The sequence below is a fragment of the Eretmochelys imbricata genome, chromosome 7, assembly GCF_965152235.1.
Source record: "Eretmochelys imbricata isolate rEreImb1 chromosome 7, rEreImb1.hap1, whole genome shotgun sequence".
Classification (NCBI taxonomy): Eukaryota; Metazoa; Chordata; order Testudines; family Cheloniidae; genus Eretmochelys; species Eretmochelys imbricata.
The window spans coordinates 116,873,359-117,127,611 of NC_135578.1; the positions used below are offsets into that span (position 1 = coordinate 116,873,359).

General features: G+C 42.0%; 1 protein-coding gene and 1 long non-coding RNA gene across 14 annotated transcripts; both read right to left on the reverse strand.

The window, feature by feature from the left end:
* Nucleotides 1-8,704: 8,704 nt before the first annotated feature.
* On the reverse strand, nt 8,705-19,424 carry LOC144268373 (uncharacterized). The gene is made up of 3 exons (XR_013346736.1): nt 19,346-19,424; nt 17,990-18,066; nt 8,705-8,781 (listed from the first exon to the last, which is right to left on the reverse strand). It is a non-coding gene; the product is annotated as an uncharacterized LOC144268373 (long non-coding RNA).
* Nucleotides 19,425-26,070: 6,646 nt separating this feature from the next.
* ADD3 (adducin 3) lies at nt 26,071-210,735 on the reverse strand. Of its 13 annotated transcripts, none has more exons than XM_077823189.1 (18): nt 206,567-206,870; nt 149,420-149,465; nt 115,770-115,871; nt 91,960-92,021; nt 81,583-81,806; nt 69,693-69,831; nt 64,963-65,114; nt 64,730-64,810; nt 63,037-63,186; nt 61,818-61,961; nt 61,630-61,728; nt 59,103-59,285; nt 56,718-56,975; nt 55,316-55,435; nt 53,923-54,012; nt 41,449-41,572; nt 29,310-29,405; nt 26,071-28,423 (listed from the first exon to the last, which is right to left on the reverse strand). In XM_077823189.1, exons 5-18 carry the CDS (start codon nt 81,775-81,777, stop codon nt 28,125-28,127), a joined length of 2,130 nt encoding a protein of 709 aa, XP_077679315.1. In that variant the 5' UTR covers nt 81,778-81,806; nt 91,960-92,021; nt 115,770-115,871; nt 149,420-149,465; nt 206,567-206,870; the 3' UTR covers nt 26,071-28,124. The 13 variants fall into 13 exon arrangements, with proteins under 13 accessions (XP_077679315.1, XP_077679312.1, XP_077679321.1 ...); XM_077823186.1 differs by lacking the exon at nt 91,960-92,021 and adding an exon at nt 201,388-201,523 and having other exon boundaries at nt 206,567-206,869; XM_077823195.1 differs by lacking the exons at nt 115,770-115,871; nt 206,567-206,870 and adding an exon at nt 210,606-210,735.
* Between the last annotated feature and the right edge of the window lie 43,518 nt (nt 210,736-254,253).

The following is a 254,253-nucleotide window of genomic DNA, read 5'->3' on the forward strand; positions in this document are numbered from 1 at the left end:
TCACCCATGCATGGTAAAATCCATCACTCATTCACTAATATATTCACTCACATACACACACACATCCTAAAACAAAAGGTTAATTTATGTAGGCCCCTATGAAAATAATGTTGTGCTCTTTTGTGCCCTCTGCTAGTACTGCTCCTTATTAAACCCTGTTCCCACAGGTGAGGTGATGTTTGAACACAAACAGGGAGGAAGTAAATAAACAAAGAAAAAGGGCCGCTTTTGTCTCAGGCTGTTCTAGAAGGGCAGGAAATCAAGGCTTGCCAAAATGGAAAAGAACAAAGCCGGTGGGGAAATATGGTTTATTTTTAAGGCTCCCTGAGAGTCATTGCAAACAATGGGGAGTAGGAAAAAAAATCCTAAAAAGCCATAAACAATGAAAAATGTGATAAGAATCTCTGTCCTGGGCTCTGGCTTCCGTTCATGGGTTTGCTTAAAAGAGTTCTTACAATGCATGGCTTATATTAAAAAAATGTCTAGCCTTGTACTTGGGTTCCCTGCACTTAGGGCCTCATCCTATCTGTCTAGGTAGCCACATGTTCTCCTTTACTATGGTATCGAAGCCTCTTCTAATTATTAGTGTATTTCGTCATCATAACCTCCTTGGGAGGTAGGGCAGGGCCATTATCTCCACTGTACTCATGGGGAACTGAGGCAGAGAGAGATTAAGTGACTTGCTCAAGGTCACACAGGAAGTCTGTAACTGAGCAGAAAACTGAACTCAGATCTCCTGAGTCCCAGTCCAGTGCCTTAGCCACAAAACCATCCTCCCTACCCTACCAATTGATAACAACAAAGACTCAGTTACAATTGATAACAACAAAGTTGTAATGGACTTACAACACAACTGAGCATCTGAAAGGCAAGTGTCTTAGAGGAACAAGCAGCAGGTAACTCAGAGAAAGGAAAATTACCTCTTCAACAGAATGACATGAGATATTCCAGTTGTAACAAAAGTGGTTAGAAAAAGTTACTTTACTGAAACATATCTGAGATAGAACCCATAAAAAGGGGTTAACAGACAAGTACAGATTGCCCCAGACCAGAACCAAGCTGAGCTGGAGCAGGAATAATTAGATCTTAAATATATTGTTATGAGCTCGATGAAACCTTGTTATGGGTTGAGTTAAAATCTCATTGAGATTGATAGGTATGCACTCACCTGTCAGTTAACATAACTGTAAGCATAAACCCCAGTCTAAGTCAAAAGGGATATGTGAACCTGCCCAGGAGCTTTTGGCTGGGTAGTGTTTTGGGTAGGCAGGTGTGGGAAGAGAGATCACACAACAACACAGGGAGGGGAAGGGAGGGCAAGAAAACCAAGCAGGAGCTTGTGAGCACAGCGTGACCCTGGAAAAAGCTAGAGTGTTTTTGGGTCTGGTATTGGCTAAAGAGTCTTGTGGGCTGGTAAGCCAAGAAACTGCTCCTTTTGTTCTTGGTTCCTTCTGCGTTTGGAGACACAGGAGTTTGTACATTCCTTGGAAATAAACAAGATGGAATCTGGTATTTTCTTTGAGACAATCAATTTCTACTTCGAACTGGTATATCCCCAGGGCTCTGAACTCTGACGAGCTTGTCAGGCTGAAAACAGGCAACAATATCTCGTGTATCAGAAGATCTCCAAGCCCTTTACAAAGAAGGGCCATATCATGATCTCCACTTTACATACGGGGAAACTGAGGCATACAGTGAAGATGCGACTCGCCCAGGGTAACCCTGCTAGCCAATGGAATAGAACCCAGGTTTCCTGAGTCTCAGTCCAGTGTGCTATCCACTAACCCACAGGTGCCATTAAACTGGTTGTACTATTAGTAAGATACTTAAGTCTAAGGCTTTATCTACACATGCTACAGTGTCATCACCACACAGGTGATTCTCCGCTCAGTGTCTCATCCACAAACACTCTGCAGTCTCATTAATTCCCAATTCCAGACGCTGTCAGGGGTCTGTATGAAAGTGAACTGGCTTGGGTCAGATGGAAGCGATACCGCCTAGTCCATGGGGATACTTCGGCAGGCATTGCTATCTTACAGTGGGTTAAAGTTCTTTTGTTACCAGGGGTTAAAGCAGGAGATTCTTTCCATCTCCGGTGTCTAGGGCTGCTCTAGGTGGCTGCAGTTCCATTGACTTGAATGGCATTTTGCCAATTTATGCTGGCTGAGAAGTTGGCCTGTAGAATCCTATGGTGCTTACTGAAAGTTAGAGGTTGACCAAAATCATGCTATTTCTTGGGCCTATGAACACACAAGATAATTTCAAACATTCAGCCGCTCATTGGCAGACTGCTACAATAATGAGAAAGGTTTATACATGGATCCCTGATGCGGACACTGAAGGAAATCTCTGCTAGCAGCTCTTATTGTAAGAACTGCTAATACACAGCTATATTGAGGCATATAGGCTACAGAGTGTGTGTATGTCGTTGGCCTCAGCAGAAATTAAGAGATCTTGAACCTATATTGAAAGATGGATGGACTCAGTGCTTCATTTGTAATGAAAGAGGTGCCAGGACTCAAGCAATTTTTTTACATTCAGAACTGATGCAGCAAGCCCAGAGGTGCCGGAGCTACGAACTGCCAAGCCTAAAGGTGCCAGGGCTCAGCCCTGTCAAGCCCTGTTACAAATTAAGGACGGGATGGAATGGATCACCCAATAGGTCTTTTCCATCTCTAACTTCTATGATGCTTTGCCTCAGCCTTTTAATTTTAAATTTTCTGTAATAATTAATCATAAGTATCACAACATCTACAGTATTCTTTCAAATATACACGTAGCAAACAAACTTTGAAGGGATCCATTTTTATGCTAAAACAATACTTAGCACTTCTACAGCAACAAGTTTCGTCCATGGATGTCAAAGAGCTTTACTAAGGACAGTAAGTACTATCACTGCAGATGAGTGGTTAAGTGACATACCCAAGGTGAACCAGAGCATCAGTGGTGGAGCAGGGAACAGAACCAAGGAATCCTGATTTCATAGTTCCGTATTTTAGCCACTAGACCACACTCAACCCATGACTTTAATTTAGAGATAACACATCAACAAGAATAAAAATTAGATTAGATGGTGAATACAAGAAAACAGCAGGGCTTTTCTTATATAACAGAGACCATTTAATTGATAAATATGTTTTAAGTCAAAGGGACTTAAGCACATGCTTAACTTTAAGAATGTTTTTAAGTATTCTGCTGAAAAGCAATGGACTTATGCATTTGCTTAAATGCTTTTTGAATCAGGACTCAAGGCCTCAGTCTAGCAAAGTACTTAAGTACATATTTAACTTTAAGCACGTGAGGAGTGCCATTGACTTCAGTCAGGTCAACAACGTGCTTAAAGTTGAGCACGTGCTTAAACATGTTGCTAATTGGAGCATAAGTGAGGAAAGGTTGCAATACTAGGCCCTAATCACCTAGGGCATTAATTTTATTTTCTTAAATGCAGCATGGAAAATATTAGAGGTTTTTTTAAAAAATCTTGTGCAAAAAACAAACTTTTTTTTTAAACAATAGTAACAACTGATGGAGATGAGAAACCTGATGGAAATAATATGACGTGGGAGCTGCAAAGATGCTCTTAATCAAGAATTCTAGAAGCTGAAAAAAATGTCCTAATTTTACTATTATTTTTAAATAATTGCTCCAACAATTGTAACCAAGTGAATGCAAATAGTACACAGAATTAACTAGGCTATCAAGGTAATTCATACAGACAGAAAATAGATGCAACACAACGGAGGAGTAATGGGATAAAAGGAGATGTCAAGAAACTGACATTATCTCCATCTGTCCAGAAAATGTGTGGGATTGTTATATCCAAGCTCCTCAGTCTATGCAGCTGGCTGGCCAGTAGAAATGTCCTTTTAGGTTGCTGAAGACAGATAGCAGAAATAAAGGGCTAAACTAGCTACAACTTTGACAGCCTTTTGGTTAACAAAGAGAGTTAAGGAGTATTGTATTTCCATTTAGGCCAGAGAAGTAATGATGGCTAATCCTAAAATCAATCCTTTAATCACATCTATCAAATTAGAGGCAACTGTCAAAAAATAACACACACAAATGCCTCAGTGAGAGCATGGCTGAGTGTACACAAAACAAAGGTCTTTAATTCAGATGCTGGACACAGACTAACATGGAGGAATGTTCCATGCATACTAGAATTTCTTTTCTCTTCTTATGGGATGCTGCCATGTTTAATTTAAATTTTCCGGATATTAAGCCATTTGTGTCCTTCAGAAATTTGTGAGTTAAGTCAGAGAAAATCGCCTTTGTGGGCTTGGCTGGCAAATGAAAAGCTGGTCAGACCCAAACCATGAGTCTGATGAATTTGCCCTTTTAAAATCCAGCTAAAAAATTAGTTTGGAAAGTTAAGTCTACTGGACATAGTTTGGCTCATGCTCCCAAAGCAGGCACAGATGAACACTGCAAAGTTATCCTTACTGTGTATCTGTAGTCTGGTCAGTGACTGCTCATTCATAGAATCATAGAATATTAGGGTTGGAAGAGACCTCAGGAGGTCATCTAGCCCAACCCCCTGCTCAAAGCAGGACCAATCCCCAACTAAATCACACCAGCCAGGGCTTTGTCAAGCCTGACCTTAAAAACTTCTAAGGAAGGAGATTCCACCACCTCCCTAGGTAACCCATTCCAGTGTTTCACCACCCTTCTAGTGAAAAAGTATTTCCTAATATCCAACCTAAACCTCCCCCACTGCAACTTGAGACCATTACTCCTCGTTTTGTCATCTGCTATCACTGAGAACAGTCTAGATCCATCCTCTTTGGAATCCCCTTTCAGGTAGTTGAAAGCAGCTATCAAATCCCCCCTCATTCTTCTCTTCCACAGACTAAACAATCCCAGTTCCCTCATTGTTCATGTTCTCCATACAGAAGATTCCCCCAAGAGCACATATATGGAAGCGGAGCATAATAGCTATTCCTGGGTCAGGTGATGTAAGCTTAAAAGCTCCTTGATCATACAACCCACTCCCAAATCCATTACCCTCCCCCCAAAAAACAACAAACAACCACCACCACCCCATGCCACTCAGGGCTTGCCTGTTTTCTGGCAAGTACCTATGGTCAGTGTGCAGATACTATGATGATAATTGCACTGTGAAAGATACGAACACATCAGAAAAGATCTTCTAAGCATGACTGCCAAAATAGATGAGAGGGGAAGCACATTTAAAAAGGTGGAAAATAGATAGAAGATGCTTCCATCACCAGAGTAGCAACAAGATGGACACCTGAAGGCAAGCGAAAATGAGGCTGCCCGAAAACAACATGGCGAAGAGCTATGGAAGCCGAGCTGAAAAATCTGACACACAGCTGGGGAACCACTGGAAGACTTGCCAGAAACAGACAGGAGTGGAGGAGCTTCGTTACTGCCCTAAACGCCAGAGGCTTAATAGGAACATCATGATGATGATGATGAAATAAATTACAATGATTTGGACATGGATATGTGCATATTTATTTGTTTTTCTTAAAGTTACTTAAGTATTTTAGGAAAAATTGTCAGAGCAGCCACCAGCTAGAGATGGTGGCCGCATTCTGAGGCCACCAAAAACATTGTTGTGAGAACCCCTGCTCTAGACATTTTCCAAGTGTAGAGAGGCACAGTGACCTCCCTCCAATCTTGATGGGGAGGAACCACCCCACAGGCCCTGGTGGGTGGAGCCAAGACAGTCCTGCCCACTGCAACAGAAGCCAAGGGGCCAGACAGGAAGTTTATGAGGCGGGCCCTCCAGCTCAGTTGGGCTGGAGCCAGGGAAGGAGGCAGACATCTCTGTGGAACTCCAGACCAGGGACCGAGCTGTGCAGCGCCATGCCCTTGAGGAGACCTAGTGCAGAATGGAGTTGCTGGGACTTCCGTCAACCGTTTACTCTGAGAAGTCTGAGGCCCCCAAAACTATGGAGCCACGCCAAGGAAGTGGGGTAGGAAGTGGCCCAGGGAACCAGTCATTAGTCCGGTGATGTTGCTGGGAAACGAGTCAACATGTTTCAATGGCTTCCCCCCCGACTCAGTGGCGGGAGCACCCTGAGCACCCACCACTGTTAGGGCCTTGGACTGGGACCCGGTAGAATAAGGTGGGCCTGGGCCCCCCTACTGCCAACCCCATCCCTGGGTCTTGTCTGGTCACCCTAGGCTGGAAGACTTATGCCTTTTTTGTGGCTTGTTGCTCTATCCCACCCAGAGGGTCCAAGCCCCAGAGTGTGTTTGCTGTCTGATCCAGCCTGAAGTCTGCAGCTAAAGATTGCTCGTTGCTTTGCCCCACCCAGAGGGTCAGAGCCCCTAGACTGTCAACTGCTGTCTGCCCAAGCCAGAGACTGGACAATAGACTGTGTGCTGCTCTGTCCGTCCTGAGGGCCAGAGCCAATGCCTGCTAATTGACTGCTTGCTATCTGACATGGTGAGGCAGAGCGGCCTCCCTCTGAGTCTGACTGAGAGGGATGACCACTGAACCACTACACTGAGCAGAATTATAATGATTTTCAAAAGTAATTCCCCACCCATTAACCCCATGTGAATGTGACTACAGGACCAGGATTTACAGAATTATTCACAATCTCCAGGTAACAAAATGCACGCACAGATTCAAAGCCCAGTCCTGGTTCCAGGGGAGGCAATGCCATGAGTGACTTCCCCAAATCCACATAAAGTTAACGGCACAGGAGAGTTAGAACCTGAGTCCCAGCTCTGTGGTCAATTCACTAGACCATGCTATTATTATTATTTATTACTTGTACTGCAGTAGGCCTAGGGGCCTCAGCCACGGACCAGTACACTATACAGACAACAAAAAGATGGTCCCTCTCCCACAGAGCTACCCTGAGAGCTCTTTACAATCTATGAAGATGAATCCTAGTTGTTTTAGGACACTGACATTCAGGATGGACTTCAGACAATGTTAGAAAAAGTGGCATTAATATGGTTAGCTATGAAGATTATACAAGCCTGTTCTAAGACTCAGCTTTGAGCAGAGAGTGAATTGACCAAGAGGATTTACCATAACAGAAAGACGGCCCAAAACAGTACATAAGTGACCGACCTTTTCCATGTTGTACGCAGTGCTGTTGTAGCCGGGTCAGTCCCTGGATATTAGAGACCAGGTGGGTGAGGTAATATCTTTTATTGGACCAACTTCTTCTGTTGGTGAGAGGCGCAAGCTTTGGCACTTATTCTGACCTGAAGAAGAGTTCTGTGTACGCTCAAAAGCTTGTCTTTCTCCAAGAGAAGCTGGTCCAATAAAAGATATTACCTCTCCCACTTTGTCTCTCTAGACATTTCCCAAACAGAAATAGAACAATTTTCAAAACTAATTCCCCACCCATTAACCCCAAAACAGCATCTCCTTGTCAGTGGCAAAACAAAAAAAATTCTGATCCTCGATTGTGATTTATCTTACTGTTTCTTGCCCATTCCTAAACAGGTTCCATCTAAAAGTGATATATTTCTGTTGGGCTGTCAGCTCGATTCACCAGCTGTAAAGAAAATTTCATTTTAAAAAGGTGCTCATTCGAAAGGGCCATTTGTACTGTCGTCTCCTTTAAAGCCAACACATGTGATTTAGCACAAAGTGAGAACTCGTTAGCTTAGCCATGCATGCTCGGTGAGGTCGCAGAGCAGACAATGAGTGCAGATGGTAGGGGGCTGCAGATGTATTGGGATCCACAGCTGAAATGCACTGCACTGTGTCTGCAAGTGCTTGTGATACTCACACAAACTCAGCAGGGTCAAGGGAGAGCTCAGACAAGATTATTGTCATGCAGATTAAAGGTGCTGATCCCCTTTGTAAAACAGACTGGTTTCTCGGGCCAAATTTTATATCTTTTATTAGCCTGCTTTGCATGCTGTCTCTTGCTAACATCCAATTTCCCATTTAGCAAGAAGTTATGACTATATACACACAAACACGTGCACAACCCCTCTGCCCCATCCATATACGTGTGTGGGGGGCATATAATATATTGTATGTAATGTAATCATTATGGAATGGGAAATGGTTTTTAAATTATATATAATACAGTATTAATTTACACACGATTTATAATATAAATAATCAAATTAACATTTCCACTTCACCATTCTGAGACAATAACTAGGATTTTGGCAGAATTTAAGAGCCACTGTCTCTCCGGTTTAAGTTATATGGTGGGAAAAAAGACTGAAAGGAAAAGACAAAAACAGTCAGACTTCGTTACTAGCTGTGAATTGCATTTAAATCCAAAAAAGGCTGATGTAGGACAATTGACAAGTACATTTCCCTCCTTCCCACACCCTGTTTCTTTTCTCTGTTTTTTAAAAAAGAAACTGCATTGTGGTACTTGTTGAAATTTTCAGTGAAGATTCAATGAACACAAACATATAGCTGCTCTTTCAATACTAAATGATGTGCATGGTGCTGTGTTGTCCTGATGGCACAGAAATAGTCGACATGCATCCAATGAAGTGAGCTGTAGCTCATGAAAGCTTATGCTCAAATAAATTGGTTAGTCTCTAAGGTGCCAAAAGTACTCCTTTTCTTTCAGCATGCAAAGTTCTGCATGGTTTCCATCCTCATACTGGACAGTCAGCCAGCCTAGGAATTAATGCACATTCAGTACAACTTAAGTAAGCCCCAAGTAGCATCTGACTATCAGAAGCCACTTGAGTAAACATAGGTTAGCTTCTCAAATTACCCCAACGCAGGAAGAACAAAGTCTCTCAAGTTGCTCTTTTCAGGTAAAGTCAGGATGTAACCAGATTCATCAAATCCAGGAAGGATCAACTAGTCTAGATGAAGGAGAATGAAATTATTTTGAGAATATACCAGAAGAGAGAAGAGTAGAAGGATAGAAATGGTTATTACTCTTACATATTCAGTAACTTTATAATTTCAGATAGTGATTCATAGTTCTGCTGAAGATTCAAAATCAGGCTGGAAATAAGACCTACATTTTTAGCAGCGAGAGTAATTAACTATTGGAACAATTTACCAAGGGTTGTGGTGGATTCTTCATCACTGTCAATTTTTAAATCGAGACTGGATGTTTTTCAAAATATGTGCTCTAGGAATTATTTGTGGGGAGTTCTATGGCCTGTGTTATGCAGGAGGTCAGACTAGATGATCACAATGGTCCCGTCTGGCCTTGGAATCTATGAATCTATTTATCAATGAATTTCATCTGTAAGTATTTGCACAATATTGCCCTACGCTGCTTGAACAAAAAAAAATGATTTGTGCCTCAACTCTAATTTTATTTTACAGCTGAAAAATAAAAAGCAGTCATGGGTAAGAAGACTTTCAGTGTCAGTGGCTTACAACTAAATGTGTAAGACATAATTGTCTATGTGAGAAATTGTTGTATACCCACATACCGAAGAGTAGTTAAGATTTAACTTACAAAATATTTTATTGTACAACAGAAAAGCAGCGTAATTTACTGGGGTTAGAGCTCGGAATTGGGATTTAAAGTTTCTGGGGTTTTTATTCCTAACTTCCCTGTCTTGCTGCTTGAATTTGGGCAAGTCACTTCATTTCTCCATCTCCCAGTTCCCCGCATCCATAAAATGGAGATAATACATGTACCAACTTTTACAAAAGTATTGAGGTCCTTGGGCAAAAGGCTATAAATCGCACACACTGCCAATATGTACGTGTGTGTGTGTGTATATATACACACACACACACACCATGTTATGTGAAAGTGATTCTCACATGAGAAAGTGCAGAGCCATGTGATAAGGGACATTTATTATTTTCCTGGGGTATCACTTGTACTCTGTGCATGATCCTGTCCCTGCATGGATTGCTTCTGACAATCCAAACAGCTACCACTACTGAAAAAAAGTCAACCTGCCACAAATGCATATCTTTATTTCCATCCAAATTACACTACCTGGTGGTACTGGGTGGGCAACAGTCCTTGAAGATTAAGTGCCATGCTAAAAACTCCATGATCCATTTGGGGAACAAACAGGTATCACGGACAAGGAAGTAGAAATCTGTCTGTATTCCTAGCCCTGGCAGATCATGAGATACTGAACATTAAAATCCCAATAATGTGGTTGACAGAAAAGCTGGTTCTAGAGTTTTCTAAAATGTATTAGCTGTAATTTCTCTCCCTCTCAGGTCCATATGGTTGGGTTCATGGTACTAAGGATGCCTGATTTTACAGGTGGAGGAAATACTCATGTAAGGCACCCAAACACCTTTAAATCTACCCTGCAGTGACACCAGGAGAAAAATAAGAAAAAACCCAACTCTGATCTATCTTCAAAAGTCGGTTTCATCTAATATGGGCTTGCAGACAATAAAATGCTTGATCATAATAACATGACTATTGCATAGTCTCTCTACAGGGCAGAGTTAAGGTTGTCTTAGGTGACTTAATTTTTCCCCCCTCATTGACATTTTAATTAATTTTGAATACATTATTAAATGGAAGCAGGGGAACAAAGGGGAGATATCTGCAGGGGTGGGTCCTCTCATCCCCCAACTGATGCTCTCCCCTTGCTCCTGAGGGAGGTATTCACCTTGCTCAGTTGGAGTCCTGCTCCAATGAACCTGATCTGGCCTTTTGGAATGGAACTCCCTTCTGAGCTTTGTCACAAGGAAAAGCTGAAATGGTAGCTTGGGGCTGTGGAACGTTTAAGAGCAGGGACAGTTAGAGGCCAGGTCATCTGCCAGTGAAAACTCTTGACACACATACAGTACTGTCACCCTCTTGATACTTACTCACTTCAGCCAGTAGAACAAGTAACATGCAACTTGGCTGGAGAGGAAGGGCGGTGATTGGTTGAGTGACCTCCCCGGTCACAATGGCCCCCACATTAGAGTGACCTCAGCTGTTGTCCCAGCCCTGTCTAAAGAACTATACAAGAAACTTGGTATTTATTATTAATTATTATTATTATAGTTTAGGGGTGGGATTTAAAAAAATACTTAAGGAAATTAGGAGGACAAGTCCTATTCATTGTCAATGGGGTTTATGGTCCTAAATCCCTTAGAACTTTTGGAAATCTCCCCTATAATAGTAACAGATTCAGCAGCCATGGCAGTGGCAGTTGGCATGGGAATTAAAAGCCCCCCGGCTGCCTTTTACACCCCACTGTGCTAAACATTAACATGCATGACGTTCAAGAGCTAGCCATGGCACTGTTGTCAGTGCTTTAGGCCTTTCTCAGGGGGACAGCAGTGAGAAATGAGGAGCATTATAAACGTAGGCCTGAAAAAAAAAGTCCAGTAGCGCTCATGAGAAGAGCAGAGAGGAGATACCATCCGAGCCAAAGCATCAGACAGACCCGGCATCCAACCTGCAGGATTTTCTTTTGGGCCAGAAAGAGTTTTAAAAAGGAGTTTTTGCTCATTGTTGCTAATGACCACCACGTACATGTGCCTTCACCTGCATCTGGCTGCCACAAAGTAGCATTCTCCTCCCACTCCTCTTCTCTTCATATGCTCAGTCTTTGTTTGAACGTACTGGCTGCACTTTGCTGCAAGGTTAATGTAGACAGCTAGACAACAAGTGATGGGATGTTAGATGGGGTGGGATCTGAGTTACTGCAGAGAATTCTTTCCTCGGTAACTGGCTGGTGAATCTTGCCCACATGCTCAGGGTTCAGCTGATCGCCGTATCTGGGGTTGGGAAGGAATTTTCCTCCAAGGCAGATTGGAAGAGGCCCTGGGGTTTTTTCGCCTTCCTCTGCAGCATGGGGCACGGGTCACTTGCTGGAGGATTCTCTGCACCTTGAAGTCTTTAAACCATGATTTGAGGACTTCAATAGCTCAGACATAGGTGAGAGGTTTATCGCAGGAGTGGGTGGGTGAGCTTCTGTGGCCTGCACTGTGCAGGAGGTCAGACGAGATGATCATAATGGTCCCTTCTGAGCTAAATGTCTATGAGTAAGCCACAGAGCCACTCCTAGAGAACACGGCAGAATGCCACCTGTTCCGTTAGCAATATCCCTCCCCCCCATCCACACACAGGGCCAAAGGTTCTTTGGACATGTTTACTAACGGTCAATTAGCTGGTCTCAATACATTGGAAATAGAAAATCAGTCATCCACAGCAATCACCCTTTCCTTATCCCCAATTGGGGTCAATCACCAGAACTTTAGCTGTGAAACCTGATCCTCATGAGACCTTCAAACAGTAAATGCAACCCAAACTGTTTGTATTTTGCTTATTCTCTTTCAATGACTTCCTATATTTTATGAGAGGGCCCATTGTGAGCCTCTTATGCAGCAAAGGGGTTATGATCTCATATACTAGAAGGACTGGGTGAAAGGCAGTGATCTGCTGTTACAGTGATCTCATTTGTTTGGGAGGCTGAGGGAGCCTATCCTGAGTGTGAGGGATATTGCGAAGTGCATGGATGCAACAGCAGTGGGTTGGTGAGTGCTAGGAGTATCTGCTTTAGTTTGGCCCTTATTACATCAACCATTTCAGTGCATGCTGCATTTTCCACTTTGGAGAGACTCCAGAGGGGTCTGCAAAAATCGGGCATTTAAAGGGAGGTTGTATTCAGCAAGGTGACTGTGTAGAAAAGGCACTTTCTTGGCTCGCCTTGGGTCAGGTGACAAACTAGTTTTTATTCCTCTTGCCCTGGCAGCTACAGGAGAGTGAAACAGGTTCAGTCCTCCCATGCAAAATCAACAGAACTGTGAACAGAGTCCCAACTGCAGAGTATTTACTGCCAGCGATGTAAGGCAGAGTGCCCACAGATGGATTTGCCACTCTCTGGTGGACTTTGCAGCTCTGACTCTTTGCCGTTCCCTTCAGTAAGAGTTCCGGATGCTCAACACATTTGCAAATCCAGCCACCTATTTAGATGTAGCTTTCAAACCTGGATGCCTAAAGCTCTAGGCATCAGAGCTGTGGAGCATCCATAGCTCCCCTGACTTCAGTGGGTTTTGTGATGCTCAGATGTCTGATAATCAGGCCATACGTTAGGCAATCCAGTTTGAACATTCTGGGCTTTAGGAACTGCACTGAGATCAGCAACGCCTTGCTCAAGAGGCCAACAAACAGCCATTGGATGAGATGGGAAAGGCTTTTTGTCACAACCAACTTGATTTACATCGGCTCAGTGTCCAAGAGGGGAAAGGCTCCTAGTTGCATTACCAATACCAGGAGCCATGCAGTCTCCCTAGAGAGATCATCAATATTTATTATTTCCTTGAGAAGCCTAACAAGTCACTGATAATGTATGTGTAGCCCAAGCTGTCTCTTCAGGTGGCTTGTTGCAGGAAACACAACTTGTACTGCTCACAAGCTATTATTTATGTTACAGTAGCACTTAGAGCAGGGGTGGGCAATCTACGGCCTGCAGGCCACATCTGGCCCGCCAGTCAATTTAACACGGCCTTCAAGCTCCCGCTGGGGAGGGGGATCTGGGGCTTGCCCCGCTCCCGCGTTCCAGCCAGGGAGTGGGATTGGGGGTTGCTCCGCATGTGTGTGCCACGGCTCTGTGTGGCTCCCGCAAGCAGCGGCGTGTTCCCCCTCCAACTCCTACATTTAGGGGCAGCCAGGGGGCTCTGTGCACTGCCCCCACTCCAAGTGCCACCCCAGTAGTTCCCGGCCAATGGGAGCTGCAGGGGCAGCGCCTGCGGACAGGGCAGCGCACAGTGTCACCTGGCCGCGCCTCCACGTAGGAGCTGGTGGGCGGACATGCGGCTGCTTCTGGGAGCTGCTTGAGGTAAGCGCTGCCCAGAGCATGCACTCCTGAGCCTCCCCCCAAACCCCTGCCCCAGCCCTGATTCCCCTCCCACCCTCCGAACCCCTTGATCCCAGCCCAGAGCATCCTCTTACACCCCAAACCCCTCATCCCTAGCCCCACCCCAGAGCCCGCACCCCCCAGCCAGAGCCCACACACCCCAACCCCCTGCCCCAGCCCAGAGCCCCCTCCCGCAACCATAACTCCTCATTTCCAGCCCCACCCAAGCCTGAACCCCCAGCCAGAGCCCTCACCTCCCCCCCCCGCAACCACACCCCTCAGTCCCACCCTGGAACAACCTCCTACACCCCAAATCCCTCATCTCCAGTCCTCTCCCCCCCCGCAACCCAACCCCCTGCCCCAGCCCAGAGCCCCCTCCAGTACACTGAACTCCTCATTTCTGGCCCCATCCCAGACGCTACACCCCCAGCCTGAGCCCTCACCCCCTCCTACACCCCAACCCCAATTTCGTGAGCATTCATGGTCCACCATATAATTTCCATACCCAGATGTGACCCTCAGGCCAAAAAGTTTGCCCACTCCTGACCTAGAGGCCTCCATGAAGATCAGGATAGGTGCTTTATAGACATGTAGTAAGAGGCAGCCCCTGCGCTGAATAGTGAACATTCTACATTGACAAGGCAGAGAAAGGGTGAGGGAAAGGAAGCATTATTCACCAATGGCTGGGGCACTGGGCTGGGCCCAGGAGACTTGGTTCTGTTCCTGACTTGGCTACTGAGTAGCTGCGTGACCTGGAGCAAGTTACTTCATTTCCCATCCCACCCACTAGCCTGTCTATTTAGATTGTAAACTCTTTGTGGCAGAGATGGTCTCTTACAGTGCATTCGTACAGCTCCTAGAAAAATAGGGGAATCTTGGTAGGGCCTCTAGATGTAAGTGTAACACAAATATTAATTATTATCCCCATTTTACAGATCAGGCACAGAGATTAAGTTACACTGGTAGCCTATAGCAGACCTGGGAATTTCAAATCAGTTGACCCATCTCCCTTGCATCCCTTTGCTACCTACATCCCTTTGATAAATAACATGCACTTAAAAACTAGGAAGACAATGAAACAATGAAGAGAGTGGGGGTGAATCTCTCCTCACACCCAATCAGTGCCAGCTGTGTGCCAATGCACACCAATAGTTCAAGAGCGGAATATCACATGCCTCACACGCACACAGTTTAGGCCAACAAATCCACTTATTAAGGCCCTTAAGACTTTCAAACAAAAACTCCTGCTGGAGTTTAGCAAAACACTAGCTCAGCAGAGTCCAAGGGCATTTTCATGCCACAATGTTGGTACAGCGGGAGTTTGAGATGTAGGTCAGACTCTGAGGCTTCAAACATGAGTCCAAAGTGAAAGAACTAATCAAGAAACAGCCAGTGAACCTGGAGCTAAATGCTGCTCTCAGTTCCATTGGTGTATAGACAGAGCAACTCCACTGGCTTTAATGGGGTTACTCTAGATTTACAGCACACTGGTGTAAATGAGGGTCAGAATCCAGCCTTAACTGTTCAGCCATTGACTGCACCCAGCATTAGAATCACAAAAAACTGTTCAGAAACTCTGGCAGCATTTTAATGATGAAAAAAATGTAGAGTCTGTTTGAAGAGACACTCGCATGTTAACTGTGAAAACTGTCGGGCCTAGAAGCAACTGGAGTGAAAAGCTTTTGTTTGCATGCCAGCAGCTAATTCAGCCCCTAATTTCTTTCTCTCTCTCTTTTTTTTTTTTATATTGTTACACATAGTTCTCACACAATTAAAAAAGAAAAATGTATTTTTTTCTTAACCTTTTCAGTCTGAGGAGAAGCAAAAATAAATAAATAAAAAGCAGTCCCGAGGCAGCAGCTTTTGCAAAGCCAGCGTCCTGAAGTGCCTTGGCAGACACTGCGTGTGCATGGTTTGCACAGAGAAGGAATATCTGACACACAATGTCACTGAATTACAGTGATGTCATCAGAGCCGACAACACATTTTCCTAGAGTGTAGGCAGGCCTGTGCAGTCTGCCTGCCCTGGTATAATGAGATGGGAGGGTGGGGGTGAGATATAGGGGGGGGTGTATCCAGACAGCTTCACCTGTATGGGATCTGAAAGTGCTTATTCTTCTCCTCTTGTGACAATCCTCGGGGGAAAAAAAAAAAAAGAAAAGAAAAGAAAAAAGATTCAACATTAGCTCAAATGGTCGAGGTTATGATATTCCAGGGTGCATCCAGCCTAGTGAGGGGCTGTCACCATTTGCCCTGCAGCCTGGGGTGCCTCCCAATGCTTTGCTGTGGTAGCTCCCAACCCTGCCTCCTCACAAGTAACCAAACAGCGTTCAGGTTCTACCCTGAGTGTCTGTGTACAGCCACAGCCCTGGTCCAGCAGCTCTGACCCCAGCAGCCTGTCAGCAAACACCAGCCACACTCTGGCTTCTGGCAGCCTTGGTTACTACTTGCACAGTGACCCCAACACATTTCCAGTCCCAGATTTCCCCCCAGAAACATGTGTTCTGCATTGTTCATCTTTCTCCTGGACAGTCCAGATTTATTAGGTCCATTGACCCTCTAAGGGGATCAACATACAACAGTCTGCTACCCTAAATGGAGTTACCCAACCAATCCACAACACTCAGTTTTAATTAAAGAATAAAACAAGTTTATGAAGCTCAAAAGAGAGATTTTAAGTGAGTACCAGTAATGAGGCATTCAAGTCAGAAATAGTTACAAGAGAAATCATAGAATCCTAGGATCAGAAGGGACCTCAAGAGGTCTTCTAGTCCAGTGGTTTTCAAACCGTGGGTCATGGGAATGGAAGGGAGTGGGTTGCAGCAACTCTGGTCAGCACTGCCGACCAGGCCATTAGAAGTCCCGTCGGCAGGGCTGCCCAGCTAAGGCAGGTTAGTCCCTACCAGTTCCGACACTGCACTGCGCCCTGGAAGCATCCAGCAGCAGGTCTGGATCCTAGGTGAGGGGGGCCACAGGGCTCCATGTGCTGCCCCTGCCCCAAGCAGCGGCTCCGCACGGAGGGTGCAGTACTTGCAGGCAAGAGCCACTACTGGGGCAAAGCACGGTCCTAGGACAGGCAGGAAGCCTGCCTCTGCACCACCACTGCGCTGCTGATCAGGAGTCGCCCGAGGTAAGCCTGTGCCCCAAATCCCTACCCCAGCCCTGATCCCCCCTCCCAAATCCAGAGCCCGTTCCTGCACCCCAAACCCCTCATCCCTGGTCCCACCCCAGAGCCTGCACCCCCAGTCCAGAGCCCTGAACCCCTCCAGAACCCCAACCCTCTGCCTGAGCCCCTACCACACCCTAAACCTCTCATCCCCAGCTCCGTTGGGTCACAGGCATCAACAATTTTCTTCAACTGGGTCACCAGAAAAAGTTTGAAAACCACTGATCTAGTCCAGTCCCCTGCACTCACAGCAGGACTAAGTACTATCTATACCACCCTTGACCACATTTGTCTAACCTTCTCTTAAACGTCCCCAATGATGGAGATTCCACAGCCTCCCTAGGCAATTTATTCCAGTGCTTAACTACCCCGACAGGAAGTTTTTCCTAATGTCCAACCTAAACCACCCTTGCCCATTGCTTCTTGTCCGATCCTCAGATGTTTAGGAGAACAATTTTTCTCCCTCCTCCTTGTAACCTCAGTCCCCCCTCAGTCTTCTTTTCTCCAGACTAAACAAACTAGTTTTTTTCAATCTTCCCTCATAGGTCATGTTTTCTAGAACTTTAATCATTTTTGTTGCTCTTCTCTGGACTTTCTCCAATGTATCCACATCTTTCCTGAACTGTGACTCCCAAAACTGGACACAATACTCTAGTTGAGGCCTAATCAGTGTGGGGTAGAGCGGAAGAATTACTTCTTGTGTCTTGCTTACAACTCTCCTGCTAATACAGCCCAGAAGGATGTTCACTTTTTTGCAACATTGTGACACTGCTGACTCATATTTAGCTTGTGATCCACTATAACCCTCAGATCCCTTTCTGCAGTACTCCTTCCTAGGCAGTCATTTCTTTGTTTTTGTGCAACTAATTGTTCTTTCCCAAGTGGAGTACTTCAGATTTGTCCTTATTGAATTTCATCCTATTTACTTCAGATCATTTCTCCAGTTTGTCAAGATTGATTTCAATTTTACTCCTATCCTCCAAAGCACTTGCAGCCCCTCTGAGCTTGGTATCGTCCACAAACTTTATAAGTGTACTCTCTGTGCCATTATCTATAAATAAAGATAAAACGTTTCCTAAACTTAACCTAGACTTGGTTCAAGGTGAAATCCCTTACCACATGTTTTCAGCATGCTGCTGACCAAACTCTGAGGCCAGGATCTGCTTCCAAAGTCCAGCTGCTGTTTCTTTTTTCTTCTTAGGTGAAAAGAAAGAGAGAGAGAGAAGGGTAGGGGAAGATAACTTGGCATGTTTTTGCCCCTCACTTTTATAGTTCAGTCACCCTTTGAAATGCATTTTCCTGAGACTGACCCCTAGATAAAGTTCTTTCCAGCTGAGCAAGGACACAAGGAATCTGGTGGGGGAGAGGTTTATGCTGTCATTTGCTAAGATGCAGACCTGTTTGTTTCTGTCCCGCTTCCTTGCCAAATCATGGCCACGTGTAAGGTGAAGTCCCATCAGCTTTGGCAACATCTGGCTTGGGCACCAACTTTTTGTTTTGAGCAACTGATTTACTCATTCCCCAAACTTGTCCGGTAAACACACCTCAGTCACGATTTCAGCTTATATTCATCACTTTACCTATCGTGTTGCTGCATACATTTCACCATGATATTATTACTAGCAAGTTATGAGTTTTCCAATTATACCTGACAAGGCATATTTTGTACAAAGATTAATACAATAGTGGGTAGGGTGTGAATACAGGGGTGCACTCTGCCACAGAGGCACAAAGGCGTATTTACTCCATCAAGCTGAAACTCACGAGTTCTCTTCCTCAAGCAGCAAGTGGGCAGATTAGCCAATGACTATGGTGTCTGCATGCAACCATGAATTAGATGCATGAATAGGCATTGGCTCTTCTCCAGCTGATGCTTCCACTACCACTGACAGCAGGTATTGTGTCCAGCTGTGCAGATTCAGTACTGGGCAACTGATGGCTCACTGGATGAAATGACTGAGCTGTGGCAGGCTGAAGGGAGGAAATCTATGGGCTCAAAATCTCATATAAGCTACCTCCCCCAGGAATGATTTCACCTTTCTACTGAGATGAACCACTGGCTAAAATGGGGACTGTGTAATGCCCTTGTCCTTGGGGCTGGAGCATTAAGGTAAAGCTTTGAGGAACAGCCACATCAGAAAGTATGAGCTCTCTCACCAAAAGTTTAAGAAGTTTCATTTTTTCCCCCCATTTGAGAAGCTGCCAAGTCAACACCACTAGAGCTTTGGGACTTTAATTTATCCACAGTACATCTATGGAGTGGGCAGCTTCCCCATTGCTAATGTATGCCACATTCCTGACCTGGAAAACCTTGGTACATTCATTCCTTGGCATTTCTGCTGAAACTGGCAACCAACTATCCATCAAAGACAAAGGAGCTGGTTTTTTGATGTGGGTAGATTATCCACTAGGAACTGAAGCCATCAGCTCATTTAATGTAGTTCATGGTCACAGATTTCAATCACTACTAACCTGAGCTGGATTCGAAACTGGAAACGGGGAAACGAAAGACTCCATACTGTGTTATCAATCCTTTGGTCCATCTCATCCCCTAACAAACAGAAACCAAGTGGTTTGGAAGGGAAAAGCAGAGAGCCTCAGTGGTGTGGGTGTTAAGATGGGTTTAAATACATTTTTGTTTTTGGTAGAGTAAATATTTAGTCAGCTTTGTTAAAAGCAACCCATCCACTCTGTTGTTATTTTTGCCCATTGGCATGTGGAAGTCTCTCTCCCTGAGTATTGTTTGACAAGGACAAGGACTCAGAAAGCTTTGCTCAGAGACGTTTATTGGTCTCTGATATGGTCAGTCGTCTCTGACCTTTGCTTTCACTTCATGAGCAAATAACGTTTGGAGAAACTGCTGGTTTTTACAACAGATCAGGCGGTATCTGGCAGGTAGGGGAAGAAAAAAATCTATATTTGGAGCAGTGAGGAAGAATGGATGCATTTTTCCATGGTGTTATCTTGTTGGGACAGACTACTTGCGATTACGACTGACAGTTGAGCACCAGGGTAAACAGCACCTTATCTCTATGGTGCCTGCCTCTGCTGATTTCAGCAACTGTACACTCACTCCTGAGTCATATAGCTCTGCAAGCTGTTACAGTGACCTCATTTACTTAACATGTTGTACTATCAAAGCCTATATTAAATAAAACCTAGGATTGTGCCAAGGAAATGTACAGTAGCTTTAAAGGAAAAACTATAAGCAAAAGCTTGTGTGCACCAATAGATTTGGGCATCATGTGATTCGATTTAAAAAAGCACTTTCGTACTATGGAAAGCAATGTAGTTCATGTAGAAGCATAAAATCCAAAAGAGAAAAAAAAATTCTCTCTCTCTCTCTCTCATGGTTTTGATTTTCCTTCTCCAGTTTTGATACAGGTCTGAAGCCTACTGGGGACAAGAACAACAAGAAAATTCAGAGCAAGACTGGCCAAGAAGAAAGTTCTGCTAAACATCTGTTCGGACACTTCCAGCCATTGTTCTCCTCCAACCTGATTTTATTTATAATTGAATCCCGAATAAAAACAGTCTCTGACTGATCCACTTTGACTTACTTTGAAAGGTTATTGGCAGATTGTCAAAATGTACAATTTCCCTTGAGGGTATCTGGAGCAGCCATTGCCTTGTCCATCATCTTCCTCCCAAAAGGACTTTCACCAGCTAGTGACACAAACATGGGAATCATATTTATTATTTGCTTGAGACAATGCCCGCAACATGCTTGGTACTTTCCAGGCACCATGCACCTTCCAACACACACCCAATAGCGCTCTTGTCATGCTAAAAATCTTAGTAATAGCATGTGAAGACATTTTGTGCCTATGCTCACACCTCGTGGTCATTTTGCCGGGCTGGTTTAACATCACATCTGAAGGATAGAGTCTGTGACAGCATTGGTAGTGCACTGCAGTGCACATATTAGGGTTTGGCGCTCATGATTTTCCATGGAAGCTGAACCAGTGAGCCAAGACACTCTGACCCACTGGATTGCAATCCAACAGGATCATCAGAATCATAAAAAACTCACAAGTCATTGCAAAACAAAAGCATTTCACGTACTGGTTTGGTTTTGGTGATATTGACATGTTTTGGTTTTTTTGATGGAGGAAAGTTCTTGGAAGGCAGGAAGTTGAATATGAGACTTGTATAATCCTCTGTTCCAGAGGGTACAGTTTTAATAATATTCAGACCTATATTTTTGCACCTGTTGCTGGTTGGAAAAGTTAGGAAATAGTCTCAAAAACTTTGAATAAAATGGATGGAGCTCACTTCCCAGAGTCCACATTCCATTTCAGGGTTTTTAACTGAACTGATAATGAAATCAGTTCTGTAGCCAGATGTCTGCTTTCATCTCTCTGCCATGCAGCTGGAATCATGCCCACAAAATCTCCACCAAAATTCTTTCTTTGAAGGCTGTTTGCTAATGGCTTTCAAATAATGTAGAACAAATGTATCAGAAGTGAAAGTCGACAGATGCCACCTAATGGCCATTTGCATGTTCAGCTACAGAACACTGTGCTATAGTTTGGTCTCTTGATAGAAGTTCCAAAGATGCACAGCCTGAATTTTGTTTAAAAAAGGACAGTCTTTCCATATGAAGAGACTTAGATCACGAGTGTTTAGTTTAGAGAGGAGACTAATAAGGAAGGACATGATAGAAATATATGAAATAATTATAGTTACAAAAAAGTAAATTGGACATTCTCATTAATCTTTTTTCATAACATAAGAACAAAGGGACAGTCAAACTATAGGCAACACATTTAAAACTGAAAAGAAAACATTTTACACAACATAATTGACCTGTGGAATTCACTGTCAAGATATTATTGAGGTCAAGAGTAGAGAAGGATTTTTTAGAAGGATTAGACATCCTATGGATAAGAACAACCACCATAGTTAAGTTAGACAGGATAATTACAGACACTACCTATTAAGGTTGCCTATACATCATGATAGTCTTTAATTACATGATTACATACTATTTTTTCCACAGGATCCATGCCTCATTCAGTGCAAAGGATGGACAGTGCTGATTTAATGAGCAACTATTCATTATTTTTTTTATCCTCTTTGTTCAATGGGTTGCCCCAGACCTTGTTTACAACACACTTTTCAAACCCTGCTCTGAAAACAGAATTATATTAAGTTTCCTTAGGGGCTTTTCTGTCATGCTCACTGTTTCCAGTGTATGGGTGCTTCACAAATATGAACTTATCTTTCCAACATCCCTGGGAGATGAGGGGACCTTGTTACCCCTTTTTACAGAAGGGAAGAGACACAGCGAGAGTAAAGTCAAAAGTTTCCACTAATTTTGGGTGCCCAATTTGCAACACTATGGACCGGATTTTTCAGAGTACTTAGCATTACATAGCACTTAGTCTATTCAAAGCACAGCTCCCATTGACTTCAGTTGCAGCAGAAATGTAGAGCGCACACAGCAACCGTGACCCCTGCATATTGAGTCGGGAATCCAGTGACTTGCCCAGCATCAAGTGTCCAGTGTCTGAATGCTGGTAAAGGCAGGGACAGAACACAATTTCCCAAGGCAGCATTCAACTACCTTAACTATGAGATCATCTTCTCTCTTCCTGCAGTCCCCTGCCTCAATCACTACACACCTTCCAGCTTCTGCAGCAAACAAGGCAGGGGTCAGAAAACAGTCTTTTTCACCACATAACCCTAATTCATCCCAGAGCAGGTCCCTCCTGTGTACTGAATGAAGCAGGTGTCCTGTGAAAAAAATTAACGTGATCATGTAATTAAAGACTGTCATAATGTGCATGAACAAGGGTGTGTGTGTGGGTGTGAGAGAGAGAGAGAGAGAGAATGAAGCTTGCTTGCAAAGGCATTCCTAACTTTTGAGTGCTTGATTTTACAATCTTATTAGTGTTCTTATAACTGTTTGTGTGTGTTTGTGTAATAATCTACATACGTTCTTATACTAACTCTTATGATAGTGTCTGAGCGCTTTCCAGTAGTACATTAAGTGGTATGACTAACATCAGTCACACCTGGTTTGTAGTGCTCAGGAAATTGAGGGGCCTAGAAGAGTTTTCTAGGGAGCCTGGCACAGGGCAGACTTCTCTGCACAACCCTTAGGCAGAGACTGTCAATTCTGCCAAAGTCTGTGGTAGATATGAAATACGGAGACAAAGATGAGACCTTTCACTTACAATTTAAGCCAGGATTTAAAGTCTCCAGTGGCGAAAGGCTCTAATCTACTGCCACAGCCGCAGCACTGCTGCACACTCATCTAAAATAACTTCTCTGTCTGGGCTTGATTTCACTACCACTGAAATCAGTGGGAAAATTTTGGTATTGCAAATCATTGGATATGCAGTACTCTATTTAAATTCTTAATTGCAGATATGTTAATATATTTTGATCATCATCATGAGACAGAACACATTAAACTCTTGCACATCTGACAAGTTGAGTAAGACCCATGACATTTTAAATGGAAATGATTTAAGGAATTAAGCTTAAACTGAGTTACATACCTTATCAAGGTGAAAGGGCAAACAAAGCCACTTCAGAGATCAATTACTACAGGCTTTATTCATTCAAGTTTCCTGGTTCAAAGGGCACAGGCCACAGATCCCTCATGACTGGTCCTCTGACTTTGATTTCTGGCTCCATACAATTCGTGGAAGATCATTCAACGATATCCAGCCTTTTCCTATCTGTACAGGCCAAAATCCCATCTGATGAACACACATGGAACATGATTATAGTTTATAATTTTATAGCTGCGGTGATGCCTACTGAGTGATACTTACACAATCAATCCGCTGAAGTCATCATGAGGAAAGGGGTATTTCCGAGTTGATTGGCATTGGTTCTCTGATCATTCCAAATTTTTTTTTATAGCTCCTCAAATTGAGCACCCACATTTTAAGAAAAAATACAAATGTAAGGTGAAAGACACAGATTAGTTTAAGATAAAGTGTAAACCAAACATCTGGGGTAAGAAATGGATGGAAATGAAAGAGTTTGATTGCACAGGCCTGGGAATCTGCAGCAGTGCAAAAAGGCATCTAAGTGCACTTACATTCTGCGGGAGCAACAGGTGGTGGAAAGCCAGCCTTAAAGAGAGCAGGTAAGGGGAAAATTCTACTAATGCAATCCTGCCATGGTCTCAAAAAAAATTTAACAGAACGTAAAACAGTTCAATATAGTTTGAGCACTTTACATGTAAGAAGGTTACAAAATAGATTCTCAGTATCGATAATATTCTTTTAATAGTACTTGATATGTTAAAAACATGTTCCATTGCATATATTAGGCCCTACGGTGATGCTGCATTGTCTGTGTGATCATAGAATCATAGAATATCAGGGTTGGAAGGGACCTCAGGAGGTCATCTAGTCCCTGCATATGGTGATTTGAACAGCTGGGAAGGTTACTTTTCTCTCTTATTGCCTTGGTTCCATCACAATTGCTGTCTGCTGGGCCAACAAACAACTTTCCTAGCAGTCTGTCCAACCTGGGTTTTCCAGCATTCCTAGCTTCCTAACACTGTTGTGGACTGCACAGCCTCTGTGCCTGACTTACACTTGCCTTATTTTACATGTTCAGGGTCACAGAATCGTACACTTTTGTAACTCTGTGGAAGAATTTGGCTCTAGATAACCAGATAGATAGGACCCATGGTTCATGGACACCCTGAAACAAAGGGAGATCCCTAGTAACCAACAAAAGCATTTAGTGAATAAGCTATTTGGGGGCAGATTTCATGCCTTCTTTTGTGTTTATACATCACTGAGCACAAAAGATAAATAGTAAGACAACAGGTATGGGTACCCAATCTAAGATCTCTGACTCTGCAGCAATTTATCTGCTAGACTGAGGTTGATGTCGTTCATGCAAAGATCACTGGAACGATGAAGAGCTTGGATTTGGCTTTCATGGAAAGAAAGTGTCAAAGGCAGATTTGTGGAAGACAGAGTGCGCTACAGGAAGTTTCAACACCATTTATCAGCTCTCTACAGTGACTGAGGCCATAAAAAACGCAACACATGAACTCTGGCAATTTGGCAGAGATTTTGAGGTATGCTGTAGGTTGCTAGAACATGACACAGATCACTTCGTATGAAGAACTTTAGGCAATGGCCTTCTTTGTTACTTTTCATAAAACAAGGGAAGCTAAATTTATCTAAGATATTTCTATATAACCCAAAAAAACAGTAATATTTTACACTTATAGATCACTTTCCATTCAAGGACTTCACACTACGCTTGTGAAGTCAGTATTGTTAAACTCGTTTTGTAGAGAAGGAAATAAGGACACAGGGATGGAGTGACTTGCCCGAGAAAGAAAGGAAGTTTGTGGCACAGCTGGAAAGACAGAACTCTGGAGACCAGTCCTGTGTCTTGGTGTCAAGACTGTCCTTTTTCCCCAATGTGGCCTACAAATTAATGACAGAAACATTAACCAAATCTCTGAAGTCCAGGTTATTTCCTTGCAGGTTTTAGGGGTTTAGGCTTTAGGTTTTAGGTTTAGGCTGGGAGAAGAGTTGAAGTAATAATTAAGGCAGTTTTCCCCTTATGTTGGTGGTTTTCAAACTTTTTTCTGGCAACCCAGTTGAAGAAAATTGTTGATGCCCAAAGGAGCTGGGGATGAGGGGTTTAGGGTGTGGGAGGGGGGCCTGGGGCAGCGGGTTGCGTTGCGGGGGTGAGGGCTGCAGGTTGGGGCTTGGAATGAAGGGTTCCGGGTGTGGGAGGGGGCTCTGGGCTGGGCAGGGGGTTGGGATGCGGGAGGGGGTCCGGGCTTTGGGCTGGGGATGCAGGTTCTAGGGTGGGGACAGGGATGAAGGGTTTGGAGTACAGGAAGGGGCTCCAGGTTTGGGTGGGCTCAGGGCTGGGGTAGAGGATTGGGGCGCATAGCTCCCACGCATAGGAGCTGGACCTGCTGCTGGCTGCTTCCAGGGCACAGCGCGGCATCAGAACAGGTAGGAACTAGCCTGCCTTAGCCGGGCAGCACCGCCGACGGGACTTTTAACAGCCTGGTTGGCAGTGCTGATCAGAGCCACCATGATGCAGTGCCTTACATTCCGCAACCCAGTATTGGGTCGCAACCCGCAGTCTGAAAACCACTGGCTTATGTAATCTTTATAGTAATATACAAAAATAAAATGACATTTGACAGGAAAATGAACACACAATGAAAGACTGCAGTGCAAAATCCATCTATTTAAAATACTGTTTATTTGTGATTTAACATTAATTAGCATTACATCTATGAGCAATTTCAGATAACATTTATATATTTTCCACAGGACACAGAGTTGGCTGGCTCATTCTTTATGCCAAAGCAAGTAAATAGAGGCATTAGCAAAAGGTGCAAATAGTTCACGGTTGCATTTTAAAAAATATTTATGCACATTGCATTCATTTAGATATATTTTTTAAAAAAAGTTATGAAAAGCATAGTTCACAGGTTACTGTTTCTACATATGTTGTAATACAACACAAATAATGTAGAACATAAAAAAACAAAACAAAACAACCCCCCCCCCCAAGTTAAGCAACTGGAAGTTTCCACTAAGATTAAAAACACTGTTTCCAGTATTTAGTGATAACTAGAATATCATTTCCAGGATCCATTCCAACATTGCATTGTCACACTTACATGGTCAAAGCTAACCAGCCCCAGAACATGCTATAGTCAACATTTTTGCATGCCAAACCACTCTCCAGCCATACTTAATCTATATACTGTATATATATCAACTGGCAATCTGGGAATCACACTGATCTTTTAAATTTATTTGCTATTGCAATGACTGATGTACTATGACAAATTTGAGAAGAAAAAACCTTATGTTAATTTCTATGTTTAGTTTGTTTTTACAATACAGTAAAAAGCAAAAATGTAAGTATCAGCAAAAATGAGTAAGTGGCAGGACTGCCACTACCCATGGCACTAAGATCTAATTTGTTCTGGGTTTGTCTGAAGGACACGACACAGATTAATAAGACCCTTTTAAAATTAAACTGAAAGTGAGAAAAAAGCGTAGATCTCCATGTGAAACCATGCAAGTTATTTTAACTTCTAATATGGAAATGTGATTTTGCTGATTTAATAAAAATACCTCACAATCCATATCATATATTTAATAAAAAATAATCACCAAACTTTTACTTTCTTTGCATCATTCTATTTTCTTACTATTTCACTTTCCCTTTTAACAGTTTTGTTTCCTTCATTTGGTTATGTTAAGAGATTATTTTTCTTCATTCATTAGCAATGCCATAAGGGAAAAAACACAGTAATATTTAAACACGAATCCAGTTTAATTTTATATGCTTTAATCCTTTGATAGCGGAGTCCCTGGATTCCTGAATTATATTTAAGTATACTCTAAACCAAGCATCCTTAAATACACTCTACTGTTAGACGCTTGGTTTACATGCGTATAATACTTTTATACTAAATGGTATACAAACATTTCAACATATAAAATCTTATTTTGTTTTGCCATAGTTTAACTAAATTATCAATGTTAAGTGTATAAAATCCCCTTTATTGAAAAATAAGGGTTTTTTCCCAACTGATAGAATAAAAAAGAAGTATTCAAAAATTATATTTCACTAAAATGAAATATTTGGCAAAAAAGTTATTGATGAATGGTCTTCTTACACATTTTGTATAATTCCAAATAAAATTTCTCTTACAGTTTTTCTTCTAGTATGTGCCAGTGTATAATATTCTATATAATCTAACCTTAAAAGATTTAAAGGTGTGCTGTTAATATGACCCATTGAAGCAGGGTACAGAAATAAAATATATGGTCTGAATCACAATACAAAAAAGTATTATATGATTACCAAGTGAGGCAGCAGTTTAAAAATGAAAATTCATATAATCACTCAACAGTAGCTCTATTAGAGACTTCAACTGTGCTGAAGATTTTAAGGTCTGCAAAATACTCCAAGTGTAACTTGCCACAACAATGTACTACAATGGTATCTGATCTCACTATGATAGTATTAAAGCACCTGCCAGTGTAGCTCTATGTGAAACTACTGAATGTTTCAAACCCTCAGTAATTTTGGACATTAAGTGAGAGATGAATTAATTTCTTATTTAACATAAAATTGTTTTTAGTAAAACCTTTTCCAGTTCTGTTCATAGGTTAAGGTCCAGTTTACTGCACACCCCTAACACTACTTTGTTAATGTTCAACTTAAAACGTGGTTCTAAAACGTGCAATGCCTTCTCTTAACAACAGAGCTGCACTTATGCTTCCACCTTTTCCTTCTTTTTGTTCTTTTTCAGAAAAGATGGAGTGCGAAATTTCTTCTTCTTCTTTGATGGAGATTTGGAAGGGGAGCCCTCAGGGGACAGGGTCTCTTCAATCTTTTCAGAGGTTTTAATTGTAATCTCTATGCTCTCCAAAGTACTAGTGGTTAACTGACTGACCCGCTGGGTGAGATCTTCTTCCACGTCATGCATATCTTCCTTGCCATTCACCACCACAACAGGTACCTCTGTGGAGATGAGGTTAGCATTCTGGGCATACATATCTTCATGATTTTCTATGAAAATGGAGAGTTCCACTATTATTATTATTCTTATTTTTGTGAGCAATGTCTATGCAAAAAAATCAGAAATGGGCCTGGAATATGAAGTTTGGATTTGGATTCAGATAAGAACTGCTGCAAAATTTAAGGTGCTCAGATGTGGGGTTTTCCTGTCTTCTCTGCTCTTTATTCTGTTTTTGTCAAACGATACAAAAGTAATAGTGTGCAAATTTCATTAAAGGATACAGGGTCAACTTCTCAGCCCATTCATATCCAATGGTAAGTCAAGTACTTAGAAGACTAAACAGCCTAAAGTGCAGTTAGAATTATTTGTGCCTGCGCTAGGCCAACGTATGAAGATGCACCCACTATGCAGGGTAACTTTCAGAATACAAACCTTTAAAAATATGCTGTATTGCTTCTGTTGGTTATGTATTAACAGAGGCTCTCTTCTAGAAGATTGTTATACAAAAAATATAATAGCTACGTAACAGGGAGCAATCGACAACGTATATGCCTCCCATTTTATTAATGTGTGATTTTATTGTGTGGATTTCACAACAGGAAAAATGTTTATTGGGGACAATAATTCACTGATAGACTAAGATGGACTCACACATGACACTGTAGTTAACTAGGTCAGTTTTTGACCAACCGACTTTGAGAATGTGTCTTATCAATTCCAGTTTTCCATTTAAATTGAGTAAAGTCTGGAAAGATGCAGGATTCATAAACTCACTGATTGTAAGAAGCAAGAATCTCGTATTGAAATACTTAAATTCCAGTTTCTAAAATACTGAAAGCAGGCTATACTGCACCTTACTTAAAGGTTATAATGAAATAAATCAGTGACCCAGGTTACTAAAGCTCTTTGTGTTTTATAGGAAGTTATATTTAATACCTTCTAATTTTTCAGGGACATTTTGCGGTGACTGTGTTTGTGACTGAATTTGTGACACAGATGAAGCATCATCTGAGACTAATTCCTGTTCAGCATCTGCAGGACAAGATTTGAATTAGTAGCCATGCAAAAATAAAAATGAGCAAGAGTATCAGTGTTAGTATATACAATATTTACAGCTCTGCTGGCATTGAACTGTTCATGCTAATGTTGTCAAGAAGTTAACGTACAATAGCTTAAACACATTATTAGGAAGTTATTACAGTCATTAACAGTTATCAGATGTTAGCTCTTCTATATAAATGATTAAAAACAAGGCTGCACACAAGGGAGCAGGCAGCCCATGCATATGTGGCTTCATCTCACCATTAACTATGTGACATACAAGAAATCATGCTACTATTCATAACTTTAAAAAGTCTAATCTATGAAAGTCAATCATGCAGTATTAGTGCAGGAGAATGCATTAAAAATGTTATTGTTAAGCAATACTGAATTAGTAATTCTGATAAGGAGTAGCAATATAAAAAAGTTATAAAATGCTTCTAACTGAAGTGGATGAAAGTCTTGGGGATATAGGAAAGATTACTGAAAGAATGTTTTTACCTTTGAATCTTTAAGCTTTTGAAAATAAGAAATTACAAAGGTGTGCTTTAAAATACTGGCATTTCAGAGCTAAGACATTGCCAACGATATTGCCAAGTTTATAGCGAACAGAAAACTATACCATTTAAGAATATTATTTTTGATAAATGAGGGTTCGAAGGCTTTCACTTTCTATTCCTATCATCGGTATTGATGGGAAAAATCGACCTGTAAATGTTTAAAATTTTATTTCTTGGTATGTGTTTCCCAATTTATGGTGACATACCTCTCCTTTCAAAGGATCAACTATTCCTATCTGCAATACACAGCGTCAGAAGACAGTACAAAATGAACATGTTAATGTATTTATTCGACTTCCATTGTTGTGTAAGTCTTCTGGTGCTTTAGTTCCTACACAAAGTAAAATCAACTAAGATAAAATTCTACAGTTCTCAAAGAGTAATCATTTTTAAGTTTTCCCAGGATGGCTGCTGTTATCATGTGAGAGTAAGAACTATAGCATAACAAAGTTTCAAGATGTGCTATCCTGCCCCAACATAACAATGGCAGTATGACCATAATGCAATAAATCAAAGTTCAATAAGGTCATCCGCCTACGGTTTTCCAGTTTGTCAACCCAATTAACTCCACATCTGTTTTTTATTATTATTATTATTATTAATTATTATCAACATTGCAGTAGTGCCTAGGGTCCCCAATTGTGGGTGAAGGTTCCATTGTGCTAGGAGCTATACAAACACATCACAAAAGACAGTCCCTGTCCCACAGAACTTATTAAAGGTTTGCAGTGTGCTGCATACTAACTGTTCATGTAGATCCTGCTACCGTGCACTAAAGGTTCTCTAGTGCACAGTGACCTACTCATGTTTCAAAGCAGAGTAGATCAAAGCACACTAGGGAAATTTTAGTGTGTGGTAACAGGGTCCATCCACATGGACTGTTAGGGACTGGCACACTAATGAGTTAATTGGGGATTGGTCCTGCTTTGAGCAGGGGGTTGGACTAGATGACCTCCTGAGGTCCCTTCCAACCCTGATATTCTATGATTCTATAATTCTAATGTGTGGTAGATTTATACCCCATCTTACCTTGAACTTACTGTTCAACTAGATAAACCCTCAGTATAAACAGAGACAAGAGAGACTGGGAGAGCACAAGAAAACATTGGTTAGCATGAAAAACAGAGGTCTCAGTACATTAGCTAACCAATAGTGTAAGGATTGGGTTGTTTTTTTTGGTAGGGATCATGGCAAAGGAGTTAAGGAGGGATTTAAAGGCGGGCAATGAGGATATTTACAAGGACCTCCCATGCATGAGGGTACCAAGGGAGAAAGCACAAAGGTGCTTGTTTGAAAGTTTAACAAATGGGTGCTGAAGGCTTGAATCATTGGCAGAGTGGAGGCAGTCTGACATCTCAAAAGCATACAAGAGGTAGAGTGGGGATAGGGCATGAAGGGCCTTAAAAGTGAAGATGAATAGTTTGTGTCTGATGCAGTGGAGCAGGAAGAAAAGGAGTACTTGTGGCACCTTAGAGACTAACAATTTATTTGAGCATGAGCTTTCGTGAGCTACAGCTCACTTCATCGGATGCAGGAGGAACCATTGAAGAAATGCAAAGAGAGTAGTGACATGGTCAAAGCAACAACCCAGGAAAACTATCTTTGCAACAGTATTATGAACAGATCTCAGTGGGGAAAGATTGCATCTATCAATGCTAGAGAGGAACAGGTTGCAGTAGATAAGACGTGAGATAAGCAGGGCCTGGGCAAGAGATGTAGCTGTGTGGACAGACATCAAAGGTCGTAGCTTAGAAATGTTAGGGAGGAAGAACTGGCAGCATTTTAACACTGCCTGCATGTGCTGATCCAGAGAGATGGTTGAGCTGAAGAGGATACCTAGGTTATAGGACTGTGTGACAGAGATAAGGAGGTTTTCCATAGTGACAGAGAGGAGGGGAGACATGGGAAGAAGATTAAAAGCTCTGTGTTGGCCACCTCTAGCTTAAGATGAGATCTGGACTTCCACAAGGAGACATCTGAAAGACTGACAGTGATTTTAGTGTATACAGAAAGGACTGAACAGGACTGGAGATGTATACACGAGTTGTCAGCTGAGAGTTGATAGTTAATATCATTTACAAATGAGATTGCCCAGGGACAAGGTCCAGAGGAGGGGGCCAAGAATAGAGCCCTGTGGAACTCTGACAGAAGGTTAGTGGGGAATGAAGAAGATCCTCCTAATGAAATGCAGAAGAAGCAGTTAAAGGTAGGAGAACCAGGAGAGGACAGTCATGAAAGGTGAGGGAGGATACAATTTCAAGAATGGTTAACTTAGTTGAAGGCAGCTGGTAGACTGAGGAGAGTGAAGACTGAGTATTGTGTCTGCTTTGGCCAGGAAAAGTTCATTAGAGGCTTGGTGAGAGCCACTGAATTGGAGTGCAAGGTAGAAGCTGGATTGGCAAAGGACTTCTGATTGTGATTGTACATGACACAGTCAGTTTACAGATAAAGGGGAGAAGCCAGATGGGGCGGTAGTTGTACAGTATAGGCAAGTGGAGATAAGGATAAGGGAGACTAAGGCATGCTTGCATTTCAATGGGAAGGATGTTGAGGAGAGAATGGGAGCAGAGGTAAGATCTGGAGATGGGATGAGGTCATGAGGCCCATGGAAGGGGTAGAAGGGGAGAACAGATGAGAAACGTGTGTGTCATTGAGAGGGGAGGTGGAAGAGAGAGCGTTATAGGATGGGATGGAAGGGTGGTAAGCGGGGATGCAGGAGGTAATGGTGGAACCTGTCAATTGCCTCTTTGAAGAAGTTAACAAGGTATTTTGCAGAGAAAAAGTGCAGGGTGGGAAGTGGGGAGGATGTAGTCAAAGGTGGAGAACAGGTGACTAGGACTGTGGCCATGGGAGTCAATCAGGATGGAGAAGTAGAAACGATTAGCTAGGGAAATAGCAAAATTTGAGGAAAGGAGAAGTTCTTAGTTTTAATTCCTCTTCACTGTTAAAACTCTCCTTTAACGTTAAATCTAGCAACCGCTGCCACCACTCTATCGCTGACATGCTGTACTGAAATGTGTTCTACCAGAGTGGACTTTTCCTGTCATAGAAAGGTCCTCCCCAAGGGCAAATTCAGTAGGGCTGAACTAGTGGAGCTCATTGTCAGACTGATGACAATGGTTTTACAATCAACCAGCTACTTCAACTAAGGGAGGCTGTCCCATATTTAAAACAAAAGCAAAGATTCATACTTTACAAGTACTTGTTTTTCACTAAAAAAATATTTCTGTTATTTTAGATTAAAGGGAAAATGTGCAAAAATACAAAAGCCTTATAATGAAAAAGATTTAAAGTATTTAGAAAAGGCACCAAAAATGATGCAAGCAATTAGTGGTTCTCTTGAGCATCTAGTGCTGAACCACACAATTTTCTTGAAATAATTCACTGGCCTGACAATATCTGAACCAAAGAACTGCAGTTCAAAATTGAAATTTGTGGTTTTGTGGTAAATTTATAACAGCTTTATCATTCATTTCAATGGGCTTTTATAAAACTACACTTAACTATATGCAGTACACAGCAAAATACATGGAGATAGATAATTAAGTTATTAAACCAGGGTTTCTGCGTGTACCACAAATTGTAAGAGTAAGTAGAACGAGTTGCAATGACAATGGAATATAAGACTAAGTAGTAACTAGGCAGCCTCTCTGTCTGCAAAAGAATAAATTATAATCTAGCAAAATGTATATACTTTCCTCAACTGTCAATAGATTTAGATGTTGATGGTCCTTCTACGCCAGTATAGGCACCCTATAAATAGCATAAATATAGCCTATGTAACTTGGGTATCAAAGCACCAAACAAAAGTAAGTGTGTGTGTATTGGGGGTGGGGGAGGAGAGAGGGAGGGGAGGGGAGAGATCACAATAGTCCTGGGCAACTGCTGTACCATTGCTATTAACATAAGGGTTAATTTCTTCTTATGTCAAGCTGGCAAAGGTGGCCAGTGAATCATTAGCCATTTCTATAAAAGACACAAGGTGAGTGAGTGAATCTTGCCCATATGCTCAGGGTTTAGCTGATCACCATATTTGGGGTCGGGAAGGAATTTTCCTCCAGGGCAGATTGGAAGAGGCCCTGGAGGTTTTTCGCCTTCCTCTGTAGCATGGGGCACGGGTCACTTGCTGGAGGAGTGTCTGCTCCTTGAAGTCTTTAAACCATGATTTGAGGACTTCAAAAGCTCAGACATAGGTGAGAGGTTTTTCGCAGGAGTGGTGGGTGAAATTCTGTGGCCTGCGTTGTGCAGGAGGTCAGACTAGATGATCATAATGGTCCCTTCTGACCTAAATATCTATGAATCTAGGTAATATCTTTTACTGGACCAACTTCTGTTGGTGAGATACACAAGCGTGTCTCTCTCACCAACAGAAGTTGGCCCAGTAAAAGATATTACCTCACCCACCTTGCCTCTCTAATATTAACCCACAAGGCTACAACAACACTGCATACAGCCATTCCTTTGTAATCCCTTACGACCTCCCACAGGCCTCTCTCCATAGGAGGACTTCAGTGTTTGATCAGGATCTTAATCTCTGAAACTGAATTCCACAATTTAGCTAATTAATAAGAACTACTTACTCTTCTTAAACTACTTTGACGAGAACAGTTGAACAATAATGATCATGAATACTGAACATTCACCAAGAATCTGACTAGAGAAAGGAACTCTGCTACTTTCCCCTATGAATTGCATCTGTCCTGTTACAGTCAGGTAACAGGAACAATAGCACATAGTTTGTTGCGGTGAGATTTGGCTGCCATCAGTACAGACCATAGTGTGCTCTCTAGCAGTCTCCAGGATGAAAGTGATAAACAACCCAGGGTGGGGGGTAAGGGGGAGAAAAATACAGATGTAGAAAGGTAAGAATAGGAAGAAGCAAATCTCCTGCTGAGCTAGTATTGCTCTCAGCACCTGGCATTGAAAAGTTATATTAGTTGCAGTGGTTAAATGAATGCATGGAAGGAATGACAGGCAGCTGTGCTTTGCTCATTTTCTCTAGCAAGGCTTCCTTGAGGAAGCTGCTGCAGACCTTGTAAAATAAGCAATTATGCCCAAACTTTGCACTGTATTGAGAATAACTTGTTTTTTTGTCACCACTCACTGAAGAGACCAAGGGCATGTCTACATGTGGTGCTGTGGCTGCATTGATGCAGCTGTGCCACTACAGTGTGTCTGGTGAAGCTCTCCTGTCGGCATAAGAAAACCAACTTCGGCCACTCGCGGAGCTATGCCCGCTGCAGAGGTAGGGATGTAGTGCTGACCACACCAGCACTTGTGTCGGCGTAACTTATGTTGCTCAGGGGGGTGTTTTATTCACACCCCTAAGCAATATAAATTCTGCTGACATAAACTGTAGTATAGATATAGCCTGAGCCCTGGTCTACACTAGGACTTTAGGTCAAATTTAGCAGCGTTAAATCGATGTAAACCTGCACCCGTCCACACGATGAAGCCCTTTTTTCCGAGTTAAAGGGCTCTTAAAATCAATTTCCTTACTCCACCCTGACAAGTGGATTAGCGCTTAAATCGGCCTTGCCGGGTCGAATTTGGGGTACTGTGGACACAATTCGACGGTATTGGCCTCCGGGAGCTATCCCAGAGTGCTCCATTGTGACCGCTCTGGACAGCACTCTCAACTCAGATGCACTGGCCAGGTAGACAGGAAAAGAACCGTGAACTTTTGAATCTCATTTCCGGAGACTGCGGGAACTGTGGGATAGCTACACACAGTGCAACACTCCGGAAGTCGACGCTTGCCTCAGTACTGTGGAAGGACTCTGCCGAGTTAATGCACTTAATGCACTTAGAGCATTTTCTGTGGGGACACACACACTCGAATATATAAGAACGATTTCTAAAAAAACAACTTCTATAAATTCGACCTAATTTCGTAGTGTGGACATAAACTAATTCAAGAGGTGGAAAACCATAAGGTCAAAAACCCTATGGTGAATAGTACCCATGTAAAAGAAAACCGGAGTATAATTTAGGGCTGTCAATTAATTGCAGTTAACTCACGTGATTAACTCAAAAAATTAATCAGGATTAAAAAAATTAATTGGGATTAATCGCTGTTTTAATCGCACCGCTAAACAATAGAATATCAATTGAAATGTATTAAATATTTTGGATGTTTTTCTACATTTTCATATGTATTGTATTCTGTGTTGTAACTGAAATCAAAGTATATGTTATTTTTTAGTACAAATATTTAAAATGATAAAATGATAAACGTAAAGTAATGATAAAGTAAAAATGATAAACAAAAGAAATAGTAACAAGTTTCAGAGTGGTAGCCGTGTTAGTCTGTATCAGCAAAAAGAACGAGGAGTACTTGTGGCACCTTAGAGACTAACAAATTTATTTGGGCTTAAGCTTTCGTGGGCTAAAACCCACTTCATCAGATGCATGCAGTGGAAAATACAATAGGAAAATATATACATATTTATATATTTTCCTATTGTATTTTCCACTGCATGCATCTGATGTATAGATACACACACACACACACACACACACACACACACAGAACATGAAAAAATAATTCACCTCATACAAGTACTGTAGTGCAATCTCTGTGGTGAAAGTTACTTACAAATGTAGATTTTTTTTTTGGTTACATAACTGCACTCAAAAACAAAACAATGGAAAACTTTAGCGCCTACAAGTCCACACAGTCCTACTTCTTGTTCAGCCAATCGCTAAGACTAACAAGTTTGTTCAGATTTACAGGAGATAATGCTGCCCTCTTCTTATTTATAATGTCACCTGAAAGTGAGAACAGGCATTTGCATGGCACTTTTGTAGCTGGCATTGCAAGGTATTTACGTACCAGATATACTAAACATTTCTATGCCCCTTCATGCTTCGGCCACCATTCCAGAGGACATACTTCCATGGCGATGACGCTTGTTAAAAAAATGTGTTAATTAAATTTTGACTGAACTCTTTGGGGGAGAATTGTATGTCCCCTGCTCTGTTTTACCTGCATTCTGCCATATAACAGTCTCAGATGATGACCCAGCACATGTTGTTCATTTTAAGAACACTTTCACTGCAGATTTCACAAAAGGCAAAGAAGGTAACAATGTGAGATTTCTAAAGATAGCTACAGCACACGACCCAAGGTTGAAGAATCTGAAGTGCCTTCCAAAATCTGAGAGGGACGAGGTGTGGAGCATGCTTTCAGAAGTCTTAAAAGACCAACACTCTGATGCAGAAGCTAAAGACCGAACCACCAAAAAAGAAAGATCAATCTTCTGCTGGTGGCACCTGACTCAGCTAATGAAAATGAACATGTGTCGGTCCACACTGCTTTGGATTGTTATCAAGCAGAACTCATCATCAGCATGGACGCATGTCCCTTGGAATGGTGGCTGAAGCATGAAAGGACATACGAATCTTTAGCGCATCTGGCATGTAAATATCTTGTGATGCTGGCTATAACAGTGCCATGCAAATGCCTGTTCTCACTTTCAGATGTCATTGTAAACAAGAAGTGGGCAGCATTATCTCCTGCAAATGTAAACAAACTTGTTTGTCTAAGCGATTGGCTGAACAATAAGTAGGACTTGCAGGTTCTAAAATTTTACATTGTTTTATTTTTGAATACAGTTTTTTGATACACAATTCTACATTTGGAAGTTCAACTCTCATGATAAAGAGATTGCACTACAGTACTTGTATTAGGAGGACTGAAAAATACTATTTCTTTAGTTTTTTACTGTGAAAATATTTGTAATAAAAAATAAATATAAAGCGAGCACTGTACACTTTGTATTCTGTGTTGTAACTGAAATCAATATATTTGAAAATGTAGAAAACATCCAAAAATATTTAAATAAATGGTATTCTATTTTTTTTAATCGTGCAATTAATCGCAATTAATTTTTTTAATTGCTTGACAGTCCTAGTATAAATTAAACCCTAGTCCTGACCCAGATATCACCTGAGGTGTCCAAGATATTCCTATGCCCCAACTAGGCTTCCCTGGAAGAGGAGTTTCAGTGAAGTAGGGAAAAAAAAATCCCACTTTTTGTGTGTGTTTTTGTTCAAAGAACTCAGCTTCATCTAGGAATGAATGGTACCTAACATAGGTACCTAACATAGATCTGGTACCTAACATAGATCTGAAGATACCATTGATTTAGTCTGGAACCGTGCCTCCTATGCCACGGAGACCTACTCTACACAGTACTAGGGGATAAGGAGAGAAGACTATTCTGGAGACAATCTCGCCTTAACGGCTTCAATAGATCCTACCTAAAGGGGGGGGTTGACAGGATCGGCGCTGACGATTATTCTGTGTCCTCTCACATCCTCTAAAGAGGATTGACTCTTAGTGTTGTGGCCACACAGATATAATGTAAATGATCAATCCAACAGGCCCAGATCTGAGGATGCCCTCTCCTATTCAAGACCCCACTTGGCAGTTAAAAGGAAAGACCCATCCCATCCCCAAGATCGGTGTTTGTGTCAGCTAGATTTCGGGGGTGGGGTTGGCACTGGAGTACATCATATTTTTGATGCAGCAGTGTATTATTGGTCTTTTAGGTCATTTGAATTTGATTTTTCAGATTAATTTTTATGCATTATAGAAAGAGTGTCTAAGCACATGCAAAGATCTTGCCTTTGCAGGGAGACAGAATCTAGTTGGCCTTTTCCATCTTTTATTTTGATGACTACAGTTAAAGTGGACAAAACCCCACAACTCTATATTTCAAAAGTCACTAGGAGTTAGTCAATCCCAATGTCATAGCAAGTAACAAATGAAATAAATAGGCATAGCCAAACTCCACACACAGAATGTTTTACTTATACCAGACCATATCATATTTGCTTTTAAATTGTGTTTTAGTTTAATTGTCCTTTTATTGTCAGATTCATACAAGAGAATTGTTCAGATAAAAATTAGCAATTAACTAACCTGCTATATTAAATTATTATAAGTTATTCCTTTCTAAACTTAACTTCAAATTTCAAGTCTCAATATTACAGTTTTAGGGGCTGCTCCTGCTCCCACTGAAGCTGAGAGAGTTTTGACACTGACTTCAGTGGAAGGAGAACTGGGTCCGTGTTTACAAGAATTAATACACCTGCTTTGTCCCCCAACACTCCTGCCATCAGCTGTCAGTTTGAGTCTAGCACAGATGCTTTGAGGGGGTCATGGTAAAGCTGCTTTGCTAATGGCAGGGACTGACCTTTTGGAAACATACAATAATCCAAATGAACTTGATTGCTGAGCCTTTTAAATAAAAGTACTATTTTAAATTTTCTATTGTTGAGACATATCAATTAACAACAATAATAAATTAGTTTCCAGAGTGAAATGAATCTTTCAGGTATATTGTAAATTTTTTTTTTCTTATTATTTTGTGTGTCTAACATACTACTGAAAAGCCTTAGCTAACCCCCTTGGAAATTCATTCAGACAGACACGCCTTATGATGCACAAAGCTTTCAATGCAGATTGTAAGATCTGAGATTTTTCATATTTTTTCCTGATATAAGATGTATGTGTGTTTGTTCCTCTCCTCTAATTCCACCCTAGACCTTCTCCAATCTGTCCGCCATCCCTTGCACTCCACTGAAATTGCTCTCACCAAGTCTCTTATGACCACTCCCTAGCCAAATCTTCACAACCAGTACTCCATCCTCATTGAACTCTCAAGCTGCCACTGACATTGTCAACCAGCCTAATCTTGTTCTCCCCGGGGCTTCTGTGACTCTCTCCTCTCTTGGTTCTCCTCCTACCTTCCTAATTTCTCATTCCCACTCCCACTTTCCAGGGGGGTTTCACAGGGCTCTGTCCTTGGTCCCTGTAAAGGATTGAGGCCTATTTTCTAGTGCCCTCCTCCTACCAGATAAAGGTTTGATCTTGCTGAGCCAGCTCACTCCCTAGGGGACTTCCGTCTGAGCTCTCACAAAATCCAGGGAAGCAGTTTCCAGCAGGGTTATTTGTTTTATTTTAAACCTTCTTAACAAAAACACCACCACTCATATCCATTCAGACTGGTGCTGCAGAGATTATTTTCCTAGCTTGTGGCTTTAAACGTATCATCGCCTCTCTTTCAATTCCTCCTCTGGGTCCCCCTTCTCTACTCAAACATAAGCTACTTGTACTCACCTTCAAGGCTCTTTAGACACTATTCCACCCGACTGATCACCTCTCATTCACTAATTGAGGGGTCAGCTCCTGCCTCCAGTCAGTCTCCATTGCCCATGGGTTAAAATTTCAAACAAGCACCTCTGTACTTTCTCCCATGCTTCACCTTACAACTGGGAGCAGCTCTCCATAAATACCCACTAAACTACCTCAAATCCCTCCTCTGCTGTGATGTCTTAAAAAAAACCCCAAAAACCCAAAACCCCCAAACTTGATAATTATTAGGCTGGTGGTGTACTGAAACAACGGCCTAGCATGCTGATCAATACTGACTCATCGTTTCCTTGTACTCCCATCAGTTTGTCTGTATCCATCGGTTGTCTTTTGTCTTAGACTGTAAGCTCTTTGCAACAGGACTGTCTTTTGTTGTGTGTTTGTACAGCGCCTAGCACAATGGGGTTCTGGTCCATGATTAGAGCTCCTTGGTGAGACCACAATACAAATAATAAACCAATAGTAATAATAATACTTAGAATATTTAAGTATGAGTGTTGTTTAGATTAATTCCTGTCGATGTAGTGCCCTTTCATTATCGTTAGTAATAGCACTTCAGTTAATGACAGACATATTCTGGTTTAACTTGTGGTTTGTTTGACTGGGGAATCTTTAAACATATTCTGACTGTTAGCTGCCCTAATTAAATAGGACAGAATGACTATTACAAATAAATCTGTCAAAGAAATATGACACCAATAGAGTGTAATATTTCAGCTGCTTTGGAATTATTCTCTGAAATGTTTCTTCTCTTTTGGATATGTTTATTACTACACTGTAATTCCCTAGCAACTCTCTTCTTTAGGATAGTAAAGAATATCACATTTTAGTATCACCAGCTTCCTCAGTTCAATAAAGAAAATGCCTCCAAGACAAACACATCCAAGAGACCCAACATTAGAAACAGCGTAATGGGATTCAGTACATATGCAGTAAGATGAATATCCTTCTCATTTCTGATTTTGTATATGATATGTTTAATCTACTAATTATAGGAGATTTTTTTTAAAACAACCAACCAAGATTTAATTTTGCCAGAAGCTGGGAATGGGCGACAGGGCATGGATCACTTGATGATTACCTGTTCTGTTCATTCCCTCTGGGGCACCTGGCACTGGCCACTGTCGGAAGACAGGATACTGGGTAAGATGGACCTTTGGTTTGACCCAGTATAGCTGTTCTTATGTTCTCATGTTCTAATTACAATTAAAAATCTCAACCACTTCATATATAGTTAATTATTTCAGAATAGCTTCCAAGAAGCATCCATCACAAACTTAACCCCCAACGTTTGGCAGTTTAGACCACTGACCTTCCACTCCTTGCTGCTTGCGCTCAATTGTCTTCTTGTACTCATCCAGTTCCTTTTCTGTAAGATCGCTGAATGGATTGGGAGGGGCTGGTGGTGCATGCTCATCTTCCTCAAACTGCATGGGCTGGAAAAAGAGAAAATCAGACATAGTAAGTAACAGAAAATATTCACAATATCAGTTCCTTCCTTTCCCCAAGGTTTGGGGACAACAGACCTACAAGTAAGAGAGCTTTATGGATGGAAGGAATACAAAAAAATAATCAAATGGGAATTACCTCAATTAATAAGCATTTGCTTCCAAGCATATTATAAACATCTGCTTATTTAAATACTGTGGGTTGGGTATTAAATTCAAATAATCAGAACATTTACGTGTGGTGACTTACTTCAAGAAACTACTAGGTGAGACTTCCTGTGACTGACCTATTGCTGTTGATTGGCAACAGGCATTTATTGCTTGTTTATTTTATAAGATCTCAGATTAGCCACCAAGGTGCCAATTTATTAAAGCACTTAAAGCATATACATAAGTGCTTTGGTGAATTGTGGTCCAAATATCTAAGTTCTTTTGAAAATGCCATTTTGTCCATTTCAATCAATGGATTGATCTAAAGTCTCATGATAATTCATTTTTATAAAAGTGAATTTTAATGCTTGAGAAAAATGCCTGATTGATAGTGACTGGATGCGAAGGGTGGGATTTTCAAAAATGCCAAGTGACTCAAGACTATAAATGGCACTGACTTTCAGGAACTTGTACTCCTCGATCATGTATGCACGTTTGAAAATCTCACGCAAAATTCTAATTTACAGAATACCTATAGACAATGAACCATTGTGAGCTTCCTTCTTCCTTTCTCACCACGGTGCCCAAGCTCTCTTCTGTAGGGTCCAGCCCTAAGAGTGATAACTCTTTATCTAGTTAATATTTGCTCATTCTGCTGAGAATTCTAACAAAAGCACCACTGAAATGGGGACCTCTCTCTACACAGAGAGCTTAATCAAGACTAAGCCCTGGTCTACACTAGGACTTTAGGTCGAATTTAGCAGTGTTAAATTGAGGTAAACCTGCACCCGTCCACACGATGAAGCCCTTTATTTCGACTTAAAGGGCTCTTAAAATCGATTTCCTTACTCTACCCCTGACAAGTGGATTAGCGCTTAAATTGGCCTTGCCGGGTCGAATTTGGGGTACTGTGGACACAATTCGACGGTATTGGCCTCCGGGAGCTATCCCAGAGTGCTCCATTGTGACCGCTCTGGACAGCACTCTCAACTCAGATGCACTGGCCAGGTAGACAGGAAAAGAACCGCAAACTGAATCTCATTTCCTGTTTGGCCAGCATGGCAAGCTGCAGGTGATCATGCAGAGCTCATCAGCAGAGGTGACCATGCTGGAGTCCCAGAATCGCAAAAGAGCTCCAGCATGGACTGAACGGGAGGTACGGGATCTGATCGCTGTATGGGGAGAGGAATCCGTGCTATCAGAACTACGTTCCAGTTTTCGAAATGCCAAAACCTTTGTCAAAATCTCCCAGGGCATGAAGGACAGAGGCCATAACAGGGACCCGAAGCAGTGCCGCGTGAAACTTAAGGAGCTGAGGCAAGCCTACCAGAAAACCAGAGAGGCGAACGGCCGCTCCGGGTCAGAGCCCCAAACATGCCACTTCTATGATGAGCTGCATGCCATTTTAGGGGGGTCAGCTATCACTACCCCAGCCGTGTTGTTTGACTCCTTCAATGGAGATGGAGGCAACACGGAAGCAGGTTTTGGGGACGAAGATGATGACGACGACGATGAGATTGTAGATAGCTCACAGCAAGCAAGCAGAGAAACCGGTTTTCCCGACAGCCAGGAACTGTTTCTCACCCTGGACCTGGAGCCAGTACCCCCCGAACCCACCCAAGGCTGCCTCCTGGACCCGGCAGGCGGAGAAGGGACCTCCGGTGAGTGTACCTTTTAAAATACTATACATGGTTTAAAAGCAAGCATGTGAAAGGATTAATTTGCCCCGGCATTTGCGGCTCCCTGGATGTACTCCCAAAGCCTTTGCAAAAGGTTTCTGGGGAGGGCAGCCTTATTGCGTCCTTCATGGTAGGACACTTTACCACTCCAGGCCAGTAACACGTACTCGGGGAATCATTGTACAACAAAGCATTGCAGTGTATGTTTGCTGGCGTTCAAACAACATCCGTTCTTTATCTCTCTGTGTTATCCTCAGGACAGTGAGATATCATTCATGGTCACCTGGTTGAAATAGGGTGCTTTTCTTCAGGGGACACTCAGAGGAGCCCATTCCTGCTGGGCTGTTTGCCTGTGGCTGAACAGAAATGTTCCCCGCTGTTAGCCACGGGGAGGGGGGAGGATTGAGGGGGTAGCCACGCGGTGGGGGGAGGCAAAATGCGACCTTGTAACGAAAGCACATGTGCTATGTATGTAATGTTAACAGCAAGATTTACCCTGAAAGACTGTAGCCACTGTTTTATAAAATGTGTCTTTTTAAATACCGCTGTCCCTTTTTTTTTCCCTCCACCAGCTGCATGCGTTTCAATGATCACAGGATCTTCTCCTTCCCAGAGGCTAGTGAAGATTAGAAAGAAAAAAAAACGCACTTGTGATGAAATGTTCTCTGAGCTCATGCTGTCCTCCCACACTGACAGAGCACAGACGAATACGTGGAGGCAAATAATGTCAGAGTGCAGGAAAGCACAAAATGACCAGGAGGAGAGGTGGAGGGCTGAAGAGAGTAAGTGGCGGGCTGAAGAGAGGGCTGAAGCTCAAATGGGGCGGCAGCGTGATGAGAGGAGGTAGGATTCAATGCTGAGGCTGCTGGAGGATCAAACCAGTATGCTCCAGTGTATGGCTGAACTGCAGCAAAGGCAGCTGGAGCACAGACTGCCACTACAGCCCCTGTGTAACCAACCGCCCACCTCCCTGCGCCCATGTCTGCCCAGGCGCTCCTGGCCGACGTGGCCAGGAGCACCTCGGACATGACGATGACGGCTACCAGTCGTATTGTACCATCTGCTGCCACAAGGCAATGGGTTGCTGCTACTGTGTAGCAATGCAGTACCGCGTCTGCCAACACCCAGGAGACATACGGTGACGGTTACCTGAGCGGGCTCCATGCTTGCTGTGGTATGGCGTCTGCACAGGTAATTCAGGAAAAAAGGCGCGAAACGATTGTCTGCCCTTGCTTTCACGGAGGGAGGGAGGGAGGGAACGGGGGCTTGACGATATGTACCCAGAACCACCCGCGACAATGTTTTAGCCCCATCAGAGTGCTCCATTGTGACTGCTCTGGACAGCACTCTCAACTCAGATGCACGATTGTTTGCCGTTGCTCTGATGCAGGCAGGGGCAACTGACGACACGGCTTACAGGGTTGGCTTCAGGGAGCTAAAATCAACAAAGGGGGTGGCTTTACATCAAGGAGTATTTCAGGCAGGACTTCACGGAGGGTTCCAATAAGAAATGGGGCACCTAAGTTATTGTTCTTATTGGAACAAGGAGGTAAGTCTGGCCTCTGATTGATACATGGCTAGATTTACCTTGCTGCACCTTCTCTGTGAGTGACTGCAGTGTGACCTAGAGGAACGAGTCCCCTAGATGGGGGAGGAGGGGGAAGCAAATGAGTACAAAACAAATCTGGTCTATTTCTTGTTTGATACACTCCATCTATCTTTTACATCTTTGGCTGGCAGAAGGACTGCATGCCATCCACATCTCAGGGCTGCTCGGCAGAAGATGGTACAATATGACTGCTAGCCATCCTCATCTCTTGCCTGCCCGGCAGAAGATGATGCAATAGGACTGCTAGCAACCCATATCGCCTGCCTGCTCACCATAAGATGGTTCAATAGGACTGACTGCAGGACTAAAGAGAATGACCTGGTCAAGTCACTCCAAATTTAGTCCCTGCACCCATGTCTGCCCAGGAGCACCTCGGACATGACGATGACGGCTACCAGTCCTATTGCACCGTCTGCTGCCACAAGGCAATGGGTTGCTGCTACTGTGTAGCAATGCAGTTCCGCATCTGCCAGCACCCAGGAGACATATGGTGACAGTGAGCTGAGCGGGCTCCATGCTTGCCGTGGTATGGCGTCTGCACAGGTAACTCAGGAAAAAAGGTGCAAAATGATTGTCTGCCCTTGCTTTCACGGAGGGAGGGAGGGAGGGAACGGGGGCCTGACGATATGTACCCAGAACCACCCGCGACAATGTTTTAGCCCCATCAGGCATAGGGATCTCAACCCAGAATTCCAATGGGCAGCGGAGACTGCGGGAACTGTGGGATAGCTACCCACAGTGCAACGCTCCGGAAGTCGACTCTAGCCTCAGTACTGCGGAAGCACTCCGCCGAGTTAATGCACTTAATGCACTTAGAGCTTTTTCTGTGGGGGGACACACACTCGAATATATAAAACCGATTTCTAAAAAACCGACTTCTATAAATTTGACCTAATTTCGTAGTGTAGACATACTCTAACTTATTTTACACTGGCCACTTGACAGTGATCAAAATAGCAGGATTTCACTATCAACCCAAGCTAGATTTACATCAGTAATTTACAGTAATATGGAGTCTCAGTTATTCAGTCCTCGCTTATTACAATTCCTACAATAAGAAGTGTATAATTCCTCCATCTACACTTCAATATAATATATTCTTTCAGTTTTTGATTGTTCTACAGCAAGCAAAGTACTCTCAAGTTCAATTTTATGAAATAAGAGATGGAGAAATTGAATGGTTGTTTTGTTCTGAAAACAGTGTCCAAGTCAATAAGATGACATTCACTTACACTACATAACAAAAGAAAAAAATGGAGTACCATTTCAAGAGTATAGGGAACAAAAGTGAGGAAATGAGCATAACCCCAACCATTGTGGGACAGCTGCACTCTCAGAAAATAATGACAGGAGATCACTGTCAGAATAAGAGGATTTTCCATGTTTATCTTCCAAGGCATGCAGAATTATGCATAATTAGGGCCATCTGTATAATTCAGAAATAAATACAATTATGCTAAAGAAAAATCAGAGGTATGTGTGCAAGGAGGTAAGAAATTAGCACCACAGAACTGGAAGTCCTTCTTGCTCCTAAACATGGTCAATTGATACATGGTTCTAAGTTAATTATCCAATTTACAAATGCATTACTATAGATAGTGGACAGAAGTAATACCTGATTTTATTGACAAAGTTCATCTCATTGGTGAAAGAACTGGTTAAGGACTATTTAGAAAAGCTGGAAATGCCCAAGTTCATGGGTCCGGATCTAATGCATCTGAGGATGTTGGCTGATGTGATTGCAGAGCCATTGGCCATTACCTCTGAAAACTCATGATGATCGGGGGAGGTCCCAGACGGTTGAAAAAAGGCAAATATAGTGCCCATCTTTAAAAAAGGGAAGAAGGAGAATCCGGGGAACTACAGACCGGTCAGCCTCACCTCAGTCCCTTGAAAAATCATGGAGCAGGTCCTCAAGGAATCCATTTTGAAGCACTTGGAGGAGAGGAAGGTGATCAGGAACAGTCAACATGGATTCATCAAGGGAAAATCATGCCTGACCAACCTCTCTGGCCTGTTGGTTAACAGCATAGTGGGCTGTAAACGTGTGCACTGAAGACCAGGTGGCTGCTTTGCAGATCTCCTGGATGGGGACCTGAGCCAGAAAGGCAGCTGAAGATGCCTGCACTCCGGTTGAATGGGCCGCAATCGCTGGCGCTGGGACCTTGGCCAGCTCGTAGCACGTATGAATGCAGTCTGTGATCCAGGACAATATGCGTTGCGCCGAGACAGGAAGGCCCTTCATTCTGTCAGCTATGGCAACGAACAACTGGGTTGATTTGTGAAAAGGTTTTGTGCGCTCTATGTAGAACTCTGAGAAAAGGCCCGAGCCCTCGAAGGGGAGGTCTTAGAGGGTGTTCTGGACCTCTGGAGGGAGGCCCGATGCCTGGAGCCACGCTGAGCGTCGCATGACCACCCCCGAAGCAATGGTTCTGGCCGCAGAGTCAGCTGAATCGAGGGAGGCTTGTAGCAAAGTCTTAGCTACCACCTTTCCTTCCTCGAGCAACGCAGCAAACTCAGAGTGCGAGTCCTAGGGCAGGCGATCCTTAAACTTGGATGCAGCCATCCAAGAGTTGAAGTTATGTCTATTAAGGATCGCCTGCTGCTTGGCTATGTGTAGCTGAAGGCCCCCGGAGGAGTAGACTTTTCTACTAATAGGTCCAAACATTTGGCCTCCTTGGCCTTTGGGGCTGAGGCTCGTTGGCCATGTCATTCCTTCTTGTTGACTGCCGAAACGACTAGGGAGTAGGGAATCAGATGGCAGAATAGGAACTCGTAGCCCCTGGAAGGGGCCAAGTATTTCCTTTCTACCTCCTTGACTGTCGGCGTGATTGAGGCCGGGGTCTGCCATATAGTGATGTAGTTCGACTGTATGGTCTTTATGCGAGGGAGGGCGACTCTTGAGGGACCCTTGGGAGCCAGGATGACCACTGTCAGATCCTCCTGCTCAACTGTTTCTTCCACCTGAAGGTCCATATTGAGGGCGATTCTGCGGAGCAGCTCCTGGTGAGCCCTGTGGTCGATTGGTGGCAGTCCTGAGGCTGACATACCCACCACAGCCTCATCTGGGGAAGAGGAGGAAGTGAAGTGCTGTTGGTTGTCCTCATGTAGACCCTCCTGTGTGTCCCCATAGGCCTGGGTCACCACAGGGCCTGACGGGGCTGACACCACTTTAGGTGTCGTACTGCTTGGCACAGGCTCAGGCCTGGCATCGCTGGTTGCTCTTGGGCGTCCGGGGCGGCCTGGGGAGAGTGTTCTCCATTGACCTTGATGCATGTCTGTGTGGCGACCTGGAATGGCGATGCATGGAGTGCCTGGACCTGGAGGCTCTGGATATGGTGCCCTACTGCTGATAGTTAGGCCCATAGGGTCCAGAAGGGCCACTGACCCGGAGGAGGCCACTGTGGCTGCCGTGCCAAGTGGGATTCTCTGCTGGCCACAGACCGACGTCTGCTACAGCTGGAGCAACCGGAGTCGGCCTCGGAGCCGTAGGATGCTGATGGAGAGGACCAGGGCAGTGCCAAACGTTGAGTGGCCGTAGGGTGCCGTGGAGCGGTGTCTGCCTGACTGGGACTGCGAACGGTACTTGGAGTCTTGGGTCCAGGACCGGTGCTTCTCACTCAGAGCTGGTGAGGTTGTTGGTGCCGTGCTCCGGTGCCAGGCGACCGATAGCATTGTGGATCGGCGTATAGTCGCCGCAGGTAAAGCTGGCAGGTTCGCCTCCGGTGCCATAACTTCGCTCTGGGTCATGGGTGCCGGGGAGTAGCGGGATGCCGAGCTTGAACGGGAACAGTGCTGTGAGTGGTGCCAAGATGGTGACCTCAAGCAGCACACCATTGCCGGCTTCCCTCTGGATAGCACCCTCTTTGGTGGTGCCAGAGGCTTCTCCCTGTATGGGAGGGGGTTTGGCACCAACAGCTCAATGAGGTCTTTCGCTGCCTCGAAAGTGTCAGGGGTGGACGGGTGTTCCAGGACCTCCTCCAGACGTTCGTCGGCACTAAAATTGCTGGGTACCGGACTCAATGGGGCCTGCGGTGCCGGAGTCAACAGTGCCAGTTCCAGGCTCGGGCCCGCAATCTGTCTTTGCGTGCTGGGAGCTTCTTTGAGTTGCTTAGCGGCTCTTTGGGGAGAGCACCCTCCTTCCCCTTTCTTGTGATGCTTAGTTGGTGCCGGAAAGGTCGACCAGTGCCAAGGTTGGCTGTGCCATGTCGGTGCCGATGATTTATGGTGCCTGGGCGGTGCCAGATCACGCACAGATGCCAGGGCACTTCGCACCGAGGAAGCTGGGGGATGTGCTAGACGGTCTGGGGCTGGTGGTTGTAATGCGGCCTCCATAAGCAACTGCTTAAGGAGGAAGTCTATTTCTTCCTTGGTGCACAGCTTGAAGGCCTTGGAGATTTTGCAGTGCTCTGCCTGATGAGCCTCTCCCAGATACTGGAGACACGAGTCGTGAGGGTCGCGGTTAGGCATAGACTTGCGGCACGTGGTGCAAGCTTTGAAACCCGGGGCTTGTTGCATGCACCGCAGCCCAAGGCTGGTGCTGGAACTAGCTTCCGGACACCTGAATACAATGGTATTTAACTAACTGATAACTATCTAAGAACAACTCTACCTAGAAGACTGAAAGTCTAAGGGATCACTTGCAAGCGAGAGAGAGAGAGAACGTTCCAGTGCCACCACGGATGGTAAGAAGGAACTGAAGGGGGGTCGGACCAGCAGGGTACTATAGACACCGCCATGAGGGCACCACTCCAGGGGGCTCCTCTGCCGCCCTGACGGGAGCTCCTAAGGGAAACAAGTTCCGACATCCGTGCACACGGCACGCGCGCACCTAATTGGAATGGACGTGAACAATCACTCGAAGAATAACTTGACTTTAGCAAAGCTTTTGATATGGTCTCCTACAGTATTCTTGCCAGCAAGTTAAAAAAGTATGGATTGGATGAATGGTGGATAGAAAGCTGACTAGATTGTTGGGCTCAACGGGTAGTGATCAACGGCTTGATGTCTAGTTGGCAGCCGGCATCAAGCGCAGTGTCCCAGGGGTTAGTCTTGTTCAACATCTTCATTAATGATCTGGATGATGGGATGGATTGCACCCTCATAAATTTTGCGGACGACACTAAGCTGGGGGGAGAGGTAGACACGCTGCTGTAGGGTAGGGACAGGGTCCAGAGTGACCTAGACAAATTGGAGGATTGGGCCAAAAGAAATCTGAGGAGGTTCAACAAGGACAAGTGCAGAGTTCTGCACTTAGGACGGAAGAATCCCAGGCACTGCTACAGGCTGGGGACTGACTGGCTAAGCGGCAGTTCTGCAGAAAAGGACCTGAGGATTACAGTGGATGAGAAGCTGGATATATGAGTCAACAGTGTGCCCTCGTTGTCAAGAAGGCTAATGGCATACTGGGCTGCATTAGTAGGAGCATTGCCAGCAGACCAATGGACATGATTATTCCCCTTTATTCGGCACTGGTGAGGCCACATCTGGAGTACTGCCTCCAGTTTTGAGCCCCCAACTACTGAAAGGATGTGGACAAATTGGAGAGAGTCCAGCAGAGGACAACAAAAATGATTAGGGGGCTGGGGCACATGACTTACGAGGAGAGGCTGAGGGAACTGGGCTTATTTAGTCTGCAGAAGAGAAGAGTGAGGGGGGATTTGATAGCAGCCTTCAACTATCTGAAAGGGGGTTCCAAAGAGGATGGATCTAGACTGTTCTCAGTGGTAGCAGATGACAGAACAAGCAGTAATGGTCTCAAGTTGCAGTGGGGGAGGTTTAGGTAGGATATTAGGAAAAACTTTTTCACTAGGAGGGTGGTGAAGCACTGGAATGCGTTACCTAGGGACGTGGTGGAATCTCCTTCCTTAGAGGTTTTTAAGGCCCGACTTGACAAAGCCCTGGCTGGTATGATTTAGTTGGGGTTGGTCTTGCTTTGAGTAGGGGGTTGGACTAGACGGTCTCCTGAGGTCTCTTCCAACCCTAATCTTCTATGATTCATGAAATTTCTTTACTACAGTTGAATATGATTATGTGAGTCTTACTCATTTTAATCTCACACTCTTTTTGCTATCACAGAAGTTACAGGTGGAAAAGAATGATTAAAATATAAATATACAACACACATACATATACGAAAATAAGAACTAGCAAGAACAAACTAGACATCACACATTTACAAATACTTAATCATATACATTGTTGCAAATAGAATCATAGAATAGAATTACAGAACTGGAAGGGACCTCGAGAGGTCATGTAGTCCAGTCCACTGCACTCATGGCAGGACTAAGTATTATCTAGACCATCCCTGACAGGTGTTTGTCCAGCCTGCTCTTAAAAATCCCTAATGATGGAGATTCCATAAATAGTTTTTATTGTAACTGTATTAAAAATATATATATTGGGAACAACTAAAACAAAATTGAGAGATGACTTCTAGTGTGGCTAATTTTACAGGAATTAGGCCAATGTTGTAATTTATCACATTGCTAATAGCTACAAATATGGTTAGCAGGATAATAAATTACTAATATGTACTACAGCTTTCTATTTCTGGGTCTGACTGGTTTATAAATTTAATTATAAAAAAGTGAAAAGAAAACTACCACCCATAAAACAAAGTCATTGTACCCAGGCTAATGGAGAGCTACGCATCTATGCTGTTTTGATCAAGTGAAAAGTGACCATGCAAAAAAAAAAAAATAGCTGCTCGCACTATCTATGCACTTGGTTAGAATACAAGTGTATCTAATGTTAGTTTTCCATCTCACTGTTTATGTAGATCATGTGAGCTCTCAAAAGCCGCATCAGTAAAATTATTCACTCCCTGAGGAGGAGATTTGGACCTATTTCTGCAAAAGAGTCCTCCAGTCTGGATCCTGGCCTGCTGCACTTCGCTGCCACACTGCTGACAGGTAGCCCCTCCAGCTAGACTGGTTACTAGTGTTGAGCTTCTGACAGGTACGTATGAGTAGCAAGGATATGAAGGGGTCCCATATCCAAAGAGAAGGCAGTAAGAAGTTGAACACCAAATGGATACTGCTGCGGAAGGGGCATATGTTCCCCACAGATATCTTTGCTTCCCCATTTTTCTACAGGGCAGCCAAGAAATCTGCGCAAGGTATGAATTCTACACTCCCCACAGGGCGCAGAATTCCCCTAGGAGTAAAGGGGGTTATTCTTTGTCATCAAGAGTAAACTGATTAGCCCTGTAAAGTAAATGAATTGAGAGAGGAAAAAGAACAAGATGTTGAAGCTTTCTACCATTCAGAACTTCCCCGTGAAATTAGTTTGAGTTCATAAGGACATAGGAATTGCCAAACATTCCGTGTAGTCCAATATTCTCTCTCTGACAGGGTCCAACACCAGATGCTTCAGAGGAAGGTTGAAGAAACCCTAAAGTAGGCCAAAGACGGGCAATATATCTGTGATGGGGTGCCCAGGGTGCAACTTGAACTGTGGGACCACTGAGCTCTGTGTCCCCCAAACCTGGGGTATCCCTCTCATTCTGTGATGCTGTTGCCAAGCTACAAACCTCTGACAGGTTCTGCATTTACACAGACATCCACAGGCAGTGACACACCTGATTGAGTTACATGAACACTTTGCCAACCACTCATGAACCAACAATAGAGGCTCCAGCCAATTCCTGCCCCCCTGCCCCCCAGCCCTGCACTGGTCAGAAGCCTGGCCAATGTAAGTTCATTACGCAGTCTGCCCCTCCCTCAGTGTGGAGAGGGCACACCCTAGCCTTTGTAAACTGAGCTGAGATTTCCCAAGCACTTCAACCAAAACACACTGCTTTAGGTAAAATATAGAACAGATTTATTAACTACAGAAAGACAGATTTTAAGAGATTATAAGTACCAAGCACAGAGATCAAAGTTAGTTATCTAAGAAATAAAATAAATTCACAGCCTGAGTTCTACAAACTGAGTAGGATTTGAATCAAGCAGTGCCGCTCCTTGACAAATGGGTCACAGATCTTCAATACACAGGCTGGAACTGCCACCACCCTCCCCAGTTCAAAGTCTTTATCCTCCAGACGTGTTTCCAGGTGGTAAGTTGTCGCGGGGAGTGAGGCTGGGAAGAATTGGCTGGAGCCTCTCTATTGGTTGGGTCATGAGTGGCTGGGAGAAGCATTTATGTAACTCAGTTGGGTGAGTCCCTGCCTGTGGATGTCTGTGAGAGAGCAGTGCCGGCCAGAGGTTTGTATCTTACCAACATCACAGGGTGAGAGGGATACCCCAGATTGGTGGGACAGAGGGCTCAACAGGCCCACAGTCCCAGTTGTATGCTGGGGAACCCATCACACTGTCCCACCATGAAGGATTCATCCTAATCACTAGTAGTTAGGGACAGTCTTAAATCCTGAAACATGAGTTTTTAGCTCTCTTCCAAAACTTTTCTTGTTAGCATTAGCTAGAACATTGCATACTCTTTTTAGCTATGTAAGTGTGCAATCCCTATCTGAATCTTGCTAAATTCTTGGCCTGAATGATGTCCTATGGCAATGAGTTTCACAGTCCTATTAGGAGCTATGAGTAGTTCTCCATTGACCTAGCTACCACCTCTCGGGGAAGAGGATTAACCTCTCCTGTTGCTGTAGTGAGAGTCTACACTGAAGCACTATAGCAGCATAGCTGCAATGCTGTGTTGCTGTAGTGTTTTAGGTGTAGACAAAGCCTGAATAACTAGAAGCCTCCCCAATGTATTTTTTTTTAAACATTGTAGATAAAAACTTGTATTGTGAATGACTAAAATATCTCCCAGATATAGTATGTCACATTTAACAAAAAACATTTAAAAAGAGAAGACCAAGCCTTCAAGTCTGACAGAAAGATTGAAAGAACCCATTTAAGGCAGTGAATTAAACCCAAGTCATGATGTACACTTACTGGACTAGGCTTTTTATCCACAACAATCCCAGCAAGTAATTGAGACTGTGGTCCTGCTGTCTTTAAGTCATATCGGTTTTGCTCACGAATCTATACGGAAAAAGACAAACTTTATTTGAAGCATCTATTGTACCTATATAGCAAACCCCTTTCTCACCATCAACTTTGTACGGCCAACGTATTGGGCAATGGAGCACAACTGGAGCACTGGACTTCGTATTGCTTTACTCTGGGATAAGGTGCCCCCTGCCTCTGACTGCACAGTACCTGCTGATCCTATGACTCCACTTCAGCACCACTAAAGATTTACCCTGGTCCCAACCCCAGCCACCTGCACCCGTTGTGAGACACCATGTATGGGACCCCGGTGGAAGTGAGCTCTGCAGAGGGACTGCACACCATTTGAATCTGCCTTCCTCCCTGTGAGGTAGAATCACACAGGCTCAGTTGCCAATGGGTCAATACCACGTGTGGTCACAGCAGTATTGATAGAATTTGCCCCACTTGAATAAATTGCTCCTTTCCTCAACCAGCAGCCCTGTCTACACGGCCATGATGCACACTGTCAGTATTTAACTAACGAAAAAAACAAACAAAAAACCACCCCAGGACTCTAGCCCAACTCTCTGAGACAGTAAGGCTTGTGAATCTGCCTGGGAAGAGAAAACTTAGTGTCTGGGACTGATAACAGTAGTCTAAATTAATGTCTGAGTGATTACAGGGCATTGTTCTATTTATCCTTTTTGAGGAAGGGAGTTGCTCCTTCTCAATCATATTCAGTTCTCAGGGATGGTAGTATGGCCCTTTAACCCCTAAAAGACTCCAAGGAAGTAAATCCCATAATTTCACAGAAACAGCATTACATGTCTAGCAAAATAATCAAGCCTGGGGTGGAGTTCAGGTCAGCTTTCTGAAAACGGCTGCTTTTCACATTCATGATATTTATTAGTTATGTACATTTAAAATAAATATTAATTCCCAGAAACTACCTATGCAACATTTTAATGAGTATTTCTGCAGTCTTTTGAGAAAGGGCACCTACAACATAGAGAGATGGGTCAGAGCTGTTCAGTTCAGATCTAGATTCAAACTTCCACTAAGTTTTGTGCTAAGCCAAGTGCTACAGTTTGGGGCCATCTCCGATCTGTCATTCCTAGCGTAACTGCTGATCATCCAGCAAAGTATTATAATCAAGGTATTATAATACAAGTTTTATTATTCAATTCCAATAGCATGTGGAACTTAAAAAAACATTTTGGTAAAGCTAGGATGCTTTCTGTAAACCACTTTATTACTGTTTCTAATGATCACTTGACGGCCGACTTAGAATATATCTGGTACCTGTAAACAACTCAAGGTATTGTTACAGATTTCTTCATTAATCCTTTCTTACCTTATTCCTCTTTTCTAACACGTCACTTGGGTTTGTATTTAGAGGCACAAATTGGTTAGGATCTTCAATTTTGATTGGAGTTCCTCCACTAATCTTGGAGGAGTCTTCAGCTTTCATCCACTTAAAGAAAAATGTCTAGATGTTAGTTGGAAAAAAGGGGGAGAATGTGGCCATTGGAAAGAGCATGGTTTAGTGGTTAGGAGGAGGAACAAGGACTCCTGGATTTTATTAGCAGCTTTGCTAGTCACTCACTAAGAGATCATTGCCAATTTATTAAACTGTTCTGTGCCCCAGTTTACAAACTTGTAAATGGATGCGATACTTACCTCACGATATCCACACAAGGCAGGTTAACTAAATGACTGTAAAAAATTGAAAAGCTCACTTGAAAAATGATACAGAACTACAAAATTATATTAATACGATTATGTTTAGAAAGAATTGCTTTTACCAAAAATCCTGTATAAAAGGGATAAAGACCACTGAACTTTTTATTCCATTAATGCAGCATCTAATGGCTCCAGAATTAGTTCTCTCTCCCTATTACTCTATTTGTATTATAGTCTCCTATCTCTGCTAATTGCAGGTTTCGTATTGGGATTTTTTCTTTTTAAGCAAAGTTTAATATAAGCCTGCCATTGATGGTATATCTATCAAACTAAAGGAACAGTGAAATTGGTTAGCTACCAGCAGGTGGTGCTGCTGCTTTTAATCTTTTATGCAACTGGGATCAGGTGTATAGCAAATGGGATACCTCTACTAGGCACCGCTTTGCAAGAGACTTGATCTCCCCCCTAGCTCGTTGGGAATGTGGTGGAGGCGACACACTTAGTCCTGGGAGAAGGAAGTCCTGCACATCATTCAGAGACATATGTTAACAGGTGGCATTAATGGGCTCTAAAGAAAGTCCTGATCAGTTGTCTTTGAACAGAGATAGTGACAGTGACCTAGACCCAACAAGCACGGAGGAATTGATTTAGCTTGGAAAAAAATAGCGCTCCTGTGGGGATGGAGAGGCCCCAACATAGAGGGGGGGAAATGAGAGACACTGCCATTGATTCATGGGTAATTCTTTGCATGCTAGATGCAGTGCAACAACAAAAAAGCTCCCATTACAAGAACCAATAAGGAAGAGGAAAATCAATCAAAGAGTGGAGAACAAAGCTATCCCTTTTTCTATCACCAGAATTCCCCCAAACAGAAAGGGCATCTCAGTGCAGCAGCTTTTCCCACATTCAATCTCAGACAAGCCTATCTTCTTGTTTGCTAGCTTTTAACTAATTAGATGATCCAGCTAAAAAAGATTTTGTAAGTGGACCAGATTTAGTGATATAAACTCTGCATAATTCACTTTCTCTCAGGTAGAGTAAGAACAAGCCGACTACCAAAAATAGCTTCCTACCGTTATCTTAGTTCTGGGACTAGTCTCTCCATTCCAAGACTCCTCAGGCACATTCACTTTTAAGTATGTATTTGGAGAGTTCAGCCATCTTGTCTTTTCTCGCTGTTGTCTTTGTGCTAGGAATTTGAGAGGGGAAAGTGGAACTGTATCATCTTCGAAAGAAAAGGCAGTCACAGTGGCTGGGATCTCAACATCACTCTTGTGCCTGGGTTTTTCTCTGACTAGAGGTTGCCTGTAAGCATAGCCAGTTCTGTATCCCTGAGAAGGTTTAAAAAAAAAAAAAAAAAAAAAAAAAAAAGAGAGAGATCAACCAATAATGCCCAAAGAATAGGAAACTATGGCAATTTTGTACCACTGTGTATGTATTAAATGAACTATCTGCACTCATCCAAGCAAGAGATTTGGGGTATCCTTTTCCAAAATATTTTTCATTTATTGATTTATAAAAAACCCTTTACGGTCAGCATCATAGCAGACAGTCAAAAATTCATATAACTGCAGTTTTTCACATATTTGACAGTCTTTCCACTTCTCTTATGAACAGTGCAATCTGGAAAGATTAAGAATAATCTATAGAAGTTTATAATGGTCAATTCCTTCCTCCATTCAAGAGCCAACAAAGATAACATTTCCCTTCTGATGGAAAGTAACAATATAATTTGAGCTAAATTGACCTCTAGAATTCTGCCCTGAGTAAGGGGCAGCACAGAAGAAGAGCAGGGACCAAATGGTGACCTACAGTCATCATCTGATTTCTGCTTAGCCCTTGCTCCATTTGGGGGTGGGGGTGGGGGGTGTAAGAGGATGGACAGGAAGAAGTAAGTTCTACCAGTCCTTTTCCTGCCCCTCCATGCCAGCTGAGCCGTGTTGGCCAGCATGTTCAGTGGAGCCCCGGCTCCACCCACATCTCACTCCTGCCTACCAACTCCCTGCCCACCCACGCAAAAGGGGGAACAATTGCCCGGGGAGAGATACCCTGGTTGCTGTGTTGTGACCTGTGATATAGGTAGTCCACACAGAAAAGCAAGGGGGCATCTAACCTCCCTGCTTGAGCACATAGTGTAATTCATGTCTGAGTCTAATACATTGCACTAATAGGCGACTGGTATCCTCTTTTGCTTTGCTTTTACTTTATCAATAAATAACTTAATTTGAAATTAATATTTTGTTACATTTTGAACAATTAGTACTGAACTTCATTTCTTCCAAGTCCATAAAAATTAAAGAGATAAAAACTGATAGAAGTTAGAAACAAACACTACAATTCATAACAAAATAAAAATGAAAGCTTCCAAGTATATTTACGAAGGTGATGATTGAAAATGTATGTTGTAGCAATACAGCTTTATACAGAGAAATTATTAACCTTTGTGACAGTGTCCTGACAGAAATTTTAGCTTAACCAGTTCTTACTATTCTGTTGTGTTAGGCTTCAGAAATAGAAAGATTTAAAAAAAATATTTTATATTTATATATTCTGTCCTAAATCAAATGTTCAGATATGGGAGATATTAAATATTCAATAAAAACTACTTTTCATTTACATATTTCATTTTCAAGTTTATAAAGAAAATCAAAACAGACAATTCCTTTACTTAGGGCAGAGGTGGGCAAACTACGGCCCGTGGGCCACATCCAGCCTGTGGGGCCATCCTGCTGGGCCCTTGAGCTCCTGGCCAGGGAGGCTAGTCCCCGGCTCCTCCCCCCGCAGCCTCAGCACGCTGCGCCGCCAGAGCAGGAGAGGGCTGCACTGCAGGGGAGAGCAGGAAGGGAGGCTCACCTGCAGCCTCAGGGGAGCAGGCAGGCGATGTAGGTGGCGGAAGTATGGCGAACACGGGCAGAGGACTCAGGAGGAGCACCGGGTGGCTGCGCAGCCGGCCGGAGAGTAGTGGAGCTTGGAAGGGGAAACCGCTGCTTCTCTCCAGCTGTGCAGCTGCCCCTGCTCCTCCTGAGTCCTCCGCCCATGTTTGCAGGGCTGCATTCTGAAAGGGGCTTTGCGGGGGGTTGGATAGGGGGTGGGGTCGGGGCAGTCAGAGAGCAGGGGGGGTTCGATAGGGGGTGGGGTTCTGGGGGGACAGTTAGGGGCAAGAGGTCCCAGGAGGGGGCCGGTCAGGGGACAAGGAGTAGGGGGGGTTGGATGGGTGAGGAGTTCTGAGGGGGGCAGTAAAGGGGCGGGAATTGGGAGGGCGCTGATAGGATTAGGGTTTGGGGAGGCACAGCTTTCCCTACGTGGCCCTCCATACAGTTTTGGAACCCTGATGTAGCCCTCAAGCCAAAAGGTTTGCCCACCCCTGATTTAGGGCCTAATCCCACAAAGAGTTGAGGAGTAAAAGGCACCCAAAACTCTCAAGGGTTGCATTTGTATTGTTATAATTGTGTACCTACCAGGTTGTCTAGCATCCTCATGAGAGCTTCAAACTCTTGTTCCCCAACTTTCCATTTTTGTTGGGAGCCCATATTAACTCCACCTCCTCCAGCAGCTGCCACAGCGTGTGTGAAAGGCTTGTACTTCTGCAGGTCTAGTATAAGAAGATTGTCTATTCCACCTGCACCAGCTAATGCATGAACCTGCAACAATATACACACAGTAATCTGCTTGTTTATAGATAATTTTATGGGGTGTGGAATTCTCAGCTTGTCTGAATTTAATGGAAAAATTGTAAACATAAAATTGGCTACAATTATGTTTTCAGGTTACTTTTCTTCTCACTAAAATTATGACAACTGCATTAAGACATGCAGAGAATGATTCCTATTGTATGAATGACAGTATCAGTTAATAATTATGGCTCTAAAAGGAGTAAATGCAATAAACTTCAATTATTTATTAAGTGCTCAACAATGTACTTTTAACTGTAGAAGACAGAGAAATATCTTTAATCTTGACACAGATGTACCCTACCATTGGCGAGAAAGGCAACTGTAAGTCTGATTAATTACTTAATAAGACACTAACAAGTGATTTCTGGATTCTGCTTAATTTATTTAGTAATACACCATTCTCCTCTGCTTTGTGCTTGTAGTGGAAAATCCTCTTTTTCTCATCCCAACATTGAGCTCGAGTAACTGAGTTGGGCGTTGTGAATCTCCACAAGGACAGAGGGTGGAAGGAATTCTTCAATCAGACCACAGAGGATCTAGTGGTACCCACAGACTTTGCATCCCATTTCTATGCAGAGTAAGGAGTGATGGATCTGTTACCTTCCTGCTCTTCTAACTGTGTTAGCCCTAGTCACTGTGTTCAGCCCTGCAGGGAACGTTCATGGAGCTATGCTCTGTGGGGTGTACAAGTATGCACCCCTGGACACAAGCTCCTGAAGTTTACTCTGTCCACCATGGAAAGCACTGTTAGTTTCACATGGATGATCTGCATTTAGAGAAGACGGACTCCAGATTTGCCCTGTAATATTACAGATCCATCTGCATTTCCCCCCAGATTGCCTGGCTTTCAACAGGTTAGTTGGCAAAATATTAATGGCCCCCAAAATAACTTCCATTAAATGGTATCATGTTGCAATGTTGCTGTCATAAAAATAAAGGGAAGGGTAACCACCTTTTTGTATACAGTGCTATAAAATCCCTCCTGACCAGAGGCAAAACCCTTTCACCTGTAAAGGGTTAAGAAGCTAAGATAACCTCGCTGGCACCTGACCAAAATGACCAATGAGGAGACAAGATACTTTCAAAGCTGGGGGGGAACAAAGGGTCTGTGTCTGTGTGATGCTTTTGCCAGGAACAGATCAGGAATGCAGACTCAGAACTTCTGTTAGTTAGTAAGTAATCTAGCTAGAAATGCGTTAGATTTCCTTTTGTTTAATGGTTGGTAAAATACACTGTGCTGAATGGAATGTATATTCCTGCTTTTGTCTCTTTTTGTAACTTAAGGTTTTGCCTAGACGGATTCTCTGTGTTTTGAATCTGATTACCCTGTAAGGTATTTACCATCCTGATTTTACAGAGGTGATTCTTTTACCTTTTCTTTAATTAAAATTCTTCTTTTAAGAACCTGATTGCTTTTTCATTGTTCTTAAGATCCAAGGATTTGGGTCTGTGTTCACCTGTACAAATTGGTGAGGATTTTTATCAAGCCTTCCCCAGGAAAGGGAGTACAGGGCTGGGGGGATATTTTGGGGGAAGATGCCGCCAAGTGGGCTCTTTCCCTGTTCTTTGTTTAACATGCTTGGTGGTGGCAGCATAAGGTTCAAGGACAAGGCAAAGTGTGTACCTTGGAGAAGTTTTTAACCTAAATTGGTAAGAAGCAGCTTAGGGGTTTTTCATGCAGGTCCCCACATCTGTACCCTAGAGTTCAGAGTGGAGAAGGAACCTTGACAGTTGCACTACAATAAGACAGCTTTCTAATAAAGGATACTGTCCCATGGGACAAACTCATTCAAGTGAACACAATGTGCTCTACAGCAAAGCCAACACATGATGCCTAAACCAACTTACTCTCATACCCAGAGTGGTTTTGATATTGCTAATTGTGCACATACAAGGAAGTAAACAGAAACATGCTTTTAATTTCATTCTATAACAGAAACAAGTCTCCTCTTTATTCCACAGAACTCCTACACTGCGGTAGTCTATTTTTTGTCAAGGTCCAAATTTCTTGGTTGGGATATTGCAAGGCTAAGATTCCAAAGAAGAAAATAAAAAAATAATAATGATAATAAGTAAATAAAAATATTTTGGGGTCCACTCAAAATCGTCTGGTAGTACAGATTTGGCCCATGATCCGCCTATTGACTATTCCTGTTTTACACAAATATTGTGTCTAATAGCAGAGATTCTGTTGAATACTTTGCAATAATGGAGCTTCCTCCCTATGGAGTCAGGTCTATCCATTGCAATAACTCGTTATGGCATAAGTATTTCCTTCAGAAATTAAATAACGACGAATCATCTCTCTTACCTGTATTTCACAGGCAAGCTGCACATTGAAAATATAGTGAAAGGCCTCCTCTAATGTCTCTCCTAAGGCTACCACACCATGATTTCTCAAGACCAGCAACTAGTGAATGAAAACACAAATGTTAAATGGTAGAAACTGGTACAGAACATGCAAATGATTAAAGAAAAACATGAATAAAGGTTGACTACCTTGCAACTTGGCCCAAGAACCTTCTGAAGCTGAATTCTCTCTTCCTGTTCATCAAGAGATCCTTGGTAATCGTAGTAAGCAACATCTCCCAGAATCAGAGCCTCCTGAGAGATTGGAAGGATACCACACTTCATAGATGAAACCTGTTTCAAACAAATTGAACACTTTTAAGATTCTGAAAAAAAACATTTAAACCAGGGTTCTGTGCAAAAGTGCCATGTTCCACAAGTTTCCTGGTTGGTCTTCCAAAGTTATAAGTGAACTATTAGGTCATACAGAAGTTTACCATATGAGTGGGAGATTATTCCCAATGGTATTTTTCCAGTACATGGGTTCTCTACCTCTGGATCACAACCACTCTGTCCCACCTATATTCTTAAATGATAGTGAAGTCTTGGCTATATGCTAGCTAGACAAGAGGAGTCTCAATATGGAGTAGGCACTGTTCTACTGCTTTATCCAGTCTAGTTTAAAATATGGTGAGAGCACTGCTACCACTTCACTTGGGGGACTATGCCACATAACAGATGAAACCATAAGCAAGTTTTCCCTGGCAATTGATATTAATGCATCTTTTCCTCATTTCATTCCCATCACTCTACATCAACCCTCAACAATTTTTCTTCCTTCCTGGTGTTTACACACTTCAAATATTGGTAAACAGTTATGTCTTCCTTTTCTCATCTCTAGCCAGCTATATAAATTTATCTCCTTGTTTCTCTCATTAGTTAGTTCAGTCCAGCCTCTTACTCATTTTTGCCCTTTTTTGAACTTCTAGTTTAGCTGTAACTTTTTGAGAGATACCCAGAACATTTATAATATAACCTCTTAAAAATGCAATTAGTGTAATCTACATCATGACTTAGAACACATTTTGTAGTACCGAGATGATTTTAAATAAGTGTTGGCCGAAACTGTACATATTCTTCCTTCACTCTGACTGAGGTGGTCCAATACTCATTTTATGCATGGCTTATTCCAGCAAAGTGCTCAGCACCTTCAGATCACTCAGGATCTTGAAGAATAAGCCCCTTACACTGGTGTAAGTCAAGAGGTGTAACTGAACAGAAGTCAATGGAGTTACACAAGTATAAAACTGTGGAGAGGCAAGTTTGATCCATACACACTAGATCTACATTCATAATATACATCTTTAATATATTTTATATTTTGAAACTGTTTCCTCTTTAGGCCACGTTAGGAACTGTACAGACTTACAGCTGCAGTTGCAGGGGTGTGTATGTGTATCACACATCTGACATCAGGGCGCATGGAGTAGATGGCAGCATGTGGACTGAATCCTGCATTGTCGATGCTCAGATTGGTACTCCCCTGGTCAACTACATCTCCTAAAATATTTAATTTAATCTGGAAAACAATCAAACAAAGGAAACTCATGGAACTACTGTAAGTTGGCCATAACTAACTGGCCATGAACCAACTGAAAAGAACAAACCAAAAAAACCCAAACCAAAAAACCTATAGCTCAGTAGGTACCATCATGGGAGGAGAGGGGAGAGGAAACAGAATCAATTTAGCAGTGATCATATACGATCTTAAACTTGTGCTTAGTTTGACCTCTCCTAAACAAGCTAAGATTTTTTTTTTTTAATCACATTCATCAGTGAAATAACGCTTAGAAGTATTAGGGCAGCCAGGAGTAAGTATATAAATCCTCCTGCTGTTTAAGATCTTGCCAGATGGTGGAAATAGCCATTAAAAAAGGTAAAGGCTAGATAATGATAAACAGATAAAGAAATTCCTCTTTGATCTGGCTGCCCCTTAGCTAAAGGAAGAGTTGGTAGTATAGCACACCAAGCAGACTCAACTGGAGTAGAAAGCCTGCAAGAGAACCTCAAATAACAAGCTTCTGTTCAAAGCACAACCTGTATAGATATATTTAGCATACAGATACCTATAAATAAATTCTCAGACTAAAATGGTTAAGAGCAATAGATGCTAAAACTGAACATTTCAGATGAACTACATATTTTTACACCCTATTAATGTACTGTGTTATATTATAAATTAAACCTCCTAATTTCTCAAATTTGAATTTGAAAATTTAATACAATTTAATGTGAAAACAAAGATTCGATCTCAAAATAACTGCCATTAATGCATTTTAAATGAAAGTCGTGGAAATAAAAAAATCTCTCCAAACTGTTAAGGGGTGGGTAGGAAAGAGTAACAGAGGCAATAGAAGCAGCATATAAGATCCAGTTCTTATGGTTATATTTTTGGCTCTGCTTTTGGAAATTGACCATATTGTGCCACCTACCTTCGGTTCCCTTCTAAACATTGTCAGCAAGACTCACCAGTAGATATGACGATTTGGGTAACAAACTTTTCAGTTCTTTCACACCATGAGATGCTTAATTTGGTAGTCTAGACACTGAATTAAGAGCCCTTATACCAATTCCCTTTTTGGCCTCGAACAAATTACTTAACTCTGCTGTTTTCCAGTTGTGAAATGGGGATAATAATACATGTCTCATGCCTGACAAGGATGTCATGTGGATAATACATGCAAAGTACTTTGAAGATCAAAGCACTTTATTACTGATAAGAGGTTGCTGTTATATTAATAAAGTAGCTGACAAATTCTATTTGACTTCCTTTTGGGGACCAGGTAGGAGCCCAGCTAAAATACAAAAAGCTTGCTGGACAACATTAAAGCTTTAGTGGAACCAAAGCAGTGAAAAGTGGATCCAAAAACTGGACAGAAGTGTTCAGGAGCAGACGATTGTATAATCCCAAAAATTAATCTGCTGTTCACTAGATGATTTTACGTGAATTTCGGAACAGGTAAATAAAAACCTGATGCCACTATCCTACTTCAGTAGCTGCAAAACTGTCAGGAAACAATCTAAGTCTCTATGATTATTATTAATGTAAGTGAAGCACATACCAAATTGGAGGCTGAAGCTTCAGAAAAAGACAGACCTCTTGGAATGATTAGAATGTGGTCCTGTTCTTTGCTTACTCTTACCTGAAAAGGAGGAAAAATGATTTCTGATTTATTATTTAATTTACTTAAATAACATTTGGAAAATTAATTCTAATTTTGTATGGTTTAATTTTAAACATACAGGTGAAAACACAAAGAAGCAACTAATCAGTTTTACTCTTAAAAATACTCACTGTGATGTAGGAATTTGCTAAGTGTGCCCATCCAAACAAGTCAGCCAACCTATACAAGCTGGCTAATTTACAACGAGTAAGTTTTTCTCCCTTAACAAATGAGGTGGTGTCTATTCCAGGTAGGTCATTGATGGGTGTAACCATTCCAAGGCCTGAAAGAAAAAAAAAAAAGTGGTAAATTAAGTTCTCTGTGATTCTCCAAAAGCAGTATACTTAAATTAGTAGTATAGAACCTCAGTTCTGCCAAACGCTAATAGCATTAGACTACGCTTACAGCAGAGGTTTAGTGATTTCTCGAACTGCCTTAGCAACCTTTGTAATATAAGGCCCTAGATACCATACCCTAAAATATTATGAAAATCTCCAAATTTTGAGAGAAGGAAGGAAGGGTGAATTAGTGACAGAGGACTACTTTGAAGTACCACTCAGATCTGAACTATCCTTTGCTTCAAGGTAATGTGCTCTGGACAGATTCCAATGTTTTAAGACCTCCTGAGCTAAGATCAGGCTTACAGGCTGTTTGAAAACACTCCTACTGGGCTTTGCAAACTTGAATAGCCATTTGAATAGATTTCTCATCCTGAGTCACTGTAGTTAGTTCTAGGGATGTCATGAGGGAGGATATAAGAACTACTGCAAAAGTTCTCAAACTGTTTAATAGCACAGAACACATTTTAATAGAGAAATTGTATCATGGACACCTCCTAGCTCGTTTATGACTGGTAAGACCACTCCTTCTCCCCTTCACAAATACATAATATGCCTATGGCAACTACAACATTTGAATACACAGAAAGTTACTACTAGGAAAGTTAAAAATATACTAAATACTATGTTTTAATATGATTTACCAGACAGAAACAAGAAGAGTTAGTACCTTATGACCAGCCACCTTTTCAGAATCCACTAACAAATGTTTGAAGGACAACAGTTTGAGAACATCTAGTTTAGCGGATAGTCCACAGGACGGGTAGTCAGGACATTTGGGTTCTATTTTCCTTTCTCCCACTCACTTTTTAAATTGGACCCTAAGTGACTTGTCCAAAGCCACACAATAGAAGTGTTGAGTATTATCAGCTCCCACTGGATTTCAGTGGGAGATGCGACTGCTCACAGTGCTGAAAATCAGGCCCCTAAAAACACAACACATAAGAATGGCCACACAGGGTCAGGCTGATGGTCTGTCTAGTCCAGTATCCTGTCTCTGACAGCAGCCAGCACCAAAGCTTCAGGGGGAAATGTACAGAACATGGCAGTTGGAGTGATCTACCCCGTCTTCTACTCCCTGTTTCTGGCAGTCAGATGTTTAGGGTCACCTGAACATGGGGTTCCATCTCTGACCATCTTGGCTAATGGCCACTGATGGACCTATCCTCCATGAACTTATCCAGTACTTTTTTCAACCCAGCTATATTTTTGGCCATCACAAAGTTTCATGGCAATGAGTTTTCACAGGTTAATTGTGCACTGTGTGAAAAAGTACTTCCTCTTCTTTGTATTAAACCTGCTGCCTATTAATGTCATTGGGCAACCCCTTCTTTTTGTATTGTGGGAAAGGGTAAATAACACTTCTGTATTTATTTATTCCATACCATTCCTGGTTTTATAGACCTCTGTCATATTCCCCCCCATCATCTCTTTTCTAAGTTGAACAACCCTAATCTTTTTAGTTTCTTCTCATATGGAAGCTGTTCCATACCGGTGATCATCTTTGTTGACCATCTGAATCTTTCCCAGTTCCACTATATCTTTTTTGAGATGGGGGACTGGAACGAAACAGTAGTCAGGGTGTGGGTGCACCCTGGATTTATATAGTGTGTGACAAAGTTCCTCCACTGCCTTGGTGTGTCCTGCGCTTATTGCTTGCCTCAGAGATTCACGGCAGCCCTCAGTTTGGTCACTCTTGCTAGTGGCTCAAACCTGCCGTTCACTCAGCTAACCTCATCACTGGCCAGCATGGGGAAAAGGAAGGAGAACAATCCCCACAGTCTCTGCTTGTCCACCTAGTGAGTCGGGGGACAGGCCAGGGAGCTTCCCCTCTGGTGGGACCCACAGTCCAGGTCAACTCCTCCTGTATCCAACAGGGAGTTGGGGGAAACCCAGCCCTGCCCTGCACTCCGGGTTCCAGCCTAGGGCCCTGTGGATCACAGCTGTCTCTAGTGTTTTGTGTAACAGCTGTGTGACAGCTACAACTCCCTGGCCTCCTCCCAACACCTTCTGTATCCTCACCACAGGACTTTCTTCCTGATGCCAGATAGCATTTGTACTCCTCAGTCCTCCAGCAGCATGCCATCTCACTCTCAGCTCCTTGCGTGCTCCACACTGACTGAAGTGAGGTCCTTTTTAAACCAGGTGCCCTGATTAGCCTGCCTTAATTGATTCTAGCAGCTTCTTAATTGGATCCAGGTGTCCTAATTAGCCTGTCTGCCTTAATTGGTTCCAGTAAGTTCCTGATTGTTCTGGAACTGCCCATTACCATACCCAAGGAAAAGGGACCTGCTTAACCTGGGGCTAATATATCTGCCTTCTATCACTCTCCTGTAGCCATCTGGCCCAACCCTGTCACAAGTGGCATTATACTTTCTATCTCTTTTCTTATAGTTCCTAAAATACTGTTAAGCTTTTTGACCACTGCTGCACACAGAGCAGAAATTTTCAGAGAACTATCCATGATGACTCCAAGATATTTCTTGAGTGGTGGCAGCTAATGTAGAACCCATCATTATATACCTGTAGTTGGAATTATTTTTACCTATGTACATTACTTTGCATTTATCAATTTGCTATTTTGTTGCCGCCAGTCACCCAGTTTTGTGAGATCCCCCTATAACTCTTGCCTACATACTCAGGGTCTAAATGGTCACCATATTTGAGGTTGGAAAGGAATTTCCCCCTGGGTCAGATTGGCAGAGACCCTGGAGGTTTTTTGCATTCGTCTGCAGCTTGGGGCATGGGTCACTTGTAGGTTTAAACCAGTGTAAATGGGTGAATTCACTGTAACAAAGTCTTTAAACCATGATTTGAGGACTTCAGTAACTCAGGCAGAGGTTAGTAGTCTATTTCAGCAGTGGGTGGGTGAGGTTCTATAACCTGCAATGTGCAGGTCAGACTAGATGATCATGATGGTCCCTTCTGATCTTAAAGTCTATGAGAGAACTCTTCACAGTCAGCTTTGAACTTAACTACCTTGAATAATTTTGTATAGTCTGTAAACTTTGCCACTTCATTGTTGACTTTTCAGGATCATTAATGAATAAGTTGAACAGCACTGGTCCCAGTACAGATCCTTGTTTCTATCAATCTGCCCGGTACTGAAAAAATCAGCATTACATTAGCTACCTCCCAGTCATCTGGTACAGAGGCTGATTTCATTGATAGGTTAGATACTACAGTTAGTAGTTCTGCAATTTCACATGAGTTCCTTAAGAACTCTTCGGTGAATACCATCTGGTCCTGGGTGACGTATTACTGTCTAATTTATCCATTTGTTCTAAAACCTCTTCTCTACTGACACATCAATGTGGGACAATACTTCAGATTTGTCACCCAAAAAGGATAGCTCTGATTTAGGTATCTCCCCCCACATCCTCTGCAGTGAAGACACAAAATTCGTTTAGTTTCTCTGCAATGGCCTTGTCTTCCTTCAATGAACCTTTAACACCTTCGTTGTCTAGTGGTCTCACTGCCTGTTTGGCAGCCTTCCTGCTTCTGAGGTACTTAAAATATTCTTACTAATATTTATTGTGTCTTTAGCAAGTTGCTTCTCACATTCTTTTACACTTAACATGCCAGAGTTTGTGGACCTTCTTATTATACTTACTAGGATCTGACTTGAAGTTTTAAAAGATCCCTTTTTGCCAATAACAGCCTCGATTCTGTTTAGCCACGGTGGCATTCTTTTGGCCCACAGTGTCTCTTTGGATTTGGGATACACATTTAGTCTGAGTCTCTATTAAGGTGTTTTTAAATAGTCCTCATGCTGCTTGCAGGCATTTAGCTCCTTTTAATTTCCGTCTAACAAGCATCCTCATTCTTATGTTCTCAACCATACATCTTAAATCACTTCATGAAATGGCTATCACATTTGCACCTTTAAGTCTGCAGGCAATGCAGAGAACAGTCTAGAAAGACAGATTTGTCTATTACACTCAGACACTCTTATGAATGTTTAACACGAATATGACTTTTTAATAAGGTTTCAACGATTAAAGACCTTGGAAATTAGCCAGAGGACTTTTTCTGTGAAGGCTGTAACTTGATCGCATGATCCTGGCAAGAATCTTTTTTTTTTTAAATAACTACACTTTGCTATTTACTAAAAACACAGCTGCCAGGAGCATGAAAGTAATATCTAATCATGCATTTGAACAGGTTCCTCCTTCCTATCAAACTTTAAAGACAAGTGTACTACAGTAAATTGCTGCCAAGTTTTTAGGTTAGTTGTCATGTTATTATTTATGTGAATCATAGTAAAATGATAATGAGGTTGGGTATTAGTTTTGGTGCAATAAGTTGCAAACTTATTGACTATAAGCAGTTTCTAGAAATTATAACTTTTCTGATACCAAATATTAGACAGAGAAAGTTTAAGAGTAAAATTATTTAAGACCACAATCTGTATTGCTTTACAGATTAAAAAAAACATGGCAAGAATTCTGTTGAAAGGATGAGGTCCCAATATAGACAGAATTTTAGAAAAATACTGGCCATTATACACATTGTTCACTTACTCAGTGGAGATGAAGAGAAACCTGCAAAAGAGCTTGCCATGATGTAATCGGCAATCTGTTGTAATGCAAGCAGTCCAGTTGGGTTACGACCCTTCTTCATCTGTTCTTGAATAAGACATTCCAGGTCTTCTCGGAAGGCCTGCAAAAACATTTGAGAATCACTATGATAAACTTTCCTCGAAAGTAGTGAGATGATTACTATAGGCAGGGTATAGGTATCACTATTTATTAAGGTTAACCAACACTTCCCAGTATAAGACCCTATTTTAGTTGCTCATCACTTTGAAAAACTTTAACAGTCACAGGGCAAGTCTGTGGCACAGCTGAAAAAGGAACCTAGATCTCCTATTTTCCAGTTCTTTGCTTTCTCCACAAGACCATCCTTGTGCAGGAACATGCTATTCACCAGAGATGGCTTAAAAGTTCAGAACTATGAGCCTATTCAGCAGTTCATGAACTCAAGAATGGCAATTAAAATATAGTTACTTTAGGGACAGGAGGAGGCCATTTTATATAACTGATTTATTTGAAAGAAACTTAAGACAATGGAAGAAAACACCTACCAATACTAACTTGACTAGAGCAATCATAATAACTGCAGTACAGTAGGGACTATTCAGTATCTCTCTCAAAATATGTAATATTCTGGCAAACCCATAGCACTTATATTGAAACTCATTTTGAAAACCATCAGCAATATTACAACCCCTCTTCTATGCTTAAATTTACTGTATCTTCATTCTAATCCTCATTAAACTGCTGCAGTTATAGAATGGTCAGATTAAGGGCTTGTTTACACATAAAGCATTGCAACGGCACAGCTGCAGTGATGAGGCTGAGCTGCTGTAGTACTTAGTGAAGACGCTACCTATGCTGATGGGAGAGCTTCTCCTGTTGGCACAGATACTCCACCTCCCTGAGAGGTGGCAGCTATGTCGACAGGAGAAGCCCTCCCATTGACACAGCGCTGTCTACACCAGGAGTTCGGTCAGTACAACTGCTTTGCTCTGGAGTTTCCATGCTCCTGGGCAACACAGTTATACTGACATAAGTCTGTTTTATAGTTCACTGGTGTTTTGAAGTACAGGGGAGTTATTTTCACTTTGGTGCTGTGTGTCTAAAATTTGCTGTCTGGTGCTAGAGGTAGTATATTTCACACTTACTACTGCTTATCCTCGTGGCAACTGATTTTAGTGATAACCCTTTAATTCATTTCTTGTTTTATTATTAAACGGACATGTCCTTGAAAAACTGTATCACTGTTAATTTCAAGAAATCTCAGAATAGGTAAAAGCCAGAGTGCGCAGCTGAAGAAAGTACATCTTCATTACAACTTGTGAAATAGAGGTGACTGTGTGCATGTGATTTTTCACAATCCAGTACAGAATGCACAATATCAAAGCATATGTCTTTTTTAGTAAACTGGAAGTTACTGTGTATCATGCAGATTCAAGCTTGTAATGATTCATTCAACTAAGTTTTTTCATACATATTTATGGATATCTTCATTACCTTCAGACTCCTACAAAAAGTGGGGACTCATATATGACTCATGTGATCCCACCACTGTTGTGAATTTACAGTATTTTTTAATGGTGGTGGTGTGCCATATATTTTAAGATTCTACAAATTCAAAAAACTGTTTTTGTGTTATTTCTGATCATTCTTGACTCATTGTCTAAAATGAAAGGCATAAAAACTCAGAACTCAAAAGCAATCACATAAAAACGGTTACCTACCTTTCATAACTTTTGTTCTGCAAAACGTGTTGCTCATGTCCATTCCATTCTGTGTGTGCATGGGCACATACGCACAGCTGTTGGAAACTTTTGCTGTAGCAGTATCTGTAGGGCTGGCTGTGGCGCCCTCATGCCGCGGTAGATCAGGTGCCGCTGGCTCTACACCCTCTCAGTTCCTTCTTGCTGACAACTCTGACAGAAGGGCAGGAGGGCAGGTGATGGAATGGACATGAGCAACACAGCTCGAAGAATAGCAGTTACAAAAGGTAGGTAACTGTTTTTTCTTCTTTCAGTGCACACTTCTTATAAGACACTAATAACATTTTTGTCTTTTTATTGGACAAATTCCCATAAGACCTAGCCCAATATTAGTGACTGGGGCATCTTGCAATTGGATCCCTGCAGGTGCAAATGTTCACCTATGCAGGACTGGAGTCCAAGTGGCTTTTTTTTTTTGCCTGTTTCAGTTACCTATTATAATTTTTTAATTTATGAGTACATTATAGACCATTCCACATTAGTTACAAACACAGGTAGATCTATTTTGAAATATTATGTTCAAAGTTTACGTTTTAGAAGAGATATAAACACTTCACATACAGCACAAAGCACACATTTTTCAAGTGGAAAAGGCATGAGTCATTTCAGATCTAGGATTTGACAACAGAACACTTAATCAGGAAAACAAACAGTAGCAATTGTCAGAGGAATGAAAAATGATGTTATTCAAATTGTGTGCACCCAACACTGTGTCCTATGAAGAAAATGTTTTAAGTGTGGATTTAAAACAGTTGTTTTGGCCTACATGAAAATTCTTTATTAGGATTCCCTAGAGGCTTCAAATTTATATAAGTGCTTCAGGCTGAAACAGATATATTGGACTAACATTTCACAGGATCTTTTAACAAGTCTACTCGTATGTACACCTCTTTAAAAAAAAACCTGTGATCACCAGCAGTCAAATGATAGACTTAATCACTGTACATGGAATAGTGTTAAAAACGTGCAGGCAAGCATTTCTATATAAAATGGGAAACATGATTTGAAAATGTGGCCCAAAACAGCTACTCGAGAAGGAGGTAAAACAAGCTTAAGACACTTGCACAAAAGCAGGATGAACAATCCTCTCAAAACCATCCCATTACAGCTGAGGCGAAGACCGACTCTGCAGCTTTCATTCACTCAGCAACAAACATCCACCTGTTATGAGATGAGTTCTGAACCCAACTTCTATTAATGCTCACCAGAGTCGTACCTGGAAATCTCCAGACAGAAAAATATGTTGGTACATTGTATCTAAGGTCACAATAATGAATCTGATTTTCATGGGAGCAAAATGAAATCTCTCAGGATGAAATGCTTTGGAGCTATTGGATCAAATCAGCTGGAGTATGTCGGCATAACTCCACTGAAGTAAATGAGGCTACATTAATTTACACCAGATGAGAATTTGATCCCTTAACTTTACCACTAATGCAAAATGTAATATATATCATAAAACCTTACAACCAAAAGGTTAACACATTTTATAGAGCTGACTGTTCCTGAATGTCTTTTTTTAAGTCACAGTTCTTTTTGAAAGAAATATAAAATTCCTACCTTTAAAAATAGATAATCTATTACTTCCTTGTTATACGTCTTCACTGCAGAGTTAATTCAAGTTATCTACACTTAAGTTACTTCTGTTAAGTTAGCCTAGCTTGAGTGAGAGTGGTCATGCTATGACGTAACGCTCAAGCCGCCGCTTCCACACTGATGCTGCACTCACTTGTCTGTGGCACTAAGACCTCCGGGGGCATATCCTATGGCTCTTTGTGCTGCAGGAAGCTCAGCTACTCTATGAATTTTTTCCCAGTGAATTATGAGAGAACTTGATTTGTACTTTCAGGGCACACTAAAGGAATTATGGAAAGGAATTGGAGGACTAGTGGCACTGAGTGCAGCTAACCTGCATCCACTCTGTACAGTGGTCATGTTAACAGCTGGTGAGTTTTGCCACCCTGAGCTTTAGCCTATTCCTCCTCACAGGCCCGTCAACTTGAATTAAAAGCACCATAAAACACTCAAATTAAGGGTTTTAGTACATGACTGGGACTCAAGCGAAGAGCAACATTCGAGTAATAACTCCAGTTTACTTTGCACTGAAGACAAGCCCACAAAATTATAGAAAATTGAGACATGAGACAAGGAAAAGCTCATATAATATACAATAAGAGGAGTATTTGTTAATGAAACTTATAGATTATACTACATTTGGAGGAGGAGTTGCAGACACCTGTGAGAACAGAGAAATACAGAAGTATGTAGAGAGGTCAGAAATATGGATGGGATATATGGATAGGCTCAGCACAGAAAAAAAAACATCAAGCTAGTATAGCTGGTGAAAAATAAACGTAAAACTACAATTCACTATTGAAAGAGGCATAAGAGCTAATGGTGGACAACAAATTAGATACGTTTGTAACATGACATTGCAGCAAAAAAGGCCAGTGCAATTTTGGGTTGCACATGCAGAGGCATCATGTGGCAGGACAGGAATATGAGAGTTTCCCTCTATACCACCTTGGTGTAAATGCATCTAGAAAAGGTAGTTGGGTACCTGTAGTTCTTGTTTCTGCAAGACATACATGTCTGCGGATTACTACCCTTGAGTTCATGCAGCACCAGTCCAGGTGACTACTCCCATAGATAAAATTTTAAGCTTCTGAGGCATCCTTAGAAATGTTTCTGCAGTCCTCAACAGGGTACTTTCACATGGTAAGTCATCTCTTGCAAGGGGATTGGGGCTCTATGGTACCTGTGCCAAATTTAGCCTGCCTCCCCAGGTGAAAGGAATGACACCAAGAGCTATGTGGTGGGAGCATATGACTAGACGCCAGGTCATCTGCCCGGTCTTCTTTTCAGCAGACAATTGTTCAGAGCTCCCAGGCAAAAGGTTTGGGAGAGACCCCTAAGAATGGGAGCCTGTTGAGGGATAAGCTTCAGCTGAGGGACCTACAGAAAGCAGGAGCCTCCTGGATGAGAAGCTCTAGCTAGAAGAGTTGCAAAGGACTGTGAGCCTGGTGGGAGGGCTCTAAGCAAAGGGAAGCCCTGATAAAGGACTTGAAAGACCTTTGAGCCTAGAAGTAGGGCTGTTTGGATGCTGAAGCCCATTATCAACTGAGAGGTCTAACTGAGTCCAGGGAAGAGGGCTGGAAGGCTTTGACACTATTTTATGATAACAAACCAAATCTGTAAGGTGATTGGAATTGTGAAAACACCAGGCGTGGTGGTTTGATTCAAGACAAAGTAAACTGAGGCAGCGGCAGGGCCCAAAACCAGACTGGGTAATCCTTGCTACACAATTACCAAGGCTTTCACGGTCAGTTACTTTCAAAACTGAGACATTGTTCTTTATGAAATAAAACGGCTTGTCCAGCATTTTGGGGCTGACTGGCTGGTGGGTGGGACAGCCATTTCTGCCTCCATTCCTTGGCCACAATGCTGGCAGGGAGGGGAGGAGGATACAAGCACACAACAGGTTTTTCACTTTTACACATGTGAGAAAGGCAGGCCCTGGCAGTACAGATGGACTAAAATTGGATTAGTTATATAATAGTAGCACAGGACCAGAATCAGGCTGCAAGCCCTTCAGATCTGGAATGTTTTGATAACTGCTCTTTATATCCAATATAAAATTAAAGCAAAATCCCACAAACAAACTTCGTGGGCTGATTTAAAATAGCTAAGAGAAAAGCAAACAGATCAGCAAAATCTTGACTGACAACAAGAACAGTTTTTGGCTACTCCTAAACACAAAACCCCACTAACTTATTAAATTGCATACAGTCCTACAATGTTATGCTTACATACAATACTGCTACTACTAGACTCATCTCGTCACCTGGAAATCCCTTCATTCCATTTATTCCTCACAACCTTTGTATAATACTAATTTTAAAATATCCTCTAGTTCTGGTCTCTGAAATGACCTCAACCAAATCATCGGGGTAACATTTTATAATAAGCCTTAAGTATTTTAAATACTTCATATCATCTCAACGGAAGACCAAATCTCTCCAAATACATCTACATGTACATTCCACCTATCTTAGCTCCCATAGACAGTACTTTCTTCAAATTTTCAGCTTTTCTTCAAACACAGTGATGTAAAATACACAGTATACTCCATTATACAATAAAGATGTTATATACCCTGAAAATCCTAGGCATTTCAAGTTGGGGTCTCAAAAATTTAGCTTTAATCTCTGTGCCTCAATTTCCCAATAGTAAAATGAAGACAACATTAATACCACCTACTCTTACAGGTGTGCTGTGAAGATGAATTCATTATTGTTTGTGAAGCAGTCAAAATATTATGAGAGCGCCGCAGAAACACCCAAAAGAAAATGAATATATTTTGTATTCAGTGCAGAAGCTGGATGGTGTGTATTAAATAAGGCTCGAGGCAACAGACTGAATGAAAAAAAAAATTGAATGAAGAAGGTGTGTTATGGGAAAAATAGTACGCAATGCTGTAATTATAATGTATGTGCACAAGGGGATCAAATTAATCTTCTACAGGCAGCCTTGATTCTGGATTTCCCTAATTTATGAGTACTTGACTCTTCAGCTTCAAAAGTTTTCTTCCCCAACTTTTTTTTTTTTAATGTAATATAGATGAGAGCTGCTGTCACATACAACACAAAGCAATAAAATCTGTTTCGGTATAAAGATGCAGTTTCAAACAAGCACAGAGTCCTGGCAGTTTTATAATTAATGACACTGAGATTATTTGAACCTTCTAATGTTAAATTTGTAGGTACTGTTGGAATAGGTTCAAACAGTTTTAGATTAAGAGTTTGTCAGTAGTACCGTGAGGTGCTAGTAGGGTACTGAGACCTAGCTGATTGAAAGGCATAAGAAAGTTACAAATAGGTAGCAGCGGGTAACGTTCAAGGCCTTAAATAATCTTGCGGAGTGCAGATGGCTTATACGGTCACCACTCGTACCCCCAAAACCTCTGAGTTGTAGACCATAAACAAACAGTTACCAAGTAGTTTGAAATGTCTCCTAAGGATACTATGATCCTATTTCCTGGTCTACAACTTTGCAGATGTTCTCCATTTTAAAGCAGTATAAACTAGTGGAAGCTTGTGGAGGAGCTTTCATTGTTCTGGGGGTTCTTAATTTAAAGTTCTTCCTTCCAAATTTCAACCTTCCAAATTTCCAATCTTTAGCAAATATGGATTAATAATTTTGACCTGAGACTGCCAACTGCAGCATGCTAGCCTTCCTAGATAGCTGCGTATGTGTTTATTTCATGATTGTCACATAAGAATCTTAGAATTTTACAACACTCCAAATGGGTTACCTACACAAAGCTACAATTTTCTCAACTCCTCTACTTTAAAAATGGGAAGAAAATTTTAAACTGTTCATTAGTGGAAAAGCAGTGGCAAAGAGCTGTGTTTTGCATTTTTTTCTGAAGAAAACACTTTTCTGGTTGTTCCTAATTCTTGTGGTAGGGAGGTCACAGCTGTGTGTTAGAAGACTCTGAATTCAGCTCTCACTAGTATCAACCTGGCCATTGAGAAATCTATTGTTTCTCAGGATTGCAGCTACCATGGAGGGGGAAGTGGTTTCTGAGATATCCTGGGTCCTTTCTATTTGAGAGTTCTCAAAATCAAATACCAAGACTTTACACCCAATCCAATATGTAACGGCAAGCCAAGGCAGTAGCTGGAGCAATATACTAACAGCACCCTTGTGAGTCAGTATATTCTACACCACTTACTTTCTTTAGTCTGTGGTTTTATTCCCAGTAAAGTGCATTAATCTTGCCTGGATATATATGGCCAAGTCTGATCTGATAGGATGGGGCATAGTCTCTTGGCAAAACAAAAGTGTAAGATGACAATTCTTGTTGCTATTACTGTTTGGGTACTCAGTATAATGAGGAATACAGGTGGACTTGTAGACTGTGTAGCATTTTGAAGAAGGTGGGGCATATAGACAAACATTTCAGACTACTCATTAGCATCAGCTCAATCGTGCCTGGATTTAAATTCAGCCGGGGTTCTTCATCCCAAAGAGAATATCATTCAGGCACTATGATATCTGGGGAACGGTGTTGACATCTGACACTTTGCTGTATGTCAACTGCATATTTAAGCCATTGGTGTCCGACAGTCTCACTTAGAGGTTTGATTAGAATGGGGGAAGAGAATGGATGAGAGCTACAGAAGATGAGGTGCAGAAGAACTCTCTCAGCAAACTGCTGTTCACTCCTCCCAGTTCAGAAATAAAACAGCATCACCAGCTGCAAAGATCCTGCAGAATAAGGAAGGATGTTTTTTTCATTGTTTATGGCCAAGTAGAGATTATCCAGAAGCATAATCAATCTGTTTCTGTGCTATCTCCTGATCTAAAACTGGATCAGGATGGGTGCAGGACACTGAGAAAAGGCAGGTGTAATAAGGATGGCTTTTCAGTAGCTTCTAAATTGTTTTACTTAGAAACTGGAAATTGAATATCAGATTACAGCTTGTGAGGTTGGCTGCATCCAATGTTGGTGTAATAATGCCTCAAGCACACAGGCAGAGCGCTTCAAAGGAATGCTGAATATCTGGTGTGTCTTTCACCAAGCAGGAATGGCACTGGTTAACATGGCAAGTAATGTCATATCAGACCTCTTCAACCACCCACCAACTTGCCTGACTTCTAGAAGTCTTTTATGGTCATTTATTCCACCACAGGACATGACGTTGGAATCTGCTTCGCGCAATTAATGGTCAATGACAGTCATTAATCACTCTCTCATCACTGGCCCAACCATCTGTCTGCCAGGTTTTGGCCGGCCAAGAAACTGTGGTCATCTCTGAACCAGTTTCGAACAGGACAGAGCAACTGTGCAGCCAGTCTCTTTAAATGGGGTTTTTCTAATGACCCATGATGCAGCTGCGGTCAACATCAGACTACGTTGCATATCACTGTCGAGCGCGCACTGACTTATTTTCAGTGGTGGGCTACCGGTTCTCCACCTGGCTGATGATGACGCCATTATATGGCTGGGCACATTGCACCTACGCCAATGAATGTCATGAGTCACTATTTTCTACAGGTTTCTAGCCTCTGTCAAACATTGGCATAAACCTGCAGTATTAAATGATTATCTTCGTCTGAGAATTAATGGTATGCCAAGAAGAAAGAAGCCTCAGAGAAGATGACAACTGGATAGGCCCCTTTTGTTAGTACTGCCACTGCAATGCCATCCAAAGATTCCTATCAAAATTCGAGTCCTTACATATCAGGTGTTGTACAAAACATTGCGGCGGTGACTGCATCATTCCCAAAAAACTTACATCCTTAGCAGATTCTGAAACATTTTCTAATTTGCTTTCTTACTAAATTATTTGGATTCTCCAATTAGAAGCAGTAAGAGATTTCTTGGTACTGAACATAAAATCTGAATAACTGAGCTCCCTTGTACTTTGTAGTGTTTTGCATAAGAAATTCTACCAGCACGGCCTACATTATCATCTTGTCACCTTTAGTTAGTGTTTCAATCCAAAATTCCTCCCCCACAAAGAGCAGGGATGTCTGGACAACCCAATCCTGCGCACATAAGCTTTATATTTTAAAGGAAAGGAAGACAATTTCTCCCTACATGCATTTCATAGTTAAAGACTATATTTCTCTAACCTGAATATATTTTAATTGCTTCACATGCTAGAATTGGCTTAAAACATTACCAGCAAAGAAGCCTTTTTTAAAAAATATATATATATTTTCTCATTTTTCTAAATTCCTAAAAAGAATTTAGTATTTACAAAAAGGAATAACCCAGAGACACCAGACAGACAAAATACAGGAATGCCCTTGCAAGCTTCTTGCATAAGATAACTCTTCCAGTGTATCTCAAAAACACCACCTGCAATACCCAGGACATTCCAACCTCGGACCTATACTGAGCAGATTGGCAATAGAACAGAAGTTTTCTGGTATTTTTGTGACACAAAGCGTTCACAAGAGGCCACGTCATTTTCATTTCTGACCCAAAAGAAACTGAAGCTAAATCTCAAGTAATCCACTTGATACAGCCATGGAGAAACTTAATTCCATCACTGTCCCTAAATCTGTGAAGAGATTTGCTTTAAGGACATTCTCTCCTCTGGACACTATATTAAAAATTGTTTATTCCATCAGAGAAGGAATTGTAGCAGAGATCTCTAAATATTCTCCATTTCAACAATGAAACAGAGAAGCAGGAAAGGGGATTCAGGTCTGACAGATGTCTGTAGGTCAAGCACAGCTTCTCATTTTTTACTAGATTGTCAGACACTGAGCACACACAGCTATAGTTTTCTTCTTCAGCATCTCAAGGCCTAGCAGCCTCCAGCACCTAGCTTATTTGGCCAACTTTTAAAATGCTGGCATCTATAAATGGTCCCTGGCACAAGCAGTGGGCTCAGCTTCTCCCACAGCAGGAGGCAGATAGTAACCTCTAGGTTCCTGTGTCTTCCAATTTTCTATTAAACAAGTCAGCTAAATTTGGGAGTACCATCTCTCCCACCCTCCCTAAATCCTCAGGCTGACCTTGCATATCAAAAGTAGCATGATCACAATAAACAGGAGTTGATTACATTTGGCAAATTGGAAAACAATCTTTCATCCAATAAGGCTAAGGTTAGTTGTGCCTATGAAATTCAGCAGTTTTTCTGCACTTAAATTAATGAAAGAACACTGTAAGAAACCATATTGGCCCAGTGTAATTTATTGCAATCTCATTTTATCCCTCTCAATCAGCTGAAAATTTGGTGAGTTTGTTCTGATTGTTTTAAGAATTTGGGATATCTACTTCCCCTCCTTTGTGAATAGTTTAGTAGTATAGGTCAGAGTCCAATCATTATCTTTGAGAACTGAATTATTTTTCTAACAACTTAGTATGATTATGCATTAGAGTATTTCCTGAACACTGAACAGTTTGGTTGCAAAATTAAAGTTGCACAAAGTTACTTGAACATAATAAATTCCTGAGTCATGGGGTTTGAACATTTAGATTCAAATCTATATGCAGAATCTGAAAAGCACTCCAAGGTAACATTTTAGTGAACAATCCTATTATTCATGAGTGTCTATAATATGGTGGGTTTCAGAGTAGCAGCCATGTTAGTCTGTATTCGCAAAAAGAAGAATGCATCTGATGAAGTGAGCTGTAGCTCACAAAAGCTTATGCTCTAATAAATTTGTTAGTCTCTAAGGTGCCACAAGTACTCCTTATAATATGGTGATTACTAACCACTGTTTGCAATCTTATTATGCATGGAAAATGTCAAATTAAAATTCTACCCCCCCTCCCAAATTATAGAAAAACAGATGAGAAAAGAAAACAATTTGAAAACAAAACTAATTCAAAAGAGAAAAATTGCTTCAGAATATTTTTGACACCTCTACTATTTTTAGACATGCCATGGATTTTCAAGAGTACTCAATAGATTAATGCCAAACAGAACATAAATTAAGATTAACTCCATCAAGGGGTTATAGAGACCTTCCCCCCCCTCCCCCCAGGACTCTTGATGGAATTAACAGACCTATATGCCAGTTGTACAAGTGCTGAATTTACATGAGGTGTACATGAATGCTGGTGGTGTAAAGTATGCACCATTACTCCTTCCAAGTACCCAAAGAACAATTTAGCTTTTAAACACACCTCGAAAGCACAATTTAAAAAAACATTTTTTTTAAAGGTAAGAGTGTTGCTGATACAACTGATAAGTCAAATATTCAAAATAAAACTGGAATGCAGATCTGTGTATAAATGTCTTAGTTTGTTCACATTTGGCCAGTGACTCTGTCACTCTCTTCCCTGCTTTTAAGTTTTAATCAAGTGCCTTGTAGCAGGCTAGCTACTTTTGTACTTCTTTAATGAAGCATTACACCATGAAAACATCATTTGAAAACCAGTAATGGGCAGTTTGTTCATACACTAAAACTATGCAAACAAAATGTTGTATAACCTAAGTGTTTATTGATTGTTCTTATGAAAAGCTTCATGGCCCTCTAGCTGTGATGCAGTCTCAAGTTCTGTTTTGTGCTGTTTTGTTTTTGAGTTAATCTCTGGAGGGGTGGGGAGAGGGGGAATCTTTTGTTTCCTTAATCCTACTCACGGGACTCTGCAGTATCTGAGTGACCCTCTTCCTTTGCTCCATCATGTTGAAGTCTTGTCTCAGATCAGGAGACATGTTTCTCTCACGGATGTACTCTGGGTCATTTTCATTGATGCGGTCAAAATACCTCTCTTTGTGAGGCATGCTGGGAGGGGGAGGGGTGGTGATCACCCCCTGACTGGCATCAGTACTCATGCTTCAATACTGCAGATTATGCTCGTCACCTGGAACAATAAGAGGCCAGGAGATAATTAATGCCATTAATGCCATTTAAAAACAAGACAACAAATAGACCTTACAAAACTGGACAAATACAATCTTCTCTCCTCCCCAGCAAGAAGACAAATGACAATTGCTTAAAATGCAGCAACTTCACAATCAGCAATTGGGGGGTCAGGGGTGGGAGGAGCTGTGTACCAAAAAATTCACACACAAAACAGAAGTTACATAACACAACCATTTATTCATTTATTTATTTAAAAGCCCTTTAAAGTCCTCAGTTATGACTTTATCATCATCAATCATTCTGATTCAAATTTTTAAAACGCACCAGTCATTTCAACAAAACAAGTGTTAATGTTGAGAATATTCATAATGTACTTTATGACAAATCTCCCCCTCAACATTTTATAAAAATCCATTCACTCTCTGGCCCCCAGCCCACCATCCTGTGTAATTCCACTTTCTGACACATTGAACTTCTGCTAAATCCTATTACAATACTGGACCCTTTGTATACAACACAATTATATGCTCATAGCTCACTGCCTAACTTTAACTAAGGAAGTAAGGGCATTTCTCAATTACAGCATTTCCAAACCGTCCTGTAACTTCAGAGGGAAGATTAAGCTCTGGTCGCATTAAAGATTCTCAGCAGATCTCAACAGCCCCCAAAATGGTGCCTCAACCCTGAGAAGACTAATCAAAAACTGTTAAGAAGCTGGGGGGGGTGGGGGGGTGGGGGGGGGTTCATGTGATCAGTTTCCCAGGACTGCAGCTTTAATATTCACTAAAAATAAATACACAGTGCTAATTTTCTTCCACTTGTGTGTTGTTATAAGATACTTTCTTGCCCAAGCTGAAATTTGATAAATTATATTGGGAAAAAACCTCATGTAGGCTTGATTTTAAAATATGATTTTAAAAGCTTCAAAAGAGCATCTGTGAAAATGTTGTAGAACTGGTTTTAAGCAAAAATCTGAATCACCACTCATGGAGATCCAGGTTCAGACACAAACTCAGGAATCTTATTCTTCAAGCTGGAGAGGACTCAGTGATTTTTTTTCAGTTTTGCGTTATTTCTGAAGAAATAACTCCAGCTTTCATGATTGAGATTATTGAAATAGAGGGATGTGGGGACTTGTGACAAGTGCAAGGGTACAAACTGGCTTACAATGAACTAGGTATTCATCACATTTCAGCTTCTCTGTCCTCTTATTCAGGAAAAGAAACTAACATTTCAAAAAATCCTTATGTATTATATTCGTGCTAGATAAATAGACGATTAAAAAAAAATAAACAGTAGGCTCCCTCTCAAAATATGGGTTTAATCCCTTCCACAACACAAAGTTAACTACAACAGATTTACATCAGATTCTCTAGACTCACACTCTGGGGCAGATCCCCGGCTGAGGATCTGCTCCCTTGTATTTTTTATTTCTATTACAGATCCAGAATTGCTGAACTCATGCTTTGGCCAATCAATTAGCCTCAGAGACCACCTCCAAAGCTATTCTGTAAATTGGCTCGCAACAGCCCATCTTGAAAGAGTGGCAAACTATAAATCTTGCTCTGTGCTTGATTTTTTCTTCCCATGAGCTGCACATCCACAAGAATTAGATTTCCTAAAATGCTCCTGCACCCTGGTAACCAAGTAGCAAATTGTTGCTCTGCTGCTAATTCACTTGGCTGGTCTCAGAAAAAAATTGAGCACACACATCATACTTTAACTTTTTAAAAGTCTATGGGATATAATTAGTTCTAGTCTGTTACTTTACAATACATTCTTGTGGTGACAGTAAAATCTAGTCATCTGTAAAAAGAAAAGAATCAAATACATGACTGGCAATACCTAGATTTCCCAAGAGATATTTTCTAATTGCGGGAAACTTCACTTTTTTCTTCACTCCCCTTCCTTTCTCTCTAATATGTTGCCTAGTCAATAAAGGTGTAACATTTAAACCTTGGAACTCCAACTAGACATATTCACTATCTGTGTACGGTGCCTGCAGCCATATCATTTCAGGCCATAACTTAGATGGGAGACCTCAAACAGACAGCTGCGTGACATGTCATTTTTGACTTAATAGTTGTCACTCTTCCTTCCGAGTCTCTAACAGACGAATACTCTCCACATGGTACTGGAGGTGCCATTTTTCACATGGATATAAAATTGAAGGCCTGAACACCTGTGGTTACTGAATATCCCATGGCATTTTTCACAGAGTAGGCAAGTTAATCTCAGTATTTCATAATTTACCCAAATAGACATTTGGGCAAATTACATTCTGCTTGCATTTTAAACTGCACAATACAACAGACTTCATACCTTGTCCTAAACTTGTGTGAGGTTGCTTTTCACTCTTAAACATCTCCCACATTCCACCCATAGAGATGGCTATCTTCCAGTGGTGAAAGGAAAGGCTCCTACATTATCCAGTTTGACAGATGCTTTGGAAATATAAAGTAGCAATTCCTCTTTTCCCATCTTGAATAAAAAAGTGCAGACAGACACACTGAAAAACATGCATGGTTTTTGGATCTCTACAACGGCCTCATCCTCTCCCCTTTAGCACAGGGCTGGTGAGGATATAAAGGTTAGGGACTTGCAGGAAACCCAGACCCAAGCTACATGAATCACTGGGCAAGCTGCATGAGCGGGTTCTCTCTCTCTGTGCTTATATAAGGGTCCTTAACCCAACTAGCAGCAAGGTCAGCTCAGTTGCTGTGCTGCTATTGGTTCTGGCCCTTCCACTGGTGGTCAGGAAAAAAAGGAAAGTGGTGTTAAGTACCTCTCAGAATAGTGTTAGCTAATCTGTTTCCTGTTCATGCTATGCAGCCCAAGTTGGGTAAATGGGGTACATCAGTTCATCTAGATATTTCCCTCGTTTTACAACACGCTACATAAAAAGCGCTAGCAAAGTCAGTGCAAACTAAAATTTCATACAATGAATTGTTTATCCTGCTCTATATACACTATACGCTGAAATGTAAGTACAATATGTATATTCCAATTTATTTATTTTATAATTATATGGTAAAAATAAGTAAGCAAGCAATTTTTCAGTAATAGTGTGCTGTGACACTTTTGTGTTTTTAAATCTGATTTTGTAAGCACGTAGTTTTTAAGTGAGGTGAAACCTGGGGTAAACAAGACAAATCAGACTCCTGAAAGGGGTAGAGTAGTCTGGAAAGGTTGAGAGCCACTGGTATAGAGCAACATGGGGAAAAAAGGAGAGAAATGACAGAGAAAGCATTGCCTACAAAAATAGCAACCTGCCACTGGATCAAGAAAGGACAGTAACAACAAATGGACACAAGGATCAAACCTGAAAGTGTGCATCCCTACCCTCTGTGGGTTGTACTCACTCAGATACCCAAGGCATCTGGCTTTTCCAACACCTGAATTCTTATTGGTATAAGATAAAACTCTTGTTAGTTGGTTGGATTTGAGGGGTGGGGTGGGGTTGGAGAAAGTCAGAGTCAGCTAACAACTGCTCTACCTCCCTTCCATTTAGTTATGTCCTCATTCACATGGAGCTGAATTCCTGTGTTGAAAGAGAAGGAAGAGAGATGGCTGTGTGTGTGTTTGGGGTGCGGGGAAGGGGAGGATGCTCTTACGTGGCTATATTACTTCTCTGTGTGGCCTCCTCACTCCATTTCCACTGGATTTCCTGTTTTGCTTCTATCTGTCTTGGACTGGAAACTTAAGAGTGTGTTTTAACTTTATTACTACAATACAGACTTTTCCACTGAAAATGAAGCTTTATACAATAAAAACTCTCTCAATTAATTACATACAACAGAAAGTTCATTTCAGGCTGCAAGACTGAGCCTTCGTCACACATTCCCAGCCTGATACTTTGTAGATTTTATCCCCCAGAATAGCGTGGTCCACTGTCTTACCTGGAATAACTGTTAGTAATAATTGTATTAAATACTAGAAGCAATTTGTGGACAAAGAGGTTGGGGGTAAGAAGAGAGAAGAGGTAAGAGATAAACAGAGGCGTGGAAGAGGAAGATTGAAATCAAGAGATTAAGACACATGGAAAATTTCTCTCACCAAAGACAGTGCCTTGGGGGTGAACACAAGAAGCGCGGACTTCAGGAAAGTCAATTGTGGCATTTGGAAATGACAGGAGTTACAGGGGACATGCCAAATTAACTGACCTACAAGAAAATATTCAGACTTAACTCTCCCTTTTAGGACACTAGTAGAACAAATTTCTGAATCAAACTGTTCATTACCATTAGGCACCTTCACTTCCACCATGTAGCACAAACTCCGCTCTGAAATTTTTCAGTACCCCAAATTAACCACTGCTATTACTGAAGCCTTTGGATTTCATTTGAAAGTGCTTTGAGATTAAACATCCAATCTGACTGATTATTAACCATAATGGTGATTCATGCCTTATAATTAGCATTGTTCCAGAGCATAACAAAATCTAATTAAGCAAAGGAACAGAATTCAATAAGTCTTTGATTTCCTTACCAAGAGAAAAAAATTAACTGAGAACTAAATCTCTTTCCAACAGTAAGGTGATGTGATTTCTCTCAGGTTACAGCAGGTCTGTTCTGCCACCACCAAATCTCTTGTACATCAACAAGACAAATAAGTTACATGTCTAAGCATCATCTCTTTCCCAAATCATTTGTGGAATTGGAAAGATCCATGAAATATTAGAGGGAGGTTACCATTTGTTCAAAAATAGATCTGCTTTAGCCAATATATAATAAATACAGACTAACATAATTCCACAAATATTTTGCAGAAAATGTATACCTAAATCTGGTTTCATAAAAGTAAATCGAGGCAAACTAATGCCTGAGGGTTACCAACAGAATAGCTTAATATAGTACTACACTTTTGATCCATCTCCTATAGTTCTTTTCCACTTAGACTGAGTTGATAGAATAATTTTCCTCGCCTTTGAAACTCCACTTTAAAACAGACCAGACACTGTATGACAGTTTACACTTTTTTCTAAGTAATGAGAGCATTAATAACACAAAAATACAGTTCTCCAGGTCCAATTTTTAAGTATTTGAACCATTGTTACTTTACCGTAAAGAGCAATTGAATTATCTGTCTTAATTGTAACTAGCAGGACAACTTACCCTGAAAATAAGAACAGTAACTTAAGTAAATTTACTTTAGAGGCTAGACTGAATGACTTACTCAGTGTCTGCTTGAAACTGGGGCACAGACCAGGGCTAGCTAGCTGTGGTTCAAGCCAGATAACACTGAACTGACTTCAGTGGATATGAGAAGGATATCTGCCCCTTTAACTGAAGGTGTGAAATTCTTAGTCTTTTGAGAGAGACACTCTGTGGTGGATCCAGTGCCTGTCACTTTACCTCAGCAATAGCAACAATCCATTGCAGGTGCAGCTACTGCTAGGCCACATTTTCAGAGCAACACATGGGGATTTAGCAGCACAACTCCCACTAAAAAAATCTACATTTGTAAGTTGCCCTTTCATGATAAAGAGATTGCACTATGGTACTTGTATGAGGTGAACTGAAAAATACCATTTAATTTGTTTATCATTTTTACAGTGAAAATATTTGTAATAAAAATATAAAGTGAGAACTGTACATTTTGTGTTGTGTTGTAATTGAAATATATTTGAAAATGTAGAACATCCAAAAATGTTTAATAAATTTCAATTAGTATTCTATTGTCTAACAGTGCAATTAAAACTGCAATCAATTGCAATTAATTTGAGTTAATTGCGTGAGTTAACTGCAATTAATCGACAGCCCTAATCATAATGCTATTGTATAAATTTGTGATGCACCCAAAGGTTGAGTACTGCATGCACTTCTGGCACCCCATCTCAAAAAATATAGAATAGAATTGGAAAAGGTACAGAGAAGGGCAACAAAGATGATTAGGGGTGTATAAACTGGGACTGTTCAGCTTGGAAAAGAAACTACTAAGGGGGGATACGATAGAGGTCTACAATATCATGAATAGTGTGGAGAAAATGTTATTTACCCCTTCACATAACACAAGAACCCTGGGTCACCCAGTGAAATAAATAGGCAACAGGTTTAAAACAAAGGGAAGTACTTCTTCACACAATACACAGTCAACCTGTGGAATTCAAGGATGCTGTGAAAGCCAAAAGTATAACTGGGTTAAAAAAAGAATTAGGTAAGTTCATGGAGGATAGCTCCTGTCATAAATATAAAGGGAAGGGTAACCACCTTTCTGTATACAGTGCTATAAAATCCCTCCTGGCCAGAGGCAACATCCTGTTACCTGTAAAGGGTTAAGAAGCTCAGCTAACCTGACTGGCACCTGACCCAAAGGACCAATAAGGGGACAAGATACTTTCAAATCTTGGAGGGGGGAGAAGGCTTTTGTTTGTGCTTTTTGTTTACGTGGTTGTCCTCTCTTGGGACAGAGAGGCCAGACAGAAATCCATCTTCTCCAACCCATCCTAATCCAAGTCTCCAGTATTGCAACCAATATAGGTAAGCCAGGCAAGGCGGATTAGTTTATCTTTTGTTTATGTGAATTTTCCCTGTGTTAAGGGGGAGGTTTATTCCTGTTTTCTGTAACTTTAAGGTTTTGCCCAGAGGGGGATCCTCTGTGTTTTGAATCTGAATACCCTGTAAAGTATTTTCATCCTGCTTTTACAGATAATTTTTACCTTTCTTTTAAGAACCTGACTGGTTTTTCCATTGTTCCAAGATCCAGGGGTTTGGGTCTTTGATGATTTTGCAACCAATTGGTTAGGATATTATTCTCAAGACTCCTCAGGAAAGGGGGTGTGTAGGGTTTGGGGGGATATTTTGGGGGAAGACGTCTCCAAGTGGGCTCTTTTCCTGTTCTTTGTTTAAAACGTTTGGTGGTGGCAGCATAGGGTTCAAGGACAAGGCAAAGTTTGTACCTTGGGGAAGTTTTTAACCTAAGCTGGTAAGAATAAGCTAAGGGGCTCTTTCATGCAGGTCCCCATATTTGTACCCTAGAGTTCAGAAAGGGGAAGGAATCCTGACAGCTCCATCAAAGGGTATTAGTCAAGATGATCAGGGATGGCGGCCCATGCCCTGGACATCCTAAGCCTACAACTACCAGAAGCTGGAGCAGATGACAGGGAATAGATTACTTGATAATCGCCCTGTTCATTCCCTCTGAAACACCTGGTATTGGTCACTGTCAGAAGACAGGATACTGAGCTAGATGTTTGATTGATCTGACCCAGCATGGCTGTTCTTATATAAAACACTTAGGAGATCAGAACAGACAGTCATACAGGCAAAATTACTGCAGAGATGAGGAAGGAAAGCTGAAATGCATAAGCATACGGAAGTAAAACAGGTATTCGTGCAGTGAAGAGAGAATGGAACAATATAGTCTTGTGGTGAGAAATGGGTGAGCGTGGATAATATCAACAGAGGAGGGGGGAGGGGAAGTTCCAAGATTCAAGCCACCACAGATCTGTCCACTACACAAACATCTCTATGCCTTCTTTGTTGCTACTGAACACCTCCCTCTATCACAATGACTACAATGATCCTTACACCATGGTAATTCAAGATGACCTATTAAACACAAAACAAATTGGGTTGTTAAAGCTGTATGTTAACAGGAAGTGGCCAGTCACAACATGGCTACCTCGCTAATTTGTTGTTTCCCTTTCACTATATTTTATCTTTTTTTTAAAAAAAATATTCTCTTTTCAGCAGGGACCTTGCCTTCTTTTATTTTTGGAAAGCACCTGGCACACAGTGGATATTACAAGAAAAAACAAACAATAATTTGAAAATAATTTGTGTATGAAGACTGCACTCTAAGAGGCATGTCTGATTATTAATGTCCGTGCTTAGATGCTAGGATGATTGTTGCTATGTAATAGCTGTAGATATCACAGTGTTGTTTTGAATGCAAATTTTCAAATGCATCTCTCTAGAAGCTTAAAAGCATCTTAAAAGAAACAGATTAATTTCTTTCTAAATTACAAACTTTATTTAGAACTGTAATTCGCAATAATGCATACAACACTGCTACTATTCTCTTGTACCGTTTTCTTCTGTTCTTCCTACCCTCATCCCCTTTCAAGTTCACAGTATAACAGTTTTTACTACACTTTTATTGAGTGCCATTTTCTCTTTTCTATGACTGTTACATGATTTTTGAACATTTTTCTCTTACTAAGCCTGTCTTTTCTTCCCTACTGTAGGTGATTGTGCGGTGAAATCCTAATATTAGATTTCTATCATTCATTTCTATACAACATCACCACCACCGATGTCAACAAAAGATTATTATTTTAATTGCAGAATAAAGCATGGAGATGACTTTGGGATAGCTTGGGAAAAGAAGTGGTCAAACTATGGCAGTGTGAAGAGAAATCTGCTCAGGCTCAAATACTGAACAGCTAAACTCTCAAGTTTGCTCTGCTAAGCAAACAAAAGAATCTGACAAACAGCGTGGCATGAATGGTTACAAAATGTCCATTAATCAAATGGTAAGTCTTCCAATACTAGTTTCCAGCACCATTTTTAGGAGTGCTGCAGTCTACTCCCTCTGCTTTATAAAACTGTTGACAGGTTAAGCAAAGATGTGATGGGTCAGCAGTGCCATTTGTTTTCATGCAGGATTCTCTCGCACCATTTCCAGCAGGCATTTAGATAACCTAACCTCTTGATTTTGTACAGAATGGAATAAAATTTCACTATTTATAAATGGTTTCTAGCATTAAAGCCCAATAAACATTAAAGATCATTTTACTAACACTATGTTAAGTCCTAGGCATTATATTTCACAGAATAAAAATAAACCCAATATAATTGAAGAAATATTTTATTACAATAAGCACATTTATAGTACATTACCATTTTAAAGCAGCATGGAAGAGCAGACAGGCTCTGTGCAAGGAAGATACTTAAGCATGGGAATAACTTCAAACTTGTGAGTAATCCCATTTGTTTCAACAGGATTATTCACATGCTTAAAATTACACGATTAAAGTACCTTCCTGAATAGGGGCCTGATTCACAAGAGCCAGGATCTACTCTGGCTGCGGTGGATTTTCTGCATGACCTTGGGCAATCTATTTAGCCTCTCAATGCCTTGAGTTTTCTCATCTGTAAATGGGGATAATAATGCTTACCCATCCCTGTAAAAGCACAGAGATCCCTGCAACAGAAGTACTATGATTCAATATTTCACATTCAGAATTTGTCAATGATCTACGTAAATATTTACTGAATATTAACAACGTCCAAGTTTCCTCAATCCTTTCCCAAAATGCTTATTGCTATTTTGATGGATTGTCACTGATTTAATAGATATAGTCAAATCTGAGGGAAGAAATTAGGTTTCTTATGTACTCTCTTTATTATAGATCATGCAACTTTCATGATTTTTTTTTTTTTATTTAAAGCTGAAGAAAAGTCTCAGAACAGTGTCAGGTAGTTCTAGACCCAAACGTACATTTTAGAAAAGCTTTTTAAAACAAACCAATAGAAATATCTTCTCAAACGTTTTTAATAACTCATTTTAATAAACACAGCTGTTTTTCTTTGTTTGGATTTAAGGATTCTGATGCAGTCTTGGCAACACAAACATTGCAGCATTGCAAAAGTTTTAATTTTTGGTTCTCACGATCTAACTTATTTTCATTGTCCAAACTGAGTGAAATAGGAAAGCAAGCATCAGCAAAAAGGGAAAGCGGGAGAGACAGGCCTACATAAGATCCAGACCGGGATTTTGAACTTGATCTAGTTTGAGAAGGGTCTTGGACCCGGCTCCAGTGAAAGAATAAGTTAACTCAATTTCATTCAGCTTCTATAAAATATTTAAAAGATAAGTCTTTTTAAAAGTAGTATTTCTAACCTGACAATGCTTCATTATATAATTGAATGTAGCTAAAATTACCGTGATAGACAACAGTCAGTCATATACTTTAATTCAACTTTTAACAGAACATAGTTCATTATCGGTCTTTGCAGTTCTATCTGTAAACGGTCACAGAACAATTTCCCTCACTCTTATGGGCAGTGAAATGTATCTAAGATTCCACTGAGATATAACTATGACAAGTGCAAGAAACATGTTTTCCCATACATTTGGTTTTAATTATGAAGATCATTCTTAGAAGCCAAGAATTCTGTTTTTTACAAATATATCCTCTTTAGTACCTTCTGGCCTCCGAACATCCTCTTGCAATATCAAGTTTTTCAGGCTCACTCCAAAGTCCACTCTGTAGCAGAAGAGAGGGCTTTAATATTCATGTGAATGTGCACAGTTGGCACGCTCATTGTGCATGCTGGAAGGATTGCATTTATTACAGTAGTTAATCAAACATCCTACAGATTTTCATATGTCCCCTAAAAAGGCACCACTTTGAACTGGGAAGGATACAATAGAATAAAAGAAAAGGAATACTTTGGCACCTTAGAGACTAACCAATTTATTTGAGCATGAGCTTTCGTGAGCTACAGCTCACTTCATCGGATGCATCCGATGAAGTGAGCTGTAGCTCACGAAAGCTCATGCTCAAATAAATTGGTTAGTCTCTAAGGTGCCACAAGTACTCCTTTTCTTTTTGCGAATACAGACTAACACGGCTGTTACTCTGAAACCTGTCATTATGCAATAGAATAAAAGTTCTTCTATTTCATTACTTGGATGTATTCCTTTCAGTTTTAGGGAAGTTTCTATTTGATTCCACATCACATCAGAAGTCTTTTTGATTTTATGGTGGTCTTGATTATCATTAGAAATATCATGGCAAAAACAGCTGCTCCTTTGGTTTAATGAAGGGTCAAAAGTTGTGACGGGTGGGCAATCCAAATGACAGACATGAAGCAACTGGTACATTTTACAAACGTTTACATGAACAACTGATCTTGCACACTGCAATATGTGGCCAATTCTTTTTATAGCCCAAACTTCTGGACCATCTCCTCTTCATAACATAGTAGCAATACTGACCTTTAACAGTTACCAGTTTAGCAACCTCATGCCTCAACTAAAGGTAACACTAATGCTTTTTTAAACACTGCCACCTATTGATAGTTTAGAGGTAGAACTCAACTGTTTAAATGTTCCCAAAAAAGGGATTTGGAAACCCAACCAGCAGCGTATTCTACAAGGGTCATTTCTAACTGGAAATCTGTGGCAAAGATAAAACTGCAACAAGTGATAGATAATAAATTCTTCAGGAAAGGGATTGTGTCTTCATGTGTATTTATACAGCACTCCACACAATGGGTCCTCAGTCCTGACTGGGACCTCTGAATACTGCTGCATTATACATTTTAAATGAGAGGAATAAAATTCATGAGAAATCTAAATTTAAGCTGGTAAAATGTCACACTTTTTTTCAAACAGGTATTGGAACATGTTTCTGTAAACAGAAACATATTTTTGAGAATCTTGTGAAGCTGAATTACATATTAAATACAAAGTAATTGTATATTTAAACAACATTACATTTGTGAGAGAACTAGCCAAAAGCTAAGACATTTTAAGGTAAAAAGCATATAATTATACGCCCTTAAACTCATATGAATAAGAAAAGGAAAGGTGACCACAGGAGTGTTAAGGATGACTCAAGGTTTCTAATTGTAGTTTAAAACACTACTTTTGGGCTACTGGATCCAAACCCTGTAGCTTCCTTTAGGGGCACAACTATTTCATGGTGATTGAACTCCACCTCCACTGCTGGCACCACCACCCATTGTCATACACAAGCCAATGGTTGGTTTGCAGTGGGGCAGGTGAACTTGGACTTGTCCTCTATATTGGAGTGAAGCATTTTAGTCTACATATTTTTTAACAATACCAACTATTTGTAAATACATATTTTAACACAAATACTAATTTAAAACACCAACTGAAAGACCATAGTGAATTTAATCATGTTAATACATAATTATTTTGTAAAAATGGATATTTGCCCTAACGGAACTTAAATCTATTCATGTGTGAGTTGGAGTGTTTCAAGAATTTAGCAGACGAGGTGGTGAAGAATTTTCCAGGAAGGCAATGAACAACCCTCACTGAACCCAAAGAGATCTGATGATGTGTTGTATAACCTTTCTAATCAATATGCTATCCATTGCTTCTATAGAGACGCAGTTTATTCCTCCAAGCACAAAATCAGAAAAAACAGATTTTGGAGGAAGGAACTCAATGAGGGTTGAGTGGTTCTGAATCCATGCCCCTACCTGAGTGCAAGATGCAGAGGTGCAGTGTTGAGTCCTTTTGTGCTCCTACATATATGTTCCCTGACAGCAGATTTTTACAAAGCAGATCCAGTGACCTTTGCTCACCCCCCATACACCCCTTCAGGGTAGATCATTTGGAACTCTCAGCCTCAGAGCATTTACACTAGCCTTCTGCTGCGCTGAGGAACGTTCCTTCCAGAGACAGAGTTATGCAGCAGAAAGGAGAAAACAAAACAAAATAAACTTAAAAACCACTTTTTTTTGCATTTATACTTTTTATATTGACCAACATGCCAAAAGAAAGCACAGGCCCTGTACTTAGTGGGGAAGGACAACATCAGGAAAGTAAGTTTGATTTAGCTGGGGATTGGTCCTGCTTTGAGCAGGGGGTTGAACTAGATGACCTCCTGAGGTCCCTTCCAACCCTGATATTCTATGATTCTATGATAAAGGGCTTAACCTGCATCAACGGATATTAGGAAAAATCTTTCTAACTAGAAGGGTAGTTAAGATCTGGAATAGGCTTCCAAGGGAGGCTGTGAAATACCAAACACTGGAGGTTTTTAAAAAATGGTTGGACAAATACTGGTAAGGGATGGTCTAGGTTTATCTGGTCCTACGTCAGAGCAGGAGGCTGAACTTAACTTCTCAAGTTCCCTTCCAGACCTACATTTCTAGGATTCTATGATCTTTAGAAGATACTGTTGAACTTGGGATGCATGTTTAGACACAGAATGGGATTTTGATAGGTAACCTGCAAACCACAGTAGACAAGATTTACAGTGGTCATACTGACACATTTAATAACTGCTCAAAAACCACTGACATAACTTCATAGTTCGAAACATCTTGCTTCACTATGTAAACAGAAGCATCCTGTTTAAAAGGCAAAAAGTCACACACATACAACACATTAAAATATAAAATTCCTAAGCCTGTGCCAGTTGAATCCAGTGAACAACATTGTGCTACCTTCTCAATAAAACAGAACAAAAACGTTAGGTAAGTAGGAGTAACAAAATTCTGGTGTGCAATGTATTTCTCTTGACTCAGCAAGTGGGTGGCTTGATTCTCTGAGGGCAATATGCTCCAATGATTCCACTCAGAGGGTTTTGTAGTTGCTCAAAAGTACTCACAAGTGCTCCTCTGCATGGCTGCACTGCTGGACAGGAAGGAGTTGGCCAGGTAAGAGCCATATTTTACCAGACTCCTACTGAGCCTTTTATTGCAAATTAAATTTGTCTTCCTTAGTGGAATCCCTGAGGGTTGATGATAGGACACACATTACCTCTTCTGTGGTCGATTTACACCCTCAAAGGTTTCCTCGAATCATTTAAAAGCAAAAAAACAAAACAAAAAAACCCTTGAACTAATAAGTTCAGAAGCAACACAGGATGCCTTAAGAAAGCCCCACCCCTTCTTGTTCTGGATCAAGTTCTACTTACATAAATGTGCATAAGAATCCCAAAGTTTTGAGCTACTGATTCATTGTACTAGAGGGCTTGACCTGATTTCTTCCCCTGTCCAACACCATCCACTGAAGTGATTACAAATGTAAATACTAAGAGTTGAATGGGGGTCCTGGAATCTCATAAGCCTCAATAATAGAAGATAATTTAACCTAGTTCTTAAGGAAGCCAATTTAAAGTCAAATCATCAGTTTAGAGGCAGCCAGTGCAGTGAATGGAGAATACAGAATGATCAGTAGCCCAAACCAACGAGCACATATATCCCTGAATTCTGAACAACTGCTGAAGGCTTACTGTTAGAAGCCTTGCTAGAACACAAACAATGACTGATACAGTCGATCAGCTATAAGAAGGAAAAGTAATAATATTGTCCTCCCCACACATTTTAAACACTCCAGGTGAAAGTTACTATTGCTTTCCAGTGAGAGTCATGAATTATCTCGTTTTCTCGTGTAATTCTCCCTCACGTCTGGGCAAAACAAAAGATGCTCTCAAATGAGCAACACAAATAGCATATCACATGAGCTACATGCCTGACATGCTAAGCAAAACATTCTGGACATTGCAGGGATTTCAAACATTTTTCAGGATGCAAAACTAGCTTCACTTTACAAACCTTTTTCCCTGTGATTTAAACTGTCTTCTCTCTCACCTGGACTTATTCAATTTAAAGAAAAAAACAGAAGCATGTCTACATAGCTGAAGGGAAGCCTGTACCATGTGTTAGGGATATAATCATCCTAAAAGCCAGGGTGGCACAAATGGGTACCCTTTAATACATGCAGTGTATAAACTGCATTTATATTCTACTGGGGGCCAAGATGAGGGGGAGAGAGGATCTCTTTCACAGTCTCTCCTCAAGGAAAAGCAAACCAAGCACATTAAAAGTTTGACTTAAACTGTAAACCACTAATGTTGGATTGGTTTTGAATAAATTCATTATTTCTAACCAAATACAACAGATGGCCCCTGCTCATTTTCAAACCTACAGAGAGTCACAGTCACTGCTGCTGAAGAGTTCTTCCCTGAACAATTATTCCAGGTTATTTTGTTTTCTAATTTCCAACAGAACAGAAAAATATGTAGAAATGTTTCAATATTTATTCTATTATGTGAAAAAGTCACTGTTACTCTTACTTTTATTTTGATTTAAGCAACATATGCCCATGCTAAGCCTGGAAACGAGTCACTTCAGCCTCCTTGTTAGCCTATCCCAGATAAACATGACATTTCTAGCTACAGCATAAAGGAGGAAAACTTTGCTCTGTCATCAAAGCTTGAGGGCACATACCACAGTCTGCTCTACAGAAGAAGAAAGCATGCTTGATCTTTTCTATGTTACTTTATTATTTGATTCATGCATCTGTTTTTTGTACTTCTGGAAAAATCTAACATTGCTTTTACTTTTTTCATAGAATTAGAGATGTCCACCTTAGCCTAAGAACATGCAAAAAAAATTTAGATCATTTACAGTATGTAGAATAGATGGTGACAGCTGCCAGTCAAGGATTTCCGTTGTCTTTTTATTAGAAAAAAAGAACGCCCCAAACTAGAAGCCACATTTATAACAGGCCCCATAAGCATTTTGGGAGACTGTGCGTAGTCACATAAAATCAAGGAAGACGTAGGCTTTTCTTTCATAATAATGAGAGTGCATTGTATGCTTTTAGAAAGTACTGTCTACTCCAAAGAACAACCTGTAAAGAGAATCTGGTTTAAGGGTTAAGCTAAAGACTGTTGGAAGGAAGACGGTTGGTGGTTTATTGGTGGTTTTAGTATTTGAAACTGTATGTCCCTAGCTTGGCAGTTCATTGTGTTTGTATTTTTGGGAAGGGATGGGAATGGGAGTTTACAATTGTTGGTTTTGATCACTGGGCAATACTTCGAGTTTGGATACAAATGAATGTAGATTGGAAAGAAATATTTAACGTTATCAGGTTGGGATTTTTTTGGTTGTTTGTTTTTAAAATTATAGTAGTTGCACCATCCAGATTTCTACTTGTTGCATCAGTTTTATTCTCCTCCTTAGCTAGAAGTTACTCAAAACTGGTCAGGATTGGGATTACAAAGAAGCCACACAGAGATGAGAAGAAGCTTGTTAAATTCCACTCTATGTGGACCGACTGATATTTTTCCATGTATTTTCAATTTAACCTCAAAAGCCAGAAATCACAAATATTAAACACTCCAAACATGGCCCACAAAACCCTTGCCTCACAAGCATCGGCATGCCACTAAGTTACATGGAACTTGCTGATAAGTTTGCAGTGTATTTGAGCCATATTCATTTTTGTATTAATTCAAATTAATAGATTCAGAATAGATCTTGATCCCCCAAAAGCCTGACAAAACATAATGTATTTGGAATGTGGAAAAGGCTTTTATTGCTTTGCAGGTTCAGGAGGTGACCCATATCAGTTACGCTGGTAAGGATAATGTATATAACCTCAAAATGTTTGTACATAGAGAGCATTCAAAACAATTTTCAGACTAGCCTATTTTCACGAGGAAAAGGTAGAATTACAGGGTATATACGTTATATTCTTGAGCTCCAACTTTTCTTTTTCCCGCCTTTTTTTGCTCATTAATATATACAAAAATAGCATTCTGGCAACAACAGTTTTATGTGCAGTTAAGATTTAATTTTGTTGGCAGGAGAGGAGGATTGCTCTGGGATAACACAACGTTGTGTCTGGTCTGGACTGTTTGTGCAAACTGCTTACACACTGTCTTCAAATTGTCATAACCTTCCACAAGGCAGACAATTGGTCACAGAGAACACATTCAGGTGTGATGCCTGAAGCAACTATGTAGAGCGGCTGACCAATACTAAAGCCATATGAAAATTTATTAGGCTAAGGTGCAGCGTACCTCATCTTAAACAATCATCCAAATGACTGGAAGAAGGGGCAGGAAAGGGAATGCATTAAAAATAACTAGAGATGAGGGCAAAGACACCCTTTCTCCCTAATTCCATCACAGAAAATACCAAGGGCTATTGGGTAGTCCTTTGGCCTTCTGATGGCCCAACAGCATATCAGCTAACAGTTATGTTAAGTTAGAAGTTCTTAATAAAAGGGTGAGATATATCAGAAAATATCACCTATAATAATATATCTCAGGTATTTCTAAGGCCTCTGTCACTGTGGTATTTCTATTTATGTAACTGATTATATAAAATCTTTGTGGACCTTTTGTAAAACACAATAGCACAACTGCAAATATGTTGCAAGCTTTAAGGAAGTTATTTATCTATAAATCACAAAGAACCTTCTTCATATACAGAAGAGGTTTAAGACATAACCAGGAAAAATAGCCTCAAAACACTAATATTTCCAAATTGAAGTGCAATTTCTTCCAGTTAAATTAAATCCATTTAAAAACTAGAAATGGTTTAAGTGGTCCATTTCTTTGAGATTGATTAAAAATTGGATACATACCTGGGCAATTTACAACAAAAAAGCAATTTTGCAAGTCTGATGAAGAAATTTAATGAGTAAAGCAATGGAATTTCTCTTCAGAGGAGAAAAAAACCTGCTTCCAAGATAACTACCGTAGTTTGTTATTGAGCCCCTATGCAATACATTAGATTGTAATGTATGATCCAACAAGCCAAGCATGTTTCCTAGAGCTCTCTAGGAAAAAAGTGTAATAAACTGATGCCTGTAATTCTGACTGAAATAAATGGTAGATGTGCACACATCTGAAGGCAGAATTTGGTCCACAATAATTTAAGGGAGAACTAAATGTCTCTTAAAAAAAGAAAAACTCCATTTCCTAATTCTTTTCAAGGTATCATTACAAATGTTTTTCTTTAATTCCTGAATCTCTAATATTCACTCTTGTTACAGTCTCTATGGTAACATCCATTGTTTCATGTTCTCTGTGTATATAAAATCTCCCCACTATATTTTCACTGTATGCATCCGATGAAGTGAGCTGTAGCTCACGAAAGCTTATGCTCGAATACATTTGTTAGCCTCTAAGGTGCCACAAGTACTCCTTTTCTTTTTACAGACTAACACGGCTCTACTCTGAAACCTGTCATTATGCAAGACTCTGACACCATGCCTTTTCAAGAATCTGTACCACAGGGTACTTGTAAATACTGGATACTTTTTGTTTAAAATAAGGACCATTTGTGAAACCATTTTTTTAGAGACAGATCCTAAACAAAAAAAAATGTTTTTCAGGGGGAAATAAAGTAGTACATATTTTTACAAGGCTCTTCAAGATACTGCAATAAAGTCTGACATACGACAAAGGATGCTGGGCTAAATTTTCAAACATGTACAGCCACCTTACGGCTGCCAAAATTCCTCAGATAACCATCTTAACGAGATATTTTGGTAAGAGGTTGTATCATTGTTATGACAAAGATTATCTAATATATCTGGGCTTGCATGGGGAAGTTTCATAAATTTAATACAAGAATATATGAAGGAATTAAAATCTGAAAAATTTAAGGCTGGTGGGACAATCTTAGCAAATGAAAAGTAGTTGTATAACGAATACTTGATTTCTGTAGTAAACAGCATAGCTGCTCAATTTTCTAAGGGCTTAAGACTGAAGGATGACAAGCACGCAAAACTCCCAACAATTGCCATTGGGTGCTGATCTAGAAGAGTTAATCTTACCTGGACTGACTGTAGTGTTGAACAAAATAGGGAGTACACAACAAGTGGGAGTGTAACAGGCATTTACTAGAAATGGTTACTTACCTGCAACTGGAGATTCTTCAAGATGTGTGGTCCCTATCTGTATTCCACATACGGGTACACATGTTCTCCATGCACTAGAGTGAGATCAGAGATTTGGGGCAAGTAGTATCTGTTGGTCTGCACATGTGCAGTTGCTTCTCTTATGCTCCAAACTGAGGAAATAAAGGGTGGCATGGACTAATACCTCTCCAGGTCCTTCTTTTACAGCAAATCAGATAGGATCCAAAGCAGAGGGGAAGAAAGGTGTATAGCAAGACACAGATAGGGACCACACACACATCTTGAAAAACCTCCAATTGCAGGTAAGTAACCTCCATTTCTTCTTTGAGTGGTGGCCCCTATGTGTAATTCCACATGTTGGTGACTGATAAGTAGTATTCAAATAGGAGGAGGGTGCGAGAATGCAGTTGGTATGAATGTCTAACACTGCTGTTCCCACAGCTGCATCTGACGAGGAAGCCTGGTCCAGAGAGTAATTCTTCATAAAGATGTGGATGGAACTCCAGGTAGCCACCTTACAAAGGTCTAGTATTGGAACTTCTCAAACAGCTACTGGTGAAGTTGCTTGTGCGATCGTGGAGTGGGCCCTCGTACTGTCCAGGGAATGAATACGTTCTGGTCATATAACAGAATCATAGGACTGGAAAGGACCTCGAGAGGTCCTCTGATCCAGTCCCCTGCACTCATTGAAGGATTAAGTATTATCTAGACAACCCCTAACAGGTGTTTGTCTAACCTGCTCTTAAAAATCTCCAGCACCCAGTGGTCCGAGGTGACCCACAACCAGGCCGAATGGTAGGGATGAAGATGGTGGAGGAAAGAAGAGGGTGGATCCTGGGAGGTGACTGGGGCGTCACTCTCGACCGCACCCTCAGAACAAGTGCTTCTGGCCCCCAGGGTGCATCATTGGGCCGGGCTGCACAGGTGAGCAGGAGGAGCAAGGGCAGCAGCAGCTGAAACTAACATCCCTGTCCCTTCTACTTGCAGACCCTAGACAAGACTGCCGAGGCCTAGGCAGCAGCCGGAACTGCTTTCTTGCAGATGGCGGCGTATATATGCTCAACATGCAAAGAGTGGCCCAAATGTCTTAACCCATGCAGCATTGCATCCATCTGCTCTGAAAAAAGACCAATCCCATCGAATGGGGGGGGGGGGGTCTTGGATGGAGGTCTGCATATCTTTGGAGAGGCAGGTGGTCTGAAGTCAGGAGCTGAATCTCATAACCACTGCTGACGTGACCACCCTAGCCGCTGAGTCAGCTGTGTCCCATGCCATCTGGAGGGAGCACCGAGCCTCCGTGGTGCCCTCTTTCACCAGTGTGCCATTCCTAAGGTAAACCCTGTGGAGGGACTCTTGAACTTATGGCAGGAGTATCCTAAGTCGAAACTGTATCTCCCTAGGAGATGAGCAGAAACAGCTCCAATTTTTTGGCCTCTATTTTTGGGAGTCGAGCTGGTATGCCCTTGTTTATCTTTTTCATTGGTCGCAGAGACCACTGGTGAGCCTGGGGGTGGGGGGGAGAGAAAGGTGGGTGTAAAGGTACTCAAACTCTTTGGTTGGGAAAAAGTATTTCTTTTTGGCCCTTTTAAAGGTGGAATGGATGGATGAAGGAGTTTGCCAAAGGGCCTTGGCAATTCTGAGGACACCATCATGCACTGGTAGTGCGATATGGGCCGGGGTAGAGCCTGACAGGATGTTAAACACGGTGTCCATCTGTTCAGCCATTTCCTCCAACTCCAACTTCCCTGGCCACCCGTCAAAGCAGGGCCTGGTGTTCTTTAAAATCATCCGGCGGGCTGGCCCTTGAGGGTCCTGCAATCACCTCGTCTGGGGACGAAGATGATGACTGTACCATTGGGGGAGGCCCTGGGGCATCTTCCACCCTGGGGGAGGGAGGCTTAGGGGTGGGTACAGTCTCTTCTGCCTGCTTCATACACCAAGCCCAGTGTCACCGGTGTCGCCAGCTGTTGCTATGAGGCGGAGTCCAATAAGTGGTGTGAAGGGAGCATTGCCATGACTGGTGTCATAAATATAAAGGGAAGGGTAAACCCCTTTGAAATCCCCTCTCACCTGTAAAGGGTTAAGAAGCTAAAGGTAGCCTCGCTGGCACCTGATCAAAATGACCAATGAGGAAACAAGATACTTTCAAAAGCTGGGAGGAGGGAGAGAAACAAAGGGTCTGTGTCTGTCTGTATGCTGGGTCTTGGCCGGGGATAGACCAGGAATGGAGTCTTAGAACTTTTAGTAAGTAATCTAGCTAGGTATGCGTTAGATTATGATTTCTTTAAATGGCTGAGAAAAGAATTGTGCTGAATAGAATAACTATTTCTGTCTGTGTATCTTTTTTGTAACTTAAGGTTTTGCCTAGAGGGGTTCTCTATGTTTTTGAATCTAATTACCCTGTAAGGTATCTACCATCCTGATTTTACGGGGGGATTTCTTTATTTCTATTTACTTCTATTTTTTATTAAAAGTCTTCTTGTAAGAAACTGAATGTTTTTTCATTGTTCTCAGATCCAAGGGTTTGGGTCTGTGGTCACCTATGCAAATTGGTGAGGCTTTTTATCCAACATTTCCCAGGAAAGGGGGGGTGCAAGTGTTGGGAGGATTGTTCATTGTTCTTAAGATCCAAGGGTCTGGGTCTGTAGTCACCTAGGCAAATTGGTGAGGCTTTTTACCAAACCTTGTCCAGGAAGTGGGGTGCAAGGTTTTGGGAAGTATTTTGGGGGGAAGGACGCGTCCAAACAGCTCTTCCCCAGTAACCAGTATTAGTTTGGTGGTGGTAGCGGCCAGTCCAAGGACAACGGGGGGAATATTTTGTACCTTGGGGAAGTTTTTGACCTAAGCTGGTAAAGATAAGCTTAGGAGGTTTTTCATGCAGGTCCCCACATCTGTACCCTAGAGTTCAGAGTGGGGGGGGGGGAGAACCTTGACATGGTGGCATAGTGGTGGGATTAACCTGAAATCATTTTGAGATCCAGTTGAGATTTTTTGAACTAGAAATACAGATTTTAAAAAGGAATTTTTTTTTTCCTTTGGAAAGCAGCTGAAACTGAAAGCTGAAACTGTGGCCAAGCAGAGACAAAAGGGGATTATCTTTGTGAATTGCAGGTTTTCTTTGCCTGGAGGCAGGGTACTTAACTCCTGCAGGGAAATTCACAGTCTTCCAACCCAGAGGTTTTTTTTCTTTTCTTCCTAAAAGTAAATAGGGGGTGTGTGTTCTACCCATTTGCTTTTTCTTTAGGTTGGGTAAGCAGGTTTCCAAGTAGTTGGAGGTTTTTTGCTTTAATTTGGGCCCAGAGCAGAGACAAGGGAATTGTCTTTTTCTGTAGGCTGACAATCACTATCAGAGAATAGATATTCTATTCCAGCACAGCAAAATTTTACAGCCAAGTTTTGTTTGTTTATTTCTAAACCTCGGGTGTAAAGTTAGTTAAAAACAGAGAGGTTAGAATGACCAAATCCTCAGCTCGACTACAGCTGGAATTAGCCAAATTTCAGGCTGAGGAAAAACAAAGGGAACATGAAAGACAGATAGAACTCATGCGGCTGGAGAAGGAGGTACAGGAGGCTGCCCACAAGAGGGAAATGGAGGCAAGGAAGCATGTGGAGGAGGAGAAGGAAAAAGAGAGGAAGCATGTGGAGGAGGTGGAGAGGATAAAGGCCCAGCAGAATATACCAACAAACCCTAGCAATCCTTCTCCAGGTACCACTTCCCATCCCAGAAAGTTCCCCACCTACAAGGCAGGTGATGATACTGAGGCCTTCTTAGAAAACTTCGAAAGGGCCTGCCTTGGGTACAACATCTCTACTGACCAATACATGGTAGAGCTGAGGCAGCAGCTCAGTGGACCCTTAGCTGAGGTGGCAGCTGAAATGCCTAAAGAACACATGAACAAGTATGAACTGTTTAAATCCAAGGCGAGAGTCAGAATGGGGATAACACCCGAGCAGTCTCGTCGGAGGTTCAGAGCCCTAAGGTGGAAACCAGACATGTCATTTACCCGACATGCCTACCACACTGTGAAGCATTGGGATGCCGGGATATCAGGAGCAAGTGTTGAATCTCCAGTAAATTTGCCCTTCCTAATGCAAATGGAACAATTCTTAGAGGGTGTTCCTGAGGAAATAGAAAGATACATCCTAGATGGGAAACCCAAAACTGTGATCGAGGCAGGAGAGATTGGAGCCAGATGGGTGGAGGTGGCAGAGAAGAAGAAAACTGGTCGCAGTTGGAGCGGAGACCAGAAGGGACCACCCCAGACCACACCCTATTACCGGGGGCCGCCCAAGGCCCCACCTACCTCCCAAAGAACCCTCCAGACCCCTTATCGTCCCACCACCCCGTTCTCCAGCAACCCTCCTCGCCCCAGCGACCAGTCAGCTGGACGATGTTTTAAATGTAACGAGCTGGGGCATGTAAAGGCCAACTGCCCCAAGAACCCCAACAGATTACAGTTCATTGCACCGGAATCACACCAGAGGTCCACAGGCCCAGATACCTCCCAGATACCCTTGGAGTGGAGGGAAACTGTGAGTGTGGGCGGGAAGAAGGTCACCGCGTGGAGGGACACCGGAGCACAAGTGTCAGCTATCCATGCTTCCTTAGTGGACCCCAATTTAATCAACCCAGAGATCCAAGTGACGATTCAACCCTTCAAGTCCAACTCTTTCAATTTGCCTACAGCCAAGTTGCCTGTCCAGTACAAGGGCTGGTCAGGAACATGGACTTTTGCAGTCTATGATGATTATCCCATCCCCATGCTGTTGGGGGAAGACTTGGCCAATCATGTGAAGCAGGCCAAGAGGGTGGGAACGGTCACCCGCAGCCAGGCTAAACAAGCCGTGAGGCCTAGCTCTGTTCCGGAAACTTCTCTCAGGACCCAGTCAGAGGTGATGGACCGGGACCCCAGGCCAATGTCTGCAACAGCAGTAGTGGATCCAGTCCCAGAGACCCAGACGGAACCAGTCCCAGAACCGGAACCAGCCGAACAACCAACACCAGACCCCGTGTCAGCACTGAATCCAGTACTTGCAACCTCAACACCAGAGGGCCCCACTGAACCTGAACTGGCAGCAGCCGATAACCCTACACAAGAGGCTCAGCCGGAGCCTGAATCCCAACATAGTGCACCAGCGGAGAGCGGTTCACAGTCAACAGAAACAGCTCCATCCCCTATATCGCTTCCAGAGGGACCAAGCCTAGGTCCACAATCCCATGAGGAACTGATGTCTCCAGCATCAAGGGAACAGTTCCAGACCGAACAGGAAGCAGATGAAAGCCTCCAGAGAGCTTGGACGGCGGCACGGAGCAACCCACCGCCTCTCAGCTCTTCTAATCGATCCAGGTTTGTTGTAGAAAGAGGACTTTTATACAAGGAAACTCTTTCTGGTGGACACCAGGAAGACTGGCATCCTCAGAGACAGTTGGTAGTTCCAACTAAATACCGGGCCAAGCTCTTGAGCTTAGCCCACGATCACCCTAGTGGCCATGCTGGGGTGAACAGGACCAAAGACCGTTTGGGGGGGTCATTCCACTGGGAGGGAATGGGCAAGGATGTTTCTACCTATGTCCAGTCTTGTGAGGTGTGCCAAAGAGTGGGAAAACCCCAAGACCAGGTCAAAGCCCCTCTACAACCACTCCCCATCATTGAAGTTCCATTTCAGCGAGTAGCTGTGGATATTCTGGGTCCTTTTCCGAAAAAGACACCCAGAGGAAAGCAGTACATACTGACTTTCATGGATTTTGCCACCCGATGGCCGGAAGCAGTAGCTCTAAGCAACAACAGGGCTAAAAGTGTGTGCCAGGCACTAGCAGACATTTTTGCCAGGGTAGGTTGGCCCTCCGACATCCTCACAGATGCAGGGACTAATTTCCTGGCAGGAACTATGAAAAACCTTTGGGAAGCTCATGGGGTAAATCACTTGGTTGCCACTCCTTACCACCATCAAACAAATGGCATGGTGGAGAAGTTCAATGGAACTTTGGGGGCCATGATACGTAAATTCGTAAATGAGCACTCCAATGATTGGGACCTAGTGTTGCAGCAGTTGCTCTTTGCCTACAGAGCTGTACCACATCCCAGTTTAGGGTTTTCCCCATTTGAACTTGTATATGGCCGTGAGGTTAAGGGGCCATTGCAGTTGGTGAAGCAGCAATGGGAGGGATTTACACCTTCTCCAGGAACTAACATTCTGGACTTTGTAACCAACCTACAAAACACCCTCCGAACCTCTTTAGCCCTTGCTAGAGAAAACTTACAGGATGCTCAAAAAGAGCAAAAAGCCTGGTATGATAAACATGCCAGAGAGCGTTCCTTCAAAGTAGGAGACCAGGTCATGGTCTTAAAGGCGCTCCAGGCCCATAAAATGGAAGCATCATGGGAAGGGCCATTCACGGTCCAGGAGCGCCTGGGAGCTGTTAATTATCTCATAGCATTCCCCACCTCCAACCGAAAGCCTAAGGTGTACCATATTAATTCTCTAAAGCCCTTTTATTCCAGAGAATTAAAGGTTTGTCAGTTTACAGCCCAGGGAGGAGACGACGCTGAGTGGCCTGAAGGTGTCTACTACGAAGAGAAATGTGCTGGTGGTGTGGAAGAGGTGAACCTCTCCATGACCCTTGGGCGTATGCAGCGACAGCAGATCCAGGAGCTGTGCACTAGCAACGCGCCAACGTTCTCAGCCACCCCAGGACTGACTGAACGGGCATACCACTCCATTGACACAGGTAATGCTCACCCAATTAGGGTCCAACCTTACCGGGTGTCTCCTCAAGCTAAAACTGCTATAGAACGGGAGATCCAGGATATGTTACAGATGGGTGTAATCCGCCCCTCTGAAAGTGCATGGGCATCTCCAGTGGTTCTAGTTCCCAAACCAGATGGGGAAATACGTTTTTGCGTGGACTACCGTAAGCTAAATGCTGTAACTCGCCCAGACAACTATCCAATGCCACGCACAGATGAACTATTAGAGAAACTGGGACGGGCCCAGTTCATCTCTACCTTGGACTTAACCAAGGGGTACTGGCAGGTACCGCTAGATGAATCTGCCAAGGAAAGGTCAGCCTTCATCACACATCTCGGGCTGTATGAATTTAATGTACTCCCTTTCGGGCTGCGAAATGCACCCGCCACTTTCCAAAGACTTGTAGATGGTCTCCTAGCGGGATTAGGAGAATATGCAGTCGCCTACCTTGACGACTTGGCCATATTTTCGGATTCCTGGGCAGACCACCTGGAACATCTACAAAAAGTCCTTGAGCGCATAAGGGAGGCAGGACTAACTGTTAAGGCTAAGAAGTGTCAAATAGGCCAAAACAGAGTGACTTACCTCGGACACCAGGTGGGTCAAGGAACTATCAGCCCCCTACAGGCCAAAGTGGATGCTATCCAAAAGTGGCCTGTCCCAAAGTCAAAGAAACAGGTTCAATCCTTCTTAGGCTTGGCCGGTTATTACAGACGATTTGTACCGCACTACAGCCAAATCGCTGCCCCACTGACAGACCTAACCAAAAAGAAACAGCCAAATGCTGTTCAGTGGACCGGAAAGTGTCAGAAGGCCTTTAACAAGCTTAAAGCGACACTCATGTCTGACCCTGTACTAAGGGCCCCAGACTTTGACAAACCGTTCCTAGTAACCACAGATGCATCTGAGCGTGGTGTGGGAGCAGTTTTAATGCAGAAAGGACCTGATCAAGAATTCCACCCTGTAGTGTTTCTCAGCAAAAAACTGTCTGAGAGGGAAAGCAACTGGTCAGTCACTGAAAAAGAATGTTATGCCATTGTCTACGCTCTGGAAAAGCTACGCCCATATGTTTGGGGACGGCGTTTCCACCTGCAAACCGACCATGCTGCACTAAAGTGGCTTCACACCGTCAAGGAAACTAACAAAAAACTTCTTCGGTGGAGTTTAGCTCTCCAAGATTTTGATTTCGACATCCAACACATCTCAGGAGCTTCTAACAAAGTGGCTGATGCACTCTCCCGTGAAAGTTTCCCAGAGTCAACTGGTTAAAATCGTCCTTGAGATGGGGAAAATATTGTTAGTCTTTATGTACTTGGTAGTATATTTAGAGATGCATATGTCTTATTAACTCTGTTTTTCCTAGAGCTCCAGGAAGAAATCCCAGCCAGTGTTTCACCCTAGCTGAGATTTGGGGGGCGTGTCATAAATATAAAGGGAAGGGTAAACCCCTTTGAAATCCCTCCTGGCCAGGGGAAAGCTCCTCTCACCTGTAAAGGGTTAAGAAGCTAAAGGTAACCTCGCTGGCACCTGATCAAAATGACCAATGAGGAGACAAGATACTTTCAAAAGCTGGGAGGAGGGAGAGAAACAAAGGGTCTGTGTCTGTCTGTATGCTGGGTCTTGGCCGGGGATAGACCAGGAATGGAGTCTTAGAACTTTTAGTAAGTAATCTAGCTAGGCATGCGTTAGATTATGATTTCTTTAAATGGCTGAGAAAAGAATTGTGCTGAATAGAATAACTATTTCTGTCTGTGTTCAGAGTGGGGGGGGGGAACCTTGACAACTGGCATTCCCCATATGCTCCAATAAGGACACTGCACTGGCCACTGGCCGTGCTGCAAAGGCGGTGCTGATGTTGACGCGGACTCAGGTACTCATTCACGCTGGTGGAGTCTCGGCGAAGGGCTGACCTGCCCTTCTGCACTGGAGGAATCCCCTCCCATTGACCATGGTGAGGCCGCAGATGCCTGAGCCTGTCTGCTGACCAGTGCCCAGAGCTAGGGGATTGGTGCTGGTATTGAGGGGACTGGTGCCAGGGGGACCAGAGATATGACGGAGAGCACTCCCACAGGGTAGGCAACCCAGACCTGCGCCAAGAGGACTACCGTTGGGAGGGTGAACGGTTCCAGTAGTACAGAGATCAGCATCTCCCTCTAGGCAATCCGCGTTGGGATGGCAGGGACCACGATCACGGTGCTGGTGACCGAGGGCAAGCCCCAGAGGATCTAGGCTATGACTCAGGCGATCTGCGGCATGGAGGTGGAGAGCACTACTTTGTCTTGGGGGATCAGCAGCACTCTACTGCCCCAAGGGGTCTTAGAGGCTGGCTTGCCCTCGTGGGAAGCCTTTGCCGATTCCTGTGGCATGTGCTGCACCAGCAGTGTGGGCGGAGGCCTTTGTTCTCTCAGCACTGGGAGAGCTTGTGAAGGCATTGGTGCAGTCAGGGATTTTGGTCCCATGCCACTCCTGGGAGTTGGTGGTGGACCTTTTAAGGGGCTATTGGCCCCAACCAGGAAGGCACAAACCCGTGGATCCAGAGTGGCCGGGTGGCCCGAAGTGGGACCCTTGCCTGATGACCCATGGCCCTTCTTGCCTGGTGCCGGGGAGCTGTGTTTCCTCACCTTCTTTTGGGGCACCGGCAACTGGGAATGGTGCCAGAAGGAGCCCAGTGCCGGGGGCGCACTGTGCACAGAAGCAGTTGTGAGTCCTGGGGGGATGGCACTGAAGCCAGACCAAGGGCGGACCCCAAGAGAGCCAGTAAATGAATATCCTCTTTCTGCGTGCAGGGCCGAAAGTTTTTACAAATATGGCACTTATCTCTCACAGGTGATTCCCCCAAGCACTTGAGGCAGCTGCTATGGGGGGGGGAGGGGGGAATCACTTACAGGCATAGCCCTGTTTCAGTCCACGCAGGGCTTAAACCCGGGAGAGCAGGGCATGCCCCACCTGGAGGGAAGTCTCCGCTGGGACTCTAAACTACTAACTACACTTAACAACAAAACAACAAACAACAACTACTTAGCACTAATTACTACAGCTATAAAAAACTATTTACAAGGCCCTAAGGCATGAAGTCAGTAAAGACAAAAAACTACTAGCCCTTGCTATGCAAGGAAAGGCACTCCGACTAATCACCATGGGCGGTAAGAACGAACAGAGAGGACGTAGAGCCAGCGGCGCCTGATATACTGACGCATGACTGCGACACTCAAGGGGGCGCCACTGCCGACCCTATCGATACTGCCAAGACAAAAATCTCTGATAACCGCGCACGTGGGCACGCACGCACCTAGAATGGAACTGACGTGAGCAACCACTCGAAGAAGAATGACTTTTTGGGAAGAATACCAGTAAGTGAACAGGCTGGTTCATGTGATATTCTGAAATGACCTTAGGGGTGAATTTTGGGTGGAGACGAAGGGAGAAATACGAGAACAGTGGGACTGCTATGAGTACTTCCAGTTTACCCCTCTGTCTGGCCGATGTGATGGTAACTAAGAAGGCAGCCTTCATGGAGATGTGGAACATGTGGCCATTGGTTCAAAAGGTGGTCTGGTTAGAGCTGATAGTACCAAGTTGAGGTCCCATTGTGATGTGTTTCATAACTGCCAGGAAGGTCCTTTCAAGAAGGTCGAGGCCTTCCAAGAACTGAATAGTAGTAGGGTGAGTAAAGATAGAGTGGCTTTCCACCAAAGGATGAAAGGCACTGAATGTTGCCAAGTGGACTTTTAATGAGCTAAGAGAAAGCTCTGACATTTTGAGGGACAGGAGATAGTCTAAAGTGACAGGGACACCTGCTGATTCTAATAATGGATTCCATTGTGACCAAGTAAAGAAACACCTCTATTTACATAAATAGCATTTTCTAGTGGAGATTTTTCTTCTGTGATTTAGGATAGTTCAGACAGCCTCTGAACATGAACATTCCAGTTTTGATTCCCATCCAAACACCAAATTATGAAATGAAGATAGTCTGGGTTGGAATGTCTGATCCTGCCCTTGCCCTGAGTTAACAGATCCAGAAAAAGTCAAATATAGATGAGAAGACAGGGTGACATTTGCAGAAGGTCTGGAAACCAAAACTGTCTGGGCTAATTGGGTGCAATGAGAACACCACTGGCCCTGTTGTGGAGAATTTTGTGGAGAACCCAAGGTAGCAGGGGATGGGAGGAAAGACATACTTTGGATGGTCCATCCAGGAGAAAAGAAAAGCATCACCCTTGCAGTCTTGGCTTAATCCTGATCCAGAGTAGTAAAGATTTAATTTCTTGTTTGTTTGGGAGACTAACAAGTACCAACATGGTGTTCCCCACTCAGTGAAGATTTTGGTCAAGATAAAATTGTGTACTTCCCACTCAGTCTACAGCAAAGTGCCTGCTGAGATTGTCCACCAGAGTATTCTGCACACCTGGTACCTACATCACAGAAAGTATGATGTGGTTCTTCATGCACCAGTTCCACAAGTCCACTGCCTCTATACACAGAGGAAGAGATCTTGCTCCACTCTTTATTTTATATTAAAAAAGACAGTTATCAAGTTGTCCGACATTATTTGGATGTGGCAGGACTGTATGAGGAGGAGGAATTCTTATGTTCCCCCAGCCTCTGTTTGCCAGAAGACGGGAATGGGCGACAAGGGATGAATCACTTGATGATTACTTGTTCTGTTCATTCCCTCTGGGGCACCTGGCATTGGCCACTGTTGGAAGACAGAATACTGAGCTAGATGGACCTTTGGTTTGACCCAGTATAGCCGTTCTTATGTTCTTGTAGGAATGTGTTGTAAGCTAGGATAACTGCCACCATCTCCAGCAGACTGATATGCATTCTGGCCTCTCTTGGAAACCATGGAGCTTGTGTAGTGCGACTGTCCATACGAGACACACCCCCACCCCATACCAGGAGGGATGCATCCATCATTGTGGTTACATCGGGGTGGATGGAAGAAAGAGGACTCCCACTCACACCTGGTCTGGTTTTGTCCACCATATGAGAGAGCTTTGACTTTTGGTTGAGATTGCTACCTTAGTATTCATGTTGTCCTTATGCGGTAAAGTAAACAGATTGAAGCCAGTCCCGCAGTCAACAAATGTGTAGTCTGGCAAATGACGTTACATATGTATACGCAGCCAAGTGGTCTATTATGGAAAAGCAGACTCTGATAGTGGTTTCAGGTCTGAGGGTGACTTGGTTTAACAGGCTGTTCGTAGCCTAAAATCTGTCTATAGGGAGGTAAGCTTTTCAGGAGGATGGTTTAGGGTCACTCCTATGAAATCTATAGTCCTCATGGGACTTTTCTTTGTTTACAGACTCTCAGCAATGTCAGAAGTGGAGTAAGCATAGGGTTGCCAACTGGACCTCCTGGTTTGAGCTGCTTATGATTAGTCAGTTGTCATGATATGGGAAGATTGTATGACCACTGCATTTCATCTGGGCCACTACTTTTTGTGAAGACAATTCAGGCTGGTGACTCAGGGAAGTACCCTGAATTGGTAGTCACCAGCTTGAATTGAAGTACCCTGAATTGGTAGTGCTCTTGTTCTACCATGAATTTCAGAAGTCTTCAATGTGGATATTCACCAGTCCCACAGAAGTGAGCATCTTTCGTGTTGAGGGCATGAACCATGTGTTCTCTTCCAAGGAGGCAATTATTGATGCCAGTGTAACCATGTAAAATTTTGATTTGCAAATAAAAACTTTTAGTTGGCATAGCTTAAGAACTGGTCTCCATCCTACATTTTTCTTAGAAATTATGAAACATGAGAACTAGAAGCACTTCACTTGATGTTGGGATGGCACCTGCTCTATGGCCCCCTTTTGGAGGAGAGAGTTCACCTCCTGATGAAGGATCTCCTCGTGAGAGTCGTCCCTGAGAAGGAGCTGGGAAAGGGGCATGTGGCAGGGAAGTGAGATAAACACCTCATCCCCAGCCCCACCCCAGAGCCTGAACCCCTGCTGCAGCCCTCCCACCCCTCCATGCCCCAACTCCCTGCCCCAGCCCAGAGCACCCTCCTACACCTCAAACTCCCCACCCCCAGCCCACACCCCCAGCTAGAACCCTCAACACCCACTCCCCCACCCACCCACTTCATCCTCCCCATCCCAGCCCAGGGCCCCCTCCCGTATCCTGAAATCCTCATTTCTCCCCACCCCAGAACCCACACTCCCAGCCAGAGCCCTCATCCCCTCCCACACCCCAATCTCAATTTCATGAGCATTCATGACTCACCATACAATTTCCATACCCAGATGTGGCCCTTGGGCCAAAAAATTTGCCCATCCCTGTTCCACATAGACCTTGTGTCTCCTGTTACTTAGTTGGAAACATTTTTCAAGAGGGGAACAAACTATAAAAAAAAGGGGACAAACACTCCCAACACACCCCTCTCTCTGCTCATTGATTTCATTACACCTGAATGGTAAAAGGAAGCAGCTGTTGGACTGGCAGAGGGGTTCTGAGCTAAGAAGTTTGGTCAGTAAGGCTGCTGAAAGCACCTGGTAAGAGAACTGCTTTGAATTTAATACAGTTTAAGTTAAGCACCAATAATGTTTTATCCTTATTTTTCTTGTAACCATTTCTGACTTTTACGTCTCATTACTTCTATTCACTTAAATGTTCTCTCTTTGTAGTCAGTAAACTTGTTTTATTTACTCTAGTGTGTTTAAATTGAAGTGTCTGGGAAACTCCATTTGGGGTGACAAGTTGTGTGCATATTATTTCTATTAAAGAAATAAATGGACCTAATATAGCTTCTATTGTCCAGGAGAAGGCTGGGTGGCACAGGACATCCAGTCTTACATTTCCGCCCCAGAAATGTGAGTGTGTTAGGGGTTCAACCAAGGCTGGTGAGAGCCAGAGTGTAACCAAGTATGGCTGGCAGGCTGCAGTTACACTCAAATACTCAGGATATGGCTTGCATGCTGGAAGGATGTTTGTGAGCAGCACAGGTAGGGAGCTCCTTCAGCAAGGCATTATAAAGAACCCAAGGTTGTAGGGCAGAGGTGACACAGCTGGTCTTTAGTCTGGATTGTACACTGTGTGGCAAATGGCCAATGCTACTATGGTGGATCCCACGCTTGTCCTTAGTGTGGTGGGTCAGGGTGAAACCCCTTGCCCCTATTCTTGGGCATTGTGGGCTCTGCTCATGCCCAGTGGGGGAGGGAGAGAAGTGGGGAAGGGCCCCAGGTCCACCCCCTGCTCTTCAACTTTGTGGACCGCTTACCCTCTTCCTGCTTGGGAAAGGTTTCCCTTCCCCTGGTACTCTAGTTAACAGTACTCCTCCAACTCTAGTCAACTCTCCTTCCCCTCCCCGTCTGACTGAAACAGGGGATTTTTATTAGGTCTGGGGCAGGGCCTTAATTGGCTTCAGGTGCTCTAATCACCCTGAAGGGAATAAGGCTCTAATCATTCTAGGGCTTATATACCTCTCATCTATCACTCTCCTGCTGCATTACACCTGGTATGTTACAGAGGAACAGCAAATGCTACACTTGGTGGCAATATGAACCTCCCCAAGGCAATAAAGGCAGCACTGGGGTTAGTTACTGACACAGAAAGAACAGGGGCAGGAGATAGTTCTTAAACCCCTGGAATATTGGCACAGTCCTCCTTCATGGGGAGAAACTTCCTGAGGCAAGAAGACTAAGTTATATTAAGTATAAGTAGTTTTTAGCATGTATTTACAAGTATACAAGTAGAGGACGATCATAGTGGGAGCAGCAAATTCCAACTCAGGCCATGCGGTGGTAAGAAGGAATCAGAGAGGAATCAGTCCGTGCCACCCTTTATGCTCTTGTTTTGAAGCATGAGGAGAGCAACTACTTATGCACGGGCGAACAGATACTACTTGCTACAAATCTTCAGTCTCAGGTGTATGGAGCACATACATATACATGTGTGGAATGTATATAGGGACTTGTACTCAAACAAGGTCAGATACTTGCTGAGCTAAAAATATTTCAAAGGTTTCTGGCCATATCTTGCTAAATTATAGCTTCTAAATATGAAGGTAACCAGTTCAAAACTTGAGATTCTATGATACTTTATGTACTGAAAGTTAGTCCTTATTTTGCAATAATGACAATAAATCCATCATCCATGCATCCAAAAAGCATGTTAGTGCCCTTTCGCTAAAGAAAATCATTAAAAAGTTTTAGGATTATGTAGAACCAGAATAGCACAACAGAAAATTACTATGAAATATGTACAGAAAATATAGTAGGGCTCCCAAAATAGTAAGACCTTTGCTTCTGCCTGTGAACATCAGTTTACAAAGTTTCCATGGGAACCTGCTACTAACATATGAATGTTCTTGTTACATTATATTTTGAACAGAAATTCCTTTGTGGAAAAGGCCAACAACCAGCGTCAATCACCTAATGAAATTATAATGACCTTCACTATGCCCAATACAGCAGAGGCATGACACACTGTATATCTCATGGTACAGCTACTGCTATAGATTTGTTTTATATGCCCATACGGAATTGGAGAGTATGTACACAGTGACTTTTAAATGCTTTTTCCTGCATCAAGAGCCTGATTTTGCTCCCCATGAAGTCAATCGGGAAAGTTCCAGCATTTCAGAACTGATCTCTAACAGCCTGATCCAGTGCCCATAGAAGTCAGTGAAACACCTCCCACTTACTTCAATGGACTTCGGATGAGGGCCTAAATAAGCAACTTAGTATTACTGTGTGGAGAGCAATACTCTAGCAAAATACTCTAGCAATCCCACAATATTAAATATTTTCAAAAAAAATTAAACAGAAAATTTGTTTTTATGATGTGTATGCCAAACAAATACAATGCAAGACAGAAAACTAGTCTCCTTACCTTAATTTTTATTTCTCATAATGGAAGGCATCCACTGGTCTGGACATTACTCATGGATTAGATCTGTTCAATCCACCACAATGCAGGCAGAAAAATTCTACCCTGGAAGGAGATGTGGTATGAAATTTCAGGAGGATTGGTTTTGTTTGTTAGTTAAGGGTATGTGTCTATGTGCAAACTGAGATTGTAATGTGAAACAAGCTTCAACTTTGGCTTTCTTTAAAGAGCAGTTCTACCCTGAAGAAAGCATCTATATAAAAATGACACCTTTTTATTCAAGAGATCCACTTCACATGGGTATAATGTGGAGTCCCTGTCACTCTGTTGTATTGACTAAAATGTCCTTTCACTACATTTCACTCCTTGTGAGGCTGCATGGGCAGAGCAAACTGAATTATTTTCCTTTTGGTGCATCAGCAGCGTTGTTTACTAAATTCCACTCATTTGTGTCTGTGCAAAGTCATTAAACATTATGTGACTGCAGGGTAAAAAAGGTGAAAGAGTAATTAGCCTTGTAGACTCTTCATCACTGGTAATGGGCCATGAGATAGAAATAATTCAGCTTGACTTTCTGATCCCAGGTAGAATTTGAGGGGCTGGTAATTAGAAGATATTCTGATTTCTGTATCAGATCTGCTCAATTATACATTGATACATACACTAAAAATGAAATCTCATGACACCATTTATGTAGTCAGAGTCATTCTTTAAAATGCAATGAGAATTCCATAAAATAGTTGTTGTGTTTTATTTTAAAAAATAATGAATTTAGATTTTCAAAAAGGAAAAAAAAACTTTTCTTTGCCAATATTCTTGAATTACTAAGTTTATTTTTATCGTTTTTACTACAGGAAACTATGACAGGAAGCTCTCAAAGTTCAATACAAAACTAAGTTTTTATTTAATATTTGAAAAACAATGGTTAAGGCCTTTACACACTATTTCTACTGATTTCTGAATTAATCCTGAAGACTAGCCAATGCTTTCTTTTGGGATAATACTCAGAACAAAGTACATATTGGGTTAGTTATGACACTTGTTGTTCTAATACTTTAATAGCCTATTGTTCACTCTTGGTTGCCTCAGCAAGATAAAACATTGGGGGGGAAAAAAAAAAGCATTTCCTGACAGGAAGTGAATTCCCACTGTGTGTGACTCCAGCCAAGATCTCTGCTTCACAGAAGGAGTGGCAGCCCTCTTCTGTGATTGCAGAATGACAAAGGAATCATGGTTTTCGTTTATTAATTAAACAAACTATGTAGTCTGTGGATATTGCAGCTCAAGATGCAAATTGCATTGTATTCTGCATGACTTACCGTTCAACTACAGTTATGTTACCAATCCTGAAAAAAGTTAATATTAGGGCTGTCAATTAATTGCAGTTAACCCACACCATTAACAGTGCAATTATAACTGCGATTAATCGCGGTTATTTTTTTTTTAATCACGATTAATTTTTTTGAGTTAAACAATAGAATACCATTTGAAATGTATTAAATATTTTTGATGTTTTTCTACATTTTCAAATATATTGATTTCAATTACAACACAGAATACAAAGTGTACAGTGCTCACTTTATATTTTTATTACAAATATTTACACTGTAAAAATGATAATAGTATTTTTCAATTCACCTCATACAAATACCATAATGCAATCTCTTTATCATGAAAGCATAACTTACAAATGTAGATTTTAAAAAAAATTTTACTCATAATTGCACTCAAAAACGAAACAAAGTTCACTCTGTCCTACTTCTTGTTCAGCCAATCACTAAGACAATCAAGTCTGTTTACATTTTACAGGCGATAATGCTGCCAGCTTCTTATTTACAATGTCACCTGAAAGTGAAAATGGGCGTTCACATGGCACTTTTGAACTGGGCATTCCAAATATTTACGAGTCAGATTGCATACAAATGTTTAGCATCTTTCACGCTTCAGCCACCATTCTAGAGGACATGCTTCCATGCCGATGACGCTCGTTAAAAAAATGTGTTAATTAAATTTTGACCGAACTTCTTGAGGGAGAATTATATGTCTCCTGCTCTGTGTTTTATCCGCATTCCGCCATATATTTCATACTATAGCAGACTCAGATAATGACCGGGCACATGTTGTTCATTTTAAGAACACTTTCACTGCAAATCTGATAAAATGCAAAGAAGATACCAATGTGAAATTTCTAAAGATACCTACAGCACTTGACCCAAGGTTTAAGAATCTGAAGTGCCTTCCAAAATCTGAGAGGGATGAGGTGTGGAACATGATTTCGGAAGTCTTAGAAAAGCAATACTCCAATATGGAAACTACAGAACCCAAACCACCAAGAAAAAAAAAAAATCAACCTGCTGGTGGCAACTGACTCAGATGATGAAACTGAACATATGTTAATCTGTACTGCTTTGGATCGTTATTGAGCAAAACCCGACGACAGCATGGACGCATGTCCCCTGGAATGGTGGCTGAAGTGTGAAAGGACATATAAATTTTTAGTGCATTGGGCACATAAATATCTTGCCATGCCGGCTACAACAATGCCATGGGAACGCCTGTTCTCACTTTCAGGTGACATTGTAAACAAGAAGCGAGCAGAATTATATCTCCTGCAAACGAACGAACCTGTCAGTCTGAGTGACTGGCTGAACAAGAAATAGGACTGAGAGGACTTTTAGGCTCTAAAAGTTTACATTGTTTTATTTTTTAATGCAGTTATTTTTTGTACATAATTCTACGTTTGTAAGTTCAACTTTCATGAGAAAGACTGCATTACAGTACCTGTATGAGGTGAATTGAAAAATACTATTTCTTTTGTTTTTTACAGCACAAATATTTGTAATGAATATAAAGTGAGCACTGTACTCTTTGTTTTGTGTTGAGACTGAAATCAATATATTTGAAAATGTAGAAAACATCTAAAAATACGTACTTAAATGCTATTCTATTATTAACAGTGCGATTAATCACGATAACATTTTAACTGCTTGACAGCACTAATTAATATATCAAAGTGCATCCCCAATTATAGTTATACTCTGTATGTTACATCTCAGGATTAAGATCAGACCTGACTATTTCTAGAATTTAGTGACAATCATTCTCAACCTAAAATTATTTCTATACGATAGTCTAGAATCCTTTCTAGAATGTCACAATATACATGGTATCAAATTTACAGTGAAATTATTGGTATTAAATAGCATTTATTTATTCATTCATTGTGTGCCTTTTTAGTAGGTAACATTGCTTAAGTAACACATGTTGTAGATAAGTGCTCAGACATGATGCAGGCCATGGAATAAATACCTAAACAGACAAGTTAATCCAACAGTATAGTAACTATGATAAGATCAAAAAAGTTGCTTGTTACAAATTTTCATCATACACTCTCTTCCAATTAACAAGACCATCAAAGATAATTAACATCCTGCTAACAAGACATTGGACTGTCTGCCACAATACAGTAATAATGAAAATGTGCTCTGTCTCCATCAAATTTACCAGCAACATTTTTAAGGGTTTGTCCTCCCATTCATATGCACACGATTCATTAGTTTTAATGAGAAAGAAGTAAATGCAATCAATGGCAAAATAAACTCCAGGAGACTGCATAACTAAATTGCACCATGCCTGAGATGTAGCATGGACTTCTAAAGAAAGCAAACTTTCTGCAAAATAATACTCTTGCTGGAATTCTGCACCACTGCACAGCACAGAATTTGCACAGAATGAATACTCCCTGCAGAGTCCTTCCCCCCCGACAAGAATTTATTATTTCCACCAAAATTCTTAATTTTTCTGTTTTTTCTGTCAGGGTAGACAGCAGGAGCCCCAACCGCACACAATTATATTGTGTTTTTTGACAAAACAAAATATGCAACATTTTAAATTATCATGTGCAGAATTTAATTTTTTGTGGCAGAATTTCCCCAGGAGTAAAGGTAAACTATAACAGAAAATTCTTTCATAGAAGATTCCCAGTCAATGTCCTCTACCTACACTGCAGTTTAGAACCTCAGACCTTTGGGTAGCAAAGACACTCCCATGCAGCTTTTGTTTTGTAATGAAATTATGGCTAAACAAACCAAATGGTGAAACTCTGGTCTTTCAGGCAATCCTACACGTAACAATTACAAATATACACACACACTGTACATTTTAAAAAAATTGATTCACTCCACAACAAACATCATGACATGTAAATTCCTGCTTCTGTAACCACGTAAATGTATTGGCAGGATGGTAGGGTAAAGTTCACCTCTCAGGCTGCTTCCTCAGCACCAATCAGCAAAGTCTAGTTATGTCAATTTATGTCACTTTCAGTGCTCAATGAGGCAAGGAAATGGATTAGAGTGCCAGACTGTGGAAACAATGTTAAACAACTATGCCAAAACAGAGCATCAAGCTCCCGGGCTCAGCTTTATATGCCCGACTTCATAGAAGTTAATGGAATAAATTAAGTTTAAAAAACGCAATATAAAAAGTGAAACCTATTTCCAGATGGTGAAACAAGATTTACCTGTAGGAAAAACTTTTTAAATAGAATATATTTTTGCGAAGAGAAATATGTAATTTTAAATGCAGTTTTACAAGAAAATTTAGTTTAAAAGACGTTAAAAAAAGTTTTGTTTTTAGAATCTGCTCATGACAAGAGCTAAGGAAATATAAACGCATGGCATTACGTACAACGCTCAAGGCTATTAAAAAACCCTCCTTGCATACAACTTTCTCTTTTACTTTTAAATCAGAACACACCCCTCTGATAAGTCCCTATTTATAGTGCCATGTATTATGTAATTTGGATTTAGTTCATGATATATACTGGTTTTACTCAGTTTCAAACACATCCTTTTTGTTTGATTTATAATCGTTCAACTGTAAATCTTAAAAGGTAGCTTCAATAACTCACTGTATCATATCACTACTGAATCCTTTTCTGAACATATAGTGTGGAAATGCACATCGTAATGTACTGCAAAACAAGAGTCCCATCTAGCTCCTACTGAAGTAAAAGCTTTCCATTGATTGAAATGGAAGCACAAGCAGGCGCCATGTTCCCAACGCCCCCCCCCCCAACAGTAACAATAGAGAAAAAAATCTTAGAAGAGGTAAACATAGATTAACTGAACACTGACTGCATAGGGAAACCAATAATTCAGACACAAAAATTCAACTCACCATTCACCTAACTACATCAAGGATGAAAACAAAAATGTCTGAAATAGAAGAGAATCAAAATATGCTTCAAACAACTTTCTGCTGCATCCCTCCCCAACTGCTCTGTGAAATACACAGCAGCAACAGCACAAAAGCATCTTTATGGCAGGAATAAAAGGCTCTTTAAATGCTCCTTTTATTTTTTATTGAATGAACCCACTCTTACACAAAGTTCATGCCACAATGTCTCAAGCTTCAAAAGTATTGCGAGATCATGGAGCTGTCAGTCTGCTAATGCTGGTAAAATTACAAACAGAGCAATCTGAAGTATGTACAAAATTTCTATATTGAATCAAGTAATTAAATTGTAATCAAGTGGTTGATTAAAAATATACCATCATTTTATGATAGTTAGCAGCCAGTAAAATGTTTACAATGTTCTTTTAATCCCCCCCCAAAACAACAAGAGCTTCACCCCTACTAACTGAAAACTGTTCTCTCTTTCAGAGCCACTTTCTTGCATGGAGAAACTAAGGAGTTTACTGAGATACAAAGCCACAGACTCCTCCCAAGTACAGTATTAATCATTTGTGTGGTTTACAGTTGCCATAGAATTAACAAATCTATACCACCTGTGTTTGTTTACACAGAAGCATATTGCAACAGACATCCCATTGCTTAAAAAAAATACAAAAAGAAAAGAGTACTTGTGGCACCTTAGAGACTAACCAATTTATTTGAGCATAAGCTTTCGTGAGCTACAGCTCACTTCATGAAGTGAAGCTGTAGCTCACGAAAGCTTATGCTCAAATAAATTGGTTACTCTCTACGGTGCCACAAGTATTCCTTTTCTTTTTGCGAATACAGACTAACACGGCTGCTACTCTAGAAAAAAAAAAAAAGCTGCCATTTAAACTGATAACATGTAGTGTGGCAATTCTGAAGAAACCCTGCCCTAATGATGACCTTTATGATTTTTCAAACTATCCAAAGTACTGTATATGTAAAAAAAGCAACGGTGGAGCACTTTCAGAAGATGAACCCACGACTACAAAACTCACAGAATGCAAATTCATTTGCAAGCTTGGCAAGCAAATAATGCTACCAAGTATTGATGTGATCTACAGGAACATCCAGCTGCAAGCATACCAGGAGACTGGAAAATTCCGCACCTAAAAATGTGGGCTTTTGCTCGTAACCTCCATCAATTCTTAGGAGAAGTGCATTTTCCCACCTTTTAGACCTTTAAGTTAGGCAGATAGGGCATTAGAAGAAAACTGTCTGGGAAAGGACTGACAAGAAGGTTGAACAGAAACTGGCCCGTTTCTAAGCTGAGCCTTTGCAGGTTTCACATGCTCTTTGCTGCAATGAAAATTTCATCTTGTCTGCAAAATTCTGTAGTGATTTCAAGTCAACAGGAACACAAACATGTTACCAGCAACTAAAATAAACACAGTAGTCCTTTTATATGTTAATACTTACCAGTAAAGCAACATACAGTATTTCTATTTATTAGACAAAATATACATAATAAATCAAACTATGCTTTATTTTCAGGATTGTCTGATAGGAATTTATAAAAACAGAACACATAAAACAAGACCAAAAAAAAGGCAAAGCTTTCTGGTGAAAACTCCCCAGATACATATCATTCCAAAGCAAACAATTTTTGTTTTAAAGCAAAGAACTGTTCTTTATTTCCCAAACACCACCCACTCTTCCAAATAAACAAGTGATCCAATGTTGCGTAAGAATTTTAATTGTTTCCATAACTCTTATTACCTGCCAAAAAAGTACTTAACATGAGATATCCACTACAGCGGGCTCAAAAATATATGCATGTTTAAAATAAAATAATTCTGTATATGTACATAAGCTTGTTTTACATAAGGACTTTAACTTTGCACAGATTCACTTTTTTGCAACTTCTTTAAAAAGCTAGTATTTACTGTTACTAACCTGGACATTCTTAATCCTACTGTAGTTTTCCACAATCTTAAAAACATTCTGGTCCAAATTCTGTCACCCCTACTCACAATAAGCAGCATCTCACACTGCAAGCAGTCCCACTGGCTCCAATGGGACCACTTGAGGTACAATGCGCTACTCAACACAAACAGGTGAGGACATATTCTAACGTGAAATGCTTATAAAGCTTAAAAGTTATTCAGATTTTAAGACCAGGTCTACACTTGAAACTATTTTCTGAACAGAAATGTCAGTTGGAGGAGGGGGTGATTTTTTTTTTTTAATTACACTTCATACCAGCCCCATATTGCATCTACACTAGATATTCTAGTGTACATGCAATTTACCATGAAAAATGTTTTTGCCAGTATAGCTTCTGCTTGTTTCCCAAATGAAATAAGCTATACTGGCAAGCCTTTTGTAATGTAGTCTAAGCCTAAAAATCCCTCTGTTGCAAGATTAATTTAAACCATTTTATAGACAGCGGGGAAAATGTCTTTGAGAGCTACAGGGTGGAAACTAGCAAAATATTGTCTTTACAATACATAGATTTTTCCACTGAATTTTAACACTAAATCAGCATGTCACAGATTCTCACACCTTCGGAGTCTGGAAGCTGCTCTTGAATCCATTTTTTGATTTGTGATCTGTTGATGGAGGGTTGACAAGCCTTTGGTTTGGCATGCAATGTTGTTGATAATGTGGGGCTTTCCAATCCCATGATAATATTAAAATCCCCCGACTGTTCTAAGTACCGAGCATTCCTGACTTTACACAATTAAACTTGTGTGACTATCATCTGAATGTAGTAGGGTCATCCCATTACTGTACTGCTTCAAGGCTACAAATATAGGGGCATGATTTTCAAAACTAACTACTAATTTTCTATGCCCAACTCAAGACACCCTAAAGCTGCCTTATTTTAAGAAAGTGTTGAGTGCTCACCCTCTGCAAGTCAAACCTCTTAAGGTTTTTCAAGATGGGCACCCAAAAGTCACAAGGTACCTTTGAAAATCTTCGCTAGAGTTTTTGCATTACAGTTTTTATTTAATAGCATGAGTTCTTAGAGTTCAGGAGAGACATGGGTATGTTCTATTTCTAGCCAAATAAATATATAATTTCAGTAATCTTGAATTATTACTGCTGAAAAAGTGTACATTGTTTTCAAAGTCTAAAAAACTTGCCTTTCACAGATGCAAAGGAAATGACAAGAGAAGGGGAAGGAAAAAAAGACCCACACAGTCAGTATATATCAGCAATTAATTCCATCCACAACCGCCCAGCTGTTCGCACATGGAAGAATCAGACTGTTTCCTTTAGGGACTTTTGCCACTGAAAACTGATATTGCACTTTCAGAGACACAAGCTGTTTGTAACATGTTAGGAATGTGCACTGGATCACACAAAGTTGAAGAAGAAATGAAATCCAGATCTGATTCTCTTTACAGCTTGCCAACATATTGCATATCTACATTAAGATAAAGTTATCCCATCCCTCTCCTTCTATTCCCCCAGATAAGAATGGAAAATTGCCAGCAAAGTCAGATTAAGTGTCTAGAATGGACACTATTGTGATTTACTGGCAAAGACAAGGTGCGACATTCTCAGGAATCCACATGTACATGGCATGTTAAATTCAGCCAAGACATTAGTATTTTATAGCTCATTGCCAAACTGGTCGATTCCAGGACATCTCATTACAGTACGTAAGTTTATGTGGAACCAGTACTTTTACCATGAAAATGCAGGTTCTCTCTGGTTAGCATATACAGCCATGTTATACACTGAAAACAATACTTTGTCCCATTGGAACAAATTCATTATGCTCTAAATGTAGTGTACCTTTTTATTTAATCACACGGGTTCTTAGAGTTCAGGAGAGGTACTCACTGCATAATTACTCATGAGAAGGCAGCCTAGAACAAATTGTTGGCAGTAAGGAAACATTTCATTTTCACAATTTCAAGAGGCAATGCCAAGCAGTAAGAAGTAATTGTCAAAATGTGCTCTCTCAATTTGAGAGAAGTGTCCTTTAATTTTAAAAAGGTCAATAGGTAGTAGCTTGTATGTTTTACTGGATTCATAGTTAGTTAGGTAAACTACCTGTGTGTGTCAGTGGGTCTGAGAATATGTTTTGCAGAAGTGGGAAAGGGAATAACCTAAAAATAAGGTTACATGTAGTTTTAAGTGACCTTAGGGCTCACCTTGAGGAAAGTACTTTATATGGTAATCAGTCCACCCACATACAAATGACAAAGATGTCCATTGTTAGAAATTATATAGCCTGTATCATTGTGTCTGTGCCAGAGGAAATAAAGAATAAAGAATGTAACATAAAAAATACACTTTCACTTTAATATAAAATTTATTTTATATTAAAATAGTACATTTTTATATGAAGTTTTTGTACAATTCAGACATGCTTCCAGAAGACTGACACAGTCTCACACACTCAGAGTGGAGGGTTACCTTAGCTGGGAAACTTCAAAGTCATTTAAACTTTCAATTGTTTACAGTCTCCCTTGGGATCTAATCAGTCTCCATAACTGACTGGGGATGGAGTGTGGCACAGAAAAAGGATGAATTGTTTATATCACCTTCCCTTGTCATCCCCTTAAAACCAAAATCAGTCAAAAAGTAGTAGGTGAATGAGAGCAACATTTAATCTCTATCTTTAAATTATTCAATTCCTGTAATCACAAAAGATCTCACTATATTACAGCAGGAGTGGCCCCACAGTTAATGGGTAGCAACATCCATTGCATGCCACTGGCCCCACCTCCACTGTTTTAATTTGCTCATAACCTTCTTAAATAAATTCCTTTGGAGATGATTTTTTTCTATGCTTCGTGTAAGTTCCGCCAGAGAATTTTTTGGAAAGGTTAAAAAGCATGGCCATTTTTGAGTTTTGTGTATGTAAAAATAAATTTTAAGAACCTTGTTTCCCATATGTGCCTAACTTAACATTGGTACTAACTGTGTTCAGACTGGTTTGACAGATCACAATGAAGTCTAAAGCACAAACTGGGTCTGAAAGAAACTGGGTTACTAGTTCTGAGCACTGGAAGTTTTGTAACGCAAACAAATGCTAGACTTATCAGAAATATAAAAATGCAAAGTAAAAAGTAGCTATACAAACACTGAGGGAACTCTGAAGTCATTGTCATCATCATGTTACCATTACGCCTCTGGAGTTTAGGGTAGAAACGCCAGAGGTGTAATGGCAGAAACAAAGCTCCTCCATGCCTGTCTGTTTCTGGCAAGTCTTTCAATGGTTCCCCAGCTGTGCCCAGGTTAAGCATTATCAAAAGTTACAATATACCAGATTTCCAAAAAGGCTTAACCAAAATTTTAAATTCCTGTAATTACTTACAAGGTGATGGCATTTCCTTAGGTGTGAGTTCTTTATTTCTCAACCTCAGTCTTGCATTAATGCTCTTTTTTTAAAAAAATAGCATGCAGTATAATATGGTAAAAATAAAAATGGTGGTATAGTATGTACCGGTATGTCATTGCAAGAATTAAAATGTGTAAAGAAGTGGCAAAAATTCAGTGGAACCATCAAGATGTATGAGTCTTACAGAGTAATCATGTATCACCACCACTAGGGCCCTTTTCACAGCCATAAAAAACGCATCATGGACCATGAAATCTGGTCTCCTTTCGTGAAATCTGGTCTTCTTGTGCGCTTTTACCCTATACTATAGGGATTTTACAGTGGAGACCAGCATTTCTCAAATTGGGGGTCTTGACCCAAAAGGGAGTTGCAGAGGTCACAAGGTTATTTTAGGGGGTGTCACGACTCACGGTATTGCCACACTCACTTCTGCACTGCCTTCAGAGCTGGGTGGCCAGCAGCTGTTGGCTGGGCACCCAGTTCTGAAGGCAGCACCCTGCCAGCAGCAGTGCAGAAGTAAGGGTGACAGTAGCATACCGTGCCATCCTTACTTCTGGGCTGCTGCTGGCGGTGGCATGGCCTTCAGAGCTGGGCTCCCGGGCAGCAGCTGCCGCTCTCCAGCTGCCCAGCTCTGAAGGCAGTGCCACCGGCAGCAGCTGCGCAGAAGTAAGAGTAGCAGTACAGCAACCCCCTCTACAACTACCTTGCGACTCCCCCCCGCCCCACAACTCCTTTTTGGGTCAGGATCCCTACAATTACAACACCATGAAATTTCTGATTTAAATAGCTGAAATCATAACATTTATTATTTTAAAATCCTGACTGTGAAATTGACCAAAATGGACTGTGAATTTGGTGGGACGCTAATTATCACCTATAGCTTTCCCACCCCTTCCTTCTTTAGCGTGAAATTCTTCCCTATGCAGAGAGCCCATTCAAGGCCTATGCACCACTTAAATGCCACTTATATCTCCCATGGCATATGAAGAAATAAAAGAATCTTGTTTAAATTACTGGCTAGTCCATATGTTAAAATTTGATACACACAATACAATTAAGTTTAGATATGGACTGAAACTATGTTTAAGCACAGCTCCTTTTAACTATAGCATAGCTAAGGCTGTGAGTTTGTCACGGAGGTCATGGATTCTGTGACTTTCCAGGACCTTCGTGATTTCTGCAGCAGCTGGTGTGGCTGGCCCGGGGGCCACCTGAGCAGCTCAGGCAGCCTCTGGCCCAGCCACACCAGCTGCTGCTGGGGCAGTCTTGGGCCACCATGCCCACCTCCCCCAGTAGCAGCAGGAGTTTGGGTGTGGGAGGGCGTTGGGGGCTCCGGGCAGCGCTTACCTCGGGGGGTCTCCCCGGAAGCGGTGACACGTCTCTCCCTCAGCTCCTAGCTGATGGCTCCGCATGCAGGCACTGCCCCCGCAGATCCCATTGGCTGCAGTTCCTGGCCAATGGGGGCTGCAGACCTGGTGCTCAGGGCAGAGTCAGCGTGCAGAGCCATCTGGCCACGCCTCCTTCTGGGGGGAGCCTGCCGGCCCCGCCAAACCCCCCAGCAGGGATCCCGGGCTGCGTACCACTGGCCCCCCCCAGAGCACCCACGGCACCTCTGGGCCACACCCCCACACAAGATTTAGTTAGGGGTATATAGTACAAGTCATGGACTTGTCACGGGCCATACATTTTTGTTTACTGCCTGTGATCTGTCCCTGACTTCTACTGAAAATACTCATGACTAAAATGTAGCCTTAATCATAGCTAGGTCTTTTTGGTTCTAGCTACATGATTCATGGAAAATACTCAATCAGACCCCATATTTATGAATACATACATTTCATTGAATGTGCAAGGCATTCTGTATTGTTTAGAAAGTATGCCAACCTAGAATATCCATCTACAAATCTCTTTGCTTCAAAAGTAGCAAATTCTTTAGTTACATGTGTGTACATCTTGTATTCTATATAGTAAGAGAAAGGGCTAAGTTGATCCAGAGTGTAACTCCACTGAAGCCTAGTGGATGATTTTGGTCAAACGTCTTTTGCCAATGAAAAACCTGAAATCTTAAAACAGTCCTTCTCTTCTATATACTCTTTCCTTGTTATAATTTCTTTGTATGCTATTGGTATATCCTGCTTCATATTCATTAATGAAATACAATTTCCAGCTGTTTAGTAAGATAACTAACTTTAAAAAAAACTCCTAACAAATAGCCTTATCGATCTTTTGAGGAAAGATACTGCGTAAATAAAAGTATACAGAACTGGATATAAGGCCAGCTCTTACTTTCTTCAGCTGTTCTTTTCTTCATTGCTGAAGTCTTGTATTTCACATAAACAGATCTTATCTTCTTTCATTCCATAATTATAATCTCTCAAGTGGAGAAAAACAAATTACAACATCCTAACCCAAATGTTTTATTTAACCTAGACACAATCTTGAAGTAGTAAGCTGAATTTATTAGGAAGCCACCTCACAAAGACCCTATAAACTATGACCACATTGGATAAAGTTAGGCTCAGTTTACTTTTGGATCATCTTTGTTCTGAGAATTTTTACAGTGGGAAGAGAGACTCGTGCTTTACTCATTTTATTTGGAATACTATAGGTCTTAAACTGCTGTCGAACATTTATCTGGCAGCCTCACTCAGAGAGCTCAAAGAAGTCATACTCCAGATGCAACATGTCATCATGGGTGAAGCCCCTAGAAAGTTTAAACTTGGGAGAAAGGTTAATTATTTGGGTCTACATACTAACCATGTCACACTCTTCACTAATACTGACCAAGTGCGATATGGTGAATTATTAGCTAAAATCTCCTACATCAAAGCTGTAGCAATACTGAAGGAGCCTTCACGCATGTCAGTTTGGAGCTTATGGAAGAACTGATCCTGGATGTGGGCTGGGGAAGACAAGTACACCCATATAGAGTAATACAATTCATTTTAGGCAACTATTTCTTTTAGTCTATTTTAATTACAGACATTCCATCTTAATTAAATACAAGATTGTTTATGGTCCACATCCTGGCTAATTAGTGAATAACTACAGTCAACACTAAGTATATCCCCTAAAGATTAAGAGAATAAACTTGAAATGTCAGATACACCTTGTCATATGAATTTTAGAATATAATTTTAAATAAGAGAAAGACACCCAGCTAACAGGACATTATAATACATAGTCTCTGTGAATATATGACAGCACAATGGCACACTAACTGCTCCAAAGTAATCACTATGGTCTTGCATATCTATGATTAGAGCTGTTGTGCCCACGCAAACCATTATGGTCTACAGTAGTAAGTCACAAACATTTGTATAGGATGGACTACATCTTGGAGAGATTGTCTAAAAGACTTCTTTTTACTTCCTAAAATCATTTTTCTGCCATAAGCAACTGAACACAGCCTCCAGTAACTACATCAACCACTTATATAGAAAATATAGCAACACGTCTACTAACAAGTATTTTGTGGACCACATTTGGGGAACTGCTGATCTACAGCGTTAAACAATCCCCTTTTAGAAGAAATATCTTTTTAAAAAACCCCAAAAGACTGATGACTTCTTCAGAGCAATTATGAGCTACCTGCCAAATGTGGTGCACTCCTGAAGTCTCTAAATACGCACTTTAATGACAGTTTGTATTTGCTTCTAAATATGCGCTTTGCATTACATGGCTTCTAGGGCACATGGACACATTATGGTATAGAAAGCAAATGCTACTTATCCAATTTGATCCTCAGTTACAAGTAATCAAGTCAAATGGAAAGTCTGCGCACATGGAAAGAGGACACTGGGAGGGGAACAAAAATAAAACCTTTGTAGTTTGTTTTAAAGCCTGTGAAAGAGCAGTTCAGTTTCTATTCACATTATAAACCCCAAAACATATTCAAAGAACTATAATAAAATAATATTAAGGGGCTGAAAAACTGGAAAAAAGAACTAGAGAATTCAGGGTTAAGCATGCAATTACAATTGTCTCAGTGAGAGCAGATATTGTAACTGATCTTTTCCCACATCAGGGGACCTAAGAACAGGTCAGATTGTTCAGCATCTTAACTACAATACTGGCTGTGGACAAAACAACAAAAGCTAAGAAACAGCTTCGGCATTAATTCTATTTCTAAAAAAGAAACTGAGTACTTGTGGCACCTTAGAGACTAACAAATTTAAATCTGTTAGTCTCTAAGGTGCCACAAGTACTCCTTTTCTTTTTGCGGATACAGACTAACACGGCTGCTACTCTGAATTCTATTTCTATCACTTTAAGACAAATGCAATATTATTTTAACAGTCGTTGTACATGTATTTAAGAAGAAACTATCAGAGACCCCCAGTATAGGACATAATTTTAAACCATTAAAAGCTACTGGAAAATATACTCTGGGTTTTAAGTGTCAATCCACAACTCTGTTGCAGAGAATTTTTAAACCATCACCACGAATTTATAGCCTCTATTTATGTACAGCCTTATAGAGCTCTGCTCCTGCAAAGACAGCAAGACTAAAAGTTAAAAGGCAGCTATTAGCTATAATATTTGCATATGTATCCTACATAACTTTCTCAAAGTTTCTCAACTTTCTCAAAGTGTTTGCAGCTGCTGTTTTCATCTACAGAACAGTGATGTGAAACACTTAACATTTTAAAAATTGTGCAAGAGCCAAGATCAAGGGGTCACAAAGACCTAAATGCAAAAACATATACAACCAAGTATATGAAAATCAGTTCCTCCTGATTTCCCCTCTGAAAGAGCTGATAGTGTCACTAACACCTAAGCATAATACAGAATGCTAATCCCTGCTTTAATGTAGTGAGGTCATTAGTAGTGCAGGAAAAACAGAAATTTGGTTTGGGATGGTGTAGTGAGGTGGACTGGCCCTCCCCAGACAGAGGAAGAGGGTCGCTCCACTCCCTTGTGGGCAGAACCCTATCCCCTAACTCTGCCCTCCCAGAAGCGAAGGGTGGGGCTAGGAATATAAAGGCGGGACCTGGAAGCTCAGTGGGCAGCCAGCCCCTGGAGGGGACAGATGTTTCCTCTGAGCTCTCGCACTGGGAGATGGCAACAGGCCCATGGAGTGCAGACGACTGGCCCGGACCTCCTGGACTCTGGACTGACCTGATCCCGGGGGAAGCAGACGACTGGCCTGGGTCACCCGGACAAGCTTCTGCTGGCAACTGAGGCCCCTGCAGATCACCTTACCTCACCGGACCAGCGGGTACCATTAGAGGGGGAGTGTGAAAGTGGCCCAGGAGTAGTAGACCCCTGTTGGGCTGCAACGCTGGCAGAGGGTGAGTCAGTGTGTCCCCGCTGATGAGGTGGCAGACCCCTCCACCACCTTTAGGGCCCTGGGCCAGGATGCAGTGGAGTGGGAGGGCCTGCATTCCCCCTTCCACCCAAGTAGTGGGTGGCAGTCCCCCCCCAGGCTAGCTGAAGGAAAGCCTGAGGTAACTGACTATGGGTACAGGCCCAAGCTGAGTACTGTTTCCTGCCCAGCTCTGAACCAGAGCCTGGGCTCGTTAACTATTTGCAGCCCCACTTGAGTACAGGTGGAGCGGAGAGACCTTGCTTACTGCCCCGCTCTGAACCAGAGTCTAGCCTAACTGACTATTTGCAGCTCCACCTGAGTGCAGGCTTGAGCCAAAGGACTGCAGCTTGCCCTGAGCAAGGGGCTGGACTATGGACTCTAGCTCGCCACTGTGGCGAGAAGCTGGGCAAAGAACTGCCAGTTTCCCTGGAATGGGAGGAGACAACAGAGTTGGGGCACAGTGTGCCCTGAAGTGGACGCTGAGGTCCGGGAGTGACACAGGCCCCCCGAGACAGAGGAAACAGCAGAGCAGACAATGGGTGAGACACCACCTGCAAAGGGCACTCCAGAGCTGTACAGAGCTAATTCCCAGAGCAACCAGCAGGAGGCACCGTGGTGGTGTGCACAACCTGTTACAGATGGTAAAAGGCCTTTAAAATGTATTTATTTTTGTAATTTTAAAGCTTGTGCATATTGTAAATGGATTTGGGACCTCAAACAGACTATTTTATTTATTTTGTAAACATCTGTCACCATAGCAGTGAGGCACTCGTTTGGAGTCAAAGAAACATTAAATTCAATAAAATAAGGTCAACCAAACAAAACACTAAAATGTTACACCAAATAAATTTGTCTTGCACTGCACCCTGAAGACTGTTAGACTCCAGGTCCAGTGAGCCAAACGGAATATGAGATAATTGGACCATGAGAGGAGAAATTAATCTGTTAACTAACTCGGAATGCGGTCTGCCCTGGAGCAAAACATCTTGCATTTGTTGTTCAGGTTGGTAGCAAACAAAGTCTATTTCTGGGTAGCCCAACTGATAGAAGATCTGGAGGAGGATGTCCCGATTGACCACTCATGGTGGTCTGTAAAATTCCTGCTGAGGGAATCTGCAATGGTGTCCCTCACTTCTGGAAAATGGAAAGCTCTCAGAGCAACTTTGTTTCTTATGCATAGGTTCCACAGATGAACAGCCTCCCGATACAGCTGAGTTGATCTTGCATTCCCCTGCTTGTGGAGATAAAATTTGGCAATGGTATTGTCTGTAAGGACTTGCACAACCTGGTTGTTGATGGGAGACAAACAGCTCACAGGCCTGATGAAGTGCATGGAACTCAAACCTGTTTATGTGCAGTGAGACGTCCTGGGGTGACCACAGAGCTTGTGCAGAAAGGCAGCAGAGGTGGGCTACCCAGCCTTTGGTAGACACATCTGTAACCAGAGTCATAGCTTGGCTCTGGAGATAGAAAAGGGACACTTTGCGCACGTTGCAAGGGTTCAGCCACCAGTTCAGAGGCTGAAGCACTCATGCAGGTACACAAACCAGCATGCCCAGAGGATGACTGGTCAGACAATAGACCAAACAAAGCCAGGCCCATAGACAGCGAAGGTGAAGATTGGCATGTGGAATTATGTACCTGCACAAGGCCATGTGGCCTGACAGCTATATATAGGAACACACTGTTGTCATTGGGTTGGGCTTCAGGCCTTCGGATAGAGTGACTATGAACTAAAACTTGTCTATTGGAAAATAAACTATTGTGGTTATGGTGTCAAGGTTTGCTCCTATGAACGTTATACGCTGCGTCGGCTGTAACTTTGTTTTGTCTAAATTCAGTTTCAGGCCTAGATGAGAGAACAGCTGTCTGATGATGAAGATACTGCTGTAAACTTCATAGATTCTATAAGGCCAGAGGGGACTATAATGCCCATCTAGTCTGATCTCCGATATAGCACAAGCCAAAGAACTTCCCCAAAATAATTCCGAGAGCAGATCTTTAAGAAAAACATCCGTCAATTTAAAAGTTGTCAGTGATGGAAAATTCACCACAGCCCTTGCTAAGGCTAAGTTGTTCCAATAGTTTATCGCTCTCATGGTTACAAATTTACCCCTTATTTCCACTGTAAATTTGTCAATCCTCAACTTCCAGCCATTGCACACTGTTATATACCTTTCTCTGCCAGACTGAAGAGCCTATCATTAAATATTTTTTCTTCATGTAGGTACTTACAGACTGTAATTGATTCACCGCTTAATTGTCTCTTTGTCAAGCAAAATAGATCAAGCTCCTTGAGTCTATCATTGTAAGGCATGGTTTGTAATCCTTTAATTATTCTTGTGGCTCTTCACTTTAGCAACATCCTTCTTAAAAATTGTTGATACCAGAACTGGCCAGAATATTCCAGCAGCAGTCACACCAGTGCCAAATACAGAGGGAAAATAACCTCTCTACTCCTGCTCAAGATTCCCCTGCTTATGTGTCCCAGGATTGCATTTGCCCTTTTGGCGACAGCATCACCCTGGGAGCTCATTTTCAGTGATTATCCACCAGAACCCCCAAATCTTTTTCAGAGTCACTACTTCCCAAGATTTAGTCCATCATAAGTATGTCCTACATTCTTTGTTTCTAGAAGTATACATTTATGAGTTTTAACACGGCTACTGTTTGCTTGAGTTCTGCTCACTAAGTTCGCTCTGAATCAGTGACCTGTCCTCTTCATTACTTAAACACTCCTCCAGTTTGTGTGTTTGCAAACTTTCAGTTATGATTATGTTTTTGTCCAAGTTATTAGTAAACATGTTAAATAGGAGAGGGCCAAGAACCAATCCCCGCAGGACCCCACTAAAAACACTCACCACCCAATGATGATTCCCCATTTCTAGTTACATCATGAGACCTATCCGATAGCCAGCTTTTAATCCATTTAATGAGTGTCACATTAATTTTAACTGTTCTATTTTTAAAATCAAAATGTCATGTGGTATTAAGTCAAACACCTTACAGAAGTTAAGTATATTACATCAACACGATCACTTTTATCAACAAAACATATAAACTCGTCAAAAAAAGACTGGGTTCCGACATTAGCCAATCATCCAGGTAAGGAATAATGTGGACACTTGGGCAGCGCAGGTAGGCCACTACTACCGCCAGGCATTTTGTGAAGACCCTTGGGGCTGACAACAGGCCATAGGGGAGCACTGTGTATGGTTAGTAGATATCTCCTGCCATAAAGCAACAGTACTCCTTGTAGCCAGGATGTATTGTCACATGGAAGCATGCATCTTGGAAATCAAGGGCAGCATACCAATCTTCACGCTCCAGGGAAGGAATAATGGAAACAAGGGTAACCATCTTGAACTGCTAAATTAAGTTCAACTTTCTGAGGTCTAAAAATTGGACACAGGCCACCAGACTTTGCTAATTTGGAAGTAACAGAAGTAGAATCCTTTCCTTCTGTGATGCCAGGAACCTCTATCATTCCCAATTCCAGAAAATATTGTACTTCTATAAGCAACATGGTCTTGTGAGGTGGGTCCCCAAAGAGGGACAGGTAACGTGGGTTGCAGAAAGGAAGAGAGGTGTCCTGGATAACATGACCCCTCCTTTATAGTGCTGAGCACCCACTTGTCTGATGTTATTTCATTCCAAACACTGTAAAAGAGCGATACGGGTATTCCAAAAGCTGAGATAAGGAGTGAGATTAGTATGCTGATCTCAAGGAGGGATTCAAAATGACTGCTCAGAGGCGGTCAATGTTTGGTGAGAAGGGCCTGATTTAAGACGAAGCGGTCTTGCAACATCAAGAAGGCCTATATTGTCTTAGTATAGTCCTGGAATTTCTGACGAACATGTGATCTGTAGGACAGCTCAGGTCTAAAACGCTTCCCCTCTTTGAGCTTGGGATGTAAACCCCAAGAGATCTCAAAGTTGCCCAGGAGTCTTTCAGGGCATACATTGCATGGTCAGTCTTTTGAGAGAACAACTTAAGACTCCTCAAGTGGCAAGTCCTTGATTGTAATTTGCTAATGCCTACAGCCACAAAGAATGTCTCATGGCAATGACAGTACCCATGGACCATGAAGCCAAATCAGTTGTGTTTGACATAAGGTGCCTTTTGCAGACAAGAGTAATAAGCTGTTCCTTATACGCCTCTGGCAGTCTGTCTGCAAACTTTGCTAATGCTGTAAAAGTAACAACCCTGTATTTGGAAAGTTTGATAGTTAGCGACATTCATTTGCAGAGTATCTATGAGGTAAGCTTTCCTGCCATACATATCCAGTCTCTTCAGCTCTGTATCTTTAGGAGGGGCTCTGGGATGTGATAGATGGGAGTGGTCATTGGCAGCCGTGGCCACCAATGAGTTGAGGACGTGTGAAAAAATAATGTAAATTCTATTGAGCGACTTGGTAGCATCTGTGTGATCTCTTGGCTGTACGTTGTATAGAGGCTGGAGTCTGCCACCAGGGTTCTTGCCAGCTCCAGCAGGGCATTATTAATGGGAAGGGCAATCCTTCCTAGAGTGGAGGTTTGTAAAATATTGAGGTGATTATGCAGATTTTCTTGAATGAGCTCCACCTGTATTCCTAAAGAAGTGGCAACTCCTCTCACTAGGTTCTGGAAGATCTCAAAGTCATCCAAGTCCACCTGCAGAGAACAGCCTCATGTGGAGAGGAAGAATTATGTGGACATCCATCCAGGGGTTCCTCCAGTATCTCACCATCCTCAATAGGGTCCAAAGCCATGGGAAGGGAAACAATCAGTGGAGTTTGGTAAGAGGTTTCTTGGCCTGGAGACAGGGGACCTTCCTTCTGATAGGAGATCTCAACTCTTTTGGAATGGGCCAAGACCAGTATGGCAAGAGGGATACTCTCCAGTTGAGTCCCCCACAATGTAGTGTACCATCTTGTGGCTTCCGTGTAGGAAGATCATTCAAAGTCCTTACAACCTGTGCCCTGTCATGTCTATAAGTTGATCTGAAAAATCAGGATGGTGACATGTGCCCCTCAAGTTCCAAGTCTGAAGAGGAAAGTTAGAATTCCTCCTCAGGAAACAGAGGGGCTGTTCCTATATGTGAGGGTTTTAATGGGGAGCCACCCTCGGGTATGTATATAGTATAGGACAAGGAGATCTGAAGGCCAATGAGGTAATTACTACTATCAGTGTTGAAGCCAGCTGCACTGACGACACTGAAGACTTCAGTGGTGCTGATCACACTGATGGGTCAGGTATGGGAAAAACACCGGCAGTGCCAGAAGTGTCTGCATCGAGGGTGTTGGGTGCGTCAACTGTACTGACAGCACCAGCAGTGCCCCAGCTGGCATTTTTTGTTGGTTTGGAATCAGTCGCCTTCTGTCACTTCACATTCAGGATCCAGTTCTGATGCAGGATACAAGGTTTCCTTTATTAGGTGAACTTTTAGGTGGTAGGCCCTCTGCTTTTTTGTTCTAGTAGGGAAGGATTAATGTACAAATTGTATATTTGTTCCTCACACGTTCTTCCACCAGGTAGTTTATGTAGCTGTTTTGCCTGTCCATGACAAGGGTAACTGCCCTGAACATAGCACACTGCTTGAAAGCTGGGGTTTTGGGTTTTTTTTAAATTAGTAAATCGCTAGATATCTACACAGAGTACTAAACTAACTAAAACACTAAGAACTATCTAAACTAGATAAAGATTTTCATAAAACATTGGCTAACTGAAGCAAACAGCTATGGGAAGCTCTGATTTTCACCACGGGTGGGGAGAAGGAACAGAGGGAGGTAGTGGAGACGCCCATTTTATGACACTGGCTCAATGCACTAGGAGAGCAGAGGGACACGTGCCACCTAGTAGTACTGCTGGCAGAAATCTCCTAGTCAGTTGTACTTGGCACTCATACACCTGAAGGGGAATGTATACGTGCACAATCACTCGAAGAAGAACTTAGGACTAGACTTGATTAAGCACTCAATAGCCAGCAATTTATGTAGCTGCACCAGTGCTAACGCTGAAGTATAAACAAGGGCAAGCTGAGGTTTACACCAATTAAGCCAATCAGAGTTTACTTCAAATACAGTGCAACTGAGCTGATCAGCACAAACCCCTGCACATTCTTTTCTATACTGAGGGTCAGCATTGATGCAGCAGCAACAACAATTGCTGGCCACTAATTGTGGAAATGAGGCTATTCTGGAATGTGGACAAGGCATATGTGATCATATTCACATTTACTCAAGTGTTTCTGAAATACGTAATAGGTTAGTGTCTTTTTTCCTTAAAAAAAAAAAAAGTTAAGTCAGCCTTAAGATCATACGTTGCAACACCACCAGATCCTCCGTATCACCCCACACATGATTGATATATTATTCTACTGCAAAAAGTGAATAAATACACCACTGGAATACTGAAACAAAGCTAGAGAAAGTCTGTAAACCAGTGCTGCAGAAAACTAAGAACTGAGAGGCATCCAGCTGTAAGTGACTTAATCTACTGAACAATGCTTACAAAAATGACATCATTTTCGGCTCAGAGGCCAAGATATTTAACTAAAACAAATATTTAAGCTAATTCCACTTTTAGTAGTTAAACACAAACTTTTCTCCACACACAGCTATTGGTCAGTAGTAAAAACATAAATCCTCATTTTATGAAAATTGCATAACTGTTACTGATAAACCTGTTTTGACAAAAGGAAACACAAAAAGCTGTATGTTTGTAAAACTGCCTTTCTAAATATCAACATTTGCTAAGGAGGTCATTGCTAGTAGCTGCATGTCAATGGGTATGGAGGAAAAAAGCTAAAGAATACAGACTAACTGCCTGTTTAACAGAAAGCTTTAAGGCTTATGACTAGAACTTGGAAAAAAGTAATTTTTTAAACAATTATTTTTCATTCACCACATTCTGTCAATTATAAGACTGAATAAGCCAGACTGAGTTATAGGTTGAAAAAACAATCCCCAGTCCAATATCATAGCACTGTGCAATTGCATATTAAGTTGCAGTTTCTTTTCTACTGATACAGATTTGTTTTGTAAGTACTGTAATCGAACATAAAATAATTGCTTCTCAGACAGTAAAACCACTAAGCAATTTTTAAATCAAAATGTAGTGTGGTAATACACGTGGGTCCATTTTTCACCCAATTTAGATAATTATCATAATGTTAGCTAAACATAATACACATTTAAAATTTAAATATTTTCTCCAAAGGGCAAAATTAAGCAATCAGCCATGTTAACAAGTTAACGTGCTCCAGCCTAGAGCTCTGAATCAGCATTTTCTACACACATTGCAGTGTTATTTAGAAATGGTTGGAAACTTAATGTTCAGGATGTAAACAAGGAACTGCTGCAACTAAGGTATCCTTTATATTTGCTTCTTGAGAGTTTCTCTTCATGATTTAAGAATTAAATGAATAAGAGAACACACATCTGTGTTACTAACCTTGAACAATCCACTAGTATTTACCTGAAAAAAGCCTCAATAATTTTCTGTTTGGTGAAAATCCAGAACTTTTCCCCATTATAACAAGCACAGCTCAAGCCTGCATAATTCAATCTTGAAACAGCCTAGTTTTTCTCACCCCCAGGTCAATGAGAAGCTTTACATTGTCATCCTCCTCCTTTTGCCTAGCATGAAACTGCTTTATCTCATAGACCAGGAATCTGACCGTGAACGTGATATGGAAGTTTATCTGCTGCCAGAAAACTGCTCCATGATAGGGTTTTGGAAATAGGAGGGGGAAAAACACTCTTCAACACTCTCCAGATGCTAGAAAGAAGAGTAATATCAGTGTTTGATTAATTTAAAACAATGAGACATGCCTCCAAAAGGTAAGGGAGAAAAGTCAGAACACCCTTACAGTTTAGTGAAACAGCACCTACAGACAAGTTCATTATCTATAATTATAAACCTTACAACCACAAAGAGAACATACTGGAAAAGAATGGGGATGTATAAATAAGACAAGTTCCTTGCCTGAAAGGCTGCCTGCCTTTGGAGAAGCCCTCCCTTACTTCCAAGAATCTAAAGGAAGGCACCCGATTCTTCTATCACTCTTCTGGTTCAGCAAAAAAACCCCCCCAAAAAACCCGAGTACCACCTGTGGCAACTTAGAGACTAACAAATTTATTTGGGCATAAGCTTTCGTGGGCTAAAACCCACTTCATCGGATAAATGCAGTGGAAAATACAGTAGGAAGAGACACACACACACACACACACACACACACACACACCCCCCCAAGAACATGAAAAAATGGGTTTTGCCATACCAACTGTAATGAGACTAAATCAGTTAAAGCGGGCTATTATCACCAGGAGAAAAAAAAACCTTTTGTAGGGATAATCAGGATGGCCCATTTCAAACAGTTGACAAGAAGGTGTGAACAACAGTGGGGGGGGGGGGGAAATTAGCATGGGGAAATAGTTTTTACTTTCAGAGTAACAGCCATGTTAGTCTGTATTCGCAAAAAGAAAAGGAGCACTTGTGGCACCTTAGAGACTAACCAATTTATCTGAGCATAAGCTTTCGTGAGCTACAGCTCACTTCATCAAATGCATATTGTGGAAACATAATGCATCCGATGAAGTGAGCTGTAGCTCACGAAAGCTTATGCTCAAATAAATTGGTTAGTCTCTAAGGTGCCACAAGTACTCCTTTTAGTTTTTACTTTGTGTAATGATCTGTCCACTCCCAGTCTTTAGTCAAGCCTAACTTAATGGTGTTCAGATTGCAAATTAATTCCAATTCTGCAGTTTCGCATTGGAGTCTGTTTCTGAAGGTTTTTTTGCCGGAGAATTGCGACTTTTAGGTCTGAAATTGAGTGGCCAAGGAGATTGAAGTGTTCTCCTACTGGTTTTTGAATGTTATAATTCTTGATGTCTAATTTGTGTCCATTTATTCTTTTGCGTAGAGATTGTCCGGTTTGGCCAATGTACATGGCAGAGGGGCATTGTTGGCACATGATGGCATATATCACATTGGTAGATGTGCAGGTGAACGAGCCTCTTATGGTGTGGCTGATGTGATTAGGTCCTATGACTGTGTCCCTTGAATAGATATGTGGATAGAGTTGGCAACAGGCTTTGTTGCAAGGATAGGTTCCTGGATTAGTGTTTTTGTTGTGTTGTGTGTGGTTGCTGGTGAGTATTTGCTTCACGTTGTGGGGCTGTCTATAAGCGAGGACTGGCCTGTCTCCCAAGATCTGTGAGAGTGACGGATCGTCCTTCAGGATAGGTTGTAGATCCTTGATGATGCGCTGGAGAGGTTTGAGTTGGGGGCTTAAGGTGATGGCTAGTGGCATTTTGTTACTTTCTTTGTTAGGCCTGTCCTGGAGTCGGTGACTTCTCGGTATTCTTCTGGCTCTATCAATCTGTTTCTTCACTTCAGTAGGTGGGTATTGTAGTTTTAAAAATGCTTGATCGAGATCTTGCGGGTGTCTGTCTCTGTCTGAGGGATTGGAGCAAATGCAGTTGCATCTTAGAGCTTGGCTGTAGACAATGGATCGTGTGATGTGGTCTGGATGAAAACAGGAGGCATGTAGGTAAGTATAGCGGTCAGTAGGTTTCCGGTATAGGGTGGTGGTTATGTGGCCATCTCTTATTAGCACTGTAGTGTCCAGGAAGTGGATCTCTTGTGTGGACTGGTCCAGGCTGAGGTTGATGGTGGGATGGAAATTGTTGAAATCATGGTGGAATTCCTTCTTTTCCATGGGTCCAGATGATGAAGATGTCATCCATGTAGCATAAGTAGAGTAGGGGCGCGTTAGGGGATGAGGGCTGAGGAAGCATTGTTTTAAGCCAGCCATAAAAATGTTGTCATACTGAGCGGCCATGCGGGTACCCATAGCAGTGCAGTAAGTCCCAACTGAAGCAGCTCATAAAAGATTCCAGGACAACACATTCGGACCATTTCATCTTAGCAACCTCCTCCTCCTCCCCCATTCTTGCTCTCACTGGGGATACATCTTGTTTTTGAACAGAGGCTTTGGCTATGAGGAACAAGTGGACACTGGTCATATTAAAAATGGAACACCCTATTGAGTTCTCAAACCTGGACCTGTTGTTCCCTGAACCCTTCCGTCTGACACTCCTTGAAGGAAGGACATTTGCTAGAGGAATCCCACTCTCTCTTGTAGTAGGAGTTTGGAATCAGGGTGGGAATCAAACTGGTGGGTTCTTTAAAAAGTGACCTAAAGTGGCTCCTTCAATTGGTAATAAAAACATTAACGAGTGTCTCCTCTGAAGCTTTTCTGATGTGTTGTTTAATTAAAGGCTTCCTCCTTTCTACATAAAATTGAGGTATGGAGGGTGCAAAAATATACATTTTCCAATTTTTCACATTCCTAAAGGAGTAAAATCAGTTTACACATTAGTCAGTGTTGTATTTTTAAAAAGGGGGCATTTCTTATTTATTGCACATAACGGAGAAATGTTGAAATGCATTTTTAACCTGTTAAATGGGACCAATGCCTATACTGCTTTTGTTTCAACGGTGTATATGCATGTCTTATTTTTGCACAATATACACCCCAAATTATATTTCATTTGTGTCTTCAACACAATATTTAACTACTGTTTACACTTACATCTGGGCAGAGCTCCAATCCTTTGACATAGTCTGTTATAGTAAATAATATAGTTCAACACATTAGCACAATCAGCACAGAAAACTGGGTGGGTGGAACAGAGATATAAAATCATTTCCATGCACACCACAGGATACGGCTGTGATCATTCTAGCAAATATGGGCTAAATTATAGAATAATTTCTTCAGCTGAACAGGAAACTAATCTAATAAGTGAAAATACTGGTCTCTCCTTTTCCATAGAAGATCTCACCACAAAAACAGTTTGTCCTTACAGCATTGTAACAATTCCATCTTTTCAAACTACAATGAAGAAATTGTATGAACACAGGGTGTAACTATGGTGAGAAAAGAATTATTATCTGTAATGGCATTTCAGAGGTAACAACCCAGAAATGGATGATTTATACTCTATCCTCTTGACCAAAAGGTAGCAGTACAAAAAGGGTTTTGTCTTTCTCTGAATCCACCTTCCTGCTCACCACCTATGTTCCTAAGATGAGTCTTATTACATCAACATATTTTTAAAATTCCTCCTTTTGTTTAAAGGGCCAATTCACTCATTATCAGACTAAGTCACACAAAGTGTCCCATACTGCCAGTTTTACTGGTGGAAAAGAATCCCAATTAACCAGCGTGGACAAAATGGGAGATTTCTGCAACATTACCTAGATCTGCAAACTCTCTTGCTCTATCTACATTAAAGAACAATTGTATCAATTTTTTTTAAAGTCTGTGCCTGTTTGCTTCAACAATCACATGACCTTCAAGAGGTCAATTGGAAATTGAAGTGCCCATAAGGTTAGAGCTTTGGGACAGGGTATGCTGAAACGATTAGGGATTCTGGGGAAGTAGACACTAGTTACAGGGCCTACGCAGTCGAATCATGGAGTCTCAGCTTTCATAAGAGGGCGTCTGAAAGAAAATCTGCACCGAGACTGTGCATACTAACCCAAATCCAGAGGCAGTGCCTGGACTTTGTACAGCTGTAAAACACAGGGTCCAGTGTGTTGGGATCCAAACAGAGTGGTGTGGTATACATCCAAAAGGAGGAGCTCCGCTCAAGCTACGACAGCCATCTTTGCAAGGAGGGGTGTGTCCATTGTCTCAATGGTGATACCACCACATACTACTTTTCTGTTAAAAGAAAAGGAGTACTTGTGGCACCTTAGAGGCTAACAAATTTATTTCAGCATAAGCTTTCGTGAGCTACAGCTCACTTCATCAGATGCATTCAGTGGAAAATACAGTGGGGAGATTTATATACATAGAGAACATGAAACAATGGGTGTTACCATACACACTGTAAGGAGAGTGATCACTTAAGATGAGCTATTACCAGCAGGAGAGCAGGGGGGACCCATTGTTTCATGTTCTCTATGTATATAAATCTCCCCACTGTATTTTCCACTGAATGCATCCGATGAAGTGAGCTGTAGCTCACGAAAGCTTATGCTCAAATAAATTGGTTAGTCTCTGGGTGCCACAAATACTCCTTTTCTTTTTGCAAATACAAACTAACATGGCTGCTACTCTGAAACCATATGATCTTCAAGGTGGAGAAAAATGCTAATGGCAGGGTACAACCAAAAAATCCGCAGAAACTCATGAGTACACCAATCTAGTAGCACATACAGAAAGTATTCAGCCTAGAGGAACTTTCTGGCATTGGTGAACTGTGAAAATACTTAGGCAATTGTTCTCGCCAACTCCATTTTCATCTTTTTCTTCACAAGAGATTCATGTAGCAATTTTAAATCTATAATTGGGAGCATCATTTATTAAGCTCCAAGGTGTGCTTGATTATATACAAGGTACATTATGAGAGACTCACCACTCTAAAAGTTTATAATCTAATGAAAGTAACCACTGTGACCATAACTGGGATAATAAACTAGAGTAGACTCCTGAGACTTTTGGACAAAGGGCTCACTGACATTGCTTCAAAGGTAGTTTAAGGCTGTTGAATTCTCCTTTCTATGGACTGTAGAAAAAAAATCAGGAAAGAAAGTGTAGGAAATATAGATTGCAGTTTGTGGAATGTAAATAGTAAGACATTGAATTCTGTTGAATTGGGTTGAGAAACTATGGGACAATACTCAGTTTAGTCCCAATTCTTGCTAATTCCTTCTGAAATCAGGTAATACATCTGGACAACACAGGCCCACATGATCTTCCATGTTATCACTTTGCTATGCAATTTGCCCACTGCCTGTTCCAAACAGAACAGAACAAAACAAAAGGTTGACTCAATCTGCTCTCCCACCACATTTGAAATTAGAGGAGATATTCTGGACTGGGTTTATTGAATGAATTGGAGAAAACCCCTTGCCTTTTTTGGGGGTGCACATTGCCAATTTTGCCTCCCAAATGAACTCTGCTCTTACATTTTATGATACAGGACTATCTGGTCCATGCCTTCAGAGACCCTCAGTGGGTTTAGATTCCAGACTTGCTTTTATTAAGTCTCCTCAGATACTGAAACATCATTTACTTCTTGTGAGATGCTAAATGAATACCGTGAAAAGTCTATGAGCCAGTAGCATTAAAGAAAATAAATATTAGAAAAAAAAGTTAAAGATCAAAATGAGATGGCACAAATATGCCTATAGTTGTTAGGCTCCCTAACCTATCCTACCAGAATAAAGAAAAAAAATACTATGTTCACTTTTCATGCTCAGGCTATCAGAGACCTTGTCTATCCTTTATCACTGCAGCATGTCAAAGATTCCCCCTACTATCAAGTGACCTGCCTATATCTACCTTTGGCTATCCCAATCAATAAGATATTCCCTACCCTTTCTCCTCTAATGTCAAGTTTAAACACCTTGTATGAACCTACTAGCTGTGGAGTTGCAGATAGTATTCTCTTTGGTAATACTGATGTTTGCCTGTCTAATTTATTTTAGAAAGTAGGTAGATCTCTACCCTATCCCATTACAATCCTTGCAGAACAGTTCTCATTTCATTTACCATTGTATGGAACACAATTTCCCTACATTAATAAGTAGGGTGCCTATCTCCTGTAAGTTTTAAGAGCTCTTTTCAAACTTGCTTGAATATCAAATATTATAGCCTATATTTGCTTATATTGTAACGGTCACCTCTCCTCCCAGAAGGTTACCATTAGTTTTTCCCCTTGAATTGTTATAAGATATTCTTATCCACTTTTCATTTATAGCCCCAAAGATTCAGTAACCATTTATTTATATTTTCAATTTATCAGCAATTCTAAGCAATGTAAAGTATCTAGTGTCTCTCACAGGCATTTCACAATGGAGCTTTGAGAAATTTCCCAAAGGAACAGCCTCTACACTACAGAAAAGAGAAACTGACTTAAATTTTCTGACCACGTCCATGAACCAGGGAGAAGGCCACAGTGAACTCCTTCACTTGATTACGGATACTATCTCTGCAGCAGACAGAAAAGAATAACTACTATTGAGCTATATTATGCAAAAAAAGAATTGATTAATCACACAGGAGAGAGTGTTCAAACTTTTCAGCTGGAGAGTGTTTTTTTAAATGGCTGGAAAGGGGAAAAGCTTGTCGTTTGGAGCCAGCCACATGTTACTTATCAATGCTTCAATTGCAGGGTAAGTAGGAAAGGCCAAGTCTGGTCTTCCTCTGCAATATGGGAAATCTCTTTAGAAGTCTTTTTGAGGGACTAGCATGAGAGATAGAAGTGTCAGGAAAAGAATCTGACAGGGTTTTGCACAGTTAGGAAGGTCTCCTGGGGCAAAAAGCCTCTTGAGAAATCTCTTTCCTCCATATTAGGCAAGGAGACAGAAACCTCTCCTCCAGCAATGGAAAATTCAAATGAAGGAATTGAGGTTCACTTGCATCTTTCTTTTCAGTGATGTAATAATTCCTTTATATTATCTCCTGCCAGCTTCTTATCTTACCGGGAGGCTGTGAGAGGTAATTTCCAGAGTGAATTGAAAGGAGTGAGTGCTGGGAATCAGAGGCCCTTAAGTTTTAAGGGGAAAAAGGACTTGCATTTCAGACAACCTCAGGCATCTCAGAAGGTCTGAATTTATCAAGAAAGGTGGAAAAGACAACAGGAATTACTTCAAAACAGAGTCAACTGGATATATTTCTATTGCTTCCAGAAGTGGGAAGGCATATTATTGATAGTGGGCTTGACATTTTCCCCACCTCTGGGGAAGATTTTCTCCTCTGACTTCTTAAGTCTACACAAGTGGCTTACAAGGGAGGCTTGGCATAACCTCGAGCCTTGGTGAAGACACCCACCAAGAGATCAGGAGTTCGGGCATAGTCAATATATATATAAGCCCCATAAGACTGACTGTCTTTTCTTGTGGATTTCCTGTATGTTGGAGAAACTGTTCCAGAGAGAAACACCTTTTGATGAGGGGGGAAAAAAAAATCAAAAGGCAGGAACAAAATATTAATACTGCTACTCTCCACACTGTAGCAAGAACTGAGATCTAAGAGGTAGAAAGCAGATAAATGGGGAAATTAGGCAGATGTCAAATCCTGTTTTAGCAATGGTATAGAAGCTTGTTAATTAAGGAGACTCTAAACTCAAGATTACTAAATAATGAAGAGAAATAGTGGGGATTTGGAGTTCCCTACCACCTCCCCCTGCCCCTCCAACATATGAAAAAAACTTTGGTTTGATGTCACTTTAGCAGGCAAGAAACAACTATATTCAACTCACTTCAGATATACCAGTTGTACTGGAGTTGAAGGCCGAAGTAAATCCCATGGAAACCAATTACTCATGCTAGAGAAAATTATTTATATGTAAATATGGTTCTTTTACATACATGAAGTTGCTGTTGTACGATTTGCATCAACAATCTGTATAGCTGAAATCTAGATAATCAACCAAAACTATTACATACAGCATGAAGCTCAACAATCATGCCTTTCTTATCGTTACTAAGTCACAATTTCAGGTATTCCTGGTGAAGCAGTTTTTTGGGGGTTGCTTTTTTTTTGTTTTTTTTTTTAAAAAGAGTTTTCATCACTATTTGATTTCATTAAAAAGTACCAATAGACATCCAAGAACATTTTTTAATAATTAAAATTATGAGTTTTACAAACTGAACTGGCACGGTACTCCTGTAGGTGACAAAGCTTAGGGAAGACGGGTAAGTCACTGCATACAGATTTGCATTCTATGAACAGAAGCATGTGATAAGCTGCCCAGAGGAGCTCACATTCTAAATTAAACATAACACAGCAAGTGATGGCAAGAAAGAATTGGGGATGGGGAGGACAAATCACAGGAAATTAAAATGCTGTTTGGTCACATGAGTCTCTTTTGGTTTAAGAAAGGTGAATAAAATCAGGCCCAAGAGCACTGGGGCTGAGGTTAGCAAAAGAATGGTAACTAAAAACAGAGTTTGGGAAAGTAGGTGGAATTTTGAGAACGAAGACATGTGGCACACCAAAAACGGGCTGTTCAAGGCACAAGTGACTGAGTAACAAAGCAAGAGTAGCAGGCCAAGAGTACGGCTGTAGCCAGGCCCTATGGCAAGATACATTCTAAAGTAGCTGGTTTACCAGCACAGTGGGCATCAGGACAGAAGACAGATAATGAAATGTTTTGGCTTATTTCATCTAAGACAGTGGTCTCCAACCTTTTTATACCCAAGATCACCTTCTGAATCTAAGGGCAGCTCAGGATCTACCCCGCCCCTTCCCCAAAGACCCCCCCCACCCCCAATCTCTCAGTCACTTGCTCTCCCTCACCCTCACTCATTTTCACTGGGCTGGGGCAGGGGGTTGGGGTTCAGGAAAGGGTTCGTAGTATGGGAGGTGGCTCTGGGTTGAGCCTGGGGAAGGGGGTTGGGATGCAGGAGAGGGTGAGGGGTGCAAGCTCTAGGAGAGAGTTTGGGTGCAGGAGGGGGTTCCAGGCTGGGGCAGAGTGTTGGGGTGCAGGAGGGGGTACAGGGTGCTGGCTCTGGAAGTGGGTTCAGGGCTGGGGGTTGGGGTATAGGAGGGGGTTTGGGGTGCTGGCTCTGGGAGGGGGCTCAGGGCGGGGTTCAGGAGGGAGTATTGGGTGCCCGCCGAACAGCATTTACCTCTGGAGGCTCTGCGTCAGCAGTGGGCACAGCAAGGCTAAGGCAGCCTCCATGCCTAACCCAGCCCCACACAGCTCCTGGAAGGGGCCAACGTGCCCCAGCAGCCCCTGGGGGGTGGGGAGGTACGTGGCTCCACATGCTGCCCCTCTCTGCAAGCACCGTCCCCGCAGCTCTCCCAGCCAATGGGCGCTGCAGGGGCAGTACTTGAAGGCAGGAACAGTGTGCGGAGGGAGACCCCTGCCCCTCTCCCTCCCCCCCACAAGAGCCGCAGGGCTGTGCGGGCTGCTTCGGGGAGTGCCATGGGGCCGGGGTAGGCAGGGAATCTGCCTTAACTGCAGTCACACTGCGATAGACAGGGAGGATCGACCAAGCGATCGAGATTTATCGGTTGGTGACCACTGATCTAGGGCATCTAAAATTAGAAGCACCTTCAGTGGAAACAAGGTTTTAGGGAAAGGAAGAAATACACTGCTAGAGTATTTGCTGCCTCCCAGCCTGAAGATGAAAACCCATGACATACCATCTCCCTAGATGTACCCACAGGGCAACTTTCCAAGAGGCAGCAAATAATCAGGCTGTGAGGGGAGGAAGGTATGAATGACAACAGCCACCTTGTACCTAAAACACAGGCAACTGCTCAGGTTCTGCTGCCTAAAGACTCTCTTGGAAAAGAACGTAAAATGAATAGCAGAATTTAACACATTGTAAAGCTGACTACAGAAATTATTTCAATTTAGCAAAGTGACACCATGGTCAAAACACTTGCTAAGTGTTCTTTGGCACTTAAGCTCTGTGACTTATGTTACCCATTTATAAAAACAGGATAATACTTTCCTATTAAGTGTGGTGTCATGAAGTTTAATTATTGTTTATAAAGCACTGAGATCCTCAAATATAAAAAGGTGCCATAAGAGTATTATATGGTATGTTCAGCTCTAGACCATCCCCAGACAATGCAAGATTGCTTCCTACTATAGTATATTACATAACAAGAGAATATATGAGTGAGTTCGATAGGCAGAGGCATAGAATGTATCACATTGTCACTTTAAAAGCAATTTTAATAATTTTTCAGGTGTTTAAAATAAATCTCCATCATTCTTAGCCAATACTGTCAAGATCATCATTATATTAAACTGCCTCCAAGAACACATTGTTATAGAATTTAAAATATTTAATTACCTTGGATGTTTTTCACAATTCTCCTTGCTCTATTAATGTAGTTAACCTGTAAAGTGAAACAAAAAGATCATTGTCTCCTGAGAGGGTTTCTATATTGTTGGAATTGTGTTGTGTTACCTTTCAGCATACTGTATACCTACTTCTAAACATGTATTAATCAAAAGGTTTCTTGAACTCTTCAAAATATTTACATAAAAACTCACTATGAAATTTGAGAAGATGTATGTAGATTTAAAAGAATGAATGAACAATACATTACACATAGAACTCTGCACGGATACAAAATCCGTATCCGCATCCGAGCCGCGATCCGCAATCATGGTCCGTGGATATCCGCATCTGCAGATGCAGATATCCACAGATTTGCAAGGCTAATTATACAGCATCAGTCATGGAAAAGGGGAACCCTTAAAATTGGAGAATGTTGATAAATATCCTGTCAGGAATGTGTTAGTACATGAATCCTGCCATTTTGCCAAATTCTCACAATTCTGAATCCAAAATTCAATAAAAATATTAGATACTTAAAAGTGTCACCACCATTTTAAGTATGATCCATACTCTTCTTTCAGCACAACAAAAAACTTAAACTTGTGAAGTAGCCCTGCTGCCTCTGAGATGTAGTTGAGTGAGCAGACCACAATTTGGGTGGGGAGCAAGAGAAAGAGGAACATTTCTCTTTGAAGTTTGGCCACGTTGTAAGTACTGTACTAGAGTTCAAAGTTCATAGAGAAACTTCTGCCTCTTTTCAACCCTGTCCTTCAAGGCAGCCGGGATGCTATTAAGTTCCCCTTTGCTTCCAATTAACCTTTTTATGTGAAAGTGAAATGCCTAAATAAAATGTATGAAAAGAAGAGCACAAGAAAAAAATCCTCGTGTTTCTATCATCTTTGTTCTCTCTGGCATGAACTATTTTCTGCAGCAAAAATCTCTTCCCTTGTATGCAACTCACAGGGGGCAAAAAAACCAGAGTATTTCTACCATTTTCCCAACAAATCAAAACCATTCTTCACATTCTGAAGTCACGCCATATATAACAGATTACAGTGCAGGGGTGGGGGTGTGGGGGACAAAAACAAACCAAAAACCCCACAAGACAGCAAGAGCACATCTATAGGATTCAAACTTAGCAATAAAGTCATAGATTCATAATATGAATATAAGGGTTTACCATTATGAAACCAGTATGCTCTGTTTGTACAAAGCAATCCAGACATATACATTTCTCATTAACCATGGTATTTTTATTCATAAGGCTGTGACAGCCTATTCCAGCCATCACCAGTTTTTCCTTCTTACTGTTTCACAAATTGGCCAGAGTACTCCCAAAATATTTTTTTGATCTCTACAATGGTACGCTACACATTTCTTGCATCACTGTTTTTCGGCTGTATTAGACAGCCCTAACCCCACCATTACTACCTCTTGGTCAGTCCAATGTTCCCTAATAATTTTAGTTGTATTAAGAGTTGGCCTTCGAGGAAAGCAAAATTTAAGAATATAAAATAAACCATGTATACAGAGTCAGGTAAGGCTTACTATTAACACATGTTATTCCAAGAGCATAACAATATTTATTTTTTTTAAAAAGATGTGATTAAATAATTATGAAATTCAATTATTCCATGTGTAATCAAGTAATGTGTTTTCCCCAATTATTCAGCTGGATAAAACCAATTCCTCACTCTCAGTCATATGCATACTTAATGACATAGCAAGATTCTAAATAAATAAATGTGAAGGTTTTTCGGTAACATGTTTATATATTGGGACCGATGGTATATCTCATAGCAATAGTCATTTTAAAACTTCATCTGTTCTCTTTCTACTTGTAAGACTGACAAGTGAGAAATTTAATGCTAAAAAGAGCAGTCTATATTATAGGAAATTGTATGAAAACTGTCAGGTCGCCATCTATCCTAGCAGTGAGTATAATTCTTTCTTCTCTAACCACTTCACATTGCCGAAGACATAACAAAGTGCTACTTCAGTGGTAGTTACTCACCTGCTTCTAAATTCAGACCTCATTTACAGTGGGGGGACTTCATCAATTGTTGGCCAGCCATTTGTGTGGCTGCATCAGGGCAAACCCACAGAACAGACAGGCAAAGCCACTATAAGATGCAGTTTCTATTGATACAGCTTACTGTGGTTTCTATGGTTGTTCAATAGAAATCTGTTTTGTATTTGGAATGAGGCAGGATGATGTATTCCTCTCATGCCAGGATAATGAAGTACTCTCGCTAGTCCATTAGTAACTGAGGATATAAAATACCTACTAGTGATAAACTTTTAAAAACATTTTTAAAATCAGGCCTGGATAACTTGTACTCAAGAGTCCTAAAAGAGTTTGAAGAGGAGATCTCTGGCCTATTGATGTTAAATTTTATTAAGTTTTAGAATACTAAGGAAATTCTAGAAGACTCCTAATGTGGCAGTCTTCATAAAAGGGCAAGCAGCATGATCTAAGTAACTATAGGTCAGTTAGCCCAGCATCAATCACGGACAAAATAATAGGAAAACTGATATGTTATTCAACTGATAAAGAATATAATTAATGCCAGTCAATGTGGTTTTACAGCAAATAGATCTTGTCAAATAAGCCTGATTTCATTCTTTGATGCGATTATAAATTTGGTGGAAAAAAGGTAACTGAGTAGATGTAGCAGACTTAAAACTTTGGTAAGGCATTTGATTTAGGACCACACAACATTCATATTTAAAAATTAGTATTATACTAGACCATAAGGCACATGTTAAAACGAATAAGAACTGGCTAACTGTCAGATCTCAAAAAGTAGTAAATCAGTAGGGAACCATCAGCTAATGTGGGTGTTTCTATTGGGGTTCCACAGAGATCGGTACTAGGCTCAGTGCTATTCAACATTTTAATCAACGATCTGGAAGTAAATATAAAAATCACTGCTGATAAAATTTGCACGTGACACAAGATTGACATAATTGTAAATAATTATGAAGACAGGACAGTCACCTAGAAATCAGGTTCACTTGGTATGGGTGGTCAATTCCAACAAAATGCGTTTTAATATAGTCAAATGAAAAATTACACATCAAACTAAGAATGCAGACCCTACCTACAGAATGGGGAGATTGTATCTTGGAGAACAGTGTCTCTGAAAAGCATTTAAGGATCACAGCAGATAAGCAACTGAATATGAGCTCCCAGTGCAATATTGTGGCAAAAAAGGCTAATATGATCCTTGAATGCATAAACAAGGGACTAGGAGTACAGCGATTTGGAAAAGGATTTTGAAAAACTGGAGAGGGTGCAGGAAAGAGCCACAAAAAAGTTTCAAGGTCTAAAGAAATTGTGAGAAGGCCTAAGTTTAAACAAATATCTTTAAATATTTTCATTTTCTCTTAAGAAAGCCACTGACTTTTGGCAGAATTATGATATTTTCTCCACATTCACTGGATCACCAGTGGACTTTAACACCTAAACTTGGATGCACATTTAGACGTCAGCTGATTTGTGAAAGACACCATCCACATCAAAGTTGGGCAAGAAATGTCAGAGACTTTCATTCAAAACTCATACAGACAATTGTAATAGGAATGGATTTAAGAATTCATTATTGAAAATTAACACTGTGTGGAAATGAAAATAAGTCTGTAAATGAAATTTTTTATGAAGTACTTCACTCAGTGGCAAGAAAGCATTTGTTGGTCAAAGAGCCTGTTCCTCCTGATGAATAAATATTTATGCAACAGAGGTTGCTATTCTAGTGACCTCTCCCATAAAAGCTAGGCAAAGCAACACTGACTAGTTCTCTAGAGTTCCATCTAGTAACCATGATGAGTCATCATGATGCCAGATATTCAGGGGCACAAGGAAATATCCCAAAGAGAAACATTTGTGGGGAAGGGAGAAATCCTACAGCCACTGGTATTTAATGGCTGATCACTATAAAGAGAGATATTACCTCTGGTTTGATTCCTGACATTCGGTTACAAAATCAAAGATAAAACCAGTAGATATTACAGATTTCTGAGTTTCCAAGTAATAAGCTAAAAACTAATTTCTTCTTTTTTTACAAACAAAAACAAAGGATTGTGCAATTGAGAAGAACCCTTGAGGAAACAATTGGAAATTTTTACAACATGGTATTTCCTTATACCACTGACCACAGAAATGCAAACAACTGCACCAAGGAGAGATCTCTTCATTGGAAACAACTGACAACCACCCAACAAAGTTCCATCCTTTTCCACTCCTAGACCCTCAACATACAGAATGTATGATAGAATAGGATATAGAAGTGTCGTACCATCAAGGCTGCAAGATTTTCTTAATCAAATCAGCAGCTGACAGACTTACAAACTCAGAAAAACACCCCATCACCAAACCCTGGGGTTTTTAAAAGGAGAAAAGTAGCTAGAACTTGCCTATGTTTAATTACTGAAGAAGTTAATCTAATAGTTTTGCAACATTTATTTTTGCATTACAGTTTCTCCTTGGTTTATCCCCAAGATGGGAAATTCTGTAATAGAATCACTGAATGAAAAATAGATTGCTACTGAAATAAGTATAAAAAATGGTACCCACCATTAGTAGTCTCACTTGCATTAATTTTTAAATATTACTTTTATTTATTTAGGATCTCCTAAATTTTTTCAGTTTGCAGCAAATTTTGTGGACAATACACAACATTATAGAAGCTATCAGGAGGAAGTTAAAGATTTTGACAACTTGGGAGGTGCAGATGGGGATTTTGGCCCCTCAAGAGGTAAATGAAATATATGATATAGGTGAGAAGATGTGTTTCTCCTTTCCCTCTAGCTTGTGGGGAGGGTGAGGGGTGTTTTTTTGGGCGGTAGGGGTGTGAAAGAGGGAGGGACTTGAATTCCTGGTTTTTCATTTCAGCAGAACTTAACAGCAGCTAGCTGCTCCACCACTCTGACAGAACGTAAGAACATATGAACGGCCACACTGGGTCAGACCAAAGGTCCATCAAACCCAATATCCTGTCCTCTGACAGTAGCCAATGGCAGGTGCGCCAGAGGTAATTAACAGAACAGGTATACAAGTGATCCATCCCCTGTCGTTCATGCCCAGCTTCTGGCAAACAGAGGCTAGGAACACCATTCCTGCTCATCCTGGCTAATAGCCACTGATGGACCTATCTTCCATGACTCTATCTAGCTCCTTTTTGAACCCCATTATGGTATTGGCCTTCACAACACCCTCTGGCAAGGAATTCTACAGGTTGACAGTGTGTTGCGTGAAAAAACACTTTGTATTTGTTTTAAACCTGCTACCTATTAATTTCATTGGGTGGCCCCTTGTTCTTGTATTATGAGAAGGAGTAAATAACACTTCCTTATTTACTTTCTCTATACCACTCATGATTTTATAAACCTCTATCATATCCCCCCTTAGTCGCCTCTTTTCCAAGCTGAAAAGTCCCAGACTTATTAATCTCTCCTCATATGGAAGCGTTCTATACCCCTAATAATTTTTGTTGCCCTTTTCTGAACCTTTTCCAATTCCAATATATCTTTTTTGAGATGGGGCAACCACATCTGCATGCAGTATTCAAGGTCTGGGCATGCCATGAATTTATATAGAGGCAAAATGATATTTTCTGTCCTATTATCTATCCCTTTCTTAATGATTCCCAGCATTCTGTTTGCTTTTTTGACTGTTGCCGCACATTGAACGGGTGATTTCAGAGAACTATCCACAATGAATCCAAGATCTCTTTCTTGAGTGGCAACAGCTAATTTAGGCCCCATCATTGTATATGTATAGTTGGGATTATGTTTTCCAATGTGCATTACTTTGGATTTATCAACATGAAATTTCATCTGCCATTTTGTTGCCCAGTCACCCACTTTTGTAAGATCCTTTTGTACCTCTTCGCAGTCTGCCTGGGACTTAACTATCTTGAGTAGTTTTGTGTCATCTGCAAATTTTGCCACCTCACTGTTTACCTCTTTTTCCAGATCGTTTATGAATATGTTAAATAAGACTGGGACCAGTACAAATCCCTGGGGGACACCACTATTTACCTCTCTCCATTCTGAAAACTGACCATTTATTCCTACCTTTTGTTTCCTATCTTTAAGCCAGTTACCAAACCATGAGAGAACCTTCCCTCTAATTCCATGACTGCTTATTTTGCTTAAAAGCCTTTAGTGAGGGACCTTGTCAAAGGCTTTCTGAAAATCTAAATACACTATATCCACTGGATCTCCTTTGTCCGCATGCTTGTTGACCCTCTCAAAGAATTCTAGTAGATTGGTGAGGCAGATTTCCCTTTACAAAAACCATGTTGACTATTTCCCAACAAACTATGTTCATCTATGTGTCTGACAATTTTGTTCTTTACGATGGTTTCAACCAATTTGCCCGATACTGAAGTGAGGCTTACTGGCCTGCAGTTGCCAGGCTCATCTCTGGAGCCCTTTTTAAAAATTGGGGTCACGTTAGCTATCCTCCAGTCATTTGGTACAGAAGCTGATTTAAATGATAGGTTACAGACTACAGTTAGTAGTCCTGCAATTTCACATTTGAGTTTCTTCAGAATTCTTGGGTGAATACCAGCAGGTTCTGGGGATTTACCACCGTTTAGTTTATCAATTTGTTCCAAAACCTCCTCTAATGACACCTCAATTTGTGACAGTTCCTCAGATCTGTCACCCAAAAAGAATGGCTCAGGTTTGGGAACCTCCCTCACATCCTCAACGGTGAAGACTGACGCAAAGAATTCCTTTAGTTTCTCCACAATGGCCTTATCGTCTGACTGCTCCTTTAGCATCTCGATTGTCCAGTGGCCCCACTGGTTGTTTAGCAGGCTTTCTGCTTCTGATGTATTTAAAAAAAATTGGAGTCTTTGGCTAGCTGTTCTTCAAATTCTTTTTTGGTCTTTCTAATTATATTTTTACACTTCATTTGCCAGAGTTTATGCTTTCTATTTTCCTCTTTAGGATTTATATTCCACTTTTTAAAAGGATGCCTTTTTGCCTCTCACTGATTCTTTTACTTTGTTGTTTAACCACGGTGGCTCTTTTTTGGTTCTCTTACTATGTATCATACAAATATCTCCAATGCATCCTACAATGGATAAGACCATTATCTTAATGTTTGACAGTGATTGACAGTAAGAGATAGTATTGTTGCTACCAAACTTTTCATTAGGTTTCAGAATTCAAAGAGCTACAGTCTCAGGCTATCTACAAACTCACCACATTAGCAAACACTACCTTCTGGGCACACAGAACACCACACATATGTATATAGTTTTTGAGGGCTGGGTGATAGCTGAATGTTTGTTCTTTGTTGGGGTGGGTGGACTTAACACTGGGCTAGCCTCCTGATTTGCCAGACCTGTACTCGGACACAAGGGATAAAAACGTTGTAGAGGAAAAGCAACTCAGCCGCCACCAGGGTACTGGGCAGTGTTCTTCACTGCAAGGCCTGCGAGCCAGTGGCGTCTCCCATGGACCCTAAGTGCAGCTCCCTGTCGATCGCACTCTCCAGCAGTGCAGTGGGGCTATAGCTAAGGCAGGCTCCCTGCCTACCCTGGCCCCATGCTGCAACCAGAAGTGGCCAGCACACCCCCGTGGGGTAAGTGGGGAGCAGAGATCTCCACACACTGCTCCTGCCTGCAAGCACCGCCCCTGCAGCTCCCATTGGCCAGGAACGGGAAACTGTGGCCAATGTGAGTTGCGGGGGCAGTGCCTGCAGAGAGAGGCAGCGCGCAGAGCCACGTCCCCCCCCAGCAGCTGCAGGGGAGCATTGACCCCTTCCAGGAGCAATGTGGGGCCAGGGCTGCCTGAAGTAAGTGCTGCACCCTTCGATGAGCAGGTTCTGAATAGCTCTTCTACCACCCAACCTGCAGCCTCCCAGAGCCAGCCCCCATACCCTCTCCAGCACCCCAAACCCCTGCCCCAGCCCTAAGCCCCCTCCCAGAGCCAGATCCCAATACACCCTCCTGCACTCCAAGCTATTATTTGCCAGAAAAGGAAGACAAAAAAAAATACAACTTACTTTTAGGTAGAAATAGTATTTTAAAAAAGTGTTTTGGCTCCCAATCTAAGTTTAATTGATAGCCAAAGGAAATGTTAAAACCTCCTATATGAAATATTTATATTCCCCATTTGACAGTGTTCAGGGATAGGAAAGAGTTCTTCCTGACTCTCCCCAAAAACCAAAGTGAAACTGCAGCTCAGCTGTTCTGTAAATGAACAAGCTTCCACAAGAGTTTAAATGAGACAAGGGAGAAACTTATGCTCTGATGATGCCTTGGGAAGCCAAGACTACCATTACAAATGAAAAGATGCATTGTACACTAATTTGCTGGATAACAGGAAAAGCATTCATTCCATATATGCAATAATTTTGAAATAGGACATGCAGTTTGCTAGAGGTTATTAAAAGGAAAACTGAACACTGAGAAATTTGTTTAAACTTCTGGATTTCTTGCTCTTTACCTTTGTCAAAAGAACATGTATTGTACTCTAAACAGCACTGACAAAGGATATTCATCCTATTTAAAAGTTTACTAATTTTTATCAACATGTAATATTCTGGTTTAAGATTCCAATTGTCAAACTTCAAAAGCTTTCTGCAGTGTAATATCAAAAGATCTAGGAGAAAAACACAACAGGTAGAGTTATTATGTTTCACACCAGAGGGTAGGGGCCTGATGGGATTCCTTCAGATATAGGCTTACATTGTGGTTTTTAAACTATTGTTTAATTAAGGTGGTGTAGGAGGACACCATACCAGCACAATTGCAGGGCATTTTGTTAGCAGAGGAGAGAGGAGGCAGAAAGTGTCTGTGGGTGCAGAGGGAGAAGTCACAAGCACAGATTGACGACATTGTACCCTGTAAAGGAGTACAGCATGCCAGAGCTGAGCATTTGATTCTCAGCCTTCTCAAGCAGAATGTCAGCTGTGTCATTAAAAAAAAAATGTTAAAAGAAGCAAAAAGCCCACACCTGGATCTCCAGAGTAACATGAGAACACATATCACTGTCTGATAGAGCCCCTGAAGATTACAATTTCCCTGGAGAAGCCTCCAAGTTTCTTTCTGTCCACTTTTACCTTTCATTTTCTATTTACTGTTCCCTGATATTTTACTATTTTCCCAGGCACTTGACAACTTTGCTAGAGTTAGACAGGGAAATTAACTGAGGAGAGCAAAGAAGATCCCTGTTCTGCAGCCCTAGGAATTGAGGGACAGTAGTTTGTTCTGTGTTACACAGATAGCTGGTAAACTTTAGAAGGTTTGGAAGCCTTTTCATTAAAATATGGATCATCAAGACACACTAGTGCAGTGGTCCCTAAACTGTGGGACCACTAGGTGGGGACTGAGTAACATGCGGGGAGGAGAGGGTGCCACATAGCTCTGCCCCCAGTCCCAGCTCCTCCCCCTTCCCCAGTTCTGCCCCCAGCTCCACTTTCGGTCCAATCTCCTCTGCTGAGCCAACCATGCAGTAACGGAGGAGAGGCATGGACCAATTCCATTACTAGTGGGGGGATGCGCAACAAGTGTCTGTCCTGCAGACCATAGGTCCCAGGCCAGTAATAAATGCAAGAGACAAATATACACTTTAACAGAGTATAGCTATTAGACTATCTAATGACGAACAAACAATGTATCAGTATTTTCCTATTTAGTTAAGGTAACAAAGCATCACCTAATCAGCAAAAGCACTTTACAGGAATACTAAACCCACTGATTGTAACCAAACATGCCAAACCCGCAGCAAAAAAAAAAAAAAAAAAAAAAAGGAAGCAGAAATTGGGCTTGTTTTTGGCTTAATTGGCTTGTGAGTCGCTTGTTGGCTAGTAGCTTGTTTGGCTTGTTGCTTTTTTTTTTTTTTTTTTTTTTTTAAATCAGCTCCTGCAAGTAGGAGCAGGGGGGTGGGGGGAGGTGAAAAGAGAAGAGTCAGGGTGAACAGTGGACCCACCTCAGTCCCAGACTGCATGCAGCGGGGAAATCTAGTCAGAGTGTTGGGGTTCTTAGGGATTGGCTTGTTTTGGCTTTGTTTTGAAATGGGATTAGCTTGATTTTTGGTTTATTGTAAAAGTTGGGGTGCTTATTTACTGCATGAAAGTTGGCAACTGTGATTATAACCTATCTTCTTAACAGTCTTATGATGAATACCAATATCTTAGGAAAAGCATATACTAAAGCTTTTCAATCTCATTTTGTTGACAATGCCATACTGAGGATTATTCAGTTTTAGATTACACAAAATATGCAGGCTTTAAAGCAAGGCAGTATTTAGAATTCACCACATATTTCTGTAATGAGGGCTGGATAATGGAAAACTATGCAAAAATGACTTGCTGGTTTCATTTCAATTCATCCCCCACTATTTTCTCTACCGAGCCACCACACCAGGTTATAGTTTCTTGCCATTTTGAACATATACTTAAGCAAAATCTTGTAATTCTTACTCAGGCCAAGCTTCCACTGCAATCAATGGAAGTTTTTCCTAATTACAGACCACACAATTTTGCCCTTAGAGAGATAATTGCTTGATATTATAGAAGGATACTGAACAGTTTTTAAAACATGCTAGAGATTATTTTTTCTGTCCCAGTTTAAAAACTTGTTAAAACAGTTAAAAAATTTTGATCATAAACATTAACAGATCTCATTTTGAACAGAATACTTGAAGATTTACCTCAACAAACATTTACTAAAGCTGTCACATCTTAAGTGTTAGATTCAGTTCATTTTTTGACCAAAGTTGTTCAAATGCATACGATTTCACTGAAAAAGGTTCTATGGACTTAGAAAACAGTCATTTCTAGAGATACAAAGTACAATCATGAACTGAGGCAGAATCTTCTAACGTACACTGTGCTGGTCATACTAGCTGACTCTGTTTTCTCGGGTACAACTTAATCTTTCCTAATGGGCTACAGAATGAGAATAACGTTGTGGGACAAGTCTGAATTAAACATACAATAGAAAATGGAAACTAGGTAGTAGATGTGTTTTGATAAGATATCTTGAAGTAAAAGAATACAAAACTTTCATCTTAAATTAGAAAAGGAGTACTTGTGGCACCTTAGAGACTAACCAATTTATTTGAGCATGAGCTTTCGTGAGCTACAGCTCACTTCATCAGATGCATACCGTGGAAACTGCAGCAGACTTTATATACACACAGAGATCATAAAACAATACCTCCTCCCACCCCACTGTCCTGCTGGTAATAGCTTATCTAAAGTGATCATCAAGTTGGGCCATTTCCAGCACAAATCCAGGTTTTCTCACCCTCCACCCCCCCACACACAAACTCACTCTCCTGCTGGTAATCTTCAACACCTCAGCCTCAAACTACCATACAATCTCTCTTCTATCCTTTTCATTTCCCAATTCCATTCTCAACTTGAGACCACTTGGCAGCTTTTGAAGTGGTCAATGATTCTTGTAATCCTGTCCTGTTGGCTTTCATGACTTCATCCTCTTATTCCTTCAGTGTTTTATCTGGTAAGTCATAGCCCTAACTCCCTGTTTCAGCAGATGTCGCCAGCAGCTCTATCCTTGGCTCCCCTCTTATCTCTTGGTACTTTTATCCACAAGTATGGCTTCAACTACCATCTTTAAGCCAATGATGCACAAGTCTACTTCCCTACTGATGAGCTACCTCACTCATCTAATCCAGTACTTTGACTTCTCTCTGCCATCCTTAAAAAGGGATGTCCATAGTCATCTCAAACTCAACATGGCCAAAATTGAATTCTCAGTCTCCATTCCCCAATCCCCCTTTTCTCCATCACTGTGGATAACACAACCATCTTCCCAAACACTCAAGCCTGTAACTTGGACACATTTGGCTCAGCCCTCTCTCTAGACTCACAATACAGACTGTGTATAAATCTTTCCACTTCTTCCTACACAGCATAACTGAAATCTGACCTTTCGTCTCGACACACAGCTAAAACTCATACAGCCCTCATTTCACATCTTGAGTACAACCTCCTCCTTCCGAGCCTTTATTACTGCAACTTTGTTCCCCTCAAATCCATTCAAAATGCTGCTGTCAAGATCTTGCTTTCCGTCTTGTCGTCTTGACAACACCAATCACGTTGATGTTTTTTCTTGCTCCCCTTTCACCACTACATCAAACACAAGCTCCTTAAGGTTCTTCATAAATTAGCCTCACACCCCGGCTGATCTAATAGCTCATCTATCTGATCTAGTTGCAAAGTCGAAGCCTGCTTCACTCTGCCAACTGTGCCAGCATTTACAGAGCACTAGTCAGCTTCTCTCAAATACCTTCGTGCTTACACTGGTGTTAGGCATGAGGGAAAATGCTCACCTCTGCTATGTTTACAAAACCTGCCTGCAGGTGGCTAGGCAGGTGATGAGCTGAGACTATCCCTCTTTCTGTTCTCTCACCCTACTAACTCTCCCACCCACTCCCCTCCATTCCTCTCCCGACCTCTATGCCCAACTAAAAAAAATTAAAACAGTAAAATAAAAATACAAAAACACACAATGAGATCAGTCCAGCAATACATATTAATGTTTTCTGTGTGTGGTCTCTACTTCATTGCTGTGAAATGACCGGAAAACATTTTACAAGATTAATTTTAAATGGAAATACCAGTGTCTTATAGTAATAATTTCTGGGTAAAGTAGCTTTAATAAAGCGATGTAAGTACACTAACAGTATACTTACTGACAATATGATTATTACTTAGCACTTATAGTGCAGTACTTAGTATTTTCAAAGCACTTGACAATCACTATGCGTATAAGTTTTAAAAAAAAATTCAAGAATGAAGTGCTACAAGAAAACAAGTGTTTCAATAGCATATATTTGAGAAGCTAAAAGACTTACGATGATTTGTTTATTATCCACCAACTACCTAGCTAACAGATTTGTATTATCTCTCTTTTGAGTCCAATAGGAATACATAAACAAACCCTATCTAATCCAAAATTACAGAATTATACACTTGGATTTACTTTGAATATTATCCTAAAGGCTCAAATCTGCTCCTGGGCTGCAAGAGGGGCAGTGAAGGACAAGAGTACTTTTCACATTCTAACTTTAAACCTATATTTTCCACAAGTTTCTTAGCAATTCACCTCTATTCACTAAGTTTAATTCTGTAGCTGGCTCTCCCTCCCCATACCACCCCACCCCCACCCCACCCCTTCCACCAGGGCTTTGTGTTCTCCAACCATCTGGATTGGATTTACTTAAATATGAAGGAAGTTAAAATTTACTCATCAACAATGAAAAAAATAAAAAGTCTTGTCATGTTTGCACAGTTATTTACATTAGTTCTTATTTTCCTAGTAGAATTATTATGCCCTATAGGCTACCCTCTTAGGGCCTTCATTATTATCTCAACTGAGGTGAAACATGACTTCTTCCATCAGATTCTCCTGTTTTCTACTGTGACATAAGAAACGCTAGTTTTTGTCCTATTAGTCATTTTACAAACACTAAATATCATCCATAATAGTCTGGACTGAAATAATCAATTAGAAAGTGTTTATTCAGCAAGTTAAAATGATGAAGTGTTGCACGCGGAATTATCCTTTAGTCAGAAAGGCTCAGACAGAATTAAGGTGCACACGCACAACTTAGATTATTAATTTCAGAGGTTGCACCTATTTTCACAGTAGTTTCTAGCTAGTAACTTTGCCAGCTGCTAGAACAGAATTTCCACATATGCTTCTGTGAGAGCAGCACTGCAGCTTCTGCCAGGCTGACGATGCTTCCACCAACATACCAACACTATGCAATGCAGGAGACTCAGTAAAGACTATACAGCTGGGTGGAAGACAGAAAACTAAATTTCAAGGTATTTTTTGAAATTGGCTTTCATTTTATCCTTTATATGTTCTAGAACAGAGCTTGATTTTTGCCTGGCATTATCTATGTTGGCATTTAACTTCTCTCTCTGATGTATTTGGTAAATGAGCTTTGTATTTAATATTTCGGACAGAGTTGGATCACGCTGTCTCTTTCCTTCAGGGGTAACTGGTTATTTCTCTCATATCAACTACTTTCATCGCCTGATCCTACTCCTACTAACATGAATGAGTGATTTGCATTAAATTTGAGTGGGAGTAGTACTGGGCCCTGTTGTTGACTTAGTGTAGATAAATGGACCTAATCCTGTGTGTTTACACAATTAAACTTAGATGGGAACTGAGGGCACGTGACACTTTGCAGGATCTGGCCAAGTGTTTGATCTATTTTCACATTTTCAAGTTTAATATGTTAATTTTATGCCCACAGTTAATAGAAAACTTCAAATAAAAAAATACAGTGACATTTACAACACTGTTAACTAGTTTGTTCCACATTTTAGCCATTGGAAAAAAATAGCATCTCTTCTAAAAACTGGTTATTTTCCATTGCTTTTTTCCATTAATTGTTACAGTATTTCTAGTAATTTTCTAATAATGAAGTTCAAAGTAACTGATTCTCATTCCCCAATTTAGTTTCCTCATTTAATTAAAAGTATTCTATGTACCAAAGGTGTGTATTTGAGTTACCACCCAAAATGTTTTGTTATTCATTTCTGGTTCTTTTTAGAATTTGAAAGATTGGAAGTGTGCAGTCCTTCAAATGCAGAAGGCTGCACTCTAGAAAGTGATTTATTTCCAAGAAGAGAGGAACTGAAGTAGTACAAAGATCTGAATGAACTTAAAAATGGGATAAAATTTGTCCATATAAGGAATTACCACACCCCCCCAAAAATAAAATAAAATCCATTGGTTTTCTGTTAGCAATTCTTTAAATAAAAAAAAAAAAGATTTATTGATGTGAACAGAATATCTAAATAGCGAGAATATCAAAAAAGAGGAAGAGAACAAAACCTAGGCAGGCTGCCATAAATAACAAACTAAAGTATAGAGGAAGTTCCTCAAAAATGTTACAAGAAACAGATAGCTAAATGTATAATATAGTGAGGGTTGTAAAAGTATCCAAAGCACTATCCTGCTGTGAGACTGGAAGTGTAAGAAGAGTAAAGCAACAATAAAAGCAGTGATATTCACCTGAGTTGCAAGTTTCCAGTTCCTGAGCTTGTTTTATCAACTTTATTTCCCCCCACCCCAGGAAGTAGCACCTGGGTGAACAAAACCTGTTAACATACTAAACAGGGAAGATATACTTCTCTGCTTAAGGAACTCTGTAGGGCCTCAATTCTTCACACATTCTTCATAAGCAAATGCAAGAGATCAAAAATAATATTTCCCAGGAACTCCATTCACTAATTGAGGAATTTCACTATCATCAAAAGAAAAAGGATGCCTGGACATGATTTTCAAGCTATTATGAGTTGAAGAAAAAATGTGAACAGAACTTTTAATCCTTTTTTTGCTAACAGAATTGGCATGAACAATAAAATAACGTAAAAGAATTTCCTTTTCTTGGGACACCAACCATCTAGCTCAGATGTTCATGCAAGCTATCCAACTGGGCAATAAAATTTCATTTCAAGCTATGGCAAGTTCTTACAGCTCATCAAAATGAATACATAATCACAGCTTAATCAGCCCCATCTTCCAGATGTTGATGCATTTGTCCCAATACAGACTAAATTAAGCTTGCTTTTCCAGAACTCAATGAAAGCAAGGAAGACCAATAAACACTGCAATTAAAACACACACCATCTAATTGATGCACACCACAGTGGAAAGAGAAAGTAAAGCAAGTACGCCACTCCTAGAATTACCACTTCCAGAAGAGTATCAGTGTGGGGTGAGGAAGAAAAAGGATAGTTTCTATGGAAATCTCACAGGACATTTCCACTTTGCCAATGTTTCTACCATGACACAGCCTACACAGGATAGGTGACATTGGGTGGGGAAAAAAAAACAGAACAAAACATGTGATCGTTGGTTGTGGTTTTATTTTTTAGGCTCGTGGCTCAGGCAAGCACTCTGTCCAGATTGCTCCTGTTCCCAACTTCATGAGCTTGGCTACAGGATCACCACATGAGTAAACGAAAAGTACAAGGAGGCGGATTGCAGAATGAACTCTAACGGAAGGCTGAAGCACAAGCAGAGCATTTTCTCCCCTTCCTTTTATTGAAGATTCTTCGGGCTTTTCTACAGAAACTTTGGAGATAAGGCCTGCAGGCAAAGACAGCACTCCAGGAGAAAGAAACGTGCCAGCTGCAGCTGCTCCAGTGAGGTCTTGACTTCATTACAAAACTTTGTATGTGTTAGCATTCAAATACTGAAGAGTCAAGGTAACCAACATGATGCAGCTCATGATTTTACAGTCAGCACAGACAAGGGCAAAGACAGAAACATGCCAGCTACTCATATTTAAACTCAGGTTTAAGACCAAGTTTTAAAAACTGCAAAAACAGCTAGATGATTGCCCACCTATTGGGAGAAGAGGGGTTGGATGTAGAAATCCTGGCTTTTAACCAGCTGTCATTCGATTGTTGAGAGGAGACACTCCCAGCATACATATTACCGTGGTTGTTTCCAAGCTATAGCATTATAATAGTTAATGTTAAAAAGAGTTTTGGAAGGGAAAGAAAACCTCATGCTTCAGGGTGTAAAACAATTTCTAACTTTTAAGATTTAGGACGAGACCTTCATGGGAAGCAGATTATTGTAGATCTTTCTACTGGTGGGCATGGCATATGTTCTTGCACCTTCCTCTGAAGCATCTGGTACTGGCTACTGCCAGTACCAGGCCACTTGACTGTACGGACCCCAGATCTGATCTGGTACTAGGGCACTAGCTAGGACTTGGGAGACCTGGATTTAAGATCCTGCTCCACCACAGACTTCGTATGAGATCTTGAACAAGTCTCTTAAAGCCAGATTTTTAAAAGGTATTTAGGTATCTAGTAGCATTTTCCACTAGGTACATAAATACCCTTAAAAACCTGGCCATTAATGTGTGTGTGTGTGTGTGTGTGTGTGTGTGTGTGTGTGTGTGTGTGTGTGTGTGTGTGTGTGTGTGTGTGTGTGTGTGTGTGTGTGTGTGTGTGTGTGTGTGTGTGTGTGTGTGTGTTCACAGTGCCACGAGGGTGTTGGAGGATAAATACATTAAAGATTGTGAGGCATTTAGAAACTACAGAAACCAAGCCTTCTTTGTCCCCTGCAGGAGGCAGTGCCACCCTGACTTATCCACTCACTCATTTTCACCGAGTTGGAGCAAAGTGTTGTGGTTTGGGAGAGGGCAAGGGCTCCAGTTAGGAGTACAGGCTCTGGGGTGGGGCCGGGGATGAAGGCTTTGGTGTGAGGAGGGGGCTCCGGGCTGGGGTTGCAGGCTCCAAGTGGGGCCAGAAGTGAGGGGTTCAGGGCGTGGGAAGGGGCTCTGGGCTGGGGTAGGGTGAGAGGGCTCCAGCAGGGGGTGCAGGCTCTGGTGTGGAGACCAGGATGAAGGGTTTGGGGTGCAGGATGGGGCTCTAGGTTGGGGCTGAGGAGTTCAGATGGGGGCTCTGAGCTGGGGCAGAGGGTTAGGGTGCGGCCTCCAAGCAGTGCTCACCTCAGGCAACTCCCAGGAAGCAGCGACATGTCCCTCCGGCCTCCCAGGGGCTCCACGCACTGCGCTCATCTGTGGGCACCGCCCCCCCATAGCTCCCACTGGCCACGGTTCTCGGCACTCGGACTTTTAACAGATGGGTCAGCACAGTTGCCAGGGTCCCTTGTCAACCGGGTGTTGCGGCTGAAAACCAGAAACATGGCAACCCTAAAGCAACTGGCATGAAGACTGAAATGCTCACCACCAAGACAAAAACCAAACTTGGTTTTTGCAACGTACAGACAATGTACAAACCAGGGAAGCTAGCTCAGGTGACAGCAGAGATGAGACACCTTCAGGAGCTTAAATACAGTATGGAAATCAAAATACAAAACACCAAGACCAAAAACAATTAAGATATATCAGAGCTGCGTACTTTCAACGCTACTTTATAGTGCAAAATACTAGGGAATGAAAAAGCATGACATGTTCAAAACTGTCTTCATTCCATGCAACCTGCCTCAGAAAAATCCCCAATCTAAAACCAAGACTTATTCATACACTGCAGCCAAGAAGATAGGAGCACCATCATTACCAGGTGGCATTGGAGATGGATGGGCCATGTGCTTCAGATGGAAACTGATTCTGTCACCAGAACAACACTAACATGGACACCTGAAGGCAAGCGAAAATGAGGCCATCTGAAAACATGGCGAAGAGCTGTGGAAGCGGAGCTGAAAAACCTGGGGCTCAGCTGGGAAACCACTGCAAGACTTGTCAGAAACAGACAGGAGTGGAGAAGCTACGACACTGCCATAAACGCCAGAGGCGTAATGGGAACTAACCAACCAACCAAACTTAACCAACTAACTAGTAAAAAGAAAAAAGAGGTAGGAGGCATTAGTTGACAACTGTGTCAACCTATTACCTGGTCTAGGGATATTTGTTTTAAAGGAACACAGTCATTTTCAGTAATTTTAATATTCCTACCTGTGTTACTTTTACTTAGTATTAAAACTGAAAGATATTTTAACATACATTTTGATGATTTCTGCTTTTTGTTTGCACTCTGCATTGAACAATGAAAGTGGAAAAAAATGAATGGTCTTTTATCAGTTAGTTTCTTCTTAAACTAAAAATAATAATCTCTACGTACTGTAATAGTATATAAAGGCCATTCACTTCTGGTTTAAAGCTGGCTCAATGAGCATGATTCTAAGCATGGGTGGTCACTGATCTAAAACAACTTTTAAAGAGAGTCATAACTTGGAATGATCAATGATGTTTTGGCCTGATGTTTAGTAAAAAGACATGGATTTTGCTGGATTAGCAACTGCTCCCCATGATACTATATGTTTGAGGCACTGACTTTGGAGGGGCATAGCCAGTCTATAGGGCATCATCACCTAGCAAAGGTGTGAGAATTACTTCTGTTCCTAAAGTCTTAAAACTCCTTCAGACCAAGCATAGGGGAAGTGAGGTAGAGGAAGATTGGCTGAAAAGGTTCTAATGGAGCCATAATACTGCGATGGAAATGTCGCGAAGTCAGTCTTCTGTGGATGCCCTGAAGTTTTACAACTTGCATAACAATAGCGGGAACACAGCCTCAGTTCAGGGATGTAAGATCTGTCCTCCCCTCCTCCTTTCAAATACTATAGTTCCTCAAGAAGTACACATTTTCTAAGTATCTTTAGCCATAATTGTTTAGGATACTCCAAGAATAACCACATCCCCTCTACAAAGGAAACGCCAAGATACGTAAGCCTATCATTTCTTACTTCCCAACTCAGACATTTGGTATCCAGTTTGGTATTTTACCAACACTTCTGAGTGATACATGCGAAGCAACACTCCAGACATGAGCAAACCACAGGAGGCATCGTATGAAGAAAGGAACTTATGGTTTTTAAGGTTCTTACTTGGAAACTCCATGCCTATTACTCTGGAATTGAAGTCAGATAGCATATTATACAAATTTGTCTATAAATATTTAAGCCCATTTGAGAGGCAATAAACTAGAAAAATCATACCTGTGGAATGAATAAAAAATGGTTGCACACTGCTAAATCTATGGGCTTGATCCTGCATGATGCTGAGCACCATGGTTTGATTCAGCAAAGCACTTAAGTATCTGAGTACTCTCATCTCAATGGGCTTTGAAGTTAACTATATGCTTATGTGCTTTGCTGGATTGGGCCAGAGTGCTCAGCACCCTGTAGGATAGCCCTTCAAGAAGGAATTGCATTTACGTATCTAAAAAAGAGATAGAAAGGAGAGAAAGCAGTTTGTTTTAAAGAAAGGATGTGAAACCCAGTTTATTTACCTCTTCCTCATGGTCGCTTCTCCCTGCCCAGTTTGACCTGAATCCAGGACACATTTGTTGAAAAAAGAAAAAAAAAGTTTTGACACTGTGGGCATGGCTACACTTACAGATGTAGAGCGCTTTGAGTTAAGCCAGCCTTCGTAGAGCTCAGTAGGAAAAGCGCTGCAATCTGTCCACACTGACAGCTACAAGCACACTGGTGTGGCCAGATTAGCAGCTCTTGCAACAGCCACAGAGAGCAGTGCATAATGGTACCTATCCCAGCACGCAAGTGGCTGTGACGTGCTTTTCAAATGGGAGGGGTGGGGTGGAGTGTGACAGTGAGCGTGTTGTGTATATGTGGGGGGAGAGGCTGAGAGCATGTCAGTCAGCATGCTGTCTTGTAAGTTCAAACAGCAGCAAACCCCCCTCCTCCCTCTCTCTCTCTCTCACACACACACACACACACAGCATTCCACAGTAATAGTTGCTTTTGTCTCGGAGCAGATAAGCATGCCGGCTGTCAGAAACGGAGCTTTCCAAGGGCATAACCGCATTCCTGCAGTGATTCCAAAACAATGAGAAAAGACTGGCCACTTGACGTAAGGGGATTATGGGACATTTCCGGGGGCTGATCAGAGCACAGTAATGCAACACCTCGTCCACACTGCCACCCGGGCGTTTAAGCCAAGGCACAAGAAGCGTTAATCTTCTTGCCGAGGTGGAGTACCAGGAGCGCTCTAGCTGTTGAGTCAGAGCACTCTACGTGCCTTGCCAGTGTGGACAGGTAGTGAGCTAGGGCGCCTGGGGCTGCTTTAATGCACTCTAACTCACAAGTGTAGCCAAGCCCTGTGGCAATGCTCAGTCACCCTTGAAGCATCCCCTTGACTTGGTGTGGGATGTTGCTGCTATCTTTGTCTCCAGTGCCTCCTGCTGAATGTTTCTGACTCCAGATTTTCTGTCGGTCATCCCTCTGGTCAAGCCACAAAAGTTCAGATGACTTCCAGGGTATTACAAACAAGTCCAAATAAATCTGGATAATTTTCCAGCCTCCTGGGGCTACTGAAATATTCGCCTTGTACTTGCGCCAACTCTGTCTCAGGGCTTTCTGTGCATAAGCCTACTCTGCCCCTGTAGTACACTGCCCCCATTATTGATGTCTGTTACCCTAACCCTGGGCTTCTCTCAGTCAGAGAGAGTTGTCTCTTCTGCAGTCTCTCCTTTAGCCTATTATTATGGCTTAGGCTCCACCTGTTCTGGCCAGGAGGCCAGTTAGCTACTCACCTCCCCAGAAGAAGACCATGACTCACTGGGTGCACCCGCTACTCTTGCAGGTGATGGGGATTAAGCCCCATCACAGATGCCCAAAAATATCTACTGCTAAGATGGAAAACTATGGATTTATGTTGGAGAACTTGTTAAAAGCATCTGTTGAAAACAAACAAGCTTAAACCAGTTTGAAGAAGATACCAGAGGAGATTACTTAGCAAATTAAAATTGCTCTTTGAGAGTCACCTCTGTGTCAGATAAGGAATAGGCGCCTGTAAAGGCAAAGTTACCAAAGGAGGACATAGTGCTGGAAGGGATATTAGTGTCAATGACAGAGTTGGTCTTGCAGACTCCAGCAGGGAATTCCATGGACTCTTGTATGTAAGCCACATGAAGAGCTGAAGAGGGCCCTGCATAAAATCCTTCCACGATGAACGAATCTGAGGTGAGGGAAGAAGATTAGGGTTTCCAGGTCAAGTTAGGAGACCCCCTAGTTTCATCTCTGAAGGTACCTTGAGGCAGTTCTGGATTGGAGCCAGAAAAGTCAGTTCAGGCTCATAGATAAGAAGCAAAAAAGCATAGTGTGGGGTGGTCAACAGCTTTGTCAGTGGACTCCCACTCAGGCACAGAGAGATTGATAGTCTTCTTGGACCTCTTACCAGTTCAGATCCCAAGTCAGTCAGTGCCAAGATGTCTACCTTTAGAGGAGTGTGGAGGAGCAGGACTGCTATGTTGATGGTCTTTGAGGCCTTCATGGGTCAAGAGAGTACAAAGGAGAAGTAGCTGCTGCTTGTTTTTCTTATTCCTCTTCTTGTGTGGAGACCTACCGCCTTTTCTAAGTATACCTGGTCCTGCCTCAGGGCACAGTCTCTTCCAACCCTACATTTCTAGGATTCTCCTCCCTCCTTTTACCCTTACAGGCAGCTGGGTGGACTTGTGGTGCTGAAACAGAAGTGTTGGTGCCAGATGATAGATCCAGAGTCAGCACCAAGGGCAATGGTGCCATATAAGGAGTAGGTGCTGGGATGGGCCCGTCCTAAGGCTACTGAAGCTTGAATAGCTGATGTTGGTTTGGTCTTTGGCTAAGCCCAGTGGTGCCCGGTAAAGAATTCACTCCCACAACAAAGCCAAAGAGATTCCTGTCTTAGGCCCATGACAGAAGGCAGCACAAGGTTGGAGTGGCAAAATGTGTTTTGAGGCCCGTGTCACAGGACCTTGGCACAGAGGCAGCCTTGGTACTCTATGGAACAGTCACCTTAACAAGCTGTTGATAGTGAGAAGCCAGATAAGCCTGGAGCCTCAAGCGTGTCTTCCTTCCTAGCATAGTGAGTGAAGGCACACCAAACACTCACTGGATTACTGAGCAGATCTCAACCAGTCATAGACGGTACCTGATGCAGGTGTTGGTCTCCAGCATGACTGATGAGCAGAAAGTACACTTCTTGAAGCCATAATAGGGCTTGGGCCCAACATTGTTCCAGTGAGGGGCCGAAGGCTTCTAGGACAAGAGGATGCTATGTATGCTAAACTATTCTATAGTGCTCCACACTATTTATAAGAAAAAAATAAGTTATACAAAGGAAAAATCTAGCCCGAGGCCACAGAAGGGAATTCTGTTCTCTCTGTGGTGGCAGAAAGAGAGATGAGGTGATTGGGAGACAAAGTAAGGCAATGATATCACCCTTGCACAGAATCTCAGATGCACCTCTTCGAGGACAAAGCTTTTCAAGGCAGTTCCACAGCTCAATACAAAGGGCAACAGAGCCCATAAATGAGAATACACAGGCCAGTGAAGAGCAACTAGATATGAAGTAATGATTATTTGTAATTGGGTGTTGTGTTTATAGTCAGTCTTTTTATTGACTTGTATATCTGAATTTAAATATTTTTCTCTGAAAATTAAGATATAAAAAGACAGTTAAAGAAACTCAATTCTAAAATTGTTTACCTAGAATAGTGTCTGCAATTATGTGTTGTGGAGCAAGTATGTATATCTTTTACTTTATTTGTAAAAAAATCGCAATCAATTCCTGAGAATGGGAAATAATATGGGGAGCAGAGAGATAATGAATTCAATCCTGAGTCAGATTAAATGCAAAGAGAAAAAAGGCCATAAACAACTATCACAACCACAGAAGTGCACAACTTCCTAACTGGTTATGAGAACAGGTTTAGAAACGAATTCAGTGCAAACACAATGACTTTGCACAGTTTTGGCTAGCTGATGTGGCCACATTGAAGCAAAAGGACAGATCCAAATTGCTTCATCATCCATAGTTATTACAACAAAACCCCCTATAGATGAAGCCTACTGTTGTAATTCCTATTTGCAAATTATCAGCAGGATTAAAATTCTCCCAAAACTTTAAGAAAACTATGGAATCACTATAAAATACATACATAAAGGTGGTTTCACAGCCTGCCTGGATTATAGATGGGGCCCTACCAATTTCACAGCAGTAAAAAAAAAATGTGTCATGGACAGTGAAATAAGCCCTTCCCTGTAAAATCCAATGTCCCCCTGCTGCTAGGAGTGCCCCAGCCAGAGGGCTCCTAGCTCCACATGGGCTGGGGAGGGACAGGACTTCCTCTGAGAGGGGTTGTGCAAGGGATGGGTGAGATCAGACTCACCTCTGGGTGCCTCCCCCTGCTGCAAGACGCTCGGGGACTGGGCAGCAGCCCCAGAGGTTCCTGCAGCTGGAAGAGGCTTGTGGAGGTGAGCCCGATCTCCTCCTGCTGCTAGGAGCACCCCAGCTAAGGGGGCTCCTAGCTCCAGCTGGGCTGGGGAAGGATAGGACTCCCCCCTCGCCCCCCCCCGAGAGCCGTTGTGCAAGGGATGGACCACAGACCCACCTCCAGGAACCTCCTGGGGTTGTAGGAAGTGCCACGGTTGCTGCTTTCAGAGTCCAGCTCCGAAGACAGCAGCGAAGTGAGGGTGGCAATCCCATGACCCCCTAAAACATGTTTGTATATCCCCTCCACCCACACAATCCCCTTTTGGGTTGGAACCACCACAGTTACAACACTGTGAAATTTCAGATTTAAACATCTGAAAACATGAAAATTACCTATTTTCAAATCCTATGGCTGGGAAATTGACCATAATGGACCGTGAATTTGATAGGACCCTAATTATAGAAAATGTAAACAAAAGGCTATCAAATGTACTTGTTCTAGTAATAAGCTAAAACCCTGCTTTGCTGAATACTTCTAACACTCAAAAAATACTTTCAGTAGCGAAATATGCTAAATTAAGTATCGGGGGAACAAGTATTCCACAAGATCACATCCTTGTGATTTCCTGTGGTGAAACAAAGCCTCATAATAATACTTAGGCACCCCTAAAATCCCATGTTCCTTGTCTAAGGAAGGTGGACTGATGCCTAATTTGCAGGGAAAGAGGGCTGAAGCACACCCTTCTGACCTTTGCAGGTTAAGAAGAATCAAACCATGCAATGTCTCTCCTCTGCCGCTGATAGCAATCCCTCTAAAGAGATTTTGAACTTCTGCAACCAGGATCTACTGCTTAAAGTTTTGATCCCCTTTGAAACAAACAACATTTGAAGAAACCAAGAAACCCCTGCACTGATTAAGCAGACAGTACTGCACAAAATGACCACATAAGTCCATAGGCAATCTGTTCCAGAAGCCTGTGTAACTTGGAAGTCCCTGGATAGCTATGTCATTAACTTCAAATTCCTTGGGTACCTGCACCACAAAATCCACACAAAGCTTCAATCCAGCTGATCTAGGCAAACAATTAACTACCACTCCAATACCTGCTAAACTCAAATACAACATGCAAACCAAATCTGTCAACCAACTGAAAATAGCAAAGCATGAAGGGGCTCCATTGCAATGTTCCTGGGGTATGGCCTGCCTTCTGGGTTTCACCCTCCATTACCATGCTGATTATGAGGACTAGTGTGCTTTCTGAAGGGATCTAGAAGGGTTCATGGTGACAACTTGTGAAACAAGTTCTACTGTAGCAATGTGAAGTCAAATGCTAAGCCAGCCCCTTCATTTGAGATTCTTCAGGTGAAAAAACAGGAGCTCCCACATACATCTGTATAGTCATATTTGTACTGTATTTAATAGAAAATAAAAATAAACCACGCATGTACCCCCATGTTCAATATTTAGTGTTTTTGTACCATTCTGGGATGTTGCTTTAAAATACAGGTTCTTTAAATGTATTATACTATCACAGCAGGCAATTTGTGCACCAAACTGGGCACGTGAAAGTGTGCAAGCACAGGTGTTTTGAAATCTGGGACAGAACTAATTCACCACTTCCAAAATGTATTCAACCACCAGACAAGTAAATAATTGCCAACTCATTCCAACCTTGAATATCTTTTTCTAATTTAAAAATAACTGCAGTTTATTTTTAGCAGTATTTGGCTCTTCAGTGCAGTTTCAGAGATGTAAACAAAGACATTACTACACGTTCATTGGTAAACTAGATTTGTGCTGTATAATGATGCATTAACTGATTTGGTCAATCACTTTCCTGAGAAGCAGTCACATGCATTGTCCTTTGGTTCTTGCACAGTGTTTACAGGTTCAGGATAGGACAACTCTTATTGCAGTACTGTGGCTCTTCTCTCTATTTGGAAGATTTTATCCTCAAACAGAAACATTTATTCAAACAATCATCTTCCTCACACAACGTCAACGTCAGCAAAACGTCTCATGGCCTGCAATCAGATTACCCTGATGGACCACAGGTTGCCCACCATTGCTGCAATCCCTTCCTAGGCATCGAGCTATCTATGCTCCTCACACAGCAAGGACTGCCGCTCATCCAGTAGCCTTTTTAGCCATAACTGCACTCACAAGACATAAACCTGTAGTCATCATCATCTTCGGTCACAAAGGATACCACCACCACCACGAAAAAACTGGTAACAGTGATTTGAGTCTAGAGCTCACTAATCTTATAAGTTATTCTTATACATGCTTCCCCATCAAAAGCATTTGGTTCTAGAGGGGATAAAACTGCAGCTGTTGTGTACACTATTGAAATGTAATGTCAATAAGCCCAAAATGTCACTCACTTTTTTAGTACCATAATTTTCCAAAATAAAAATCCTATCCCCTCAGCAATGATGACCTGTTCACAGTCACCCGAGGCAGTGTGTTTCTTGGCAATTGTGGGCATTTTTATAAAGAGCCTGACCATCCCTCCACCCTACTTGCTTCATTCTTGTGAACAAGAAGTGCACTGAATTATGCAACACTCCTGGTCTCCGAAGTGCTTGGAGAGCATGATTTTTGTACATTTCAATGCCACGTAAACCTGTAAGAATGGAACACGAAACCAAGAGACAGCACAATGGGCACATACCCACAAACCAAGTGAAAACTGGAAAGGCTAATATTAGACATACAGCCCTGCCAAGTGTATCTTAAAAACACATAACAATTAACTTGAAATGCTCTAACATACATCACTTTTGTAAGATATTTACATTTGTTCTCCTTGTTTGGATTCACAGATCTCTATACATTTCAAGAATTCACACAGTGAGCCGTAGAGTTCAGATGTCCAGAGATTAGCCACATTTACGCAGTAATGCAGACTTGCCAGTTGGATGGAGTCTCAAAGTATTTTAAAGGGTGGCCGCTCCCAAAAAAAGCTGGTACTTGGCTGAAAGTCTCTGGCTAACCATCTTACAAAACGTGAGAAATGAGTATGTATTCAAAAGGATTACATTGTTCAGTTATCAGTCAGATGGAAACAATCTATTAAAGTTATTTTCTAGATACCAAATCTTGCTGGGTCTAACACTTACATGGCGGTGATTGAAATATATGGACTAAAACCATGCAAATATTGTATATAAAAACCCTATACAAACAGGTAAATCTGTTCTCCAACACTGGATCAAAAGAAGTTGCCATATGGTACTCTTCTTGAGCAGTTGACCCAATTAGCTAAAATGGAACTGCTCCACACTCCTTTGTGCAGCATTACATATTATCAGCATCCTTGATTAGATTTTAACATATACAAAAAAACAAGAATTGGAAAAAAGGACCATAAGAAGACTTGACATCTAGAAGTCTTAGAGCCCTGGCTCCAGCTCGAGCTTCTAAACAGTTTCTCTCCCCCCGCCCCAACCCACTATAGCCTGAGCCCCACAAGTCGAAGTCAGTTGACCTGAGTCAACTGTGGTCATGCCACAGGGTCTTTTATTCCCGTGTAGATGTGCCTTTAGAGGCCAGGTTTGAACAAGGCTGGCTAGTTTTGAAGGGAGTTCTCTCTGTCATGCCTCCATGACAATCGAGTCAAGAACAACATAGCTCGGAGCTGTATTAATTCCTCATGTTTTCCCTCCAATATCAATAGCAGATAACTCTTCCTTGCCAAAAGCAAGGAGGCAGCACGTAGAACCTCACACGAGCAATTCAGCCTCTGTGGATCTAGAGGTGTTCTTTTCTTTGGATCCCCAAGAACCATATATTTGGAAAAGTTTCACTGCTCTTCCTAATGCCACAGCCCACCCCACTCAACTGCTCTCCTACTAGAGAGACTGATGTAGAAAAAAAATAGAATCTTGTATGTTCCCTGACTTTTTACTCCACTCACAGGTTTCTCCTCTAATGTATGTGATCTACTCTCAAGTTAGAAAAGATTTGGCCCCAACCCATACCACACAATGACCTGCTCATGTTTTGTATGCTAAAAAGACAGAGATGGTCAATCTTGAAGAAGTGCAGTGCTGACAAACTACAATGACAGACATCTACAAGGTTTTCCCTGGTTCCATCACAGTCATGTGCACTTTTGTCACAGGAATCCTTCCTGTGATGTATACAAGTTACTTTCTCCACTCTCCCTCTGCTGCTGCCACCTGCTTCAGTCTCAAAGGGTGAAGGAGCTCTGGGTCTCCTCACAAAAACTTTGTTTGCGTTGCTTCAGAATCTGTGGATAAGGAGAAATCTCTCACTGTCTAGAGTGCTGTCAAACTGCAAGCTACACAGAATAAAAATGGGAAAAACTAAGATTAAATATTTAACCTAGTCCATCAATCCACCTGAAATACTGTTCTGCAACCTACATCTCTTTAAAAAGAGAGATTACAGCCTCTGAAACTGCCCCCAACTCTAATGGGTAGTAAACCAGAGGTTTATTGTAAATCTTAAAAAATTATCACAAATATTTACAAAATTTGCCATTGGAAAGATTACTGTTTGAGGCCACATGACACTTCATACATCTTGTTAGCACTGCACTAGCTACTTCAGAACTTGTTTCACTTGGTCTAGTTGTTAGGGCATCTGGGTTCTACTTCCAACTCTGCCATTAACTCAGGGGTTAGGGAAGGTTATTACATGAGGGGGTCGTGAGCTGTCAGCCTCCACTTCAAGCCCCACTTTGCCTCCAGAATTTATAATGGTGTTAAATATATTAAAAATTGCTCAAAGGCTATGTGAAAGAGGTCTCCAGTACAAAAGTTTGAGAACCACTGAACTAACTGAATGTCACCTTTGCAAAAGACATAATATCTGTGCCTCAGACTGCCCATCTTTGAAATGGATACATTACTTGCTCACCCATGTAAAGCACTTTGAGATGTTCAGATAACCTATTTCATCTTGTGGTGCTGCATAAATAATTGCAGAAGCATTATTATAAACAACTTCAATCAGATAAAAACGAATGTGTCATAGGATTGCTTTTTTCCCCACAAAAAAAAAACAAAAACAAAAAAACTTTATATAAAGTACAACCAGATGCTGTTGGCAGATAATTTGATTTAAAATAGGACTGATTTCTAAGAACATTACTGTACTACAAATGTGGTCTACATATATCCAGTGTTTACAAAGCATTCACTCAATGTAATCCCTTCACTCTTCCCCATCTCTCCTTTAATTCTTTCTTAAACATAAAAATACAGTGAATTTCCTGCAACTAGAGGCAAGTCAAAGAAACAGCCATTTCATATATCAGTCAAAAGAGCATGTAAATGATGAAGTAAACACCATCCTATGAAAAGCTAAGCATGCCACTTCTGAAATGGGGTCTAAATTAGCTACTACTACTCAAGAAAGATCTTGGAGTCATTGTGGATAGCTCTCTGAAAACATCCACTCAACGTGCAGCAGCAGTCAAAAAAGCAAACAGAAAGGGATAGATAACAGGACAGAAAATATCATGTTGCCTCTATATAAATCCATGGTACGCCCACATCTTGAATACTGTGTGCAGATGTGGTTGCCCCGTCTCAAAAAAGATAAATTGGAATTCAAAAATGTTCAGAAAAGGGCAACAAAAATGATTAGGGGTATGGAACTGCTTCCGTATGAGGAGAGATTAATAAGACTGGAACTTTTCAGCTTGGAAATGAGACGGCTAAGGGGAGATATGATTGAGGTCTATAAAATCATGACTGGTGTAGAGAAAGTAGATAAGGAAGTGTTGTTTACAACTTCTCATAACACAAGAACTAGAGGTCACCAAATGGGCAGCAGGTTTAAAACAAACAAAAGGAAGTATTTCTTCACACAACGCACAGTCAACCTGTGGAACTCCTTGCCAGAGGATATTGTGAAGGCCAAGACCATAACAGGGTTCAAAAAAGAACTAGATAAATTCATGGAGGATAGGTCCATCAATAGCTATTAGCCAGGATGGTCAGGAATGATGTCCCTAGCTTCTGTTTGCCAGAAGCTGGGAATGAACGACAGGGGATGGATCACTTGTTTACCTGTTCTGTTAATTACCTCTGGCGCACTTGGCACTGGCCACTGTCGGAAGACAGGATACTGGGCTAGATGGGCCTTTGGTCTGACCCAGTAGGGCCGTTCTTATGAAATACATTCTGTTGCAGTTCAGATCATCAACTACAACAAGGAGATATTTCAGTGTATATGGAAGTCAATGGTCAAAATGGACTTATTTTTAAAAAGTATTTATTTTATCTCCGTACCATTTAATGGAATATTTAAAATATTTTTTCTTAAAATAAGTCTATGTTTTTTTTTTTTTAAAATTAAGTAAAGGATTAAAAACCTTTAAGTAACAGTCTGGAAACTCCCTTCCTACAGAAATCTTTTTAATTAAACATAGAAAGTAAGAAATTTTGTAACACTTAAAATCTTATGTCCAGTTATTATCAGCGATCGTAAGAAAAACCAACAGTAAATCTTAAGCATGGTGAAACTTCATTTGCTAGCTGTAGATAAGAAAATTATGAAAAAAGTTGATTAACATTAATTTATCAAATCTGACTAATTAATAAACTGAGTAACTCAAAATATGATATTGGTTTACTTTCTTCTTCTGAATTCTGCATTATGAAATAACATTAAAAAACCTGACCAGTCCGAAAAATGACTAACCTGTCCCTATTAATCTTTCTTACAGAAAACTATTACATTAAAATCAATTTCAGAAAGAATGCTTAACAGTGTTCTATTATAATATGCAAAAAGAAAAGGAGTACTTGTGGCACCTTAGAGACTAACCAATTTGAGCATGAGCTTTCGTGAGCTACAGCTCACTTCATCGATGCATCCGATGAAGTGAGCTGTAGCTCACGAAAGCTCATGCTCAAATAAATTGGTTAGTCTCTAAGGTGCCACAAGTACTCCTTTTCTTTTTGCGAATACAGACTAACACGGCTGTTACTCTGAAACCTATTATAATATGGTAATTATAAAACATTCACAGACCATTAAATTTTTGTAGCAATTATTTTCAAATAATGTTCATAAAGTTTGATAAATTAGTTATACTATGTCTTGATAACATGCTGGAGACAGCAGAGCAAGGCTTTGTACAGAGTTTAACAGCTAAAAATAGAAGGCTTTCACTATAATTGATATCCAGGTACTTAATATATAAAATTTTTATCCTTACCTGAAACCAGGGCACTTCCAAATTGGATTAGACAGTTTTAAATGCTTAATTAACAAAAGAGAGAGAGAAGATTGTTGTATTCTTGAGGTTACTGCCTTGGCCCAGTATTTATTCTATTAGCTGCAATTATCTTAATCAAGTTAAGTCAGTAAATTGCCACAACTACATCACCTAATTTAGCAGTTAAAACAAGAGCAATTATATTTTATTTGAACCTTTAAAGAAGAAAATCAAGTAACCTTTTTTAAAATGAATCACTTAAGCATGCTGTGAAAGTTCAGCTTTTTATTTTTAAGGATCAAAGCAAATGTTTTAAATAATTTAATTACATAAAAATTACTTTTATGAGCACTAGGAAGAAAAGGCCAATATTAAAATAATTAGAAGAAAAATGAGTTGGAAGAATAAGGTCAGTCTTACATTTGAAAGGTTAACAATGATTAAACTCATACCACACAGTCTTAAAAAAAAATAACTAATCAAATTTGGACCCTGTATTGTTGATCATCATTACCAGAGACTTTTCTTCTCTCTATTTGTGTAAGGAATTATTTTCCCTACAGGGAATCCTCTTTTCTAAGATTCCCACTGCTATGGTCCTAAAAAGACCTCTTCATCCCACAAGAAATTTTCTAGGTGAATATAAAGTCCCATCCTGAACTTTCAACAGCCTAGTTTTGAGAATACCTCAAAATTAGAGCCAGTAGATGTATAACTATATTTAGCTGTGAAAAAAAGTCAAACAATAACTTTCTTCCATTATTCCTTTAAACACCCAATACATTTTTAATAGGCAACTAAAATTTATTTCACATTTGTCCTATCACCAGTAGATTCTGAAGGTTGCATATATTTTAAAGAATTCTTTGCTTTAGTGGCGGAATCAAATTAATTTTAATCATGACTAGGAGAACTGATTTTAGAGGCAGAATTTACACTAGAACAAACAAAAAAACAAACAAACCAGAAAAATCTTGCTGAGGGAAACATGTGTCTCAGGTCTGTAAGCAAGAGAGTTACTTAAGCTGGAGGCAGACTGTTTAGTCAGTATAATGCCAATCCTTAATAACGCAGTTATTCAAGCTTTAAGTTTTTCAAAACAAAACAAAAAAAACACCATAGGGCAGCCAGGACATATGATGTAGGCTAGAGACTTTGCCCAGATACTGGCTCTATAATGAATAAAAATTAAGTCTGGTTCAATTCAATTATGAATCATCTTCATTCAGAGATGTAGAGCCCAACAAGAAATGAGAATTAGCAATTATTGTTTGTTTGTAGTAGTACCCCCGATGTGCATCTGGAAAGCACCTAGCAAAAGAAAGGGCTGATTCCTGCCCTGAAGAGTGGCAGTAAGTCTAGCTCAAACTTTGATTTGCTTGCCTACTTCTAGTTTTAGAAGAAGACTTCTTTTAATCAAAGGAATGGATCAGATTGATACAGGTCACATATTTGAAATTTAGGGGTGAAACCATGGCCACATTAACACTAATGGCATCGCTCCTATTGTACTTTACTGTGGCCAGGGATCTCATCCTAGGTGCCCAAAGTTAGACATGTAACTAAGTACTCTGATGTGCAAAGGTACTGAGCACTGGGGCAGATTACATTTAAATCATTGCAGCTTTTTATTTTGAGAAAGCAAATATAACTCAGCATTTAAATAATGCTCATCTTCCAAAAAACAAAAACAAAAAAATGCATGTGACTCAATCCTCAACATCTATGCAAGGTAGTTAAGTATTATACTGACCTGAATTATACTAAACAAGGATATAGACACAGGATTTTAGTAACCTATTTCTTTTCTGATGGTAGGGGCTAGGACTCCAAATCAAGGATGAGGAAACCACTGTGCCAGGTGCTGCACAGAGACATAAGAAAGAGACTTGGCCAAGAAAGACATTGTCATACTCAGGAATTCTGGATCCCAGCCCAATGCTCGGACCACAAGCACAATGAACACACCTCATCATCTTCCTACAAGTGAAAGACTGAGAAATTACTGTTCCATATTTACAAACCAATTTAATCAAGATGTGTAGAACATACAGCACCACTTTAACCAAGTTAATTAAAAGCTACCTAAAAGCCACATCTTGTTTGTCTTAACAGTATATTAATTTAATTTATGCCCTGAGAATACATTCACATCCACTGTTAGCAGAGGGCAAGATCCTGCAAACATTTAAGAGTATCTGTTAATTTGAAATCAATGAGACTACTCAAGTGAGTTAATTTACTCATGTTTTCAGGATCACACCGTAATTTAAGAGGTGAACTACAAATTTAAAAAGATCTAAAAAGTTAAAAAGATATAAAATTTGTGTAACCATCAGCACAGACACTACCATAAGTGACCCACATGTCGTCTACATACTTACCCTCCCCGCCCTACCTATCACCATACTGTCTTCTCTTAACTCAGACCCACTTCCAAGAGTGATTTCCATGTAGGCAGAATCACACACGTGCACAGTGGTCATTGCAGGATTGAGTCATTCAAAGTTTCAACTTTTTAGGGCAGGCAGTTATGGAGTTTGACACCGACCAAAAAAGAAAGGATCAGCAAAGCCACTGGCTAAAATTTTCAGTGATGGAAACCACTAAGGCTTTTGTGCAGAGGATGGATTTGTGATTTGAATGTATGCATTTTACAAAGATATTACACTTGTTTTTATTGAAACATTCACACAAAAGCCTCTTCTGGATTAAGATTAAACATGAGAAATGTTGTACCCAAAAGGAAATTCTGGATGGTATTCAAAAGACATTAGAAATAGATGAACAAAAAGGCACCAGTGATTTTAAGTATAACAGCCCTACTGTATTTCTAAAATTCATACATCCTCTACCCAAATCTAGTTGAAGTCAATCCCAGTTCATAGCTGTTTAGGCCCATAAAATCTTTGTCTCAAAAGTTCTCTTGGGAATTGACGTTTCCCCACCACAGAGGCTGAAGACACATTCACTTTAGCAAGTCAGGTTTTCCTGCAATGCCACAAAACATTTTAACAAAGACAACTGATCCAGCCTCCTTTGTCCAGCAGTGGCCAATCTCATGCTTCAAAGGTAGGTGGTGAGGGAAGGGAAGGGATTACACTTAGCCTACTGTGGAATGCTGTGCTTTTACATAAGGAAAAAGCGAAACAAAAAAACCCCAACATCCCTTTACTGATCCCCTCCACAATTTGTTTACACCCTGAAGTATGAGCTATACATTTCTACCCTTATCTTAAAACATTCACTGGAATATGATACTGTTTTACTACAGTGGAAGAGATGATTTAATGGCTTATTGACATCTATAATAAATGAGAGCTAAAGCAGGAATCTATTGCAACTGAACTCCTAGGCAATGCTATTCTAGAATATATATTTTCTTCTTGTCCGGTGCAAATGGAATGCTGGGAGTAAGTTTATGAAGACTTCAGACATAGCCATATCCTGTAGGCTGGCTTCAATTACATGCAATCATTGTGACTACAACAGAATCTCAGTCTTATGAACACCAGAGTTACGAACTGACCAGTCAACCACACACCTCATTTGAAACAGGAAGTATGCAATCAGGCAGTAGCAGAGACAAAATAAAAAAAGCATATACAGTACAATACTGTGTTAAACGTAAACTACTAAAAAAATAAAGGGAAAGTTTAAAAAAGATTTGACAAGGTAAGAAAACTGTTTCTGCACTTATTTCATTTAAATTAAGATGGTTAAAAAGCAACATTTTTCTTCCGCAAAGTAAAGTTTCAAATCTGTATTAAATCAATGTCCAGTTGTAAACTTTTGAAAGAACCACCATAAAGTTTTGTTCAGAGTTATGTATATTTCAGAGTTTCGAACAATCTACATTCTGAAGGTGTTCGTAACTGAGGTATTACTGTAGTTGAATGCCCTCTGCTGAATTTACTGCTCCTAGGGCATCTACATGGGAGACTTCCCAAGTAAGATGGAAATTAGAGTATAATGAACAAGCATCAAAGACATGATACAATGATGCCACATAAGTTGACGGGAGTAATACTAGATTTGGCTACCACTGGACTTTCCCAATAATTTACTGCAGGCACTCGCACTGCTTTCAGTTTTAATCTACACTTAAAGCAAAGTCAATGAATGGCTAAAAATAAACTCCTGGAAAGTCCAACAGCAGCCAAACATTCTATTTGCATTGGGCAAGAAGAAAAACTACTTTTGATAATAAAAAGCTACTCCGTAGTAGTGACCTTAATACACTACTGCTTGATATAAAAATGTGAAATGTAAACCCAAAATTTCAGGAACAAAGCAAGAAGATCATAAATAAATACCAGTTAAGTATGACAATTTGAAAAAACAAGTCCAAGGTTGCGGACAGATTACATTACGGGTAAGAAGGGACCTGACATCAGAAGTTTGCGGACCACTGCCCTAAGGCACTCACACCTCCCCTCTGTAAGAGCCTTTTCTCTAGAAACACCTTCTCCCTGAAAGTATCTTAGGGTTGGTTAAGATAGGTAATCTTTTTCTTAATTGTTTACCAATTAACCATTGAACAGCCACCTGGGCTGCCAGTTACCCCCAGGTGGGCCTTGAGAAGACAAATTGGGCCCTGATTCCCCTTAAAGGGGCCAGTCACCCCTTTAACAGTACTATTACACAGATATCAAAATGTAATTTAAAAAGAAAATAATTTTCATGCAGAAGAGTTATTTATAAATATTTAAAATAAAATATTTTAAACAGTACACTAAGTATGCCTAGAGAAAATTTGTTATCTATCGTTACCCTCCGTCTACCACCACCCACACCCTAGTAGAAAGATAAACATATGGCCATAAAAAAACCCAGCAGCTCAGGCAGCTTCACTATCTACATTGTGTCTGTACTATAGCCACCGTCAAGAAGAGCAGTAGGGTGGGGGAAGACCGTGGAAAGCAACAGAGAATAAAAGGAGAGAAAAATACCAAACAAAAAGACATAAGATCAAATAAATGTGAATCCACTTACAGAGTGGCAAAGAAGCCAGATAATCATTAATGTGTGGCAAATATTAGAGTTGTGAACATTCAACATTTCTTGGTTACTTAAGTTGAAAGTGGTTTGTTTATGTTCAACATGGAAAATATTAGTCAGTTTTGGGTTTCCCATGTTGTATTACAAATAAGTAGCATTCAGATCCTTCGGAACCCTGATATTTACCTCTCTCTATTATCAAAACTAACCATTCATTCTTACCCTGGATTTCCTATCTTTTAATTCGTTACTGATCCATGAGAGGACCTTCCCTCTTATCTCATGACTCCTTATTTTGCTTAAGAGCCTTTGGTGAAGGACCTTGTCAAAGGCTCTCTGAAAGCCCACACATACTCCTTCAAAGAATTCTGATAGATTGGGGAGGTATGATTTCCCTTTACAAAAACTATGTTGACTCTTCCAACATATTGTGTTCATCTATCTGTCTGATAATTCTATTTTTACTATAGTTTCTACCAATTTGCCTGAAACTCAAGTTAGGCTTACTATCCTGTAACTACCAGGATTGCTTCTGGAGCCTTTTTTTAAAATTGGCATTACGTTAACTATTTTCTAGTCATCTGGTACAGAGGCAAATTTAAATGATAGGTTACACAACAGTTGGGCAATTTCATATTAGAGTTCCTTCAGAACTCTTGGGTGACCACCACCTGATCCTGATGATTTATTACTGTTCATCAATTTGTTCCAGAACCTACTCTATTGGTACCTCAGTCTGGGACAGTTCAGCTGTGACACCTAAAAAGCATAGCTCAGGTGTGGGGATCTCCTCCACATTCTCTGCAGTGAAAACCAATCCAAAAAAAATTTAGTTTCCCACAATGGCCTTGTCCTCCTCGAGCGCCCCTTTAGTGCCTCAATCATCCAGTGGACCCACTGACTGTTTGGCAGGCTTTCTGCTAATGGTGGCCTCCTGTTTCACACAACTTTCTATCTAGATATTTTACTAATTTGATACAAAGTATATGTGTTTCTCATATTTATTGGAGAGAACTGTACTATTTGACTGGGTGACCTTCCGTTGCAAATGGAACTTCCACCCTAAAACTTGGCTCTATCAACATTCCCATGGCTACATTCAGTCTAGTAACCAAAGCAAAAAATTGCTGTCTTAGTAGAGTGTCCAGACTTCAAGAATGAACTTTTAGTTGCAAACAATGGCAGTGACTGCCATCTAAAAAGTTTATAGCTTGTTTCCATCCAGTTATATACAAAAAGGAGTATTTTAGCAAAGAAAACAGATCTCAAAAAGGAAAATAGTCTTCTTTGTGTAAAATGATAAACGCTCCTCTATTTCAGAGTAGTAGCCATGTTAGCCTGTATCCGCAAAAAGAAAAGGAGTACTTGTGGCACCTTAGAGGCTAACAAATGTATTTGAGCATAAGCTTTTGTGAGCTACAGCTCACTTCATCCGATGAGCTTATGCTCAAATAAATTTGTTAGTCTCTAAGGTGCCACAAGTATTCCTTTTCTTTTTACTCCTCTATTTGTCTTCTTCTTGCTTATGAAACACCAGTCAAACACCTTCAAAAATTGAAGTCCTCTAGCATGCAAGATGAATAAAATATTGTCAATTGTAGTTTAAAGGAATTTGATGGTTATAGATCTACAGTATCTTTGTACAAAGCAACATTCCACCACTACCAATTGCTTAAAAGGCAACAATTCTGTTTTAGAAAGGTATTTCAGCTTATCTCATTTTATAAAAGTCAGTCAACTGTGACTCACTGTGTTAAAGTTAATTAGCTAGTTAACATGCAATAAATTTGCTTTTTAACTTGTATTTTATTATGCTCTCTTCCTCTCAGTATTATGCTTTCAAGAATGCAAGTAATTCTTATACCTAGCCATAAAGAAAATGACTATTAAATCAACTTTTTTCATTTAATGTAAAAAAGGCAACATGTAAACAAAAGTGTATTAAGTCACTATATTAAGTTTATAATTTGGCATTTCCTTGTTTTCTTTTAGGCCACATCTATAACAATCTAGTCAAGTTCTTGGCATATTTCAGCTACTGTGGGTCAACAGTGTCAATTTTCAAAATCTGCCTTTTTGATTCAACTAGTGCCAAATGCTTACCAACAGAAAACAAGTTCATGCTTACCGTAGGTAATACATGTGACAAAGCAAAACAATTTTCAGAAGCTCTTGCCTTTAGAAGTCAGTAGCAGATTGTTCAAAGCTGTAAAATGTGCTGACACAGACAAGGCTGTTATTTTTAAGACACAGCCATAGTCTATTTAACTAAAGCATCTTTTGTTTGACTGAACCAGTATTATTTTGGTAATATTCCTTAAGTAACTACACTGAAGACTGTATAGTCTAACTAAATAATACAACACAGTGAAACTTCTGGAGACCCTGAAACACAATCAGAAATTGACACCTCAGCAGCAGGTTTCAGAGACTAGCTCTTTGACAGCATATTAATTTTTGTTGAATGTAATTTTGACAGCAAACACCATTGCCATCCTTACTTCTGACAAAAAAGTCCTTTCGCTATCACATTTATAAAGCCTATTTTCCATAATTACCAATATTTTGATTCTATTAGTCAAGAGCTTTCTGCTGACATGAGGCAAAAATTAAAATTAATCAGCGCCTTTCAGTTTTTACTTTTGATCTGGTGTTGGATATTCCAGAAACAAAAGGGACTTATAAATGAAGATTTAGGAACCTTCTAGGTCAGTGGTTCTCAACCACAGTATGCAGAGGTCTTCAGGAGAGTACATCAATTTATCTAGATATTTGCTTAGTTTTACAATAGGCTACATAAAAAGAACTAGCAAAGTCAGTACAGACAATGACTTGTTTATACTACTCTATATAAAAACATACCACTCTCACTGTGGCCAGTTGCAGCTGCTTTTGTAGTTTGACTGGAGAAGGCCCAGACAAGCGTGATAAATACCGATACTGGACACAGAGCAGAAAGGGCTCACGATGAAAAGAGGCGGTTAGAGAAACATGAGGAGCATTTTCTCCCTTTCCTCCTCTGCTTTTTTCCCTTTATAAGCCCCATGTTGATCCAAACGCATTCTAGGGCAGAGGATCTAACTTAACCTGAAGTAGATCATTTTTTTCTTCCAACTAAGGAAGCCCTTCTGCTGGAGGAGATATGGAAAGAAGAAAGATATCTGGGTGCTAAGTACAAGATATGCTCCATTTCAAATGGAAATTAATTCAGGGAAGTTCTATGGTCTGTAATATAGGAGGTCTGTAGCGGCGTGAGACTCACCCCTGCGGCGCCTCTGACTGGTCTCAGGGAATTAGCTCTCCCAGCCTCCGGAGCACCCTCTGCAGGCCGGTGTCCAGCTTGCCGCTGGCCCCTGTATCCCTCCTGGACCCCGGTGCCCCTTTTACCCAGGGTGCTGCTCCCTGGCAATACCCCCACCAGTCTCTGGATCTCCCCTCCCCAGGGAGCCCCCACCCACTAGCCCCACCTCGCCTCAGTCTTTGGCTACTGCCAGTCACCATTGAGCCCCTGCACACTGGGGCGGACTGCAGTGTATAAGCCAATCATCACAGCCAAAGGGGGTTTGGACCTGCTGCCTCTGCCTACCTCTTGGGCTGCCCTCCGCAACCCCATTACCTATTTGGCCTTCCACTAGGCCTGTAGCCTGGGGGGTTTCCAGGCCGGAGCTCCCCAGTTCCTCTGACCTTCCTCCAGTCCTGCTGCACCTCAGGTACTCTGGTAGACTCCCCAGCAGCCAGGCCCTTCTCCCCCTAAAGGCAGAGAGTGAGAGTGTCTGCTCCTGGCCCACTGCCCTGTTATAAGGGCCAACTGAGCCCTGATTGGAGCATGGCCACAGCTGAGTCTGCTTCCCCCAATCAGCCTGGGAACTGCTTGCTCCCAGCCACAGCCCTCTCCTGGACTGTTTTAAGCCCTTTAAGGCTGGAGCAGGTGACCACCCTGCTACAAGGTCATATAAGATTATTACAGTTGTTCCTTCTGGCTTTACAATCTATGAATTATTAATATCTCTAAATACCTACCATGTGAGAACGGCAAACCCACTGTCTGCACTGGTGGCAAATATTCATACTCCTAATATCTGTCTTTTGCTTTAGAAATGTGTATAGTGAATTACACAGGCTACAAGTATATGGCTAGAAACTCTGCTAAATTCTCATTGGGACAGCAAATAAAACCACTGTCTCAGGAGGAGAGAGGATGACACAGAATTATTAAGAAATTTACATGACATTTTCACTTCTAGGGTCACTAGTTCAAATCCATGTGTAGTCAGAAATGGACAATGTCATTACCATCATTCAGACAAACCAACATATGCAATTTAAGGTAAGTAATTTCAAATCCAATTCCTAGGACACTAGTGTCTGTATCATACCAATATTGGTACTTGGTAGCTATGGCAAGGAATGAATGAGCATGCATACTGAATTACTTTACCCCACCCTATGATGGTCTCTTCAGAAATAAAATTGAGGTATATTGCTGATGAGTGGTAAGCCATTGTCCATGTTCTATCTGTTCTGCAGATAAAGGATTGCAAGTCTCTAGGACTGATATTCCAGGACTTTTCATATGCAATGAATTCACAAGGAGCAATAAAAAAATATTCACACCTCATGCCTGCAAGATGATCACCATATCCTTCTTGAAGGGGTTCCCACTTTAGAAAAGAGGCATTGGAAATCTGGGGGGAATGGGAAGGATGTGAAGGTCTATTTATAGGGCAGATAATACATACAGTATAAATACTGCGAGTGTCATTTGCCACATACACAGAGACTAACTGACCTAACTTGGGGAAAGTAAACAATTAACAGCTTTCTGTCATCTCTAGAAGTTGTGTTAAACAATAGGAGAATCCAAATTTACCAGCCTCTATTCCTTTTATTTGGATCAGTGTCTGGGTGGGAAGAGAAGAGAGATTTTCACTACTTTCAGAAGCATACATGCCATTAGTAGTTTTGGTTGTATGCTACTCTGAAGCAGATTCCTGAACTCACACAAAAAATATTACTGACAAAATGCTAATACCCAACGAATATACATCTCAAGCTAAGTGAGATATCAGACTAACATTATAGGAAAGCACTGTCTTCAACAATGTTACGCGTACTAATTTACCTCATTTCATTGTTTTAAACCAATTTTATATAAATAAGAACTACACATCCATTCCTAAGACCAAAGGAAAAAGTAGAGAAATTATTTTTATCTAGATGTTGCAGAATACATTTTACACAGTGGACAAAGACTCACTGAGCTACCAAGATGCAACAAAGGCAGGGCCTGTGGCAGAGCCAGGGGTTGAGCAGTGAGCACCCCCCGGCACGTTGGAAAATTGGCGCCTGTAGCTCTAACCCTGGAGTCGGTGCCTAGACAAGGAGCCACAGATTAACCTCTGAAGAGCCGCATGTGGCTCCAGAGCCACAGGTTGGCCACCTCTGGCCTACCATATATCTGCTTGCTTTGCTATTTGTCTCTACTACAGACTATCACATGGTTGCTCAATAAGGCATGTAGCTATCTTGTTGGCTCAGTGGTTTGTTTTTTTTTTGGTGCACATGCACATGTGACTCTCTTGCTCTTCCTCTTGCCCCATTTATCATAGGGGAGATGGCAGGTTTGAGTGTTCATACATGCAGGAATAAGGAGCACAACGTGAAGAACATCTCTTGGTGCAAATATATGAGGAACATTTTTTAATAAACAGAAATTTGTCAACTCTTTGAGGTCAACTTACTGTTACAGCAAAATAGCTTTAACTTACTGAAACATTTGGTTTAAGTACAATGATACTTCCCAACCTGGAGGCTGGTGAATTTTCTGTAGAAGAGTGGATCCAGTGCCCCCACTCCACCCCTTCCCGCCCCCTCCCCTGACCCTGCAGTGCCCTTGCTCTTCCCGCGTCCCACCCCAGAGCCTCCTGCATGCCATGAAACAGCTGATCAGGAGGTGCGGGGAGGGAGGGGAAATTTCCAGAGGCAGGTATAAATATGCAATATATAAATATACCTGCCTTTGGAAATTTCCACTATATGCATCCGACGAAGTGGGTATTCACCCATGAAAGCTTATGCTCCAATACATCTGTTAGTCTATAAGGTGCCACAGGACTCTCTGCTGCTATTTCCAAGAAGTTACACTATGGATTTCCCTTTGGGCTGTAGAAGAAAGATTTCAATTATGTGGATAATGCAGACAAAAGACAACGTATTACACTTTGGTATATGCATTCATATGCCATTTGAGTCTCGTATTTTATGTCTGCATCTCCAAAAATAACCCCAGCAAAAAATTTCTACTCATGTACATCAAACTTGTCTTGTATTTCAGCTGTAGCTGGATTCTGAAAATGTATATTTATGACTTCATGTCAATTTAATTCCCGTACAGTTTGAAGTGTCTGATGGAGTTCTAATGCAAGCTATTAATCTGCTCATCCACATGCTATAGCTCAATATCTCTCACCATCATCTCCAAACACAAATGTATTCTGAAGTGTCATTGCAGCAAATGTCAGCAGGCTGTAACCAGACACAAAATTTCAAGGCAAACACATAAATGAAGATATCAAGCATGCAAAGTAACAGTCAGATATGGGTCTGATTCTGCCATCTACTCAGGGAGAATTTTCAAGAAACACAGGATCACTAACAAGCTATACAGTTTTGATAATAACGAACACACTTCAATTCTACAGTATTTCATAGTAAGAAGGGACCGATTTTTTTACTGCCACTTTCTGGTGCTATTACCTGCCCTCATACTAACCAGGATGAGGGGAGATCCTGTACAGACAGACTTGAACGAATGGAACAGTTACAAAAATTTTGATGGACTTCTTCACTGAGGATGGTGTTCTTACCCCAGAGAAAGTTTACTGTAGCTCCTCTTCTATAGAAAAAACTTCACTCTCCAATGGGGGGAGGGGGTGGGGCCGCGGAGGACCACAAGTAAACCAAACATTTTCCAGAATACGCAAAATATATTTCAGATCCTATTCGTGGTTCAAGTCCTTTAGAAATATAGAAAACTTAAAAAAAAAAAAAAAACCCCAACCATTAAAAGATACAACCGCTAAAGGACTGGAGTAAAGCCACTACACATGCTCTAACACTTACTACTACAGAAATGGCAGCTTTACCACTCCTTATCTTCCACCCACATTGGTGCCAATACATATAGGTTCTTCAGTCCCTGAATATCCTCTTGCCCAGACAGTCCTGGTATTTGGGAGGAGAACCAAAACTTTTCCTCACACTTTCCCCTTAAATTCCCAGTGCTCCAAAGGAATGAACTCTCCAAACTCTGACAAACTCAAGAGAGCAGAATTGGCTTTTCAAACTCTGCAAGAAAGTGCCATCTCTCTTTCAGCCTCCTGAAAGCTGCCATGCATCTCCTTGTGGATTTTCCTCTAGTAATCTCAAACCTTCATAGATTCACCAGTGTCACATTTGTCCCAAAGTAACTACTCTGATAAGCCTTCCACCATGCTGCATTTTCAAGCTATGGGGAAATCAAACAAACCGCCTCTGCACTGAGGGGTAGGGAGATCTTTTATCCATATGGACCCACCAAAAAGTGCTTCTACCACCACCGAAACAGCTTTTCTGTCAGCGTCCTGTACCAAGAACAACTTTAACCAAACAGCTGCCATATTACATCTCAAAGCCTCATATAAGTGGCCAGGCCTTTCCATTTTTGGAAGCCCTTCTACCTGAAAAATCTACCAAACTACATGCAGCAATGACTCTTTCCATATTTTGGCTGGGTTTCACAAAGGACTCAATCTTTATTACAGTTAAGCAACTGATCTCTTTACATTCTTATACTCACAAACTATGATCCCAGTCCTACAATCTTATCTATGCAGGTAGACCCTTGTGCCTGTGTGTATCTGATTTCAGGATGGGGACTTATGGTAGCAACTTCAGAGGTATAGTCTAAAGATTGGTAGAACCAATATTTTTTAAAATAAACTGGGTAAAATAAACCTTTCCGTCTCCAATGAGGATACAAAAACCTTTAACAGCCCTTTCGACGAAGGGCTTTAGCACTGCTGAAATTCCACCATTAAAATGGGCAACTTAAAAAAAAAAAAACCTGCGATTTATTGACATTGTGAATCTCATTTGCAAGTTTCTCTTTGCCCATTCTGTTCCTGAGAGCAAATACGTTTCTGGAACAAAAAATAGGATTATGTTTAGTTTCTTTTACTGGGGGACAATAGGGGAAAGGAAAGGAAGTTAGAGATGGGAATGGAAGGGTTGCATTTTGTGCTACGTCACCCTTGACAGCTTTTCATTTAAAATATAGGCATCATACACATTTCCCCATGTTAATCAATAAGCAGATCAGTCTAAAAAGATAGATATACAAATATTGCACCTGCCAGTTCTGTACTTTGAACCCATGTATTTTCTGTAATTATGAACCTGGTCAGGTATATTTCATGTTATAACCATTAGCATCAATGGGAGCTGCGTGTATACTATAGGGAGAAAAAAATAGTAACAAATGACCTCTACATAACCTTAATAGGCAAATAAAACATTTTACTGTCATCTTCAAACAAGTTTTGACAGCTAACCACTGGCATGGTATAGTTAATTGGGGGCTGTAACTAAAATCTTTACAACATGTCCCAGTGATATCTCAAGGCAAAATATACCAAAGGTCACCTTGTATGAAAGAGCCTTATTGTTTGCATGTATACTTAAACAAAACCTTTGTTGGCACAGGTAGAGATGGGAGTCGGTGAAATTCAATTTTACTCCCGGGAATGGCAACAACATTAGATTTATATTACAAAGGTGGATTATTGTGTAAGTAGTACTACAGACTTACAGCAACGAGTATTGTCAGTTTGGAAAAAAATGGTGTCATAACACATATATGCAAAGCTGCAGGCTATATTTTCTCTTATGAGCTAGATCAGATATTACCTGACACAATGAATTTAACTTCCCCTAGTGATTAAATTACTTTAATTAGTAGCAGACCAATATTTATAGTAGTACCACAGCTTTAAGCAAAGCACAACAAAAATGTCAATATTAAGCGGAAAGAGAAGAACAGAATCAAATATTTCAGTTTTTTGAAGTATGTTGGCTCAGAAGATAATGGATGTAAAAATTGAATCCACGTTCCCACTATGCCACCTGTTTAAGGATACAGGAAGAATCTTAGATCTGAATAGTGTTAACACCAAAACCTTAGACTTTTAAAAAAAACTGAATTTACTTTATGCTGTTTATAATTTGCACTTCATTCTGCTTGGACAAGAAAGCTACACTGTTTAGTTTCAAATATTATTTCTAGTCAGTTTTGATTCATGGTTCTCTCATGCTAGCACTATATTGCTGTGTTCAGGTACACAACATCATAGTACACTATTTAAATACACAACAAAAACCCCACATCCTGCAAAACCTCACCAGGAAGCTTTTATTTGGGATCTAAATAGCATGTCTTATTTCAAAAGGTATCCCTTCATCATGTTATCTGGAGCCCAGCAACATGAAGGCACTGAAGATAATATAAATGAAGTTACCATTTTCAAAAACAAAATAAAAAACTGACATACTTGCTGATTCCTCCCTGCTCCCCTCCCTCAAATGTTTAGTTTATTATTTGATGTTTGACTATGTTGATCAGAAAAAACTCATAAAACGTGTTTTGCTGGCTATAGGCGTACTTTGGCCTGTCTCTTACCAATTGTTTTTCAAAGCACAGCACTGCCTATTATTGCAGAAGAAAACACATGACATCTGGATATAGTTTTTTGTAATCAGTTGCTCGAGTTAACTGTCCTTTTTTATTACAAAAAAAATAATAAAAATTTTACTAGAATGATGTACTTTGGACATTTGGCCTTCAGTCTTAGAAACTGAATTTTCTTTGTTCTAACTAAGCACATATTTGGAGAGATCTGCAAAGCATTTTAACTGTGCTCTTTAAGTCTTTTAAAGATATTTAACATAGAATATGAATACCTTCTTTGAATGCCAAGCCAGTCATGCATCAAGTATAAAAGACTAACAACAAATTTTAAATATTCAATCCGTACCATCAGCAGGCCAGCAAGAATTCTAACTTGTATTCACCATAATATCCATCAAATAGAAAAGATATATTCTTTCATACCCTAAAAATCATTTTAAATTTTTGATGGGGACAGAGATTACATAATGGAGAATAGAAGACAGCATGAATTTCTGTATGATAATTTTATTTTAGAGTCACCTTTGGAGAGTATATCTTTGGCAGTTAGATAGGCAAATATTGTAGACAGTGAACTTTCTGAATTCCATCCTGCAACATTTAGGAAAATAACAGATTTTAAATCACTTGAAGAACGTTGTCTCTCTGTGTGTGTATATACTCAAGTCAAAAGATGCATTTGAGGATTCTTGCTATATGAAATCCCAAAGAATCACATCTGCTTCTAGAACTGTGCAGCATGGTTTTGATTGACTGTAAGCTCTACAAGGCTTGTATAGCATCTAACACAATGGAGCCTTCAATCTTGACTGGACCCTCTGAGCACCACTATAATACCCATTAAACCCAAAATTTCACTCTACTTTATTAAACACGTGTGCATTCAGCAGAATCCCAAGTGTGATGGGGTGTATAGATCCCACTGGACACAGAAGGTGCCAGAGAGGCCCTCGTGGTAGAGCTGGCTCTGCCTCCCAACTCCTACCCACGAGACCTTTACCCAGACCCTGAGGACAATACAACGGACTACCAGGATAAGATGGACACTGACCCTAACTCAGAGACCCAGCCAGAGCAACTTCCACAACCCACCCCACCTCCCCCCATGTTGGAGCTGAATCATAGGCAGCACTGTAGACTCACTGTCCCCCCCTCTTTGCTAGAGCCACAGGGAGGGAGTATCCCTGAATACATTAATGTTTGTGACTTTCATTTTGATCACCTATCTGGAGAAACTTAAGAAGGCCCACCAAGGGCAGAGCCGCCCCTGCCTCTGCCCCTTTTGGTAGACTGGGCTTATGCTGGGATCACCCACTGTAGATAGCGGCACATGGTCAGGTCCTCCCTGTGGAAAGAACCATCGAAGACCTCGTTAGACCAAAATATCATCTAGTCAACAGAGTTTTTTTTCCTGTTATGGCAGTGCCAACGCATCACCCTATTTAAACTTATGTTCAGTTTTGCATTTAAAGCAGAAGTTCAAGCTCTCTGTATGAAAAAAAACAAAAAAAAAACCCACAGAATATCTGCCCCCCAAATCTCTACCATTATCTCTGAGTAAAGCTTGCATTTTCTGAAGTTTTTTTTTTTAAAGTGGTTAATTAGTTTGCATTCTAGTCAATTACAAATTGGCCTCCCAGAAGTTCACATTCTGAGTCTCAAAATTTGAGCCCCATTAATTTAAAAACCGCAAACTGTAGAGAGTTACAAAAAAAAAGTGCATTGTGAGAATTTGGCGGATTCTCTGGGGTTATGTAATAATTAACAAAATAATTAGGTTTTTACATCACAACTTGGTTTGTGTCACACTTAGCTGAGGGAGATTATGATTTATGACAACAACCTACATCTTCCATGAAGCAGCTACTGTTGGCTCATTGTTGTCCAGGAGCTTAGTGAAACTATTCAGCGAGTTCGCTAGTGCTCCTGAATCATCTGAATAGTTTCAGTCCATGAGACCAGGTTCTTCAACACAGTACTGCTGTTTTGCTGAAGACCAGGATCTATGGGAAACTGTTCAACTAGATTAGGAGATGTGTTACTGAATGGGTTAAACAGCTTCACCAAGATCCTCTGCTGGCTCCTGAGCAAAGCTCCTGAGCCCACTGAACAATTTCAAAGTGACCGTGGTCCCCTCTGAAGTAACTGCTGGTTTGTCAGAGACCAGGAGCTCCATGAGAGCATTCACCACTAGAACATACCTTACTCAGGCAGCGTTCAGGTATGTGTAAGTGTGATTTTCCAGAATAGTGCAAAACAGAGGAGAAGGCTAGGAGAAATCTGGCTGTTTATGGTGGCAGGCAGTTTGGGATACGGGATGCTGGAAGGCTGGCATTCCTACTAGAACAGAGTTATGACTGCAGTTTATTGTTCATGCTGCATGGTGGTTATTCTAGTGGTAAAGTGAGAGTCTGGTTGGAGGAATAAATTGTGTCATGTTAGATGCCTTAAATTATTTTTTATTATTTCTTTGCTTTGGTGGTTGTGTGTTAGGCATGTTATGCCTAGAGCAACCGTACACATCATATTTTGTGCATTAATATACATATGTATACACACTGCCAAGAAACTTTGGGAGACTGAATTATGTCAAATATTAAGAGTAACAATGAATATAAATGAAACATTTATAGGCTTTTATAATCTGGCAAAATCATCCCCAGTCCAACAAAAGGCAAATCTACATCCTAGGGTTTATATCACTACCAAATCTCAAGTTTCTATGAACTTCCACTGATATGGTAGGGCTGTTAAATTCAGAAGTATTTTTCTGCAAAGACAATAAGCATTTTCCAGACCACTTTATATTGAAAAAGGGCTTGACTGTTTTTGATTAAACTTAAAAGAAACCCCTTCCTGCTAAAGAGCAAGCATACCAAATTTGAACCAAAAGAGTACAACTTTGAGAGTTACAAGGTAGTGACCGTACCATTTATAAGGGAAATACACATGCAACTGCATTTAGATTGTAAACTCTCTGGGGGCAGGCACAGTCATTTACCATAAATCTGTACAGCATTTACCACGAGTCCCAGAACTGGCTGGCCTCTGACCTATATCACAAAGGGCATGTAATAAATAATAGTATGCATCACTATGCACACTGTCTGTAGTCAGTCAAATGTAAAGGTAATAGAGTTAAAAATATAACTTAAGATGGAAAAGTACATGTACAAAACATGAAATAGAAAGACAAAACTAAAGCAAACTTTAGAAGTGATTCAACAGAATCCTCCTCTTTGAGCCAGCACAGCAGACTGTTTAAAACTGCTTTCCAAAATTAAAACTGGACACCCTCTATGCTCTAGGCAGGATATTGAGAATCAAAGTGAAACAAAATGGGAGGAAATTTTTGACTCCCTGCATTTCATCTTGATTTCGTCATTTGAATCATTATTTTGACAACTTAATATGATGTCAATCCTGCACTCACCCAAGTAAACCACAAGAATCCCATTCACTTCAACGGGAGCAGGAACAGGCTACAAGTCCTTACCTTCACTAGGAAGGAGGTGCGGCTAATGTGGGAAACTCCTAGTGGAGACAAGGCAAGTTATAGCTTTCACATGAGTTAGAAGGTTAAGGTAACTCCCAGGCTCCCCCACTAGTCTTTACCTTAACATGCTGACACATATTAAGGCCATAACCCAACTTGTTTTCACTAGGATTTTACCTTGTTTTAGCTACCACATAAGTATGTTCTTACTCCCCCATGTTAGCTTTTTTCCTAGTGAAGACAAAGCCTTTAGGAGACCAAGGTGGAGAATGAGACCTCTGTAATGTGTTTAACCATCACAACCCAATAAGTAGAACTTATGTTAATACAGTACCATCCCAACTAAGCAGCAGTCATTACCATTTGTTAATATTAGTTTAAATAAATTCCAAGGACAATGTCTTGATAAAACCGCTATTCTGATTAAGTTTCAGAGTAGCAGCCGTGTTAGTCTGTATCCGCAAAAAGAAAAGGAGGACTTGTGACACCTTAGAGACTAACAAATTTATTTGAGCATAAGCTTTCGTGAGCTACAGCTCACTTCATCGGATGCATTCGAATGCATCCGATGAAGTGAGCTGTAGCTCACGAAAGCTTATGCTCAAATAAATTTGTTAGTCTCTAAGGTGTCACAAGTCCTCCTTTTCTTTATTCTGATTAAGTGAAAGATACTGAATTGTGAAGGTATGAGGAGGAGTAGGGGGAAATCCAACCCTAGTACCCAAACAGGTTGAAACTTTCAAGTATAAACTGAGAAGTTAGTACAAGAATAAGAGTTAATGTTTTTAAATGGGGGAGGAGGGAAGCTATTAGCCTCTAAGCATTTTCCTGTTTAATAATCTTTTCACAGCTAACTAGTAACCCAAGCCACAAACTGTTCATAAAAAACACATGAGTAAGGTATTTAGAGACATATTTTAAAACAAACAACACTTTACACTTTCATTAGAGGTTAGGCAACATACTAGTGCATCTGAAATGGGGGGGCGGGAATGGAAGCATTTCCTCTACATGCCATTTATCTGAAAGTTACTGTAAGAAGTAGATACACAACCAAGACCATATGCCACAGTGGTTATTCGAAGCACATTAATGGTTCAAGTCATAAATTCTCATTCCCTAGGAGTCATCATATAGCTTTTATTCATTACTTTGTGCCAAATGATATAGCAAACACATTGTTTTGTTTATAAGGCAACCGGCATTACAAAACATAATGCAAGGAAAACGCTGGTGCAGCAGGAAAGTTCTGTGATAGCCTCAAGTCTGGCCATTTGGTCAGTTTGTAGGACCGGGACCCTAATTTCCTTTGTAACTTCAAATGGATAGATTTCTCCATTTTCTGCTCTACGCGGTTATGTAGTGGTGTTGTGTAATACTGCAGCTATTTAACATTCTCCTCCAGAAGTGGTTATATTTCATTGGTATCTGAAATTATTCCTGTATATCTGAAATTTGTAGTGTACCTTGAGATATAAGGCACTATCTTAACCTATCATCTTCTGCTACACAAAATTGAACAATTTTGTGATGGGGTGTACCAACCTCACACTAGGCCTGAAGAGGTTAATGAGAGCCTGTGGCCACAATCAGCCTCACTCAGCTACACCCAGGATTCTTTACATTGGTGGAGGGACATACAGAGAGCAGAAGACTCCTGCTGAGTAGGGGCTATCTTGTGAGGTGAGTGGAGAAAACAGCCCTCCAGCAGAACCAGCTGGATAGCAGAAAATGCTAAGCAGCTCTGGAAGAGGCTAAGGGAGCCCACAAATAGGCTAAGGCAAACGTCCAAAAAACAGCAAGGTAGAAAGTGGTCTGGGGAGGCAGAGGGGGTTGGTGTAGTCAGGCCTTGACTGCTTCTCCAAGGTTCCCTGGACCAGAAGATAGTGGAGAGGGAAGCCCTGGGTTCCCCTACCAAGGTTGAGCAAAAACCACATACACACACCCCCCAGTACCATGGGGGTAAGGACTAGTGAGCCCAGACTCAGACTGAAGGGCCAATGTGAAGTTAACAGACTACTATTTGTTGGACTATTGATACACTAGGAGGGGGGTGGAACTCTGACACCCAGAGAGAAGACCAACTTGCAAGAAGCAGCAGACCACCTCATGGCTGGAAGGGCTGTCAGTCAGCAGGGTGTGCTAAAACAGGAAAGCGTGCTACACCCTGCCCAGCCAACAGAGGATGCACCAGCAGGTGAGTCACACGTACGTTTAAAGGCTGGATTCAATGGAAATGAGTCATGGCTGGGTAGGTTAAGACAAAAATTTTCATTTTGTTTAAGAAAGCTGTTAGGAAAAAATCCACTAATAAAATATATTTTTTTTTAAATCAGTGACTACATCTGGATTTAAAATAGTTTCCCCTGCATCATTTGCAATTCAAGGCTAGAATCATTGTGCTAGTTCATGACTATTGAGTAGTATTGGGCTGCTCAGCCTATCACTGACTCAGAAAAGGCAAGAATCACTGCACTCATCTTCTCTTCAAACATCCAAAAGAGGTGCCTCAGGTAAGACAAGTTCAGTGGATACATTTGAATGAACAACAGAAACAGAACCATAGCTAAGATTCTGTGCTCATTTACACAACACCAAAGACTAAAGGGTTCACAAAGGGGCTCCCTGATTCATTTCCATAGCTGACAAGGTAATATCCCAGGCTCATCATCCTGGGAGATTTCAACGTTCACACCAACAATACTGCAGATGCAAAAACCCAACTCCTGCCTAACTCAACTGCCTCCCTATAACTTTCATGGGTTACCTCTGCTCCAGCCAATGTAGCCAGTCACAGTCTGGACCTGGTTTTTGGATTAAATGTCAACAGAGGACGTGGTCTTGGACTCACCGTATCACCTCATTAAAACAGTAGTCGGAGCTCTCCAACCTCCCAGGCAACAAGACCAATGACTCTGATTAGACCATGAAGACTCTTAGCCACTCATCAAATTCCAAAGCATGCTAAAGTACAGCAAGAACTCTGCCTGTAGGACAAAGAATCAAGGATCTAGTGAATCATTATGACTTATACTAGCCTCGACCATCAATCCACTGCCCCCCCCTCCAAATAGCCCCTCCCTCACCATCTCCCACATAGATCTCCTTGGTTTTCTGACACCCTGCACCAGGTGAAGAGAGATGGTCAGAAACTCAAGGACTGATGGTAGAAATCAAAGGCTGAAACAGACAGGATAAAATATAAATTTCTCAAAGCCTGTGCTGAGACTGTATTACAGTCACCAACAGAACCTTCCTATCACTCCACCGAAGCTACCAAATCCCACCTAAGGAGCTATCCTACGGTGATAAACCGGTTCATGAAACTGGAGCGCCTACAGGCTACAACAGAATCCATCATCCTACTTCACTGATCAGATCACACACACAGAGAAAGGCTTTTCAAACAGCATGGCTTCACTCCGCCTACCAGGCGGCAACCAACCTGTCTGCATTCTCCAAGTCCGGTACTTTCATTCCTTGTGAAATACTGGACACACTAAAGGAGTCTCAACCCAAGACCTGCGAATACCCTAACAGGTGAAAAGGTCATGAGCAATCAATGACACTTGTGGCTGAAATAGCCAATGCCTCATTTAGAAAAAGAATCTTCCTTTCCGCCTTCAAACTTGCAATAGCACAACAGACACTGAAGAAACCCACCTGGATACATCAGTTCTAGCTAGCTACTGCCCAGGATCAGACTAATTTCTGAGCAAGCTCAGAGGATCAAGCCAAAGGCCAACTACAGTGGAGTTTCACCATACGTGCATTTAACTTTCGTGAATTCAACTATATGAGGTCGGCAGGAAGAAAAAAAGAAAGGAAAAACAATAACTTGCGGCGGTGGAGTACTGTACAGGAGTCGACGGGAGAGCACTCGAGGGGTCGATTTATCATGTCTAGACTAGACGCAATAAATCGCCCCCCATTGGATCGATCGCTGACCACCGATCTGGTGAGCATCTCACCGCGCTGAGTGTGATTCTAGTGTTTAAAGATACGTATTTTTCATACAACATGGCCCCTAAACGCAAGCCAACTACTTCATCTGGTGCTCAACCAAAGAAACAATCATCTGTTCCAATGCTGGAGGAAAAACTGACTGTGTTGGACTTGAGATGGTACGTCAGTCTCCAACGTGGCATGTAAATATGGCCGCAACGAATCTAGCATCCATGCCATCAAGATCTGAGAGAGAGAAATTCGTCAAGCAGTGGCATCAAGTGCTCCAATAACTGCTAAGGTGATGAGCCAGGTGCGTGATAAGACTTTAGTGAAGACTGAAAAGGCATTAAACTTATGGTTGGAAGACATGAACCATAAACGTGTGCCTATCGATGGCAACGCGTTGCGAGAAAAGGCTCTTAGCCTCTGCGCGCTGTTCAAACCTCTTGCTGAAGATGGACAGCCTTCCAATGAGAAGGAATTCAATGCCAGCCAAGGTTGGCTTAACAGTTTTAGAAACCGTTTCAACCTCAAAAATGTGCAGACTACTGGTGAAGCTGCATCTGCCAAAGAAGAGGCAGCAAAAGCCTACCCCGAACAATTAAAGAAAATCATAGATGAAAAGGACTATCTTCCAGAACAAGCTTTTAATGCTGACGAGACTAGGCTCTTCTGGAAAAAAAATGTTCAACTGCACTTACACTTCAAAAATCAGAAAGACAAGCCCCTGGCTTCAAAGCACCTAAAGACCGTGTGACTGTGCTGTCTTGTGGCAATGCAGCTAGGCATTTAAGAAAGCTGGACTTGCTCTACAGGGCTACCAATCCCCATGCCTTAAAAGGCAAGAACAAAAATCTCCTGCCTGTGTTCTGGCAATCAAATAAAAAGGCTTGAGTGACGGCACCATTATTTCCGGATTGGTTCCACAAGTGTTTCATTCTGGAGCTCAAGAGGTACCTCGAAAAGAAAGGACTTGACTTTAAAGTGTTGCTGATCATAGACAATGCTCCTGGCCATCCTGAGGCACTCCAGTTTGCACATAACGACGCTGAAGTTGTCTTTCTCCCTTTTTTATTCTTTCATTCTTCCGTCTGTCTTTTTGTCTATATTTGATTTTCGCCTTATGCGCTGACTTTAGAACCTAACCCGCGCGTAAGATGCGACTCTACTGTACGAGCTTATCTAGTTGAAGTCAATATGCTACGCCTGGCACAAATCTGGATTCATGCTAGGACATGGGAGAGAAACAGCTTTAGTGGCACTGAAGGATGATCTCCTGCTGTTAACGGATGATGTCCAGGAGGATGAAAATGAATGGCTTCCCCTTTCTACAGCACTCAACCCTGTTGACCATAAGAAACTGTTGTCCTACTTAAGAGAGGTGGCAGAGGTCCAGCAGAATATACTAAAATAATTTAAATCCAAGAATCGTGATGGGTCACTATGCCTCTGCCATTAGACCCTTCACTTGTCAAGTCCCACAAGGATCAATTCGCTCTTCAGTCCTATTCAACAATTATATCCATCCACCAGGGACGCAGGTAAAATGCCATAAACTACAGTACCAGCACTATGTGAATTACATAGAGCTCTACCTTTGTTTCACCCCACACAACCATAGCACTCCCACCAAGATAGTCTGGTGCTTGTACAAGATCAGATCACAGATGAAAAAAAAGCTGGCAGAAGCTAGAGTTGAGTATGACAACATGATGCTAGTAGGTAGAGGAAAGCATTTTGCACCATAGTTGTAAACTATTCAGTCTCCTTTGGTTAAAGATACACAGCCACAGCTGGCCAATTCAGTTCCTAGTTTAGGAGTGCTCTAGAGTAGCTTCCCATAGAATCTCTGGTCAAGTTCAAGTCTCCATACTTGTATTCAAACGTAATCAATGGGCTGGTGGTCCCAACATATTTAGAAGATTGCCTAGAGCTCTGCAATGAAAACCATAGCTGATATATCCACTCCTCAGGCACAGTGAAACTTCTGGCCTGGAGGAGACAGAGCTTTCTTGGGGTCCAAGCTGAGACTGTGGAACAATCTCCTACAGAAACTAAGGACCATCGTAAACCTTGCGACCTTGCATTCCAAATGTCAGGCACACTTTGACCTTTCCTTCTGTTTAAAAATAAATGAGACTCCAAACCCTACCAAAACACTGCTCTACATACACAGTTCTTCCCCTGGGGAGGGGATAAGAGAGAATGAACCATACATGACAGATGTTAGTCACATCACTTAATGCATTACTGGAAGCCATTCAGATACTATAGTGCAGAGTATAAGAACCTATATATAATAGAATAGAATTTTTAAGATCTCTGTATCCATGCCAATGAAAAAGTTGCTGCTAAATTTATGTAATAAGAACTACTACTCACTTTGAACATAGATTTAGAAAAGTTTCTCCTAGATACAGACCTACAAGCTCTCCAAAGTTCCCCATCACTGTAGTTTAAAGACTCTCAACATATTGATACTACATTTTTCCAAACAGAGATGACATTTTATTTAAATCCTACTTTTTTTAGATCAGCACTGCAGTAAAGAGAAAGACGCTTCCATCGTCAGCTCCTCTCCAGGAAAACACCCTCACTGAGATAAAGTTCCACATTAGCCCTGTAACACTCATATCTATGAAAGTAACAACTGCTTTTCAACCTCTATCATATTACTCAGCCTAACAAGAATGGGGGGAAGGACCGACATGAATACCACTTCTTTTCTGAATATGGATGAGAAATGATTCATTCACACCTGTGAAAGTGATGGCTCTGGCCCATGGGCAACTACTAGGTTCTTATACTTATGGAAACAATAGAGCAAGCAAAGGTTTTACAATTACAGAGGGTGCAAGGGGCCCTAGATCATCCAATTCACAGTGATATGCTCTTTTCCCCTAAATACTGGTGGCATCAGGTAATCCCTTCAGTCCACTTATTTACATAGCCCCAAGCCCAACAGCCCCAGCAGGATGCACACATACATGTAAACACAACACGCTTGCATTAGATCTATCCAAACATAAACACTCAATTGCAGGGGGTTGGACTAGATGACCTCCTGAGGTCTCTTCCAACTCTGATATTCTATGAATCTATGAATTGGGAAGAAACAGGAGGGAACAGACTTTAGATTATTTTATAAAGGAACACAAAGGAAGCTTGTTAACTATGTTTCAGACATTTAGATACCTCCTTTTTATTTAGGATTTCTTCATCCAAACTACAACATCATGCAACAGCCCCAGAAACAATTCCACCCACCCAAAGATGATTACCCACAAACCATCACATTAATTTTGAACCCAGTGGGGTTGCGAGCCAATGTTTTGAACTAAATTTGGATGAGCCATAAAGCCCCACTTCTCTCCTCTCCCTCCTCCAAAAGCCATCCTTCTCACCCAAACATCCAGCCCCTCCCCCCCCCCCCCAAAAAAACAAAATACACCCAGGACATGCATCCCAGCTGGATTTTAGGGTAACTAGCTCCCAGGACTGAATGATGGGGGGGGCAGGGGGGAGAACAGGAAGCGTTTGACTCACACCCTCCTTAAGGGGATCTCTGCATGCGATGCCCAATAAATCACACCTCACCCGTACACACTAGGAAACCCTCACCCCAGCCCCGCTGACTTCCCAGACAAACACCCCACAGAGCTAATGGGGCGGGGGGGGCGGAGGGGGAGCATCTCCCACGTGGTGGGATACACCAATGTGAATGCCTCTCTAGGTGCCCCCCTTGAAACTCTCCCCCCAGCCCCACTGGCTTCCCAGGCAAACACCCCACAGCTCCGCAGAGCACGGGCACAGCGTCTCCCGCGCGGGGCGTGTAACAATGTGAACGCCCCCCCGCCGAGGGGCCCGGGATAAGCACAGCCCTCACACCCCCGCCGCCACCCCCTTACTCCCTCCCAACGGCCCCCCACACAGCCCCCCGCTGGGGGACCATCCCCCAGGGAAAGAAGTCTATGCGCGGGGGGGGGGGCACATGGCGTCCCGGCCAGCCCAGCGTGGAGGGGGGGGGGGGCGAGTCTTGAATCGCCCCCCAGGGCCGGGGCAGGAGAGAGACGTTTGTTTACCTCAGGAGCTAGCGCGCCTTTGTGCATCCCCCGCCGCTCCTCGGCTACAGCGCACCTCGGGGGCGGGGCGGCGGAGCTCCGGATGTGGCAGGAAGGGACACCTGGGCTCCTCCTCCCACCACCCGCGCTGGCGGCTCCCTATCTGGCAGCGGCCCCTCCCCCATTGGCTCGCTCGCGCCCGTCCCTCTCCACGGCGGGCGCCGCCAACGCTCGGCCGAGTTTGAATCTCTCCCGGCCCCGCGCCGGGCTGAGGAGCCGAGCTGCGCGCGGGGGGGGCCGCAGGGGCTGTCTGTTGTTGTCGGCCGGCGGCGGGGGGGCGGGGCTCTGCAAGGACGGGGCCTGCGGGGCGGACCAGCTCCGCCCCTCGCTCCCGCCTCTTCCCCCCCCACACCCCGCTGGCCCTACCCAGCCCGTGAATTCTGACCCCTCTCAGGCACAGCCGCCCCCCCGCACCCACCCCGCAGATCGCTGGGGCCTTCGCCCTTCCACACCCGGCGGGGGGGCGGCTTCCGAGGGGCCGCATGTCCTCCCCGAGCCAGCTGCATTACCCCTGCCCCTCCTCAATCCTACTCCTCCATTGCCCCACCCCCAGGCCCTCCAGCCCCTATAGTGCTCCCCCACCCCCCGTGCATTGCCCCAATCCCCCCCACCGTTAATTCTTACCTCTCCATTGCCCCACCACCTCCAGCCCCTACAGTGCTCCCCCACCCCTTGTGCATTGCCCCAATCCCCCCCACCGTTAATTCTTACCTCTCCATTGCCCCAACCCCCCCACACCGTTAATTCTTACCTCTCCATTGCCCCACCACCTCCAGCCCCTACAGTGCTCCCCCACCCCCCGTGCATTGCCCCAATCCCCCCCACCGTTAATTCTTACCTCTCCATTGCCCCAACCCCCCCACACCGTTAATTCTTACCTCTCCATTGCCCCACCACCTCCAGCCCCTACAGTGCTCCCCCACCCCCCGTGCATTGCCCCAATCCCCCCCACCGTTAATTCTTACCTCTCCATTGCCCCAACCCCCCCACACCGTTAATTCTTACCTCTCCATTGCCCCTCCACCTCCAGCCCCTACAGTGCTCCCCCACCCCTTGTGCATTGCCCCAACCCCTCCACCGTTAATTCTTATCTCTCCATTGCCCCTCCACCTCCAGCCCCTACAGTGCTCCCCCACCCCTTGTGCATTGCCCCAACCCCTCCACCGTTAATTCTTACCTCTCCATTGCCCCAACCCCCCCACACCGTTAATTCTTACCTCTCCATTGCCCCACCACCTCCAGCCCCTACAGCGCTCCCCCACCCCTTGTGCATTGCCCCAACCCCTCCACCGTTAATTCTTATCTCTCTATTGCCCCACCACCTCAAGCCCCTACAGTGCTCCCCCACCCCTTGTGCATTGCCCCAACCCCTCCACCATTAATTCTTACCTCTCCATTGCCCCAACCCCCCATCACCGTTAATTCTTATCTCTCTATTGCCCCACCACCTCCAGCCCCTACAGTGCTCCCCCACCCCTTGTGCATTGCCCCAATCCCCCCCACCATTAATTCTTACCTCTCCATTGCCCCAACCCCCCACACCGTTAATTCTTACCTCTCCATTGCCCCACCACCTCCAGCCCCTACAGTGCTCCCCCACCCCTTGTGCATTGCCCCAATCCCCCCCACCGTTAATTCTTACCTCTCCATTGCCCCAACCCCCCCACACCGTTAATTCTTACCTCTCCATTGCCCCACCACCTCCAGCCCCTACAGTGCTCCCCCACCCCTTGTGCATTGCCCCAACCCCTCCACCGTTAATTCTTATCTCTCTATTGCCCCACCACCTCAAGCCCCTACAGTGCTCCCCCACCCCTTGTGCATTGCCCCAACCCCTCCACCGTTAATTCTTACCTCTCCATTGCCCCTCCACCTCCAGCCCCTACAGTGCTCCCCCACCCCTTGTGCATTGCCCCAACCCCTCCACCGTTAATTCTTACCTCTCCATTGCCCCAACCCCCCGTCACCGTTAATTCTTATCTCTCTATTGCCCCACCACCTCAAGCCCCTACAGTGCTCCCCCAGCCCCCCATGCATTGCCCCAATCCCCCCCACCGTTAACTCTTATCTCTCTATTGCCCCACCATCTCCAGACTCTACAGTGCTCCCCGCAGCCCCCGTGCAATACCCCAACCCCCCACACTGTTAATTCTTACCCCTGCATTGCCCCAACTCCTCCACTACTGTTAATTCTTACCCCTTCATTGCCCCACCACCTCAATCCCCTGTAGTGCTCCTCCCGCCCCCCAGCCTCCCCTGCAGTGCCCCACCACTTCCAGCCCCTGCATTGCCCTTACCACCAGTTAATTCCTGCTCCTCCAGTGCCCCACCCTCCCAGGCCCCCCAGCCCCTGCATTGCTCCAACCCCTCCAAGTCCAACCCCTGTATTGCTCCTCCAGCTCCCCCCCCAGCACCTGCATTGCCCCAATCCCTCCACTGCCTACATTGCTCCTCCTGCCCCCCCCCCAGCTCCTGCATTGCCCGACCCCTCCAGCCGCTGCATTGCTCTTCCATTCCCCATCCCCTGCATTGCCCCTCCAGGCCCCTTCCACCACTGCACTGCCCCAACCCCTGCAATGCCCCTATGCCCCAATGCCTCTCCATTGCCCCTACCACCAGTTAATTCCTACCCCTTTATTGCCCCTCCATCCCCTGCATTGCCCATACCCCCCACTTAATTCCTACACATCCATTGCCCCACCACCCCTTAGCCCTGCATTACCCCATGTCAATTCCTACACCTCCATTGTCCCAAGCCCTGCAGCTACCCCCACCCAATTCATCTCTACCCCTCCCTCCCGTCATTACCCCCAGCCAGTTAATTCCTACCCCCTCTCCCCCCGCAACCCCTGCAGTTACTCCAGTTAATTAGTCCCTGTTAATTCCTACCCCTCATTGCACACCGCCTTCAGTTACCCCAACCCATTGTATTCCTACCGCTTACTCCATGCCCCCTAAAAACTCCACTGTCACACCGTTTTCCCCTCAATCCAGCCGTCAATTCACTTAATTTCTCTCCCATTTCTCCGATTCACACTCTATCCGCATATATTGAATCAACCCCCACCCCATCTAATTTCATATTCCCCCTACAAACTTCATTCCCCCTCTCCAAATTCAAGCCATTTCATCCAGGCACCGTCCAACCCCTGCCCAAAATTCGAATGATTTCCCCAGGCACCTTTCTGCCTTCCCCCAAATTCAATCCATTTCTCCCTTGCGTCCTAAATAACATTCACAATTTTATTCCTCCTCACACAGCTCACACCCAGCATGCACACGCTGCACTCCATTTCCTCCATATACAACTCTTTCCATCTCCCCTATGTACAGATACCACTCACATAGACACCGGCACACCCACACTTCCTTCCCCCAGCACTCACTACTCGCTCCATCCTCCTTCACAGGATGGTGCAACCCCCCCTCCCAACCCTCTTGTATTTTGAGGGGGTGGAGGAAAGCATAAGGCTTGTCTTGGCACACCGATCTTCCCCCCAGTTTCTCCCCCCCCCCCCCGGATTGCTGACCCTAAGATCTGGGACTGTAGCGCTCAACTCCCCTTCATTCTCCCCTTCACCCCCAGATTATTTCAGAAAATTGGGGGGGGGCGGGAAATCAGCACATCCTTTTGATGCTTTAGGACATGGGGATTTTGCCAGGCACATGATGGCATTATGTCGTTTGACTTGCCATGTTTGGCTCTGCGATTGGAGGAAAAAGCAAGATATTTCTCTCATTTAAAAAAAAAAATCTCCCTCTTCCCAAATTTCTTGTTGCATGAAAGTTTATGCTGATTAATACTGCAAAAAGTGCTTTGAGGGCAGACGGGGGGGAGTTGTCTCTCCAGCAGTTGAGGGACACAGGGAGAGCGGCAGAAAACAGCATGCAGCATAATCTATTTCAAATGTGTATGAACAACCTTTCCCATCCACGCCCCCCCCCCCACCTTTTACATATTTGTTTAAGAAATGGATACAAGATTTGCTAGTTTACTTACCAAACGGCCGTCCAGGGCTTCCTGTTTGGCCAATGTCTGCGTGTGTGTGTGTGTGTGTGTTTTTCTCTTCTGTAGGTGGGGATTCTGCAGTGCTGCACAGACACACTGCAGCAGCTCCAAAGCTGGAGGATAGTAAAGTGTGTTACTTACTAGAGAGGCTCTATATTACCACTAGGCGCTGGCAGGAGCAAAGAAGCATTTTTCTTAAAGAGACATGATTCTCCTCCGCTCCCCGCCCCCGCCCCCATCCCCACTTCCTTCCCAAAATACGGGAAACAGTTGGAGGTTGGACTGGGAAAATGGCATAAACAGAGAGGTCAAGGTTAATATTAAAGGAGTAATTGAGTAAAAGCTTGAGCATGACTCAATGAAAAGCTGGAATTGCCCACTTTCAAAAGAATCTTTGCTACTCTTCAGATAAACTTTATAAACTGCCAAATATGCTGCCTGAATATTTTCCTTGCCATCTTTACTTGTTAAGTTACTGTGTATGGGTAAAGAATAGTGACAGTGCAATGCAGTTCCAGGGAATAACAACAAACAATAATATGTATCATCTTCCATATGAATGAATTGCCTTATGGATAGGGCCCTACCAAATTCACAGTCCATTTTGGTACATTTCAGGGTCGTAGGACTTTAAAAATCTTAAATTTCACGGTTTCAGATATTTAAACCTGAAATATCATGATGTCATAACTGAGGGGGTCCTGACCCAAAGGCAGGTTGTCGGGGGTTGCAAGGCTATTGTAAGGGGATTGCAGTATTGCCACCCTCACTTCTGCGCTGCTGCTGTTGGTGGCTCTGCCTTCCAAGCTGGGTGGCCAGAGAGTGGCGGCAGCTGGCTGGGAGCCCAGGCCTGAGTTACCACCACCACCACCAGCACAGAAGTAAGGGTGGTAATACTATACCATGCCGTCCTTACTTCTGTGCTGCTGCCTTCAGAGCTGGGTGGCCACAGAGTGGCAGCTGCTGGCCGGGTCACAGACCATGAAGTCTAGCTATCGGAGGGGAGGCTATTGCATATTGCCACGTATCCTTCTGTGCTGCCTTCAGAGTGAGGCAGCTGCTGGCCAGGCGCCCAGCTCTGAAGGCAGCACTGCAGCCAGCAGCAGCACAGAAGTAAGGGTGACATGATATGATATTGTCACTTTCACTTCTGCACTGTTGCTTGTGTTGGTGCTGCCTTCAAAGCTGAGCTCCCAGCCAGCAGCCGCAGAGCTTCCTGCAGCTGGGAGGAGTTCCCGGAGGTGGCTGTGACCCATTCAGGGGAAGAGGAAGTCCTGTCCCTTCCCAGTCCAGCCAGGACTAGCAGCTGCAGCCCAGTGCATGGAAGGAGCTCCCAGCCCTGCCCCTCTCCGGCTCCGGACACAGTGCTCAGGGGTTAAAGGAGCCTTAGCTGTGTGTGTGTGTGTGGGGGGTGACCATGATGTCTCCCCCCGACCAAGGCATCCTGGGTGGTTGCCCACATCTCCCACCCAAAAGGCTGGTCCAAGGCCCCCCAAAAGTAACGACCCCCATACTATGCCACCCCCATTTCTGTACTGCTGCTGCCAGCAGTGCTGCCTTCCGAGCTGGGCACCTGGCCGGCAGCTGCCTCGCTCTGAAGGCAGCACAAAAGTAAGGGTGGCGGTACCGAGACCCCCGCTTCAATAGCTAGATTTCATGGTCTGTGGCTCGTTTTTCACAGCCGTGAATTTGGTAAGGCCCTACTTATGGACATAAGCAATTATAAATTTAATAATAAAAAGTTACCTATGTGATATGCGTGTGATATGCAATATGTTACAGTGTTTCTCAGCCTTTTGATACCAGAGTCTCACTTGCTGCCTTCCTAAACTGTGTCAGGGAAATCTCTGGGACCAGTAAGGAAGCTACCACAGACCAGCACCTGTCCATGGACCAGTCTTTGAGAAACACTGTGTTACACAATAGTAGAGGGAAAAAGACATTAAGAGGCATAGAGAGAAAAGTTTTGAGATGAAATTTGAAAAGAGATAGAGAATTGATGAAGCTGAAAGACAGCCGAAGGCTGTTCCAAATGGAATGAGCTGCAGAGGGGAAGGCTCTGGCACCAAAAGTGGTGACATTGTGGGGAGACATGCAAAAAAGGCAAGGTGGTTAAATGTATAAGGAATGTGTAAGATATGTGAATATTCTCATTATAGAAAAGGCTCTGTAGTTGAAATGGTAATGTAGCCTTTACTGTAACCCCATTTTCAGTTGCTTATAACTTTCTCAAAATTCCAGTTTGGGGCTGAAATTGTCTATGATTTCTTTCAAACTAAATTTTTGTTTTGTTGTGTTTTTTTGAAAGTTTGAGCAATATCCACAAGCCATTTTGAGGGGTGGAAAAAATATACTCTTCATGTTTTTAAAAAATGAGACTTTTTACACATGGGACATAAAAATAGCTGCTCTTAAAGGTCTCATTCTTGCAAACATGCACCAGTGCTTATTGAAATCAATGGGACAGCTCACGTGTAAAATGACTCACATGCAAAACTGTAGGATGAAGGACAAAAACTTCTAATTTCACGTGTGGCTAGATCCCAATGGGATGCTAAGATACTGCATTAATGGGGCATAAAAGTATTTACAATGAATATATAGAGAGAAGTTTGAAACATGTTGAAAATAAAGTTATATATTTAAAAATTAAAACATTTACATATTTTAAAGTTACAAGCAATTAAAATCCACCTTTGGCATGGACAGTAAATATGTATATGTATACAATATCGAGCTCACCTGCTGCTCTGTACAGATTTGAAGTGGTGAGGATTTTTGCATACTCAGAGTAATGCAGTGTAAAATTTATGGAATTGTGCAAAATAATATCACCGCATCTTGCACATTTATTTCCTCCCTTTTTATTTTGTCTTTAAAAATAAAAGAAATCAACTGCAAATTCCTATGTTCATAAAATATTAAAATTCCAACTTTGACCATGAAAAACTTGAGAAATGCAGAAGTTCAATCATGGTTGTGAGCATAAGGATGGTTTTGTGATTAAAGCAGTAGGCTGGGAATCAGATTATATTACAGGCTGAGACACAGATTTCCTGTGTGACCTTGATCAAGTCCCTCAGAACTTGATTTTCAGAGGCATCTCACATGTAGGCAGCCTCACAGCGGGGCTTTAATATTGTGAAGGTCCTTGCTTGGGTTTTTACTGTAGGACGAAATTGCATCTCCTGTGCATAAGATAGCTTCTGCAGTTACATTAATTGGGGAACAAATTTACAGGGATGACCAATGCTAATTATTCAGAACATAGGCTGATTATAAGCAGATCCCAAGAAGAAACTTTCCCTGCATGGTATAGTATTTCACGGTTAGTTATATTATGGAGGTTTTGCTCCTTCCTTATAAGGATTTGTCATGGGGCACCATAGATTAGCTAAACTTGTCCTGTTCTGGTTTGGCAAATTCCATGTTATGCAATGCATTCTTTGGGTGATGCAGTAAATAGAGATATTTTATAGCTATCTCTGTCCAGTTGGAGGATAGTAGGGATGTATTATACCGGGAAAAATAATTGTTTAGGCTTTGTGTGGGAAATGCAACTGCTTAATCCAGAATAAAAGGACCTGGTAATAGATTCTTCCAGCCAGAAGTGTTCTTCTTTGAGGTTCAGACTCAAAGTTCAAAATCCTTTACAACTGAAACAAATCAAAACCATTGTAGATGAGATAGAAGCACATCATCACAGAGTCTAATAATAATATAGTCAGAAATAAATACAGCTGTAAGACTTCCTTGGAAGTTAACTCCCATTTCTCCTTTTTTTTTTTTTTTTTTTTTTTTTTTGCTGTCAGTGACATTTTTTCCTGGCACGTTTTCTGTATTCAGCAAAATGTATTTAAAAAAATCCAAGAGGCAATTACGATATTCACCTTTCTTAGGAATTAGGTGCCACTTTATGTGGTGCTGAAACCCTTTCACACGGTACAAGGCCATGCGTCTAATTGGTGGATGTAGCTAAGCTATTCATTAGAAACTTGGCCAGGCCACATACATTTGCTTCTCTGCTTTATGCCAAGCCAGTCTGGAGAGTGCTCCAGGAAAGGAGAAGGGAGTGCCATGGATCTCATGTTGAGTTCTTCATTCCCCATGGAGACATAATCAGAACATTACCCAGAGATTCATAAAAAAAAAAAAATTAGCACTTTAATGACCTACATAGATTTTTGTAAAGAGTTACTTCAACGAAGAGCTGGATAATTCCTCACACAGCTGTGGTTTAGGAGGCAGCTCAGGGGACATTCTTGCAGAATTACTCTAGTACAATTAAAAAGAAATTACTATCAGGTTTCTTGGGTGTCTTTTTTTCCAATCAAGGGCATTGTGTCCTCAATCCATCTCTTCTGTTTTCTGGGTTCTTCTGAAGTCATTACAGCTTCGACAGCCGTATGGCAAACTGCCAAGCAGTAATGGTGCTGTATGTTCTCTCTGCACAAATGACCTCGAAAGCTCCCCAAGCATGATCTCTCTCTTGACGTCATTACTAATGGTCATATAAAGGCAGCCATCATCAGGGGGATGTGAGAGGTGTCTCTCAGGTGAACACTAAGCTTCTACAAACCACTGCATGTTCTTTTAGCCAAAGCAGAATTACGTTCTTTTAGCCACAGCAGAATTACGTTCTTTTAGCCAAAGCAGAATTATGCGGAGTACTAGACACCCAAGCACCAGCAATAGCTATAACTGAGAAGTATACAACCACTATTCTCCAGTGTGAGATCTTGCCAGCGTGATCATGCCTTTGTCACCTTGAGACTAGACTGCTGTAATACACTATGGATGGGCTATGTGTGGAAACCATTCAGAAATCACAGCTACTGCTGCATGTGGTAGATCACTTATTAAAGGAAGTTTCGCACTCAGAGCATATTACACACTGCACTGGTTTCCAACAGGCTTCAAGGTGAAATTCATGGTGTTGGGTTTAATTTATAAACTCTAAATGGTTAGGGACTTGGTTACTTGAGGGATTGCCTCTCTCCCCAACATACCTTGCCACAGCTGAGATCTATGGCGTCTCCTTTATCTGGAGTCTCCTTGGTTTAAAAGAAAGATAGCAGCTAGCAGGATATTTCTGGTGAAGGCCCTTTGACTCTGGAATTTGCTGATCAAGCTCTCCCTTTCCCTGCTCCTGCAGAGCCCAGATTTCTTCCTGGCCTTTTGGGGAGACATAGGTGTAGTGAAGATAAATACACTAAGGACTGTGAGATCTTCAGATGCTACAGTAACGGGGGTGGGGTGGGGGTGTAAATACCATAGAGAGCTGATTTACTTTTTCCCAAATCAAGTCCTAAGTGTTTCCTGTCAAACTTTAGTATAACAGACCACAAAGGTACAAATCATTACTTTCACATTTCCTCCAAACCACAGACCCCTTCCTATGGATAAAGAGGACAGGAAGGATGCCCCCTTGCTTCCACCGTCGTCTATCAATTGCATTTTATAAATTTAAAACAGCTATTCTGTATTCTCTTCAAGTATTCTGTATTCTCTTCTACAAACCACTGCACGTTCTTTTAGCCAAAGCAGAATTACGTTTCTTGGATGCAGAGTACTAGACACCCAAGCACCAGAAGTAGCTATAACTGAGAAGTATACAACCACTATTCTCCAGTGTGAGATCTTGCCAGAGTGCTTCCAATGACTCCTGTCTTAATTAGGATCTGATTTACATGGGTGTAAATAAGGAGCAATCCTTCTGAAGTCAAAAAGAGTTACACTGGTGTAACATCAGTGTGAGCAGAATTGGAAACAGACCCGTAGGGAGCAAAATACCAAGATTGAAAAAAAAATCAAGCCTGTGTCTTTCTCAAAGCAGTACCACTAGTTCACAGCCTGGCCCAGAAGAATAGTATCTCAGATCATGTAAGAAAAACATAGTTCTCATTTCCGCTTTGTCCCTTCAGGGCAGGACAGAACATCCTGTTGTTCTAATAATGTGAGCAAAATAGTAGTTATTTTTGGCAAAAAAAAATCATTTTTAAAGTACCTTTTTTAAAGGCAACTCTAATCCAGGATTCAGATTATTCAATAAATGTATTAGGAGCACAATTCTTCTTTTTGCGTCCAGGAATCCCTATTAATGAACACAGCACATATAAACTCAGTCAAAAGTTCATATCAGTTCAACAGTAAACCATTTTAACAGTTATCTGTTGAAAGAGAGCTATGATTCTGAACAAAGGCAACACCCATAATTAGAGTGTGCGATATCTAGTACTGCACCTGGGGAGCAGGGTGCCCGGGGGAAGTCTAACACACCTACATCTGCATGTGAGCTGTGGGAGAAGAGCACTAAAGTACCAGTGCAAAAGGTCATGAGCAGGGCAGTGGAATGTATGTTGATTAAGTGGCTCTGTGAGGAGGTTCATACCAGCATGCTTGTATTGGAGTTTGCTGTAAATTAATCCTGCCTTCTGTAGAAACTCAACATAGGAGACAGCTGAAATGTGCTCTCTATAGAGGTAAGTCTCCACTCTAGGGCAGTCAGGTTTGCTAACTCTGGATTAGGGCTGTCAAGCGATTGAAAAAATTAATCGTGATTAATCGCTCTCTTAAACAATAATACAATACCATTTATTTAAATATGTTTGGATGTTTTCTACATTTTCAAATATATTGATTTCAATTACAGCACAGAATACAAAGTGTACAGTGCTCACTTTAGTTTTGATTACAAATATTTTCACAGTAAAAACCAAAAGAAATAGTATTTTTCAATTCATCTAATACAAGTACTGTAGTGCAATCTCTTTATCATGAAAGTTGAACTTACAAATGTAGAATTATGTACAAAAAAAACTGCATTCAAAAATAAAACGATGTAAAAACTTTAGAGCCTACAAGTCCACTCAGTCCTACTTCAGCCAATCGCTCAGACAAACAAGTTTGGTTACAACTTGCAGGAGATAATGCTGCCTGCTTCTTGTTTAAAATGTCACCTGAAAGTGAGAACAGGCATTCGCATAGCATTGTTGTAGCCGGTGTCACAAGATATTTACATGCCAGATGCGCTAAAGATTCATTTGTCCCTTTATGCTTCAACCACCATTCCAGAGGACATGCGTTCATGCTGATGACAGGTTTTGCTTGATAACGATCCAAAGCAGAGTGGACTAACGCATGTTCATTTTCATCATTTGAGTCAGATGCCACCAGCAGGTTGATTTTCTTTGTTTTTGGTGGTTCGGTTTCTGTAGTATCTGCATCAGAGTGTTGCTCTTTTAAGACTTCTGAAAGCATGCTCCACACCCCGTCCTGATCAGATTTTTGGAAGGCACTTTAGATTCTTAAACCTTGGGTCGAGTGCTGTAGCTATTTTTAGAACTCTCACATTAGTACCTTCTTTGCATTTTGTCAAATATGCTGTGAAAATGTTCTTTAAATGAACAATGTGCTGGGTCATCATCCGATACTGCTATAACATGAAATATATGGCAGAATGTGGGTAAAACAGAACAGGAGACATATAATTCTTCCCCAAGGAGTTCAGTCACAAATTTAATTTACACACTATTTTTTTAATGAGCATCATCAGCATGGAAGCATGTCCTCTGGAATGGTGGCCGAAGCATGGAGGGGCATATGAATGTATAGCATATCTGGCAAGTAAATACCTTGCAACGCTGGCTACAAAAGTGCCATGCGAATGCCTGTTCTCACTTTCTGGTGACATTGTAAATAAGAAGAGGGCAGAATTATCTTCTGTAAATGTAAACAAACTTGTTTGTCTTCGTGATTGGCTGAACAAGAAGTAGGACTGAGTGGACTTGTAGGCTCTAAAGTTTTACATTGTTTTGTTTTTGAGTGCAGTTATGTAACAAAAAACCCTTCATTTTTAAGTTACACTTTCACAATAAAGGGATTGCACTACAGTACTTGTATGAGGTGAATTGAAAAATACTATTTCTTTTACCATTTTTACAGTGCAAATATTTGTAATAAGAATAATAATATAAAGTGAGCACTGTACACTTTGTATTCTGTGTTGTAATAGAAATCGATATATTTGAAAATGTAGAAAAACATCCAAAAATATTATATACATTTCAATTGATATTCTATTGTTTAACAGTGCGAGTAATCACAATGAATTTTTTAATCGCAATTAATTTTTTTGAGTTAATCATGTGACTTAACTATGACTAATTGACAGCCCTACTCTGGATACATCAGGGACCTGGACGTTACACCTCACCGCACAAACTTTGCCGAGTTTAGAGCATAAATTTAAGCACAAGGCCCTCTGGGTAAGGTAATTCTTATTATCTTTGATGTATTACTTGAAGGTAATATACAGAAATAAAATCAGCACTGACATCTATTGGTTTTTTGTCACAGATGAAAATAAGTTTATGTGAAATGCTTTTAAAAATAGATGAATTGCCTAAATTGTTATTTTCACAGTGAAGAAAAGTTTTGCTTCTTTTTTGTCATTAAGACAATATATAGCATTGTTTTGCTCCAAACAGAAGTAATGCTTGACTTCAGATTCTGCACATGTAACGCAAATGCTACTCCTAGAGTCCATTTGAAGCAAGTAAAATTCAAGCCCATATTTTAGCGTGATTTCCAATGACAAGAGTAAACAATTTTTAGAGATATTAAATCCTTTATTCTTTGGAGGCTAGCAAACTGGTAATGTACCATAGAAAGAGCTGCAGTTTCCTTGACAATCGACTAATCACAACCTAAGATCTTTAGCTCATCACAGTTTCAAGGGCCCTATGTCTCCAAACAGACTTTGTGGATGGGTTTAACTGAGTATGTGCCCAGTGACTGTCAATGTCAGGAGTGAGTTCCTTCTCAGCTAGTTAGAGTTCAAACTTATACCGTCAAAGTCAGATTTGCCATTAAAATTCTATGAGGTGCAGGATCAGACCAATAGGTATCAGTCTTGTTGGGTGCTGAGCACTCTGGCTGTGTCACATCAAGCACTTAAGCATGTGCTCAGTTTAATACAGCTCCTGACATTAGGAGTCACTGAGCACATACTCAGATAACCATTCAAAGTCATTCTCAAGAAGTCAACGGGAGTACTCACATACTTGCACGTAACTTTTTTTGCTGAATTAGAGCAAGAGCGTTCAGCATTTTGCAGGATCAAGCCCACAGTGAATAACTTTTCAGTGATGCTGGGATCTCCACAAGTGACATCTTCATTTTGCTCTCAGGCAGTAGGAAGAGGAGGGTAATGTGGCCACAAACAGGAGATTTAAGGGGCTGGGAGAGGGAAACTCCAACAGAGCAGATCAATGGTTGAGGTGTATGTGTGCATGCATGCAGTGAGGGAGTTAAAATGCTTTGCTCTGCTTTGTCCAACAAGTCCAGGTCATTTTTCAAAATGTGTTTTAACCATGCTCAGACTTAGTCCTTTCCCTTATTGGGAGTAGAGCAGTGATCCTAAGCCAACTCCAAAGATGCTGTAACTCAAATGAGCTGCATATCTCCCATTTGGAGGAGACACACAAATCCACCCACCAGACATAACTGATGCAGCCATTTAAGTAGAATACATAAGACATGGGTGAGGGGGGTAGGGGGAATTAAACACCTTCCGTAACAATAATGACAGTTTTGAACTGAATAATTTGTATGCTACAAAACATATCATCTGACAAAAGTTTTAAAAAAACATAATTTCTGTGTAGTGGGGGAGGTGGCAGAAAATGTACAGAGAAACAAGCACTGATTTTTGCAGGAAAATCCAGAATTTCCTGATGTTTATCTAAAGAAGGGATGTGAAGAGATAGTATATATCGGCATAGTTCCATTGATTTCAAGGGAACTACAGTGATTGACATCAGCTAATCATCTAGCCCATTACAGTTTTGCAACCTATCTAGAAAGATGTTAGAGTCCTAGATTAAAATAGAAAATGTGCATATATTTACTGTTGATTTGATTAGTGATAAAGGTCAAGCTAGTGGATACTTAGCAGGTTTCAAAAGAAGATTGTCTTTTGATAATCTCTGAGTGGGGAATCTTGGTCCCACTAAAGCCAATAGCAAAACTCCCATTCATTTTACCGTGGCCAGGATTTCACCCTCAGTTTCCACACACAAGAATGGACTGGCATAAACATAGACAACATGTCACATAAATCCATGAGTATTGTGTGTATATATTTATATACACACCTTTTTTTTTTGTTTGCTTGTTTACTTTACAGAGATTCTTTGATCATGAATGCTTGTTTCCCAAGAGGTGATGACCCTATTTTTCTCAACAGGAAGGTGAATTTTATTGTGGCTTTGTTGCATGTATCCACAGGATTATCAATCAGCCAGTTCAAACTTGTCTATTTGAGTACCCTTGTTTAAATTGGTTCTCCTTCCTTCTACACTTGCACTTATCAATATTTAAACATTTAAGCCTGGATTCAGTGTTACTTAAGCATGTGCCTAACTTAAAGGATGTGAGTAGTCTCAATGGGATTTCAGTACCTTGCTGAACTGGGACCTGGGTTTAGACCCAGTGCCAAAAGTGCGAAGCAGGGTGACACCAAATGGTACTGTACAAGACTGCAGTTTATGCTGCCAATCCTTAGAACAGAAATTAGATAGCGTAGTGAACTAACAACGTACAGCAGGACACAAATATGAAGTGACATAAGAAACCTGCAGTGGGTTTTCAGTGGGGATGGGAAAATTGGAGCAAATTTGGATTTTTGCAGCTGGTCCCTTATCTATAATGAGCCAACCCAGAACCCCAGATCCAAACTCCTTCCTGAACTTTCAGAAAGGCTAGATCAGATTCCAGATCCAGACTTTGCAGCTCAGCTCCACCTTTGCATTTTAGGGACTTTGCACACTTCTGGGGTAAGGAGGGGTCACGCCCACATAAATGGGAAGTTCTGGTTGGTTTCCTCCCCCTTGACAACAATAGAATAGTGTAAAGGGGCCAGGATGCAGGCCAGCAAAAGGGCTCTTAGTCTGCTGGGAATTTTTGAATGTCTGACTGATACTCTTATCGATAACTGGTTTTTCCAGCCACACCTGGTGTCTGAAGGAGCATTGCTGCTGCTCACAACGAACTGCATTTCCGGGTAGAAAAACTGCTTAGTCTCTCTCAGCTGCACTTCATTCTGTACCAAGTTACAAGGTTCAAAGAAAAGGAGTCCTTGTGGCACCTTAGAGACTAACCAATTTATTTGAGCATGAGCTTTCGTGAGCTACAGCTCACTTCATCAGATGCATACCGTGGAAACTGCAGCAGACTTTATATATACACAGAGAATATGAAACAATACCTCCTCCCACCCCACTGTCCTGCTGGTAATAGCTTATCTAAAGTAATCTTCAGGTTAGGCCATTTCCAGCACAAATCCAGGTTTTCTCACCCTCCACCCCCCCACACAAATTCACTCTCCTGCTGGTGATAGCCCATCCAAAGTGACAACTCTTTACACAATGTGCATGATAATGAAGTTAGGCCATTTCCTGCACAAATCCAGGTTCTCTCACTCCCTCACCCCCCTCCAAAAACCCACCCCCATACACACACAAACTCACTCTCCTGCTGGTAATAGCTCATCCAAACTGACCATTGTCCAGGTGTCCTGGAGTGCTAGCTTGGACTATGTGCTGCAGAATAATGTGTGTGGGGAGGAAACTCACCCCTGTACTGCAAAGATGATGCAAAGTGACCAGAAAGGAACTGCATTCCCACCCCTCACCCTCTCTAGTAAATTCTTTGTGTAACAGGGCCCCATATCCCATCAGGCACACAGCCAGTTCTAGTGGTCCTACTCCATCTCTGCAGAAGCCCTTCCAACTGGTGCAGTGACCATTCTAAGTGAGGGGAGGGCAGGCTGAAGGAGGGAGAGGCAGGACAGAAGTAGGCCTGGGTGGGGAGGTCCTGTGTCCTAGTAATTCTGTACCCCTGCCGTGTCCCATAGGAACCATTTGGGACATGGGCACAAGTTTGGGCAACTCTCAAGGCTGCCCTCACCTGCACAGCTTGGGGAATGGCCCTTTTTTCCTTCACCAGCACAGCGATGAATCAGCTTCATGGTCTGCCGCCTATGGACATCATTCTCCTCTCACTTTTGCCAGTGCAACTCCTTTGACATTTTGATAGAATGACGCCTGATTTACACCCATGTGAATGGAGAATCAGGATGTATGTACACAAAGGTGGCAGCTGTGATTACTCCTATTTCAGCACATGGACACTTCACCTATGACATTGTTATCAGTGGTTCAAAACATGCTAGCAAAAGTATTTCCGTGCTATGCAACCAGCTGCCTAGCAAACAAATCCAGACACAGATATGATGCGCACTCTCAAATTTCCTATGGTACTGGAATGATAGTTTTGAATGGAAAAACTTGAATAGGTGTGGGAAACTTGGATTCTATTTCTACCTCGGTCACAGACTTCCTATATGACCATAGGCAAGTCATTTAGCTAAAACTTGTCCACTGACTCGGGTGCACATTCTGAGACACCTATGTGCTGATTTTCAGAGGTACTGAGCACCTGATGCCCCCACTGATTTAATATAAAGAAAAACTTTCAAGTCATAATGCAGTACCTGATACTCTTGTCTGACACTTCTTGTACTCTTGTGTCCCATTATCCTGCACTAGATTTGGATGTTATGATTGATTTGTCATTGATTTTTCTAAACATTTGTAACACCTCAGTTTTCTTTAAAAGCTCCCTAGCAGTCAATCCTAAAAACTGTATGCTCATAGCTGTTTTTCTTTGTATGTAGCTTTCATTTGTGTCAGTCAAAGGGGTTCTGTTGACACAGGACTGAAAAGCTACTGTACATGCCATAATGTGTCAGAGAAAATAGCTTGACATTGATGTCTTGGTCCCTAACGAGTCTTTGCTAATATGTTAACAAGTCTTGCCAAGATCTAGTAATTCCCCTATAACCATTTGCTACATTCCACAGAGGACATAAGGAAAAACAGGTAAGGGGGACCTTATGGAGGAATTAAAGTATGAATCAACTACTGCACAGAAACACTTTGGACTTGTTAAACTTTAAAACACATGCCCTAATAGGCATCCACATTTTAGTGCATCGGGCATTGGTGCATTTATCTTTCAAAATGTCTCCAATCAGAAGAGAAAAATTATTTTTAAAGAATTGTAACACAATTTTGCTAACTGAAAAAACAGCCTCCATGACTAATTACACAAACATTTTTGTAGACGAGAGTATTGTGTAGTTGCTATACCGTTCCTTTCACTATCATCACAGACCTAAGGGTATTTACATGTGAGAAGAAAGAGCATCAAAATTAAACTCTTAGGGAAAAAATATTATAAATACTAACTAAATTTCCCATCTTTCATCTATAATATTATCTAGCTGAGGGACTTCCCACACTAGAGTGAACTTTTAAAACAGTATAGTACATGCTTTAACTAACACATTTCAGAATTCTAGTGTAGACAGGGCAGTTGTATTTCAACAGATATTCCCTGCTCAAGGCGAACCTTTTTGAAAATGCACCTTTTATGGTAGAGTGATAAGGCCTTCAGGATGGGATGTTCGAAAGCACTCAGATTTGGTATAACTGTGCTCCCATTGAAGTCAATGGGAGTTTTACCATTAACTTCAGTGTGAGCAGAGTTAGGTCAATGCTTGAATATCCTCAGTCAAGTAAACATCTTCAGTGATACTTTGAAACTTTCTTCTGGATAAATAAGGAAGAAGGGATGCCATTAGTGACACTACCAGTACAGAAATTCAACAGAGACTAAAAATATAGTTTCATTTTTGCTTTAATATTCAAAGAAAATGTTAATAATACAGGGGTTCTCAAATTTCATTATAGTGTGGACCACATCCTAATAAAGGCATTCTCTTGAACCACCTTCTCTCCCATTTACAATCACATAGCATTCCTGTGGCAACTACAGCCATCACTTATGTAGAAATGTAGTCGTAGGAAAGAGCAGAATGTGTTGTATCAGAATGTCATTCTTTGCAGTAAAGAAAGCTACGTAAGCTGGAGAAAGGTGGGCTTGGTGGAACTACCATTAAGTGGGTACATGATTGGTTAAACCACTGCAAACAAAGTGTAACTATTAATGGAATGATGTCAGATTGGAGGGAGGTCTCAAGTGGGCTTCCAAAGGGATCTGTGCTGGGCCTGGTGTTAACATCTTTATTAATGACCTGGATGTAGGAAGAGAGAGCACACTGATCAAATTTGCAGATGACAAAGCTGGGGGAGTTGCCAACACTTTGGAGGATAGAACTAAACTTCAGAGGGATCTTGATAATTTTGGAGAACTGCGCTATAGTCAACAAAATGAAATTCAGCAAATTCAAATGTAAGTTGCTACACTTAGGGAAGAAAAACCAAATGCACGCATACAGAATGGCTTGGCACCAGCACTGCTGAGAAGGATCTGGGAGTTGTGGTTGATTACAACCTCAACAGGAGTCAGATATGTGATGCTGATGCAAAAGAAGCAAATGTAATTTTAGATTGCATTAACAGAGGCATAGCATGCAAGTCATGGAGGATGATATTACCGCTGTACTCAGCACTGGTTAGGCCTCAGCTGGAGTACTGTGTCCAGTTTTGGTCACCAATGTATAGAAAGGATGTGGAGAAACTGGAAAGGATCCAGTGATAAAGATGATCAAAGGGATGGAATGCAAGCCATATAAGCAAAGGAACTGGATATGCTTTGCTTGGAAAAGAAGAGATTAAGAGGGGACATGATAGCAGTCTTCAAATACTTGAAAGGTTTTCGTAAAAAAGATGGAGAAAAGTTGTTCTCTCTTGCCACAGAGGGCAGGACAAGAGGTAATGGGTTCAACTACAGCAGAGCAGATTTAGATTAAATTTCAGGAAAAACTTCCTAACTGTAAGAACCGTAAGACAAAGGAACAGACTGCTAAGGGAGGTTGTGGAAACTCCTTCACTGGAGCTTTTCAAAAGGAAGCTGGATAGCCATTTGTCTTGAATAGTTCAGACATAACAAATCAAGCATCTTGGCAGCAGGTTAGACCAAATGACCCTTGTGGTCCTTTCTAACCCTATGATTCTAAGTTAACAGCTGGGAAAGGAAGAGCCAGCAGCATGTGACCAGTTAGCTGTTTGCAGTTCACCAGCAAATGCTTCAAGGACCACAGTTTAGGAACCTCCGGTTCATAGCTAAGGTTTCAATATTTAAATATTAGTGATAGCTTTATGAAGGGCCTCTTTAAAATGAACAACTAGAGATGAACCTGTGTCAACTAAGTTCGTGATCTTACATCACAATTGGCAAGCTTCTTCCCATTTCCTGGTTTCTCCAGCCAATTTTTAAAATGCACAAAATGCTTGCAAACTTGACAAGTTGCCCACAATGCACAGCAAAATCCAGGAAAACAAATACCAAGAGTGGGCCAAATGCTGTCCTCAGATACACAATATCCCATTATAATTTCAATGCAAGATGCATACATGAATCTGATGTCAGAATTTAGCCGAAATGTTCCTGAGCAAAAAAACTATGTAGTGTCACTTTGTTCCCTTGACTTGCCATGAAAATCTATGATACGTGGGATGTAAGTAAGAGCCAAACAAACGACTTCTATGTCACTCATATAAGTAACATTATGCTATACATCACAAATTTAAAAAATAAGACAACATCATAGATTGAGATGACTATTTATTTCAGGTATTTCTGAAACACCTATTTCTTGGTATCTAAGCTCTAGGTTTTATGTAGTAAAGTCTCATACTAGTAGATGAGATTAATGTATGTTGTTTCTGAGTTGTTGCCTATTGCTTATCTACTTCGCCTGTGACAGAGGTCTTTTCTCCTACTCTGTAGTAAACATATTGTCAACGTTTAATGAATTATGAGGATCTGACCAGCTTTCAAGCGTTAGCATTTTCTAGCAGACATTTTGCTATTAAGTATGGTAAAAAGACTGGAAATTAACTTGGAATTGAAAGTTAACTAAACTGTTCCATGGAATGAACGAGAGCAGCCAAAACTACCCATGTCATGGGAGAACTAGACTAAGGATTCATTTTTTTTCCTGTTAAAAATGCCATGAGACAAATCCTAAAGCACCTACTCATTTACAATGCTCATTCAAGTCAAGTAAAAAAAGAATAAAAATTGACTAAGGATCTCAGAATTTTTGCACCCTCACAGTGTACATTGCAAGTTTTCATAAGTACGACTGGCTGGAGCATTATAAACAGTAACATTGCCTCTAAAACAAATGTTTCTCTTTACCTGTTTCTTGTCATTAACCCACTGTTTCTTTGGTTTCTTTTCCCCATCTCCGTGTCCCCCTTTTTCCTGTTCTACTCTCTTTAGGTTACCCCCTTCTTTTTTTAAAGAGTTCCCTTTTAATCAGCTAGAGCCTGCTGGCATGAGCTGTCAATAGTATTCACTTCACTAGGCTCTAGCCTTATGTTGCATTGCCGTGGCAACAAGATTTAGCAGCAAGTCACCAGCCTTGAACTTGTCAGAGTCTGTAACAATGTGTGCCCAGCATGAATTACTGTCCAGCACATCAGGTTGCCATGACAACTACTAACAATAAAACTCATCTCTCTGCTTTAAATTCAGTAACTTTTACTGTTAGTTTCCGAGATGATCTGGGTCTGTATTATGTGAATCCCAGGTCTGAGGGGTTTTTTTTTAATGATTCGATAATTAAATAATCAAAGAAATGGGAAGGCGCTAGATGGGCAATTTGGGTCATTAATTCAATGGATAGTAGAGTAAAGCAGTGCAGAGCATAACAATGGGAGTGCCAATGCTGCAGATGCTGAGGAAGAGGGCAAACAAACAAAAGCCTAAGTGTCTGTGTGTACAATGTATAGTACTGAGCTTAATCTGATAGCACAGTGTGTTCATGCAACCTAATCTGCATTCCCAAGACCCTTCTAAACTTTGGGCTCCATTCTGCAGGATGCTGAGTATCTTTTGAGACTGCTTTGTCTCTCAGAGGATCAGACCCTTTGCGACTGTCCTCTGATTTCTCCCCTGCCCCCCTCTGGACACAGAAAGCTTTAGCTTGTGGAAATGTCTCATTTGACCAGATCAGTCAGTACTATGAGTGCCCTGTGAAGGAGAAAGAAAGAGGCAATTTATGGCTGTGTGTGACAGTCTGTCACCCTATGTTCACCCTTGTTATAGGACTATGATAACTGTTGTACAAAGTATGCATTTGAAAACTCATAATTCACTGGTCATTATTGTCCTGGTAAAATATGTATGGCAACATTGTATGTAAATTTATAAAATGCTACTGTATGATATTACTTGAGACATATTCCAATTTTAGAAAAAAGAAAAGGAGTCCTTGTGGCACCTTAGAGACTAACCAATTTATTTGAGCATGAGCTTTCGTGAGCTACAGCTCACTTCATCAGATGCATACCGTGGATTCCCACGTGCATTTCCACGGTATGCATCTGATGAAGTGAGCTGTAGCTCACGAAAGCTCATGCTCAAATAAATTGGTTAGTCTCTAAGGTGCCACAAGGACTCCTTTTCTTTTTGCGAATACAGACTAACACGGCTGTTACTCTGATTCCAATTTTAGAAAAGCAGCCACAAACCAGTTCCTCAGAGACAAAAGGCAAACTGACTCAGCCAGGTGTCAACAAAATCAAATAGACCATCACCTGGTTAGTGGCCATTCTTTGGCAGGAAAAAGGGTATGAGCGAGAAATTGACATCTTGGCAAAGAAAGAGCTGGAGGTTCCCATCCACACAGACTTTGTCTCCTCAACCCCAGCTGATGATGATTCTCAAAGAAGAAGAAAAAGTGTTAGATGCTGCAAGTTATTCCTCCTTTCTCTCTACCCAAGACACCCACAACACCTGAAGAACAAAGGATATATATAGCTTTGGGCAGGGAGGGATCCTGGCTGAAAGGAATTCAGCCAGTAAGACTGCTAAAACGTGGTGAGAGAGACCTTTGCTTTGAATTCACTTAGGGCAAGTCTACACTTGCCATTTAAAACGGAAAAAGTCCCTTTTTTGTGCAAAAACCATGGGAGCGTCTACCCTTGCCAATGACTTTTTGCGGTGAAACTCATAAGTTTCACCACAGAAAGAAAACCACATCCACAAGAGGCATACAGTTTTTACTGGCGATGCTTTTGCAGTGATGTGCAAGTGAAGGACGGGGGAGGGATAGCTCAGTGGTTTGACCATTGGCCTGCTAAACCCAGGGTTGTGAGCTCAATCCTAGAGGGGGCCATTTAGGGATCTGGGGCAAAAATTGTGGATTGGTCCTGCTTTGAACAGGGGGTTGGACTAGACGACCTCCTGAGGTCCCTTCCAACCCTGATATTCTATGATTTTTTGAAGACACGTTCTTCCTGTTCACACAGCTTTTAGCCTCCTGAGGCTATCCCACAATGCCTAGGTGACCATTCTGGCCAGCAGCTCTGCTGCTGTGATGTCAGGTAAACAGACACACACCCCTCCCCCTGTAAAGCCCTGGGAACTTTGAAACTCCCCTTCCTGTTTTCTTGGCAAGTGCTCACTTATCATCTGGCCAGGTGACAATGGCTGCTCCACGGAGCAAATGATCCCCTGCTGGAGCAATGCTGAGCTACTGGAGCTGATCAGTGTTTGGGGAGAGGGGCCTGTGCAGGGACCTAGGGTGCCCCACCATCACCCCCGCCCCGTGGTGAGCTGGAGCCGGTTCGCTAGAACTGGTTGTTAAATTTAGAAGCCCTTTTAGAACCGGTTGTTCCGCGTGGGAGAACCGGCTCTAAAAGGGCTTTTAAATTTAACCAGCCTAAAGTGGCACCTCAGGCGCCGACTCCACGGGTGCTCCAGCCCTGGAGCACCCAAGGGGAAAATTTGGTGGGTGCAGAGCACCCACCGGCAGCTCCCCACCCCACCCGCGGCCCCAGCTCACCTCCGCCTCCGTCTCCTCCACTGAACGCGCTGCCCCGCTCTGTTTCTCTGCCCCGCCAGGCTTCCTGCGAATCAGCTGTTCGCGCGGGAAGCCGGGGCAGGCTGAGAAGCAGGTGGTGGCTTCCCGCTCAGGTCCAGGGAGGCGGAGGCGAGCTGGGGTGGGGGTGGGGGTGGGGCATGAGGAGGGCCGCCCGCGTCACAGCAGGTAACCCGGGGAGGGGGGTGCGTGCAGGGGAACTGCTCCCTGCCCCAGCTCACCTCTGCCACCCTCGGCCTGAGTGTAAAGCCGCCGCCTGCTTCTCAGCCCTCCCTGGCTTCCCGCCGAACAGCTGATTCGTGGGGAGCCGGCGGTGGGGTGGGGGGCGGAGAAGCAGAGCGGGGCGGTGTGTTCAGGGGCGGAGGTGGAGCAGAGGTGAGGTGAGCTGGGGCCGGGCGCGGGGCGGGGAGCTGCCAGTGGGTGCTCTGTACCCACCAAATTTTCCCCGTGGGGGCTCCAGCCCAGGAGCATCCAGGCAGTCGGCGCCTAAGGTGCCACTTTTGATGTGATCAGTGGGGAGAGCGGTCACTCCCCCTGCTCCCCCCCAGTTACGCTCCCCCGCCCCTAGGAGCCAGAGGGACCTGCCTGATGCTTCCTGGGAGCTGCCCCAAGTAAGCATCGCTGGAACTCCCCACCTCGCCCCCCCGGCAGGTGCCTCTGGCTCTTAGGGGCGGGGTGGGCACCCACTACGGTGTCCCACGAGACCCTCCTGCCTAGTTCTGGGGGCAGTCAGGGGACAGGGGAGAGGGGTGGATGGGGCAGGCTTCCTGGGGGGGGGGTGTCAAGGAATGTGGGGGGGTTGGATGGGGCAGAAGTCCCAGGGGGGCGGGGGTGGGCAACGACCCCCCCGTGGAGTGAGGAGGGAACCCGTTGTTAAGATTTTAGCAGCTCATCACTGCCCCTGCCCCCTTCCCGCAAGACCCATTGTCAAAATGGAGAGAGTTGCACTGTGCAATAGCTGCCCTAGAGCGCTGCTCTCATCAGCGATGGAAGTGCTGCTAAGATAAACACTCTGATGCCTGAGGAATGAAGTGAGGACACAAACCAGCGCTTTACTTTCACCAGTTCCCTTTCACCGGAGAAACTTACAGCACAAAAACTCGGCAAGTGTAGACATATCCTTAGTTTAAGTTAGGTATTAGTTGCGTTATACTTTTTTATTTACTTGTAACCCATTCTAACTCTTATGCCTCATTATTTGTAGTCACTTAAAATCTATTTTTTGTAGTTAATAAACTTGTTTTATCTAAACCAGTGTGCTTGGACTGAAGTGTTTGGGAAACTCCATTTGGGATAAGAGGATTTGTGCATATAATTTACTAGTAATAAAATGACGGACTTTATATGAGCTTGTATTGTCCAGGAGAGGGCTGGGCAGTATAAGATGCACATTTCTGGGGGAAAGTCTGGGACTGGAACTTGCTGGAGTTACTCTGCAGTGTAATTCAAGAGTGGCTGGCCATAGCACTCTTGCAGTATTACTGGGAGTAATTTACATGCTGGAGGCTGGGTGTGAGCAGACCAGGAATGGTAGTTTTTACAGCAGACCAATGTAAAAGGCACCCATGTTGGAGAACTGAGAGACACAGCTGTTCATGAGTCCAGGCTGTACCCTGGGTAACGTCACACGGTGTCCTTGCTAGCCTCTTTTCTGTGAAATTTCCCACTCTCACTAACACTCATGCAGCTCCCCCAGTGCTTGCAATGGTGGGAGCTCTAGTGTAGACAGAGATCCTGGTGGCTGCTGGTGCTTTAAGTCCTGTGTTGTGTAACCCTGTTCAAAGCAGGTCTGCATGACACAAATGTCACTGGCCCCCACTGCTTTCTCTGCACTAGTTCTGCCATTATTGCTAATGCCAGTGGGGCTGTGACAGAGTACAGGGCACAAACAGGTGAGCCTGCACTCTGATCACTTACATGTTAATTAGTACCCCACTAGGAAGCTGATGGGGGTAATCACTCAGTTGGGCTGCCTGGAAGAGCCAATTACTGTATCTAACAGGTGGCACAGGAAGGAAGTGCAGAGGGAAAGAGAAAGGGAGGACCAGGGCTAGCTGAGCCTAGCCAGACAGAGACTCTGTTACCCTCGGCCCCTGGTGAGAGGGCCAAAAGTGAGCCGAATATTCTAAATAGGCTGTTTCACAAGGACCGTTATGAAATTAGTGGAGGGAACACAAAATAAATAGATGCAGTGAAAGCACAGCCAAAGGGAGTCTGTGCAGTATTTGCAGACAGAAGGCAGGAGAGGGGCCATGTCCTGTGACAGGAGCTGAACTACTGCTAACAAATATTAAGAAAAAATCCCAGTGTAAAGAAGTTTGTATGCGGTCACATGTTCTGAGCCACAGAAGTCCACTAGATTCCTTTTAGAAGTCATGACTGTCTTTAATAAAGGAATTGAAACAATCAAAAGTCAATTAAACGTAGATCTGGGTGAACTATTTGCACCAACCAATTTATTAGTCATGGTAAGCCCTTTTTCTGTTTGTTTGTTTGTTTGTTTGTTTGACCATAGAGAGATCATGATTTCCCTCATTGTCCAAAATTCCACAAATTGTTCTTTGTTAATGTTGCTCCAACGATTCGACATTTCAAAATGCTTACCGTTTTGACTGGACATGAACGTCACAATGTTTTTGTTCCCAGTCTGGAAAAACATAATGTTTAAAGAAAGCAGGTTTCGGGTGCTAACAGTTGTGATTACAAATTTGAAAATGGCTTTCCATGAGTGTTCTGCAACAATGGCTTAAAATTCTGAGTCTGAAAACATTCCTGGAGAGGATGAAGACAGAAAGACGAAATTTGGCCCTTCACATGTAGATTTAGCTAAGCAGCAATATTCTTGGCCTCAGCTATGGTTGCTTTGTGCTTCACAAGCGGCACAAGGCATCCACATAACACTGAATTTACTGTCAGGTGGAGGATTGCTGCAGTGTTGAGGCATTCCCAGGTGGCATAAAACTCCTATGCCACTCCCCTCTGTGCCCCCATGTAGGAGACATGTCGAGGTAAAAAGGGGTGTGGCTAGTCATCTACCTTTAGCTGCTGGGTTGGCCCCTTGGGGCAATGGATGTAAGTTAGAGCAGCTCTAAAGTTGCTCAAATGTACGTTGGGACAGGTACAGTCCCTAGAATCATGGGGACATAACCTCTAACCCCAACCTATCCCAAGTATTGCTTTGACACAGTTCAGAACCGAAGCCAAGATGTTTCAAGAAGTTCATTCATTGTTTAGATGAGCAGCTTTATAATTTGCAACATAGGCATTTTAGCAAGTAAGGCTTTATGGGTACTAAAGTACTGTAGGGTATCTTTGGTAATGGAGTGTACATTACATTTGTACTACATTAGAAATTGGGAGGGATTCCCAGAAATGTGTGTCTTCTGTCCAGTATACGGCCTGCCTGTAGTCTCATTCACTCTGATGTTATAAAGTATTCATCCTTTTACTGCCTTTCACAATGAATACCCGATGCAATCTCTGTGCCACTCTAAATTTTCCATAACAATGGCCACATTTCTTCAAAGGAGCATAAGTCACAACCAAAGAGTCAAACAATGGAAATGTTTTTAAAAAAAAAAGCCAGATGTAAAACAGGATATGGCATATTTCAAGTGCAGCTCCTAGATGCAAACAGGAAGAAGCAGCAGGTTTTCCTTTTCTCTGAGTCAAGCTCTCAGCTCCCCACATCAGGGGACGTTGCTGACAAGAGGATAATTAATGAAGATTTGTAAGAGAACATATTCATGCAGACAAACACTACACACAAGTGGAGGTCTATCAGTTTACACGGATTTTAATGTGTACTAGGGCTGTCGATGAATCGCAGTTAACTCACGTGATTAACTCAAAAAAATTAATCATGATTAATCGCAGTTTTAATCTCACTGTTCAACAATAGAATGCCAATTGAAATTTATTAAATATTTTGGATGTTTTTCTACATTTTCATATATATTGTATTCTGTATTGTAATTGAAATCAAAGTGTGTATTATTTTTTATTACAAATATTTGCACTGTAAAAATGATAAACAGAAGAAATAGTATTTTTCAATTCACCTTATACAAGTACTATAGTGCAGTCTCTCTGTTGTGAAAGTGCAATTTACAAATGTAGATTTTTTTTGTTACATCACTGTCAAAACAAAACTGTCAAAAACAAAACAGTGTAAAACTTCAGAGCCTACAAGTCCACTCAGTCCTACTCTTGTTTAGCCAATTGCTAAGACAAACAAGTTAGTTTAAATTTGCAAAAAGAAAAGGAGTACTTGTGGCACCTTAGAGACTAACAAATTTATTTGAGCATAAGCTTTCGTGAGCTACAGCTGCATCCGATGAAGTGAGTTAGTCTCTAAGGTGCCACAAGTACTCCTTTTCTTTTTGCGAATACAGACTAACATGGCTGCTACTCTGAAACCTTTAAATTTACAGGAGATAATGCTGCCCTCTTCTTATTTACAATGTTACCTGAAAGTGAGAACAGGCATTTGCATGGCACGGTTATAGCGGGCATTGCAAGGTATTTACGTGCCAGATATGCTAAACATTCATATGCCCCTTCATGCTTCAGCCACCATTCCAGAGGAAATGCTTCCATGCTGATGACACTTGTTAAAAAAATGTGTTAATTAAATTTTGACTGAACTCCTTGCGGGAGAATTGTATGTCCCCTGCTCTGTTTTACCCGCATTCTGCCATATACTTTGTTATAGCAGTCTTGGATGATGACCCAGCACATGCTGTTCATTTTAAGAACACTTTCACTGCAGATGTCATAAAAGGCAATGAAGGTAACAGTGTGAGATTTCCAAAGCGACAGCACTCAACCCAAGGTTGAAGAATCTGAAGTGCCTTCCAAAATCTGATCAGGACGGGGTGTGGAGCTTGCTTTCACAAGTCTTAAAAGAGCAGCACTCCGATACGGAAACTACAGAAACTGAACCACCATAAAAGAAAATCAACCTCTGCTGGTGGCATCTGACTCAGATAATGAAAAGGAACACGTTGGGCAGCACTGCTTTGGATTGTTATCGAGCAGAACGTGTCGTCAGCATGGACGCACGTCCCCAGGAACGGTGGTTGAAGCATGAAGAGACATATAAATCTTTAAAAAGAAAAGGAGGACTTGTGGCACCTTAGAGACTAACCAATTTATTTGAGCATGAGCTTTCGTGAGCTTATGCTCAAATAAATTGGTTAGTCTCTAAGGTGCCACAAGTACTCCTTTTCTTTTTGCGAATACAGACTAACACGGCTGTTACTCTGAAATAAATCTTTAGCGCATCTGGCATGTAAATACCTTGCGACACCGGCTACAACAGTGCCATGAGAACGCCTGCTCTCACTTTCAGGTGACACTGTAAATAAGAAGCGTGCAGCATTATCTCCTGCAAATGTAAACAAACATGATTGTCTGAGCGATTGGCTGAACAAGACGTAGGACTGAGTAGACTTGCAGGGTCTAAAATCTAAGTATATGACAGGAGATAACAGGTGGATTCAGCAACAGATAGCAGAACACAAAGTAATAATGAGATGATTATGATTTGCATAATATAAGTAGTGATCACAGCTTTGGGAATGCAAGAATCTGCCTGTGTAGATACAAGTACAGGATGGGGGCCAAATTGTGTAGTCACTTATGGGTCTATTCTGTCCTGAATACCATTGCCCAACTCCTATTTTTCTATGTTCACTTGGAATTTGTTCCTGGTGGTGTGCAACACTCTGACTGTGTCTTAAAAAAGAAGTTTCATAGTTTCAAAGCTCAATTCACACATGTTGAAACTGTTGAGAATTAGGGGCTTAGATTGCTATTATCCTGTACTGTTGACTTTAGTTCTAATATTTATCCATTCTTTTCCCAGTCCTAAGGTTATTTGTTTTCCTTGGCCATCCTCTCCAGTCTGAAACTTCACCAAACCCGCACATTGCCACCTGGCTCTCCTTACAGCTTATTTTGCACAATGGAGCCCGAACTGGGAATAAGAATCAAAGACAAGATGGTCAAAGGGCCAGAGTTTTCTCATGACCCTTCATTCATATGAATAATATAGTTGTGTGTGTGTGTGTATGAATATAGTGTGTGTGTATTACAATAAACCTCCTTTTAAAATAATGGGGTTCATTCAAAATTCTATACAGAATTAAGTTATTTTGACAAATTTAGATCCACATCATCTTTACTGGGATGAACAGTTCTTATTCACACATGTAGGCCTGTGACTTCAATGGGATTACGCATGTGACGAAGGACTACACCCATGAGCGAGGGTTTGCAGACTCTGTCCTTAGTTCCTGAAGTTAAATCAAATGATCGGGAATGTGAAAGGAGGCATGGTCCAGTGGATAGCACACTGGACCGGCACTCAGGAGGTCTGGTTTTATTCTCACCTCTGCCACTGAATGTGCGTGACCTTGGGCAAGTCACTCCACCTCTGTGTGACTTTTCCTTTCCCATGCTTTTTCTGGTCTTGTCTATTTAGGGCCTAATCCAGGGATCGGCAACCTTTGGCATGCGGCACGCCAGGGTAATCCCCCTGGCGGGCCGGGCCAGTTTGTTTACCTGCCACGTCCACAGGTTTGGCTGATCGCAGCTCCCACTGGCCACAGTTTGCCGCTCCAGGCCAATGGGGGCTGTGGGAAGCGGCGGCCAGCATATCCCTCGGCCCGTGCCACTTCCCGCAGCCCCCATTGGCCTGGAGCAGCGAACCAGGGCCAGTGGGAGGTGCGATCGGCCGAACCTGCGGACGCGGCAGGTAAACCAACCGGCCCGGCCCGCCAGGGGGCTTACCCTGGCGGGCCGCAGGCCAAAGGTTGCCGATCCCTGGCCTAATCCAAAGGCCACAGAAGTCAATGGAAAGACTTCCCGTTGACTTCAGTGGGATTTGGATCAGGCCCTTAAACTCCATCTATACTATGAGCTAGGGCTGTGATTCCCAGCTCCCACACATGGACTTGAGCCAGCTTGACGAGAGCTCCTGAGAGTACAAACACTATTGTAGTGATAGTAGCACGGGCAGCAGCGGCAGCTTGGCTGAACCGCGCCAAGTACATATGTCCTGGGTTCAAGTGGGTGGGTACTTGGCAGGGCTATTCTGAGCTGCTGCCACCTGTGCTCCTGTGGCTATGCTGATATTTATGCTCGCGCTAGCTCTCACTGAGCTAGTGAGAGTATGTGTGTGTAAAATGGGAATTACACTCCTCGCTCATAGTGTAGACGTAGCCTTCGACTGTAAGCTCGTTGGGACAGGGACTGTCTCCTACTAGGTGTACGTGCAATGCCTCGCACTATTCTATTCGATATAGGTTTTTATAGTGCTCCTCACTGTAGTATCTCAGCCTGGGACCCTGACCTTACTAGGAACCTCTAGTTGCTATTGAAATACAAGGATTCATAAGAACTTCAAACAAAATCTGGGGCTGATGGTTCTCTCTCTCACTGTACGATGCAGTTAAGACCCTGATCTTGCCCGCTCTTATACATGTGCACAGTTTTATTTGGGGGATTACTCATGTGTGAAAAGCTACTCATGTGCCTAAGTGTTTGAAGGATTGAACATGAGGTAGGAGCCTGGTTGGACCATTACACTGCATCTACCTCCACTTTGTTATTCTCCTGCCTGTTCCGATTATGTATTCCATCCACAATAGGTACAGAAACCTCATGTAATAAGAATGCTTTCCAGGTGTGCAGGACAAAACACAGGCTTGCCTGTCACTGAAGGCTATTTACATTTGTGCTAACAAACACTTAAGGAAAGGTGACGTGATTGGATTGAATAAAAGGTTTTGTTATATAATAAGCATAACTTAGTATTTAAATGTTAAAGACACAATATATCTAATCCATAAGAATCTACGTCCCTAGCAGTACTAAGTTTATGACAATTGAACAAATTATCCCTTACAGTGGCTTATTATAGAAGCAGTGACAACCTTGTTCTCTTTTTAAAACATTTTACTTATATGTGGGCTTTTCCTGTCCTGGCAAACCTGGGAAAGCTAAAAGAGTTCTGGAAACTACCACCAAGCTCACATTTCAGTTACAAAATACAGGTGAGCAGAGGTGCATTGTCATTGTTCTATATGAAATCAGAGCTGGGCAGTGCATTCAGTAAACTTCTAGTTTTAATCATTGCCATTATCTTTTTAGGAGTTAAATCCCCACATCTGGTAGTCAGTTGAAAAGAACCAACTCCTAATAAAAAATCACCTAGAAACACTCCCCTGAATGTACAAATACAAACGGTGGGAATCACACAAAAGCTTAGTTTCAGTTTCCGGGGCTAGCCGGAATAGGTTGTACGCTCAAGAAAAACATACACTTGTTCTTTCTTAGCCTGGTAATCCCCCCGCCCCAAACGTGCAGTGAGATATATAGTAAATTTTTGAGTGATTATTGGTTATTACTCAAAAATTTACTATTTTAAAATAAGTTTTTAAAGTTTCTGTTCCACTCAGCGTTGAACAACTTGAAACTATGGGCTAGTCTACACGGGGACACTCAGGACAATTAATCTGAATGAGCTAAAGGTTTGAATTTAAAGTGGATTAGTTAAACTGCATTAAACCCCCATGTGGACACTCTCATTCAGAATTAAAGCCCCTTCCTCAAAGAGCAGAGAGTCTAAGGCCCTGACCCTGCAATCTGAACCAGGCATGCAGAAATTTATGTCTGAATGGAATCTCATTAAAGTCAATGGGGTTCTGCAGTGGGGTAGGGGTCACCCGTGAGGATTAGATTGCAGGATCAAGGTCTACATTGTAGATGTGATGACATGACTAGTGAGGCTGAGGGAAATGGGAGTTCCAGTGATAATAAAGGTGTGACATGCAGGTGCATTGATAATAGGCTGGTTTTTATTCCCAGGCTCTGAACATCTGATATGGGTCAGGATTATGAAAGGTTTATAACCCCGTCACATGACAGAGATTAGTTTCTGCTGATTCCAGTGACTTCTGTTACATCTTCCCCTCTTTTTTAAAAAAAAATCAGATACACTTATAAGAAGAATTGAAAAAAAAAACTCAAACAAATTCAGCTCAAACTAAAAAAGCAACACACTTTGGATTACATTCACGAAATATCTCTTTCAATGGTACATTTCCCCAGTCACTTTAGTCAAGATCAAGTAACTGCTTAAAAGTACAGTTTCAAATTTTTAATAATTAAGATTAAATATCATATAAAGTGCTGTTTGATAAATGAATTATTAAGTATTTTACATTATACATACCGGATAGTTCATTAGGCCAGTTCAAGGATGAGCAAAGACTCTAAATGCACAGGCCCCAAAATCAAACATTTTGAATTTAATTGGAAATCTAATTCCACTTTCTGTTATTTAATTTATCCATGTATTATTCAAATAAAATAAATAGCAATGCCACCTGCCAGTGTGTTCATTTGAGCAAGCTCTGACCAACTCTCCTCCCTGGTCGAGTTCATCGTTGTCCACCACCCATGTCCCTTTGGCTGATGCTTACGTGTGAGCTCTAAATGAACCTCTGATTCTGCAAACACTTATGCACATGCTTAGCTTTATCCATGTGAGTAGATCTGTTGATGGTAGTGGGATTGGTCACTTTGCTTAAAGTTTAAGCACATGTGTAAGTGTTTGCTGCATGGCAAAAATGTTGGCTACATCCAGTACTGGGATTGTCATCTGGTGGCTGGAATAGGGATCAGAGCCTGCTGGATTTAGGTTATGTTGCTGGATTTAGGTTATATTGCCTGTTTGATCTTGGGCAAAACACATTATTTCACTTTATTGTTCTGTTTCTCAATCTGTAAAAAGGGCATAATATTACCTATTTTAGATGGATGATTTTATGCTTAATCTATTAATATTTGCAAAATACTTTCAGATTCTTATATAAATGTTCTTATGAAATACAGTTTGCTGTAGTTGAGTCCCCTCGAAATGACATACAAGATCCTAACCAAAGAACCACATCAATTTGTCATTAGTAATTTCACTAGGCAGGGAAGGAAATTGGCCTCATTATCACTCAGTGCATCAGAAACACTTAAAACTCACTTTCAGACATGGAAGCCTGCAGAAGGCATGGTATTTTAGGACCATATGCTGGGACACAATGGACCTAATGGTGGATGCAGCCCTGAATGGATTTAGAAACTTTTACAAACATTGATTTTTTTATATCTTCTGCTTCCTTGAGCTGCTTCATGGGAAATGAAAGCCCAGGCATTTTTCTTTTATTATATCAAGACCTTAAACAGGAAGAAACAAGAATAATGCGAGCACCTATTGGTCACCAAACAATGTATTAAGATGCTTCCCAGTGTGGCTTAGTTTCCTTCATCTTAAATTAGAGAGATATCAGTAAAATGATGATAGTATATCTGCTGTGAGGCTCATTAATTAGGATTAACTCAGCAAAAATCAACATAGAGCAAGTTTGTTAATTAAAATCTGATATTACTTGTAGTTTTGCTTCACAGGATCTGCAGATTGTATAAACAGCAATACCATCCAGACTAGACCAATTTAAATGCTGTGTTTATACATGTGACGAAGCGGGACTGTTCTTAATGTTTCCTCTGAATATTGTGGGGGTGCCTCAGTTTCCCCTATGCAGTTCTTAAGTATCTAGGTGGTGGGATAAGGGTGTATGATTGTTGCAGAGCCCTAGAGGGCAGGTGTGTGCAGGGGTCTGGACACAGAGCATGGCCAACACCCTGTTTCCTGGCAACTGATGGCCTGGGCCTTCCCCCCTGCAAGGTGAGAGCTATAGGGTTGGAGAACAAAGGAATCAGGTGACCTCCTGGCCCGGGAAAGGGACAAAGCCGAGAGGAGGAGGGGCTGGAGAGAGTTTCAGTTTGGGGCTGGCTGGGGACATGGAGTGAAGTGCAGATGTGGTTATCTGGCTCACTGCCCCCCCCAAAACGGACGCAGCTGAGGGGTCCTGTTCTCTGCACCTACAAGCTCTGTTTTAGACCATGTTCCTGTCATCTATTAAACCTTCTGTTTTACTGGCTGGCTGAGAGTCACGTCTGACTGCGAAGTTGGGGTGCAGGACCCTCTGGCTTCCCCAGGACCCCGCCTGGGCGGACTCGCTGTGGGAAACGCACGGAGGGTCAGAGGTGCTGAATGCTCCGAGGTCAGACCCAGGAAGGTGGAAGCCGTGTGAGCTGTGTGTCCTGAAGACAGTCTGCTCACAGAAAGGAGACTTCCCCAGAGTCCTGACTGGCTTCGTGGGGAGCAGTTCCAGAGGACTCCATGACAATACCCTCAAAATGTTTCCGTCCCATTTTTGTAATAGCTTCTTATACTTCTTTGTGAGAGGCATGGTATTAAGGACTGGATCTATAAAGGGTCTCAAGAGTTGCGAAGCTGAGTGTCACAGTGCCTAACTTTTAGGCACCTGGAGAAATCTGCAAAGCGTAGGCACCCAGGCTCTGTGCAATGAACGGGGAGACATATGCACCTAAGTATGGGATCCAAAAAAGCCAGCCTGCTAGGTAGGGAGTCACCTAAGCCAGCCAATGGGAGATGCTGTTGAGAAGAGTATGTCCTAAGCCTCACCCGTCTCATGGAGTTAGGTGCCTAAGTCCTTTTGTGGATGCAGGTCTAAGTGTTTGCAAACTTGGAAGAATAAATGCGGTATCATTAGGTTTGATTGCTGCCTGCTTCCATGTTATTTATAGTTTATCAGGTATTTGCTCTCTTTCCCTTCATTACATCCACATCCATGAGAACATGCACCTCAGATTCATTATTTCATGGTCTTGTATGTGATATCAGAGGAAACATAGAACTAAATTGATTAATTTGATAACCGGGGCCCTGTCTATTCCAGAACTTGATGCAGAATCTACCCCATGCCTTAGAATTGTGCTCCAGAAACTAAACTTCCATTTATAATATACAGCACATGTTTCTAACCCTTATAGTTGCAGAACTGGAGATCAAAGCAGTAGTACAGAGCTCCAGGCTTTTCAGCTGCCCATCAATTCTCAGTCCTTCTGCATAGCCCAGTACCCTTAGCTCAGCGAGCAATCTGGCTACTTAATTCTATGGCTGCTCCCCTATCCGCTATTCCAGATGGAAAATAAATTTCCTTTTTTTATCTTTATTTCTGCATTTGTTCTTTTTAAGCATTGTTAATTTTGATCCTATGTGCTGTCACCGTTCACCAGTTACCTAAGAATAGCTAATTAACGGTGGCAGTGGGATCCATATTATATAGAATATTTGTACATTTCATTAAATTTCCATGTCGGATACAGAACAAATATATTAATATTCTGTTGCTGTCATTGCTTTGAACAATCACCATACATAGTTAGCAGACCACATGCTCTTAGAACAATAGAACATTTTTATTGTCTCCGCTCTGCCAAGCAATAGGCAGATTAAAAAATCTGAGTTCCCTCAGCACATAAATCATGTGTTCCAGTCCCCTAATCATTTTTGTTGCCCTCCGCTGGACATTTTCCCATTTTTCCACATCCTTCTTGTAGTGTGGGGCCCAAAACTAAACACAGTACTCCAGATGAGGCCTCACCAATGTCGAATTAGATGGGAACGATCACGTCCCTCGATCTGCTGGCAATGCCCCTACATATACATCCCAAAATGCCATTGGCCTTCTTGGCAACAGGGGCACACTGTTGACTCATATCCAGCTTCTTGTCCACTAGGTCCTTTTCTGCAGAACTGCTGCCGAGCCATTCGGTCCCTAGTCTGTAGCGGTGAATGGGATTCTTCCGTGCTAAGTGCAGGACTCTGCACTTGTCCTTGCTGAACCTCATCAGATTTCTTTTGGCCCAATCCTCTAATTTGTCTAGGGCCCTCTGTATCCTATCCCTACCCTCCAGCGTATCTACCTCTCCTCCCAGTTTAGTGTCATCTGCAAACTTTCTGAGGGTGCAATCCACACCATCCTCCAGATCATTTATGAAGATATTGAACAAAACCGGCCCCAGGACCGACCCTTGGGGCACTCCACTTGATACCGGCTGCCAACTAGACATGGAGCCATTGATCTCTACCCGTTGAGCCTGATGATTTAGCCAGCTTTCTATCCACCTTATCGTCCATTCATCCAGCCCATACTTCTTTAACTTACTGGTAAGAATACTGTGGGACACCGTTTCAAAAGCTTTGCTAAAGTCAAGGAACAACACGTCCACTGCTTTCCCCTCATCCACAGGGCCAGTTATCTCGTCATAGAAGGCAATTAGATTAGTCAGGCATGACTTGCCCTTGGTGAATCCATGCTGACTGTTCCTGATCACTTTCCTCTCCTCTAAGTGCTTCAGAATTGATTCCTTGAGGACCTGCTCCATGATTTTTCCAGGGACTGAGGTGAGGTGAGGAAAGCTGAGTGATGCAGGACCTGGTTATTTTAGTGGTGCAACTTGTTTATTTACACTATATACACCAGTCCCCGAACAAACATGGTCCCGAACAGTGTGCAGGCAAAACCATCTTTCAGAAATCTCTGCTCAAACACCAATCCCTGCATCCCAAGAAGCACCTATGCCCCGTGAATTAATTCCAGTTAGAGAGAAAGAGGCTGAAAATAAACTCTGGATGTTTGCAACAGCTCCCCGTACAAGAATCCGCATTACAAAACTAACACCAATGCAGCATTTCTTCAAAGAGTGGACCCAGGTCAAATGCTCGGAAAAAGAACGTGTATAACCACAGAGCCATCCAGTAACTCCCACCAGAACAATATTTTTATGGCCGGTATGTTTTATATAATGTGGGCTAGATATGGGGCCATGCTATGTGTGGGGGAAGGAATAAGCAGCCTCACTCCACCTTATGTAGTCTGTGTAATGGTCTGTCAGAATCACAGCACAGCGACTGCTACCAAAATACCCCTCCCTGGGAACAGCTCACCTTTAAGCAGATAGGGAGAAGGCCGAGTCAAGTCTCTGCTCCCTGCTGGACTTGTCAATTTGCTGAGCTGCACAACCATATGGGGGAGGATGACGAACCCCTTAAAGGAGCGTTTCTCAGGGTGCATGTGCTTCCCCACAGGGCAACGACAGAGCTCCGGAAGGTGCAATGCTGAATAGCCCTTTACTGCGAGCTGTGACTCAATGCCAAATCTCACCCTGCATTATTATGAGTGAGAGGAAGATGAAAGAGGCCATTTTACAATGCAGATCAGCTGATGCTTTCAGATGCTGATGGGATTCTGTTGCACAGTTCAACATCAGCAAATTATCTCTGGGGCTGTTAAGTGAATATTCCAGTGCATTGAAAATGTCATAACATGTGCTTTAAAAATGGCCCCCTTGTCACTCAGTTTAGTCATGTTTTCAATAAATTCGCCTTCGCAGCAAATAGTTTGCATGGTGAGTGTAATAAACTCTGTGATACAAACACATACATTAAGCAATATACTGCCCTGGCAGAGACATAGACCTGATGATCTAAGAGGTCTTGTTCAGCTCTGGGCACTACAATTACATGTATTCCTTCTGGGCAAAGATAGGAAACTATGGAGAGAAAAACTGGGGAAGAGCAATTAGCTTCAACCAAGGAGATCAATGAGAGAAGCAAGATCTTAGTCTTGCAATGTGGCTGGCATCAAGCATCTCAGTCTTTCCTCTCTTCCTCACCTTTAATGTATGAGGCTACAGAGGAGCTGCACTTTCCCATGGCAGGGGTTTGGTGAAATGCAGTACAAATCTGCCTGCAGTCAGGATGTGGAATGGCTGCTCCAAAAGAGGAAAGGATAATTAGCTAGTGTGAACTCTGAAGTTGCTGGTGCAGATCAGCATCGCCAGTTCATTGCTGTAAATAGCTGGCTGCATCTGCCCTGCCCCCACCGGGTTCATGCAAAAGAACCCACATCAAAAGAATTTTCTAGAGATGCAGGATAACTCCAGGAAATACGTTTTAATAACCCAAAGGATTAGAATCACGGCGCTGCCCTAAATTATAGCCTCATAACTGGTTAGTTTGTGTAACACCTTATTCATTACACTGCTTAAGAAGGAAGTGGTGTCCCTTAGCATACCACTGCCAGTAAAGGGTTTTGGGTTGCATTCCTGACTCCTCTATCAACTTCCAGTGTGACGCTGGGCCCCACACGTCACCTCTCCTGCAGCGGGGTGGCTACCCTGCTCCTAAAATAGAAGGATGATGAGTGGCCTATGATGAGTGGCCTTTACACTGCAGGCTGCCCCGGGAGCGGGGGCTTGATGATGACTGGCAGTAGCCCAGTCTGAGGCAAGGTGAGGATAGTGGGTTGGGGGTTCTCCAGGAAGGGGAGACCCAGAGGCAGAATGTAGGAGTACTGCCAGGGGGGCAGCACCCCAGAGAAAGGGGCACTGGGTCCTGGGAGGGACACAGAGGCCGGTGGTAAGGTGGATCACTGGCCTGCAGAGGGCGCTCCGGTGGCTGGATGAGCTAATTCCTGACGACTACCAGCAGGAGGCGCTGTAGGGGAGAGTCCAAACATTTACATAGCCATACTTCAGTCTGCCCTTGTGAAATCTGTCAACAATAATGCTGTTCAGTAAGTATATTTATTAGCTTAGGTTGTATTGATCAGATATCGTCACATCGGTAAAGATTCAGTGCGCATGGTCCTTTACATGGTCCTTGCCCGTTACAGTTTTATAATGTAATATAATCAATTGAACCTTAGGTTTCAGAGTAACAGCCGTGTTAGTCTGTATTCGCAAAAAGAAAAGGAGTACTTGTGGCACCTTAGAGACTAACCAATTTATTTGAGCATGAGCTTTCGTGAGCTACAGCATCTGATGAAGTGAGCTGTAGCTCACGAAAGCTCATGCTCAAATAAATTGGTTAGTCTCTAAGGTGCCACAAGTACTCCTTTTCTTTTTAATTGAACCTTAGAATCATAGAATATCAGGGTTGGAAGGGACCTCAGGAGGTCATCTAGTCCAACCCCCTGCTCAAAGCAGGACCAATCCCCAACTAAATCATCCCAGCCAGGGCTTTGTCAAGCCTGACCTTAAAAACTTCTAAGGAAGGGGATTCCACCACCTCCCTAGGTAACGCATTCCAGTGTTTCACCACCCTCCGAGTGAAAAAGTTTTTCCTAATATCCAACCTAAACCTCCCCCACTGCAACTTGAGACCATTACTCGTTGTTCTGTCATCTGCTACCGCTGAGAACAGTCGAGATCCATCCTCTTCGGAACCCCCTTTCAGGTACTTGAAAGCAGCTATCAAATCCCCCCTCATTCTTCTCTTCTGCAGACTAAACAATCCGAGTTCCCTCAGCCTCTCCTCATAAGTCATGTGTTCCAGTCCCCTAATCATTTTTGTTGCCCTCCGCTGGACTCTTTCCAATTTTTCCACATCCTTCTTGTAGTGTGGGGCCCAAAACTGAACACAGTACTCCAGATGAGGCCTCACCAATGTCGAATAGAGGGGAACGATCATGTCCCTCGATCTGCTGGCAATGCCCCTACATATACATCCCAAAATGCCATTGGCCTTCTTGGCAACAAGGGCACACTGTTGACTCATATCCCGCTTCTCGTCCACTGTCACCCCAGGTCCTTTTCTGCAGAACTGCTGCTGAGCCACTCGGTCCCTAGTCTGTAGCGGTGCATGGGATTCTTCCATCCTAAGTGCAGGACTCTGCACTTGTCCTTGTTGAACCTCATCAGATTTCTTTTGGCCCAATCCTCTAATTTGTCTACGGCCCTCTGTATCCTATTCCTACCCTCCCGTGTATCTACCTCTCCTCCCAGTTTAGTGTCATCTGCAAACTTGCTGAGGGTGTAATCCACACCCTCCTCCAGATCATTAAGGAAGATATTGAACAAAACCGGCCCGAGGACCGACCCTTGGGGCACTCTACTTGATACCGGCTGCCAACTAGACATGGAGCCATTGATCACTACCCGTTGAGCCCGACAATCTAGCCAGCTTTCTATCCACCTTATCGTCCATTCATCCAGCCCATACTTCTTTAACTTACTGGTAAGAATACTGTGGGGGACCGTTTCAAAAGCTTTGCTAAAGTCAAGGAACAACACGTCCACTGCTTTCCCCTCATCCACAGGGCCAGTTATCTCATCGTAGAAGGCAATTAGATTCGTCAGGCATGATTTGCCCTTGATGAATCCATGCTGACTGTTCCTGATCACTTTCCTCTCCTCTAAGTGCTTCAGAATTGATTCCTTGAGGACCTGCTCCATGATTTTTCCAGGGACTGAGGTGAGGCTGACTGACCTGTAGTTCCCAGGATCCTCCTTCTTCCCTTTTTTAAAGATGGGCACTACATTAGCCTTTTATTAGTCGTCCGGGACCTCCCCCGATCGCCATGAGTTTTCAAAGATAATGGCCATTGGCTCCGCAATCACATCCGCCAACTCCTTTAACACTCTAGGGTGCAGCGCATCCGGCCCCATGGACTTGTGCTCGTCCAGCTTTTCTAAATACCCCGAACCACTTCTTTCTTTACAGAGGGCTAGTCACCTCCTCCCCATGCTGTGCTGTCCAGTGCAGCAGTCTGGGAGCTGACCTTGTTTGTGAAGACAGGCAAAAAAAAGCATTGAGTACATTAGCTTTTTCCACATCCTCTGTCATTAGGTTGCCTTCCTCATTCAGTAAGGGGCCCACACTTTCCTTGACTTTCTTCTTATTTGTCTTTAGGTAAGAATACATCAAAGTTGCCTAGATTCTGCAACAAGGAAGACCTCATGAGCAACATTCCAAAAGCCTGAGGGTGGCACCCAGTTTGTAGGCAAATGTATATACTTTCTTTAATACAACTTAAAGGTTTGACCCAAAGCCCAGAGCTGTCAGGAGAAAGACTCCTTTTCTCCCACTGACTTCAGAGGCTTGGGATCAGGCCCTATGTTTGCACAACCATAATAGTCACTTGTACTCTTATCTTCCAGGCTGGATGAACAGAAATTACTCATAGGCCGAGTTCATTCTCAATGAAAACATGCAGATCTACTGTGTTGTTCCCCGACAGTTAAAGTGCCACGGGCCACTTTATCATATTACCCTGTGTGAGCCACTCTGGAGAGTCCCCTGGAGAGACCCAGTCTACAGCTTACGACAGCCTGGAAGCAACTGAAAACCAGAACTTTTCCCTTAATTTGTAGCCTTGCTCTTCAAAATTCTGTAGCAATGGTCAGCTCAGCAGTGGGGTTTAAGTTATAATGCACCTGTAAAAATTTGCCAGTGGCAAAGTAACTTGGCAGACAGCATTTCCACTCAGGAGCAATTGGGGGAAAGGGATCAGATTGCATAATAATTGATCCTGTCCTTATTATGCTATACAAATCCAGAAAAAATTGAAACTGAAAATTGATAATTTACCCAGAAAAGTGGACAGTGACTTTTCTGCTGAGGAACTAAGTGAAGCAATGGAATGGTGACATATTTTGGTAGCTGTGCTGAGCTAGAGCCCAAGAATGAGGTTATGCTGCAGCTAAACTCCATGAGGGACCCTCATTACAGAGGGAATCAATTTAAGTCACCACAACGTACAGAAATCATCTGCCATCCATAGGGACAACATGGGGCCTCATTCTCCTCTCACTTGACACTGGCTAAAATTGGGAGCAACACCGCTTAAGTCAAATGAGCTATGCTGAGGTAAAAGCAGGGCAAATGAAGGGAGACTCAGGCTGATTTGCTACAGTTTGACAAGCTGCTGTGAATCCTCATCAAGAGCTTTAGAATGCTCACAGTGAAGTGAAGCAAAGGAACCAGGGATAGAAGCAGAGGTCCTCAGGGTGTGTCCTGCAAAGCAGTGCCAGGTGATCTGCAGAACTGCCTGTCGCCTGGGGAAGCATACATCAGCCTTCAAAGAATTCTATTTCCTGCTAGTTGTCACATACTCAGGGATTTTCTAGATTTATCAGAGGCTTTTTGGACCATCTGAAGTGAAAGACACATTGCACAATCCTTTCATATCTTCGCAAGATGTTCCTTTTGTGTAATCTCAGCCACAATCAAATTCGCAGGTGACACCATCACTAGAGGAGTTAGAAGCATACAGGGGGACAGGACCAAATTGCAAGCTGACCTGGAATCCTAGAGACATGAGAACAAAGAAAATGGCAGGTAACGAAGGGAGATTCAGTCCTAATAAATGAGAAGACTGAGAGGAAGGATACAGGAGAGATACAAAATGGCAGAGGAGGGAAGTGGGATTCAGTCACTCCTGTTGCATGAAAGTGAGTTTATTTTCACCTTGTCTCCTTAATAATTTTTTCATGTAATAATCAAATACTGTATTTGCCTCAGGGAATTGTGAGATTGGGATTGAGAAGAATAGTGTGCAGTGAGGAGGACTGGAAAGGGACGTGTCCACAAGAGAACATGTGTCTTGATATACAGAAGAAGTTTAAGGAATACTAGACTAGAGTACAGGTTTCAGAGTGGTAGTCGTGTTAGTCTGTATCAGCAAAAAGAATGAGGAATCCTTGTGTCACCTTAGAGACTAACAGATTTATTTGGGCATAAGCTTTTGTGGGCTAAAACCCACTTCATCAGATGCATGGAGTGGAAAATACAGTAGGATGATATATACACACAGAACATGAAAAGATGGGGGTTGCCTTACCAACTCTAATGAGACAAATCAATTAAAGTGGGCTATTATCAGCAGGAGGAAAAATCACTTTTGTAGTGGTAATCAGGATGGCCCATTTCAAACTGTTGACAAGAAGGTGTGAGTAACAGTAAGGTGAAAAATTAGCAAGGGTAAACAGGTTTTAGTTTGTGTAATGACCCATCCACTCCCAGTCTTTATTCAGGCCTAATTTGATGGTGTCCAGTTTGCAAATTAAATCCAGTTCTGCAGTTTCTTGTTGGAGTCTATTTATGAATTTTTTTTTGTTGAATTGCCACTTTTAGGTCTGTAATTGAGTGTCCAGGGAGGTTGATGTGTTCTCAGACTGGTTTTTGAACATTATAATTCTTGACGTCTGATTTGTGTTCATTTATTCTTTTGTGTAGAGACTGTCCAGTATGGCCAATGTACATGGCAGAGGGGCCTTACATATGACTTTCCTGTTAATACGCCCCAGATATTCTCAGTCCTTTTCCACAATTGCATCACATTGTTGACTCATATTCCACTATATGTGACCCATTATAACCTCCAATTCCTTTTCAGTACTACCACCTTGCCAGTTATTCACCATTTTGTAGCTGTGCATATGATTTTTTCCATCCAAAGTGTAGCACTTTGCACTTGTATTTATTGAATTTCATCTTGTTGATTTCAGATGAATTCTCCAATTCTCAAGGTTGTTTTGAATTCTAATCCTGTCATCCAAAGTTTGGCAACCCTTCCCAGCTTGGTATCATCTGCAAATTTTACAAGCATACTCTCCATTCCATTATCCAAATGATTAATGAAAGTATTGAATAGTACTGGGCCCAGGACTGGCCCTGGCAGGATCCCACGAGATACGCCCTTCCAGTTTGACAGTGAACTATAGATATCTACTCTTTGAGCATGGTCTTTCAACCAGTTGTGCACCACCTCATAGTAATGAGGCTGGCTATTATTTATAACCCTATTATCCTCTACGTGCTTACAAATTGATTGATTACTTATTTGTTCCAGTGTCTTTCCTGGTATCGAAGTTACTGACTGATCTATAATTCCTTGGGTCCTTGTTGTTCCGCTTTTTAAAGACAGGTACTTTGTTTGCACTTCTTTAGCCCTCTGAGACCTCACTCATCCTCCATGAGTTCTCAAAAGATAATTGCTAATGGTTTGGAGATTGTTTCAGCTAGTTCCTTAAGTACCCTTGGATGAATTTCATCAGGCTGTGCCCCCGTGAATACATCCAACTTATTTACATATTCTTTAACCTGTTCTTTCCCTACTCCGGTTTGAGTTCCTTCCCCCTTATTGTTAATATTAACTGTATTGAGCATCTGTTCGCCGTTAATCTTTTTAGTGAAGACTGATGCAAAACGGGCATTAAATATCTCCGCCTCCTTGATGTTGTCAGTTAGTAGTTCTCCTTGCTTCCTAAATAGAGGACTTACACTTTCTCTCATCTTTCTCTTGCTCGTAATGTATTTAAAGAACCTCTTCTAATTGTTTTATATCCCTGGCTAGGTGTAACTAATTTTGTGCCTTAATCTTTCTGATTTTGTCTTACATGCCTTTGCTATTCTTCTGTACTTCTCCTTAGCAACTTGTCCATGTTTTGATTTTTTTGTAGGATTTCTTTTTGATTTTCTGGTAATTAAAGAGCTCCTGATGGGACCATATTGGCCTCTTACTGTTCTTCTCCTCTTTCCTTTGCCTTTAACATTGGCTCCTTGAGAAACTGCCAGCTCTCAAGAACTCCCTTTTCTCTTAGATTTTCTTCCCCTGGTACCTTACTTACCATTTCTCTGAGTTTGTCAAAGTCTGCTTCTTTGAAGTCCATTGTCCTTATTCTGCTGGTCTCACTCCCTTTCTGCCCAATTAGGTGGCTAGCTGCACTTGGTGGGTTACTTGGAGATTGATTCTCCTGCAGCCAATGGTCAAGGAAATCAACATCATACTAGCAGTGTTTCCAGAATTTAGGCTGGGCTTGTCTGATAATTCTGGTTACTCTGCTAACGTGTGGCCCAGTGATATGATCCTGTAGGGTGGAGAAGGTGGATGCAGTTATTTCTTTCTGTGCCCTCCAGCTCAGGAGGATGGCTACAAGAGCACACAGCATGTGTCTCCTTTGCCCTGAGCAGAACACAAAAACAGGCACCTGACACTGCAAAAGGCAACATTCCTTAGAGATTCCAGGACGCGGAATGCAGAAAATAAAGGTATGATCCTTACACGCTAGCTGTGCTTGTGAAGTAAAACATATTTTACAGTGTTCAGATGTTTTAACTAGGGCTGGTCAGTAGCTGGAATTCCTGTTCTGCCGGAAATGCTGAAATGTCAAAAACATGTCATTCTGTGTTGAAATAAAAACTTGAGATTTCAAAATGCCATGCAGAATGGGAGTTCCAAAACCACATTTAGGAAAACAACCAAACGGATGAGACTCATCAACCTGCCTGAAGATCAAACAGCCCTGCTTTGATCCCTACTGCACTGCCAGGGGACTGGCTGTCATTGAAACCCTGAGAGCCCTGATTTGAGCTGGGATGTGCTGGACCGTCAGAGCTTGGAGGTTCCCTGCCTGGGAAATCTGCATGTCTCTGAACTGGCATTTTCCAACAGAAAACTATTCAGCTGGAAATCTTCTGAGTAGCTGTAGTCTGAACCACTCAAAATGCAATTCTGCATATGAGCTAAGACAAGAGAAGGAGGGTGGATGGGAGGAAGGAGAGAATGTAGCAAAAGGCCAGAGGGATAAATAACTGATTTGTCATGAATGCCATCATTGCGCTGTTCACAGGCCCAGTAGCCAAAATAGCTGGGGACGCAATGGTAGTGACCTTGAGTTAAAGTCCCTTAAAGGTTCTCATTAAGTGAGGGGACTGGTACAGATAGCCTTGGCCTAGCTTGTTAACCCATAAGCCTTACCTCTGTTTATAGGACTGCAACAGAGGGAGGAGATGAGAGGAAAGGCAGAGAGTAGACACAGTAGCCTGTCATGGGCTGACAGATTTAGAAGAGAGGGGTGAACAGCCATGGGGCACCAATTTCATCAATCCACCTCCTCTGCTTCGCCCACACTAGGAGGTTCTTGCTATTCATCTCCCCTCCCCATGGCTCTTTGTCCTCCCTCACCCCTTCCTTCTGCCTGTCTAATAAAGTCAAAGCAGCTGCATGGCCACTGCCAACGGCCCCAACACATCAGGGTCATAAAGGCAGCATGGCCTAGTAGTGGATAAAGCACTTGATGGGGTTTCTGGTGACCTGGGTTCTATTCCTGGCTCTGCCACGAGCCTACTGGGTGACCCTGGGCAAGTCACTTCCCTCTCTGTGCCTTAGCATCCCCATTTGTAAAATGGGGAGAATGATACTGATCCCTTATTGGTTAAAGCTAGGTGCTTTGCTGGATCGGGACCAGGATGCTCTCAGGAACTGGCAGGATTAAGCACCTATTGAGAAAGCATTGGGGACACCTCCCATGAAGTCAGTGTGGCTCGAGACTTATTGGTATTGACTTCAGTGGAATTACTTGCATGTTTAAAGTGCTTTGAGAGCTACTGATGAAAGTGCTGTATGGGAACTAGGTATTGTTATCTGGCTGCCAGAAAGATGTCACAGACAAGGTAGTAAGCATTGTTTCCTGAGACTCAGAAAAGATGAAGTTAGCAGTGGCTGTTATGGGCCCATGCAGCCTGTGTATCAGCATTCCCCTAACTGCGCCTGAGCATGGCTCTCCAGGGTACAGGTAAACAACAGCACAGCCAGGGTGTGCTCTCCATCTCAAGTGTGCATGCTCACTCCACCAGGCCGTGGCTGCAATGATGTACAGTTTATTCAGCAGTATGCAAACAACGGGTTAAACCCTCCGGTGTGGCACAGAGATGCTTGCAGGTGTCTCGTTAAAAACATGCTAACTGTGTGCAACTAAAGGGAAGCACAGAGGACAGGGATGAGGAGCTTCTGGTAAGAAGACAGGTTGTCACTGTTGAACTCAAGTGAAAGGGAACGAAGAGAAGCTGAAAGTTTGTTTGTTTGTTGTGGCTTTTGTTAACAACAGCTGCGGTGTGTTCCCCAGCCATTCGCATCCCCATGAAACAATCGCTAGGGAGATCAGGCTGAGGGAGAGGGAGAATTCAGCTAACCCTAGGTTCTAGATCCAGTTGGTCCCTACTGATCTTATCCACTACATAGGATCAAGGCCAGAATGTGTACTCTTCGCTTACTTTCCAGCCAGCACTTGACTTAGAGTTCCTACTCTCTAATGGGAAAAAACCCAGCCATCGTAATGTGGTCTATTCACAACACACAGCGAGAGGATGGTACTTCAGAGGTCCCCTAAGTGAGTTGAAGACCCAAGCATGAGGTTGTCCTGTTAAAATCCAGATGGCCCTGGAAACTCTGACATGGATGGCCAGGATTGATTTAGGCATCAATCTAGCAAGGTGCTGAGCTGTCAACCCACAGTGACTTTAGGGGACATGTCCCTTGCACTTTGTGAATAGGTGCTCAATCCTGCAAGTGGCTGACAGCATTCTGGTCCTGATCCAGCAAATTACCCGAGCATATGTCTTTAAGCAAGTGAATATTCACGTTGAGTACAAAGAGCCCTAAGGTAGGAACTTTGGGACCTGGACATGAGGTATGGTATAGGGACATGAATTCAGCCATAAATCAATTAGAAACCCAGTTCCCAGTCCTTCACACACAACACTGCAGTTCAGTGAGCACAGGGCCTCCAGGCTCCAAGAATTCACAGGATGGAGGCACAAGGGCTCAAGAGAAATTCAAGGCGCAGGCAGGGAGAAGCTGCATGGGGGAAGGAAGCTGAAGAGGCAGCAGGAGACAAGGGGTAGAAAGAAGGGTTTTCCGGGAGGATGGTCTGCCAGTCTTTCTAATAGCCCCCCCAAATTATGGGGACTCTGCTTTGACCTTAATCCATCCCTGCAACCATTGCTCATAGCACTTTCTCTGTGGATTGCTGCAACGCGAAGCTTGGCAGAACTGGACACCTTTACGGAAAATTAACGTTCGTGATATTCTTGGATTTGAGAGGGGGGGGGCTGGGACCCCAGATTAACTCACAGCCACGATTTCTCTCCACCCAGGACTAGCTGCATGCATGAAAATAATGTAAAGCGCCAACAGGGACGGCTGCTGGCCCTAAATC

What these genes read in the sequence shown, in the direction of transcription:
- ADD3 (XM_077823188.1), bottom strand. Translation starts at nt 81,777, where the DNA reads ATGAGTACTGATGCCAGTCAGGGGGTGATCACCACCCCTCCCCCTCCC. An exon ending in AGCTTGCCTGTGAAATACAG is followed by an intron (nt 59,286 to 61,629) that starts GTAAGAGAGATG and finishes ATATTGTTGCAG; the next exon opens with GTTCATGCATTAGCTGGTGC. An exon ending in TGGATAAAAAGCCTAGTCCA is followed by an intron (nt 41,573 to 53,922) that starts GTAAGTGTACAT and finishes CTCTTTTTCCAG; the next exon opens with CCCATGCAGTTTGAGGAAGA.